This window comes from Aythya marila (assembly GCF_965140915.1).
Source record: "Aythya marila genome assembly, chromosome: 24".
NCBI classification, from domain to species: domain Eukaryota; kingdom Metazoa; phylum Chordata; class Aves; order Anseriformes; family Anatidae; genus Aythya; species Aythya marila.
This window is the reverse complement of record NC_139065.1, coordinates 2,803,304-3,058,753: the sequence shown is the minus strand read 5'-3', so window position 1 is coordinate 3,058,753 and position 255,450 is coordinate 2,803,304. Positions and strand designations below refer to the sequence as shown.

Here is a 255,450-nt window from a genome sequence, read left to right as displayed (position 1 = left end):
ATACTGCGGGTTGTGCAGGTGTCTTCACCCTGTCTCTCTGGCCCTGGAGGTCCCTTATGCAGTCTGTTGGTACCTTTTGAGCTGTAACCTTCTTTCTGCATTAGCACAGGCAGTCTGTTGATGGGTTGGAGGGGTGCAGGCACCGACAGCTAACGTTGTCTGGGTTTGTCACCCTTAAATACTCCGTGACGCCTGGCTGAAGCTCTGCTGCAACTGCAAATGTGAAGAAGTAAAACTGGACACGTCTGGAGTATTTCTAAACCCGCCGCAATCAGGCCATGTATCAGCAGTGATTCAGCATCTGATGGGAGTCCAGCAGCTGCCCAGTCTCAGCGGAGCGTTTGCTGTGATTTAGGCGGTGGGTGCGAAGCTCACCCAGCAGGGCACTTCCCAGGCACGCTCTTTGTGATGCCACGCTCACAACAGAGCTGTCCGAGCGGCTTCTGTTTGTAGGCACTTTTCCTGTGGGCAGCACATCGAGATACACAAGCTGCTCAAGCCGTGTCTCAGCCCGAGGGGACCTGTTGGGAACGCTGGCAGGGCAAAGCCGGATGGAGGTGTTGACCAGACCGTGTTTTCCTGCCTAATCTTACTTCTGGGCCTGATAAGATAAAAGAAAAAAACACCACCACAGCAGGGAGGATGTTGTTAGCTGCTCGCTGCTGAAGTCAGGTGAGGTGAGCGCAGCGAGGACTGGATCTCCATCTCTTACCACTCAGCGTGGTCTGTGGGCCATGGGCATGCCATGAAACCAAGCGCTGCTCTATCTGATGGAGCTCACCAGGATTCCAGGAGCTTTATTTTAAGCCAAGACACGCAGGCAGCACCAGCTGGTAAAGGAGGATGCTGTGTGTGTTGGGGTTCTCTGACGGCAGCCTCAGGAGGTGCCTTGGTTCACGGAAGAGATCCTGTTAAGCCATGAGGAACTGGGGGTTTTACACAAAGATAAGGAAGTCGTTTGAACATCTGTGCAGCTCATTTGCTATACTTGTTGTACAAAGGTTCATCAGAGACCTTCAGCTTCACCCCTTTCTCTCTGCCCAGCCCTGGTGCCTCCAGAAGGGGTCAGACCTACCCGACAAGCTCAACCAAAAAGGACCATGGTGGAATGAGACCCAGCTGAACTTGCCCAGGTTAGCAATCTGTAATGCACTTGCACTGGCTGACGCCTGCTTCCCTGAGCCTCGCCAGTGACACTGGCTCCTCCTCACCCTCGGCAGGCACAGCCTTCTCCAGCAGATGCACATTTACATGACAGACCCAGAGGCACTGACCTATGGAGTCCTGTTACCCTGCAAATGACATTTCCTCTCATTTGCTCACTCCCGTGCAAGCAAAGCTGCTCTCTGACCCAGCCCAAACCCCTGGTCTGAGCAACGCTGCTTCCTCCAGGGTGGCCCCAGTAGCTGGGGTTTTGAGAGCTGTTGGCTCGTGCAGATCTTTGTTTTCGGTGCCTACAGCTCTGCCTTTCTCTCCCACTTGCCTGCACGCAGCTGCCTGCAGCCCCTTTGCCAGGACAGCGGCTGCTGCTTTTGCTGAGCCCTTCACAGCCGTGCAGGCAAAACAAGATTTCACTGCCCTCTTTCCCTTCCTCACCCTCCACACCACGGCTACTTCGCTGGCAGCAGCAGCCACCCCGGCTGCCCACATCTCTGATGTAAGGCTGGCAGCGGGCTGGGGTTGTTTTGCTTCCTCCTGCCGCCTGCCTTGCCTGTGCCTACACCCGGCTCTTGGCTCTTCTGCCTTGGTGTGGCACGTAGTGGCCTTTGTTCTCGCCCGTTGCATGGCGAGCAGATGAAAGCCGACCGTGAAGCATAATTTATAGGTAGCTTGAAACACAGTTTTGGCAGGGCAAAGCACGCCAAAAGATGAAGCAATGCCTGAGGAGCTGCGCTCATACTGCTTATCAAATGATGCTTGAAAGGCTCGGTAATGCAAGAGGAGGGTTGAGTTGCTCAATTCCAGCAGAGGATAAACTGTCTCTATTAGAGGGACACGTGTTTGGGAGCAGGGAGCTGATAGCTTGCTTTTGAAAACCCGTCTGGCAAGGCAAATCACACCTTAAGGAGTCTTGGTCCAAAGGGTGGCGGGGCTGCAGGAGGGCGCCTGTGCACATGCCCCAACAGGGCTGCTCCAGCTCCCCTCCGCCCTCCCGGAGCACTGGCATCACCACCTCTAAAACAATCAAACGTGAGCAAGCTTTGTGCTGGTGATCCTGAAATCTCTGTGCAGCAGGACCTCGGCGCTGTCACACCTCACACCATCCAACAGCTGCAAAAACCTCAGGGCTGAGCCAGCCCTGTCCATGCGGCGTGCAAGGACCATGCACCCTGCGAGCTTCATTTGCCTCTTTTCACACTGGTTGTATCGTGGATGCCCGGAGCATCCCTGTCAGTGCTTGTCCCTGCTGTCGCTGCCATGATGTGCCGCTCTCCTGGCTGCTGGCCCTCTGCAGTGGAGGGGAAGGGCCGGGTTGTGATGTTGTAGGGCAGGAAAGAAGCTCAGAAAGTCCCCTGGTCCTTCCCCTGCTCCAGTGCAGGACAGCGTGACCAAGCCCTGCTCAAATTGTCCGTCTTGTCTTCAAGACTTCCAGTGCTGCAGCATCCCCGTGTTATGGGAACACGAGGTTCTTGCCCCATATCAACAGCAGTTGCTTTATCTTTTTCTTTTTCCCTTTAAGACTCCTTTTTCAGCCTGCTGATAGTGGCATCAGCTGTGAAACCCTGGGACAGTGCTGAGCCTGTCAGACACTCGTGTTTCCCACGTGGGAAAGGCCAGGTACTGTGGGAAGGTGCTGTGGTGCTGCAGAGGGTGGGGATATTGGGGTATGGGTTGCTGGGCTAGCTGTTGGGTGCTTTAAGGAAATCTGGACACACACACGGATTAACATCTCAGCCAACCCAAAACTTTCTGTGATTTTCCCCAATGGAGGGCAGTGACACGTACATGCATGCGGTAGTTTATTGCACCCCCTTGAAAATGTGGGCTGGCCCTTGGCAATGACGTGTCTTGCTTGGGCAACCTAGAAAATGGTAGGAATGGTCACAAAAACCACAGCCTGCTTTCCCTGCACCAGAGCCTGTGGTGCACAGGATGCCCCTGCATCGATGACTTGGTTAGTTGTTTCCACAATAAAACCAGGAGAGGTGTGCACCGTTCTCCAGCAGCGGGGCAGGGGGCACGGGATGTGTTCCTGTTGCCCTCGTTGGTTTTGAGTCATGGCCAAGACTTCAGACCCAACTGAGGGCTGAGCACTGTCTCAGGGGATGCTGCAGCTTCTGCCCTCGTCTCCACTTTGGATTTGCCAGCTGGTGTCGCAAAGTCCCTCCGTGGTGCCCGGGGCAGCTCAATGCGGAGCAGGAGCTCAGCCAACTTGCTGGGAGGCTGCATAAATCATGTCCTTAAACCAAGGCTGTGTGGAGTGCGCTCCTCCTCTGCCCCAAGCCGGGTGTCGGAGCTGGGTCAGGCAGCCCCACTCATCCCTGGTTCTTCCAGGACCAGAGTGGCTGCACATACAGACAGGAGCACAGAAATTTAGCCCAGTGTTTCAACCCATTTCCAATAAGGAGGTGATTTTGCATGAGGAGGCAAAAGGGACTAAGAGGTCATGGAAGGATCAGTATCAAGCACACAGGTATGACTTTAGTGGGTGAACATCACCTCAGATATCTCCTTGCCCTGTCTCTATCACTGCTACCCAAAGACTATTTGCCTGCCCAGCTATAAATTGGCATTGGAAACCATTTTTCCCCATTTAGTCTGCAGGTGGACATGTAAATACCTGTCCACATTGAAACCCAACTCACCACAGACTCTTCCTGGAAAGCAGACACAAGTGAAACATAACCCATCCATGACACACAGATTAGCCTCACATATTGTCTCGAGATAAATTCGCCACTAACCACTAGCGTTAGAGGTTTTGCTATAAAAAAAATGGTACCCTTAAGAAATAACATTAATAGCACAACTCACATAAATCTATTAATTGGTGCTTCTATTCATAGCAATTTTTATTAAACAAAGCTTCATCATTTATTTAGGAAAAGGACTGAGCTTCTAGGTTGTCAGGTTCATCCTTCAGGACTGGGATTATGATCATCGTCCCCCCTTCCTGGGCAGGGTGTTTGCGCAGTGGGATACCCAGCTCCCAGGTCCTACCAGGAGAGCAGTTGCCAAAGATTTGGGAAGGGCAAGGCTTCAGCAGAACTGGTGAGCTGGGAAGGAGGTCGTGAACCATTGTGGCAGCTGCCCTTGCTGTTCTGGCTGCAGCTTCTGCCAGCTCTTTCACTTCTTGGCCTTCTCCTGCCCCAGGAGAGGAAGAGGTTCAGCTCACACGTGCCCATGAACCCAGGCTTGTGCTAACCAAGTTCTGCTGGCTGCACAGTGCCCGTACAAGCAACGCTTTCCTTTCCCGGTTTATTGAGAAAGCCTGAGCATTTTATCTGTGCTGCCTGTGGGCTCAAGAGTCCTCTTTCATGTGGAGAGACAGGGATGGGACCAAAGCTTTCTGCTCGGTCACTTTGGCCTTAGCAAAGACTTTCCGTGGGGCACGGGGGTGCCACATCCAGCAGGAAGCTGCGAGCTCCTGCAGCACCCCAGGCTAGGACCTGGTGCGCTCGTGTCACACGGTCTGCAGAAACGGACAGCGTGATAAAGATAAAACCACAACCTAAATGTAAAGCCGCAAAGCCTTTAACGCTAGGCTGAGTGCATCCATCTCATATCCATCTTTTTGCATTTCTTTTGAGTTCCCATCAGCCTGGGTCCGTGCCAGGTGGTGAACTGTGTTCTGCCAAAATGTGATTGCAGTCTCAAAACTGTGGGAGTGCCCATCGTTAGCTGTGGACACCTTAATTGCAAAGAGCTACTGCTGAGTATGGGAAGCACAAGGCAGTGTTTGGGAGCAAGGCTCCACTCCTTGGGGATGTCCTGATCCCACCCAGGCTCTGATGACCCCAGGGACTGCAGGGACATTGCCACAGCCCCGCATGTAGGTGGAGGAGCATCTCCAGCAGCGCACTCCTGTGCATCACCCTGCATGTGGCAATTAGGGGTTGTGCAGCCATTGGAGCCTTCCCAGAAGCAGAGAAGAGGATGGGGAAGCAAAGTCCTCATCAGCAGCTGCTTTTCTTTGATGTGACCAACACAGTTCATTGTCACCCACTGTGTGTCCTGGTGGGCAATACCATTGGGATTAATGCTGCAGGACACTGTGTGCACAGCACCAGCCCGATGTTTTCATCCAGACAGGACTTGTGTACATTGACAGCTGCAAACAAACCCTCCTGGAGGTCAGGTAGGAAGAGCCTGGGCCTGAAGAACCAACAGTGAGATCCCTGATAACGGGTGATCCCAAAGCTTGGGCTGCCCCGTTCCACCCCGAGAGAGGACGACCGCGCCTGTAGCACCCAACCTCGAGCATCACCTTTGTGCTTAAGCCAGGATGAAACTGATGGGACTCCCCGATGCAGGATGTGGAGAGAAACCAGACCCAAAGCCCTGCACCGAGACACTGCTGTGGAGGGCTGGGAAGAGGCCCCAGCAGCACCTGCAGCTCCCCGTGGAGCGATGGCACTGCTCGATGCGTGTGACCCCAAGCGCTCACCGCCCTCCTCCGCACCCACCTGCACCCCGTGTTCCCCATCTGCTCCCAGGGGACAGGCTTGCGATCGCCTCTCCTGCCCTCCCCCTGCCGCAGGTTGCTTTAATGAGTCGGGTGACGCTGGGAAAGGTTGCTAAATCATTACATAAGCTGGTCTGCGAGGTGTCCTCCCCCAGCAGAAATGCAAGGGGATTTCACAACGCCGTGGAATCAAGGGCATCCTCGCGCCATCTACGTGCTTGCTCCCTTTCTAATTTTGGCCCTGTCATCTCTGTTCCTTCCACGGTGGGAACACGCGCTCCCTTCCCCGCAGCGTTTCTGAGCTGGGTCAGGCTGGTATGAGCACAGGGAGGCGAGGAGTCCGGGTACCTTCTTGGATGAGATGTGTGTCTACCTTCTCCGCTCACACCTGTGTGGCTGTAGTCGCCTCCCTGAACCATCTTATGGTGGGCACAGGCTCCAGCTGTCAATTTTTTGCACAGTGTGTTCATACCTGCCTGGCAGCATCGCCTCTGGAGCAGGTCTCAGGACCCTCAGAAACAGAGCAGAGAGCTGAAGCTAGGGAGAGGCTACCACAGAGTGCCACCAGGCCTTCTGGCCATGGGCAAGCAGGGTTCGCTGTCCCTTGGTCACCATCAGCCTGCAGCAGGAGCCCAGCCCATCCTTGCCGGGGGCTGGATGTCCTCACAGGCAGCCGGGAGACCCCTGCCCTGAACCTGTGTGGCTGGATGTGGTGGGGCAGCAGCACGGCACAGCTGTGGAGAGCAACCTCTCGTTCATCTCAACAGCATCACCTGGCAGGGCATCCCCTTCACACAGATGGGTGAGGAGGAGCCGGGGGCTGAGAGCACCCTGAGCTGGGCCTTGCCTGGCAGAGAGCACTGGGTGGAGGTGGCAGGACACCAGCAGCCCCTCGACCGGTTTGGTAAAGGCTCCTCAGGTGAGATGGGGACACGAGGAGGTGAAAACTGGGCGGGCTGGCCAACCTGATGGAGGGGAGCACAGATCTGCTTCTTTCTCCATCACCACCCTGCCCTCCCAAGGTGCCTCCTTGGTGCCTGCTCCCAGCGCTGACCAGGGCACGTCCCTTTTTAGCCCCTGGCAAGCCTGCAGAGCCCCCTGAGCTGTAAGCAGCTCAGAGCAGTGATATTGCTGCTCAGATATTGCTGGGACCTTGCAGGGGGCTGCTTGGCAGGGGCTGCCCAGGACAGGGCAGAAGGGATGACCTGTATCCTCAGCCTTATGGTGCTGAGTGTGGGCACCTGCAGGCTCCTGCACAGAGCATGAAGTGCTCTTCAGATCACAGATATCCTGCTATGCTTGTGTCGCTTTGCCTGTGCCATCTACCAGGAACAGGGGAAGAAAAAGCAGGAAAGCAGGAGCCTGAGCCCCTGGAAGTCCAACTGACAGCAAGGGCCTGACCCAGGTCTGGGTCTGCTCTCCAGCCCCGAGGTGGTCAGGAGTGGAGCACAGGACCCAGGAGGAAGGGCTGTGAGTTTTGGGCAGGGAAGGGAAAGCTGAGAGGGGTCTTACAGCTCTCTGCAGCTACCTGGTGGGAGGGTGCAGAGGAGATGGAGCCTTCTGAGGTGCATAAAGAGAGGAAGAGGCACCAGGAGTGAGCTGGGAGATAGGACATTCCTCTTAGATACTTGGAAAACAAATTCACCGTGAGAGTCACCAAATATTGGAACAGAGGCTGGAGAAGCTGCTGGATTTCCATTAGACCTCAGCTGGACAAGGGCTGGAGCAACCACAGCCAGGCTGGCCCTGCTTTGGGCAGAGGGTCGGTCCCCCAGCCAGAATTATTCCAGGTGCCTGTTACAACACACCCCAGCGATGCGGGGATTTCATTCCCAGGTGCTTTATCTCCGTTACGCAAGGCTTTCAGCTTGGTGCATGCAGCCTTGCAGCTGCTCCGTGTGAGCTGTCCTTCCTTTTTGTGGGGAAAGCGGGGTTCTCCTTCCTTTTGTCATGTAAGCCCCTATCCACAGTGGGAGACCTGTGAGGCTCGGGGAGGTTACCAGCTCTGCCGAGGGCCCGGCTGTGTCTGCACCACCCCAAAACCACTCAGTGCCGTGTGTGCGAGGAGCCCAGGGAAGGTTTTTCTCAGAAACACGGTGTCCGCATGTCTCAGCAGGATTCTGCACGGCTCTCCTCAGCTGGGCTGCTCCACGCACGCTTTCAGCTGGATCCCGGTTCCCGCGATGGAGCTGAGCTCTCCATCGACCCCGTGGCGCTTTGTGGTCCCACAGAAGGAGAGCCTTTCATGAGAGGCTGAGCGAAACTAAGGCTTTGTGCATTTGAAGAGCAGGTTTTCTCCTGGAGAAACCTTGCCAGGCTCTGGGAAGTCTCAGCTGTGCTGGGTGAGGCTGAGTCACCCCTCAGAAAATGGCATTATCCTGGGAAATGCAAGAAATTCCCAGCACCACTACCTCTGTCCCTCTTGGTGACCACCCACTCCAACGAAGAAGCAACCCCAGGTGATAAAAAGTCACAGTAGGGAAGTCCATCAGCAATTTGGGGGCTAGCTATTTTATTTTTTATTCAAGCTAGATTTAGATTTTGCGGTGATCTGTAGACACCTTCAGTTCAGGAGTGCCTGACAAGTTTGAACAGAAAACCCTGCACCACTTTGGGAGCAGCATTGGGCCAGCGAGCCCTTTGATTGCAATCAGCGAGTTGGCAGGAATCCCAGGAACTCGCACAAAAATGCTTTGAAGAGGCCAGATGCACAAGGTGTGTCCCTGTGAGCGTGTGGGGTGCGGAGCAGTGATTCACGGCATCGCCATGCAATGCTTGGTGCGCGCACATGCAGCCGCTGGACTGCAGCGAAGGCCCCTGTCTCCCTCCGATCACCAGCTGCTTTTTTTTTGTTGTTGTTCTTTTTGTTAATCTCTCCAGTCTTTCGCCTATCCTGCTCCAGATTTGGCACAGGTTTTGTTTCCCTTTCAGCCTTCTCCTGTTGCTGCCCCGGTGCCTGCGAGCTCCAGACAGAAAGGCAGACAGGGAATTTGCTTCAGGCGCTTGCAGATGCAAGCTCTGCTGCACTGGGCTTGCTGGGGATGACACTCACCGTGCCCTGCTAAGTAAGCATCCCCAGCCCGTGATTCAGAGCAGAAGCAGCAGTTTGCATAGAGGTGCAATAAACTCCTTTATTTAAGTACCTTTTTCTCTTTTAGAGATGGGATTGGAGTCAGTTGCAGAAACCTGGGAGATTCCCTCCCTTGGGCTAGACTGTGCAAACTCGCCCCGAAGAAACCATTGTTTCTTGAAAGCCTCTGTAAGCTCCCTGTCCCCAGCTCCCCAGCCCAGCTCAGCATTTTGGGCGAGTTATGAAACAGGGCAGATGCTGGAGCACAGCATTTGTATTATCCGCCAGCAAATGACTGGATGTGATAAACACTTGGCTCTCCCGTGCAGGGACAGGGTGAGGGCTGTTCCTTGCCGTGGGGGAAATGACATTACAGGTTTGCAAGAGCTGGGCACTTTGTTGTGCAGAAGCCATCTGACGCTGACAGCCTGTCATTGATTTGCGAAAACATCGTTTGGCATCGATAACAAGCGTTCAGGAGAAACAAGTAGGACACAGGAAAGCAACACCCAGGTATTGCTTCGCTGTTCCCTATCCAGACTGGAAGCGCACAGACGTGTCTCCACTCTGAAAACGAGCACAGGAGCAGCAGAAAATCCTCCTCCGTGTTCCTGGACATTGACAGAGCTCTTGGGCAGCGCTCACCCAGGCTGGCCTCCCCTGGGCATGCCCTAAATGTCTGAGTTGTTTGGGTGATGGAGCAGAGCGAAGCTGCTGCATCGCTTGGGTGAGACGTTGGGAACCTTGGGGAGGGGAAGCCAAGGCTAATTAGGCTCTAGTTGCTCTAGGTCTGAGTCTCATTAACAGAGTTTGGGTTTCTGCTGCTGGGGTTCACTGGAGAAGCACCCTGGAGCAGCAGCAGGTGTACAAAGCTCACCCTACCTAGGAACACGCCCCGTGCTTTCTGATATTGCTCTTGTTCCCATGAAAACCAACGTGCGGCATTGCTGTGGCCACCTGCGTGTTCACAAACACCAGGGAAACACAAAACCTGATGAATGGGAATGAAATAAAGTGTGTTCGGTGTCCTCCTGCTGCTTTCGAGGAGAGACCCAGCATCTGTGAACTGCCAGCACCAGGTCTAAGGTCAGCTAGACCCCAGGCACTGGTCCCTTGAGGGATGGAGGAACCCTCCCAAGTCCTCTCTGCTGTGGGGAGTTTTTGGGAGTTTTGTCCAGCAGTGCAGAGGAATGTGGTCCTCCAGCCGTGTGTCCTTGTCTCATGCCCAGGACCTGGTGACAAGGGATCCCAGGGAGCCTCTGTCCAGGGCGCCCTCCCCTTGGCCTCCCTCCTGAAGGGGTTTGTGCCTCTCCTCCTCTATCAGCCTCTAGTGGCTCGGCAGGAGCTTTGCCAGCACTTGCTGTGAAACTGAGTCCCCCAGCACCGGGGGGTCTGGTTCTCTGCAAAGGACTCGCTGCAGCCCAGCTTGGCAGAGAGAAACCTCTCCTTCAGAGTCACAACCCAGCGTGTGACTTCTCACATAGCCAGGTTCTCTTGTAGTCTTCTTGCTAAAAGTCCTCGCTTCTCCCCCGCTGCCCCAAGCCACTTGCAGAGATTGCCCCAAAGCTTTGCCGGGTGCCTGTCCTGATTTATACGTGGATTTTATACTGCTGCTGCCAAAGGGTCCACGACCTGTGCAGGCAGAAGAAGTTTTTGCACAGGGAGAGCTGGACAGAGGGAGATGGGAGCATCTCCGCGGGGCCAGGGTGGTGGCTGGACCCCTGTGGGACTGGGCATGGTGGGCAGTGTTGTGCCTCTGACCCACGGCGTGTGCAACGCTGCCTCTTGCTAACAGGGCTGTCCCCAGGCTCTTGGCACTGGGACACCATTTCGACCCATCTTAAAACAAGAGAAATAACGCAAAACAAGTTCAGCGGGCTGCACGGGAGCTCCTCCAGCCTATGAGCACCGTTTCCTAGTGAGACGCACAGCCCCATATCCATGGCCCCGTTGCGAGGGGGCGCAGCAGTGCCCAGTGCCCACCCCCAACCCCCTTCCCACCCTTCCCCTCTCCCTGCTGGGACCCCCCCAGTTTGGGGCAGAGCTGGGACCAGGGCAGCAGAGCTGCGTGCCCTGCAGCGGCGGCACGGGGGCCGCGAGCGAGCGGCGGCGGGGAGCGCGTGGGTGTGTGCAGGCAGGGCTGTATATCCAGTCTGGCAGAGGGTGTGCCTGCTCACACGGCGGGGAGCCGAGCCGGGAGCAGGAGCCCTGAGACACCCTCGGCCAGGGGACGTATGGCAAGGAGGGGCTCGGGAGATTAACGCCAGAACGAGACGCGTTCGCTGTCGCCTCGTGTCGCGCGCGGTCAGGTGCAGTGCAGCCCCCTCTCCCCCCAGCCCCGCGGTGTGCAGCCATGATTCACTCTCCACTGAAGACAGCGTTGGCATATGAGTGCTTCCAAGACCAGGCCAGCTCCACGCTGGCCCTGCCCTCGGATCACAAGCTGAAGACCAAGGGCACGGGGAAACAGCGGGTCCAAGAGCAAGTGATGATGACGGTGAAGCGGCAGAAGCAGAAGTCGTCGGTGTCGTCGAGCGTGGGACACTCCAACCGAGGTAACGCCCCACCGTGCGGTGGACAGCAAGGGGTCCCCTTTGGGACCGGTGCAGGTGCTGTGAGCTTTTGTGGGGTCAGAGCGGTTTGCATCTATAACAGGGTACCCAGGACAGGGGATGCCGGGGTCTCTTTTGCGGGATGGAGGCGTTAGGACAAGGCACGGCGCCGGTGCAGCGAGTCCATTCCCGGGGCTCCGGGATGTGTCTGCGCCGTGCTGCTAGCTGTTTGCTCCCTGGCCTTGAAGCTGCCTAAAAGCTTTGTGAACCTCTCCTCGGCAAGTGTCCCCTAGGAGGGCTTCTCCTCCGATCTCATCCTGTCTTGCAGGCAGCCAAAGCCACCAGCATCGCAGCTCCACCGCGCCATGGGGCTGGCAGCACTGCGGCAGGCAGGGAGCAGGCAGCTCTGCTACGCACAGGGCATGGACCTGAGCTCCAGAAGCTCAGGCTTTGCCTCCAGAGCTCCCAACATGTCCCCCATTTGCAGGCTGAGCCTCGGGGACGTCCCGGTGTGAGTGGCAGGAAGGGGGTGAGAGGATGAGAAGTGTCCCTTCCTTACCACAGTGGCACAGTGAGGATGCTTCACAGTCCCCTCTGTTCTGCAGAGGGATAGAGCGGGGTGCAGGCATCCAGCTGCTCCACCTCCACACACAGAGTTTGTACAAGCCCTCAGCTGAGTCCTGGATCTAGGTTTCTTATAGGAACGCCTTCCTCTTCGGCTTGAGGCTTGGCAAATTGTTTTCTTCTCTGTCCTTGCGTCTGGTGAAAGCTGACTTGGAGGGCAACCCAGCTGTCCCCAGACAGGAGCTGCAAAGCCAGATGGGCGCAGCAGCCATAACACAAAACCTCCCGGCTCTCGGTGGTGCTTTCACCAGCAGCTGTGGCGAGCTCGCTGCTCTGGCTGGGCTTAATGGGAAGAGCAAAGCCTGAGGCTCTGGGGGATGGGGGCTGCTGGGGCTGGGACCGAATCCTTCAGTGTGCCTGGGGAACGCAGAGTTCATGGAGGTGTTTGCAGGGAAGCTGGGTGAGCTGGGCTGGTCTCTGATGGCTCTTTCGGGGACTACAACTCGGTGGCAGCTTTTCCGAGCTGGATCTGGAGGCAGACTCCAGTGCCAGTAGGGTGGCACGGTCCAGACATGTTTGGGGCTGGTGTGCCAAGAGGCGCTGTGAAGGAGTGGAGGTGGCACTCCCGTAGGAGCCCTCCTGGATGTGGGCATCGTAATTGCTGTGATAGAGGGAATAGAGAAGCTTCATGGGAAAGATGTGTGTGATCCAAAACCTCTGCTTTCTCTCTCTTTTCTTGCACATTTGTGGACATGGACTCCTGTGGGTGGGTGGGTGGGGGACAGGGAGAGGAGAGCTTTCTTCTGCCACCAAAATGGCAGGCGATGGGAGATGCAAATCCCCGCCTCCCTCAGGAGGGTTTATTGCTTATGGTGTTATGGTGCCAGACCTGACCAAACAAAATACAGCCCAGGATGAGACAAGAGGCTCTGGATGGGGACTGGGGCACCACCAGCCTCCCTTAGCAGCAGAGGGTTATACGAGGGGAAGCGGGCAGGGGGACATCTCCCACTGCTGCCCATGGGGAGGAAGGAAGGGAGGCAGAGGGGGATTATTCTGCTTGGAGAGGAGCCCAGGTGAAACCTCTGGGAAAGAAATAAAGAAAAGCAAATTCCCAAGCTGCCCGTCTCCGCTCAACAAGCTCAAGCTAAACCCCTCCTCCAGACACTTTTGGGAATGTCTGGGAATGGGAATTGCGTGGAAATGTGCAGCTCTGGTTTCTGCGTCCCAGGGAAGCTGAGTCACATCCAGCTCCCAGCAGCTGCCTCCCAACATGGGGCTGAGGCCCCGTTCCCACCGTGGGGAGGCTGGGCAGCACCGAGGTCCTGGTGCCCCTTTTTGATGGTTTGCCCTGGGAACTGCTCCTTCCATGCATTGCTGGAGGGACTCCCAGAAGGGCAAGGAATTCCTGTTTATTCCTCATCTTTTCTCCTGGGTGGGAGCCTGAGAGGGTCAGGCTGAACTTCCAAGGGGCAGTGTTGCATCATACTGGTTTTTACTGCTGTTGGTCTGGAGGGCAGCTGAGCAGACCTAGTGAGATGCATGAATGTCTCCTGCAAACAGGCTGAGGGGCTGCTGGGGTGGACATCTGCCACGTGCATCCCCGTATGGTTTCTCTGAGATGCACCTCAAGCTGGGGAAGTTTTAAAGCCCCTTGGTAAACGTTTGAGTGCTGTTCCTTCTGTATTGACCCAGGTCCAGCTGTCAGTCCCTGCATGTTGATACGTGGCTTGAACAGGAGCTGAAGAGCAGAGCAGAGCTTCCCCCAGCATCCCAAGTGCCTGCACCCGTGTATGTAGGCTGGGGACATGAGCATGTACCCCACTTGCACACAGCAGGGATGGGACTAGTGAACCATAACTGTGCCTCTTTAGAGGGAGCAGATGTTCCCTCAATGTCCTTGACACCTACCAAAAATCAGTTGGTTAACTGGAGTGCAGCAGGTCAAGGCAGTGAGGCTGCTGTCTGAAGATCCTGGTGTCATGCACAAGACGTGGAGCATTGGCAGGAGAAAAGGCCGAGCTGAACCAGTTCCTCCTGGCCATCAGCACTGATCTCCCAGGTCCTCTAGCTAAAGAAAAGCTTTGCCAGTGCCTCGTCATGGGCTGGCGAGGTGCAGGAGTGAGCAGGGATCTGAGGAAACCCAGACTGAGTGTCATATCCACCAGTGTCGTGGCTGAGCCGCGAGGCAGAGGCTGGCTGTGGTTGAGGGAAACCCCACCAACACCTAATGGGGGAATTACTCTGATGTGCACGGAGGGCATTGCAGACAGTCAATGTTTTGACTTCTGTTACATTCCCCTAGCAGGAGATGGGTCACTGAAAGCTCCTCCACAAACCTTTCAGGTTATTGAGTATAGGAAGGAACTGCCCTTCTGCTCAAAGGCCAGGAGGCAGAAATGCAGCCTGGTCATCCCTGCACAGCTCTCAGCTGCTGGGATTCCACCAACGCTTCTCTCCTAGCAGGCATCCTGCTTTGGGCTTCCCACAGGTCCTCTCCTCTTACTACTTTTTTCCTATGTTTAATCATCCACATTGTTTTAAGGCTGTGCATGGTTTATTATTTGACTTGTCTAGCCTGCGCTACCGGTGACGGGTTCTTGTCTTGCCTTTCCCTGCCACAGATTAATATTTATTAATATGCCTCCATTGCCACAAAACTCCCTGTTAGCTTTCTGTGTCCGGCTGGAGTCTTCTACTGTCGTGCTTGAAAAATGGCACTTGTGACATAACTCTTCCTGCCATCAGCCTCCTAGCTTTAAGGGCTGTAAAGTTGTCTTTGAAGAATGTAAAACACTGATTAAGAGGGACATAAAGCTCAGGCATATTGTGTTATATCAGCTCTTACTTCGCTCTGCAATGATTGATAACAGAGGAGGTTTGATAACAGAGAGAGGAGGAGGAGGAGGGGAAGGCTGGCATGTAGTGGTGCTCGCAGCAATTAAGCAAAAGCTTTTGCAATCCTTATCTGTTGTACTTAGCTTTTACAGTCGTGAGCTTTCCCAACGAAGTTAATGGGATTTAGATTGACCAAGTCTTGAAGGAAATGCTGTGGGGCAATGGCATTTCGGGGGTGGGAGAGGGGTCCCTTTGACAGCCCAGCCAGAGCCTGAGCAGCCCTCAGACAGCTGGGAGGCTGTGCTTCCATGAGCGAGTCTCTTCCATGATTTTTCTGCCTCTATCCCACCTGTTATTTACCACTGATGCAGTGGTTTTAATCGGCTCTGTGCCTGTGCAAGTGCAAGTGGGTGCTTCAGAGAGCTAAGCAGCAGCTTGGATGCCAACAAATGGGACACAGGCATAGCTAGGAAACAACGTCAGGAACTTCATCATTGCCCCAGTGAGCAAGTCCAGCCCCTGCCAAAGTGATTTTTTTATGTTTTGTTTTGTTTTGTTTTAGTATAGTTTACTTTAGTTTAATTTATGGAGACAGTCTGTTTTACCCCAGGGTCTCAGACGGACCTGTGGCCATCCTGTATGGTCTTTACCCGTGCGGTGGCTGAACAGCAGAATATCCTCCTCTCCCCTAGGGGTGGTTATACACAGCCAAGCTGCCTCTCAGGATGAGTCAGGCAGAGAACTGTGTAAACTTACAGGACAAAACAAAGCTGATGTTTTCTTCAGCCGCCTCCATCATAAAATCCCCAGGTTCTTCCTGGCCTTCATACTGAGCTCTCCAAGCAGCAGAGCACGGTGCTGGGGTGGCAGGAGCACCTTCTCCAACCAGCAAGGCAGCTTCAAAATGCCTTGAACGTTTGAGGCTTTGTATAATTATATATTTACAACCTCTTATGTGCAAGTTCTTGGAAGTGAAGTCTACTCTTCAACAACCAAAGAACATAGACCTGCATGAAACTCCCAGCCTCTTGAATTTGTCCACTGAATGGTGACTTTACAAGGAAAATTACGTGTGCCTGAACTGGTTCGTTTTTGGCTTTTCCTTGCTCAACCCCCAAGTCTTTAGTGCTGTGCTTGACAGGAATAGATGCTGAGAAGAAAAGCATGGTCCCGGGGGGACTGGTCAGGTTAACCCGTGAGTCACACCCAAAAACACTTTCTTCCATTTAAGGGTGCTGTTGACTCACAAACAGCATCAGGAAATTCCAGCCTGCAGACACATTCTGTTTGCACAGAACAAGAGAATGATTGTGAGAAGTAATTCCCAGGAAACTGCTATGGGATTGCACTCAGAACGCATATCACCTGGCACAATCTTATCATCTCAAGCCCTGCCTTGCTTCTGCTGAAGCCCAGTAGTAATATCTGGAGGTTCATGGGAAACTACAGGGTAGGTATGCAGTAGGTGAATTCTGCCCCTGAATTGTACCTCCCTTCTTGGGTCGATGGCTATTTCCTTCACCCTTAAACACAAGTCCTGTGAAGCTTAATGTAAATTAAGCAATCAGTGCTGGAGAAATATTAATAGGCATCTTGGAACAATGCTCACCGAGTCTATACATTTTATGGAAAACGAGATCCTGTAGTTTTCTGCACAAGCATATGTTTGTGAACCCTCTCTTCTGTTACTTATTCTGCATTCAGTGGTGTTCTGCAGATGCTGCCATCCATGCAGTGCTGCTCCTCTCTCGTTGACAATAGAAAGAAAATCTCATTACTTATACTGCATCTATGGGGACGATCTTCCTGAGAAAATGCAAGAATTTTTAGCCACGTACCAAATCAACATAACAGGTTCTGGATGCCTCAGGCAAGGCAATAAATGAGACATATTCCTAGGATCGGTGGCTGTAGAAGACCTGAGTGGCTTCAGGGCCTTTGTGGTAGAGTTTATCCAGTTTATCTAAGAGATGAGTCTTATCAAACCATCAGAGATTAGGATATTTCTGACATTACCCACCAGTTTAGGTGCATAACTTGAGACAGGTAAGTCCTGATTTTGTAGTTTGTTAGACATTCAGAGCTTTCCCTGGAAGTTAATTGGGGTGTAGGGTTTGCACTTCCTCGTAACGGGACTTGGGATGCCACAATTATTGAGCACTTTTGAAAATGAAATTTAAATGACCTTAAACTCTTTTGGACCATCTGAAGGGTGTTAAGGGAATTGCAGCTTGGAAAGAGAATGAGTTGTTCTTTTTTGTTTGTTTGTTTGTTTTTTAATTATTATTATTTTTGTCATAGTGATTAAAGCAGCCCTGTGTTCATAATGATGGAACTTCATACATTTTCAGGAAAACAAAGTATAAACAGAGTGATCTTTCAGAGATTGGTGACAGAAATTAAAGGCAATGCTATTTTGCTTTTTTGGTGCTCGACTATTTTAGATCCTCAGGTGTGTGATCATCATTTACCAATCACATTTGTTATTTACAACTTACTGAATTTAGCAAGCCTTGCTCACACTGTTCGTATTGATCTCATAATTAGTCTTCAGACCAGGAAAGCATTTCACCCCAGACAGACTGGCAAAAGGGTTGGGGTGGGCTTTACCTTCAGAGAAGAGGCGAATTTTAGTTACCTCCAAGTCAGAGTAAAGGAGGCGAGTTTCAGGTTCAGAGCTTCCAGAAGCTCCAGAGCTTCTTGAGTGGCACAAAATATCACCCCATTCCTCACATATAACAAAGACCCAAGATATCAGCCAAGTCTTTGGCCCAGTCTGCTCTTGTCCACTTGTGGATTTTATGGCACTATTTTTATTTTTTTTGTTATGGTCTTTTGTACTGAAGACCTTTGGGTGTTGCTCACAGTCTGAGGGCTGGAGTTTCTAGGGGCTCTTCAAAAAGGTGCTATACTTAAAGGTGCACCCACTGGGACCACTTTCTCCTACTGATGGTACTTTTTCAATTTACAGGTTCCATGTATGACTGTATAGCTGATGGTTATGGCTATGGGACATCCCGAGGCAGCTATTACGCCAAAACCCAAACAGGAAACAGCAACTGGGGGTATCCGGTAAGCTACTCTTTTATCTGGGAACTGTGGCATGCTCTTGGGGTAACCTGCACAGAAAGCAACCTCTAGCAGGAGAAGTCATGTGGCAAGGTCACAGCACTTCGGAAACTTGCCGGAGAGGGATTGTGCGTGGCTATTTTAGCAAGTAACTCAATGCAGTGGGAGAGGATCAGGAGATGGAATCAAAGGGCAACAAGGACCTTATGTTGATGTTATATGTGGCTGGCGATTTTACTGTGAACAGATTTAATTTGGTCTCATGGATTAGTATCCCACCAACACAAGATGTCTGTAGCTGTCTGACGGTCATAGCTTCAGATTGGTCCACCTCAGTTAAAGCTTGGAGCACATCCATTGCTCACGTGGAACAATTACAATTTTTATTTCCATGCACCAAATGTTATGTGAACAAAATCAAAGCAGTTGGTTGGGGATCATAAGGGAATTTGCATCATTTGCTGCTCCCACCTAAACGCTACTTCAGTCTCTTTTTAGATACTCCCTGAACTTAGAAAAAAAAAGTGCTTCACTTCTCCCATTCTGTTTTCCACTGAAAATATTATATTACAGATTGCCAGAAAAAGCACTTGTAAGATTGTACTTGTCTTTCTGCAATCTGAGTGAACACATGCTGCAGAATGGCCTTGTTGACAGACTCCTGGTGCACTGGGAAGCACTCCAAACCACTCCAAAGTCTACCGGGACTGCGTGTGCTTGTGTTCCCCCTCCACCTAGGACCTGTATTCTGTTCTTCCTTGGTTTTCATCAGCTATAAAGTAAAAAGTGCAGTTCACAGATCTGGGATTTGAATACAGGAAAAAGAAAGGGCTCCTTTCAACAGCTGCGGGACTGTAAGGCAGCTCCCTGTCAACCTTCAAAGGTTTGAACCAGGAAAGGTGCTTATGTTGGCTTCAAGCACAGAGACAGAGGAGTGAAGCTTTTCCTGTTAGCTGCCAGATCCTCTGCCTGTTCACAGCATCTGCATTCCTCAGCTTCAGAAAGATTCATCTGTCGTCTCTTTTAATGGCCATGGTGTAGCATGCTTTCCTCAAGGCAGCGATAACGTCACTTGCTAGGTTTGATGCTTGCTGCATGTTCAGTAGGTGGGCTGGGAGCAAGGGCATGTCTTTGAAATTTTTATTTACACTGTCTGTCAACTCAGTGTCAACTGTCTGTCTGTTTCAAAGTCTTTTGCTGAGCTGTTTAAATGCCAGACAGTGATATTTCTGCCTGGTGTAAGGCCAAATGAGTGGCAGTGGTGGATCAGAGCAGGGGGTCCACCTAGCTGAGCATCCTGTTTCCATCTCGAGGGTGGGGATGGACCCCTGCAGAAGGGTCTAAGCATGGGAAGAAGGCAGTGGTGCTTCCCAGAGTGTTTTCCTGGCCCCCAGCATTTTGCAGCTGAGAGGCATCCTGAGCCAGAGCTGGAACCCCCGAGCTTCATGGTTGTGCTGATTTGTTTCCATGATTTATTGCTGTTTATCTGTTGTGGCTCCTGAAAGAAGCGTGTTGTGCTTTGTCTAAGCAAAACTGTTCTGTTCCTGCTATCTGGTGATTTCTGGCTGGTCTTTTGTTAAGGAGAGGGGAACAAAGCCGTGGCTCCGCAGTTGCTCATGCTACAGCACTGGCAGCACGGCACTGCGGTCAGTGCTGCTGGTGTCAGTGCTGTTGTTTAATTTTGTTAATTCCTGGTCTCCTTCCCAACCATTAGAGCAGCAGGACAAATGCAGACTAGTTAGAAATGCCAGCTGGCTGCCGGGGATTTCAGTCCAGCACTGATGTTGCTGTGTTGGCTTGCATGAGGATTATGAAGGTCTAATAGATGCCTCTGCTGGACACCACAGAGGACACTGCACGGAGCAGTTCAGTCACTTCTGGTTCACCACAGACTTGTACGGCTCATGGCTTTTCTCTGAAAGGCTCTCCTGCATTTATGGTGGGGGAGGCCTTTCTCCGAGCCTAAAGTGTCTTACCAGCCTTGCATTCCGGAAATTTTTGGTAAAGGTCTTCAGGACCTGGGCTACTTTAGAAAATGGGACTGGGATTCATGAAGGATTCACAGTGAAATGAGTCTTACAAAACTTCGTCTATCTGAAAATCAGCCATTTTGTCCTAACAAGTTGTCTAGACTCCTCCCATAGCCAACAAAGAGAGAGGTACGAGGAGGTGATTCATCTCCTCTATCGGGGAGATCTGTCAGGTCAGGATGAATCAGCCCCTCTGGATGCCGAGCTCCTGCCACCGGGAGCCGGGTCGGAGCAGCCACCTGCCAAGCAGACGGCTGCACTCAGGGGCGATGAGTCCCAAGTGTCATTGGCACGCTGGAACTTATAACCTCAAGCCTAAATCTGCCTAACAAGCCTAACAGACGTCAGGCTCCCCAGCCGCACCGAGGAACCTCCTCCATTGTGCTTCTTCCAGAAGTGTGTTAAGGGTTTACACACAGCCAGTACCAGCCTCCAGCTTGGGTTGACTTTATTTGAACTTGAAATCCATGCAGGTTCTAGGCATTCTGAAAAATAATTATTTTCTGTAATTCCCAGATTCTAAGACAGGGAAAAGAAGATAAAGCAAATCTGTTTTTGAAGAAAAGGTTGCTGGACTTCTCTCCTGGTGCAATGAACGTTTCTGTGAAGTCCCAAAGGTCTTTGAGATGCACAGGCAAATTCAGACATTTCAGGGCAATGACCCAGTAGAGGGCCAGGAAAATTGCTTACTCTTAATGCTTCTGAAATTTAAAGAATGTCATAGGCAGTCCATGTGCATGTCACTGCTTCACAGCACCTGCAGCTCAAACTGCCTTTATCAGTGGCTGTAAATGACACAGCAAGGAGGTATGTCATCTGCCCTGTCCCACCCGCAGCTCTTAAAAATTATTATCCCTGACTTACTCCTTTTGTCTGGTTTTGTATCTTACTGGAAATCTCAAGCTTTTGCTTCTGAGTTTTCTTCCCAACCTTATGAGATACTGGTGTTCAAATATTAGAGCAAAAGAAATTATACAAAGGGCTTCCTAAAATTGCTGTTGTCAGCTCTCTCTGGATCAGTCAGCAGTTCTGCGAAAAACCTTTGACTTGCCCATTATTAAAGATTATTTTCTGATTATTCCCGCTGCAGAGTGCCTTGTTCATAGCATCACTGTAAGTAGCTTTGTAATGAGTAATTGCTAGCGGTGTAGGCAACAGAGAAGTCAGCGGGACTGCTCCAGAGGGATGCACTCCTCCCTGCCCCTGGGGGCAGCACAGCAGGACCCCAGCCCATGGCTGCACCATTCCCTTGTCTCACATGGAGCCTGCAGGGCTGAAGTCCCCTGCCCCATCCACACCGAGACCACAGTGGGATGCAGCAAATGGTGGGCTGCAAACCTCTCTGCATTCGGCCACCGGTCATGGTTAGCTTGAGCCAGGTGCTGTTGAGCTCGGAAGACCTGTAGGGACGTTTGTCACCGTGCTGACAATGTTAAGTTGTGCATGGACAGCAGCTCCCAAAGCCATGGGAGCACAGGAGCTGTGCCCAAGGACAGGTCCCTCTGAAGGTGCAGAGGTGGCCCTGATTTATATGGACAGACCCTGGAGGGCTTTGAGTGGGCTCAGCTGGGTGCCCGCAGCAGCGCAGTCATGGCAGGAGAGGTCTCAGCATGGGATGACACCCCGGTGGCACCCAGAAATGGGATCTGTTCAGCACTGGGCTCAAAGCCACTGCCACAGCCTGGTGTGCTGCCCACCCCACCTGCAGTCAGCTTTGGAGATGGTACCCAGAGCCTGAGGAAGGAAAGGCCAGGGAAAGAGGAGCCAGGATCACGCCATCAGCAGAGGAGACCCTGAGGGGCTTCGTTCCCATCTGCCTTGTGCCTGGGTCTGCTGTTGGCAGACAGTTGGGGGGTCCAGATGCTGGACAAGATGCAGAAGCACACCAGGACACTGTGCCACTGCCTCCACGGGGAGGAAATCTGCTGGCAGGATCTGGCCAGTCCAGGGGTGCTCCTTGGGTGGGTGGGTGCAGGACGAGCAGCTCCTCATCCTCACCGTGGGCTGGGGCTTGTGAGTTACATCTCTGGGAGCAGCTCAGCTCCCAACCCCAGGAATATTTGGCATCTCTGCTGCTGTTGAAGCAGTTAAGAGAAGTTCCTGATGCGGAACAGCTGGGGACCAGTGGCTACTGGGCCACCAGGGCTTTGCTGCCCTCAGCCACCACCAGGCTCAGCACTGCACTGGTGCACCCAGCTTGGTTTCTGCAGCAATCACGTCTGCTGTGATACCAATGCCAGGCATGCATTTTGGTGATCCCATGGCACAAGAGACGGTATGCAGATTCCTAAGCAAATTTATCTGGGAGAAAGTTGCAGAAGTTTCTCTCTCAAATGTGTTGTCTGCATGAGCGATGTTGGCCACAAGACGTGCCCTCCCGCAGCCCTTCTAACAGGCAGGGGCACTGCCTGCTGCCCCTGGACAAAAATCCCCCAGCTCTAGCAGGAGCTTTGTCCTGTAAGAATTTCAGGATAAAATTTGTCATTCACTTGAGGACATGTTCAAGTTTTTTTTTTTTTTAAGAAAATAAAAAAAAAAAAGAGGGAGTTAGGCAAGCTTATCAAAGGATTTATCGAGGCTTTATAGTTGCTGCACATCACTGCTTGGTCAGATCCTGGTCTCCCTGTGATGTTTCCCAAGAGGCTTTATGCTTTGGAATAGCTGGATGTTACCTTCCCTAGCCAGAACAAACCGAACCATCTTCTGCATAAAGAAGCAGATGAGAAGGCAGATGGGATGGCAGCATCCAGGAGAGGTGGGGAAAAATGTTTCAAAAATGGAATAACAATGCATTTGCTGGTTTTGCAATTTTTCTCCCTGCACTGGAGTGCGTAGCAGGCAGCAGTGAAAGCATTTCGCAAGTAGCATCAAGAGTTTTCCCCACCCATCATTCAGGGTGGGACGCTGTCATGCTGCATTGCCTGTGCTTTGCCCTGCAGCCTGGGAGAAACCTGCTCTTGACGTGTTTATTCGGAGTCCTTTACTTCTCTCTGTCTGCTACTCTAGAAACAAACAAATTGCAAGGGAAAAAATTAGAGCTAGGTAATGAACTGATCGCGTCCTTAGATGCAGAAGTCAGAAACACCCAGTTATCTGGGAGGGCCTCCGACCAGGACGCGCAGCAGGGATCCGAGCACAATTCTGCACCGAGCAAGTCAGTGCCTTCCTCTGTGCTCCAGAGGAGAGGGCCTTTGCCTCTTATACAGAAGATTTTCTGGAAGAAAAGGCAGAAAAGGACCCATAGTCAACGACTGAAATAAAGACATTTTGACTTTCTATCTGGCACCATTTTTTTCCTGTTTGGAACAAGAGGCTGGAGACATTTATTTATTTACCTGTCTGGTGTGAGCACTGGGTGTCACAGTTAATGCTCCTTAAGTGGGCATTCATCTCAGACTGAGAGCTGGTGCTCCAAAGCGCTTATTAATTTGAAGGCATTTCTTTGCTGCTGCCAGTGAAGGGAAGCACTTAGTCTTTGGGCCTGATAAGAGCACCTGCGTGCTATCAAGGGCTCATCTTCACTTCCTTTCCTCCCCGTGCCTCCCCTCCTTTTTTTAATATGAATGAACGGCTCCCAAGGGTTGGCCTCAAATGTACAGACTCGTTTCAGAGTAGGGAGGAAAAGTTCAGGCTAACATTTGGGATGCTGCACGTGAGCAGCATCCTGCATCCCAGGAGAGACCTGGAGAGCTGCCCTGACCTCTCAGGTCCCATGGGAGAAGGCTCGGTGGCAGCCACCGCTCTTCTGAAATGATTTCCAGATCTTGTAGGACAAAGGGAATCACTGCTTTCTGCCTCCACCCTGCTTTGAGGGAATTCCTTGTCTTTTCCAGCATTTCTAAAGGGTGGAGGTGTGGACCTGGCCCGCCTCCCCTGTGCAAACACCCACAAGCAGTGGGCAGATGCAAGTCAAGGTGTTAGGAAATCTGGGCGGTTTATGAGGTTTGAAGGTGAGAGATTGATTATTTCCTTTCACTAATGCCATTCTGCAGAGGGAGAGCTCACCCTACACACATAATGGCATCAGCAAAAATTAGGAGATGGTTGTCAAGTGGCTATTCGGACCACAGACTGTGAAATGGCATCGCCTCCACTGTTAGCAGTGAAGGTCTCTGGCGTGGGGATGTCGGTCTTAGTCCGAAAAAGCCTCTCTTAAGGCACGGACGTGGCCCTTTGCCAAGATCAAGAAGCGATCGGGTCAGCTACGTTGGTGTGGGGATTTGTGGGGACCATTTGGCACACAGATCTGAAATCCGCTGAAGCTGGCAGGAGGCTCCTCATCGATTTGGAGGCTTTGGTGCAGGCTCCTGTTGCAAAGAGGAATTCTAAGATACCAATTAGGTCCGTGCCACTTGAAAGAGATTAAAATGGGCTCAGCCAAGCATCTGGTAGCATCAGCAATAAAAGTCATGCACTGACTTTGGTAATGAGCTTCACATCACACGGGAACTATTTTCCCATGAGTTTGCAAAAGGCCTCCCCGCCCTGCCAGGGCCTGCACCGACTTGCCGCTCAGGGCTCCCTGTGTTGCAGAAAGGAGACTTTCCAAACAGGCGGTCGCTTTGCTTCACCCTTCCCAGGGCTGGCAAGAAGGAGAACAATGCTGTGTGCCACTATAAAACGCAGCAGGAAATACAGAATTGATAATTCCCACCTATAAACATGGACGCACTCACACCTTCCCTCGCCCGCTCTGCTGGCAGATATCCCATGCGAGTGCACTGGAAAGCAAACAATAGCTTTAGCTAAATAACAAGCTAGCTCTTCCACAGTTAGCTGAATTGGCTTCAGCAAATGCCCAGGGGCTCCATGGCTCTGCCAAGCTTCTGACAGCCCTACGAAATAATCCCAGTTTACACTGACTCATAAAGCATGGTGACAGGGCTCCCATCTAACAGGCTGCTGCTCTGTCCTACGAGCCCTGAGCCCTGAGAGTGGGTTCCCCGCTCCATGAGCCACCAAAGGCCACCCTGCACCTCCCCGTCCCTTGCTGTCCTGAGGGTTTCTGAGCAAGTAGCCAGGAAAATGAAGAATAAAATGAAGATTTTATCAGCCTTGGAAGGATGTATTCATCCCCAGCGGTACCCCATGGTTTTCTGAAAGTCATTTTGGCATTGTTGTGTGCACTGGCCAAAGCAAAACTGGGATGGAGAGCACCTCTGCAGCGTGGTCACCATGAAATTTTCAGTGGGCCTGCACCACTGCTGCAGGAGCCCCCAAGACTCACCGTGCTTGCCCATGAGCCTCGTCCTTGCTCTTCTTATCGCATGCAAATTCTTTTTCCAAATCCCTGGGAGCTCTGCAGGATGCACCAAACCTGTTATCTGCCGTGCTGCAGTACTAACAGGTTTTTTCTGTGTCCTCTGGAGTAAGTGCAAAGAGAATTTTCTCCCCTTGCAGCAATTCACCTGTTTAGATGCAAACCTGCAGAATGAAAAGTATCAAAACGACTTCTGACTTGTGCTCAAGTGGCAGAACAATCTGGGTCCAGTGTAACCGGACTGAAGTGTTCCTTCTTATCCTGACAGCATGCCTGCTGCGCAACCCGCTCTGAGTTTTCAGCCGTTACTCGTGCAAGTCTCTGGGACGCAGCAGAGAGGATTCACTGCATTCCTGAAGATCAGTTTGTTAATGGAATTATTTGGCTTAATTAATTAGCATAATGACAATTCTGCAGAGTGTTGGAGGCAGAAATGGTACTGAGTGTGCTCAGGGCTGGGATGAAGTGGGGCAGAGCAGCGGGATTAGGGTGATTCTGCATAGGACACCAAGTTCTTTTTTGCATGGTTAACCTTTTTTTCTAGGTTAGAAATATATATATATATATTTAGATAGGCACAGGATTATTGTACTAGGCACAGGCTTTTCACACCTTGTGCCATGAATTTCCATGGAAATACCAAGGTGCCAGTGTTTGACTTTTCTCTTCCAACCCAAAGGACCCTTGGGCAGCTGTTGCAAAAAGAGGTATCCAAAGTGCATCTGCTTAAACTCAGTGAGGAAAAAAGCCCTCAGCCCAAGAAGAGACCACAGACTAGCTTTTCCCAGAGATGAGGCAAGCCTTCAGGAGAAGGTCTCTGTCACCATCTTTATCCTTTAGTTCTTTTTATGCCTCTTTGCTCTGTTTCTTGGAGATGTGCTTGTCAGGGTGCAGAGGGATACAATGGAAAAACTTGGGCAAAATGGGGCAAACAGCACTAAAATAGCTTTATTTTTTTACCTTTGTGGAACACACACCTTTGTAACTTGTATCACAGGACTGACATCCAGAAGCTTTAGCATTGCAAGAGAATATTGGATCCAGTCCTGGTGTACTTGGGGTAAATCTGGAGTACTTTTGGTGAAGTGGTGGAGACATTTCAAACTGACAGCAGGACAACTAAAGCTATCATTTGTTTTGACTAATTGCAGTGGGATTTCTACTGTCTTGTCCCCTTTCTTTCCTTCTTTCTTTATTTCCTTAAGTCTTAGTCTTGTCATTTCTTACATCACATCCCGCATTGTTCTCAAAGCATCCCATTGTACAAGCTGACACAACACACCTTGTAATTCATAAGCAGATATTCATTGTCCCACTGCTTTCTTGACGCAATGAGATTCAAGAATCCCTTCTTACCACTTTCTCACTCCCTTTAGTCCCTTTCTAAGGATTTCACAGGTGAAAGAGGAACAAAATACCATTAGGAAATGAAAAATAAATGCAGGCAGTGCTGGAAGGTCAGAATGGCTCAGCATTCTGTGATGGCAAGAGATGGGATGTGTTTCATGAGGTGTAAGGTCTTCAGCTCCTATGCTTACAAGTTGGGTTAGACCCCATGTGTTGAAAACAAGGCATTTGCTCTCGTGGCAGGGTCATGCTTGAGCTTTCACCTCTGATACCAAGTTTTTGGATGCCACATCCCAGTGACTGAGTCCCCAGATTTCAAGGGAGGGTTTGGCATCCTTCTAAGGGCTGCAGGTGGGCTGAACTCCCAAACATTTTGATGTTTGTGCTCTGCTTGGCACATAAACACCTGGTGACCTGTGACAAGAATGAAGTATGCAGAATGGGATTCAGCTCCTCAGGGGGTTGGCAGTTAAAATTAGTCAGCTCAGGTGCAATATATTAGTGGATCTGTGAAAGGAGGCTGGTTCTGGTCTTCCTTCCAGGCTCACACAGCAAAGACCAGGAGATTGAGCCACAAAAACACCAGAGAGGCAAACAAATTTGGTAGCCACTATACCCATGCATGAAAGAGCTTGGCAATGCCGATCTCCATCTCAACCTTTCCTGATTTTTGTTGTCTCCCCTCTTGTTGTTGATCAGCTGTACAACGGGACCCTGAAGCGGGACGTGGAGAACCGGCGCTACAGCTCGTACAGCCAGATGGAGGGCTGGGGCAGCAAGCACTACAGCAAGGCCGTCTGCAGCCCCACCAGGGCCGGCAGCGACTACTGCTTTGTGCAGAACATCAAGAGCAGCCGGAGCGAGCCCGACCTCTACTGCGAACCACCCCGGGGCACGCTGAGGAAGAGTCAGGTGGGGGGCCGGGCAGAGCACAAGGCGACCTTGAACCGCCAGAGCATCTACAGCAGCTGTAGCACTCAGCAAGGAACTACCAGGACAAGTAAAAAAATGCCAGCACGGGCCCTCTCCTGCCCCTCCAGCAACAAGCCCGATGTGGTCTATGCCCAGCCGGTGATGAGCGGCAAGCAGGAGGTGGTTTATGGACAGACTCATTCCAGCTCCAGGTAAGTCTGCTGCCATGGGATGAACCCGAGTAAATGCTGACTTCTCCTTTGGAGGTCTGTCCGTCTGAGCTAGTCACCTGAGCTGCTTTACAGCCACTGGGGAGCTGGTCACCATGCTTAATCGCATCCTGCAGTGGCGTCTAAAGTGGGTCAGATGAGTCACGCTCAAAGGGCTTATTTCTCATTGTGGACTATGGAGGGAAAGCAGTGTGGTTGGCTCAGTGTGAATGTCTCTGCTGCAGCTGTGGGATGCTGGACAAGATGATGGCTGGTGTCTCGGTGGTGGTATTGGCCGACAGCTCCTTTGCAAGATGAGGGTGGGGATATGAAGAGCGAAAATGCTGATGTGCACTTTGGGTGTCATGCTGCTCTGCTTTGGCAGAAAACCAACCTGAAAAAAACAACTAAAGCTAAGGAGCTGGTTCCAGAGGTTCTGACTCAGAGCAGAGCTGAGAACCTGGTGAGCAGTTGTATTCACCCTTCTGGCTTTCCACCCAGTCCTTGCTTCATTCCCCCAGAAGGTCTGATTTAGGTTCCAGAAAAAAATGAGTCAGAAACTGATTCCTAACTGATTCCTAATTGGAATTATTTACCTGGCCAGGAAAGAGGAAAGAATGGAAGCTGTTCACTTCCTTCCTGTCCAGAGCATTCAGCTCCATTGGGCCGGGAATTACGGAGGATTGTCCCTAACTGAGAGGATTGTCCTCTCAGTTAACACCAGGTCCCTTCTTGCAAATGTTTCCTACGACAGTAGGGCATGTAAAACACAACGGTGAGTTCAGACACCACCAAGCTAATATTTCTATACAATGCAGCAGAGCTTTCATCCCAAAATAAACCCAACAAAACAACCAACAAACAACAACAAGCACAAAAACAAACAAACTAAACACCCAACCTTCCAAATAAAAAAAATCAGTGGGATTTTGATGGCATTACAGTGATGTTTATTGAAAGTTCCCCTGATGCTGAGAGCCACACTGCCTCCAACTCTGGAGCATAAAACATATTCTAGTGCTTAAGTAGTCTTGGAAAATATCTTGTTCAAGGTTGTGATGCTTCATTGGGCTAGGGAAAGAGGGTCTGCATCTCCCATAGGTGTTCCCAGGGGCTGCTGCATTACCATTGCTGCATCACTGGCAAACAGGGCTTGCTCTGCACCACCCCAGATGTCCCATCTCCCATGCAGGCTCTGCAGTTTGTCACACAGACCCTGGAAGCTCCTAAGGTCATTTCTCGTGGTCCCTGGTGCAGAAGGGAATTTGCACACTGCAGGATAAGTAAGAGGCTGTTTAACAGGGAGTACAGCCTTTGTTACAGCTCACACCAAAGGCTGGATTTTGTTGAGCTTCTGACCCAAGGTGTGTTGTAGATACTGAGAAAATCCCCCACCACAGTCGGCAGTGTGAGCCAGATCATGCCCTTGTTCACATCTGAATGTTGGTTTCCAGATTTTTCTGGCTAATTCTCTGCTTAACCTCCTTCATTTCACCTTGAGTGGGGTAAATAGGTTCCGGAGTGTCTATGCCAAGGAAAGTCACTTGCCCGTTAGCATGTTGACATGAAGCCTTGACTTCACATGTGCCCAGTTCCCTTCAATTTAACACATGCAAATTTAGCCCTAGCCAACCTGGAGCACCAGTGGTTGTTGACTTGCTCATTTCATAAGCTTTGTAATTCCTCTGGGATGAGAAATGGAGACATTACATAAACTGGAGGTAACTAGTTCCAGGGAATTTCTGAGTAAAGAGCATAAAGGTGTAGTGGGAGTGATGGCAGAATGACTGAACATGGGGAAACCAAGGCTTCTGAGAAATCAGTCCCAGGCAGGCTTTTCCACTGTGCTGTGTAGCATTATGGCTGTAGACTTGGTCATTGCTTTGGAGAGGTCACTGGAAGAATAATGACACTTTCTGAAGAGGAGGAGAACTGCTGTTGCGGGAGGAATACTCCCCAGCGCTGGATGCCCTTTGGTCAGGGAGTGGCTGCATTTAGACAGTTCTCCTGGCTTGGGGCATTGCTCATCTGGCAGAACTGGTTCTGGTGTGGAAACGAGGGCTTCAAGTCCTGGGCTCAACGGGGGCTGTGTCCCCTGTGTGAATCTGATCTGGCTGGGGCACACCCCCGTGCTTCGCATGAGACTCACTGCAGAGCCGGATGGGTTTGGAGAGCAGTTTGTGCAAGCACCTCTGCTCCTGGCTCTAAGGAGCTGAGGTTGACAGTTGTTGTCGTCATCATTTTGGTAACATACTAAGGATTTGTCCTCTTTGGAAAAATGATGCATTTTGGGGGGTCAGTTGCCCTTATAGAGCATGTGGCAGGTTGCTGTTATCCTCGGTCTGGGGTGTGCTTTTGTTGGGAAGGGACCCTCTGGAGATGGGTTAGGACCATGCCAGGGCTCTCTTTGCTGTGTAGGACCATTTCTGGTTGGAGGAGTCTGCATTTGGAGCTGATCTGCATTTGGGTAGCCTAATCTTTGGGTAGGGAGAGGTTTGCTCGTAGGCAACCCATTATTAGTGGCTGTGTGCTGGAAGAGGGCTTAGCTGGGGAATAGCTGCTAGAGTTCTCTGTCCAAGGCTCTGTTCTTCCTTTGTGTTCACTTTTCACCATACAAACCTCCTGCGTATGTGGATAGGTTGTCTGCAGGCTGGCAAACAGTCTCAGTGAGCAAGGGAAGAGCCCGGTGGTGCCCAGGCTCCGGGAGGCGATCTGATAGGGAAATTTCCACTGAGGTGAGGGGCTGGTGGCACCGGCGAGCCACTGAGTCTCTATTTATTAAGGAACTGCTCTGTAATGCGAGGGCTCTGAACAGTGTCAGTGCCGGTGCAAGAGCTCTGCTCCTGAGGCTTCTCCTGCTCCAGGTCTGATCTTCTCTTTGGATGGTGTGAGATGAAAATGGGGATATTTGGCATTCCCAGGTAGTGAAAGCGGTGTGTGGATATCTAAATACTGGGCAGTGAGAGCTCTCCAGCTCTGTGTACCAAGCAGACCCTACAGCAGAAACAGCATTTGATCACAAAGTTACGTAATTTCTGGAATTATTCATGTTTGTGTGATTGCTTCCATTTATTGAACCAGCTTTGGCTGTATAAGACATGGAAGAGCTGTCTCTTCAGTAACTGTCTCTCAGAAGAGTCCCTGCTCTTACAGCAATGACTCTAGGTAAGAAAAGTGCCTTTCCTCCAGCTAGCTGTTGAGTCGTTTAACTCCTAAATGTTTTGGGGGAAAAGCTTGTGCCATAAAGTAAAACATGCTGTAGGGTTTTACCCACCCCATAACACTGGCTCTTGTGATGAAATCTGAGTTTGGTGCTGTTTCTTCAGGTCGGGGGGTTAAACAGCACAGACCTGCTGCCAGAAACCTCCTCCTGAAGTCTCTTCTCTTCAACCATCCCTGTGGTTACAGCCCTGTCTCAGTGAGCAGAGGCGGGATGTCCCTTCCAGACACACTTCTCTACAGCCACTCAGGGGCTTAAGCCTTTGTAAGCATTCTGTGATATCTGCAACAGCATTTCCAAGCTCAGCATCTCTAGGCTCAGAAGTCTGTGGGTTAATTTGGTGGCTCCTGCCCAAAGGCAATATGCACCATACATATTTTGCCAGAATACAGCTCTGTGGAGCAAGTCCTTCTACCTGGTGGAGCTGGAGGGAGACCTGCTGGTGCCCAGAGCACCCCCTTCTCCCCAGCACCCTTCTCCTTCCTAGGCTGCTCTGACACCCTGCGGATCTGCACCCTCTTGTCCTGGGAGGTGGCAGCAGCTGTGGTTCCAGCACCTCGTGGAGACACACATATGGTAGCCCCTCATAACCACTTCCTCTGGCAGACAGCACTTCTCTGCTGTGGCAACACTCTCCAAGTGGCAGTGTGCCACCTGGAACTAGTCAGCAGCTTTTAGCTAAATAACATGAGATTGGGGAGTGAAGCTTCTACGCCCTCCTGGCTCACCAAGTAGTGATAACGAGAAGCAGTAATAAAGGGTGTGATATTTAATGCATCCTGTAAATCCTTGAGTCTTTTTCCTCCTCCAGCTGGAACTCAAAGCACAGGAAGAGTAGCGCTGCCACTGGCTGATGCTGTATTAGCTCTGCTTGCAGATGTGGTGCACTTAGTGCTTTGTATGTTGTGTTCAGATGGGATTGACAGCCCCAGCTGGGTTGGTGACACACGGTGCAGGTGGCTCAGCAGGAGTCTGTGCCATATCCAACTGGCTGCATGTGCCTTGCTCCAACAGGAGGTGCCTGCATCTGAGCCAGTGTCCCCGTTGCCCCTGCAGAGATGCAGTCAGTAACCAAGGGAGCTGAAACCTGGGTAGGTCAGTGAATTACCTGCTGGCAAAGTCAGTGCCTCTCGGTGCATTCCAGAGCCCCAGGTGACTGCCTCAGCTGGAGGCTGGGGCAACCTTTTCGATTTTCAATATTGCAAAAGCACCGTTCAGATATGGTCACATCTGCCTATGGTAACCCTGGCTTGGCCCAAGCTGAGCTGCAGCAACCTCTGTGAGCTGTGGCTAAACTTCAAGGACAGTAACTGTGTGTCCTGAAACCCTACATTCCTAGGCAGAAGTTCAGTCCCTCTGGAAATGTTCGAAACAGGGAAAACACAGAAAAGTTATTGAAAGAGTCAGAAAGGTATTTATGGGGTTTTCTGATAGATCTCCTCTTTGGGGGGATTAACCAAAGGAAATCAGTATCAAAGCAGAAATCCTCCAGGACCATGCCACACATGAACACAGAACCATGTAGAAAAGCAGGCATCTTGATATTATTTTGTTTCTGTATGGGATAAGCTGCCTCTAAAAATGGCTGTTTCACTGTGCTGGCTCTGTGTGATGTGAACTCGTCTGCACAGTGCATTTGCATCCAAAGCAATTTCAGGGGAGCTGTGCATGATGCTGTCCTGGTGTGGTTCATACCACAGCTTGCTCATGGTGAGGATCTCCTTGGCCCTGGCTCAGTGTCCATCTCCCTGGTATCTACCCACCAAGCAAAGCCCGAGGGGAAGCTTCATCTGAGCTCTCAGTGGCACCAAAACCTGGGTGGAGTCCCGTGGACAAATGTGGCTGCTTGGCATGGAGCAGCACCATTGGTTTGCTTCTGTGCGGCCTGGCTCTGGAAGGCTTGGATGTGCTGGGTTCACTCAAGGTTTTGAGTGTCTTCACTCTCATTTTGTTAATGAACAATGCGATTTGTTACAGTTTTCTAGCTTCCTCCTCTGCTGGGGCTTAACAACTTTAACAACCAGGATGGAGGCTTAGATCTGCTCGACACAAACTAATCTGTTAATACAAAGTGAACAAAAGACATTAATATCAAACTAGAGAATTTCCCTTTCTGTGATACTGACACTCTTAAGTATTTGTTTCCCTTCCACACCTGAATCTGATCATCTAATTTGTCTCCTGATGAATCATTTCTAATTGAGGTCTCTCCTTACTCTGATTGCTTCTTTCTTGTGGAAGAAGAACAACCTTTGGAGCTCTTCCTACCAGGCGCATTGGCCCAGGTTGGAGATAGCCGTGCTCCAAGAATTCGTCCTGGAGCAGGCTGTTGTTCTCATGGTGTTGATCTGGTTAGGAATATCCCTGACTGGCTGACGAACAATCTCCTGTTAGCATGGGCTTTGCCAGGGTGATTCTGTTCTCAGCTGGGAGAAATCACTGCTGCTTCTCCAGGGGAACAACAGATCCCAGCTGCTCACCCTCAGTGAACTGCTCCTGGCAGTGAGCCAGCAGAGGAAATGGATCTTTTCCCATCTTTCCCCATGCAGAAGTGGATCTATCTGCCTAGTTTTTCCCTGCCAAAAGAGGGCTTGGACCTCTTATTAGGTGGATGTGCAGGAAATTGCTTTCCTTCAACTGTTAGACAGAACAGGCATCCTTCTTTCTCATGAAAAGTACTCCTGCTTCAGGGTTCTGCTTAACCTGGAAAATATATTAAAATAAATAAATAAACCCACCAACAACAAGCAAAACAGCATACTTACATATGCTGCATGACCACTGTTAGTTTTATTAACGTACCTCCCTCCCTGTCCCACTGACCCGGGTCTGAATTCTCCCTCTGGTGCCATCTGTGCTGAGCCTGTCAGTGTTTCAGCTCTGTCCTGTGTCTCAGAGCAGACAAAAAAAGATGAAGAGAAAATCACAGTGTCCTGAACCTGATTGTGACCGAATCCAAACCAAAGATTTCTGAGGTTCCAAAGCTTCTAGTTTAACCTTCTTTACCATTTTGTGTTTTCTTGTTTCAAGTTGAATTAAAGTTTCTTGGAGCCATGTTTTGGTAGAGGTTCAGATGAAGAAAAACCATATGATGAAGTGACATGTTATTTTTAGAGTGGAAATAGAAGTGAAATGAAGTTCACTTTTTTGAAGTTCACTGAAGTTCATCGAACTTTAGTTATTGAACATTTAAAGTATCATGCAAGATTTTATCTAATTTCTCTACATCAACAGAGGCAGCAGGCAGATCTTCCTGTCTTAAGATAAATGCTGATAACAGAACGGCAAGTTGTTCTTTGGAAGCACCTATTTCTTAATTTAAATTTAAACTGGGTGGAACTTTATATATAGTCTTTCATTCTGTCTTTCAGTGCACAGCATAGTTGTTGGCTTTTGTGTGAAATTTTCTATAGAGTTAGGATATTGTTCATAGACTTCTGCTGTGGGGAGGTGAGAGTCTTTAGATATTTGAGGACAAAATATTTTATCTAACTGTGAGCTGCTGGAGGTGGGGACCATATCTGTGTGTCCTTTATGGAGCTTTATTCTTACATTTCTTTGGAACAATGAAAATGATTCTGCACACTGGGAGACTCGAAAAAAAAGTCACTCCCTCCTAGTAACATTTAATATTTCAAATGTAATAGGTTCATTTAAAAATCTTTAAAAATATATATATATCTCTGTTTTGTTAGAGTCTATTGGATTGTCTGACGATGCCGATCCATCCTAGCAAAGCCCACAATTTCTGGTTTCATCTACTGTCCCATTTGCATGCTTTCACTGCTGGAACTGTAATAACCGAACAGAAGTTTGGGGTTCACCTCTTCTCAGTCCTGAACTTGGTGTGGTTATTTACTCTGGTGCAAATCAACGCCATGAGCTGAGATCCTGCTGCAGCCAGCTGCAAGCCCAAGGGGCAAGGATGATAAGACAAGAACTTTTTATTAGACTAACTGATATAATTAGAAACACAGACAAGGTTTACAGTTCAGAGCCCCTTCATCAGTATGAAAGTATATATTTTTTTCTAATTTGATGTGGTTAAAACATCAGGAATCAATATCAGTACTGCTAAATAAGTACAAACCAAAGACAGCAAGACCTTGAGATTTCTAAACAAGGGGGCAAATCTTCAGGTGTTTGCATTTTACCCAAGGTTTTGCTCCTGCTCCAAGCCAGAGGTAAATGTAGCCTTCTTCCAGATTCTGCAGGCAGATTCTTTACCTATAACAGGGGATGATGACGATGACTGGCTTTTACAAAGAGCTTGGAGACTACTGACGTAAACATGCCCTGGGAGCAGGATGTCTCAGTGCTATTATTAGTATTTCATAAACTCTTTGTTTGTCCGTTCCATCACTCCAGACATGCCTGTCACCTTTTCCTGCTCTAGCCTTCCAAGACCATCAGCTGCTCTCACAGTTTTGCTTCCACCACATCTCACATCAAAGGACCACGTGTTGTGGGAAAAGCATCTGTCTACTTTAGATTGCCCTAATAAACTGGCGGATGGTTTCATTCTTGCCCACTAATTCTTTTATGCGAGCACCAGTGAATACTGCTTCTCTCTTCTCTAATCCTTCTGCCTTAGACATAATTAGACTTCTAGCACCTCAATCAGAGGCTTCTATTTTCTGTCTCCTTTGTTTCTGCTGATGGAGTGGATCCATATTTCATTAGCCCTAGTGTTTTCTACTGCATCTTTTCCACTTTTATCATCTCTTTTTTGAGACTGAGAAATGCAATAGGGATTCACAATATGGTTTATGTGATAATATTTTGCATTTTGTATTTGATTCCTTCCTAATAACAACCAGTACTGAAGTAGGCTTTTCAGCTAAGAACTCAATCAATGCTGCATTTCTCTTTAACATAGAATATGTGGTGACGAGATAGACGGCGGTACAATGACGATCCAGAAAGCCATACAACTTCTGTGCTCCTCCGATGACAAATACCAGGCCATGGGTGCTTATTACCTCCAGCACACCTGCTTCCAGGATGAGTCTGCCAAGCAAGAGGTGAGCAAACTCCTTCAGAGCTCTGCTGTCATACTGGATGTGGTGCCACATGAGGTAGATGAAGTTGGTTGTCCTCAGCAGCAAGGTCCTTTTGATTTTCATGATGGAGCCTCATAGCTCGTTAGTCTCACGCAGGAGTTAATTAAGTAGTTTTTTCAACTATTAGTGGCCACTTTCTCTTAATAGCAGTCAGGTCAGTATTTTAACACAGGGGAATAGTTAGCAGGCAGCAGAGGAGGCTGTGACTGTATTATCACCCTAACCCATTGTGATAGAGATGGAAGGGTTAGGGTGGTATGGGAGCAGCCACACAAACACACAGTTGTCTTCTGGAGGCATCTGCACCTGCTTCCACATGAATTTTCTGCTATCTCAGAGCTGCAGTGCCAGAGCCACACAAAATTGCCCTAAATCCTGCTGTGATCTTCACTGTGCATTGCTCAATGACTTTTCAGCCATCCGTTCAAGCCAACGGGTTCATCAGTGGTCACATACAAAGACGGTTGGCCAGGCAGAAGCCCTCCTTACAGCAAAGTTTATTTTTCTTATGCTCTTGCTCTCTGCTTACTAAATTTATGGCACCATGCAGCAAGGGAGGCAGTTTCAACGCTGGATCTGCCGTAGCAAGACTGTCACAAAAGTTTATCTGCGTCCTGGCATGTTTGCAGTCATGTAAATGCGGGTTTCTCAAGACAGCATCTGCATAAAGGTGGCTTCCAGTTTTCTGGCAGCGTGGTGGAGCTGCACATGCTGGCACAGGGTGCAGATGTGCCTCTGTGTCCCCGGTGCAGCTGAACTGAGTGCAGGGACCCCAGCCCACGTTGCAGTCGCTAATTGCAGGGTGACCACACCCTTCGTTACCGTTGAAAACACTGTGAGCACCCGCCTGTCCCATCGCTTCCCAGAAAGATGTGTTAGAGCAGGTATGTGAGTCATCTGAGCGCACACTTGGTTGCTTTTTTTTTCTTTTTTTTTTAAAATGCACTCATTCGTTTTCTATTGTCAGCAAATCTCCAGCCAACAGGTTTGTTTGTGCGAGCAGGCGCTCCATGTGAGCTTGTGTCCCCAGCAGACTTGGCACAGGGGGAATCCTTCAGCCCCCAGTGGTTTGGAGAGCTCAGATGTTGTGTTTTTTTTTTTTTGAGCAGGGAATTTGCTCTGCCTTCAAACACCCATGGTGTGCATGCGGTGTCCTGCAGCTCAGGGCTCCGGCCCCTTCCCAGTGCCACCCCTGCCCATGCCCTTCCCTCTTCTCTGCTGGAGCACAGCCCAGTACTGCTGGCTGCCCCCGAGGGTGTTTACGCTCTGCCGTGACCGCAGCTCAGCCTGTGATTTCAGGATGCAGATAAATTACCATGTCATGTCATTGCATTGCTATGGATGGCCCCTGTCGTAGGCAGGGCAACATTTTTTCCTGATGTAAACGGACGGAGGTAGGTGAAAGTTTGTGGGAGCAAACACATTTACACCAGCCAAAAATTCAGCCCATGGCCATTACTCATCGGCATCCACTTCCAGAGTCTGAGCTCTAACCTCAAGGACAGCACCCTGGTGCCATGACTGATGGCAAGAACCAGCCGTGCTGTCTGAGGGCTCCAGCCATCCTCCTCTGCCAGGTCCCGTGAGTAGGTTCCACGCCGACTCCTTGCAATTATAGCTGTCCTTCTCCTGGCGATGCTCTGCACACCAGGCCAATGTCAGCATGTCTCTCCTGGTGCAGGTCTATCGGCTCGGGGGAATCGCCAAGCTCGTCGAACTGCTCCGCAGCACGAACCAGAACGTACAGCGGGCAGCGGCTGGAGCCCTCCGAAATCTGGTCTTCAGGAATCCGACCAACAAGATAGAAACCCGGCGGCAGAACGGGATAAGGGAGTGTGTGAGCCTCCTACGGAGGACAGGGAACACCGAAATTCAGAAGCAGCTGACAGGTACGTGACAGACTGCCAAGAGCCCCTCAGCTGGTGTCAGCCCAGACACCTCGAGCCTCTGAGGAGCTCACCCCATGCTCCCATCTGCCTGTGGCCCATGCTGCCCGACACACAGAGCCATGGTGCTGCCATACCAGCAAGAGGATGTTTTGTGGTCCTGTTGCATGAAATGGCAACCGAAGACACAAAGCAGAGGAGGTCCTGGCCCTTTGGTGTCCTGCAGGGGTTCCCCAAATTATAGTTGCTCATCGGGGCTGTGCCTCTTTCAGGTTTTCCTGATGTTGCCCTGCCATTCCCATGCCTTCATGGCCCTCTGGACCCTGTGCAGGGAAGGACAAGGGTACTGACAATCCCTTTACAGCTGGGCAGGTCATCTGGTTGGGGTCTCTCCTTTTCTTGAAGGATTGACTTGAATTCATTGGTGCCGGTCACCCCCAGCTGTGCCTGAGGTCCTGTGTGCAAACCTCCGTGAGATCCCTGGAGAGATGCCTTCCTCCCATAACCTGATTATAACATAAACACCAATTCTGGGAGGAGGGATGATGCTTAGACGTACACCTCCTCATGATATCACGCTCCCATTGTCCATCTCCTATAGGGACGGGCAGACTGGGGTTTAGGGCAGCCTCTGCACCCTGAGTTCAGATGGTAGGAGCAAGAACTTTTTTTTTGCTTCAGAATTCACTCTGATCTCAAACTTTCTAATGCATGGTGACCTTCTGCTTGTGTTCATCTCCTTCCTAGGACTGCTCTGGAACCTCTCCTCCACCGATGAATTAAAGGAAGAGTTGATACAGGAGGCCCTCCCCGTCCTGACAGACTGTGTTATCATCCCTTTCTCTGGCTGGTCTGATGGCGGCTGCAACAGGACAAGAGAAATTATTGACCCAGAAGTTTTCTTCAATGCCACAGGGTGTTTGAGGTGAGTCATCAAGCAGGGACTTAGTGTAGCTTGCTGTGTGTTGACAAGAGCTGAATCTACCTAAATCCTCTTACAATAAGCTAAAAACCACACTTGCTGCAACGCTATTAATAAAAAAAAAAATCCCTCTGAGAAAGTTTTCCTGACTAACAGAGGGTGAAGAAAAAATATATGCAAAATATTTTTGTAGTAGGTGTTGTTTATTTTTAAGTGGGGTTGCTCTTGTGAAGTCTCTGCTCAAAAAATATAAGTTGCTTTGTAATTGGAGAGCTGTAATACTGAAACCTGACAGTGTTCAGCTTAGACCAGGAATCTTGGCACTTTTTGCCCTTATATTTTGAGGTTTCCAGAGAAAATTCTGGTTGCTAGAAAACAAACCGCTCTGAGTTCTGGGTGATATAAAGACTGAATTCTCTATATGGGGATAACAAGCATTTTCCCACTAATTTAAATAACTGTTTCAGTACAGAACAGTCCCATTGCCCTGGACTTTACCTGCCACCCCTGGCCCATGCAGCTTGCTGCGTATTGGCCTATTTTGCCAGATGGGTCACCCCCAAAAGAGGAGGAGCAGACTGAGCCTGGAGTAGTTTACTTTTTCAGAGGAAAGCCAGAGCCCTTTTGTAGAGGATCTTCGTCCTGACTTGCTGTTTCTCCTACCACCCTCCTCCACTTGGATGCGAGCACCTTGTCTCACTGGGAACAAGTGGAAAAAAAAAAAACTACCTGGTATAATTAGGCACTTTCATCAACTGAAGCTCTCCCCGAGGGAGCGCAGCGCCGGCCGCACCCTTACCAGACACGCAGCTAGCAGGAGCTGTATCTGCTTGTGAAACGAAATGGGTGAACACGGCAGGGGCCTTCTGAGACGTGATACTATCGTCTTCTGTGGCTGGGAACCGTGTCTGAAAGATAGCGAGCGCTGCTCCCTTCCCCGTCTTGGAAAAACCTTCCCCGTGCAACTGCACGTCGCGATATGCGGTGTGGAAGGATGCAGCCCCCCATTTTGAGACCATCTGAACCCACTGATGCTGCAACACAGCTCGTTAAAATGAAGGAAAGAGTGCAGGGACAGTGTAAAACCAGCTTTCCATGGAGAGTAGCTCCAGGCAGGCTCTGCCCCTGTCCTGCAGCCTGCAGCAGCAGGGTCCTGCTGAGGACGGCCCTGCTGGATGGCAAGGGAGCTGGGAAGGTGTGGGGGCACGGGCAGCATGGAAAGTGGGGCGAGATGGTCGGGAGCCCCTGCTTTGTGGGGGGAACCAGGCCAGCTCTGACTCACTGCGCTGCAACAGCATCACGCAGGGATGAGAACAGCCTTGGGTTTGCCCTGGGCTCAAGCCATTGCTGCTCAAGCATTTCTGGATTGCAGATGAATTCATGTTAATGAAGAGGCTGCAAATCACAGTGAACATCAAATCCAGTTCTGGAACGCCTGGAGTGAATATCTCACAGCGACTGCCAACCTCTCTTTGTTTTTCATTTGCAAGCTACAAGGCAATAAAACAGGGAAGAAAAAAAAAAAAAAGGCAAAAAAACGTTTCCTGTTACTGGAAAAACTCCCCAGTCCTGGCAGCAACCTGCTGGGCACTCAGGAATGCATGAGGAGCTGGGCAATCCCACTGGTCAGAGCCATTGCTGCTCCTCCCCAGATCCTTCCCATTCTCCACACAGGCATTGCTGTAGACCCTGTGTAGTTGTAGTTCCATGTTTACAATCATTTGCATGTTCCTGTTTTTTTATTTTTATTTTTGGACACAAGGAGGCAATGAGTCTGTGTAACATCATGTGTGGCCTCCGATCATTCTCACTAGGAGGATGTCTGCTATACAGCGTTCCTTAAGAGGACATTTTCCCCTATGGAATCAATCCAGAAGAGCAACATGAGAGCTCTGCACCCCTGCAATCATACAGTAGGCCTCCAAAATGAAAGCAGAACACTGTCCTTGCTGAACATAGAAAAAAAAAAATAAATTAATTCAATTCAATCAGGGCCATAATGAGAAAAGAGCTGATAGAGACTAGTGAGTGAAGCCAACTAATTCTCTCTTCTTCCCTCCTGACGTGCTCTGCCATGGCTCTCTTCAGAAACCTGAGTTCTGCAGACATGGGGCGCCAGACCATGAGGAATTACCCTGGCTTGATCGATTCAGTCATGACTTATGCCCAGAACTGCGTGGCTTCTAACCGACCTGATGACAAGGTACCAGCTGCTCCTCCTCGGCTCTTTGCCTGAGTTCAGCCCCGTAGTTACTCACTGCAGCTTTCAGAATATCTCCAAACCCCTTTCAAACAAGCATGAGAGGAGACTGGGCTCTTTGTGGCTGCTTTTGACCTGCCAAATCCCAGTGCAATCTGTCATAGCATTGCAAATCTGCTGTGCTCTTGGCCTAAAGTGATGTCTGTTTTACAATTTCCCTTTACCAAATACAGAGCCACAGCAAAAAAATTTGGCTCCCAAGCCCCCAGAATGCTCCCCTCCCTCATCTTCCCACCCAGGATCCTTCCAGCATCTAAACCTCCATCTCTCACCCTACCAGTCTGCTGACTGTGACACTAATCACTGTGTATAAAAGGCACTTTTTTTTTTTTTTGGACAAAATAGAGTTTATAGCACGTTTTCAGGAGCTCAACATCTGCTATGTTAGCCAGACATCCCAGAGCCTCCAGTACAATACCCATTAAAACCAAAAATTTTTCAAATGAGCTCAGGATTGAGCAAATCCTCTTTAGGGGACAGCTTTTTTAAAACAAGCAAACATACAAAAAACACAGTTTCAGCAGAAAACACTGAAGCCAGATGCTTGGAAAGGTAACTGTGTGTTTTGGTGTTGGCTGCAGGTATCTAGTATCAAGAGTTTATGCAGTTTAGCTGCTAGAAAAGATAACTATGGCATGGTATATATCCTCTCTGTACCTATATACAATGCTGCTCCATATTTCTGCCTAATGTGACCCTTGCATTTTTGTTCTGGGGGTGATTTCAGTCTGTGGAGAATTGCATCTGCATCCTGCACAATCTCTCCTACCGCCTGGATGCCGAAGTTCCCAACAAATACACCCAGCTCAACCACATGGCCCGGAGTGTTTACATGGACAAAACTCTCACAGGCTGCTTCAACAGCAGGAGTGGCAAAATGGAGGTAAGACATGCTGCAAAGGGCTTGGAAATGTGATGTTCAGCCCCAGGCAGGGGCTGCAAGTGAGGAGCAGGATCTGAGCTTCCCATTTCTCATCTCTTTGTAGAATGACGAGTATGGTGTCCCCCTTCCTGAGGAGGATTTTAAACCCAAAGGGCCCAGCTGGCTCTACCACTCCGATGCCATCCGCACCTACCTGTCCCTGATGGATCAGAGCAAGAAGGATGCCACCCTGGAGGCTTGTGCTGGAGCCCTGCAGAACCTCACTGCGAGCCGGGGGCTGGTAAGCACTGCTTTCCTCTGCAGACACACAACCAAACCCATCAGCACCTTATGGTAGTCAGGAAGGGAAATGTCCTCCTTAAACTATTGCACTATTGCAGAGCTTTGCACAGTGGAAAGATCCATCAAGATCCATCTGAAGTTCTTATAAATGCCAAAAAGAGGCTAGAATCAGTGCCCTAAGCGTCTATCCCAGGTCCGTGCATCTTTCCAAGGGCTCCTCCGAGTTTCCTCACTCAGTAGGTCATATCACCAGCATCTATAGTACTGGCACCCTCCCCCAGGACACCAGTGAGGATGTGCACAGATGTGGACAGTTGTCCTTAAAGCAGGGAGAATGCTTTAAGGGATAATGCGTGTGCCGACCATGTGTGTGTTTCCTAAGCAGGAGGTGGCTCTAATAACAGGGTGGGTTGTGCTGTGGATTGTGGATTGTGCTCACACCAGAGCTGCTTGTAAAATTACCCTTCCAGATGTCCTGTACACACTGGTGTGGCAGCACGGAGGTGACACGGGCTGTGTGACACTGTGGACATTGCAGGGGCTCAGGGCTGGCAGGGGACACATCACGACAGCAGCTCCGCTCGCAGTGCCCAATATCGCTGCCCTGGGCATGTCCTCACAGGCTGCATTCACAAGGACAAACCCCGACTTGTCTGTGTCGAACTTCATCAATTCCAATTTAAATAAGATGGCTAGGGAGATAAAGGGGTAATTATTTCGTACGTAGGAGAGGTGTGTCACGTGTGCGAAGCGTTCCACCCAGAAACACGGCGTGACTCACGGAAGGAGCCTGTGCTGCTGGGACGGCATTAACCTGCCAGCTCCGATCTCCTGGGAGCTTTTGTTCCAAGTCTTTCTTTTGTGTTACAAGGCTTTCAATGTGAAATACTTAGGGATTTTTTTTCTTTTCCCATTTAACAAGACCGTGCCACTAATAACAATGGGGAGGAAGGCTGGCACGGTAAGGGTAGAGCTGATCGGAGACACAGGGCTGGAGCTACGTGCTCCATGGAAATGAAAAGGCTTTCAGCAATCAAGATCATTACACAAGAATGTTTTCTTTGGGAGGAAGAAAACAAACAAACAAACAAAAACAGTTCTGCCAGTGGTGCAACAACTTACTTCAGCCTTCTAGCAGGGATGGTTGGAATGGCCCTGGATGTGCAGAAGTGGCTTTTGTTTTCAAAGGTCTTGCTCCAGCTCAGAGCTGGAGGTGGGGTGAGCTGCTGGGTCTGTTGTCACTAAAAGGAAAAAGAAAATAGGGAAGAAGCTTGCAAAGCTTACTATAACCCTTTAGCTTTCAGAAGAAGAGTCTAAATCTCTTCCCACTCTCACCTTTATACATCTCAGTCCCACTGGTGTGAGTCTGTAACACAGCATCTGTGCATCCTTGGAGCACGGGAAGGAAATTGAGTCTCAGCCCCATGGAAGGGGTCACCTTCCAGCCTGTTCCCATGTCACTGCTGATGGATGTGTGTCACTCTAGGGGCATGATGCACTCCAGCAGCCTGCCTGGTGGTGCAGTAGTCAAGAAGGTCAGATTAAACTCCATTAATAAGTGGGCAATGTATTATTGGTATGTGCTTCAAAGTCCATGAGCACTCAGCTGCATTGGCTACACCCTAAGGCCTTCTAGATTTACGTAAACAAACATGAAATCAGGAACCGAGATGTGTACTTTTGGCCTTTGGCTTGTTTCTTAAAGGTATCATTAGCTGTTTCTGCTCCAAAGCAGCCTATTACCTGTGGCACAACAGGGAGCTGAGCAAGGCCAATGTGGATGTGAAAGGTAAAATTTCTCCAACTACTGGGAATATCAGCTAGGCAACCAAGTGTGTCCCCCCCCCAGGCCTCCAGAAGGAGGACAGGAGTCCCAGTCGTATGACAGAGGATGGGAGGCTGACTTTGCAAACTCCAATGGAGAAGAGGGGTAAATTACAAAGTAAGTGGGATTATGCTAGGAGAAGGTGTTATGCAGATGTGTATTTTATAGCGTGGTTGTGTTTGTCTGAACCTGCACATCGTTGCAGCTGTGTCCTTCCAGCATGGGAAGTCACGAGACATCACTGTTCTGTCTCCTAGATGTCCAATGCAATGAGCCAACTGATTGGTGTGAAGGAAAAAGGTTTGCCTCGCATAGCACGGCTCCTGCAGTCCAACAGCTCTGAAGTTGTCCGGTCCGGGGCTTCTTTGCTGAGCAATATGTCCCGACATCCTGTTCTCCACAAAACCATGGGTAAGTAATTTCCACCGCAGTGGATTCCAGAACAATGTCTAGTTTCTACCTCTCTAACATATGCCCACCTCACTTTATAAATCCCATAACAGGACTCAGCCAGACTGGGCAAAACGGTGTCGTTTGTTCTGGTCAGAAGGACCATTATAAGTGATATACGAAGGCTTAGCAACATGCCTGCTATCTCAGTCTCTACAAGCCTGTGGTATGCTTTATAGATAATGACAACTCTGCAAGGTCATGAGGATATAGTGCAGATGATAGTTTTGGGGGAACTGAGTTGGACTTGACTACCTATAGCCAAAATCATTACCTTTCCAGAAGCCTGCAGCGCTCATCTTAGCTCTAAAAAACAAGGATAGGCTATTATGCTATTACCATCCAGCATTATTAGTGCCTCCTTCAGGGGATAACACTGCATTCTTGCATTGAATAGTGCTAACACAAATAATGTCATTCACCTCTGCTAGGTTTTATTTAAATGTTGATTGGAACATTCCACCTCTTTAGCTCACCAGGTGCTCCCAGATGTATCACGTCTCCTGTCATTCCAGTCTGGAAATACCAACAGCTATGGCGAGATCATGACATCAGCTTGTTACACTCTGAGGAACCTCATCATGTCCAACCCACACCTGGGAAAGTGTTACCTGACAAGCAACATGTTAAATAATGTAGTAAGCCTGTGCCGAAATGGGTGAGTTTGGGGCAGAAGGCATGGAGAGGGTCACACGTAGACATTTTTGAGCCCCTGTACTCTGTGCAAAGCCAGATTAATATCAGAGCCTTCAGAAAACACTTCAGAGCCACAGTGAAGCATTATTATTTCCCTGTACCTGTAAATTGAGAGTGCAGATACATTTTGAGCATGCTGGTAGACACAAATCCTCAGCAGTGGTTTCTTGGAAACAGATATGAGCCATCCAGGGTGGGATTTGTAAAAGGGCCTCAGGAAATTTGCTCATTGATTTTTAAGAAAGTATAAAAGGAACTGAGGGACCAACATCTTAAACCCTGCTAAAAATTCCAGCCTTCAAAGCAGGGGAGTTCAGAAGGCAACGTGAATCCCTAGCACTTGGGCTTCTCACTGAAAGCTTCCTGCAGCTCTTACCATGAAGGTCAGGTCTGAGATTCAGGAGCAGCTTTTATATTGGTATTATGCTTGATTTAATGTTCAAATTTATTTATCTTTTGGTTGGAGCACCCACCTCAAGTGGCAAAGATGAACCACTTTTTTTTTTTTTTTTATATTTACTTTTTATAAGTAGATCCTCTGTTCTCCTCACCTATATGCCATGAACTTCAACAGCTAAACAATCTCAACATATTTTACTGCTTTTTCTTTTGGGATTTGGTTTAAGTTTTGCAGGTAGTAAATTGGTGTTTAACTTACAATGGAGCTTACCATCTTTGACCATGTATTCTCCATTACAAGACTCTCATCTCTCCTCCCATCTTTGTTATAAAATACCTTATGCAATTAACCTGTTGTTTTCTGTTATGAAAAGACTTCTCCATCATCCTTTGATAAAACACGTACAACTTACCACTTGTTTCATGGCAGCAAAGAGACTCTCAGTCATTAGAAGTGGCCTCTTTGTTTAGTTTGGACTTCAGCCAACAAATATCAGTCACTTTGCTGCTTTTATATGCTTCCACTCTGCAACAAGCCCAATTAACACAAAACCCTGCCCTCTTCTAAGTCTTCATTGTTATGAATGGCATTAACTTCTGCCTAAAGTCCCGCTTTGGCTCCCTCAGACAAGTCATCGGCTAATTTACTACTTCAGCAGAATATTGCACAACCAGGGTTGTGCGTACCTTAATTGTCTTGCCTGTTTTGTGTGTTGAGCTTTGTTTCCAATGAGTCATGGAACTGTGAGAGTTACTAAACTCTGGAGATGTCTTCAGTGTGTTCCTCCTGTCTTCATCACAAATTCCTCCTGAGAAGCTCTCTGATTCTTGCCAAAAAAGGAACTTGAATTCATCCTTTTACTCCTTTATTCATTTCTGTCCCAGTGGATTTTTAAGCTGTTTGATTCTTATGAAAAAAAGCCAACAATTGACATCCAAGACTAATCCAATTTATTCCAACCATATTATTTTAGACTGTTCCCATAGGGCAGATGTTAAAAAGATCTCCCCTCTAGTGACTTGACCCTGCTATTTCACAAATTGGCTAACTTTGGCCATCCCATGTCACGCCTTGTTAGCATTTTGCAAGGCTTTCTCTGTTTGTTTGCCTCAGTTTCCCTATGGACACACTTCCTTCTCCCCAAGCATTGGTGTTGGTTGCTTGACGTGTCTGCGTAATGCTCCCCTGGTACGTGTTTATTCTGCCACCTACCAAACATTTCTTAGATTTTTGAACTGGGCTCTCTTTGCATTTGAAGCTCTAAGCTTCAAATGTGTGTTTAACATGCTTGAACAATTTTGTATTCATATTTTAGGAAGAACTTTCAGGCTAAAGACAAGTAAGTTGTGTATACTTTCCCATCTCATGTACTTCTCAAGTGACACCCAGCTCTCCTCAAAGTCAGGGTTTCTTTTTCTTAATGCTACATGTAGCTGTGTTCTGAGTGAAAGGCATGAACGGTTCAGGAGTTTATCTGATAGCTGTGGTTTCTTCTCCTTCCTGGAGCATCCCAATTAGATAATTGTCTCAATCTCCTGCATATATCCTCCCCTATGACATAGGCTTCAGAGTGATGATGGTGTTTGCTCACTCTCTGTTATTTTTAATTCAGGTTGCCAAAATATTGAATGTTATCTTTGTGCCTGTGTGTGTTGCTGTTTCTGAAAATCAAGCTATGGTTACTGATTTTTTATGATGTCATTTTCTTATTTTTTTGCAACTATCTGAAAAATAGTCCCCTTCTAATTTTCAAGCAACATTATTTTACTGTTAAAATCATCATTTTTCTTAATAATTCTCTGGCCTACCCCAAAAACTTATCTCCAAAATGTCTTTCTGTAACTTTAGAGCACCAGATTTGCAATCCATTTCACAATCCCTTTATCACTGACTTGTTCCAATTTCTCTTTCTTTGTTCATTCACTTGTCACATTTTTTCTATTATACAGTTTAATTATATATTTTAATTCTATCATAATGTTTTAACAATATTATTCTTTCATGAAACTCAGATCTTTCTTTGATTCTTTTCTTGATTTCTTTTCTTTTCCACAGAAGAGATTCTGTGGAAGAGAGTTCTTCTCACCCACAAATTTCCAGCTTCCTAGTTCTACCAAAGATTGTACCTTGGTATCAATTTTGTAATGTTTTCCTTGGAAGCCCCTCCTGCAGGAATTTCTTGGCATCTCCTATGGTTCTTGATATTTTTGTCCTTTGAGGAAACATAAGTTCCCCCATTTTTTCCCATTATTTGATATGCATTGTTCCCACAATTTGTTATGCATGTTGAAAAGCACTGTCTTTTGTGCTGCAGTCATGCTTTCCCTCCCCAGTCCTTCTGACTGGGTTCTTGCTGTATTTTTTATACCTAAATAATAGTACTGGATACTCTGTGTGTAACAGAGCCAGTATCAATCCTTCAAATTAAGAATTAACAGCTCTGCTTTATATGCTGCAGCTACATATGCTCTAAAGACATAATGGCAAAAAGAACATAGTTGGCATCATTAGAAGCAAATTACTTAAAAATAAAATAAAATCAATCTGTCTTAGAAAAAGAAAAACAATGTGAAACAATATATCCCTGAAAAAAAGTTATATGGGACATGACTATTGAACACTAAATACCTCAAAAGCTTATTGCTTTTCAATGGCTTTTCAGTCAGATGCTATTTTCAACCACAACATTTTTTTGCATATAGTCATTCTGATGACAGGGTATAGGTTGGTTATAACCAGAGAAACAATTTTGCAATAAAAACTAGTTCTCCTGTCCCAAAACATTGCTCAAGAATTTCTGGTTATGCACAGCTCCCCCAGTCCTCAACACAGTACCAACATATATGATCTGCACAACCCCTGTGGTGATTCTACCCAGATTAATTTGGGAATTTCTTGTATGCTAGAAGGTCTTTGGTAATGACTGCTGTTTATGTGAGAGGAAAGCCCCAAAATATACTCAGTGGGGTTAGATTCCCGTCCTTCCAGACTCATAGGAACAGTGTTTGCATGTCCCAAGTGGTTTGCATGTCCCCACTCTGCCACTCCTGTCCTCTAATGCACCATTTTGAGGACACTTTTCCTGAAACTGGGAGCCAGGGACAGTCCTAAGCCTGGTCTCCCCTTCATCGCCCTGTTTGAGACAGTGTGGGGTTGTCGCACTGGGCCTACACCAGGAGTCTCCCACGGGCAGGACGTGGTCCAGCAGATCAGGAGCAGTGATAACAACCAGCAGTGAGGTTTAGATCTAGGTTGTCGTATGAAATGTTCCAAAATTATAGAAGATACTGTTATGACTCATGGTTTCGGAGCTGTTACATGAGCAAGTATCTATTAACTTGTGCTGAGTAAGGACTTCTGGTTACAGATGTTGTTATTGTGAATGCTCCCATATCCTTCATCCCCACAGGCAGCACGGGGCCCTTCCCTGTGCTGCCCTCCAGAGGGTTCACCCATGATGTCCCTACAGAGCCCAGGGATGGGCTGCCACCTTTGTACACCTCTTTTACTCTCCCAGAAGTTCTCCAAAAGCTCTCCTTCAACTTGGTTTCTCTGCTCTGATCTTCCCCTTTTCATTCGTCCTGTTTTGGCCCCAGTGGCTGCTGTCACATAACCTCGCTGAGAGAGCAGCGGAGGTTTCCCGGGCAGGCCTCTAAGGCTGAGCCATCCCCAAATGGGATCTCCAAATGGGGATGGCTCAGGTAGGCTGTGGGTAACACGTCCTGATGTCTGTGGGCTGCTGCTCTGCGGCCATCCAGAGTTCACCCATGCTGCTTTCATCTTCCCAGCTCCTGTCCGAAAGCAGCTGAAGCTGCTCGCCTCCTCCTGACAGATCTTTGGTCGAACAGGGAGCTGCAGAGTGTGCTGAAGCAGGTAAGGAAAGCCCTGCTGCTACCTGGCTGACAGAGCAGCCCCAGTCTTGACTCACGGTGAGATTGCAGAGGTCGTGATTCAGCAGCGGGTGCGGGCAGGGGCTGGGAGCAGCCCGAGGCACGGGACCTGTGGCACCCAGCACTCAGGCACCACATACGGCCTGAGGAAGAGGCAGTAGGGTCGCAACCACAGCTCCTGGGGCTGTCTTTAGGGACTTCCCCACCGCAGCCCATTGTGTAGGATCAGTGTATCCTGCCAAATCCTCACAAAAGTTCCTCCTCTTTTCCCCCATTTTTCTCTGCATCCGTAACCCTTCCCTGTGGTCACATCACCTCTACAGTCAGGATAATCTTTAAAAGCAATAAGAAGGGTTTTTAGGATTTGTTTTGCTCCCTGCAACAGAAACTGTGGAAGTGCCGAGCCAGATGGGGCGCTGAGCCAGCTCCCAGCTCCCAGTGGCTTGCTTTGAACAAGCTGGGTTTTTCCAACTCAACAACAGCAGCACCTGCAGAGAGTAAAGGGCCAAATTAAAGAGAAGGAGTAACATCCACAAAGGGGAATACCCTGGGGGCAGGAAGGCAGAGAGAACCTAAATATCATTCTTCTATTAACGGTTAGGGACTTTTCTCCATAGGAGTTCGTGTAGCTTTGCACCAGGCTCTGCTCAGGAGCCTGTGCCAACTCATTTTGATGTGACTGAGTCACTCCTGCGCTCATCACATAGGTATATACATCAGAGAAACAGGCTGGGAGTCTGCAAGGATATATGCATCATGCATGTATCTTTGCCATGTTTCCAGGATGGGGAATAAGATGAATTAATGTTGAGTGAAGGATCACGTGAAGGTTTCCTCCAGTAAAGCTGGAGGAGTCCAGCTCCTAGCAGGCAGAGAACAAAGCAAGAAGGTGAAGTCCATCCACAAGGGTGCCTGTTCACGTGTTGAGGGCATGCAGAGGGAGGACAGAGAAGGCTGTTTGAGAATGAATCACACTTTTTAGGTGGAGGACAGCTTTTGAACTGGGCAGGAGGCAGTCTCACAGCAATGGATAGGTATTGGTTTTGAAGGCAATGCACATTCACTGCGCTTTGTATACATCTGCTTTTTCAGCAAGGATTTGATAAGAACATGATGGGATCTTTAGCTGGAACAACCTTCAGGACTCTCTCCTCCAGATTTTAGGAGCCTCTCCATGCACTTCTGGGCTGCAGGTGAGAACGGGGCCCACATCCATGGGGAAAGGATTGTTGAGGGCAGAGGAGCAGTGCATGAGCCCAATCAGCATTTTGCTCTTTTTAGTCATCCCCAAAGTGGTGTGTTTGTGTGACATCTTCATCATGAATCCTATCAGCCCAAACTGCAAAACGTTTGGTTTGATGACAAGTCAGAAGCCATGCAGTTCCTGGGCTTAGTGCAGATGCTGCCCACAGTACACAGCTCTGCACCTTGGACAGGCTCAGGGCAGATGCCATGGGATGGACAAAGCTGTTGGAGACAGCAATGCCTTGCGCCATTATCATTAAACATTTTATGAGCACTTAAGAATCTGCCAGTAAACCTCATATCAAAATTTGGAACTCTATGGTACCATCCAAATAATCCCAACTGCGAAACCAGGTTGGAGAGATCAAGGGCAGACTTTTCAGAGCATCATTAGGATATTTTTTCAGTATGGGATGAGGCCTGAATCTGCAAAGTACTTCTGATTTGTAATTCCCACTGAAGGGAAAGGTGTTGACCAGTTCTGCATTTTCTCAGGTATCAGATCTCTCTATGAGGTGGTATTGAGCTTATGGAGAATTAATTATTTTCTCTCTTCCCCAACATACTCTTTGCAGTCAAACTAAGCAGAGTCCTGAAGTAAGAGGAAATGGCAAAGCCCACTTCTCTCCTTCTCCCTGGGCATGGATTTCGCTTCTTGCTTTGTTGGGTGGTTTCCACTGGGACTCAGTCTGATACTTCAGAGGAGTGTGGGAGTCCAGGGGGAAGAGCTATGGGTAACACAGAAACTGGGGAGAGGCCAAGGGAAAAGACAAAAAGTTGGTTTTGGATGAAAAGAAAAAGATTTCTTGAGTGTTTTAATTATCTGGGTATTTCTTTTTTTCTCCATTTCAGAATTTGGAATTGGTTCATGTCCAGGAAGACAACCCTTTCACAATTACTTAGGATGTTAAAGATGTAGATTGTTTCTGAGTTAAACTCAACTGTAAAGCAAACTAAACATATGGATTTCATGTGGATGATACTGATATTTTTAAGCATTTTCTTCTTTTTAGGGGGGAGAAGGGACTTTTAACAAGGTTATACTTTCTTGATGTCAATAATTATTTTTTTTTGCAAAGAGTGTGTCTGTGTAACTATGTACATGTTGCTGTGTATGTGTGCATGCAGACAACATACATGTGCACACTTGGTGAGTAGGATCTTCCTACGGGCATAGCCCCCTGTCTTCCACCAGAAGTCAGTGTGATTTGTGCAGTTTAACCCCCTTGTAGAGTTTTGATAAATTCCACCCAATCCATGCACCAAATGCTGCCACACTAAATACTTGTCACAGCCTATTTTTACTCACAAGTACAAAAATTACCAGTTTTATGTTAAGTTTCCCCATTGCATATGGCTATTTTAAACAGATACACACAACAGTACTCTTCTTTAAAAAGGCTGGTTATTCCTAACATTTATGAACATGGGCTTCTTTTCTGCTTTTGATTTTTTCTCCGATGAACTCTTATAGTTATTAGTATTTTCTTTCCTGTCATGTGAACTCTTTATCTCAAGAAGCAAATTGACGTCTGCTGATTCTTTCCTGGGTCTCAGTAACCGTTGTCTGAAGCTATATGTGAGGGGACAATTACAACACATCTGCAGAGCATGAATATACCGGGTCCCAAATCATTCTGAGCGCCGGAACAACGCCATCTCATGACCATACCTGGACAAATGTGGCTTTTGAGAAGCTGAGCTGGAGACAGGAGGAGTTTGTTTTCCCCAGGGTCACTCACTGACTGCCACCCAGGGCTCAAGAGTGAGGGATGTGCCATTTTAAATCATCATTTGTTTGTACTGATCAAGGTAAAGAAATGGTATTACTATGCAAAGGAGTATAAGCATGTGTGTGAAGTCAGAAGCTCAGACAACCAGGGAAAGGACCAGCTAAGGATGCATTTGTGCAGGGGCACCAGACCCTGTTTTGCAGATGCCAAGGGTTCAGGAGGTGCTTGGGAAGGATGAGTTATGAAGCTGAATCTGGAAAGGGAAAAAGAGTCTCACTTTTTTTTAAGTGTCAGCCTTCTCACTTGGTGGCAAGTGGTATATCCCATTCACTTGACAGATATTCTGTGATTTGTGACTGCCGAGGGTCTATCCATAACATTCAGGTTGGCTTTAACACAGCTCCAGACCTAAGAAATGGGGTGGCATTTGTCCGCCGTTTTGACAGGATGGAGCACGTGTCCGCAGAGAGGGAGATCGTTTGCCTGCTGGTTTTTCTCTTGGACTACAAAGGGTGGCTTAATCTTGTGCACTTTAATGAGCAACAACTATTTGCTTGCATTCACCCACGTTCAGTCGAGAGCTTTCTGTGCAGAGCTCCCAGCCAAATGAAAGAGAAAAAAGCACCTTTGAAGTGGAGAGCTAGAACCAGGTGAATCCGGTAGGACAGTTTCAGGAGCATTTAAACAGCAGCAAAGGAGCCCAGGCCCGTGGGCATGCCCTTGCCATACCTGCCAGATGTTACGTAGCTGGATATACATTCTCATTTCATGGTTCAAAATGTTTTTGGCAGGACCCAAGACTATGGACGTCCAAAATGGCTGCAGTATCCACAGGAAGGATTGTTACAGTTTTGGTGTAAAAGTATGTTGCGTGCAATTTTGCATTCAGATTTGTTCCTGTAATTACATGTTAGACTGAAGTCCTGGGAGCTAATGTTTTTCCCTGTAAAATTAATTGGGGAAAGCTAACTACAAAATGTAGTGATGGAATATTGAGGAAATTCATTCTAATTGGCTGTTATTTAAGCTTTATTTTTAAACAGTGCTGCTGCTTTCACCGGTAATGCAGTTTACTATAGTGCTATATTAGGCACAAAGAGCTGTAGCTATATGATAATCATCTCACAATTAAATTTACAAGTACTGGAGATTTCATTACTAAGTATTAAACTCAAAGGACCAGATACATCATTCCCATAAATGTTATTAGTACAGTAAAGTTGGTGTTGTTTTTTTGTTGTTGTTGTTGTTGTTTTTTCTTTCAAAGCTAATAAGACGATAAAAATAGAATCTGTCTCCATCCCTGAGATCTTCCAAACTTGGCTGGACACAGCCCTGAGCAGCCCAATCTGGCTGTGACACTATCCCTGCATAGAGTTGGGCAGACCAGAGAGGTCCCTTCCGATCTTAATTTCCTTATGATGCTGCTGCATGTTGCTGCTCTCATACCTCAAAATATAGCTAACTTGAGAGGGCAGGGTGCTGTGTGAAGTGCCCTGCCACCCCAGGGCTGTTTTGCAGCTATATTTTTTTTCCCCAGGAAATTCTCTGATACTCAACTCTATTTTCCTCTCAGTTTCTCCTTGTAAAATCTGGACTACAGATTCTACCCAAGTAGGAGAAGTGACCCTGATGCCCAGCTGTGAAAGGAAAGGAAAATCAGACTTACTGGAGTAACTGGTGTTGTTCATAACCAGCAGCTTGGGACCTTCTTTTCCAAGCAATGCTTCTCCCAGGGGCAGAGCTCAGCACTGCAGTACTTGGATGCTGTTCTCACCTCCAAAGTAAACGTTTTTCATTCTGGGGAGACATTGTTTTTTTAAAGGCATGTCTTTCACTCTGACACCTGCTTCAGTGAGCTGTTTTCCTTGTTTTCACTTGTGCAAGAGCCAAGTAGGGCGCATCCCCAGTGATACGGGTGAGGCAGGGGCACAGTACGTAGCTCACGCTCTGGGTCATAGTGATGGAGAATTACTGAGGAGGGAAGGACCATAGCTAGCAGCACTGTGAGCTCTGCCAGCAGCAGAAATAAGAGCAGTTGGGGCTTGATTTGTGCACAGGACACACAACCATGTAAATAAATACCATACTTGTCTGTCCTGGGCTTAGCAGAGCTTTTTGGTCTATTTTCTCATAAAATGCTTTGTTTGTTTGTGTATGTACAATCTAACCCACCCCAGCATTTCAGAAGCCTCATGGACGAGTAGAAGGCAGTAGGCAGTTTTATTCCTCTCTGACCATACACCAGTTTGTGACCACCTTAGCCTACCAGTCCATAGCTATACAGTGTATTCTGTAAGATATAGGTATGTGAGAATAATGTATCAGAGTTTTGTTTTGGCTGTACTGTATGTATTTGCTTCGTTGGAAAAGCTGAAATCAATAAAAATTGCTGGAATTTCTTCAAGCTTCCTGTTTCGGATGGATTTATTTTTGTTGTCTTGCCATGATGTAATGAATATAGCATCTGTTTGAGAGGTTTGCAAGAGCCTGTTACCCTGCAGCATTCAGCCACTGGTCTCACCACTGGTCTGTTCTGCTTTTTCTGATACAAGGAGTGAAGCTGTAAAGCCTGTTTCCTCCACCATTTCGTCTTTGGCAAGCCTCAGAAGGTTCCTCTCCCATGAGCTTTTACAGTCACCACTTCAACCTATGAAAAATTTAAGTATTGATAGCATCATTTGTGTCACCTCTATGGATCCGCACTTTGTTGTGGGGAAAAAAAACACCTTAATTCCTTCTGAACCTGACTCACATGAGCGGTGTTTGAAGCTACCTGAGTCTTATATTTAAAAAGCGAGATGAGTTGATGCTCCCCAGTGTCTCAGACAGCCATGGGCTGTCTTTGGTCCAGGCTGGGAAGTCCCAGACCAGTTCCTCAGACACAGCCGTCATTCGTTGTGCACGGTGACCTACTCTGAACCTGTCCCAATTAAACTATTTCCTGCAGAGATGGGGAGGCCAGAACTGCATTCAGTATGCAAAGTGTGACTAAGTTGTGGGTTTATTTAGGGGCATAATAGCCACATTTTTGTTCTCTTCTGCTTCCCTAGTAATACATAAAACTCAGCTTGCTTTCTGCACCACTGTTGCGCATTGAACTGTCACTGGGATGGGACCATCTACCATAAAGTTCCCTCCAAGTCAACTCCAAGCCCACTATTTGGGAAGATAAGTTTATTTCACCCCAAGCATATCACCTAACATTTTCTAAGCTGCTGTTTCTCTGTCGTTTATCACCCATTCTTTATCGATCTATAGTTCACACACGTTTTGTATACAGGCATCACACTTAGTTCTCAGGTACATGGCCATGTGGGTTTTCCCCTGTCAGGTATTGGCTGTTGTAGGAATCTTCCCCATTTCTCAGAGGCATCACATGTAAAATAAAGAGAGAGAGAAAGAAAGATCTTTTTCTGCTCTTCCCCTTTCCAAGTATTCTTTTCACCCTGATATTTACTGGCCCTCCAGTCTCTGTGGCAGGCCTTTGTATAATTGAAGACACTCTTATTTTTTATATCTTATGATGTTGCTCCTTCAACTCCTTTTTGGAATATTTAGTTCAATTTACATTTAACTTGGCAGAGGTTATGAAGTTTTTCCTACTTTTGTCTTCAGCTATTCAAACAACACCTTCTGATAATTTCCCTCTCCTGCTACTTAACCCAGCCAGCTCCCTTCTGCTCTTACTCGAGGATTTCTTCATTGGTGGGATGTACTGGGTTTGTCTTTCAATATGATAAGCATAATCTGCACTGCCTGTAATGCTCAATTCACCCTTTTTGCTTCTCCTTGCAGTAAGCAAGCAGCATCCTCTTGATCTCCTTCAGAAGATGGCTCTTCAGAGAAGAAACCTTGCAAAGGGGAACATGATCTCAGCTATGAGGAGTGTTTAGCTTGTTTACTCGAGGCAAGGCTTAGGGATAATCCTTACCACTGACAAGTGTCTTATGAAAAGAGGATTCATAGCCTATCGGAAAGGCTAGGCACATCCTGTAAATCCATGCATAGAAAAAGGGGCAGGCATCGCCCCGTGCCATTTTGCACAGAGCTCCTTTCCAGGAACACCCTCTGCTGCTCTGCTGAGATTTTTGAAGGCTGGGAAAGCACCAGAGGATTAAGCACAGAGGCAAAACACCAAACCTCAGACTCCTTAATCAGCTTTGGATGGACCTTATACAACAACACTTTGAAAAAGAAATTGCATTGGCAACCATGATCATTCCTTACCCAAGCTGTTTCTAGGACAGTGCATATTTCCAGTTGGCTTTGAATGTAGTACCTAAGCAATTATATTACGAAAGCCCTTGTGGAACAGTGTATCCAGAACTCCTTGGGAGGATTAACTATCAATATCGCATGTGCTGATGATGTCAATTCCACAGCTTCTTCAGGTACAATCCACACCTGAAGGCACAGCCAAGAACGGTCATATAAATTATAGGCTAGGAAAGCAAGGAGTCTTCCACTGAGTCTTGCAGCATTTCTGAGTGTCTAAAATTAATGCAGATGAGTCCTACCTCTGTATTCTTGAGCAGGCTCTCTGGACACTGAGGAAGGACAGGTCGTGTGTCATTGTAGATTGCAGCACATGGCTGAACTTTAGAAATTAAAGGTTGCTCAGCAATGAACATGACACTACTATGTGTTTGGATTTCTCTCTGTCCATTTACAGTATGTAAAATGAATACCAAGAATCTGGAACATGCTTTCATTTTTCATTCAACACCCCACTGCCCCAAGCCACCACCCAGAGGATCATCACCTCCCAGCCCAAAGCGGTTCCCAATTTGTGCTAATTAAACTGTGCAGAGACCACATGGCACTGCGCAGAGCATCCCTAGGACACACCGAGCCCCGGCCTCACACCGCAATATCACGAAGGACCCCACTGTGCCACCGCCTCGTGCTGGGACGCACTTGCACAGCCAAGCTCTATCTCGGTTTCCCACACCCTGGGCGCGATCACCCCGAGCAGAGGCACCGCCGTGGCATCCCGGTCCCACACGGCACGCTCCCGGAGGACACGTGGCAGCCCATACCAAAAGCCCTACCCCATAAAAGCCTGGTAGGTGTAAATGAGCTTCAGCATACACAGGGCACCCGCAGCCCACAGCCCCCATAGCACTCGTGCACCCACACTCCAGGGCGTCTCCACCATGGGAGCCAGGGGCACGGGTCAGAGGAAGACACAAGTCCTGTGCGAGGTGCAGTGACTCATTCCTTATTTACCTTCCCTGTAACATTCGTTACTTTATGCTCCTCCATCGTATAACCCTCATTTGCATCTTTCCCGCAGCTATGTGTCCTTGAAGATTTAATCTCGCTGAGCACAGTTGTTATCTAGCCAAGACTGCACTTGGCCCCCTTCTTGGTGTTTTCTAAGCTTGCCTTTGTCCCTTGGGACATGTTGTAGGAAACCCTTTTGAGGGACTCCTGTGAAGCTACCAAACCCAGAACCACATCTCTCTCTCCTCTAACAACAGGTCTCTCCTTTGCATGGACAAAATGCAGGTAGAGCCTTTACAGCCCCTTCTCCTCCATCCACATGGGTGGAGCAGTGACATCCAGAGCAACATTTCCTTGTTTCAGGGAACACCAAGCACAGTTTGTCAGGATGTGGCATCCACCCCTGGTTGCTCGCGCTGAATGACCTCTGTCTGACCAAGCCCCCTCTTCCAGCTCCCTTCCAGCTTTCTGCAGTCTCATGTCAGAAGGGATGTGGTGAGAGGGCCACCAAGTCTCAGCTCCCACCCACCCGTGCACTGATCCTGCGTGCTGGTGTCACCAGTGGGACCCTCAGTGCCTCCAGCATCCCCAGCCCACAGCAGGGATGAGCAAAGGAGCATCTCACGTTGGGAAGAGCACGAGAGTCTGTGCAGGGTACGAGGGGTGGCACTGGGGAGGAATTGCTGGCAGTAAATCTGAGTTAGCAGATCTGCTCCCGATCGATGCTTCAGCCAATGCTGCAGGTCTTGGGTGTCCCGAAGCTGTGAGATGGCCACATCTGAGTGCTGCTCCTGCAGCAGCTCCAGAGCTCGATGCTGTCATACCGAGAACTTGCAGGAGACCTGCCCGAGCCTGGTTTCTCCCCTTCCTGTGGAGCTGTCTGCCTTTCTGAAAATGGGGAGCAAAGCCAGAGGAAATGCCCCCACCCTGCCACCCTGCACAGGCGTGCCCGGCTTCCCAAGGCAATGCAATGGAAAAAAAAAAAAAAAAAGTAGAAATTTCCAGAAGTGATAGCGCTATTGGAAGTTCCTGGCACTACAAAAGCCAAATACTTTCCCAGAAAAGCTGAGTTCCTCCCTCCTTCCCCTTTACAAAGAGCCTCACAAGTGTGCTGCAAGTTCTTAGCTAACAGATTTGAGCTCGGGCAATAACTGTAACTGCTTTTGGGTCCCGGGGCCAAGTTTCAGTCTGAGAGATGACCCAGACTGGGTGCTGTGCAATTAAGCATGGCAGGGATTTGCTTTGTGCATCTTATTGCTTTCTTCCTTACGTTTTCTATTCTTTCCCCGGGAAGCCTCTTCATCTCACAGTACAGGTAACTCCTGCCTCAATCAGCAAGGCTCTCTCCTGGCAGAACAGGAAAATCAGTCTCCTGTCAGCAGGGCTGAAAGAAACGCTCAAAAAATATTAAAAAAAATAAATGTGAGATTATCTGAGCACCTTTGAGTTCCACCCTGAGCTTTTCTTTAGCACTTTTCAGCTGTTAGGAAACCGATTCTTGTTTCCTTTCAGGGGAGGAGAAGCAGCACAGGGGTGCTGAAGGTGATGCTTTGTGTCACAGAGGGGCCACTGGCAGGATCCCAGCAAGACTCTGGATTTCCCAGGCTACAGCACATCTCCTAAATGGCTCCCATCATTTTTGTCTGGGTGATGAGAATCTGGCTGTGCCTATCTCAGATCTCTTTTTCTTTTTCTTTTTTCTCTTTTTCCCAGGGCTAATCCAGAAGCAGCCTAGAAATGATTTCCTGAGGGAAGCAGAGAAGCAGAGGGTTAAAGAGCCGGCGGGGGGGGGAAAGGGAGAAGGAGGAGATGGCACAGGCAAGTGTTTATGTTATCCAAAGCGATGACTCCTTGGTACACGGAGCTAAACCCACACCCATTGCCTTTCTGCCCCTGGAACCTGGGCGAAGCAGCAACAGCACTGCAGGGCTCAGCCACCGTGGGAAAGGCAGCGGAGCCCCGGCGAGGCCGGCCGCGCGGCGCGACCCGCTGCGGGTGACTCAGAGCCCCACCTTGCTCCGAGCAGGAGGAAGCAGAGCTCGTGGAGAGGCAGCCGAGAAAAGGCAGAGCACGAGAAAAAGACGAGCAAGCCCCCCGTGTTCACACACACACGCTCCCCACGATGCTGAGGGTAAAAGGAGCGGTGGAGACGTGTGTGGCATCAGGCATCGCGGCAGCCGGTGGGGGCACGAGAAGCAGTGGAGGGTTTTTCTTCCAAACTTTGATGCCCAGAAGGGAAAGGCTGGCGGTGACTGGTGGGGGGAGATGAACAGCATCTTACTCATGGGCAGGTAGCGAGCTGATCGGCTTAGTCCTAGGAAGGGAGAAACAGGACCCCAGGCTGAAGGAGGCAAGAGCAGCGTACGTGGGGATGCCTCCTCTGGTGGGGATGCCTCCTCCTTGGCTCTGCCCTTGCCACTGTCCTCCTGCCATGCACCCCATGGCAGACAAGGGCACCAAGGGGCTGTGGCACCCCCAGGAGTCCCAGCTGGGAATTTGGTCCATGCATCTCCTGGTGTTTGGCAGGGGATGGACGGTTCTGCCCTTCATCCTGAGCAGGAGGGCAGAGGGCAGAGGGTGCTTGTGCCCAGGACCACAAGCACCCTCTACCCAGACCATCACCAGCACCCTGTCACCCTCCTTTGGGACCATGGAGAGCTGAGAGAAGCTCAGAACAAGGTGAGGCACCGACGTTAGTGCTGAGTCTCCCTCACTTTCAGGCACCTGTTGTGGCTCTGGGTGTCTGTTCTGTTGCTCTGTTTTTTGAGGGGGTCCCATGCCATTGAAACATGGTGCGTAGCTGCCTGCACAACACCCTGCAGGCACAGCAGGAGTTTGCTGCTCCTATTCATTCTAGAAATCCTGCCACAAACCCCTTCACGTAACCTCAGGTGCTCTGAGGTCCCCCCAGATACCTGCTGGCTGCTGGGGCTCAGCACCAGCAAGCACATCAGGAATCTGCCTCCAGCACAGAGCTCGTGCTGTGCCCTGGGAGAGAGCCCAAACCCTGAGCCTCCGTGTCTGAAGCCAGACTCCTGCTTTCAGCATACCGCAGAGCAACACTGGTTTCAGACAGACCTTGGCACCTACCAAAACCAGACCGCAGATTCAGGGCCTTAAATTTCACTGGCCGGGGAAGGACCGTCCAAGGCCAGAGGTGATTTTGCATCATCGTCTTTTCCAAAGCACAAACCTGAAAAGCCTTCTCTGAACCCTGGGATTTTCAAAAGGGACGAGTGATTTGTGAGGTCTCACATGTTTTTAAAGCCCTGTTTTCTTAAAGTCATCTGGAGGCATCTCAACACCTAATTTGTTCAGCACAAATTTGACAGTGATGGTGTTGCTGTGAGGGTGCCCCATGCTCAGCTGCCAGCAGTGCAGAAGGAGATCTACCATCATCTCTCCTCCCCTCTGGCTACGGACAGCAATCATTTGCCCACAACTACCTGCACAGCTTTGCAGGGCTTGTAGGACAGCTTGCTTGCATTATTTTTTTTTTAAGCTGCCAAACACCAGCTTTCCATAAGCTGAGCTAAACAACCACATCTGAAAAACTTTCCCTACAACCCTGGCCTCTATTGCTCATTCCCTGTTAGGAGAAATCTCTTGGGATCAATCCACCCTCACATGAGCAGCTTAAAATTAGACACTGAAGTCTGAGGTTGTCACTCTGGGTTCCCTACAGAGCCAGTGGAGAGAAATAGTCTGCCCAGCATGTGGTTCACCCCATTATACGAAAGAGGTAGAAGGAGGGGCAAATTAATAATTTTCTATTTCCACTGCTGATTAAGGAAGTCCAGATGAAGATAACAAATGTTCAGATGTAGCTAGGTTGCCTAAACCTCACCCTTTATCTTTTGTGAGTGCACATACACAAAAACACCCATGCTAATACTGTACTGCAAAGGGACAATCTTAATTTCTAGGATGCTGGACTAGCTCTACCCTGGCAGGACGGGATGCAGAACAACACATTCCCTGTGCCTTTCTGACATGAGAGTGAAACGAGTCGCAGACCACCAAACAGGGTGAAAACAGGTGGAGAAGCTTTGCAATGCTCCTGAACGTGGCGCTGGCACTCACAGGGCAACTGCATGGGTGTGCTCCCAATTCTTTTCTTGCCATCACCACTCACACTGTTCCTGTTTCTCTAGAAAAAAAAAAAAAAAAAAAAAAAAAAAAAAAAAAAAAAACAGCTCCTGGAGTCATTGAGCTGTTTAGGTTCACTTTCCTTTTTTTTTTTTTTTTTTTTTTTTTTTCTGAGCAAAAGTCTGCAGAGAAAAGCTTGACATGCTCAGCAACGCCCATGTGCTGGAGGGTAACACATCGTTTTGGTTGGGATTAAGAGGACTTCATTGTAAATAGCTGGGCGCTCTGACTCATGCTCATAGCTTTGTTCATTTTGCTCATCCTTAGATGGAAAGCCTTCTAACTGGATTTCCTCAGCAATTTGTGGCTGCTTTCACTGTATCTGGTTGGACATAAAGCAATGCAAAGAGGCTGTCAAAGCCTCACCTGACTGTCCAGCCTTGCCTTTATGGTGGTGCTCTGACCCAACAGGGAAATGGGAGCTGGAAGTTGCATAACCGGTGCCAGTTACGCACGAGGGCAATGGAAATGAGGAAGTTTATCCCCAAAACAAGGATATCATGTATTTGTTCTTTGTGTCCAGCAAGACTCATACCACAGACTTTTGCAAAGGTGACTGCTGGGAGTCTGGGAGCTCAGCAAGGGGAGATTCTGTCAGAAACCTGAAGATAGGAAGTGAGCGTCCAGTGAAAGCAGTTAGGTATTTAATTTAATGTGTCGTGGAAGATCTCCTCTCACATGCATGTGTGTGTACAGACATCTATGCCCAAGGGGAGAGGCTCATTCTCTGCCCAGCCTTCTCCCACAGAAAATTGCAGCTGGCAGCACGGCTGGAGCACGATCAGGTCAAGCTGGAGGTCTGCAGGGTGACTAAGGCAGCCCGGGTGCAACCTTTCCCCAAGAAACACACGGGTATTTATGCTCAGGGATGGTCTCAAATTCAATAAGCCACTGGATTTGCATGCGGGGCCATTGCAATGGGAACACAGGGCCAAAAGAGTTCAGGCATCCAAATATGAAGGCACAAATCCTCGCAGCAGGCCACATCACTGCACACGCCAGTGTTTGAAATGCCTCTGGCATGAACCCCAAATTGCCAGATGCACAATTACTGACCAGCTATGTAGACAGGGCTGTTGTATCCACTATACTCCACAGGGCATGGCAGCTGTCTGGCTAGCATGCCCTTTGCAGACATAAAAATAATACTTTCAGTATTATTATTCTTCTCTTTGAATGTAACCAGACACACATGAGCTGCTCTGTGCTAATTCATCTCACACACAGCATTCTGGGCTATTTAATTTCACACTGCTCTGTAGGATTTCAAGTTCTCAGGTGCTGAACTTGACCACTCACGCACCCACACTGGGACATAAACAAAAATAAGAAAACAGCACTAAAAAAAAAAGCCTCATTCTCCCCTTTCACATCCAAGTGGTACCTAGCAGGAAGCAGACTGAAATTCATGGTCTAAATCCCAAGATTTCAGGTCTTCTGTTAGGGTAGGAGTAAATCTTAGGGTGCCTGCCAGTTCTGTATGTACTGATGCTAAGCCACCCTCTCCTGCCTGGCTGGCATTAAGGAGTTTAGTGTAAGGAGGTTCTGATCACAATAAAATGGCATTAGCAAAGAGCTGCACTGAAATAAGGACAGAACTGGGCGTGTGGACAATTCATTTTTTTAGTGCTGTTAAGCATCTTAGGCTGAGCCTGGACGTTATTACTCTGTCACAAAAAAAAAAAAGATTGCAGATAATGAGCTAATAACACTTCACTTTCCCAGCCTGCTTTGCATCTTCAAAGCGCTCCACAAGAACAAACTAATTAACTGTCCAGAGAAGAAGCTCATGACTAAGAGCTGAGAAGCCATGTGAGTCAATCCGCTTGCAACAGGTCTTTGCAGATTTCAGTAAAAATTCATTTCGGAGGAAGGTCTGCCTACTGGCCCGACTGGTCACACCGATCCCAGGCCACATTCCACGGGTGTGAGCGGCGAGGACGGACCCAGCCCGGGAGAAGCCCCACCGACTTCAAAAGAGCAACACCTCGACAGGAATGCCCCAAAACCGACCGTGTGGCTTCCTCCTTCTAATTTGTGTGTGCGCGCACCCGGCGCACGCTAAAACTGCTGAGCTAACAGTCCCAGACCCAGCAAAACTCCGCCAAACAAGGGCGCATCCCGATCAGCATGGGAAGGCATTACTGGCAAACAGCCCCATTCCAGTGTCCCGAGACCATTAATTCAGGAACACCACACCATACCAGGGGATTTTAATCGAGAATTAGGTTTTCTAGCATAACTTTGAGGAGTACAGACCCAGCGTAGCCTTTGAGCTGTGTCTCCAGCTTGAGGATCAGCGCTGAAGTCCCAGCTCTCTTATTCCTTGCTTTGGGCAAATTATTAAGCTTCCACAAGAATGTGACTTCTCCTGCAGGTCCTTGGCTTTTGGGGAATGTGGGTCACATTTGCTTGAGCAAAACAGAGATGAGAACGTCATTTTTTTGCTGTGGGTAAGTGAACTCAGAGGCCCAGCCCTACAGAAAGAATTTAGACATTTCAGGCCAAGAATCTTCTCTTGTAAACTCCTGCCTAGCTGCATAAATCTCCACCAGGAAGCATCCTTGATCTACCTCTGGGGCAGAACCTCTAAACAAAGACCCAAATTAAACCTACTTTCCCCAGATCCTCAGCAGATTTCAACCCAAAGGTTGTGGGGAACAGCTGGGGAGGAAGCGTGGCTCTGGGACATGTTAAAGGGTCGGTGCCTTCCTCAGGGAGACACCCATCCCAGATGTGCTTCAGAGACACAAGCCCCCATCTCACAACCCCTTTGTCCAGGGTCTGGTGGGTTTCCAACCTGCAGTCCCCCAGCCTGCAGGCTGCTGAGGGTCCTGAGGAAGCTCTTTGCTGTCCCTCTGTTTTGTCCGTGGCACTGGAAAGCCTGATACAAAATCGCCAAATCCACTGGTGGATCCAGGTGCCTTTAAGTGACCTCATGTCTTTAGGGCAGGTGTTATGGGCCATATGCTTTCCCGCAGAGCACTGGGCCAGATTTCCAAAATCTCTCAGCACACTGCAACAAAATCCAAGGAGGAGTTTTGTGCCCAGGAGAGCTCACATCTCCATGAAACATCCAGGGTTGGGTTTGATGCTGCATCCGTGTCTGGGACTCATTGCAGACAGCGATTGCTCCCCTTGGTTCCTCAACTGGTTTGTGGGCAGAGGCTTTAGGGAGTTTCACATTATTTTTCCTTCTTCCCAAAAGAGAAGTGCTTCTTTCTGGGTTGTTTATTGGTTTGCGTGCAAGGAGCTGCCGGTAGGTCGGCCTGTCCCTAGCCCAAGGGCCTGCGAGCTACAATTGGGACTTTTCCGCAGCTGCCAAGAAATGCCAACAATTTCCAGAATCCTTTAGTTACTCTTCCTTTGCCGTGAAGATATTTGGAAGGCAGCGGTTAATCACGGGGCTCAGCAATTTACAGGGCTAATTGCCCCAGAGGCAAATAACCAGGGGATGAGGAAAAGTTCCCATCCTGCAGAAGTGTGCTCCCTCCAGCCAGGACCCTAGCCCCTGGCTTTACCATGCCAGGACACACAGCCCCGAGTCACCCTCTAGAGACTTTTGTCTCTGCCCACTGCTGACAGGGATGGCTTCAGGGTCTGCTGGTGCCTGGTTTACTGGGGGCAGCAGGAGGAGCCCTTGATGGAGCTGGAAGACCCCAAGGGATCCCATGGAGGGATCTGGTGCCCAGCATCAGGCGATGCTGACGTCTCCGCACTGCAGTGCTCCACCAGCCACGGGGGACAGGAGCCCTTGGTGCAACAAGCCAGCCCTAGGGAGCTCTCCATCCTCTTGGCAGGGACCTTGGGCACCTCTTCCAGCACCCAGAAAATGCTTCTTAGTCTCTGGCAGCATGATTCTGCTTGTATGGATTTTGAAGTGTTTGAAACACTATCCTGGACAAAAACTCTGAGGTGGAAAATATCTCAAAGCCAAATGTTTGCTTCCCAAAATGTGTTGTTAAAAATATATATATATAAAAAAAAAAAAAGCAGAATTTGAGAACTGCAAAATTAAATTGAATTTCATCTTGTCTGTTTTATTTTGTTTGAGGTGTGACATGGCACACAGCCAACAGCCTGACAGCCCAGTGCTGCAACGCTGCCTGAAAAGTTACAGTTGCTGCTCTATTTCAACAGGTAATCAACAACATCTGGTTCATCGTGAGAGATCAAAGTGCTTCCCTGGATCAAAGCGTCCTGTCTTTGTCATGATATCAAAGTTAGATTTATTGCTCTGCGAAGGCACAACTGTATTTATTTACGTGTGCAGATAAAAGGTTTGGGCAGCTCACAATGCTTCCGAAGCCAGGTGAGCGCCCCAAATAGAGTAATTTCGATGTTGTGCTGTGCCACAATCTCACACATCAGCTGTAGCGCGTAGCACAGGAAGCGTAAACCAAAGTCACACGAAGAGAGCACTGAGTGCTGCAGCTCTGCCGGGCTCAGGAACCAGAGCTCAAAACCACGCTCATGTCAGGGGGAGGAGAGAGAGGAATTTGGATCTTCCATCTCAGCAGCCGGTGCTGAAACCACTGGGCTGTTAGATAAGGGATGCACTGCCTTCCTCTGCTGCTCTCTCCTCCTCCTCCATGTCTTTTGTTTAAGTCGTGGAGGCAAGCCGGGCAGAAAAACCTCTGCTGGTCTGGTGTTGTACTGGAGTAATCTGCAGCAGGCCAGCTTCTTGCATATTTATTTCATGCAGGAAGGCAGACAAAGAGAATTGCTTCGTAATGAGGATTTTCCCAGGCACAGGTCATGCCGGGTCTGAAGGCAAAGCCTGCAAGTCCGCACTTCAGCATGAATTTCCATCTCTTTGAATTTCCAACGGGCCCAAACTGGAGCTTGTGTGCAGCGGGCACATACGGTGTGCTGGGGTCATGCTGTGAGAGCATGGAGTGCAGGACCTGGCTCTTTGCAAAGGCGATGGCACTTTGTGAAGGAAATCCTCATTAAACGTGGCCATCAATGGACTTAGGACCTGAACATGGCTGCCTGAAATAAAATAACCAAAATTCAGCCTGGCATCCACATCCCCTTCGGAGCTCCCCAGCTGCTACTGCAACCAGTGCAGAATTAAGGGTGTCTTGAAACGCATACCCTGCCCTTGGGTGTCCAAATCCACTGGGGATGCCCCAGGGGTGCTGCGGGCATGGTTCCCCTGTGCCCACCGCTGCTGATTCACCTTACTCCAGAGGCACGTTGCAGGATCTGGCACGGTGAGCTCTGCATGTGTGTGCACACAGGTAGCTGCCTGTGTGTGCACAGAAGTATCCGTGGCTGAGTGCACGTGCCTGGGACTCTGCGTGTGCAAGAGTGTGTGTGCTTGCATGCAGCTCCCTTCCACTGTGGGGAGCAGCGTGCCGCAGGACAAGCTTCTGAAGATACCTGGCCTCGAAGCTAGAGTGGGGTTCTGGGAACCCCCCCCCCCCCGCCTATGGTTTATGGGTTGGAGATGACACAAACTGGGAGGAGCAGCTGACACACCAGAGAGCTGTGCTGCCATCCAGAGGGACCTGGACAGGCTGGAGAAATGGGCTGCAGGGACCTCATGGGGTTTCCTGAGAAGTGCCAAGCCCTGTCCCTGGGGAGGACCAGCCCCAGCCCCAGTCCCAGCCCCAGCCCCAGGATGTGCCGGGGGCACCCTCATGGCCCTGCTGGAGCAGGGGGGACCGGAGGGACCCAGGGGGCCCTTCCCACCTCCACCTCTCTGTGATTTTGTGATTCAGACCTGGGTACTGCCCGTGACTGCCAGAGCTGCCTCTGCAGCTTGGCTGCTCCCACCAACCATCACAGCAATGCTGGTTGCTCAGCACCACACCAGGTCAGGAGATACAGTGCAGCACTGCCTTTACCAGTCACAAACCTTATGGATCCTACGCTGGGCTCCCTTTTGGTCCCAGCATCCCAGTGCTCATGCCAGTGGTTGCTGCCTGCACCAGAGAAGAGCACGGTTTACAGCCAGAGCTTAAGCTGAAACCTGGGCATGAAAGCACAAGCAAAAGCAATGATTCAGACATCACTAGGAAGCTTATTTTCCTTCCACTAAATGCCAATAAAATGCTGCTTCCAGACAACTGCTAAACCCTTTTCCTTTCCATCCCAGAGCATTGTTGCCTGCTTTGTCAGCAGGACTTGTCTCATGGACATGGGTCATTGCGTAGATGCTAAACTGTGCTTACGGTGCATTAAAGTCCTCATTGACAATTTTACACTTCTGTGGAATCAGCATAAAGCGTGGGCGACTTCTACCAGGTAAAGGTGATTAACTGTTACCAATGAGCTGGCTACTACAGGCAGTGATTTACAGGACTAAGATATTAGTTGAAACTCGTAGTTTTATGGGGCGTTTATAAATAACCATAAGAAAATTGCAAGTGTCAGGTATTCTCTGCATGCCACCCAGGACGTGGGAGTTGGTGCACCTCAAACTTCGCACTGTGCCTGTTGGGGGGACAAAACACCCCAGCACCTCCAAGGTGCGGATACCCCAACTGATGGGGCCAACGAGGGGTTCAGCATCACCACTGTTGAGCCACATGGGGCCCTGGCAACATTTCAGCTTTGAGAGCTGTCACTCCATCATCCTCGTGGACCACTGCAGCTACACCACGTGCTGTTATTTTGGTAGTCTGGGCTCCTTGGGATACGTGCTGGCCAGGTGGCCCCAGGACAGCAATTTGCTGTGCTGCCTAGAGCATCCCAGGCTAATATGAGCATGGACAAAGACATGAGCAGACTGTTTCTGTCTGTAGTGGTGGTGGCAGGATTGGGCTCTTCAGAATCTGTGTTTCAGCCTCTGGGAACCATCCTGGGTCTCAAGTAGGCTGAGAAGAGCACAAAGCTGCCTTGCTCACAGCTCTGGTTTCTGCTGCAGCCCAAAACATCAGAGCAATATTTCACCAGCACCTTCTAGGTAAAAAAACACATCTTCATCTGCATCTGCTCCAGCACATGGGGACAGTGGTGCCCTGCCGTGGGGCTGCATCAACCCACCAAGTGCAGACACTTGTGAGACCTGGGCAGAGTTTCCTAATGCTGTGGTCCAGGCTCATGCAATTGTGCTGAGACCCCCGTGCTGGGAACCCCGTGCTGATCACCAGAAGAGGAGGCTTTGTACCCTGGGCTGGAGCTTTAGAGGGTGAGTCCCCTGTTCGGGAAAGGCAGGGTCTCTGCCCCTTGTACCATGCTCCAGAGGATGCTGGTGCTTTGGCTTAGCATCCAGAGGTCCTGCTGCCCACATGGACAGTGGGGCTCCACAGCAGCTAGCAGACACTAACACACTGCCAATGTTCCCAGTGGCACAGCAGAGAGGCTGTTAGGACCCTCCGTGAGCCCCCAAAGGCTGCTGTCAGGGGCTCCTCACTCCACAGCGGCGTGGCCAGCCCAGTCCTACTGCTGCACTAACCCAAGACTCATCCTCTTGCAAAACACATGGCATGCATGGCAGGACGGGGACAGTACACCCGGACATCACTCACCAGCACACAGCACCCTGCACCGCACCCCAGCAAACCTTGGCACAACGCGCTGCACCCATACAACCATCCCGCAGCCCGTGGTGCAGCACTCGGGACGCATGCAAAACCCCAAAGAAGACCCCCAGACGGCTGTGCCACGTCCCAGGGGATGGATACCAGCATCCCTCATCACGCTCTACCAGGCCCACTCGTGGTGGGGTTGGGGGACATCCACGGACAAGGGTGGGAGACGTAGCAGGGCTGGGCGCTGACTCAGGGTGCGGGGAGCAGGGAGGGAGGTGCCGGGCGGGGAGGAGGGCGCCGGTTTCGGCCCCGGCGCGCAGGGAGCTGGGCTGGCGGGGGGCCAGCACGCTGCCGGGACAGGCCGTGCTGTGGGAAGCAGGGAGTGCCGCCGTGCCCCCACCCTGGGCGCTGCCGCCCGCGGGGACGGGCAGAGCGGAGGCAGCACCTCTGAGCGGCACCGGGCGCCCTCATGGGCACGGCCCCTCGCTTCTGCAGAAAGGGTTGGGGGATCGGTTTTTGGAGCTGTGGGGAATGGGGTGGCTCCAAGTTGTAATCTTCTGCCCTGAGTGATGTTATCTGCCAGGGGCCACGTGTTGAGGCAGGGTGGGAATGTCACTGGCTGGACCTTTTGTTGTCCTCTGGGGATTTAGGGCCATGGAAAGGCTGAGGGGCTGGAGCATCGCTGCTGGGAGCTGGGGCTGCTCAGCCTGCAGAAGAGGAGGCTCAGGGGCTGCCCTGAGGCTGTGGGGTCTCCTCCTTGGGGAGCTCCAAACCCACCTGGACGTGATCCTGGGCACCCTGCTCGGGGTGGCCCTGCTGGGGCAAGGAAGACCAGAGGATCCTAAGGGGCCCTTCCCACCTCCCCCACTCCGTGACTCTCTGTCTCCATGATTTGCTGCCCCAGCACTTCCAGCCTCCCCAGCTCTCCCTTTTTGTCCCAGGAAGGTTCCAGGCTCATCCCTCCACACCCAGGTTTTGAGGAGGTGGGTGATAGGAGGCTGGTTGCCCTCCACTTGCTGCCTCTCTGAAGCTGAGGTTTCCCCCAGCCTCGCTCCCCCAAACCTGGTGGCATGTGTTGGAGTAGGCATCACTTGACAGGCTGCACCAGGAAACCTGCAGCATGTTCCTGCATGGCTGGGCCTGGGACAAGGGGAACAGGCAGCCCCAGCATGAAGGGAGAGGAAATTTCTTGCCAAGTGACAAGCAGCCCATGAAGCTCCACCATCCTGCGCCTCCAGCCCTTCCCCATTACTTCCCCTCTTAAGGGAGAAGCCTCACAGCCCAGATGCTGTTGAGCAACAGCAAGGGACAAGCCTGGTGCAAGCCTGGTGTCTTCTGCTGGCCCACAGGCCAGATGCGTGTCCCAAAAACGCTCGGGAGCATGCAGCAGATGTGCCCCTGTGGGCACTGCATGTGGGAGCGTGCTAGAGAGACGCCTACAGCTAAATGAAAGGGATCTGCACCCCTGCGAGGACAGAAAAAAAAAAAAAAAAAAAAAAAAAACAGTCTCTGCACACTGACTCACCTCCAGTCTTCGTTGGAAGCTGTCAGAAATATGCAGACGAGGGTCTGCTCCCCTTTGGTGGGTGGCAGGGCTTGTGACCAACCCATGGACCAAGGGGGTTGGGAACAGGGCCCCTGCCCACGTCACCCCCAACCCCTGGCACAGAGAGGTAGAGCAAAGCGAAGCAGCCATAGGACTGCAACAGGAAAAGCAGCTCAGAGCACTGAGGTCCATTACAAAGCCTCCCAAGGACCACAAGGCAAGGGGCCGTGTTGTGCAGGAGGCCCTGGATGGCCGCTGCCTCTTTTGTGCTCCAGGGGTGGGCGAGTGGCCGGGCCTGGCCAGGGCCCGTTTCCCCCTGGTTCAGAGCTTCAAGGTGGAGATGACACCCGCACCCCCTCACCACTCTCTTTATTTACAGACACAACACCATTCGGGAGCGTGGAGATGAGAAGCAGCACCTCGTGAAGCCTCTGCCCGCCCAGAGCACGCCGTGCCTGCAGCAAGGCCCCTGCGAGCGCCGCGCGGTGGGGCGGCGGGCACGGGGCAGGCCCCATGGCGTGGGGCAGGCAGCTGGCTGGCTGAGCCTCACCTCTGCCTTCTGAGCCATCTATTTCCACCGGCCGCCCACCATGGTCTTCCCACGGGCAGCCTTCGACCTGGAAGGGAAGGAGGAAAAGATGTGCAAAAGGGCACGAGTGAGAATGGAAAGAGGGGAGAGGTGGGCGCCATCGGAGGTCCTGCAAAGAGGAGCGAGCCATCACTGGTTGATGCTTGTTGCCCTGCAGGAAAGGTCTTCCTTCCCAGCATGGGGCTCAAGTGTGGTTTGGGACATTTTGGGAACAAGCTCATGCATTTAGCCAGGTGTTTCCAACCAGCCCCGAACCCCTTCCCGTGCTTCTCCCTCCCAGTGATCCTTCAGAGAAAGAACGAAGGCTCTCCAGCCACAGAGGGTTAGTGATGGCTGCATGATCCTTCCCCTGAGGTCCAGAAGCTGTGAGGGTGTTAGGCAGGACCCACTGCACCGCTCTCCTTAACCAGAACCAGGGGAAGTGGCCAAGGATCAGGAGAAGGAGGAGGAGGTTCAGCTGGTCATTGATGGGCATTTCTGGCATCCTGAGAGTCACTGACCCCCCTTGGATGCCAGTCCCCAGGTCAGCCCCTTCCTTAGCCCCACTCCTGGACTGGTGTCAGCACCAGGGGTGCATGCAGCATTCATGCAGGGGGGGCACGCAGCCTGTACTCACCCTTTGCTGCAGTTACAGGCCATGGTAGGGCAGAAGAGAAGAGAGATTTGGTGTGAGCAAGGGGGGGATGCTGCTCACTGCAGGGGAGGATGCAGGGGGGATGCTGCTAACTGCAAGGGGGGAATGCTGCTAACTCGGGGGCAGGCTGCTAAGCACATCCATCCCATGCAAAGAGGGATGTGAGAGCGGCATGGTGCTCCTGAGAGTGCAGGTTAAACATCCACCTCCACCCTGGGAGTGTTATGAAGGGTTCCCCAGCCCTGCACAAGGGGCATGGGGACCGGTTCCCCTGTATTTGTGGGGCCGCACAGCACCCACAGCCCATGGGATTTCCTCTCCTGCATAAGCTGAAGTCTCCAGCACCTTCCCTGAGATGCTGGGCAGAGGCCCTGCAGGGATAGGGACAGCTGGAGGCAGGCAGGACCCTGGAGGACACGAGGCTCCAGGTACAGAGACCTCTCCCTGGGGTCCGTCCCCAGCCAGGGTCTCTGGGACAGGGGGGAGCCGGTGGAGCTGGGAGGCCATGGGGATCTCTGGATGGCAGCAGAATGGCACAGACCGAGGTCTCTGGGCCAGACCTGCAGGTCCATGAACACAGGGTGCCAGCGGGCATGAGGCAGCCAGGAGAAACACAGGGAGAGAGCTGGGGCCAGGGGAGCGGGGAGCTGGAAGGGCAGGGGGTGGTGAAGGAGGATGCTCAGCCAGCCCAGCTACTTACACCTTCTGGTGGTCACTAACGCGGTTTCGGAGGACGTTGATCTGGAAGAGAAATGCAGGTGGGTGGTGAGGCTTGGCAGGATGCCTCACACCTGGCTGGGGACAGGCTGAAGGTGCAGCACTGCTCTCTCTTCCCCAGCCATCCCTGCCTGGGCTTTAGCACAGGGCTGTGATGTGCTGCACAGTGGGAAGCCTGTCACAAAGCAGAGTACAAGTCCCCAGGAGCTGGGAGGCCACAGGGCCACCACCAGCAGCAGCAGCAGCCACATCCCGCAGCATTTCACAGCTTTGAGCCCTGCTCATATTCAAATGGGAGGCAGAAGTGGCTTTGCTTTCAATTGTGTAGAGCCTCTTAGGTGTTTGTCACCCCATGGCAAGGTGGGCACGGGTCTTTTCTGACACAGCCTGGTCCCTGAGCCATCTCCATCAGGTACCCAACCCACCCGGTGTTCAAAATGGGGAGCTGATGGCTCAGCCAGGCACGCAGAGGGCGAGTCAGCCTGGGGAGGACCTGGTGGCTCACCTCATATTTCTGCCGCTTGAACTTTTCCTGCAGGTCAAATTTCTCAGCCTCCAGGTCGCGGATGGTTTGCCACAGCTCCTTGGCTTTGTCCCTGTGGGAAGGGACAGGTGATGTCAGTGCAGAAAAGGGATGTGGCAGCAGGGTCACCGCAGGGGACGGGGCGGCGATGCCACCCCCTGCATGGCAGGGACCATCTTTCCTCCTCCCCCATGGGTCCCCACAGGCTCCGAGCCCAGCTGGGGACATGCTGCCAACGATGCCAGGCCCACGCTTGTGTCAGGGCCATGGGGACATGCGTGTCCCAGGCGTGTGAGCGTGGCTCCCTCTGATGGCCGACGCTGTCACCAGCACCCTGGCGTGGTGGCCTGGCACAGCCACCCTGGGGTGGCACAGCCCGCGTCACCCAGCGGACATCACCTGGACATCCCTCCTGCAGCGCCCCTCACCTCAGCTTGTCTTCGCTGAGGTGGTCGATGTTCAGGGGCTTCCGCCGCTCGCTGAGGATCTTCTTCTTCTTCTCCCGCTCCGTTTGCTTCTTCCCCCCCTTCTTCTCTGACTGCAGAAGCCATCAGTCCATCAGAGGGAAGGAAACCCACCCCCAACCTCTGCTCTGCCCCGTCTCCAGCTCTGCCTCCCGGCACCCCCTGTGTTTGACACTCCAGGAGAACACGAGGTCCTCAAGGAGATGCTGGCAGCACTGCACCAGACACAGCCCCCAGACCCCAATCCCAGTCCCTGTGGTGAGGCCGGACCCCCAGCTCCTGCAGCACAGGGCTTCCAGCCCCCTTTGGTCACTACTGTCACCCAACCATGGTGTCCTGTCTTCTTCTGCCCATAGGACCCCCAAGCTACCACCACCAAGCATCTGCATGGTGCTGTGGGGCCAGCCTGTGGTCGAGCCCCCCTTAGGAGCATCAACGGCTTCTCTGCAACCCCTGGGGCAGGATCACACCTTTTGCATGTAACCCCCGAAATGCAGCATGTTGGAGAAAGCTTTTTTCTTCCGGGCTTCCTCCTCGGCCTTCTTCCGTGCCTCCTCTTCCTCTTTGCGAGCTCTCTCCTCCTGCCAGAGTTAGCAGTGGGTCAGGAGGGGATGGATGGAGACCTCGTGGGCCAACTTGCATGCAAAATGCAGCCCCCATGTGCTCCACGGGTGGGCTTGCATGGCGTGGACAGCCTGGGGGGTCCCATGCCCTGCAGGAGGCCACTGCCCGAGCCCCTGTCCCCCGAGGAAGACTCACGGCCATGCGGGCTTGGCGCTCCTTCTCCCTCTCGCTGCGGATCCGCTGTTGCTCTGCCCTCTCCGCCCGCCGCTGCTCCTGCGGGAGGAGAGGACGATGGCCTGGGTGTCCCAGGTCATCCCTTTTGTCCCTAGGGACACATCCCTGGCTTTTGAAGCCCTGAAAGCCCCACGGGCAGCTCTGCTGATCCACATCTCCCAGGGGAGTACAGGGACCGGAGCCCATGGGGAAGGGGGGATGTCTCAGGTCCTGCTGTGGGGACTGCGGGGAGGGGATTGTGGCTGTTTGCCTGGGGCAGAGGGTGGCAACAGCGAAGAAAGGGGAAGGCTGCAGACATACGATCCTGTCCTTGAGGGAGATGAGCTCCTCCTCCTCCTTCTTCCTGCTCTCAAAGTGGGCTTCGATGAGGGCCTGCAGTTCATTCAGGTCCTTCTCCATGCGCTTGCGGTGGATGTCCTGCGTTGGACAGAAAAGGGGGCGACAGCCATGCTCACACAATGCAACCCCCCAGGAGCGAGGGGAGCCCCCATGGGGCTGGGCTGGGTGTGCTACTCACATCAAAATCCAGGCGCTCGCCGTCGGGGATTTTGGGAGGCACCAGGTTTGGCATGAAGGGCCTGGAAGGTGAGCGGGAGGGCTGTGAGCCTGCAGCAGGTACCCAGGACAGGACGAGGCTTTCCACCCATGCTCTGATCTACCCAGCCCTCCTGTCTGAGCCTCACGGCCCCCAGGGCTGTGGAGTGAGCACATTTTGAGGACAGGGAATAACGCTGCTTGCTGGAGGTTTCCAGCTGGACAGCGTCGGAGGAAGACCTCTAGCATTCCCGGGAAGCTCTCCAAGGCACCCGCATGGCTGAAATAACTCCGCAAGTGGCAGGCAGAGTGGCCACATCCCTTTGCCAGGCACCCTGGGGCTGGCAGACACCCCACCACTCACCCAAAAGAGAGTGGAGGGGCTGTGTGCTCCAGCATGAGCTGGAAACCACCCCCTCGTCCCCTGTGGGCTCAGTCCCGGGGTTGTAGGGGCTCACACAGATGCCAGCCTTCCCCCACTGCCATGTGGGGAGGTGATACCCTGGCTGTGCCAAGGACCACGTACCCCAGGCTGGGGTGCATGCAGATGTCCTCCAGCTGGAGGGCCACAGGGTAGCTGGACCTCCTCCAAGGAGCACATAAAATGCTTCAGAAGTGCCCATACACCCCATTCTTAGGATCCTCTTTGTATCCCTCATTTATCTGCCTGGTTCCTCTCCCCTTTTCTCTCCAAGTCCCAGTCTCCACACTATTTTCATGCTTTTTAGGCCTCACTGCCCCTGTCCCTTGTGGATCTCACCCTGTGGCACCAACCCCACCACATGGAGGCACAGCTTCTAGTTCAGACCTTGCACCGGAGAAAATACACCAACACTTACTTGGGCTTGGGCTTTGATTCACCTGTGGGTCCCCAGGAACAGGAGAGAAAGACAGTGTCAGTGGCACGGAGGCATTTGCTTTCACACCTCGACCCAAAAACCCACAAAACTCAGCCAACCTCCCCCTCTCTCCCAAGTAGATCTTCCTCCCCCAGAGGCACAGGGTGAGGTGTCCAGCTGTGTGCCAAAATCCCACACACACCGATGCTCCCCACTGAACATTTGGAGCCTCCCTGCACTGCCCAGGGATGGTGCCCCCCACCCCAAAGAGCATCACGGGGGGATGCCTCACCTTCCCCAGGCTCCTGCTCTCGGTCCCCCTCTCCACCTGTGGAACACACGGTGCTTGGAAACGGGGCCAGCCCCGCCGTGCACCCTGCCCAAGCAGTGCTACCCCACCACAAAATCCCCTCCCTCCAGCTCTCCAGGATGAACAGGGGAGCGCCTTCTCCCCTGGGAAAGCAATAGCTCTGCCCTCTCCTTCCATTTTGGGGGTGAATTTCTTACCGAGGCAGCATGAAGCCATCCCTCCTACAGTTCTGCTGCTGCCCCAGCCCTGGCAGAGGACAGGCCCTGGGCAGTTCTGCCCCATTTGCCACAGAATCTCCCTTCAGCAGCAGCTGAATTTAATGCTGAAAACCCCGCAGCAAGGGGACAGCACCTTGGGAGATCAGGTTCAGGGCTGAAATGGCCCCAAAATGTCTTTCCTCCACTCCTGCTTTACCTTCTCCTGGTGCTTTTGTTTCATCTTCTTGTTCTGTTTCAAAAGTAAGGGGGAGAACGTGAGCAGAGCATCCGCAGGCGAGGGTCACCACCTCCCCTGTGCACCCTGCTTTGTGGAGCAGGGCTGGGACCTGAGCGTGGCCACCGGGCAGGACTGCGTGGGGACACAGAGCAGGCAATCCAGGCCTCTCCAAAGAGGTCTTTGGATGGTGAGACACATCAGAGCATGGCCCCAGCTCTGGAAATCCCCACTCCGAGACGACAGCTACCTCTCGGTGGAACAGGCTCTACTCGTTTCTGGCATTATTTCGGAAGGCTGGACACCACCAACTTGGCGGCAGGTCAGCAGCCAGCAAAAACCAGCATTAACCTCATGCTGCTTGTAGGGCCAAGGCACTCAGCACTTGTGAAGGGCGGGGAAGGGCAGCCCAGTTTTGGCACATCTTTACTGGAAACCAGCGATATGGGGGCTGCTGGCCCTGCCACAGGTGACACCGGGACATCCCAGCCCTGCTCCGGGGCACAGCACAAAAACCAGCACCCCACCAACACGGAGCACGACCGTGGCATCTCCCACCATGTGCATACCTTCTGCCTTGGTTTCCTCGGTCTCCTCTTCTGCCTCCTCTACCTGTTCTTCCTGACCTGGGGAACAAGGGCAGGGTCACTGCGAGAGCCGCGGCTGCTGCTGGCTCCTCGCAGCCCCCTCCTGGGGGACATCTGTGGCTTGGAGCCGACCACCAGCAAGGCCAAAGAGACCCGGGGGAGAGGAAGCTACAGGAGAAAGAAGCAGCAGCTCAGAAAGCAAAGGGCTTCGTTCTAACCTGCACCCAAAGGCTGTATGAAGGTGGGGAGAGGGATAAATTTAAAGGATTTAGAGCCTGGTTTGTCCCTTGTTCCCTCCCCACCAAGCTAGGCCCTCAGACCCCAGGGTGCAGAGGAGGGATTGCTGTTGGTCTCCTCCACCCAGCAAAGAACAAGGCTGGGTGGCATAGGTCTCATTATGGCACGGTTGGAGCCTTTTTCCACTGGAGGGAGCAGTATCCCCATGAGAATCCTCCATCGGAGCGAGAGCAGCGCTGGGGCCCACAGGTCCTGGGAAGACTTGTGGGCCCGCAGCAAGAGGGGAAGAAAGAAAAAGAAAATAGCAAGCCACGGGCACTTTTGGGGGTAGATGGAAGACAGAAACCAGAGAACGAGAGCAGGTATGCACAGCACGGCTGGATGGGGGGAGTGCAAGAAGCAACAGAGAGAAGTGAAAGAATGGAAGAAAACCCTTCCCCAGCCGGGGAAAGGCACGAGACAGATGGACCCACAACGTGTTCACAGCAGCAGTGGAGAGATGAAATAAAGAAAGGTGCAATAGCTACCGTCTTCTTCCTCAATCCATTCTTCCTCTTCTGAGCCCGGGAGGAGGGGAAGGAATAAGCGCAGAGGTTAGTGAGACGCCGTAAAGCTGCGGGGTGTAGCTACAGCACGCGTGAGATGAGGACTCCAGCCCTTTGCTTTTAACTTCCAGGATGCTTTGCCCTGCAGCAGCCCAGGCTGCCTGGCAGTGCCCTGAAGCAGCAAGAGCCCCAGCAAAACCCAGGCCCCAAGCCCAGCCTCGCATGCTCAGCCCAGCCATGTCCCAGAGCAGCTGCATGCAGCGGGGAGGTCGGTTCTTCACCGTACGGGGGCAGCTGGAGGCTTCTCCTCGAGCACCATTAACATACATTCAGCTGAAGCGCCAGCTCCCCTTGAGATACTGTGCTCACACCTCTGAAAATACCCAAATCCAGCATTTCCGCCCCTCTTTTTTGAGACAAGGGATCTCCCTGTTAAAAGAGATCCTAAGACTATTCAGGCCGGCTTTGATCCCACTGATGTTTCAGGTGGAGGAATTCACAACATGGCCTCACACAGCCTCACACAGCCTCACACAGCCTCCTCTGGCCCACTGCAGCCCAGCAGCTTGCCACCACCACCCACTCGAGCATAACACCGAACCAGCAGCACTAATCCTTCCAACCACAAACAAAACACCTACCTTCTTCCACGTACTCCTCTTCACAGAGCACATGTGCGCACAGGAGAAAGGGAAGGGAAAGAAGACGCAGGTTATTGAAGCTGCTCTGATCGTTTCTTAGCGTCAGTCTCGGGGCAGCTGTGGATTCTCCACGTCCCCTTACCTTCCTGCTCCCTGCAAAGCACGACACAAAGTGCCCCAGTTACAGCAATCCTCTGCAAAGGAGCTGAAATTTCCTCAAGCGGCGGGTATGGGTACTCAGCAGGCTGTGGGGTGCCGTGCTGTAAGGTGGCAGTGGGGACAGGTCGAGTCCCCCATCACCCAGCAGGCTGCAGACATCGGGCAGCCTGCAGTGCTCAACTGGCACTCCGGTGGTTGTTAGAGCCCAGGACCATTTCACAGCTCGAGAAGGTGGTCTGAAACTCTAGGAATGGGCAGCCTACATCTCGCCTTTATATCAGACACGGGCTCAGATCTAATTTTGCTGATGGTGCATGAGGAAATAGCAGCCATGTTTGGACCGGTCCCTATAGCCACATGGCTCCAAGGTCAATCCCCTTCCCTTCAGGTGTTCCAGCAGCCCTCACCAGCAAAATCTGCCCTTGGATTTGGGCCTTGTTGGGATGCTCAGGATGCTGCAGTAGGACCCCATCAGCGACACGCTGATGGAGCCAGTGTTTTCTCAGCTCTGTCCCATCGGTTTAGAGCACATAACTTTTAGGGCAGGGTCTATTCCTTTGCAGAGCATTTGCTTATCGGCTCCAGACTCCCCACAGAACCGTCAGAGCAGTGATACCAATGGGCAGGGGGGATCCCAAAATGCTTTCATGCTGGGTGCTGGGGCAACAACCACAGCTGGGCCCCCCATCAGCACCTCTAAGCAACGCTTGACCGTACAGGAAGACAGGAATTGGGAGAGAGAAAGGTGTTTAAAAACACACCACTTACTGCTCATACTCTTCGACGACCTCTTCAGAGTCCGACATGCTTGGTTATCTAGCAGAATTCAAGGCAAGGTGGAAAAAGCGAGGGTTAGGAGCTGAGATAAGGACAAGCACAGCCTGTCCTGCGGCACCCACAATATGGGCACAGTGATGCTGCGTCTCTCCAAAGTGCTTGGAGCTGGGAGCTGTCCCCCGCCGGGCTGTGGTGGTGATATCTCAGTGGAGATAAGGTCCCCCCACTCCCCTCCTGTCCCAGGATCAGAGCTCGCCCCAAATAAGAGGCAGGAGATTAGACACGGCCTCGTGCCATGCTGATAGCTGCCATCAGGAGCCACGTCTGGGACACGCAGCTCCCCTTGCTGGAGCCATCCCAAGGTGCTGTGTTTGCTCAGGGCACGGGAAAATTACCCAATTATAACGTTCAGCTTGTTTTGCTTCCTGACTATTCTTAGCTCAGCTGTGATATGGAACCTTGCAGGGACATCCCGTTATCTGCAATAGGCTGAGCTTAGCTACAGGGGACAATAACTCGGATCCCAGCTGAGCAGCAGGGCTAAATGTAGCGAAAACCATGGAAATGTCCATGCTCATCTTCCTCACACACCGATCTCCCTCCCAGCCTGTGGCTGGGGGTGAATGCCACCCGTCGGCACTCCTCACCCTGCTCCCACCCGATGCTGAAGCACAAGGTTGCACAGCCCGGCCCCTGCACAGCCCGGCCACCCTGCTCCTGCGGGACCTCGGCGAGGCTGCGATGTGGCAGGAGAGCATGAGGCAGCTCTAGAAATAACCCCCATGTGCCGAGCCACCTGTTCCCAGAGCAGTGCTCCCATCGGGCAACCGGGAACAACTGGCCCTGGCTGCATCTGTCGGGCATTCATTACCCAGGATGGGTCGGAGAGGCTTCAGGATCGCTCATTAAAGATGCTGAATCCGGGACCGGGACCCACAGGCATGGGGAAGATGCACTGCAGGAGGGATGCCTCAGCATACCACACGGCTGTCAAACCTCCTTTCTGAGCAATGACTCAGGAGTGCTTTTTTGGAGACAAATGAAGTCAGAAGCCAGCCCCGTCTGCCCAGGGTTCACTGCCCCAGCTGCTGCTGTTGTCCCCATCCCTCCAACAGACCCGGGGCTCAGCCCCACGCGTTCCCCAGAACTCCCCGTGCCTGGCCCTGCGAGGCACGGTCCTGCCACCTCAGAGTTTGGCCAAACCCTTTTATGTGGCCACTAGCACCCAGGGCTTCACGTGGCCCTTGTACAACACAGAAGCAGAGATCCCCTCCACGAGGCTATAAACATGGATTTCTGGAAGTGTATTTCTGCATTCCCATGCATCTCCTCTCTGCTACATCACCAGATCCCACCAAACATTTGCTGAGGAACAGCAGCAAAATCAGGGCAGTTAAGGCGGCACACAAGAAAAGATAATGTTATACTGGAAAGTGGCTCTACGAAATATTTTTCCATCCTCTGTGCAGAAAATGGCACAGAAGCAGGATAAATCTTCCAGTTAAAGCTCTGAACACTCGTTCTGAAAGAAAAGTGAGCATCCTGGCTCTGCTGGTCCCCGTGGGCCAGTACGATGCTCCCACAGCACCGCATCCCTCCTGTCTGCCCGGAGACACGGGGAGCAGGGATCTGCGAGATCCCCCAAAAGCACCCAAAATCCTTTCCAGCCATCTTACGTCACTCAAACCGCACTGGATGTGCTGCAGAGAAACCCCCTGGAGAGGGTCCTGATGCTTTCCCCGAGGGAATGCCTTCACAGCAAAAACACATCCCAGAGAAAGCAGCTGGGCAGGGCCATCAACCCCGAGCCAAATCCACGCGGGGCCTGCATCTCCTGCGCTTTCACAGCAGAGCCCGAGCATCCCACGGAGCCGCCCCAGCCTTACCTCTGCTGTGGGGCACAGGTGAGGTCCCACGGAGCCGTGGGGAAGCCGGCGGGTGTCTGGGGTGTGCTCCTTGGGGGGCAGAGGCTTTAAGGGGCCCCCAGCGCCCACCCCGGGGCGGGCAGCGCCGGCAGGAATGCGCCCGGCGCCCAGCGAGGAATGCAACACTTGTGAGCTGCTATTTCGGCAGCCGCGGCCCCGGCCCCCTCCGCGCTCCCCCTGCCCCCCCAGGAGCCCATATAAGCCCAAGCTATTGTGTGGCCTCAGAGATTTGCTATTTTAAACCCGCCGGACGGAGATACGTGAGTGCCCGAGGGGCTGACACAAGCCAGCCAGCTGTCACCTTCTAGGGCTGGGGACGCTGATAAGGCAGAGCCGGGGACCAGACCCTCCACACCAAGACGCTGTCCTGTGAAGGTTCGGATTGTTTTTACCCCCCCTTTGAGACATCCGTCTCAGGTTTTTGCCTTTTTTCCTCTTGAGAGAAGATGGGGAGCAAACCTTTCAGGTCCCAGTCCAGGAGCAGCCAACCGGGAGCTTCTTAGAAAGAACTTTTATTAGAAAAAAAAAAAAAAAAAAAAAGGCATAGAGGAAAACCAAATCCCTTCTAAAGCCCAACAAGCAAGATGAGACCAAGGGGCAGCAGGAGGGTCCCACACCGAATTTGGACACCGCAGTGGTTGCTGAAGGCACAGTCCCAGCCCGTGGCATAGCCCCAGCAGGATTTGAGCATCGTGTTATGGGCTGCCCACAGCACCTTGTGACCCCCCAGGGTGGGCGCAGCAGCCAGGGAGAATGGGGACCAGGTGGCTTTGGGATCTGCATCGCAAAGGGCTCCAGGGGAAGTGTGAGAAGGGAATGGGGCTTGCAGAAGGGGTCCAGGACAGGGTTCCTAGCTCCACGCAGCCCCACAAATAGGTCTGTGGCCAGCCTGCCCTCCCCATAGCACTCAGCAAAAGGGGTCACTGCTTGCAGGGGATGGGAGTGGTGAAGGACGTGTCTGAGCTGTGTGCTGGAGGGAAGCACCAGTGCTGTCAGGTCCACCAGTCCTCCACGGGGTCTCCAAGCTAGGCTGGTGCACGAGCAACTTGGCAAACAGCATTTTAGGGGTTTGGGTCCCTTCCAGCAGTCACAGCTTGGGGAGGGGGTGACATCTGCCTGCACCCCCACCTCACGCCACACTCAGGGATGGGCACGGTCCATGGGTGGGCAGCCAAAACTGCCCTGGCCCGGCAGCCTCTCACCCCAACAGCAGGATCCAGCTGCAAGGGACACACACAGGCTGCTCCCCTTAGCAAGCACGGGTTGGGGCACAGCCAGGGATTAGGAGCAGAACGCCAAAATATTGTAGGGAAGCAAGGCCAGAGCCTGCCTTCAGCATCTGCAGGGAACCTCCAGGCCTGGGAATTCCTGGAGAGCCAGGGAGTGAGGGTTGGGGACGCAGGGATGGGATTCCAGCCTTCTTCCTTCCCAGCCCACAAGCAGAGGACCCCAGCCACCCCATTCCACCCACACGTGGCAGTGGGGACTCTTGTGGCAGTGGGCAGGGCTGGCACGGATGATTGGGCAGGGCCAGGCTTTGATCTTCAGAGCAAACCAGTTTTTCCCCAGATCATCTGATATTATTGCATACGATATTATTGCAGCTGGAAGAGAAAGTGAAAAACAGTGAGGCCGGAGCTGGGGGTGATGCACAGGTGAGCAGGTCCCAGTTGTGCCCCAGCTCGGAGCAGTTTTCAGCGCAGCTCCACGTCTACCTTGGTGCCTGCAGGGGCATCTCTGGGCTGCTTTACCCAGACGTCACGCTTTGGCAGGCTGTTTATTTTCCCGACGTCCTGCAAATAAGAGAGTCGTGAGTGGCACGAGAAGGTTTCCTCCATGCATCGTATGCATTACTGCCTTGCTGTCTGTAAGCAGCCCTCGAAGCGGGATTGCCCCAGCTAAAACCAGCCAGCCTTGAGATCCTACACCTGGTAGACCCCCCAAAAAAAAACAACTGCAGCACCAGCCCACAGAGGTGGATGGCGGCTTTATTTCAGGAAAATACGAGGAAAAAAGCCTTACCCAGGAGTGACCCCAGGAGCAAACCCTTTCCCAGCAGCCGGAGCCAGCTCAGCCTCCCGGCACAGACACGTTTGGGCAGTGCTAATCCTGGAGCTCAGCGCCGGGGTGCCCAGGCTTGCCCGCCCGGGCTGCGGGGCTGGGCTGGAGCTGCCCCTCCTGTACCTACACAGCTGCCATGAGCAGCGGCAAAATCCTATTGCTTTGTGGGGTGACACCTGCCCAGCATTTGTCCTGGCTGATTCTCCCCTTTCCAAGTACAGTGAGCTGTCTTGAGGCCAAAGGGTCTCCTGCCCATCTCCCTTTAATCCACATCCCTAGAGCAGCACCCGAGTCTGAGTCCCCAAAGCCAGGCACTTTGTGCCCCCAGGGGGGGTGTTTTTTGTGTTTTGTGTTTTGGGGGGGTTGGGATCTGCAGCAGGATCAGGCCCAGTACTCAGCAGGCCCTCTTGGTGCACACCGGGTCTCGGGGCCAGGCAGGATGGGGCTTTGAGCAGCCTGGTCTGGTGCAAGGCGGTGTGCCCATGGCAGGGGGATGGAATTAGGTGGTCTTTGAGATCCCATCTCACCCGACCCGTTCCCATTCTATGTTTCCAGGCCCCACAGAGCAGTGGTTGAGCAGTGAGCATGCAGCTCGTCTCCCAGCGGCCTGCAGGTGGCAGCTGAACCTGTGACCCAAATCTTTAGCGGGTTCAACCTGGGTTTTTCAAACCCTCCAAGCCCACCTTCCCCAGCTGCAAGGGGGTGTCCCACCAGGCTGCCAGCCCCCAGGCCTTGAGCCCGAGCTCTTGGCACAAGCTGGTACCTTGCTCTTTTCCTCCTTGGCAGGTTCCTGAGTTCGGCTGATCCACAGATTAATGCGGGACGTCACCGACCCTGGGATCTTCAGGTTGTCCTGTGGCAAGGAGAGGGACAGCAGGGTTGCAGCACCAGCTCTCCCATCGCATGAAGGCAACCCGGAACAAACCCCAGGGCACAGGGAGACGGGGCAAGCCTGCAGCAGGCAGAGACCAGCCCACACCTTGGCTCCCTCCCAGCTCCCCAAATACCAGCACATCGGCACAAACCCACACTCTGCCAGAGCACAGTTTCGGTGGCTCGAGCCCAGCCCTGATCACAAAACAACCACCAAACTCCCCCCAGCAGCCTGCCACGGTGTGCATTGGTACCCAAACCGGGGAGGATTTGCCCAAAAAGCTGGTGCCTGCCCTGGCACAGGACCCTCCCAGGGGATTCCTGCCCTCACCTTCTTGGCTGTGAGCGGCTCAGCCTTGCTGGGAGCGCTGGTCTCGAAGAAGTTGCGCTTGCTGGCCACCCCCTCCGAGGTCACCACGAGGCTCTTCTGAACAGTCACGGAAGATCTCACCGACCCCGAACGCTGGGAGGAGAGAGGGCTGTGAGCAGGGGCCGTGCTGCATCCCGAGGGGTGAAGAGCAAAGCCCTGGGTCAGCTCCTTCCCTGCCCATCACCAGCTCATGGGATTGCCCACCAGGACCATGCAGCATCCCCATGACCCTCTCCAAGGGATATCCCCTCTGCTCCTAAACCCCGTGGCCGATCTGTTTATCTGCATGAGACTGCCTTCATCATCCCCATCAGGGCTGTTTGTTTTTTTTTTTTTGGTGAAGCCCAGTCCCCCTCTGCCTTCCCCCCCATCCCTGCACCATCCTGGCTGTGCTGAGGGTTTCGGTACCTGCACGGCCGAGGTGTACTTTTCCAGCTTCTCCTCGATGGTGGTGTTGCTACCTGGGATCCTCAGGCTCGCGCTGGTGAAGAAGACGGGAGGGAGTTGAATGCAGCCCCCACAGTCCCCTAGATTCAGCCCATGGTCTTGTGGGGCTCCATGTGTTGGGAGGAGACCCCCCTCTGACCCAAGCACTCATCCTGCCCCCAGTAGGCCCCAGTAGGACAGGGAGTCTTATCCACCCCCTGCTCCCAGACCTGAGCCCTCAGTTCCCTGAGAAGATTTAAGCCCCTAGCCCAAACCTTGCCACAGTTATGTGGAGGTCCACTTGAACTGCCCTCCAAAGCGAGATCGAGTTGCTCAGGGACCTGTACGGTTGGGTTTTGGGTGGCTCCAAGGGTTGGGGGACACCTTATGGCACTGTAACCAACTCCTAGCAGTGCAGATGCCAGAGACTGCCCCAAGAGACCACAGGGGCAAGCTGGGGGTGACCTGTACAGATTCCAGCTCTGTGGTGGACTTTGGTGTCCCTGCTCTCACCCCAGGCATCACTGCCTGGTCAGCAGGGCACCCTGGGGACAGCAGACCTGTCCCAGGCCCCATCCCCTCCTCCCCCTTGGAAAACAAGGGACAAGCATCCCTGCCCAGGAAGGCCAAAGCAGCATGCAGAGGGTTGCTGACCTCCTTGTGAGAGGGCTTTCATCTTCTTCTTTCTGTTTCTTTGAGATCACCTGGAAGACACAAGGCAAGGAGACAGTGGAGCCATCCTTGGTCATCACAGATAAACACATGGAAAACTGGGTCAGAGTCAGACCCTAATTCACAGCACGGAGGATCTCAGTGGCTTTTATGCTTTTCCCAGCCTTTTATTCCAGATTTTTTTTTTTTTTTGAAGGGGGACAGGCTAGAAATGAAGATATTCTCAGGGATATAACGAGGAACGAGAGGGAGGATGGGTTATTTTTTCCTCCTGCATTCTCAGAGAAGAACAGAAATGCCAGAGGGTGGATGGTCATTTCTGTGACTCTTTGGGAAATCTGAGGACAACAAGCTCCCTGTTGTCTAACCACTTCCTACAAGTTTCCATGCCAGCACAAAGTATATGAACACGGACTTGTCCACAGTCACCCGCCTTTGGTCTGACAAGGAGAAGGGAAAGGGAGGGAAGACTGAAGAAGAGTGCCAATGCCCAGACCAAGGATGGATTTCAAACGCACATTTTGGAACAGGCTCTGCCAACATGGCACGGACATCAAATCACCCCTTCCTTCATCTTCCACTGCCCTAACAGGAGTCTTTCTCCCACTTGCTTTTGCTCTTACCCGAAAGGAGACGGTTCTTGGGCTGCTTCTTCTGATGGAGCTGCTGTAAGTGGCATAATTTCGAGAAGTCTCTGACTTTTCTGGAGGTTCATCTTGGGTGGGAGGTGGCTGTATTACCTCCTTTAAGGGGCTCCTGGGTGGATGCTGAGGAAAAAGCAGACATCTGATGCACTTGTGCAGAGTTTGTGGGGAAGGTTCAGCTTCAGGTGCAGGGATCAGAGCAGCCAGGGTGGAAATGGTTTGGAGACAGGGGTTTGAGACCCTCCTCCTTTTGGTCTCTCCCCCTTGCTCTTGTCCTTCCAGGACTGCACACCCCAAAACTCAGCACCTTCCCCACATCCTGCTCACCTGCTGGTCCGGAGACGGGGTCCCCTCTGAGGCTATCTTCTCCTCCGTGCTGCGGATCCTCGTTCGGGTCAGGATCTTCACCTCACGGACCCGGCAGGTCCCCAGCTCCGGAGCCGCTTGCTGCTGCGGCTCCCCCTCATCCCTCCGCTGCTCCCCTCGGGGTGTCCCCGCGCCTTGTCCCTCTTTGTCCTGCAGCCGTCCCCTCACCACCACCTTCCTCTCACGGGCTGGCTCTGGGGGCTGGTCTCCTGGTGGTGCTTCTTTGCCCGTGGCCGCATCCTGACCGTGGTCTGCAGCCCGACCGCTCTCCTGCCCCGTGTGGGGCTGAGCCTGCTCACAGCTCGCTCCCTGCACTGCCTCCCGCTGCTCCTTCTCCTGTTTTGGCTTCTCAGACACGGCCATCGGGGACCTTGTCCGTCTCCCCTCTTGCGTCTTCAGCACCTCCGAGAGCTTGCGCTCCTCCTCTTCCTCTGGAGACGCCGGCTTCACCAGGGACTGGGGCCTAGAGAGAGACCACAGGTGTCTCTGGAGTCACAAAATCACAGAGAGGTCGAGGTGGGAAAGGCCCCCTGGGTCCCTCCAGTCCCCCTGCTCCAGCAGGGCCACCCCAAGCAGGGTGCCTAGTGCCATGTCCAGGCGGGTTTGGAGCTTCCCAAGGAGACCCCACAGCCTTGGGGCAGCCTGTGCTAGGGCTGTGGCAAAAAGTTTCCAAAAGTTTGGACTACTACTCTTTTTCCTTGTTTTTGGCAGAAAAAATGAAGCTTTTCTGCAGCCTCAACCCAGGGCAGTAGCACATTTCCTGGGAAAGCAAGCACCTCCCAGTGCCTGCAGGACTGGCCAACAAATGTTTTAAGTGGGGTGAAGGCAGCCCAGCTCCTTCCCATTCCCATCTCTGCCAAGGAAAGAGAAATGCTAGCAAAAACAAAGCCAGAGAGCTGGTAACAGCGAGCTGCAGCAGAGCCCTGCTGTGTGCAGGAGGCCTCTCAGCAGCTGCAGCAGCAAGATAATAGTGGATGCCTAGGGAAAGTGCAGGACAGGTATGAAGTCTCCAGCCAGGGGAAGCTGGGGGACTTCAGGGCATGTCTTGATATTCAGAAGCCCACAGTGGCTCCATAAATGTGTCCAGAAGCCTTTGCAAACCCCATAAAACATTGGCATAATATTTATCCTCATCCTGAATCCCTGCATTGCATTCACCACACAGCTGGCCTGTGCTAGCACCAGGGAAGGGGGACGTGTCCTATTTACCTTGTCCATGCAGCCACATCCCACCCTTCTCCAACCCAGGCAAGAGAACAAGGCAGAGAGCTGTGAGTGCTCAGCACCACGAGCGAGGCCGATGCCTGCAGGACCTCACGCACCTGCTGGGCGTTGGGCTGGGGTCTTTCACTGGGCTCAGAGGCTCTTCATCCACTGATGAGGAGGACAGCAGGCTCCGGTGCCTTCGCCGGCGCTCCCTTTGCTGCTCTTCTTCATCCTCAAGCGTCCTCTGCTTGGCCAGGCTGTTTGGGGTGGAACATAAGGTCGTGGTGAGGCTGTGTGCCTCGCAGGGATCTTACAGAGAAAAGGGACCGCAGTGCCCTCGGAAGGGCTCAGGGGGTGGTGGAAGGGCCCTTCCTTCATGGGGCAGGGGCAGAGGGACACCAATGCGAGCCGGGTGTCGCAAAGTGCTCTCACTCCACCCAGCTGATCCGGGCATTTCCCAACACAAGCACTTGACTTCCCAACTCCTAATTTCTCCTGTTCAAGGCAGCAGTCATTTAAAAGGAATCCCTACATTAAGCAATCCGTTCCAGGCACGGATATTTAACCTGTAACTCAGCAAGACCCTAGAGCCACCGCAGGGATCTCAACCACACGACCTCGAAGGGTAACCGCGAGTGGCAGACGGTTTTAGCCCCAGCATGAATTATGGAGGTGGCATTTTAATTTTTATTGTGCAAAAAGCCTCAGATGCAAAAGCGTCCAAGGCTGAAGGGCGAGCACCGCTGAAGAGCTCTGCACAGGAACAGGGACACAGGAGCCCCCTTGCTCCCCAAGTGTGGCCTCCCAAAGCCAGAAGGACCAGGAACGTGTTAGTCACAGCTTATACCAAAATGACAAGGTTCATAAGCACCTTTAAAGTCTCACCTTTAAAGATTTTATTTTAAACAATTCATAATTTGTAGGCTAAAATGCCAACCTGAATAAAAAGTTGTTTGGGAAGCTTTCCCTTCCTTCCGCCGTGCAAACCATGCCCAGCCTTTCTGCTGGCGCATGAGCAGTGTTGGGCAATATTTCGTGCCTGCACTGCATTTTTCACAACAGCGCTCATGTACCTGCAGCACTAGTCCTGAACCAGCTGCAAACACACACGGGGTCACCAGCACCACGAGGGGCAGCTTCCTCCTGGGAAGCCCTGGCTTTTGCCCTCCCGTGCAGGATCTGGCCCCATGCAGACTCCCAGGGGCTGGCACTCCAGCTTCATCCAGGCCCAGGGTTTGCTTTGAATTTGGCTTTTATGAACCTGGAAGTCAGAGCACGCTTGGGTCTGTGGTATCGCCAGCACCGCTGTGGACACAGTGACTCGCCGTATGGTTTGCGAGTTACTGTGTAATGAAGCCTGGGTCATAAATTAAACCACATTACCCCCCGCAACCACTCGCGGCTTCTGTTCTTCCTGGTGGATGGAGGCAGGGGAGCGCTGGAGGGTCAGTAAAGCAGAACGGAGAGCACGGGTCCCAGCGGGCAGCTCAGCCCGTCTGCAGACAGAGCAATGCCACGGGACGTGCTGTCCTCCTGCTCCCCCATCCCCATGACCCCCAGCATGCCACCCCAGGGTGGTCCCCAATGCGTGGCATGGGGTGGGACGGGGATGGAGAAGGCTGGGACCTGCCACAGGGAGCCTCTGTGAGCATCCCCAGCTGGGTCTCGTCCTGCCTGGGGACACGTCCCCAGCCAGCCCCCCACAGCAGCATTTGTCTCATGGGCCTGAGCCTGCAAACGCTGATGTACAGCTGGGCTGTGCTTGCAAGGCTGCAGGGCTGTGCCTCTGCCAAGCTCTCTTTGCGTGTCCCTCCTGCAGTGACAGCGTGGAGCCCCAAAGCCAGTCCAAACACGTGTGAGAGCCGGTTACTTCTTTGATTTGCATGCACAGGCTTTCTTCAAAATGAAACAGATTTTCCTGCCTCGAATTTGCTTGGCTCCTGCAGAGGCAGCGCATATCCTGGCGTTACCAACGTGCAATTCCTCATTATCGGTAATTAAATAATCCACACATTAGGCTATGGATTTGCTTTGCCAGTCTTTCCCTCCTCTTTTCAAAGAGGGATTTCTTTCTCACTGTCTTGCCTTTTTTAACCTCAAAGAGATGAGTAAAAGAAGACTGGCAAGTCTCCCCTGCCTTGTCGTCTCCTGCCCTGTTAATCATTAGTGCTGAGATATTTGACATCTGTGCTGTTTCAGGGAATTCTGCCTCTTCTAGCGAGAGGAGAAGCTGCCTCACTGCGTTGTGAAACTTCCCGGGTGCAGGACCCCACCGGGCTTGTGTTTGGGCAGCTGCACAGCTCAGAGGTGGATCTGGATGGGGTCTGGATGTTCTCTGGATCCATACTTGTGCACCCATGATGGAGGCAGTGGTGTGAGCTCACAGCCTCAGAGCAACAGGACCTCAATTCCCAACTCTGGGCTGACCGGGCTGGGTGTCTCACCCAAAATTACAGCTGATCTGGGGACCCTTTGGCCTCCGTCTCACAGCTGGGTGAGGGGAGGTGGTCTCTGATCCACCACCCCGATGGGGATTTCTGCTCTGTTTTGTGGGCTGTGTCTGAACCACCATCACCACCCGTGCAGCCAGCAGTGGAGGTTGGTGGTATCGGCCCCAGGTCCATGCGGGGTCGGTGCTGACCCCGCATCCCTGTGAGCCACCAGCCCCTGCCTCACCCGGCCGTGCCCAGGAGCTTCCATCGGAGCCCAAATTGCTTTTTGGGAAGGGCGCAGCAGCAGGGCCGGGATGGTTCAGAGGCTGGGGATGAATCAGGGCTTGCTCAGCGCCGGATGGGCAGAGCCGGGACATGCACCCGGGGGCTGCATGGGTGAGCACGAAGCCCCGCAGCCACCCCTGGAGCAAGCCCGGTGCCACAGCCCCACCGGAGAGAGCCCAGGGAAAGGCAAACAGACCCAGAGACCAGGAACACACCCAGCGCAGGGCGAGGATGCCTTTTCCAGAGCTGTTTTCCAACGCAGAGCTCAGCTTCCCCAGGCAGAAGAAACAAAACTGCCTCTGATCTCACCCACCCACGAGAAACCCCAGCAGCACCGAGCCACCTCCGCAAGCAGCCCCCCGACGGCAGCCCCCGTCCGTCCCCGTCCTCCCCGACGCCCCGCGGTGCCGGCAGCCCACCCTCGCCTCCTGGCCGCGTTCAGCCACCCCCCAGGCACCCACCTGGAGAGATCGGACCAGTTCCTCCTGCTGTAAGACATCGCGGCTTCACGAGTCTCAGAGAGCCCCCAAAACCTGCACTGGCATCCAGGCCGAGGTGCCGGCGGACCCACGGGGATTTGCGCTGCTCGGGGAGGGAGGGACTCCCTGCAAGGTTATTTCCCTGTGCACCTTTACCCTGCCTGCAACCCGTTTACCACCACGCAGCATCACATGGTCTCTTATCTACCTTGACAGAGGCAAGGCTGTAATTTGTCTACTAGCGGCGCCGCGCAAAAGACGCCCTGCCCAGGAGTGCCACGCAGAGCAAATCCCTGCTCGCTGCCTGCTGTGCCAGGGCTCGGAGAGGGACCCGCGCTCGGGGCTGGATCCATCCAGGTCTCCCAGGGTTTCGGAGACAACTCCCAGCCCAGAACCTGTTCTACCAGCAGCTCTGCACCCGTCAACACCTCCTCCAACGCCGGCCTGGAGGAGGTGAATTACCTTGGGCTGCGTGGGAGGAGGCAGCCGCTGGCTCTCCGGGATCCAAAACAGTCATTAAAACACCTCCGTCAGGGCGCAGACCGACCCTTTCCAAAGAGCAGGGCAGGGTGCCCCCCTTTTTGCAGCCCGGTCTGGATGCCTTGGGTGGAGCAGACACAGCTCCATTTTTTTTTAGATTTGCTGCAGTAAAAAGCACTCAGAAAGTCTTTGGGGAGGCAGGGGAAGCCTGAGCAGGGGGTGATTTTTGGGTGCTGAAGCCCTGTGCACGCACACCCCGCTGCTGGCCTGGCCCACCCATGCCACCAGCCCCTCCAGGCTGGTCCCCAGTCCCTGTGCCCCCACTTCTCACACCGTGCCCTCTTTGAAGGGCAGGGGGAAGGCAATGGGGGGCTCACTGGGGCCACGGGGGCACCCCAAGCACCACAGGCTGGGCAGGTTGGTGGATGACTGCAGATGTCCTCTGGGACCCCACAGGGTCCCCAGGGGAGGTGATGTGGCCAAGCACCTTTCCCTGCCTCTGCCCCACAGGGTGTGCCCAGCGCCCAAGCAGCTCTCTGAACCAAAGGTGCCTGATTAAAATCCCGTCTCTAAAATACAGCCCTGTCAAATGAGCCATCCACCACGAGCCAGGCTCGTTCTGCTTTTCTTCCTCTTCGCTGTCACAGCTGTCTTTCAAGTGTTGTCATACATACGGAAAGTTCAGTGAGCTGTGGCACAAGGGAAAAAAATTACTTAAATAACCTTGTAAGCGTCCCGCTAATTGCTGGCAAACTATATATAGCAGTCCAGCATCAGCAAGCTACTATAAAGCAATAAACCTTTCTGATTAATGCACAGCGAGCACTTTACTTGCAAAACTCATTGCCAAAGGATATCACTGAAGCACAGGACTTAACAGGATTTATAAAAAGGATTACACCAGCGTAGTGAAAGAACACCCCCAGCTAGGATCTATACGGCAAAGGAACATAAAACCTCACGGTTTGTGATTCCTCTGGTTACGACAATGAGGAAATTCTAGACAGGCATTTAGCGGACAGGGATTAGGCAGGGGACAGGCGCTGGTGACGCTCGCCCCTCACACTCCCCCAGTCTTTATTTTCAGCTCAGACAATTTTTGAGCTGAATCAAAGACCCCCCCAGGGGGCTGCTCCTCCGGGGACCTGCCCTGGTTCTCTCAAGCCCAGGAGAACTGCTGGCGTGAACCTGCAGCGAGGAGTTCCCCGGGTCTGTTCCGCGCTGCAGGAAGAGCTCCCACCTCTCCAGCTGGGGCTGATTCATGCTGAGCTGTTTGGCTGCACGAAGCGTTGATCTCCAGCCTCCAGGACACTCCTGGTCTGAGATTTGTGCTGTCACAGAGCGGTTAGCTCATGTTTTCCCCTGTGCTGCTTTTTTTTTTTCTTTTCTTTCATGTTTGCTCTAATCCGAGGCTCTCACTCCCAGGTAGACAATGGCCAGCCTCGAGCCCATTGTCTTAAACATGAAGTCATGTTGAATTTTTCTCTCTGTGTGTCACTTTGTACTCTTCCTGAAGCTCATCGGCACTTTTATCTTTTATTCCCAAATCCCAATCCTGCAAGGTTCCTCAGAATGCCTTCATCATGACCCTTCATCTCTGCCATGCTGGATACACCCAAATTATCTGCAGGCTTATCTCGCCATTGCTGTTTCCTATCTGTTAACTGATTATTTACCTCTGGTTGGACTTTCCTTCTTAACCGTGGCTGACCTTTTCCAGCCTTTGCTCCTGGAAATCCAGGAAAACTCTTACCTACTGAGTCACCCTTAGCCACTAGCTTGCCGACGCCTTCAGCGCACACCAGCAGCTTTGTGAAGCCAGACTTCCCTGTACAAAATCTATTTCAGCTGCCCCACGCTCATCACCAAAGCAGCATTCACCAGCTCAGCCCAAGCTGCAGGTCCACAAAGCAGGATGTGATGAAATTGGGTGCGGGCACAAGTGGGGAACCAGGCTGACATTTATCCAGACCTGCTCCATGCACCAGGCTGCTGTGTGTGCTGCCCCAGATCTCCACCCAGGAGAGGAGGAGGACAAGGGTACGGTGCAGAGCTGTGCTTCTCCCTGGACACCCGCTTTGCCCAGGGTGGAGAGCTTGCAGCCAGCCCTGCAGCTCCTGAGGAGCTCCAGGAGGCCAGACTGATGCAGATCAGCAGAAGGCACCCATTTATACCTGCTAAGGAGCTAGACCAGGATCAGCTGGTTTTGCTTTTTTTTTTTTTTTTTTTTTTTTTCCCTTGGGAACAGTGTCCTGTGTCTCATCCCTATGCAGAGCCTGTTTCTTTGGCTACAGGGCAGTGGAGAGCTTCCAGTTTCCATAACCGTGCTGCAATTAGGGCATTCCTCTGCCTCGCCCCAGGGCCCAGCGGTGGATCCTGCACCTCCGCCTTGCCCTGCGTGGTCCCCAGCCTCGGCCCCAGCTCAGCTCCTTCAGCACCTTTGCTCCCTGCCTAAAATTCCTTCAGCTTTTGGAAAGATGGGGGTGATGCACTAGAAATTGATAGCACTGAGCTACCTGCACTGTACAAGGAAAGCCAGGCAGGAAAACATCTGAGGCTGGTGCATTGCTGTTCAGAAACCGGGCAAAACCCAACCACAGAATAAAATCTTCTGTAGGAAGGGAACAGCCATTGTCTGAACTGCCTAGGAAGGAAGGAAAGAAGGAAGGAAGGAAAGGACATTTTAGACAAACACTAATTCAGAACTGCCCCCCTGGAGCCCCAGGGGTGCTGTGATGTTTTTGGGCTCCCCTCAGCCCTGCAGGGTGCCCTCCCCAGCAGATCCCCTCCTGTGGTGCCCCAGGACCACGTCTCATGATGCACGGACAGCCCCAAAGGGGTGTCGCTGGCAACATCCCAGCTGACCCATTACATGGACAGACCGAGAGCAGCCGATGTTGCCAGCTGGAAAGCAGCTGTGTGGCAGATCCCATCCCTGACAGCACAGGAAATTAGCTGTAATTAATGAGGAATTCCTTCTGATATGAGCGACGAGGCAGAGGTTGACTTTCCTCTCTGGGCTGGGGCAGGGAGCTGCAGGGGTGCAGCTGAGCTGCAAATACCCCCAGGGCAGCACCCGGTGGAGCTGACACATCCCCAGGGAGCACCCTGGAAAAGGAGTTTTTTGGTTTTTTTACAGCCAGCTAGGAGGGAGATTTTTGAATGGCCACATCAGGCCAAACCCTTTGCTTCTCCCTCACTGCAGTTTTGACAGCAAAACCTTTCCAGTTGAAAATCGTTGCATAGATTTATTTATTTATTTATTTATTTTTGACTAACCAATTTAAGCAAGTTTTGCAATTTTGAGCTTCCCTTTTTTTGCTCTGGGGGTTCTCAGCTGCCAAAAGTTGCGGCGTGGGGGATGGTAGGCACAAGGCTCTGTTCAGTTCAAGGAGACGGGACTGACTCATGCCCTTCTAGAAATAAATCCAGTTTCATTAGTGACTGCTCCAAGCATCATCTTCTCGTCCAAAGGAGAGCACCTTGAAATTCCCCCTGGAACTGCAAGGGGCAGGAGAAGAGCTGGCTCCCAGGGCACGGAGCCAGGAGAGCTCAAAGCACACAGCTGCATCTTCCCCTCGAGACTCGAGGCGGGGGGTTTCCATGCTTCTAAGAAAGCTGAAATCCACAAAACTTTGTCGACCATGGCAACTGATGGTCATGGGAATGGTTTTGTGCCAGACCAGAATGAAAGCAGCGACTGGAGAACGTCGTATCGAAAAAGCGGGTGAACTTACAGAGAAAGGAGTTTGGGGTCAGGTTTTTTTTTTTTTGCTTTTTTCCCTCCAATTTAAAACCCAGGCTGGCCATACGAAGTCAGCTGCAGCCTGCGATGAGCACACGTAGGTCTGGGACCTTGCTGAGGACACCCTGGGAGCAGAGACGTGCTGGAGAGCCCCAGGCTTTGCTCGGCCACGGTTTGGGGAGTTTTGGTGCTGAGGATCTGGCGACGAGCTGGGCTCTGAGGAGCACCCACGGGAGCCTGGTCCCACAGCACCCATCGCCCGCATTGCCTTTCATCTCCCTGCCATCCCTCCCTGCCCCGCAAACACGACCCCTTTTATTAAAGTCCCAAATTATCGTAATTAACGCCAAGCTCAAAGCAACTGCTCTCGACCCCGACTCGGCTGGGGTTTTCTGCTGCTGTTTCAGGTCTGAAGCAGGCTTTGTTTCCATGAAACCTCCCTGCATTTTCCAGCTCTTCCAGTCGGTCAGGTACAGCCATCGCCTCTGCCTCCACACCTTTCTTCCCCTGCCAGAATCGCAGCCGAGTGTGTGAGCTCCCCCGGGGATAGCTGCCGCCCAGATCCCGGGACGCAGCCCTGGCGCGGCGCCCGCTCGGGCAGCGAGCTCGGAGGGGCGAGATCGGAGCCGAACCCCGGCACGGTGGGGTCGTGATGGCAGCTCCCCCATCCCCAGCACGTCGAGATTTGGGAGGAAAACGCGGGTGGGAAGGGCTCTGGGCGCTGGGCAGCAGCTCTGGGGGTGGGACGGGTGGTGCTGCCCCTGCAAGGGGGATGCAGAGGGGGACACAGGGTGACAGCCGCAGGGGGTGGAAGTGGGAAGGGACCTCGGGAAGTCATCTGATGAAGCAGCCCAGGACACCATCGGCTTCTTTGTGAGACACACTGCTGGCTCCTGGTCACCTTGGTGTCCTGCGGGGCACCAGGGGCCTTTCTTGCCTGGCTGCTTCCCTGAGGGTGCCCCCAGTTTGTCCTAGGACTGGGGCTGGGGCTGGTCATCCCCAGGGACATGGCTTGGCACTTCCCAGGGAACCCCACGAGGTCCCTGCAGCCCATTTCTCCAGCCTGTCCACGTCCCTTCGGATGGCTCAGGTTTGAAAATGGGGATGCTGCTGCGATTGCTCTGGATACCTGGGGACAGGGACAAGGACCAGGAACACCCTGCCAAGGGCTGAGCCTCAGCATCCCCTGCAGTGCAACCAGGCAGAGGCCCCATTTTGGTGCAAATTCTCCCCAATCCTCCCCTCTCCTCCCTCCAGCCCTGCTGGTGTGTTCCTCCCCCCCTGCTTGCATCCACCCAGCTGCAGTTTTGGGGGGCTGTGATATAGGGAAGGGTGGCATGGGGTGGCTGGGGGTGGACTGGGGCTCTGAGCAGAGCTGGGAGCAGCCAACGGGGGCTGGAAGAGATGACCCCATGCAAGGCTGGTCCCAGGGCGTGCTGGCCTGAGAGCTATCACGAGGGCATCGCCGGGTGGCAGGAAAGGGCCAGGATGTCTCCCCCAGGGGGCTGTGGACCAGCAGCTGCTCATGGCCCACGCAGTGAGGAGCCCACGCGGCACAGCCCCGGAGACCGTCCTTTAATGCAGGAGCAGCCACGCGGGCACGTCTCAGGCTGCACCCAAGGGTGAGGGGAGCAGGGGGACCGGCGGCTGTCCCCAGGGCATCTGGGCAGTGGCAGGAGGGGCTGGCTGGCTGGTGTCCCCTCCAGGAGCACGTCCCGTGGGGGTGATGCCTGCGGGAGCCGCTGTGCTGGGGCCGTGTGGGAGCAGGGCAAGAGGCAGAGCTGGAAGGAAGAAGCTCGGGTCTCCTTCCCGCACGGTTGTCCACACTTCTCATCTCGGTGCTGAGCTCGGGGTGAGGGTGCAAAGAGTACGGAGGGGCAGCAAGGGAAAAGGGGGCAGGTAGCAGGGTTGGGGAGCTTCTTCTGCCCTGGCACACCTGCGGGAGAGAAACAGAGCAGAGCAGTGGGGCAGAAGAGGAATTTCACCAAAAGCTGCCCAAAGCTGGTGCCACCCATGCCCGCACTGTGCAGGATGAGCGCAGCGTGGGCAAACCCTGGGGATATGGGGAGGAGAAGCCAGGGGAGCTGCTGGTGGGGGCTCCACGGTTGGGATGTGTGGGGCAGGGACGTGTCCCCCGTGTGGGGTGGGAGATGGGGCAGGCGGTGCCTCTTTGGGGCCGTTCTGCATTGCCCCAGCCACAAGCACAGGCAGGGGATGCTGCAGGGAGCAGGGGCGGACGGAGCCCCTACCTCTCACTGCCCTGTGGGGGACTTGGCGGCGTCGAACATCTTCTTCCTCCCCTCCATCCCCGACATGGCCTCCACGTTCTTGCGCCAGTCGCCCACTTCCACGGGGCGCTCCTGCCGGGGGGAACGGGGACAGGGCTTAGTGGGGGGACAGCCGGCAGCCCCACACCGTCCCACCCCACAGCACGGAGCCCTGCATGGGGTCAGCAGCTGCCCTGCTGCAAATCCCCATGCCCTGTGGGTCTGGGGCTGGCTGGGAGCTCTGGGTGCACGTGGGCACCTCCCCAAAACCTGGCTAAACTGCACCGGGAGGCACAAAAATCCCAGAAAATCTCTTTAGGAGGAAGAAGCCAGCACGTGGGACTAACTCCAGAGCTACACCAAATGCGAGCAGAACCATTTTCTGCGCCCATTTTCTGCGCAGGAGGCTCCCAGCTGCGCTTCCTCCCAGCTCTCGGTTGGGACTGGCGTTGCTGGTGATACTGGGAGAGCCCAGCAGCCACGGCTGGGGCAGAACGGGGAGGTGGAGGCGGCCCTGGGAGCGTGCCAGGCACCGGCCCTGCCAGCCCACAGGCATTCATAGATTACGAGCCGTGCCCCAAAATCATCTCACGGCATCTGCAACAGACTCAGATCTGTTCACCGCCTGGCGTTGGGATCTGTAAGTGCAGTTTTCTGTCCGAAGGGCTGAAAACATGCCCTACTAGCAACACTGGGGAAAAAAAATAAAAATAAAAATAAAAAATAAAAAATAAATTGTTGTGCTGCTGGGAAAGCAGCACAACTCTTCTTGGGAGGTGGGGGGGGATCTTTACATCCCAACATTGCTGCTGCTGCGGAAAGGACCAAAGGACCAAAACATTGCAATTCCTGAACATGGCACTGAGACAAAAATCCCCCCCGGTCTTTTTGGGGTTGTCAAAGTGTTCTGCTGCAGCACTGCCGGGATGTCCAGCCCGACAGCCAGCACCGTGACAGGATTTGTGCCTCCTCGTGGATATTTAGCCCGTGATGTGCTCAGGGCAGTGAGCCAGGACGAGGTCGAGGTGCAGAGCTGGGACCCTGGCCCCTCAGGGTGCCATTTCCCACCTGGAAGCAGCGACAGCTCCGGTGGCTGCTGCTGCTGTGTCCCCATGCCCACATCCCACCCCTCGGAGGGGCTCAGCACCCCTGTGTGGGTCTGGGCACCCCATGCTGCCCCCAGTTTGGGGGACGACTTTCCCCTTTCATATCTCTGCAGTCACTAGGACTGGGCTGCCTGTCTCAAGTGTGCTCGCTGGGCTTGCTTCCTCTTATCTAATCTGGGTCTGGGAGTCTCCTGGGTTGTTTTCTGGGTGTGATTGCAGTAAACAGGAGCTCTGCTCGTTCCCAAGAAGACCAAAGACCAAACTCCCAGCTCATCAGGTACACCGAGGGAGCTGCAGTACCCCTGCTGGAAGGGCCCCACTCGTCCTGGGAGGGAAGAGCATCCCCGAGGCAGCCACAGCTCTCACTCACCATCGTCCTGCAGCTGCCTGGCCCAGCCAAACTGCTCCCGTGGTGCCATGCAACGGGCACAGCACGCTCACAGGGAACGAGGACAACCCTCGAGGCTTCCCAGGGGACCTTGGAGAAGGGCGAGGGCAGTCCTGGGAGCCCTCTCTGCCTCTGGGAGAGCGACCCACCTTCTCCGTGTCCTCCTTCTTGACGGACTTCAGGTTGGCTCTGAGGTCCATGGAGACCTTGTGCTTGGAGCCCAGCAGAGCCCTCAGCATGGCATCGGCGGAGACGCGGACCCGCCGCAGGGGCGGTCGCTTAAACTTCCCCCGCAGGTCAAGCACTTTGATTTTCAGGTCCTTAATCTGCAGGAGGAGGGCAGGGGAGGGGGTCACTGCCTTGCAGAAGATGCCCCTGCATGTAGCAGGACTCTGCTGACCCTGAGCCACAGCTGGGACAGGCCTGGCCTTGGGGACACCTCCACCAAGGGACCGTCCACCCGAGCACAAAGCTCCCCCTGCCTTGTCCCAGCTGCTTGCATGGCAGCCGGACCACCAGGAGCTCTTGGCCCTACAGGTGGTGCTCAGGGGGGTGAGGAGGTTGCCCAGGGACCCAGGGGACAATTGGAGCTCCCTGAAGCAGGGACAGCCCTTGTGCTGAGCGACGTCTGGACCCAACATCACTTGTGCAGGGCAAATGGCAGCCCTGAGGTAAGGCTGGGGCACATCCCGTGTCCCAGCTCAGCCCAGTCCCTGACAGACCCCCACCAAGTTCACGTAGCAGCAAGCCCGTCCTGCTGCCTACCTCCCTGGTGTTGTGGTTGCACTTGGCTTCGATGTCATATCGCTCCTCGTCCACGATCTCAACCTTCTCGTGCAGCTCCCTGCACAGGTCCTGGGGGCCAAGCACAACAGGGGAGTGGTGAATGCTGGGGAAACCCAGAGGAGCCTTGCTCCACGCTCAGGACACAGAAAAATACCTGGAGCTGGCTCAGGGAGAGCCCGCTGGTGTGCAGCGGCGTGACGCGCTCCGCCAGGTACCTTTCCTTCTCTGACTGCTTGTCCACGATCTCCTGATCCCATTCCTCCTTCGCTTTTGCCAGCATCAAGCTCTGTGGACACAAGCAGACGGCGGAGGTGTGAACATCCAGGCTCTTGCATCCACCCCACAGCCTCCCCACACAGGGTCTGCGGGTGGAACGGGGACGTCCCCGCCTGCCCCCAAACCTCCCCTCACTGCCGCTGCCCTCCCCAGGTCCCTGCTTTGCAGCAGCACACATCAAACCCCCCTCCACAGCCTTCGTGTGGTGACCCCGGAGGCAGGGGAGCGGCGGGGCTGAGATATCAGAGGGCTGCGGTGGTCCAGGTGGGTGCCGACCTCAGCACTTTCCTGCATGGCTTGGCTCTGCCCGAGACCTTCCCAAGGGGAGATTTGCTCGGCGTGTCAGCCGCAGGGCCCACAGGAGGGAGGGTTTCTGAGCCGACGAGGTGGGGATGGGAGCTGCTCCCAAAGCCCACGTTGCGGCCGTGCCCCATCGCTGTCCCACCAGCCCCAGCTCCGTTTCCCCAGCCAAACCCCAGGGAGTTTCCAACCCTGAGGACTCACCTTCAACAGGAGCTTGCGCGAGGCTGTGATCTTGGATTTTCTCTAGGGGAAAGGGGAGGAAAGAAAGCTTTGAAAACAAACTCAGAGCAAACGCAGGGGAGCATCAAATCACTCCGAGAGGCAGGGCACTTACCTCCCTGCAGGCAGGCACGCGTTCAGGCAGGAGCAATAAGGAAGGAGAAGAGAGAACGGGGCATCAGTGAGCAGCAGGCAGAAAGAGGAGGCAGCAAAGCAAAGTGGTTGCAGTCGGTGTCCTTATTTCTGCGTGCAATATTTGGCTCCTACAAGCCAGCCCAGTCTGCAGCCAGGCTGAGAGGGCTGAACTCTCTGGAAATGCAGTGGGTGCTGAAGACCGCCCCTCAAAAAGCCAGAATTCCACTCAAATGTGGCAAGCGAGCTGTCATGGTACACGCTGTGCCAGGTCCCCGAGGCTCGGGTCACAGCACCCTCATCCACACCTCCCTGCTCAGCCTGGAGCCTGGCCCTGACGGGGCACAGAGGTCTCGAGCACTGCCTGGACCGCATAAAAAGAGACGGGATCAACCAGCACAAGCAGGGAGCATTGAATGACAGCCGAGGGAAACCCCTGCTACTTACGGCTCTGGCATCGTGGCTTCGTGTTGTTCTCCTAGAAATAAATAAATGCAAGAATAAATAACTTAAAAAGGGAATGGAGCTGAAACAGGTGAGCGACTCTCAAAGCTGAGCTCCCCGTGGAGCCACAGGCTTGCAGGAGGGATGGAGCGAGGGGCCATGGCCACGCATCACGGATTCCTGCAGCATCCACATCCCCGTGAAATACTCTCAGTTTCATATTTTAAATACTCTCGGTAACCCTATGCCCCAGCAGCAGCTGCAAAATGCTGTTCCCCAGCACTGCCTCTAACACCGCCCCTGCTCGCCCAGAGGCCAGGTGCTGCGTAAACCCGAGGGATAGAAAAATCCAGGGGAAAAATGCCAATCTTTTGGAAAACGCCAATTTTGCTTTCCTCTTTCCATCCGGGAGTTACAAACTGAAGACACGTTTCAGAAAGAAATGGCTTTCTGCAGTGTTTGGTTCTGTTCCTTTGAACTGAAGCAAAGTTGAGATTTTTTGTCTCAACCTTTTGCATCCCCAAGAATTTGGGAAACATTTTCAACAACCCCAAAGATTACTGCTGGGAAGAGAAAAAAAAAAAAAAAAAGTCTATTTCTGGTCTCCTGGAGTAGCTCTGAGGCATGCGTGGGGGCTGTGCTGAGCAGATCCCAGTGTTTCAGGCAGCACTTCACCTCCCAGCCCCGTCCACTTGTCCCTGTCTCCTCCCCGTCCCCCGCTGCCTTGCCAGAACTGTGGCTTGAAGGATTGCAGCTGGCGAGGAAAATGCCATAAAATCCCAGCAGGAGCCCTCTCCCTCGGGACCTGCCAGATCCCTGGACCTACAAGGAATAACTCCAAGAACTGGAGATAAATATTTATGGATATATACATATGTTTAGCAAATCCTCATCCATCAGTTGTAAGCCACCGATTTCACTCCTTTTTGGAGGTTTTTGGTGACAAAATGAACATCCCAGAGGACACACAAGGAAGGCGGCTGCTCTTGGCTGACATGGGTCAGTTCCCAGCTGCTCCCTCCCAATCTTCCCAGGGGGGCAGCGAAGCCTTTGGCTCCCTGGAGCTGGGCAGGGGCTGGCGGAGCCGCTCGGCGTCTCCCTCCTTCCCCGGTGGAACAAAGCCGCAGTCCCAGGAGCTGGCACCCACACCACACCTCAGCCCGGTGACCTCTACCAAGGTCAACCAAGTTTTGGGGCCAAACATTCCTAATTTGACTTCCCAGAGGGCAGCCAGGGCTCTACCGAGCAGTAAGACGCGCCCAGCAAACTTGTGTCAGGGATTTTGGGGCTCCAGCCAGAAATAGAGCATCCGAAAAAGACTTTGCTCTCTGATGGGGACAAGAGGATCTGAGCAAGTTAATTCTGCAATGCCTCCATCCATGAAAAGCTTAAAAAGCGTATAACAACTTTAAATCACAGAAAACCCCTTAATTCCAACACAGCCAGCCCTGACACCCCCCCGCAGTGCAGGAGCTGGAGGCAGGCTGTGCACAACCAGCGCGATGCCACGCACACTGCTCGCACCCCAAATTCCCCTCCCTGCTCCCACCAGTGACCCTGAGCAGTGAAACCAGGATGAAAGGGCTAATGCTCCCCAAAATGCTCCCGTTTGCCACTTTTCAGGAAAATTCAACAAGCCTCAGCTGCAAAGCAACTGGGGCAGGTACTTCTCCCCTTCTCACCAAGCCTCTCTCCGGGAGCAGAGGAAACCTTTGGCAGATGCAGGTTGCACCGGGCTCTCTGCCAGACCCAGGAACACCCCCCCATGAAGAAGTGGGAGAAATTCAGCCCAAATTTGCCTGCCAGGGGGAGCCAGTCCCACTGCTGGGCGACCCCAGCACCCGCAGCACGGCCGGGACTGGGATCCCTCTTACCTCGGTGGTGCCTGGTGTCAGCAGAGCCGCGCAATGCGGGGCCCGGCGGCGGAGGGGGAGTATTAAACCACAGGCGGCTTGCAAGTGGTCAGTAAAAATAGCACAAATCCCCTCTTGTGTGCACACGTTTGCTGCGAGCCCCGGCGCCCTGTGACGTGCGGCACCCACCTGGGGCACGGCCTCGAAGACGGGGCGCCACGAGGCACCGCACGCGCGCGCTGTCGCACCCGTGTTTTATTGCACCCATGACCCCCACACAATTTGGGGAATTCCTGGGCTCTCCGTGGATGGTTCACCCTGGTAATTCTGGTGCTCACTGCCCGATGCCCTGTGTGCACGTGTTTGTGTGTGCACGCAGCTGTGCCAAGCCAGGCTGACCAGGGGCGCAGTGCCCGTGTGCTTTCCACTGTGCTCCTCTCCCTTCTGAGCTGGAAAAGCCCTGCAAGGAGACAGAAACCACAATCCAAAGCACTGTGGGGCTTTTTCCCTGCAGAAAATCTCCTGACATGTTTTTTGTTTTTATGAAGAAAGCCTCTGAAGGGAGATGGGGGCGGATGGCCAGGCGAGCTGATGTGCAGGCGCCCATGCACGGCGGTGCCTGCGTGCTGTGCAGCGCTGCAAGCACACAGCAAGATCCCCACGGGAGCACTGGCCACGGGGCTGTGGCTGCAGGGGGGCAGGACAGGGCACACCAACGAGGGGCAAGGGGGAAAAACAGCACAGATTTGCTTACACCACCAGACCGGGTGGCTGCTTGGGACCGACGAGGGGGCAGCCCCCTTTTTGTGGGGCAGCACCAGCCAGACTCGGTCTTCCAGACCCAGCACAGCCTGGCAGGTTGGGATGCTTCAGTAACTTCCAGCCCTTCATCAGCCCTGATGTTTTCCCCGTGAAATCACTGAAAATTAGCAAAAAAGCTGCCATCTGCCCCCCGCCCCGCAAAGCCGGGTGTCCCCGCTGCAGGAGGCTGGGGCCGGCAGCACCTGTTCCCAGGGTATTTTTAGGGGCAAGTTTAGGAGCAAACAATTCCCAGCGTGCGGCCCAGCAGGGACAATGCCTGGTATTTTAATCCCGAGGCTATTATGGTCGTGGAGGGACATGCAGCTGCGTGCATGGGGCAGCTCCATGGCGGGGGGGACGAGGAGAGCCCCGTGTGCCACGGAGCGTGGGGTGCGCGGCTCCCCCAGCCCCTTCCCCTGCCGGGACACCCCGAGGACCTGTGCCATGGGGGCAGCAGCCCCCAGGATGGTGTGAGCTTGGTGGCAGTGACGGGTGGCAGCGGTGGTGGCAGCAGCAGCAATCCCATCCTGACTTCACCTGCTCTGGTCCCAGCACCCAGAGGTCCGGCGCTGGATCTGCCCCCGGCGCTGCAGCCCTTTATAAGGCAAAAAGCCCCGCAGGGCCGTGCCTCCAGCATCTCCCCTCCGCCTGGGATTGTTCCCTGCTGCAGAGGAGCCAAATTTAGCCGGTGACAAAGGCGCTGCATTCCCCGCAGCCCTGCCCTGGGGACCCAAGGGCTCGGTGTCCGCAGCGCGGGCGATGCTTGGGATGCCATTTGCTGCGGGCTCAGGTTTCCTTCTCTGCTGGGACCCGGGCTGAGGAGGAGGGATGGGGTGGGGGCACCCCACAGCTCGGGGCTTCGGTTTCAAAGCCCTGAACTCCAGCCAGCAGCCAAAGGGCCGGCAGGAGCCCAGGGTCTGCCCATCTCTGCTCCAGCTGCTGTGACGAGGACATTTGGAGTCCTCACCTCTGGGTCACGAACAGCCTCGAGATGTGGGGCTGCTTTCTGGGCTGGCTCCTGATGCTGTGGGCACCCCTCCGAGCTGCTGGTGGGTAGGACGGGGACAGGCTGAAAGCCTGGGGGGGACCAGTCTGAGACCCCGTTCCTTGTCCCCCAGTGTTTGGGACACACCGATTAAAACCAGGGCTGCCACTGAGGGGATGGATGCCAGCAGTGAATTCCCAGAGCTGCATGGGGAGGTCAAACCCCCTGGGACCAGCAGCCTCTTATAAAGGGAGCCATCAGCTGCTCTGCCTGTGCTAACGGGCTGACATGGTTAAGCAAGGACGTCGGTTTATATATTCTAAAAAACATTCCGGTTTTCAGCCTTAGGCAAAATATTTTGAAAGACAGAGAGAAGAAGGATAAAGAAAAAGAAAGGAAAAAGAAAGGAAAAAAAAAAAAGGAAAAGGAAAAGGAAAAGGAAAAGGAAAAGGAAAAGGAAAAGGAAAAGGAAAAGGAAAAGGAAAAGGAAAAGGAAAAGGAAAAGGAAAAGGAAAAGGAAAAAAGAAAGAAAAAGGAAAAGGAAAAGGAAAAGGAAAAGGAAAAGAAAAAGAAAAAGAAAAAGAAAAAGAAAAAGAAAAAGAAAAAGAAAAAGAAAAAGAAAAAGAAAAAGAAAAAGAAAAAGAAAAAGAAAAAGAAAAAGAAAAAGAAAAAGAAAAAGAAAAAGAAAAAGAAAAAGAAAAAAAGACTATTCTCAACAATCCAAAATTTCAGGCCCAGACACTGACCCGCTTCTGAAGCTCTTTCAGGGTGTTTCCAGGCTCTGCCACCCACCTCAGCCCCTGGACACGTCTCAGCATCCCCTGTTCCTGCTGCCTGGGCACAGCAGGGACACGGGGACACAGGGACACGGGGACATGGGGACACGGGTGTGCGTGAGCTCTGCTGCCACCCACTGCAGCCCCACCGCCTGCTGCTCGTGTCCCTGCTGGTGGCACCGCTCGTCACCTCCTGCTGGGACACCACGGCAGGACATTTGGGATGGGGAGCCCTGAGCAGCTCCTGGGCCCCGCAGCATCCCGAGCATCACGCCACGGACAGCGGCGCTCGTCCTGCCCCCGGAGCCGTGCTGTGGGTGCAGTGTCCCCGGCTGTTGGTGCCCCACGAGCACGGGGCAGCTCCAGCACAGGCTGCTTGGGGCAGGCTCCGGGGTCCAAAAGGAGATTTGGTCGCTGAAGGATTATAGGTAGGGATGCTCAGCACCGACATCATTTTAGCAGCACCCGAAGGAAGCCAGCTACTTAACCCAATGCTGAAAAGAATACAGGGAAGACGTTCGGCTTGCCGTGATCGTGATTTCATTGTTGCATTGAACAGCACCCAGAACCTGCACCGACGTCCCCTGGAGCAGCGCGGCAGTGCCAGGGCTCACAGCAGGAGCAGGCACGGCCTCTCCTGCCCCAGAGCATCGGCACCACCACGCTGCAAACCCTCTGCCAGCCCCCAGCAGCCATCGGGGGCACCCGGCCAGTCCTGGAGATCCTCCCGCACCCGCTCCCACCCCTTGGCGCTGCACAAGGGCTGCCAGCACAGCACCCATGGGTGCTGGCCCCAGGGGAACGGGGGCACCTCGGGGCTGGGAGCCGTGGAGCCAGCTTTTCAGGCTCCTGCCTTGGAGCTCAGGTGGCTCCGGGCACCTCGCTCTGTCCTGGGGCTCTGCCTGGTGGCCCCCAGCATCCCGGTGCCACCGGGGCTGGGTGACTCCCACCCCCCTCGCCGTGCCTCAGTTTCCCCACCTCCTGCAGCGTGAGGAAAGCTTCCCGTGTGTCCTCACTCCACTTTTCAGGCTGGAAGTGCCCCGAGAGCTCCCTTGCATCCCCACTCTGCAAGCAGTCAGCTCACCGTCTCTGGTCCGGACCCACAACCAGCACCAGGTCACCGGCACTGGGGATGCACCAGACGCCGTCCCTCGTCCCTGCTCTGCTCTGGCCGAGCCTCTTGGCTTTTTCTTTGTTTTTCAGTCTCTGGGTGACCTTTTCCTCAGCCCCCGCCGCCTGCCCACGCCCTCAGCACGCTGCCGAGGGGATTTGATGCCACACAGCCGGGTCTGGCAGGTTCCTCCTGCGCCCAGGAGGCTCCGAGCCCCAGGGGACCGGGCTCAGCTGCACCTTGGGGTGCGCAGGGTAATGGGGAGCTTGGGATGGGGATGGAAAACCTCAGCTTTCCCCATGCCTGGACCTGAAACCTCAGCTTAGCAATTTGCCTCACTCTTTCTGTCCCTAAATTTCTCTTCCTAAATCACCTGAATTTCTACCCAGCTCACTGGTGCCCTGACCGTGCTGCTGCCTCCTGTGTCAGAGTGCAAGGGAGGTGTCCACGGCCAGGGCTGCTGTGTGCACACCCCCATGCTGCCCATTTTCCTCCCAGCTCTTTGCTGGCACTTGGAAAACAAAAGATATTTATTCACGGCGAGTGGGAGAGCAGGAAAGCCAAGACCCAGGAGTTAGGGCCCCCCAGGCCGGTGCAAAATTGAGAAAACCCCTCGTGCTGGTGCTGCCACCCATGGGTGCTGCTCCTTAATGGTTCGGGCTTGGGATGCTCGCAGGGCTTCGCACGAACCCCGCTGAATGCCCCAACCCTGGGAGCTGGGGCTGTATGAGAAGCCAGGAAAAATCCCTGGAGATGTCTTGTGGGCACCGACACCGACCACTGACACCAAGAAGTGTGTGGGGATGGGGTCTGGGGGTGCTGGGTTGGCCCACGAGTGTGAGCATCTGTGCCCTGAGCATCTCCGCATGGTTTGGGCCCCAGGAATGCGAGTCGCTGGAGCCCCAGGAGCCAGAAAAACCCCAAACCCGGGGGGGGCTTCAAGCTCTGAGCCTCTGCTCCCCAGCACCCCCTGCACCCCCCGGTGCGCTCCTCCCGTGCAGAGCTCAGCCCAAGCGCACGGTTTGGCTCCGGCTGCACCCGCAGTGCCCCCCGCTCATCTCCGCTCACAGGCGGGGGGGATTTAGCAAACCAACCTCCAAGGGCACGGGAGGAGAAAACGAGTGGAAAACCGCCCAGCTCCTCATTCCCAGGCTGCTCAGAAAGCGCCCGGAGCAGGCAGCGGCCGTGCCACCGTCCCTCCCCAAAAGCCACCCGGCGCTGGCTTGGCACGGGGCCCCGTGGCCGTGGCACAGCCCGGGGGACATCGCATCGTGCGGTGCTGCCGCGTTCCCACGGAGCCGGGCAATCTCCCAGCGGATCTGCAGCGCCTCCGGCCGCGGGGCTGGGGCTCAGGCTCCGGCTTGCGGAGCTCGGCGGCTCCAGGCGCTCCGTCGGCGCTGCTGCTTGTCGGGGCAGAGCCCCAGCGCGAGGTCTCCTGCAGAGCCAGGCAGCCGAGCTCGTCAGCCACCTTGGGAAGCCCTGGGGACAGCGGGAAGGGGACCCGGGAGGTTGGGGGTGAGGAGGGGGGTTTGGGAGCCCGGCTGCGGGATGCCGGTGGATTGAGGGGGATGCCTCCAACCCGTGAAGGTCTGTGCAGGGTTTGTGCTCTCCCGTGCCCTGCGGGGCCCCACAAAACAAAGCAACAAGAAGGGAAGCAGCAGAAGGGCCTGTTTGGGGATGTGCTCGGTACAAGGAGTCCCCAGTGCCCCCACAGCCACGTCTCTGCACCGTCCAGGCACAGCGAGCAGGGGTCCCTGCTGCAGCAGCTCTCCAGCCCCTTCTCAGCGTGGGGGCTCAGGGGGAGCCGTGTCCCCTTCCACATCCGTCTGTCCCAGAGCTCACCGCTCTGCTGCTTCCTTCGGGCTCAGCCTCCCCCATCCCATCCCCTGTCCCGCAGGAGAGTCCTTGGGGGGTCTCCGCCAGCCCGCCACAGTCCTGCCCACGTTGGCCGAAGGACAGGGGGCCCCCAGGTGGGGACATCACCTCCGTCGTGTCCAGAGCCCCGTGCGGTGGCCCTGGCTGTGTCCTTTGCCCTGTCGGTCTCAGTGGATGCGGCTCAAGCCCTGTGGCTCCTCCGGTTCCTCGCTGTCCTGCCCCAGGAGGGAGAGGCCGGCGCCTGCGCTGCCCTCCCCGGGGCCACTGAGGGCAGTGGCCTCAGTTGCCAGCCGGGATCCCGTTCTCTGTGCCACCCGCCGAGCCGAGCACCGTCTCCATCCTGCTCCTGGGATGCTGCGGGGCCGCGGGCTGGCCCGGTGGGGCTGCGTCGTACTGCACCACTGCGGAGAGAAGGCGCTCGTCACCCGCACGACCCGCGCTGGGGGGCAGGATCAGGCCCCCAGGGGGGCTGGGGAGCAGGATTGGCTGCGGTCCCCACCTTCATCCCACCTGCACCCCCCAAAATATGCATGCAATGCCCATACCCACCCACGGGACTGCCCCGGCCCCGGGACCACCGGTGCCGTGATTCCCCCGGGAGCGCCCTGGGGGCTGGATGTGGCCCCTGGGACAGGATCCCTCGGGTCCCCCGCGCCCCGAGCACGGCGGGGCCGGTACCTGCTCTGCAGCTGTGCCGTGCCCGCACGATCTGGATGGCCTGCTGGTTCTTGAAGCGGACGAGGCCCATGGTGATTTCGGCGTTCCAGCCCGGGTCCTCCTGGGCGCAGCGGAAATCGATCTCGTGGCTGTCGTCCATCACCACGGTGAAGTAGATGTGCCGCTCCTTCCACTCCACGCACTCCACCGCCTTCATGCGGGCGAAGCTCAGCTCCTTGCGGCGCGAGCCCTTGGGCTCGAAGAGCTGCAGCCCCTTCTCGGTCAGCAGGCACCGCTTCTTCTTCCAGAGCTGCAGCAGCCCCCCGCTGCGCTTCTCCAGCACCCCCTCCCGCAGCACCTTCTCGGGGGTCATGGCAGCTCCTGGGTGCCGCAGGATCCTCAGCTCCTCCGGCCAAGCATCCCCCGACGGGGATTTCCAGCCCCCCCAGCCGGGCGCCAGGACCCCCCCCGGCTCAGTGCGGGGCTCAGCGCCCCCAGGATCAGCCCCCCGGCGGCTCTCAGAGCGGGGCAGCACCGGGATGCCCCATGCCGGCCGTCCCTATCGCCGAGGCTCTGCCTCCTGCCCCATGCAGCGTGTGGGATCCCCGGCTCCGCGCTCCCCAGGATGTGTCGCTGCACGCCCGGCCGCTCTCCCACTTGCATTCCTTCCCCGCCTCGCCTGGCCCCTCCTGCCGTGCAGGCACCCTTCACGCCCAGGCGAAGCCCGGCCAGGCCCGGCACGGCCCCGCTGCACCCACCCCGAGGGTGCTTTTGGGGTGCCCGCAGGCGGGAGCAGCCCCGAGGCCCTCTCTGAACCCCACAGGACTGCGGGGGGCGGTGGCAGTGGGGACGGGGGGCGGCGGGTGCAGCACGAGGTGACCGTGGGGCTGCAGGGGGGCAGTGGCACCCGCACGTGGGGCCAGTTGGGGAAGGGGCTTGGGGGGCACTCCTGGACAGGAACGGGCTGTGGGGTGAGGTGGCAGCTAGGGCAGGGGGCTACGGGGCTGGCACAGGGGGCGATGGGGTGCGGTGCCACCTGCAAATGGGGCTGTGGGGTCAGCGCAGTGCCACCGGGGGTGCGATGCTCTGGGCACTGCACCGACCTTGACCTTGGGGGAGCTGTGGGGACCCCATAAGCCCTGCCAAGGAGAAGGACGCGATGTCCCCAGCCTGTCCCGCAGCGAGGAGCAGCACCCCCAGCCTCGTGTGACCTGCAGGGAGCGGGGCTGGGGCAGCACGGCACAGCCCGGTCCCGCCGGAGTCCTCCCTCCCCGCAGGCAAAACCCCGGCGCCTTTCCAGCCCGTCTCGTTCCCGGCCACCGCAGCTCCTCTGTTCCCATGCCAGCGCCTGGCGGAGGGCTTGGCCCGGGTCTGCTGCCCCCGGGGACACCTGGGGACACCGTGCTGGCCCTGGGCTGCTCGAGATGGGGACGGTCACAGCCCCACGGGTGGCTGGATGAGCCCCTGGAGATGCTGAGGGCGCAGGTCCCTTCACCCTGCGAGGGCTGGAAGGGGAAAAAATCCCCGCGGAGCCGTGCCGGGGTCACCATCCAGGGCTGGTGCCCGCCGGGGGCAACGCTGGCAGCCGGCGTGGCCGGGGGGCAAGTCTGCAGCCCAGGAGAGGCTCCTCATTATCCCTCATTAACAGGGCAGGGCCGTGGCTGCCGCAGCCAAGAACTGGTTCGTGCTCCCCGGGGCCAACCTCGCCACGCTGGCACGGCTCCTGCCCGTCCCGGGTTTCGGGATGTCGGGCGGCCCCGGCTCCTCCGCGGTCCCCAGTGACCCCACCGGGGCTGGGCACAGCCAGGGGTCACCCCAAGCACTGCTTCTGGGGGAGCAGAGGTGCCTGGGTCTGTCCCCCCAAGGAGCACCCGGGGCTGTTTTCCCTCGTGCTGGCAAAGCTCAGCTCCAGGGATGCTGCGTCCTGGGAATTTGGGGAGAGGTTTGGGGGCTGCAGTTCCCAGCTCACATCAGCCACTGCAGGCTCCTTCCTCGGCACCTGGGGAGAGCCCAGGGCTGCCAAACCCCCAGCCCTGCTGCTCACGGCCTCGCCACCACGGCGAGATCATCTTCCCACAGCCACGGAGGCAAAGGAGCTTCGGCCAAGGCTTTCTCCACACCTTTGTCCCTGGGTGTTTGGGGACACCCTTGGGTGCAGCTGTCCGGACGTGTCCGTCCGTCTGTCCGGTGGTGTGCCCGTGCACGGGGAGCAGTAACCAGCAGAGGGTAGCAGACGGTCACAGCCATCCCACTGCAAATGGGGCCGGGGCATGCCCGGAGAGCCCCCCTGATCCCAGTTGTTCTCCCCATCACCTCCTCCACCCCAGCGGTGTCCGCCCTGCCCTGCCCAGGCTGGCACCCCCTGCCAGCAGCGGGGATTTCAGTCCCGACCTCACCCTCAGCCACTTCAGGACAACCCAACCAGCGATAACAATCCCTGGGGGCAAGGTCCCCGTCCCAGGACACCGCCCAGGCTCTCAGCTGGGGGATATTTGGGGCTGGGAGCCGAGCAGAAACCCACCCGCGGTGGGCTGCAGCATCCCCGAGGGCTTGGGTGCTCGGGAGCATCCCCAAGAGCAAGCGAGCAGCCTGGGGGCGGCTCTGCTGAAAATGCCCAGCAGAGACGAGCCCCAACCAGCCCCTGGGCTGTGTCAGCATGAGCTGACAGACACTGAGCATGGCTCTGAGCCCCTCGGTACCCCGAGATGGAGACCAACAAGGGAGGCCAGTGGGGAGGAGCAGGCGAGGTGGAGGAGAGGCCGAAGGACTGCGTTTGGTCAGCCAGGGGATGGCTCGGTGAGAACAAAGTGCAGTTTTCCACTGCTTGGAGGAGAAAAACACGGAGAAAAGGGACGCAGAAGTGCACAGCAAAAGGACAAGAGACAACAGACCTGTGTGCCACAAGGGGGACTGATGCTCACAAGGAGCCAAACGCTGTGATGGGAGCTGCACTGGTGGCACCTCCGTCTTTGGAGGGTTCCTGACTTGACCGGACACCAGGAGCTCTGCTCAGCCCTTTGGAGCTGGCCCCGCAGGGCAGGCGGCTGGGCTGGAGACCTCCACGGGCCCCTTCCACCCTCTGCCTTTCAGACATCCCAAAAAAAAAAACACCAAACCCATCAGTTTTCCCAGCTTTCCAGGTCTCCAGGAGCCAGCAGCCTGAGCGGAGCCCACCACACTCAGCACGCCAGCACCCCCCTGCTCCCTGACACCTCCCCTACAGCTACGAGGAAACGAGCCTGGAGCAAGGCTTGCTCTGCCTTTATTGACTCGACAGCAGCACTTGGACGGGCGCCCAGCACGGCGCAGGCAGCTGCAGCACGGCACCCACCCCACGCTCACGGAGAGCGCGGGCGGCTTCGTCCCCCCGTGCCCCCTCTCCGAGGCGGCCAAGTTTCGGTCTCTGCACCGCGGGTGCTGCCCGAGCCCGCTGCTCTCCCTGCTGCTCACACCCCTCCTGCACCGGGTGCCTCCTGTCACCACCTCGGCCAAACCCCAGCCAGGCAAATCCAGCCCAACCCGGCCAGGAGAGGCCTGGGGGACAGGCTGGGTGATGGGACGGCGGTGGGGAGGATGGCTGGGAAGGCAGAAAGGGCTTGCTGCCCACCCCAGCTGCCCAAATGTCACATGAAAATCAAGGGTGGGATGAATGGGAGAAAGTGCTTAACTCCATAAAGGTGCCCAAGTCCTACCCAAGGGATTTCTGCCTCTCCTGTGCTTCTCCAAACACCACCCGTCCCGTTTGCCCAACCGTGTTTACAACCATGGTGCTTCAAAAAGCACCAAAACTCCCTCTGGAGCTCACCAGGGATAAACTCTAAGCTGCAGCGAGGTTGATCCTGTGGGTATCTCCCACGGGTCAAAGGAGAGAAGCACGGAGAGAAGGCGAAGTGTTTAGCTGAAAACAAATTAAACCTGGGAAGCTGCCAAACTGGTGGATCACGATCCAGGGTGCTGCAAAGTAAAACAAAACAAAAAAAAAAACCTCAGGAGTAGGTGAAAAGTTCTTAATTATCCAGCAGTGCTGGGCACGCCTGTTTGGAGGAGCGCCACGTAACAGCCCGGGCAGGGGCGTCGATTCGGTGCGCAGGCGTGGCGGCACCACCACGCACCCGGGTTCTGCTGCGGGGCTGCAGGAAGGAGGCAGAAATTTGGGAACGGCCCCGCAGGGAGGGAGCAGGGGCAGAGCCCGGCCAGCATGAGCCCAGCTGGGCCACGTTGAGTCCCAGCGAGCTGCTCCCCAGCTCCTGCTTTCACCGCGAGCCCCCATCACCGACATTTCCCGTCCTCCCTGGTCAATCCGGGGGGGAATAACCTCTCAGGCAAGGCCAGGCTTGGGTCAGCTTTGATGTTTATTCCTTGCTCGGTGACACAGCGCAGCGTGGCACATCCTGGCGGCACGGGCGACGGAGCGGAACGCTTTGGGCGCGGGGGCCTCGCTGCGGGTGGGGGCGAGCTGTGTCCCCAGCTGCGGCCGTGCCAGCGGGACCCGGGGTGGCCGTGGGGGTCCCGCAGCTTTGGGGGGCGCTGGGCCAGGGCAGGGGGAAGGCACTGGTGCTGCGAAGCAGCGGGCAGGGAGGGATGAGGGTGAGGGTGCTCACGGCGGTGCGGGGAGGGCCGGGAAGCCCGGGCTGGTCTGGAGGGGCTCAGGGCGAGCGGAGCCCGGCTCCCGGTGCCTCACTGCGAGTGGATGAGCGCCCCGGCCCCCTGCCCGAAGCCGAAGCCTTTGGGCCCGAAGTTCTTGGCATAGCAACCTGCAGAGTGAGGGAAGAGAGAAAAGGTAAGGGCGGCAGCACGAGGGGAGCACGGGCACGCGAGCGGGTCCTTCTCCTGAAGAAGGCACTGCTGAAACAGGTCGGGGTTTGCCCTGTCTGCCGGGCAAACAGAGAGGCCCCCGGCCCCGCAGCCAGCCCCCAAACCAGCTGCGGGGGTCACCGCCTCCCCAGCCCTCGCTCCCATCCCAGTTCCCAGCACGGGGCTTGACCCCACGGAGGCAGCACGCACCTTTGCAGTAGATCTCCCCGTCTTTGTCTGCCAGGGTGGTGGACTCCAGGCTCTTGCCACACTTGGCGCAGCGGAAGCAGGACTTGTGCCAGGACTGCGGGACGGGAGCAAAGCACGGTCAGACAGTAGCCGGGGACAGGTCAACAAAGCTTTGGCTACCAAGTGGGTCCCTTTGGAGACCCAAAACCATGAGCAAAGAGGTCTGGAGAGGGTGAAAGCCCTTCTGTGGAAGAGCTGTCCTCCCTGCCTCCATGCTCAGCGAAACCCCCCAGCCCCAGGGGGAGGACACAGAGGGGAAAATCTGATGTGGTCCCTGCTCCCACGCTGAGCCCGTTCGAGAGCCTTCAGCCCACCTGCAGCAGTCGCTTAAGGCAGCAGGTAAGGAGCAGTCACCCCCTTTTTGGGTCTAAAACACAAGGATAAATCCCTCGACTTAGTGGCCTGGGATCCACCGCTGCTGCTGCACCTCAGCCTGGGGGTGGGACGGGGGGGTTGACACCTGCCCCTGCACAGCTTCAGCTCCAAGGAAGGCAACAAACAGATAGTAAGAACGCAGAAATCAGCCAGCGTTTAAAAATAAAACTCCCCCACGGCCCTGCCAGTCCTCCGGGGATAAATGAGCTCACAGCCTCGGAGCAGCCCGCAGAGTAGCCAGAGCCGCTCACGGAGGAATTTAAATAAACAGTTTGGAAAACATGAAACCTTTTTTGGAAGAATATGTGAAATTAGGGCCGGGGGAGGAGGTAGCAGATGGAGTCATCCAGCAAACATTAGCACATGAAATACATGCCCTGGAATCCTCTGAGGTCCCTGTTCGAGCACAATGGCTTTGCCAGATTTGGGTCCCTGTAAACATCGACAACAGCAGGAGGCCGAAAGCCCAGGTCATCATTTTAAGGACAACTTTGCCTTCCAACCCTGGGCTGACCCACACCGTATCCATCACAGCCCCTGCACCATCAGCCGTGGTACAACGATGCCGTGAGGCTGGGGACACGGCGGATCCCAGCAAAAAGATGATCTGGGCACGGCGAGCACCAACCAGGGCTGCTGCGGGGTGTCCGGCACCGACCCCAGCTGACCCGGTGGGCTCCACACCTCCACACACCTCCCCCTGCCCCAAGAGCAGCAGTGACCTCGGGAACTCACTCCCTGCCCCAAATTTGGGCTGCAGCACCCCAGCCAGCAGCTGAGGGTGGAGAAGACCCGCTGGACGATGTGTGTGACCAGCTGGCGGTGGCAGTGGCCACGGTCCCACCACTGCTCATCCTCCAAACCCATCCAGCAGCAGGGACGTTCACCGTGTCCCCCACTGATCAGCACTGACTACGTTTTATAAAAAACGTTTTTCTTTCCCACCCACGGGCCTGGAGGAGTGAGGCAACCTGGAGAACCCGGTTCCCAGAGCTGCCACACTCTCCTTTAGGCTCCCAACGGGACCCGTGTGGATCCCCCTGCCACACAGCCACCTGTGCTACGTGTGTCCCCCCCTCCTCTCCACCCCGTTTCTTACCTTTCCAGCTCCAATCACCTTCTCGGCCGCGTACACCGCCTGGCCACAGCGAGGGCACCCGTCAGACCCCCCGACTTTCTGGGCCATTCTGGAGGCGTTGGGGTTGGTGGGTCGGTGGGACTGGCCCCTGTGGAACAGAAGGAGGATGTTATTAGGGCTGCAGGAGCAGGAAGGAGGAGGGAAGGGCTGTGGGAAAGCAAACCCCAACCCAGTTTTGGGGGGCCTGGCAGGGCGGTGTTGAGCCCCATGAGCTGGGTGCTGGGAGGGGATGGGCAGCAGGCTCGGGCTGTGGGGACGTGTCCCACCAAGCCCTCATCCCACTGAGAAGGTGGGAGCAGACGTGGGCCTCCTGCCAGCTACGTGGCATGCCCAGGATGTGGGAAGCTCCCTGAAACTGGTGGGCAGCTCTCTGGGCCCTGCTGGACCTCCAGGAGGTTGTTCCTTTGGCCAGGAGGGACGACCCATCCAGAAACACACCCGAGTCCACTTCCCCTACAGGGACACCATGGGACAGGGCTGAATCCTCAGCACCTCGGTGCCACCAGGAGCTGGGTTACGCCGGCCTTCTCCCTGCTCCCTGGGCACAGGGCCCAGCTGGGGGCTCTCAGCTCGCCCCGGGATGCTTTCAGCCCCAGGGTGAAGGAGGAGGGCTGCATGGGGTGGGTGTCCCTGGGGAGCAAGGTGCCCCCAGCACCCTCCAGATTAGGCTCTGCTGGTCGGGGTTTTCTGGGCTCCACAGCCAAGCAGCACGGCTGGACAGATGTGAGGGGAAAAAGACATGTGCCCGCAACAGCCCTGGTTTCAAAACAAGGCTTCAACTCACTCTTCGTATTTGATTCCCAGAGACTCGCCCTTGTCAGTGCTCAGGGTCCCGGCTCCCATCCCGTATCCGTAGCCCTTGGGGCCGTACTTCTTGCCATAGCAGGACTTGCAGTAGATCTCCTCCCCATGCACGGCAACGGTGGTGCTGTCCAAGTTCTTCTTACAGACCACTAGAAGAGAGGGGAGGGCCCAGCCATTAGCCCGCACCCAGATCTCCCTAATTAGCTGGAGAAAACAAGTCCTCACAAGGGATAGCACGGCTCTCGGCTTTCAAGGAGCAGGAAACCCTAGACAAGATCATTGTTCAAAGGGAGCGCATGCAAAACAGCTGGAGATAAGGATCACAACAAGAACATTGTCTGGCTTTAAAAGGAAGCAACCATCAAAGCTACAAGGCTGATAATAAATAAGGCAATCGCTCTGTTAACCCCGCTGCTGCCGGCATCCTGGGGGGAACGGTGAAGGAAACGGGAGCCAGGACGGGGCAGGTTTCCCCCCCAGACCCCAGGCAGGTTCCCAAGGAGGTGTTTGTGCCAACACGAGTCACCCCGGGCTGTGACATGAGCAGGGGTGACACTCAGCACACCTGAGGCATTCAAGCCTTGGGCATCAGCGTGGGACACAGGACGGGACACGAGGGGACAGCAGGGGGGGCTTGGGGACCCGGCTGAGCCCATCCAGAGCCTGAGCCCGGTGCTGGGCTCAGACCACACAGGCTCCTCGCCCGACTTTTAGGTTTTCCTGACTCCTGTCCCAGCTCTGATCTCAGCCTCCACCTTGGCTTCCAAGCCCTTCCTGGCACTCAGCACCCAGCAAGCTGCAACGGAAGGAGAGCAGCAGCCGAGCAGGCTCGCAGCGATCTCCAGTGTTTACCTGCCCCATACGGAGCAAGACGCCCAAGGCAGAGTCCACGGCACTGGCAGCCAGCCCCAAAACAGATCCTGTTACAGCTGTGACCCAGCCTTCTCCATCCTGCTTACATGCCTTAAATGTCAACGCTCCCAGCAGCCCGTTTCCCTCCCCACCAGCAGGAAAGTTTCTTGGCCTTTACCAATATCGCAGGAATGCAAACAGAGCACGGCGCTCCTAAATTCGGGGCGAGAAGCAGCGGCCCCGTTACTAAATATGGTGCTTCTCCTCCATGGCGGCCCCGCACGCTGCTGATGGGAAAAGGAGGTGGAAAAGGAGCAGGAGGTGGATGGGGAGAGGTTGACTTGCCATCTAAGGAGGGTCTGGCAGGGTCTCCTGCTGGCTGCGGGCACTCTGGTGAAGGGGTCCTGTGGCTGCTGAAAGGTGGAGGGCACCTGGGGTGTCCCCGCGGTACCCCGGAGCTCATAGGGGGCAACTCCGTGCTCACACAGACCCTGCAGGCCTGGAATTTGGGGACTGGCACCGGCAGGTTTAAAGGCTTTGTGCTAAGGGGGGTAGCGAAGCGCAGCATCTGGCTCCCTCCTTCTCTGCCCCGCGCCTGAAGCAGCCGCACTTTGCCAGGCAGCACAAAAATTCCTCCCCGTCTGCTTCCTCGAAATCAGCCCTGGCTCCCCGTTTTCTGCATCGCAGAGATTCCAGCGCCCTGCCCTCATCGCCTGAAGGACCCTTTGTTTTTCTAGGAGCAGCTGAGCTGCCCCACATCAGCCCTCCAGGAGCCGAGGCCGGCAGCCCCTTGCGTTCCACTCCTGCCTCGCTGCGCTGCCTGGGCTGGACGCCCGCCACGCAGTCCGTCAGCACTCACTCCCGGAGCTGCTCTCCTGTTTGAAGGCACTGTGGTAGGTTTGGCTCCCTTCTGCTTATTTTCTTGGCAAATCAGGCCCGAGTGTTTGTTTTTCTGCCCTAAAGATAACGGCTTCGAATTCCCCGCTGGGGCCCAAGTGCAGCACAGGGGCAGAGGCTGGGAAGGGAGGCGGAGCAGGGAGCCGAGCACGGGGACAGCAGCCCGGGCTGGATTCACCTCCAAATCTCTCCCTGGCAGCTTGTTTCTGTGTGTTCCCTTCTCAGAGCAACACCTCGTGCCTGATTTCTTGGCTCCTGGTGCCAGCCCCGTGCTCTGGGTGCTGGTGTGGTGCGAGCATCCCCCAGCACTGCCCCTCTGTGCAGAAAGGGCCGTGGGGAAGGATGGCTGCAGGGCAGGGAGACCTCAATCCTCAGCCTGGAGGGAGCTCCGAGAGCCCCCAGCAGCATTGTTTTGGGTGGTAAAAGCCATTGGCAGGGGCAAACAATGGAAACGTCCCCACCCTCCTTATCTGGGGCTGCGGAAGAAAGGATTTCCTGCTGCAGGGAGCCAGCACAACCTGCCACCGCTCCTGCCCATCCGGGGACGGCCAGTCAGGGACAGCAAACTGCCCTCCTGGTCCCCTCGAGCCACAGCGAGCTTCTCAGCCCAGACACGGCCAGGCAGGAGGGCTCCTGCTCCCTTCGTGCCGCACAGGGAGCTGCTGTCCCATGCCTGCATCCTTCTGTCCGCAGGCTAAACAGAGCCACGCCAGGGGCCTCACACCTTCCCCTCGCTCTGCTCAGGGACAGCCCTCAGGGCAGGGGCAAGCTGGTAACACAGGCTGAGGACCCTGGTAGCCTAATTCAAAGGGCTTTGAACCTGCAGCGTGGCCGTCCTGGCTTTAAGGAGCTGCTCTCAGCAAGGTGACACTACTCGCCAGGCCCTGTCCTGCTGCCTCCAAAGGGAGATGTGAGTGGCCAGGGTTCCTGCAGAGCACAGCAAGGGAGGGACCCCCGCGGTCAGTCCCCGGCCAGATCCCACAACCAGGCTGGGAGCTTTGGGGTGAGTGGGGCAGGAGGGCCGGGCTGGTACTCACTGCAGAGGAAGCAGGACTTGTGGAAGCTGCTGCCTTCGCACTGCACCTCCTCGGCGAAGTACACCGCCTTCTGGCACACGCCACACTTCTTCCCTCCACCCCAGTTCGGCATTCTGCGGAGAAAGCAGGGGCAGAAAACGTTTGTTGGTTGAATCGGGGCACCCGCTGATGTCCCCAGACACTTGGGGGCTCTGGCGCCGTGTCCCCAACAGCTTCCATACCCTGGGCACGCCCGGCCGGCCGCTCACATCTCCTCCCTGTACGGGGACCCCAATCTGCTCCAGGACTGCGGGAGCAGTGCGAAGGCTGCGAAATGGGCACCCCAGGGGTGCAGGACAAGCACCTGAGCGCTGCCGTGCAGCTCCTGGGCAGGTTATCAATGCTTCTGCTTCTCCCTCCTCTTTTCCTGAAACGTCTCTGGTGACGCGTGGCCAAAAGGCCCCTTTATCGGCAGATCTGCAGGTAAAATCTGCAGCTAACCCTAAAATATTAGGAGAGGTTAACACGGGTGGCTTGTTTTTGAAGACCAGGCCAACAGAAACCTCAGGGCACCCCAAAATCAGCAAAGTCCCGCTAGGAGGTGCTGAGGGAGGCCGGCTGGTTGAGTGTGGCCACGAGGAGGATCTGATGGCAACCCCAGGTAACTGCAAAGACACCAGAACCAAACAATTTTTGGTGGTGCCCTGTGGTGTAGGAAGGGTCCGTGAGCTTGGGAGGTCTCCAGGGGCCTCTCCCCATCAACACCTCCATCATCCTCCATCCTGCTTCCAGCTTCCCCGTCCCTAGCTCCTGAAAATTGCGGGACGAGGTCCCCAAAGCAAGCAGCCCTCGCACTGCACGCCCCCGAGCCGGGTGCCAGCCCCCCGTGGGCAGCAGCAGAGGCAGGGAGCTGGGTCGGGAGCTGTTTGGGTGAGAGCCGGAGGCAGGAAGCCCGTTGGGAGCCGGGTTTCCGACCAGCGCGTGGCCTCGGTGCCAAATCCCTCCCTTTCGGCCAGATCCTTTGCATTGCCTTAAAAGGCCACGAAGCGTTTCTCTGGAAAGCGCCTTATTTCGGGATTTCCTCCTGGCCTGGCAGGAGGGAGCCGCCAGGTTCAGGAGCTGACCCAGGGGGGGCAGAAGGAGCCCGGGCAGCCCCCCCATAGCCCCGGGCCCCTCCTGCACCACGCCAGACCCCTCGGGAACTGCACGCCGCTGGCTGTGGCACGTGTTTGGGGCTCTCCTGTCCCTTCCCAAGCCACCAGATGCCACCACGGGGGGCTTTGGAGCCCCCCCACCACCCCCTGCTCCCCAGCCGGGCACCCCCAGCACGCTCAGGGACACGGCACCCACCCAGTTTGGGGCCAGCCGCTCCTCTTTGCCTCCGCCACGTGGTTTTTGGTTTTGTTTTCTTTTTTTTGTTTTTTCCCCTTTCCAGCAGCAGCAAAGGAAGAAGCTTCCTCTACCCAAAGCGAGACGTCAGCAGCAGGGACGCCCTTCTCTGAGCTGCGGGGCACAGGGGGTGCTCCCAGGTCCCCCCTGCGTGCCCCCCGAGCAGATCAGGCCCTCGTGCTGCTTATTTTCTGCCTCTGCCCCAGGAAGATGAGAGGTGAGGCTTTGTGTCAGCAACTCAACTGCGACCAGGGCAGGGGAACCCCCCGGAAAGCACCCAGCAGCACGCAGGCAGCCCCAAAAAAGCCCGATAAACGTCCCCAGGCAGGATGGATCTGTAGAGAACCGGCTTGCCCTGGGGACACATGGGGCTCGTGAGGGTCACAGCAGGGCGCAGAGCAGGGGACAGAAGCTCCCAGTCACAGGGAACTCCACACAACACGCAGGGCACATGCTGACAGCCCGGCAGGCTGCAAGAGAGGCAGAAAAGCAGCGTCTGGTACGGGGCAGAGAGGGCAGGAAAAACAGAAATCGAGGGATGACCCCAAACCCTGCGGAGCGCCCCAGCTCCCCCCTTAACGGCTGCCTGAAGGGCTGTGGGAGGCTTCGCAATCATTTCCACATTTCTCAGCGGGCTCTGAGCCTCCAGGCCCGTCGCCACCCTGGTAACACTTCTCCAAATCCCCACCGGGCCCGCTCCAAATGAGGAACACAAGGGCCCTGCAGCCAAAGACCTCGCTGAGCATGAGCGAGACCCAGGGCAGCCAAACCCAGGATTATTTCTCTCCCTCCTGCAGCTCCACATCCCCCAGCGCCGAGGGAATCCCAACCGGAGCCCTCCAGGCAGCATCCTCTGTGCCAGTTGTGGCTCAGAGCTGCTCTGAGCAAGGCAAGGGGCCCTACAAACCAAGACAGCGCCGTGCTACCAACAGCTGCATGGCTCGGAAGCAAAGAACCACGAGGCTGACGTGTTTTGGAGATTAAGCATAAATCCAGAGCCTGGTGTCTGGCCCTAGAGCAGCACCACTCACCTGCTCAGTGCGAGCAGCAGCCTCACCTTCCAGACGAGCCTGCGGCGCACCGAGTCGGGAGGCAGCCTAGGTTATGCTAAAGAACCAGGCACAAACCAGTACAGAACCAGCACGTCCCAGTGCTCGGGGATGCTGCTAAACCTGGGATGTCAGCGCCATCGTTTGTGTTCCTGCACCAGCTGGAAAACCATCCCCATCTGCTGAAAATACCCCGCAGGAACTCGTCACAGGGCACTCGCTTCGTGCTTGGAGGAGCTCGCTAAGGGCCAGGAGACCCACGCTGGCCTGTGTGAAGGGTTGTTTTTCTCGCAAGGAGCATTGATCAGAGGGGATGGCAGGAAAGCACCAGTGCTGCACAAAATTCATGGCCTGCCGAAGGGACAGGACAAGGGTAGGGAAGCACAGCTGGAGCCCCAAGCCCTGGGGTGCAATTGCTGCCTTCCAGATTGCAGCACAGCGCCCAAAGCAGTGAACTGACCCCACGGCAGCAGCTGTATGGGGCCAGACATCTCTGGGGGCTTTGCCTGGATGGGAAGGGAGAAGGTCGGGGGGTCTGAGGTGGAAAGAGACCCTCAGTGCCACCAGTACCCGGAGCAGGATGCTCGGCGCTGCTTCTGCTGCCGTCTCAAGGCAGGTCTGCAGCTCTGCTGTGTAGGGACGGGGCCGGCACCAGGCCAGCGGGGTGCTGAGCCCGCTGCCATACATGGGTATTTGTGAGCGCTCACCCAGCGCGACCGCCACGTGCCTGCTGCTGCCCGCTGCTCACACGGCAAACCTGTCAGCTTCCTACCACAACTGGACGTTCACCTGGTTTGTCAGAGAAAAAATCCGATTTCACCTAGAACAAACGCCCAAAGCATTCCCAGGTAGGCGAAGAAAAGCTCCTGACTTCCGCAGGAATCAAACCCCTTAATCCGACCGAGCCCACCTGAGCTTTTATGAACCTTTCTGCCCCCTGGGTCACATCCTGGCAGCGCGGAGAGGAGCTCAGGAGCCCGGCAGACGGAGGAGATGGAGGCTGCCTGGGTGGCACTCCCCAAACCACGGGCACAGGGAAGGGGCCGTGCTGCCTGCCCTGTCCCTCAACGCCCCGGCAGCAACAAGCCACATGCGTTGAGCACCGAGCCCTGCCCAGGACCACGGCTGGTCCCAAAACGAGCGAGCCCCTTTCCAGCCTCGCCGCCGAAACCTGGATGCGCGGAGGCCACGCCGATGTCCCACCATCGCCGTGTCAGTGCCCGTGTCCTCTCGCTCCCTGCATCCCAGCTCAGCGCCGATTCCTCGAGGGGAGCTCAGGGATTTGGAAGCAGCTGCTGCTGAGCTTGGCAGCACCCGCTGCGCCTGCCAGGCGCTAATTAACGCCCTCTCCTACGCCCTGGTCCTGCTGCCAGCTCCGAGGATCTGCCTGAGAGCATCCAGCCAGGTCCTGAGGGATGGGGATCCCCTGACACACGGATCTGCAGGGATCGGGGGCTGCAGGAGGGGATCGGGGGGACAAAGGAGGGGATGGGGGGATGCAGGAGGGGAATGGGGGATGCAGGAGGGGGTCGGGGGGCTGCAGGAGGAGATTGGGGGGGATTCAGGAGGGGATTGGGGGATGCAGGAGGGGGTCGGGGGGATGCAGGAGGGGGTCGGGGGGGGATGCAGGAGGGCACCTGCCCCCTCCAGGGCTCTCCACGCTGACAGACGAGGCGGCAGCCGAGCTTAGAGCCAGGAGGGAGCCCCTCAGCATCACGGCCCCCCCCCTCCTCCTCCTCTTCCTCCTCCTCCTCCTCCTCCTCCACCCGTGCCCTCTGCCCGTGCTCCCCTTCCCCACCCGGGGGGTCCCGCACCTACCTGCAGCGGGGCCGGGCGGGTCGGGTCGGGTCGGGTCGGGTCGGGTCGGGAAGCGGCGGGCGCGGCGCTGCTCAGCCCGAGGCCGCTCGGGGGCTTTTGTTGGCGGCGGGGGAAGGCGGCGCTTGGCGCTCAGCGATGGCCCGGCCCGGCCCGGCCCGGCCCTGATGTGACGGCAGCTCCCGCCCCGAGGGGCCGCTCTGCAGGGCACGGCCCGGCCCGGCCCCGCCGCCATGCCTGAGGCGAGCCCTCAGCGGCCCGCCGGGCTCCCCGCGCGTCGCACTGTCGCCATATGTGGCCCCGTGTCGCCTCACACAGCTCCCTTGTCACCCCACACAGCCCCCTGTCACCTCACGCAGCCCCCTGTCGCCTCACACAGCCCCCTGTCACCCCACACAGCCCCTTGTCACCCCACACATCATCCCTGTAACCCCCCGCATCCCCCGTCACCCCACACATCTGCCCGTCACCCAGCACAGCCCCCCGTCATCCCATGCATCCCCTTTTAGCCCCACACAGCCCCACTGTCACCCCACGTGTCCCTCTGTCACCCCACACGTCCCCTCATTACCCCACACATCCCCTCATTACCTCACACAGCCCCCTGTCACCCCACACAGCCCCCTGTCACCTCACGCAGCCCCACTGGCACCCCAGTCAGCTCCCTGTCACCATACATGTCCCCCGGTCACCTCACACATCTCTTTGTCACCCCACACATCCCCCTGTCACCATACGTGTCCCCCAGTCACTCCACACAGCCCCCTGTCATCCCACACATCATCCCCTTTTAGCCCCACACAGCCCCACTGTCACCCTACGTGTCTGTCACCCCACACATCCCCCTGTAAACCCACGCGTCTGCCTGTCACCCCACACAGCCCCCTGTCACCCCACACAGCCCCACTGTCACCCCATGCATCCCCTTTTAACCCCACACGTCCCCCTGTCACCCCACACGTCCCCGTCACCCTACACAGCCCACTGTCACCAAACCCTACCGAGTCCCATCACTAACCCACATCCCTCAGAGCCACGTCCACACATCTCTTAAACACCTCCCGGCATGGGGACTCCCCCACCTCCCTGGCAGCCCGTTCAATGCCTGCCCCCCCTCTGCGTGAGGAAATCCTTCCCGATGTCCAGGAGCCTCTAGGAGGGGACACCAGGAATGAGAGCATGGGCTGGCCTTTTCTGCTTGAAAAGAAAGAGACCAGCTATGGGTTTTTGGGGCTCAAGGGTCCCTTTCTGCTTGTTTTCTTCTGAACCACGGTGCCCGAGGCAGGCACAGCCTTACGGGAGAGAGCCGAGAGGAAGGGAGGAGCGGGAGGGGAGCAGAGGGAGGTGCTTCCTTTGGACCTAGAAAACTTTGGCATCATATCCTTTGCCCTGAGCTGAGGGTCAGAAATCCCTGGTCCTGAAGCAAGACCTGAAATGCAGGGAGGGGACGAGGATCACGAGGGGAAAACGCTGCTCACGTCCCGTGCTGTGGGGCAGATGCCACGATGCACATTGCCAAGAGGACAGAGACGGGAGCGCCCTGGTGTCACCCAGCGCAGTTGGTCACGACGGCCGTGGATCTTCCGCAGGGTTCCCTGAGGCCTTGTTACACTCCTACCCCAGAGCAGCCACAGCTCAGGGCTGCGTCCTTCCCCTCGGGGTTGGGAAACCTCTGCCAGATGACTCAGAGGAAGTGTCTAACACACAGCACTTGGTGCTGCAGATGTCGGCCTCCAGCAGACCTGCACAGAGTTGGCCTCTCCAGCTGACTTCCCCTGGCTGTGCATCAAGGGTCGTCAGGTTTCGGAGGCTCACATCCCCCTGCTTCTTTTCTCAGCAGATGGAGCGTGTGAATTAGAAGCGGACTCACAGCCTCAGCCCCCTGCATCCCAAAAATCATGGTCCACCGCTGCAAACCTCAGGTCTGCTCTTTGCTCTGGGGCCGCTTGCTGCAGAAGCTGGAGGAGATCAGACTTGTGAAGTACCCAACCCTCTGTAAGGAGGGAGTGAGCTCCAGGCACAGGCAGTGGGATGCTTTGCTGTCTCACTGAGACACTCTTCCCTTTCAGGACAAACTCCAAACTCGTTCACATCCCCGAGCAGCAGAGCTACCACTCAGGCTGCGCACGGCAGGCTGGCTTCAGCCCTTCATTCCCTTCCATTGCTGCAGCCTCCCCGTCCATTCAGCAGCACCTAGGAAGGAAGGAGACGAAAAGTTCTCACTTCAAGACTCCTTTTCTAGCAGGGGGAAGAAGGCAAAGCAGTTCCAGGAGCTCGGGCAGGTGCTGTGGGTCCCCACGCCATCTAGTGTCGCACCAGCAGTGGGACAAATCGCCCCAGCAGCTCACAATCGCGCAGTTAAAATGTGCTGGAGATGTCGTGGGCACCTGGGAAGGATCCCACCGGTGAGTTAAGGCAAACATTGCCCTGGATCGGTGAACTGGGAGCCAAGCTGCCACAAGGAGTGACCAAAGACAATGTGGGTTTGCAAGAGGTCAAAAACGGTGCTACGAGCTTGAAACAAAACCAGTATTTGTGGGACATTGTCAGGGTAACCAGATATTAAAAGAGCGTGGAGTTCACAAGCTGTTAGATTCTGGCTTTGATCTACCGTAGTACCCATGGCAGATTTTGTAAACTTATTTTTCAGCAAACATAAAAGGAATGATTTTTTTTTTTTTTTTTTTTAACTCCAGACAAACAAGCTGCTGGCAGAGGTGCATAAAAAGCACAAACCTGGGCCATTCCAGAAAGCCGTTTTATTATATAAATAAAGCACTTATTTATAACAGAGCAGTTAAAGGAAATTCGGTGAGAAACTGAAGGGAAGGAAAACGGTAGTTAAAGATGTTAGCAGCTGGAAGCACACAGACAGAGGTTTTGCATGGCCAGCAACACGTGCTCATGTAGATCAGCCTGGGAGTAGATGCAGAATAATACTTTTTGTTCAAAAGCTTCCTGCTGAGATAGGAAGGCCAGAACTGAATTTGAAGGCATGGATGATAGGAAAACAGAGGTGGGAATGTGTTCACGAGTGTCAAGGATCCAGGGTGTGTTTGAGAGGAGGAAAGGATGGCAAGAGGCTCATAGCCACAGAAAATAGTCCTCTCTTGCAGCCAAGTCTTTTTTTTTTCTTTTTTTTTTCTTTTTTTTTTTTTTTTTTTTTTTTCCTGGGGATATAGTCCATTTTCAAGATAAATTGTATTTGGAATAGGGCTGCCATTCTTCTGGCTGTGGTTGCTACAGAGCGGGGGCAGTTTGCAGAAAGCACAGCTTACAGCAGACATTTCCAGGAAGGCACTCGACTGACTCCCTGGCACACAGAGCAAATCCCACAGTTTGGAGGCTCGTGCAGATCTGTGCACGTGCAAAGCAGCCCTACATCCCAGAAGTAACGGTACATATGCCAGAAATTTTGGGATCACTCTTTGTATGATTTACAGCCAGTTCTCATGAGCTGTGTCTGTGCAGGACTTCTTGGCATCCAGCAGTTTAGTCAGATGTCCAGGAATCCTGGGCAGATGTAGAAATCTCTCTAAATACACTTGGGTAAAATTTCCATAAGGCAAGTTTTGAAAACACAAAAGGTTTTCACAGGAGCACGGGGTGGTCTTGTCAGCTGTGTAGGAGAAGGGGGTGGGCTGCAGCCCCGTTACCACATGGCAGGTGGGGAGGACACTCAGAGAACCGTGAGCCACACCACTAGCGTGGCTGTGCACATCGCTGCGCCGGAGCTATGGCTCACATCAGCCTGGCACGCAGCCAGAGGTAATTAAACGCTTGAAGCAATAAATGCAAAGTAACGGAGCTGCAGGCCTGATCCAGCACGGGCTCAGCAGGTTTCTCACCACGAATAACCAAACCCGCTGGGAAGAACATCATGGAAAGCACGGGAAGGCCACAGCTGGGCACCCCAAATGGGACCCAGCAGGCCCACATCCCACAGGGGCCAGGAGCGGGTGCTGAGGGCTCCCAGCCTCCAGCATCCTCCAAAGGCCTTTCTGAACCAAGGACAGTGACTTTGTATTTATGACCTGTGCCTGATTTAGTGCCATTAATCTGTCCGGTTGTATGTAAACCCATTTCAACACCTCACACCCTCACTGCCTTGCTAGTTGGAGCTCTGTCCTAAACTACGTATTTTCCTTGATGCTCTTTTCTGGTGACAGGATTAGGGGGAATGGGCTAAAGTTGCGCTAGGGGAGTTTTAGGTTGGATGTTAGGAAGAACTTCTTTACTGAAAGGGTTGTGAGGCATTGGAACAGGCTGCCCAGGGAAGTGGTGGTGTCACCATCCCTGGAAGTCTTTAAGACGTTTAGATGTAGAGTTTAGGGATATAGTTTAGTGGAGGACTGTTAGTGTTAGGTCAGAGGTTGGACTCGATGATCTTGAGGTCTCTTCCAACCTAGAAATTCTGTGATTCTTATGGGTATTTCACAGCCCCTAACGTGTCCCCCCATTGGAGCGGGCTCATCTGCGCGCTGGGGAAACCGAGCCGGGAGCTGCCAGGAGGGGCTGCTCGGGGCCGTGCTGAGGCGCTGCAGCCACGAGAGGGGGCTCGGGGCAGGCCCAACGAAGAAATTTGGGCTGGGCAGGGCCGCAGCGGGGCTGGCGGTGCCCGGCCTCGGGGCTGGGGGTGCCCGCAGCGGGGCTGCAGCCGGGGAAGAGGCAACGCCGAGCGCCGGGGCAATTCTGCGCCTCGCAGCTCCCCGGCTCGCTTTAAGCAGGGTGTTTATGAGGAGAAAAGCCCCGAGCGGAGCCCTCACGGCACCTCCAGGCGGAGCGGGGCCGCCGCCATTTCCCCTCAGCTCCCCCCTCAGCAACGAGGGGTCCCCGGGGGGGGGTGTGGGGAGGGGACGCTGAGGGGCTGACGGGCGGGCCCGGAGCTCCCCAGCCCCGAGGCCGGGCTGGATTCTGGTGGTGCCACACGGGCGGGGTGCGGGGTGTGAGGTGCGGGCACCGCCGGGACCGGGGAGCGGGGGAACGAGGGGCGCGGGCAGCGGGCGGCGCTGTGATGGCGGCCAGCCCGCCCTGCTAGGGCTGGGGTAGGAGGGAGAAGGGGGGGGGGGGGAGGTGAAGCAGAGACTGCTGGGAGTTGTAGTCCGAGGGCTCGCCCAGGTGCGGCGCCGCGCGGGGGCCGCCGGGAGCAGTGCGCGGCCGGCGGCAGGTGCGGCGCCGCCCGCGGGAACTACAAGTCCCGGGATGCCGCGGGGCGCGGGCGGCGCGGCGGCGGCGGCGGCTGTGGCAGCGGCTGTGGCGGCGGCGGTGGGGGCGTAGCGAAGATGGCGGCGGGGGCGCTGCGCCCCGCTCCCGGCTGAGGTGCGGTCGCTGCTCCCTGCGCCTCAGAGCGGCGGCTGTGGAAGAGGAGGAGAAGGAGGCAAGGCGGCGATGTCGGAGCCCGAGCACCTGGGTGGGAAGCGGGCCGAGTCGGCGCGGCTGCGGCGGGCCGAGCAGCTGAGGCGCTGGAAGGGCTCCCTGACGGAGCAGGAGCCGGTGGCGGCGGGGGGCGGCCGCGGGCGGCACCGCGGAGCCGGGGGGTCCCGGGTGCGCTTCGAGGAAGGCGCCGTGTTCCTGGCCGCCTGCTCCAGCGGAGACACCGAGGAGGTGAAGCGGCTGCTGGGCCGCGGAGCTCGCGTCGACACCACCAACGTGGACGGGCTGACAGCCCTGCACCAGGTACCGGCGGCCGGCACCGGGATGGGGAGGGGGGTAGGGAGGCTCCGGGGGCTCCCCGAGGGTCCCCCTCAGCTCCGTGAGGGGTTCAGGGGGCTCTGCCCTCGCCTCACGGTCCTGCAGGCTTCGGGCGCTGCGAGGGGGTGAAGGCGGAGGGAGCGCTGCCTGCCACTGAGCCCTAAAATCGGGACCAAGCCCCCAAAACTGGGATTGAAACCGGGAGGGGTCCCGGAGGGGCTCGTGGAGAGCCCCAGTGAGCGGCTCCCTGCACCGGCTGCTCCCCAGGATGCTGAGGCACCCCTGGAGTGAGTTACAGCACCGGGCTGTGAGAGCCAGGAGCATGGCAGGGAGCTGGGTGGCCCTTCTGGTGTTATTTGGGGTCTTTTTTTTAGGGAATTCCTTGCTCTGTGCTTGGGGTGTGCAGGAATGGCTGTGCCCGCAGCGCTCGCAAGGTCAGGAGGCTCGCTGGCCTCCGTGCGTGTGGCTGCCTTGAAAGTCCCCAAAGTGCCAGGCTGGCACGGTCTGCAGAGACCTGAAAACACCCACGATAAGCAGCACAGATCGTGGTAATGTGCGCCCAAACGTGCCGAGGATCCTACAAAAGTAGCCACAGAAGTTGGGCTCCGAATGGCGAGCCCTGCCTGGGGACACGTGCGGTGTTTTGTCTGTGGCGTTTGCTGCCCTTGTGTAAATTGACAGGAATGTGAGGGAGCGTGCGATAGCGCTCCCCTTCTGCAGTGGGAAACCTGCCGATATCTGAGGCTGGCTCAGGATTGAGCAGGGCATGTGAAATCAGCCTCCCAGATTGTTGCATCTGGTCAGGGAAATGAATCCGAGCTGAGCCGGGGCCAGCCTCAGAAAGAAAACTTTCTGAGCTCAAGATTTCGTAGATTAAGCATGGAGAGCAGCAGCGGCACCGGGGAAAGAGGCACAGGCACAGCCCAGGAATGACATCTGGAAGGTCTTTGTAGAGACTGACCTGTTAGGAGCACCAAGAGCAGTAGTCGAGTTGATTAGGTTTTCTTTTTTGCTTGGGTGACATTATTAAACCGAAATACTTGGGAGGCTTCGAAGCTTGGTTCACGAGCTCATCTGCTTGTGGCTGTCAGCGGGCCCAGGGGCAGAGGGCTTTATTTGTTTTCTTCTGCAGTTCCAAAAATAAGCTGTAAAGCAACCAGCACAGGGGCTCGCGGTCTGTTCTCCAGTATAGCGTGGATCCATTTATTGTCACGTAATTAAGGAAGCACACGAACGTTAGTGAGAGCTGTTTATGGAGGATCTGGCTACTGAAAGCCTTCTGCCAAGGGAGAAGGCTGAGCGGGAGGTGGGTGGAAGCGTGGCCGAGCTGGGATGACTTCAGGAGGGTTTGCAGCCAAGGCTGCGATGATCTTTTCAGAAGTGTCAGCGCGTCGTGCTGCTGCCCGCGGTGGGACACTCAGCCAAGAGCGCGTTGGATTCATCAGACGTTGATCAATGGAGAATTATTTTTTGCAAGGTCAAACTTCTTGAGGATACGGCAAGCCGCAATCACCAGGCAGCCCGCAGATAGAGCTCTGTATATGGAAAGGTTTGGGTTCGAGGAGCTGCCCACGGATCGGGTGACGTGTTGAAGGGTAGCACCAAGGCCCTGGTGCTTCGAAAAGCTTTTAGATGAGTGAGGAGTTGAGCAGATGCTAACTGTGCTCCTGCTTGAGTCGCTTCTTCAGAGCTTTACAGGAAGGGAAGATGACTTTACTTTCAGTTTAATAAAAGCTTTGTCCCAGTGTCTCATTAACATTTTCTCATCTTTGTGCCTCAGACGATGCTGAGGCGATGTGTGGCCGAAGAGAGGTTCTTGCGCACCCAAATGGAAGAAGCACTGATTTGGTAGAGGATTTGTACGTGTCTGGTTTGATTGTATAAATCTGGATCAGGTAGAAATGTTTGTTTTCATGGTTGGAGAGGTTTCTAGCAGTTCTTGATCACTGAACATGCCCAAAATGTTTGTTCCCATATTATATAGGGACTGATGCTGTGTATGGGAGAGTGTCAGCTGAAGTCCAGTTAATTGAACTCTCTGGAGAGCTGGTTGACAAACTGCGTGAATATAGTGCATGGGAGGGTTTTTTCTTTTAAATATCTTCTCACGGAGCTAGGAACGTGGCACAATGAGACACGGAGCAGGTGGTGGTGGCTGCCCACCGTTGGTGAACGTTTGTAAGACCAAATGGCCGTGCAGTGGGGAAGCGACTCCACACATTGAAAAGGGTGGGTAAACTTTTTGTGTTGGTTAAGGAACTTTGTGAGACTTGCTCTGTGCAGGCACACGTCTCTTCAGGTTATGGAAGGCTTAACGAAGTCAACTGGCTCAATTTGTCAGAGTCAGCATCTGCTTCCACAAGGCGTAGGGCCAATCTCAGACTGGCTTAGTTTGTTTGAAGCGCGCAGCGGCCCCAAACGTTGGGTGGCTTTCAGCAAAGGTAAATTACACTTCCTCTGGTATCTGGGCCACAGTGACTAAGAATAATTGTGTACTGTCTCGCTAGGTGAGAAACTGTCTGCTATTTATAGCCGTGAAGCTGTATTTTGAAAATAACTTTTTAAATTACAAGTGGTGTTCCTGAGCCTCCAGCTTGTCGTCATCCTCTTGGAAGCATCAAGCGCGGCGCTAACCCAGACCAGCGGCTGCTGTCGGTGTCTGTTCCCTGCACTGTGGCTGCAGCCCCACCTGCATCTTTACCTCAGTGACTCCTGGGTTAACGTCGATCCCACGTTATCAATGAGTGAAGTAATTTCTTGAATGTGATGTATTTTTGGCAGTGGTTTTCTGCTTTACCCAGAAGGAAAGGGGAGATGCTAGCTGGGTGTGGGTGAACATCCAGAAATCGTCAAGCAAACCACCCCCAGCAGGGGAAGCAAAATCCTGGTGGTTGTTGTTGAACTCCTTTGGTGTTTGCAGGTGGTGGGAAGCAGTCAGGTAAAGCTTTCTTCCTCCTGAATGGCAGACGAAACCAAAGGCTGAACTTTTATGGAAATTGAGTCTTAGGGGGGGAAAAGAATATGAGGCTTCTAGTTGGGAAGGCATCTCCACATGCAGCAGGCAATGCTTTGCTGTCTGTAAGGACTTTCAGAAACGGTGACGACATAAAAGACTGTTTATCCTTTGTCTGCCCTTTGATGATTTACCAGCTGTTTCCCTCTTGCCTGGTCCGTGGGGAACTGAATTGCCCATGAAACAACTCCTGAGCCTGTCATTTACAACACCCCTGAAGTAGCTCAGCACTTTACTTTTTGGATTTATTTTTAGGTGCTGGGCAACCGTGGTAATTCAGAAACTGCTTCATGAGAAGCCAGGTACTTTGCAGGGTGATTCTGGCTTGGATAACTGAGGCTGCAACCTCCCCGGCAGTCCCAGATTAAGTTATTCCTGTTTCTGAGTCAGAGCTGTAAAACCATAGACATGTCTCGCTGCTCTCCAGAGCTGTGTAAAGCAGCATCCATGTCATGCTGAAGTCGGTTGGCTTTTTTTGATTGCTCTTCAGCAAATTTGGCCCTTTATTTACTTTAAAACATTGGGTGCAGTCCTAGGAAAGCAGAAGGCTACGCAGTTTTTTGGACCCTCCAAAACCACAGCGGAGGGCACGATGTGTTTGAGACCACTCCGCTGTCACAGTCAGGAGAACGTTGTGGCACCAAGGAGCAAACAGTGGAACAAAATCCAGGAGATGGGAGAAGGCAGAGAGAATTCATGCACGGATTGTGGGGTTGGGCTTTTTCTAGCCAGGACAGCTCGTGCTGTGAGGGCATCGAGCAAAGGTTTGCTCGTTCCTCTGCTGGAACTGCAGTGGTGGCTGAAGCAGCGTGGATTTGTTGTGTGGGATGACAGAGATAGGTCCAACACTGCTCACACAGAGCCCTTGCAGCAGCTTCTGGGAGTTTTGTAGGCACCGAAAGGTAAAAGCTGGCTTGTGCCTAGAAATGTGAAGGTGTTACAGCGTACACGCAGTGACACAGAAACAGAATGACGTGTTCAGTTCTTACACGTGTGTGTTTGGGGCATCACGGCTGTTTCTTGAGGTAGTTGAGCTTCTGATCTTTTAATTGGGGTGACAGTGCCGTACATCAGGCTGGTTTTAAGACCGGGTGGCCGCATTGTCTAAAAATACATTAATCCTTAGGAGAGAAGGTGATCTAGGGACAGCCAGACCTTTTCCACCACGCTCCGTGAAGTTTCTTTCCAACGCTGTGCTGCTGTCGGTGAAAACGGGCATTGCAGAGTTCAGACCGTGCTTAAAGGTGCTCGTCAATCTGAGATTTAAGGTGTCAGGAGTTGGGTTTATCAATAGGATAATTGTGATACTTCTCTTTGGGCTTCGCTTCTACATGGGGGGTGCGATGGTGTGTGTTAGGAGCGTGTTAGACAAAGCTGGGTAAAATTAAAACCCCAAGTGCTCTTTTCCCAACCTGACGCTTTTATTTTCTTGCTGTGGGTGCACTCGCTCCCTTTTTCACCTTGCTGTTCTGTCCCTGTGGGTTCGTTCAATTGTCTGTCCCTCGCATCTCAGTTTCAAAACAACCGAAGTGGGCAGAATTAACTCCAGACTAAACAACCCAACCTTGAACTGAAAGGAGTTAGAGGCTCGGAGGACTGCTGCTGGCTGCAGCGCTCAGAAACCTTCCTTTGTTGTGTTCGGGCAGCTCCTCAGCTGCTTCGTTCGGCTTCTGGAAACTGAAGGCAGCCCCAGCAGTCACTCTGGGAGCAGCTACTGGGAGGAAACGTGCCCCGGTGCAGTGAGTAGATGGATATTTGTGATGGGAAGTGCGCATCTTCATTGCTTCCTTCCTCAGCCTCTGTTTATCCTATCTAGCGATGAGATGAGTCAAGCTCTGCTTCTCCCCATAAACAGTGGGCGAGGGACCCGACAGAATCTTCAGCTACGGTTTCCTTTATGGCAGCCAGCAGGAGAGGCGGCCCCGCTCCCTCGTGCTGCCCCGTGGAGAGGTTTGGTCTCTGCAGCAGCGCTGGGTGCCCCGCAGCTCCGCTCCCATTTGGGAAGCAAAACTATCCCAGGGACAGCTTGTGCTTAGTGCAGCCACCCAAAGCTTTCTGACTTGTACAAGGGAAATTCTTGAGCCTGTGTTAGAGACGAGCCACCTCGTCTGAACCAGCGTTGTTTGATAAGGTTTTAAAGCTGGCTCGGCCAGAGACGGGGCTGAGCGCTCATGCGGGGCTGCAGCTGAAACGCCCAGGGCAGCGTTTTTGTGCCGAGCTCTCCTGGCACTGCAGCACCCTGGCAATTCCTAATATCACTCACACCTCTTAACGTTAGGGTCTTGGGGGATTTTTCTCTTACGGACAGTTGTAGAGACTTAAAATTCACATGGGGTGGTGTGGGGGCTCGGGAGACATCTTAGCTGCTGTATGGTGTAGTGAGATAATTACTGGCTAATGGTACGAGGTAAGGCTTTGGGGTTGGTATGCTGGCTCTCAGGTGGGGGTTATTATATCCCATAAGTCAAAAAGGGTTAGAGCAGCCCTTGTAAGAGGGCTGGGAGAAGGGAATACTGGGCGAGCAGTTGTATAAATCGAGGGGTTTTACTTCCTAACTCTTGGACACAAATGAGGGCAGGGGGAGCATTAAATACTCTGAAATATCAGCGCTGCTTTAAAAAAAATAAATATTGTCTTTCTGCACAGGGCTGGGATAGAAAACGAGCTAAAAGGCAACCCTAAAAGAGACCCTTTCAGGGGAATAAGGCCCCCAGCCCTGGTTGCAAGCTCCCCGTAATGAGCGAGCCGTTTGACCTGCTGCTTACGGCAGGGCCCTAGCACGGTGAAGGTGCCCAGGAGAAATCCTGGGGCCTGAGTGTGCGGTTTATTTTCAGCTGTCCTGAAGGGAGGTGCAACAGCTGTCCCTGCCATCTCCTTTATTGGGCTGCAGCAAACTGAGCTGCGCGGGGCCCGAAGGTGCAGCCGGGAGGAGGAGGTGTGCGTGTGCCTCGCTGGGAGCACTCGGCGTTGTCAGAGCTCCGAGGGGGGATTCGGAGGGGATTTAGGCACCTATTTTTGTGGGGCTCGCTTTGGCATGAATGGATTTAAGGACAGCTTCACGGCGCAGCCCGTACGGGCCCGTGTAGGGAAATGTTTTCATATTTTTGTCATCTCCTTGCCCGTGGAGGGCAACGTGGTGTGCTGGTGGAGCAGGCCTCTTTGGCACAGGGCTGTTCTGAAATGCTTAATTCTTAAAATGTGTTTGTCACAGGAAAATTGCGCTCCTAGGTTCCCAGGGTAGTGCCAACGATATCCCACGCTGCTGACAGCCGAATCCCGGGAGTCAGGCCTCTGTTTTCCTATCGAGCTGCTGAAAATTATGAGCATCAAAATTCTCTGTTCGGACACCTACGCAGCTTCTCGTGACAGCGCTCATCCATAATAATTACAAAGTGCCGTAGTTACAAATTAGCAGTATTTTAGAAAATACAGGTAGGTACACTATTGTTAAATATTTTCACGTTAAATACATTTTTTTTGAAAGATCGCTCTCCTTCCAGCTCGAAGCTCTCAGCTCAAATAGTCTTTGTTCATCTGGAATAACTGGGAAGAAAAATCACTCGTTAAGAATAAATGGTGTGAAATTTTTTTTTTGGTATGCTGTTTTTTCTCAGCCACTTCTTTCTTGTAGCTGAAAGAAGTGGAGCAGTCTTCACTTGTGAGAGTCTCACTCGAAATGTTTCCATAATACAATAAGCTGACCTTGCAGAGGGACACAAGCAATTTCAGCATTGCTTTTCCAGCGTTCAGCCTGCTCATAAATCTTTGTGAAATGTACAGAATGCAGAATGACCACCTGCCATTAGCCTTTTCTGTGTCACTGCCTTTTCAGGGTAAAACTAAACCTAGCCCCTCTCTGCTCCTCCGCTGGAGCATTGATTTGCCACAGCGATTGCTCACCATCCATTTCTGGCATCTGTCTGAAGCCACCTCCTATTTATAATTTGTCATTCCTCGCCGTCTTAGACGGGTAATGCTGTTTCTCTCCAAAGCTTTGTGCTTTTTTATGCCTGAAATCGTGCAACAGCAGCGACCTGTGGTACAAGACCCTGTCTAAACACAACCGCTGCCGCAGCAAGGTGCGAGGACCCCAGCAGGGGTTTCGGGAGCCCGTGCCACTTTGTGGGGCTCTGCTGGCCTACCCTGCCTTGTGTCTGTTCACTTCAGCCTTGTAAATACCACGCTGCAACCCCCATGGATGTACAGGGATGGAGAGCAGCGTGAAGCTGAGCTGAGCACACGGAGCTGTGCCGAATTAAGCAAGCTGTTCCTTCACCCAAGGCGTCCCTGCAGCTGTTCATCCTGGAGGCAGGGGACGAGCAGGCTTTCTCTTCCAGGATTTGAACTCAAGAGTATCAGCTTCATCCCATCCTATTATTAATTCCGGGTCTTGAGAGACAACCTGATACTTGCTGCAAGACGCTGAGAGGGGTTTCTCCCTTGGAAAAGGGCTGGGGCTGCCCTCGGGTGGGGTGCTGCAGCTCGGAGTTACACCGCGGACAGATCCTGCTGCTGCCAGCGGGAGCCTTCAGAACACTGATCTCTTCCTCAAATGCTTCTGGGGTTTTGAAGGATGAAACAGTCCAAGTTCTTATCTTAGAGACAGCTTTGTTCCCTGGTTTCTGTAGGCAAGATGTGTTCTCAAGTGCTGCCGGTTTCTTTTGTGGCTAGCAGCTAGGTCTGAGCCGGGCGGGTGTGCTAGCGCAGCCTGCGCTCCTGCAGGAAGAGCTGCGCATCCTGAGCCGGGGCTTAGCTGCACCTGTGACAGTCACACAAGCACTACAGGGTGTTTGACTTTGTTATTTATTGTTTTAAGTGATGTGATCATGCCAGCAGAAGTTCCTGTGTTAGCAAACTGCGAGTCCTTGCACTCTTTAGATCAACGTTGGAAATGTTTGTGCTGTTGGTAGGATCTACGTTTTGCATTAATACAACCATTTCAGTTGCTAAGATGCTTTCAAAGCAGTTTGATAGCACCAGCAGAATGCTGCATGCCAGCCCATTACCCCAACACCTTCCTTTTTTGATAAGAGGTGTTGGTTTTTTACAACAGTCTACAGCAAGCACCTCAAGCAGAATCGTGAATGCTGAACTTAAGCAGCTCTCTCTAGAGCAGGTTAGAAGGTGCTGCTGACTTCCTTCCAAAGAAAATGGTGCACAGGCGAAACCTTTAAAGCTGGTTTTTATCTTCTGATGTGTTCTTTCAGTTCTTGTCTTGCCTTATGCTTCTTCACTGTGTTCTCTGGGAGCAGATTGAGCTACACCACGCCCTGGGGCAGCTCAGCTGACTACCTGCTGATATCCTCGTTGGTCACATGAGCTTATAGGGGAGTCTTTTACCACATGCAGCCTTTGGAAGGGAAAAGTTGTGCTCATACTGATTGGTTCAATGGCATCTGAGAAGCAGAAAGTCAACGTTGTGTATCAGAATCTCCTCCAGACGGTTTGACAGGCTCTAAAGACAGTGATCTTGTCTGCCGCTCATCCTTCCCCTCTGCATCCCAGAGCTTACTGTGAGGGGACTTTGCAGGGGACTAACGTGGGGCTGGCAGCCCCGTAACCCCCTGGATCGTGCTTATGTGACGGGTAGTGCTTCCATCAGGAACATCCCCTTACCAGTGTCACCTTTGAAAGACGGCAGTGACAGCAGCCAGCTCTCTCCCCAGCCTGGTCCTGGATGTGATCAGGGACTGTTCCTTCTTCCCTCTCTCACTGTGGCTCTGATGTAGCACATGCAGCCAGAAGGGCCAGTCTGCTCTTCCTGGGGACTTCCCTTAGTCTGTTCCTTCTAGTGTGCACCTCCTGGTTTTACCTGCCTGCTCACCTGCAGCACGGCTGTCGCTCTGTGCCCTGCACGAAGCTTCAGACATTCTTGCCTGGAGCTCTTTGTGGTGGCTGTCAGACACCCGTGCGCACATAAACCAGACGTTTTTCCTGTGTTCCTTGTGCCCCTGACATTTTTCCTTTTTTAAAAAAAAAAAAATTAATTTTGAGGGTGAGGTCCCCTGGCAGGAGAGAAATGGAAGTGGCTCCTTCTCGTTAACTTGTCTCCTAATTTCAGAGTTCAGCCTTGCAGGAACGCACTCAGGGAGCAATTGCTGTTGTCTCACACCTGCAGGGCCTTTTTGACTCGTAGTTCCAGACTTGTACAATGAATTAATGAACTGATTCAACAATCCTTAGCACCAGGCCAGTTTTAAGACACGTTTTGACCTCTTTTCTTCAGTAGGCACCCAGTACTTACTGCTGCCAGGGAATACCTCGCAAGGACGATGTCTGTGGTTCTGTTCCTTACTGCCGCTTGGTAAATGCTGCTTAACCTTCTCCCAGGCCAGACATCGGTGGCTCTTAATGCTAGGGGTGTTGTCTTCTCTTATCTTGGCTGCTTTAATTTATTAACGTGCTTAGCAATTGTCTTCCAGCTGCTGGAGCATGCTTTTTGCCGCTGCTGTGCACGGAGCGGCTGACGCTACAGGAAGCGCTGTAAAGCTGAACTCTGCTTTTGGCTCGTGTCCACTTCAGCGGAGCCCTTTTACTCCCAGCCCAGCTGCCAGTTTCATCAGCAGCACTGATGTGTCACGGGGAGCAGCTTGGTGCAGCCCGGGCACACACACACACGGGCACCGGGGGGGTCACACGGGGCTGGACGGCCCCGAGCGCCCAGCAGCTGGATTTTTGCTCTCTGGGGAGCTGGGTTTAAGAAGGGACCTGAAGTGTGCAGGCAAAGCACTGCTGCTGCCAGCAGGTGAGGAAAGCTGCCTGGTGGCAGGACTGCACTGCTACTGCGATGTGTGAACCAGCGAGGGGAGAGTGAGCACTGGCAGCTTTGGGTCTTCCCATAGCCCGAGCCGAATGGCTTTGTTAGGAAGAGGTGAGGAGAACAGCGCTGCTTGACAGCTCGTTCTGTTTTCCTCCCATAGTCCCAGGTGGGATCTGGCTCCTCTGTGGTTTGTTTGCTACAAACAATGCAATTTAGGCAAATTCAGCTGCTTATACCTATCGAAAGGACCCCTCTTCCCATAACAAAAACAGAGAATGGATGGTTTAGGAGAATTTTAATCCTAATTATTTCCAAAGTGAAAGAATGGTACGCTGTTCCTTATGAAATATCTCTTACATGGGGTGGCCTGCATGCTTTCCCCTCCGCACAATAAGCGACCAGCAGGTATCTGCTGTGTTCAGGGAGCACACTGTCTTCTTTTTTTTTTTTCCTGGGGAGCGTTAGGAGAATCTGACTCTGAGATGCAGCCCAACTAAAGAGTTTCAAGTGACAAATCTGTCCCAGATTGGCCCTTGTATGCTGGATAACCTTGTATTGCTTCTCTGCGATAACTGTCTGCATGCCTGTACTATTTCCTGTACAAAGATGCTTAAAAAAAAACACCACTATTCAGCTTCCTGAGCTCTTCCAAGCTGTGGCATCAACAGAAGAGGTTCCAGAACTCCTTAGGCAAACAATGGAGAGCATCAAGTTCCCAGCACCAGGTGCTGTGTGCTCCAGAGGAGCTCATGTGCTGTTACGGTTGTGTGTAGAGAATGATTTTAAAGCAAGCCGAGTAGCAGAGGGTGGTTCCCACGTCGGTGGGCAGTGACAGCTCCCCTTGTGACAGCAGCTTGGTAATCCATGATTTTGGGGCTTTTTCTCTGTTCCTGGCTTCCTGCAGCCCGAACTAATGTATCTGGCTACGCGCAGTATCTCAGTGTGCTTGCGAAGGATGTTTTGTCTTCGCAATTTGTACCAGCTTTTCTTTCTTGGATGACTGACAAACAGAATTTGACCTTCGCAGCTCGAAATGGTTTGTCTTTTAAATTGATATCACTTGAGTTATTCTGAACAAGCATTCCCTCACGCTGGAAAAGATAAGTGGTAAATTCGTCTGTCTCTTGATGAGAGCCTTCAGGACCGTGCCAGCAGAGCCAAGGCTTCAACTTCAGAGCGTATTGCATGAGTTATTTTTGATCCCTTATTAATAGTGGCTATAGAAAAAACCCTCTGCTTATGGCCAAATATTGGCTTATAAGTGTTTCAAGTATTGGCTTGTCTTCAGCGTATGACTCCATCGGTACACAACATCCATTCTTTTCCATTTAGCTAGGTGCTGTTAATCTTTAAGAAGATTATTCAACGTTGCAGAAAGTGAATGAGGAACAAAGAATTGATTGTAGCCATTGGCAGTGGGTCCAGGCACTGACATTATAGCCTGCGTCCTGCAAATTGTGCTGGTGACTTACAAATTCAATCCCCATCCAAACCAAGAGCTGCTGCGTTAGGGAAACCAAGACATTTTAGTGTAACTTGATCCCGGGGTTATCTTTTGCAAGAAAGTGTTGTGGAGTGAAACCCTCGCTGTCTTGGCGGTTTGGGGCTGCCTGTGGACAAGGCTGGGGGCTCTCTCCTTGTTGGTTTTGTTGCCATGATCTGGTCTGAGTTTCTCCAAGCACTTTTCCGTTCTCCACTTTATCCAGCCCATTTTCCTAGTTCTTTCAAGGCTGCTGTCACAGTTCTCGGTCTGTTACCTGATGCCGAAGCTGCCTCTTGTCATTACACCAGTGCGTGGCTCGAAGAGATCACAGAAGACCTGGCCCAGTCCTCTGCACCACGGCCCGATCAGATTTATCAGAAATATTTTCAAAATATACTTAACCAGGCCATTTCTGACCGTTTCCAAAAAGTGCACGTCTGCATCTCCCCTGGAAGCCTGCTGCAGTGCCGGGCAAGCTGAGCAGCTGGGGAACGTTTCTCAGCATTTGACTGAATTCCACTTTTCTGTAAGTGAAACTGGGACTATGGAGAAGGAGCCATTGCTTTCCCTTTCACAACAATCCTCCCGGTACCAGCAGACTGTGCTCTTCAACGTTTTATCTTTTACCTAGATACAGCTGGTTTTATTTAATCTTTCCATCTTTCCAACTAGCCGATGTCTTACAAGCTCGCAGTGAGCCTTGGTCTCCTTTTGAGTTTCTGAGGAGTGTCCAAATGTGTTGCTCTCAAACTGAGTGTCATATTTAAGTGGAGGTCTCTCCAGCCCTACAATAATTTTCTTCAGGGCCTCGCAGCTCTCGTTGACTTTAATGTATTCCAGAATAAGCCTTGCTTTCTTCTGCAGCAGCACCCCACTGAGTCATGCAGCCAAGCCGTAATTATCCAGTGGGGGTGGAGGTGAGGGGATGAGAAAGCAAAATGAAAGTAATGGTGTAGATCACCGATTCCGTGACAATTGGAGTAGTAAATGCTCCTTTTGATGGGGTAAGCTGAGACCTTAAGCAAGCTCTGTGCTCCCTGAAGTGCCTGAGCGGCCGTAATGTGCAGCATTGGCCAGAGCAGTGCCGTGCCGTGCCCTCGGGGTGCTGTGTGCCCTGCTGCCCTCAGCCCAGCCTGTCCCGAATGGAGCCAGTGATGGGCAGGGGTCCCCTCTGATTCCACGTTCTTTTTTTTTGGCCTCGTTTTGCCTTAGGGTGCTGTGTGGCTCCCACCTAAACGTAGGAACTTCCCAGCTTCACTTTGTCACAAGACCATTTCTCAGGATGGCTCTGAATCTGAATTCGGAGCTCTCTGCCTTCTCCAATCTGGTTTCATCTCACACCACTAAAACGGGATTTCTGCCCCCCCAGTTTGTTGAAAAAATAGCACAGAGCTGGGCCTTAACGAGCTGCAGCAGCGCGGGTGGGAGCGTGTGCCCAGGCTCACGGCTTTGCTGCCTCCTGTGCTGTCCTGCTGCTCACAGCCGCATGCTGAGCGGGTGCAGAGTGAGCGTCCTGCTCTCTGCACACCTCGTCCAGCTTGTCCTCTTCTCAGCTTCTCAATTCTGCAGCCAGTCTTTCTCCCAAAGCCCTGTTTGTGTCTCCAGTGCCCTGCAAGCATGACAAGCCATGTTTGTGGTGCCACGTAAATCTATAAGGAATGCTTTTGAAGAATGGGGAAAGTTGTTTGTTTTGCTTCTGGTTTTTCCTTTAATATATATTATTTCTATTTCAGGTCCTATTCTTGCCTATTGCATCCTTTTCAGGTGGGGAGGACTAGAGCCTTTCACAACACCAGAAGCACGCTGTGCCATCTATTTATATAGAGACCTGATGATATTTTCTGTTTTGTTCCATTCCAAATAACTTCTAGAATTTGCTTTGATTTCTGAGCTCGGAGCTGATGTTTTCCTACAGCTATTTGTTATAATCCAAAGAGCTTGCTCCTGAATGGCAGTAATAAGCTCGGAGCCTTTCATTTTGCTGCGTGACACTAGGTGTATTTTTTGCCTGTGATTCACCCTACAGTTATCCGCGTTGAATTTCATCTGCCATTTTCTCAGCAGTTGCTCGGTATTGTAAGATTCTTCTGCCAGTTCATCCTTTTTCTTTATTCTCTTGAATAGTTTCATCATCCAACTTTGTCCCCTCGGTCATCGTCTCATCTCCCGGATCCTTTGTTCAGTGCGTTGAGCAGCACAGACCTCAGGAAAGATCACTGGGAAGAAAATCTACTGCATATTCTTTGGGGCTCTCCCCACTGTGAAAATATTTCCAAGGACTAGAGCCTTTCACAGCCCTTAGAGGAAAGAATTTCTTCCTTAAATCCAATATAGATCTATCCTTTTTTTTAGTTTTAAATCATTTCCCCTTGTTCTATCACTCCACTCCCTGAAAGAGTCCTTCCCCAGCTCTCCTGCAGCCCCCGTTAGGCACTGAGGGGGGGATGCTTTGTGATATCTTTGGGTCTCCTGCGTGATGCTCACTGCTGCTTTCCTCTTCAGCTGGCAGGGTGTGAGCCACTCGGAAACGAGACTGCTTTATGGCTTTGTCAACAAACCCTGCCCTCGCCTCCATTTCTCCCATTGCCCAGGAGCGGCAGTTGGGGGACTGCGTGCCGCCAGCTCAGTGCACGCAGATGACACAGGGCAATAAAGGTGGAAATTGCCATCTTCTAGCTGGACTTCTGCCTGCTTTTGGTTTACTCGAGGAATGAGTAACTGCCGCAGTTCACCTGGTGGCCCAGTTACTCTGCCTGCTGCTTCTGCAAATAGTCCTAGAGGTGGGGAGCTGGCCCCGACCGCTCCTCCCGTGGCCGTGTGGGTTTGGTGCTCGGTCCTTCCCTGGCTGTGGCCTTTTTTGGCATCTGTGTGACACCTAAAGCCCTGGCGGAGCGCTCAGGAGTTGCTACGGAGCTGGCAGTATCTAAACCACGCAGGGCATGCGTGTGGCACTCAGCAAGTAACACACCCCATTGCTGTGTCTTACAGCAAACTTAAAGGCTTGTTTCAGGTCTCTTTCTTCGATCACAGAGACCACGGCTCTCGATTAGACTCAGAACGTCTTTAATGTCGCTGGGGAAAGCTGACACCGTAGCTCTGTCCGTTTTTCAAACCAGTAAGGTATCTGGTGTCATGCTTTGACAAGAGTTTAGTGTGTGGCAACATCCTCGGCACAGCTTCAGGGTCAGGTACTGTGGGCAAGGCTCTCGCAGAGAGATTTACTTTAATTTGTTTTATACAGGATTAAAAAGAAAAAAGAAAGAAGCCCTTTCTTATTTGGGAAGCCCTAATGGCATTAATTGATTTTATTTTTTTTTCCTGTGAATAAAGGCAAGTTGAAAGAAACTCTTCCTGAAAGTGCAGTTGACATTTGAAAACTAATCTTCATCAGCTTCTCCAACCTGTGTTGAGCACACACCTTTATTCAGCATGAGGAGTTCTCGAGAAGTTTGTCACAGCGCAGCCGTGCAGACTGCCATAAAGCCATGAGTTCCTCTCGTCTTTCACCTACCAATTGAAAAACTTCAGCCAGGTTAAAAACTTCTGCCCTAGTTCAGATCTTAACTGCTGTATTTAGGTAGTATTTTGCTGTTTTAAGAAAATGTATAGCTTAATTTGCTGTTACAGCAGAAGTTATTTAAAGGTTTCCTTACTGTTTGAAAGACAATATGGCCTTAAAGCTGCACCACGTTAAATAATGCTCCAAATCCAAATAACTGCTCTGGAAATGGTTCTGGTCCTGCCAGGACAAAACATGGACTCACTTTCTTTTTAGAAAGTTTTCTTTACCCAGTGCTGTCTTTGCTCCCCCACTTGCTGCACTTCAGAAAAAATAAAATAGTGAGAAAATTGTGAGTTCTGTGACTGGCACAGGGCTGCTTCCCGCTGGGAACTGGGACACTGCACGGCCCTTCAGCCCCGGTGGGTACTGGTCCACCAGTATCCAGACATTACCTCTGTCCAGACATTGCAGGGTTGGGAATGAATCGGTGGATTAACTGAGCGTGTATCTTCCTTTTTATAAACCAACTTTTTTTTTTTTTTTTCTGGCCACAAAGGTGAGATTCAGATGTCGAGACAAAAACTGCTGTGACTGCCAGATAATGATGTGTACAAAGACCAAGAGCATAGTGTTCTGCCTCTGAATAACGCATCAATCAACACAAGGAAGCTCCTCTCGCTTGTCATTTGCAGTCCTGTTTCGATGTCCCTGCATGCAGCCGCTGTTCTCATATTGGCCCACGCTTAGCACAAAGTGGGGACTTGGCAGCGTTTGCGGGAGCTCAGGGAACATCCCCTGTGAGAGCTTTGGGGTGTGTTTGGAGGGTTTCTGTGAAAGCAGAACTAGCTCTGGGGTGACTTTTTGGCTTTTTCTGTAGGGGAAAAAAAAAGGATTTTGGTCATATACAGCAGACATCTTGACATAAGCATGATATCCAAGTAAACGGTTACACAGCAGCTTGAGGCTTCAGTCTGGACCTGCCCCCTGAGCTCTGCAGTTAGGTAGCCAACCTCACCTTTAGGCTGCTAAAAAACATTCACAATTTTTTGTGCCTGTGGGCAGGAGAAGGCCCGGGGAGGCCCTTCCCACCCGGGCCTGGCTCGCCGGCCATCGCACCCAGCCTTTGCCAGGCCGCTCTCGCTGCCATAGCACGGCCCAGCCCCTCTCCATCCCCACAGGTGTGGTGTGAGTCCGAGAGGGCTGAGGGCTGATCCGTCCCCTGCACTGACAGAGCTGGGCTTCCTTTGGCATCGGCCCCTCCGCGCTGCTCCACGACCCCCGGCGGGGCACGTGTCAGCCCCGCGCTGCTGGAGGCCACGCCAGGCCAGCTGAAGCTGATCTCGGGTGGCCTCTTGGAAATTCAGAGCATGCGTTTATGTAATGTAGAGACGGTTTCTGCCATCGGCTATTTCACTGGCTTTGTGGAAACGCCGGCAGGAGCGGTGTCACCACCGACGGGGCACCTGAGGAGCCGAGGGACGAGGGGCTGGTCAGCAGGACGTCTCCCTGAGCGAACCTACAGCAGCTCCGTTTCGACTTTCCACCCAGGAGTGAAATGTTTGCGAGCTTTTTAATTACGAAATGTAGTTCTTTCAATCAGGAACTTAAAACTTCCTTAATTTCGGGGCAGGATTTTCTATAGAACGTCTTGAGCCGGTGCCAGGGCGCGCTGGCGGAGCGGGAGAGAAATGACATGCTTAGTGGTCAGAGTGACTGAGCTGGTGAGACTTGAAATGCTAATGCCATTGGGAAACTGGCAGTCCCTGCTTTTTAGTGCCAGAAAGGCTTTATTTTTAGCGTTGGCACTTCATCAAGTACTGGACTCGCTGCTGATTGAAATAATGGGTATTAAAATCATGTTGGAATTAATGGGGATGAAGATGATGAAAAGGGAGCGAGTAAAATGATAATCTAGACTGGATTTTAAAGTCAGTCCCGCGTGGCCTGTCACTGATTGAGGTATGTCCTCAGGTCTGAACGTGGAAGTGGCAAACCAGTCCCTCAGTTACAGAGGAGAAGCCTGATGGTGGAAGTGGAGAGGCACAGCGCTGGGTCCTGTTGGGACGAGAGATGAGTTCGGTGTAGGCTCTGGGTGCACGGGGGCACAAATACTGAGGCTGGAGGAGCTGGTGGAAGGACTTGATCCCAGCAGCTCCTTGCATAGTGAAATCCGTGTGTCTGTGGTCGTTGCTGACCTCGCTACTGCTGCCAGAATGCGATTTGATTGGAAATGGTAAACGAGGGGCAAGAAGACGGGCAGGCCTGGGTGCCTGCGCCCATCCTCCTAGCAGCACGTAACAGCAGAGCAATTCCGCTTTCTTCCCAGTTTGGTGCCATCTGTGCTTGACTGGATCAAGCGGGGAGCGCATGCGTGTCCAGCCGACCTCTTTCTTTTTTACAGCAACGGCTCCAGCTTCCCAAAGAAGGCAGAGCTGGAAGCTTTGGCATGCCGAGGGCTACCTCGGAGTGAGCAGATAAAGCTCCAGCCAATGGCGAAGTGAAGCGTGGTGCTTCAGCATTCACTGGCAGCATCGTTGCTGCATAGCGAAAACAGAAGTCCCCTGATAATTCGAAGGAATTTTACAGATGTTCAGCTAAGCCATCGATAGCCTAGCGCAGCAGATATTTACATCTACCTCCTCTTAAATAAGTCTGTGTCCCCAGCGCCTGTGTGAAGGCACGGAGAGCTGCAAAACGTGGTTTCTGTTCAACGCAGTTCTCCACCTGATAGTTCGTGCTGCTATTTCGTCTTGAAAACGCTACCTTCATGACATAATTATGCCTCTGCACATATCCCTCTTTTCCCTTGTGCTCTCCTGGAGCTGTGTTGTGCTAATCACTCTAAGAGATTTGTTGTTAGCTTCTTTTGATGTCTGGCATGGATACTGCTGAGTACTTCTAGTAATCGTTGGGTTTTATTATTTTTTTCCAATGGAAAAATCTGACATAATCCATGTCTCTTCTTGCTTGCACGAGAAGTACGACTACGCTGCTGTTAAAAAAAAATAAACAACATAGATAATTAATCAGACTAGAAAATGGATAGTACTTTTTTTTACCTCATTTTCCTCCCTTTTCCCCTGCTCTTTTTCATACTGAAGCTACCTCTTTCTGCTGGTTCTAATACAATTGCTTTGGAATTAGCCTTGCATGAGGAAATTAAAATATAAAGATTTAAAAACTTAAGTTCCTGGTACAGAAGTGCCAGTGCAGGATATTCTAGCTATAAGGACCCTGTGAAGCCAGAGCTGAGAAGAGAGAAGGGGAGGTACAGGAACTCCGTGGTTTTGCAGGACCAACAGTAAGAGCTGCTTTGTTTTTTCTCAGAATCGCTGCAAATGCAGCCCCTGCTGCTGGAGACGTGGGATCGCTTGGAAGTGGAATTTTTGGTAGGGCCGGCTCTGACAAATGCCCGCTTAAGTGTAGAGCTGTGATCATGAGACACAATGGCAAGGTCATACCTCTCAGTGCTGACAATTGCTAGTGGTGACAGTTGCAAGGCTATTTTGGGAGTGCTTTTCTCTTTGTTTTCTGTGAACTCCTCTTTCTGTGTTCCCAGATTTAACCCTGATGCTGTTCAGCTGTCATCGGGCTTGCCTTCGTTTGTGGAGTGCTGGCTGCGTTGCGCTGTATGTTGACATCACATAGTTACTCTAAATTTGCACTCAGTGGAAGATTGACTCCCTTCATCTCCAGACTAACCATATTGCATATATTTTAGACTTAAGACGGGAGAATATAACATGAGTAAGTCTTGCCATTTCATCCCTGTGACTGTGACCTATGTGTTGTGGCAGCATAACTTCACTGGCCTGCTAATTCTTCCAGTCCAGTTTATTAACAGGTAATGTCCGGTGGTGTAAAGGTTTTCCTCAGGTTTGCAGGAACTCCTTAACCATTTATAAAACTCCTCAAAGTCCTTTAGTTGTATTAATCTTGCAGCCATAAGGTTGTGGTAAAGAAAACCATCTTAAGTCTGAGCTTAAGGAGTGAGATGGCAAATGTTGGCTCTTGGAGTTTTCTCTTGTGACTGCTGGTAAGTCCTTAAGGGGAGGGGAAATTCGTCTCCTCCTGTGGTGAAGGGGTTTATGCTGTGGAAAAAGGACATCCCACCTAGCTGAGACAGGCAGCACCCTCTGGGTGTATCTGTTTCGTTAAGTCTAATTTACACTTTGAAAATATAGATAAATCAATCTTGTGCAAGGCAAGGTGTGGGAACATATGGCTGGGGCAGGTGGGACCCCAGCAATCTGGGTTTAAACCGACTTAAGCTGTTGTGGGGTGGTCTCAGATTGAATTTGAGACTGCATTTGCATGCACTCAGAACATTCTGCTTCTGGCTTAGCACTTCTTACTGCCTGCATTCACTGCACTAACACTCCAGCTCTTCAATTAGCTCAAAATAAAACACAAACATTTTAATCCGTTTGAATATGATCTGGTTCTGTCTGATCTTGTCAAAAACAGTCCCACTGGTAATGTTAGGAAGGAGTTTGTATGAACAAAAACCACTTGTCGCCCCATATCTAATGCAGAATCTTTTGTAGCTCATGGGTGGTGCAGCCTCTGCCATCCAAATGAGTCTGGGTCGGGTTTCCAGCATGAGAACATCATTCAGGGGCAGAAAGCTAGAGGTTTGGGCAAGTGAAGCGTCTGAGCAACGGAGGTGAGTCAGTTCTGGGTCAGAATGGCTGCAGACACGATACAAATCTGCGTATCATCGTCCTTCCCCACTGCTGTAAAATGCCCCTGGATTCACAAAGAATAAATGTGTGTGTGCACATATGTACGTGCACACACACAGATACCCTACACATCTGTACCTACAGCTGAAAACCAGTCAGAGTTCTCTGTGGAGCCTGCCTTGAGCAGGAGGTTGGTGGACTAGAAGTTTCCTGAGGTCCCTTCTGGCTGCAGTGGTTCAATGATATGTAAGTTGCTGTTGTTTACCTGACTGATGCAATCATGTGTGGAGAGCAGGGTGCTTTTTCATCAATTGCAGATAGTCCCTGCTCTGAGGATCTCATAATCTAAAGTATTATTTGTTTTGCTGTATGCAAGAATGGAGCGACTCTCTTCGGCAATTTCAGTTGCAGAGAGGGTCCTGAAGATCAGTGTGAGAATGTCAGACCACGGACACGGGGTTGTATGCAAGAATCTCAGGGGTGTTTGGTAACACTTTGACTAAAGAGTTTCAGGAATTGGTGTCAGTAACAGAGCAGAGGGAGCCAACCAGCGTTAGGGGACTGATGGATGTGTAGCTTTGGGGATGGTAGCAACTCTTGCTTTCCTCGATTGGAGGACGGTTAAAGGATGAATAAGGTGAGTTCATAGAGCAATCTGATTCAGCAGCAGCATTTTGAATAGGTAAAGAGGTGCCATGTTCCTGTGAGGCTGAGGAAAATATCAGGGTGCTTGAGGAGAGGTGGCACGTGGCCTCTGCTGGCCTGACATCTGTAAGGCTCGGTGAAAAGGCTTGCGTGTGTCTGATGTGCCAGTTTGCATGTTGTATTTCCATGTGACAAGTGGAGTTACCAAATGCCATTTCTATGCAGGAACCATGAGGGGTGTTACACGAGAATGTGGCACGCAGGATTACTGGATTTTCGCTCTTCCAAACAGCAGAAGTCACCAAGATAGGATTCTGTCACAAGACTGATGTATTCATAGCAGAAGCATGTAACACAGAAGCCAAGGCACTAGCCCTGTCTTCTTTTCCCTTTCTATATCTTACCTCTGCCTCAAGAAAATGCAGAGGTTCTCTCCTAAATCCTAACCAACCAAGAAGGGAGCACCAGGGAATTAAACAAGCCAAAATTAAAACCACAAGTAGTTATTACAGGTTTCCCGGCTGACTTTGATTCCAAGCTCTTGTATGCACACTGCTGGTATTTTATTACGTGATCGTATGACACTGGGCGATGCGACGTACTGTTTGTAAACTAAATATTTATTCAGTGGGGCTGCGTTTAGAAGTGCAACACGCTCACAGCCAAGTTCACCCTTGTTAGATGCACTCGTGTACACGGTGCCACCAAACCCCGCAGGTAAGCGGCAGCCGAAGCGCCCGTGCTGCTGAGGAGCTGCTGGCACTGAAGTGCTGGCAGGAACTGTTCTGCCTGAAAACCTTCGCGCTGAGTTCTCCTAATGTATTTATGTTAAACTGCCATGGTGCTGGCGAAGTTGTGGAGAAAGCAGTTGGCTTAATGTGGGTGCCTGTGACGGTGCTGCTGACATGCAATTACTACCACTGCTTCCGTGTTCTTCAGGGTTTGTAGCCAACCCTGTTTTTCCATGCAAAGCAAACATGTATTCCTTTTTTTCTCCTTTCTACTAAGCTGATCCCAAGCAATTTCTTAGAAATTTGTCAGGTGGTTTGGTTGCTCCCCTCCCTGCCATCCTGCGTGTATTTATTATATAGTGGGAACGTAGCACAAGTCGTAGGCTGGGGATTGACTAATTCATAGAACCACCGAATATCCCCAGCTGGAAGGGACCCACCGGGATCATCAGGTCCACCTCCTCGCTCCACACAGGACCAAAAATCAACCCTAAATCCGAGAGCGGCGCCCAAACCTTTCTTGAGCCGCAGCAGCTCAGTGACATGTCCATGTCCCTGGGGAGCCTGTCCCAGCGCCCGAGCACCTCTGGGTGCAGAACTTCTCCCAGACCCCCAGCCTGACCCTGCCCTGTCCCAGCTCCATGCCGTCCCCTCGGGTCCTGTCGCTGTCCCCAGAGAGCAGAGCTCAGCGCCTGCCCCCCCGCTCCCTGTGAGGGAGCCGCAGGCCGCCATGAGGCCTCCCCTCGGCCTGCTCTGCTCTGGGCCCAACAAACCCAGGCACCTCAGCCGCTCCTCACACGTCTTCCCCTCAGGCCCTTCACCATCTCGTAGCCTCCCTTTGAATGTTCCCTAATAGTTTTATGTCCTTTTTTGTACCGTGGTGCCCCAAACTTCACCCAGCACTCGGGGTGAGGCCTCAGCAGCACAGGGTGGGGTGTACCGGAGCTGCTGCATCCCCTACAAGCGAGCAGCGCCGCACGTTTCCACCCAGCGACTTGTTGGAGCTCGACTGCTGGTGCCGTGAACGCTTCAGCCTGATCCCATCTGGCTCCTGCTGCTCCCTGGTGTTGCTCTCTCTCTCTTTCCCTCCTGTGGGGGATGCCCAGGAGATATGCAAACCGAAAGCCTCGGCAGGCAGTTGGAGCTGTTGCGCTGCTGATACTCATCAGAAGTTAGACGGAGCTTGTGTGTTCTGTGCGCTCCGAGGAAGGAGCGAAGGCTAACAATGCCATTATAATAATGAGGTTTCATTCGAGATAACGATCAGATTGTGTCTGGTTGCTGAACAAGCCTTGCCAGGCAGGCAGAGTTTTGCAGAGCTGCTCTGTAACGTTTCCTGGTGGCCCCTTTTCGTTGCTGTAATGTAAACTCCGTGCTTTAAAGAAGAATGTGTTGGCAGCGGCTACTGGCGAAAAAATCCGGCGAGTGTCCCTGGCTGCTAAGGGCTACACCTGTTATCAAAGAGGGGGAAGCTAATATGCCGTATCTGCAAATTTTAGAAACTGAGCACTTCCTCCCTATGGAAAAACTGCTAAATGCTGGGCCCCTGCCAGGAGCAGAAGGAACACCATGAGCTGGGGATGGAGGCTTGCCCGCCGATGCCCGGGATTTAAACTGTACGAGCCAACTTTCTTTGAGCGGTTTGTCGGTAATTCTGGGCACTGAGTGCAGTTTGCATCAAAGGCTGCTGAAGCTGTAATACAGCAGTGCTGTTCCAGAGGTACGTGGGTCTCACCCGCTGCCAAGAAAAATACCAGAACGGCAAGAGATCAGCTTGCTGAAGATCTCGGCTTATCTCATCTCCGTGAAGGTTGTGCTCTGTCTGTTACAAGTAGAGGATAGAAGGTAAAGAAGAAATTAAAAAGTTAAAGAGAGAAAAAAAAATCTATGCTCTGCAGTTTAGCCTCTTGTAGTGTACTAGCAGCAGTTCTACACATGAAACAAAGCCACTAAACTTGGAAGAAATAAGCCCAATTATCTGCTTCTCTTTCTGCAAAGCAAATTCCAACAGCAGAATAGGGCAAGAGTGCTTCATCAAATTATTAACGTGGGGAAGGCAGCACTACTTTTGACTTTTTTCTCCCTTTCAGGGCTGGGGGGCAGGTGCCTGCTTTGTGATACTGCAGTCCGATGCAGTTACTCTTACAGTGCTCCCAAGGAACGCTGTACCAAATAAAAGAGGAGAACTTTGCATAGCGATAGATCCTCTCGGGTTACTGAAGTTACCCACTCCTAAATTTAAGGTTGCAGGATTAATAGTACTTAAGGGAGGACACATCTGCCACTTCACTTCCTCTTTGTCCTCTTCTCCTTCCTCCAGTAACCTCAGAAAACCTATTTTGCTTAACCAAAAGGTGAACTTTACCCTCTGAAACTCAGTGAAACTTTTTCTTTTCTTATAGGGTGTTTTACGGTGCTTAATTTTAGCAGGTAAGCTCAATAAAACATAAAACAGATACTTACGGAGGAGGATAGGATAGGGTGTCAGCAGTCAGGACTCTCCAAATTTTAGGTGGCCAAATATGTGCCCTGAGAACTTCTAAGCAGGGAGAGCTCCTGTTGTTTATAGCTCAGTAAAGCGATCTTGTGTATGGAGCAATTAACACCACAAATGTATGTGCAAGTGTGAATTCTGTGTAAACACGTAAATGTTACTCAGCTGATGCTTAAAAACCCATGTAGGAATACATTGCCACCCCTGCAAGCTGCCCTTCGGCCTGTACGAGCTTTGATAGGGTTTTTGAAGTTCTTGAAGTTTAGGGGATCTTTAGAAATTCCTCATTTTACTCATTATCCCACTTGTTAACCTCATAATTATTGCTGTAAGCCTTATTAAAACTGTTGTAAGAAACGCTGCAAATAATGCTGTGCCTGATAGTTTCTTTCAGGAGATGGTGATGGGATTTGGAGAACTGCTGAGGGGCTGCTCAGTGCCCCCGCGGGATGCCAGCTTCTGACATTTCTTTTCTAGAAATGCAGCGGAGAAAAGGAATCTCGGCCAATACAGTTTTTTGCAATATTACACAATTCGTACATACTGATGCTTGTGGCAGGACAGAATCGTACCTGCTAACGTTGGCTCAGCCCCGGGCCGTTTATACAACCGTTCACGTTACTCAGCTCCACTCAGGCCTGTCCGTATGTGGCGCTAACTAATGCTAAAATAAATATTTGCCGAGCGGTATCACACCGCTTGATCACACAGCGCCAACAGCAGTGTTTCACGATAGGTGCAGAAGGGTGGAGTGAGGTTATTTTGCTCAGATATTCCGGAATTCATTTTTGCTCCATTAAGGGCTCGATCCACCTTTGCCACGAAGCAAATTTCTAGCACCAATGCAAACAGCAAGCACGAAATCTGTGGTGGTTCCCTTGGGAAAGCGAGGCCCTGCCTGCTGTTGTCAGCACCCATGTAGCTTTTTTTGACCCAATGTCACTTTGTCATCGTTTTATCTCTTCAGGGGCCGGGCGAATCAAATTACTGCAGATTTCTTTGTAGGAACAGGTGGGGTTTTATCCCATTATCCCTTCTGTTCCCAGCACGCATTCCTTAGGAAACATGCAGGATGGAGACCAGCAGAATAATGAGGCTAATAACAAGCATTAAAAAAAAAAAAAAAAGTGTGTGGGGGGGGCTCTTTTATGGATCTAAACTATTTTTTTTTTGAGTCTAGCATATCCAGTGGCTCGAGGAAGTTCTGGTCTCTTCTCCTGGCCTGCTCCCAGCGTGTGCAGAGGTAGTGGGTGGCAGCTGTTGGAGTGGTTGAAATGATAAACAGTGTAAATACAGCACTCCAGCTATCAAATGCACATAAAGCTCACGGTATGAAGAGGTTCTCGAAGCTGAACTTAGCTCGGCACTTAAGCTGCAGGTAGTGCTGCTGTGCTGCCTTTCTTCTGGAGTGAGTATGCACAGGCACGCAGCGCCCGCCTCGCTGCTTTATCAGAGCCTCGCTGATAAAATTCTTCTGCGAGGCTGTGATTCCGCAGCTGGCCAGACGTGACGGTCCTCAAAAGGAGCCTCTGTGTGGGCAAACGCGTCTTGGCTATTGTCAGAGCAACGCGCTGGTACGTGATGGTAGTTTTATTTAAAAATGGGTACGGAACGGTTGTGTTCCCACGTTAAAATGTAATGGACTCGTCAATAGGGTTAAGTATGATTTGTTTGAGATGTGTCGGGGAAACGTGTGCTGTATTACCTTCAATGTGGGTGGCAGTGACGTGCATCTTAGCTCTGAATTTTTGCAGGCTCGGACGCAGATTCTTTTAAAAACTGCTTCTTGAACTGAGAAGGGAATGTTACGAGTTTACGAGTAAGAAAAATTCCTCACCCAGAGGATGCCGAAGCACTGGAGCTGGGGCCCAGACCAACTGTGGAGTCTCCATCCTTGCAGCCACCTGAAAATGGCTGGGGCAGGCCCTGAGCAGCCTGGTTTGACGTCGGGTTCAGCCCTGCTTTGTGCAGGTGATCTGAATAAGAGGGCCGAGGAGCAAACCTTGCTCCCCAGGCCAGTGGTCAAAGCTGCTTTGCATCTGCACTGCTGAGACCTGACGGCTGTGCTGGGCCCTGGGACTGCCCCGAGCTCAGAGCCCTTTGGTCCCCAGGGCGTTGTGGTTTGTTGGAAGGGCTGTGTGGCAAAACACGAGGTCAAACAGGGCCGGGAAACCCACTGGCACCTGAGCACAGATGCAGATGTGCCTGGTGCCGTTTGCCAAGTGCCCGGGCTGCAACCGCCTTTCCTGCAGCTGCCTTTGGGGAAAGAAGTTGAAAAGCCAGCCTTGTGGATGGCTGCTTGTGAACCAGAGAAACGGAGGGATGCTGGTGTCTGTAGCATAGGAGCCTCGTTTGAGCTTTTCCTTGAAATACAGGTAACAAGTGGGATGTCCCAGCTTCAGGCCTTGGTATAAGCAGTGGAGCCCAGGTGAGCATGGCAGGTAACACAGGATTGTCTCTTTGGGGGCTTTGCTTCAACACAATTCCTCTCCTGTCATAGCAAGTAATGAAGAATAGTGAGCGGTGCTCACTTTAGAAGAACAGTGCTGGATCTGCCCACACCAGGCAGTGTGAAGGACCGAGTGCTGGGGATTTTGGAGGCCGCTCGGCCAGGATCACCCTTCTCGCAGCGAGGAGCGAGGTCTCTGCAGCTGAACACGGTCACGGACGGTCCTTTTGCCTCCCAGTCATGCCTGGTGCTTCTCAGCTGAGGCACACGCACGGGGACATACGTATTAAATTGCCAGCTCATCCTTAAATAGCAGCCTCCAGTGAGCTGCGAACGCGCCACAGAACGTGCTGCAGCCAGGAATTTCAGGAAGGAGGAATTCCACCTAACAGAACTGCTGAGACTTGAAAATCTCGCTAGGTTTTCTCCTGGCAACTTCAAAGCTCGCAGGTCTCTGTAAGTGCAGGCTCTGGAGGTAATGGAGCAGCTCATAAAGGGTTGGCGGTCTCGTCCACAGCTCGCTGGGTCTGTAGGGCTAGCAGAGAAAGTTGTGCTTTGCTGTAGTCAGGAAAATAAACGGCTGCTGCTGAATAAGGAAGTCAGGCCAAGTGTGCCATGTCGCGTCCCATCCGATTTGTATGCAGCCACTTCTATCAAAATTCTGCTTTTGCTGTAATTCTGTCTGTACAGGGCACCACCCAATCTACAGGGGGGCTGCTTTACTCGGTCATCTTCAGGTTATGTTTGCCCTGCTCATCCCTACTGCTAGTGATGTTTCAGTGATTTTCCTGATGTTTTTTTGCTGATATTTGGGGGGAACAGCATCACCTCCAAAAGCACACAGCTTGCCTTGCTTAAAGGAATCTGATGCCACACCTAAAGCCAGTACAGATTTATCATTTTACAGTGTCTTTGCCCCGCTCCAGGGAGCCAAGCATGGAGTAGAGGAGGGAAACAAAAGCTTAGGCAAATTCAGAGATGGTCCACCTGGGGACTCTTTGAGTTTCAATTATTTTTTTGAAATTTCTGAAATTAATTTGGTTTAGTTCCCAGCTTCATGCTACTTTAAGTTTCGAAATATGCTAGCGCACGGTGTGGGAACTTCAGCCCAGGCGTTGCCCCCTGACAATAAACTGCAAAGGGAGGTTGTTCAACTTGATTTAACACCAATTTAACACCATCACTTTTCTTCCTTCTCTCCAATTCTTCCCTCCCCTTGCTCCCCTCCCTCCTTTCTCCCTCAGGCCTGTATAGATGAGAACCTGGACATGGTGAAGTTCCTGGTAGAAAATGGAGCCAATGTCAACCAACAAGACAACGAGGGCTGGACCCCTCTTCACGCAGTGGCATCGTGTGGCTATCTGAACATAGCAGAGTGAGTGAGTTTCAGGCTGTTCTGGGTATTCATAACACTTTCCACGTCTTCCTCCTTGGAGCAGCTACACAGACAACTGATGCTCTGAAACTCGTACATCTTGGAAGCAACAGTGCAAGTGCAGAAGATGCATTCCTTCTTTTAGCAGATCCTTAGTTTGTTCTGATGAAGGTGGAGCCTGGTTGTCTTTTGCTGATCCTATTAAAATGATTTATGATTCATTAGGTACTTCAGCAAAAGGGAAACGTGATGGCTGAGAGGCAGGCACACCAATCCGTGGAGAAGTGTAAGGAAGCAGAGCTCTGCTGCTGCTTTCCATGTAAATAAGCCTGTGAGCAGTATTCTGGTTGTGTGGGGACTTTAGAGAGAGAAGTGCAATGTCCTGGGCTCCAGAGTCACTGATAGGCCAACAACATCATTTCTTTTTCTTCATATAGAGTTTTTATGTTTCTGTTACTTAGCGTACTGTCTTACAAAAGACAGAGAAGCAAATAAAAGTGACTTAATTAACCCACTTGAAATTGGAGCATTTTTCTATTTTTGAGTACAACACAAGATACTGGGTGCAGTATGGACATAAATGGGTGACCGGGTTAGATCAGATAATCTAGTGAGCACAAACACTAATAAAATACATAGGGAAAAAAGAGACAGTAAATATTACTGAGAGTTTTCTCCAGTAGATGTTTAAAGCAAGGCAGGAACCTGCTGAAAGGGACTCCCAATAAAGATTTGACTTTTGGCACACTTACTGATTCCAGGGCTTGAAATAACATTCTGTAACTGATCTGAACACTCATTATGCTCACAAAGCACTAAATAGTCTGTTTGTCCCAGAGAAGGTACTGATACCAGACTCCTTCTTGTACACCAAGTTGCCCTGAGAGTTTGAGAATTGCCCAGATGTAAGACCCGGAGTGCTGGAATAATTGGAACCAAAGAACCAGCAAACATAAGGAGTAATTTCCTGATTCAGATCACTCTTTCTGTGATAAAAAGGCTGCATCATAGGCTAGAAGAATAAGGGAAAAATAGTATTTCACAAGATGATCCTCCACAGTGTATTCTAACCAAAAAAAAAATAATAATCTGTGGCTCAGTTACTTCTGTGCATTGTCCTGCTACTGATTCTGTACCAGTTTGTTGGTTTGTTTCCTGCCCCTCTTCCAATACTAGTTGCTTTATTCAAACACATTATGATTCTTTCCCAGTCATACCATACTTACATGTATATATTTAGTCCACCACAGCTACCAGAAAGTTACTGCAGTAGGAATACTGGTAAGTATTTATCAAAGATGGTGGTTGGTTTTAAAATTTATTTTCAAAAATACCTTTACCTTTTCTTACCTCACCCTCCTAGATTGGTGTTTAAAACACTTTTTTCTTCCGAGAATTTTGTTGGTTACAAGATGTACAAGCTGAAGAAGGCATTAATTGTTCCTGAATGAACTTTTGGTATATTTTTAAATAACACAAATTAAAAAATAGATGATAGCTCAGATTATCTTTTGTTCTCATCTTTTTTTGAAAAGCATAATCTTATTAGATGAGTGCAAGAACTGAGGTAATTTCAATAACCACAGAGAAAGAAAAACTATTTGCATGAGCCACTGACCAGGGCCCTTGCATTTAACAGTGAACTTTTCTGGAGTTGAAATTCGATAAGAATATGGAACGCTCATTTGAACTTGAATGAGAAGGCCAAATACCTTGTTCTGCCACTTGCTTTACTGTATAAGTTGCTCTGAAGCCTGCACATGAGTTCTAATACATTGGTATGGGTCTCATTTCTGTAGGTATTTAATTAGTCATGGAGCTAATGTGGCTGCTGTGAACAGTGAAGGTGAAGTCCCATCTGATATCGCAGAGGAAGCAGCCATGAAGGACCTGCTTCTGGAACAAGTAAAGAAACAAGGTAAAGCAGTGGTGGGGTTGAATACATGAGTTAGAAACCCAAAGAAAGAGGTTTTGTAAAGAAATCCTGAAGGCTTTCTGCATGGCTATAGATGGAGAGACCCGAAATCTGGACTGAGTGGCAGCAGAGAAACTTTGCTTCAGTAGCAGAATGTTAGAATGGAAGCAGAAGGTTTGTGTTGTGCAGTCTCTGTCCCTGTTAGCAGAATTGTTAGCAGCAAGACATCACAATACCGAAAGTTGATTTGTTTGATACGAATGGAATCTGCATCACTGGAGGTATTCAAAGCTTGGATGTGTACAGCTCTGGGCAACTTGATCTGGCTTTGAAGGTCTGCCTCCTCTGAGCAGGGATTTAGGCTGGAGACCCACCAGGATTCCTTTATATGTAGATGATTGCATGACTCCAGGGGTTGGGGTTGGGTTTGCATGCTAGATGGAATCCAGTCTTCTCTAATCAATGTGTTCTGCTTGGCACCTAGTGGATTTTTGCAGAGTTGGAATGGTTTTTGTTTTCTTTAAGCTATATTCAGGTATAATTAAGAAGACACCACTCCTTTGCTACCTCTGTTGATCATGTTGCCGTTCCACTGTGGAATCGGTAATTGTCTGTATGTGAGCTGGTTGTTATTCATGCGACTGTTCCTGTTGGAAAATTCACACAGAATCATGCTTTTTTCTGGTAAAGAGAAACTTTCACTTTCTAGTCTTGTGGTATTTATGACAAAGTTATCCTGATTATGTTCCCTTTTCCCATCCACTTTGAATTAAATAGCTCTTCTCTCATGCTTACTCTGTGCAGGTGCTTGAAAAGAATTGTCTTGTCAGCCTTTGTGTTACAGGGCTGGTCAAACCGTGCCCATCTCCTCTCTGCAGCCAGGCTTCCTTGGGTGACCAGGAAGACAGAGATCCTTTCTTTACATCATTGTAACCTGCCTCTTTAAAGTGGGTGATGAGAACTGCAATAACGTAGTTGAAACCTTACAGGGCATTAAGGCAGTAATTCTGCCTCTGCTGCAGATATTTTGCCTGACACTTCTCAGGATTCTGTTTGGCTTTTTCATTGCTTCACCACATTAGCGGCATCCTGCTAAGATGCCCTGAAACAACCATCTGTCTCCACTGAGAAGTTTCCCATTGACACAGTTTAAAAGGATCATAATTGCTGGAATAAATGCGTTATAAGCTTCAGACAAGCGTCCATCCAGCTCTTTCTTCAGCAGTAGCTGAAAGCAGATGCCTAGGGCAAAGTACAAGAACAGGACAAGCTTGTATGGTTCCCCTCCCAAACATTTTCCCAGCCTCCAGTCACCGTGCCTCAAGGAATTCCTGAGCCAGATGGGCTTTCTGTACATTTGCAAATCCCCCGTGGATCTCTATTTTGTGGACTTGTGCAGCCTTTCCTGGGAACTCCAAGCATGTATAGCATTATATTTAATAACTACAGATGTGCTGCTACCCTTCTACAAATTTCTAATTCTTGTTTTAGTCTTTGCAACATCCTGCAGTACTTCCCAATTCAGAATCTGAGGTGATAAATAGTATTATTAGTATTATATAATTAGTATTAATATATAGTATATTTAGTATATAATTATATAATAATTATTATATAATATATTATATAATTTAGTATATAATTATATAATTAGTATTAATAGTATAAATAGTATTATTATTATATATTTTTTTAGGTCTAGTGCCCTACAGCTTCCTTGGTAATCATGTTGTTGTTATATTGAAAGAATTAATCCATAGGGACAGTTGCTTTTCAACACCATTCTTGATTGTTTTTGAAATTTGGCATCTACTTCATATTATTTTCCCAAGTCCAAGAGCCCTAGCCTGGTTAATCTTGTATGGGGCTGTACCATGCTTGTGACTGCATTAACGTGAAAAAATCCACTCTCTAAAACAAGCCCGAGATAGTTTTGCCTCTTGTAGGTTTGATTGAAGCCGCCCCTCAGCCAGAAGCACCTGCTCTCTCCACAGAGTAGCAGTGGTTTCCTCAGGTGGAAAACTTGTGCCTCTTGTTATCAGCAAGGCTGTGTCTTTATTCCAGGTGTACGTATCAGTGGACTTGTCTGACTTCATCTAAAGCAGATCTCTTAAGCCATTGGAGTAGACTTTTTTTTTCCTCCTTCCATCCCCAGAATGATTTAGAACTGTTTTACCAGAATCTGGTGGTTTGCAGCTCAGAGGAATTGATTATATGTTTCTTTCAGAGTGCACAGCATGAGTGGCCTTAGTGCAGTCCAGAGATACCTGTACATGCAGCTTGCTGACTTACTGAGCTCTGAATGAGCATGCAGTTGGGCTTGTGCTGGTCTTGCAGAAGATGTCTTAGGATCATTTCTTCACATTTACACTGCAGATTGTGATTGCACCATTGTTTAATTCAGTTTGCTGTGCTGTTTGTGATGAGTTGGTTATTTCAGTCTGGAACACTGCATATTTCGAATACGACCCTTCCACCGTGCCTGGTTCACGGCAGAGCTGGTAGTTGATCAGGCTGGTTTGCAACCAGTGTCTCAGCTTTTAGATTTTGTTGCTAGTTTTTGTCAGACAGCTTTGAAGTTTCTGACAGTGATGCAGGAGTTCTCCCAACTCCTAGAAAAAGCTTTTGCTGATTTTTGTGGAAGATGGAAAAGAGGTTGCTAACACTGTATAGCAAATAAAACATACGGTAAGTTCACTAAATGCATGAGAGCTTTCACTTGATAATCTCTTCTGTACTTTGCTGTCTTAGGTGTAGACCTAGACCTGGCAAGAAAAGAAGAGGAGCAGCAAATGCTACAGGATGCCCGACAGTGGCTGAACAGTGGGAGAATCGAAGACATAAAGCAGCCCCGGACAGGTGCCACAGCTCTTCACGTGGCTGCGGCTAAGGGCTATTCTGAAGTGATGAGGTAGGAACTCCATCCATGGCTGGTTAACTGAGTTGAGTCTGGTTTCCATAAGGAACACGTCCAGCTTTATGGTTGAGAGAAATGTGTTTCATACCTACATCTTTATGCTTTCTCAAAAGGCTTTGTAGAATTATGTGCCCAGCTGTGGTGGTTCACCTGGATATGTGTAGGGGTTGGAAGGTTCCCTTCTGTACCTCTAGGCCTTTAGGGAGGTTAAAGCTTTTCTGAGACTGAGACATAAATTAGAAGGTCAACTTTCACTATGAGAGTAATAGTTGTAGGGCTAGGAAATTAACCCTGTCAGGGGATGAAAGTGTAACTTCAGCCTACAAGGTGACAATACATGCTGCATGGCCATCACAAACACCCCAACAGTTTGTGTCCAGCTCGTCAGTCTAGTAGGAAAATGCAGTGTCCTCCCCTACCTTCCTGTCCCCTGCCACTTAATGCTACTGCTCTTGCAGCCATCAGCAGTGACAGAGAGATCCCACCACTTAACAGTTCTGTTTCTGCTGCTACAGCACTAACGAGCTTATTATGAACATAAACGTGCCCAGTGTGGCACTTCCTGGCAATGAAGCATCAATATTTTTACAGGTGAGGTCAAATCAGGGATTCCAACAAGAAAGGTTTTTTCACCATTATTAATGTTTGGGTGGAGCTACCCATAAAGATCTATCTGCAAGGTTACTCCATTTCCCAGGTTAAAATCCTTTCTGGAAACATTCATCCAGCCCGATTCCTTATTTCATAGCTTTAAGTGCCATGACTTGATGTGTAAGAGCTGCTTCTTATCAAGCTCTAGTAACTTTGTTATTCTTCATGTTTCCTCTTTGTATTCATTCATTAGAGCTTATAATTGAGTTATGAGCTGTCTGTGCCTCTGCTGTGCCCAAGACCAGTAATTCATCACAGATCATGTGGAATAGCAATCTAATATCTCCCGAACAATATGGGATGTCGATCCTGGGGGTTTCCAGGGGAGGGCTGTGTAGCCAGTGGTCATCAACAGAAGCTGCATTTGCTGTTTGCAAGGTGTCTAGTTCTGATCAGCTACTCCTTTGCATTAAATGTTGTAATGATAAACAGATCTCACAGAGAGCTGACGTTATTTCACTCTCACATATTTTATGGCCACTCTGTGAGTTCAAATATAAAGCTTCAGTGACTTAAACCAAAGGCGTTGAAAGCTAGAAGCTCACTAACTCTCAAACGAGACAGAATTTGTCTGTGACCTTCAGTCTCTTAACAACTACATTCCTCCCTTTTGCCAGCTGGAGAATCAACATAAAGTCAGAACCTGATTTCAGATTTCTTTCTCCGTGAAAGAGAATCTTCTTCACAGAGAAAGGTGCAGGAGTTTCAAGACTGTTCATGTCATTCTGGGGTCATGCTAGACTTCCCCTGAGCTGGAGGAAGGTGGCTGTGAATGGTGGAAACCCACCATGGAAACTTGCAGTAGCAGTTTTACTGAACTTGCAGAATTCCCCTGGGATGTTCTTTAATATTTAAGCAGCTGGATAATGGTTTTGATACATGAGTGGCTCAGTACTTTCACCTGATCACTTATGTACTACTGTGCATATGCCTCTAAAGTTTCAGACTACAGTTGTCTCTCTTTTGTTTTGTTTTTAAATATTCAAGCCCCAGATGCTCTGCAACCCTAGCACTTTGCTCTGATGGAGGAGGGAGGCAGGTGGAAGGTGCACAGCAGTGACAGGGATGCAGGGCTGCTCCCTGGCAGGTTTTAAGCTTCGGCTGTGCAAGGTCTAGGCTGCAAAAGTGCTGGAGTTGTAGATAATTTAACTGACGAATTTCGCAGCTGGCGATCAGTCGGTAATGTCTCTGCTTCTTACCTGGCAGCCCTGCCAGCGTTGGCTTTTTACAGACCATTCCTACAGCGTGTCCTTGTTCACCAGTAGAAGCAGCACTGAACTTGAGTTACCAAACGTCCTGTCCATGCCAGGTGCTGTGCCAGTCCCTTGTCACAGGGCTTACACTCCAGAGAGATGTTGCTGGTTTGTTTGGTGCCTGTGTGAATCTGGTGTCTCTTGTCTGTTGCAGCAGTCCGGACTGGGTCACCAATGCCAGATCAGAAATTAAAATGTTCTCCAATTTAGGACGTGCTGAAAGGCAATCTTATCAATTAGACTCATTGCAGCAGGTGTTTGCAGTGCCAAAGTCACTTCTCTCATTGTACCGCACACTTCTGTTACGTGTGTGAGCACATCGACCGGGATATTGCTGAGATGAATAACAAAAAGCTGCTGGCATACTTTAAACCACGTTCCCTACTCTGTGACTTATGGCGTGACCTCTCTGTGGGCAGAAATCCTTCCTGGGTGGGCAGGACTCAACACTGCTTCTTTTCTCAGGCTCTTGATCCAGGCTGGCTTTAATTTGAACGTCCAAGACAACGACGGCTGGACCCCGCTCCACGCTGCTGCGCACTGGGGAGTGAAGGAAGCTTGCTCCATCCTGGCAGAGGCGTTGTGTGACATGGACATCAGGAACAAGCTGGTTAGTGAGCACAGCTGTTGGGACGGCATGCAGTGTGTTTTATATCAAGATGCCAATCACCTTTTTGCCATAATTGCTTATCAATTTGATCCAACAACGTGACAAAGTTGTATGGTGAGCAATTGTCCTGCACGTGTACTAAAGCACCAGAAGATAAAGACTCTTGACTGAAGGAAGGAAGAAATGATTTCAAGCTCTACCAGGAAAGATTAGTGATGAAACTTTAGGACCAAGAACGTGTGAGAGGATAGGAGCTAATCTGTGTTTTCCTATTTTAGTGTAATCCTGACAAATTAAACAACAACAAAAGTCTTGGAGTGCACAATAATACACTAATATGAAGGTACAAAGCATTGAAAACTCACAAACCCTTGAGGAACTGCCAGTTTAAAATCCTTCCTGTTCTACAGTCTTGGTCATAAAAAGAGAAATCGAAAAATTCACTTGTGAGAAATGAGTAAAGAAAAAGAGGATATTTGTGAGAAGGAAAAAAAAAACAACACTTCTAATTGCTAGAAGTTTCCTTGAAGAGCCCGTGGGTTTTCAAGAGCTGCACTGTGCTTTTCCAGGGTTGTTCTTTGTTTTCCCTTCCCTGCTGTGATGTCCAGGCAGTGTCTGTGAGCCGCTTCCTGCTGGAGCGGATTCAGTTGTGCCATGACTGCTTCTGTAGTAGGAAATGAGGTTGTGTTTACTTGGAACAGCATCAGGGAACGAAAGCAGATGAGAACTTGGTAGGAGAATTGTAGCACTATGTGGTTTGAGCACATCTATCTGTGCTGCAAGCTGATGCAAAAGAAACAGCTCCAGGAGAAGGACCCGTTTTACCACGGTGAGCTCTCTGGCATTCAAAATCCCGAGAATCTTTTTTTGTTCTAAATGCCATCAGAAGCTTCTCCAAAGTGTTCAGAAGGCATGTGGGTTTACTATTTTAATAGACTTGAGAAGAAACAGATGCAATTATATTTGCTGCATTCAAATGCCTGCTCTTTCCTGTCAAGAACTATTACCTCAATAGTCAGATGGCCGAGACGATCTGTATTTATTTGGTCACTGGCCGTCAGGTTTCATTATGTGTTGTTAATTATATTGGTGGTTATAGCTTTAGTTATGGTATAAATGTAGCTGATTTCTCATTTTATGCCCCAAAGTATTTTTTCTGATTTACTTTATTTGTGAATGCCCCTGGATGTGGGAAGAGCTCCCAAATCCTTTGGCCTGCTGGTGATTGTCAGCCTTTCAGGAGGTTCATATACGTAATGATATAGTAGAAAAAGTTTATTACAATCCTTCTAAGTCCAAGAGTGTGCTTTTTACAAGCCTGGAAACTTTAATGTATTCCTCTTGGCTTAGATTTGATCAGCAGGAATGAGGGAACTGCTCCTCCTCTGATCGTGGATCGCGTCTTGAAACCACCATCACTGCCACTTGGCGTTCCCTGCTGTAGAGTGCAGCAGGGTGCGTTGCTCAGCATCTGGGGGGGTGTAGTGTGTGTTCAGTTTTGTTCTTCACTTGTAAATAGTGCTTTCTGGAAGACTCATGGCATGCTGTGTTGGCTAGCTTCTTGTGTTCTTGTACTGTTCCAGGGCCAGACGCCGTTCGACGTGGCTGACGAGGGACTGGTAGAGCATTTAGAAATGCTGCAGAAGAAGCAAACTGTGGTGAGATTTCGGCTGATCGTTTTCCACCTCTCCAATTACGTTTCTGTGCACAGGTGTTCCCTAAAGAATATGGTGTCAACACAGGCATGAAGCTGAGGTCCAGCGATTTTTGTTAGTCGTTCAGAATCTTTAATTGCACCAATATTTTCAGTAGCTAGAAATCTAGAAAACTGGGTGATTGTATCAAGAAGGTCAGAAGCATGCTGACAGGCAGACTTCTGTAAACTGATAAGGAACTGTAGTCATCTTTGGAATTGCTCTTCTGTAGTTACTCTTAGCTCTCTAACACCAAACTGGTCTTTACTTAATGAGTGACTACCCAAGTCAACTTTGGGTCTGTATTTAAGGAAGTATGCTGTCAGTGGTAAGAAAGATATTTGTTATCACATCTGCCTGTCTTACAATAGGGAGACTTTTGATTGAGTGAGAAGAAATTATAATCTTCAGGGAGTTCCAGACTGGAAAAAAATCAGTGATTTGAAAACCATATTAAAGTGCTGTTTCATAATGCAGTGAAGATACTGGAAAGAGTTACAAGTAGAAAGTTGCTATTTAAAAAAAAAAAAAAGGCAAAAATATATCTTGATCTAAGTAAAGCCAAAAAGTTGGTTTGGGATTACATTTTTTCCTATTTCATCTGGTCTACACAACTATATTGCCTGGGTGCTTTCAAAAAATAAACCAACCTTCTTTTAAAAATAAATAAATAAAAATCTGAAGGTATCATTTAAAATGTTGGATTCAGAAACAGACATAATGAGAACATTGCTGATAAAACCCAGTAAAGTATTTTGAGGAACTGACAATGTGGGTGGTAGAACTCGAACTCTGATCATAACACAGCTGCTGTCATCTTTAAATAGCACCCTTAACATTCACAGAAACTTTTTAAAAATTAATCAGCTTCTCCCTAAATGAGGTGTTGATAAATACTACCAGCGTTGTACTGCGGGTTTCCTCCTATCTAACTACACCAGGATTGTGCAGATAAATGCAGTGTTTAGAAGAAAAGAAAAATAAAAACAACCAAAGGAATTTTTTGGATGGGTGCTAGCCCATTTTTAGGCTTGCTTTGGAGGGATTAGCAACCCCCCTTGTTCCCTATATTAGTTGCGCTATATAAAGGCCTCTTCCTTTTCATTTATTAAATGAGTGTAGCAAGAAATAATAGAACTGGAAAGAAGAGAAGAATCTTTTTTTTTTTTTTCCAGTGGATGTGCTTTTTTTTTAATCAAAGATCCATTTCATTGTGTGTGTTTATCGTGTGCCACTTTGAAATCGCTTAAAATAGAAAGCTTAATTTGTTAAGGATAAAATAGGCAGTTCCAAAACACTTCTCTAAGTGCATTAGTTCACTTTCAAAATGGCTCTTAAATCAGAGTTTTTCAATCTAAAGCTTAAGTACAGAATACAGAGAGGAACAATGTTCTATCCCTGCTAAAAGATTTGCTGCTGTTACAGGAGAGAAAGGGAGTTCTGTTTGCTGGAAGCAAATCGTTTGATTTGTTTGGATTTGTTTTTCCAGTCTCTGAATTCCCTGTGAATGGAGCAGGCTGTTTCCCACACTTACCTTTGATCCACTTCAAAAGTTTGTTCAGTTTATCAGTATGCTGTACCCCAAATTTTGGCATTGGGCTGGTCTCTGTGTGGCTTTTCCTACATTCAGAATTTGCAGAGCTTTTGCTTCTTGTCCCAGTGTCAGCTCCTTCTATCAGGCGAGGAAGAAAACCATGCTAGACATGATACAAAGGAGACAGGCTTAAAAGTGAGCCTCTAATTGCAGTCCCTTTTTTTACCTCAGCTGTCACTGTGCTTTTTAGAGTTTTTGGTTACTGGCTTGTCCGTCAGTGGTGACAAAATTCGCGCTGCTAACTGGACAAAATAGTTCAGCTGCTGCAGTGATTGCGGATATTCTTGTTCGATGCATTGTGCTGGCACTTGAGGGATTTAAGAAGTGACCCACCCTTGTGGAAGATCCAGCCGGGACAGGGCGCACTTGAATACTTTCCTGTGAGATAAAGTAAATAATAAGTACACGGGCAGCAAATTTTAAATTGGTTTCATGTGCCCACAACCACGTATGGACAGAGCTCTGTGTATCTGTGTGAGCAGAGGCAGGGCAGTACCGTGAAAGTCACGATTTGACTCTGGGTCCCAGCAGATCCTGCCCCAAACTTCTGTTAAGTTCTTTGCTGCTGGAACCTAAGGCGGTGCTCAGTGTCCTGCTACGTGCTTCTGGAGCTCTAGTCTAAGACATTCAGCACTCTTGCAGATGTGTGTCTGTTGAGCTGGCTTCTTAAACAAATTCACGTTTTCCATCTAAGAAGGTTGGGATGGTCGTATGCTGCGGTAATTATTGGAATTGTGATGAGGTGGCTTGTTAAGATGTCTCTCTTTGTTCTTTCTGCAATCTTCTTGGACTTCTTGACAGCTACGAAGTGAGAAGGAGACGAGGAATAAGCTAATTGAAGCTGACATGAATGGCAAACCTCAAAGTGGACTCTTCACGAAGTACGTTTCCTTCCCCTTTGAAAAGAAGCTGTACAGCATGTAACAGGAGGCCAGCTACATCTGTACGCAGTCAGCTGGCCTCAACTGCTTTAAAAAAAGTCAACTGCTGTTCATGCTCATTTCATGGTTCCTTTTAAATTTAAGTTCTTTTAAATATAATTTTACATGTTTCTTAGCATACCCATACCCATAGAACGAAGAGTTGGCTTGGTGTTTGGTCCCCCAGCTTCTGCTCTTGCTGATTATCATTTTAACCCTCAAGCTGAAAACTACAGCTTTGAAGTTGCAGCCCTGGTGATGAATTGTGTAATGCTAGGAAAAGAGAGGAGGCTGCATTTCTTTGGACTGAGAAATGCTTGCAAACTTAGGAAATGCGAGACTGGCATTGGAATCCATAGAAAATTGGCAGTGCTGGAAGCGCTGGGATGCAGTCTGTGGACTGATTTTTGTCCTTTTGCATGTTCTGTATGTAGCAAAATTTGTCTAAGTGTTCCTGAGAAATAGAACACAAAAATAACTCGCCTGGTAATCCTTAAAATTTCCATTTCTTGCAGCAAAGAGAAGATTCTCTATGAGGAAGATATGCTGAAGTCCATGGAGATGGAGGAAGAGAATAAGGACTCTAGCAGTTCTAGCTCTGAAGAAGAGGAAGAAGCTGAAGAAGATGAAGGTTCAGAATCAGATGCTGAAAAGGAGTCAGGTAAGATATAGTATAGTTTTGGATATAATAATTAGCCGAGCAATAGTAGAAGTTTGGGTTGAGAACTGCTTTTTTTTTTTTTTTTGCTTAGTTGTTAAGACATCCTGAAAGTCTTACTTGAAGTGTATACATGTAGCATATGGAGCACTCTATAGCTAGTGTACTAAACAAGCTTATCTAAATGCTAACCTTCACATCAGCATAATTTTTGCAGAAAAAAATGCTGTGGATAATATTTTAATTTCTACTTCCAGCTCACTTGAGCTTAAGATAACGCATTGTTCATAGGTTGTTTTTAAATAGTTTTTTTTTTCTCGTTGGCCATTTTCAGATGAACATTTCAGCTGCTGCAAGATGGTAGAAAAGCAGTTGAACATGTAGGAAGTTAATAGCCTGTTGTATTTTGGATCAGAGAGCTGAAATGAAGGGCTGATGATGTTCTATGTAATTATAGAGATGAGGAACTTTTTTTCTGGCGGTGATGGATCATAATTGCAGAACATAGTGGAAAATAGGAATTAAGTACATCAGGTGACATTAGCCTTTACATTATAGCATATTGCTGGCATCTTACTGCTTTTCAATCTTGTTCTTTTTCCAGAGTTTTTCAGGCTTCCTTAATGAGTTTAAATAACATATATGTGCAGCATAGATAATTTAAATAAAGATACTTAATTTCATGATAAGCCAAGACTTGCTTGTGTTTAATTTTTCCACAGAGAGAAAGATGGATCTTCAGATACGATGTGCTTAATGGTTAAACTATTTTTAACATCAGCTTACTTGGCTTATATCCCAGTTATAAATAAGTCCTTGTAGAGAGGTGTAATTTAAAGTTTTGTCCTGATTCTTGTATCAATAAAATTGTCACCTGTGTTCCAGTCTTATGAATTAAAATTATTATCGCAGTATGAGAGGTGTTGAGAATCCAGGGTGATCTTTACAAAGCTGGTAGCTACAAAAGCTGTTTGGGTATGAAGGTAACATGGTGAAATAATATCTTGGCTTGTAAATTGAGCAAATGTAGTGGAGAAGTCAGTGGTAGAAAAAGGTGTTTATTAGAGGAGACATTTATTTGCTTCATAAATCAGCATTTCACTAGGCAGCAACCTTTTAAAGCAATGTGCCAATTCTTGTAAACATAGTAGGAACTTGACCAAAACACCTCTGAAGTATGTATAGCTACAAGAAGTGGAGCTACGTGGTGTTCAGTTGATTTGGGAACAGCATGGGGTTCTGCAGTATGGAAAGTGCTACAGCACTCACCATTCAATTTTATATACAGCCAAAGCAGGTCTTTTGATTGAGTTAGTTCACTGAGCAAAGCATGTTATGCCGATCTATTTCAATCTACTAAGGCTAAAATAAAAACAAAAAATATTAAAGTAAAGCTAAAAGATCAGGCTTCAGGCTTTGTTACCTGTGCTGTCCTTTCCAAGAGAGATTATTGGCTCCTTCGAGAAATTTCAATCAAAATTGAAATTGCACTGTAAACTTCTCAAATCTGTAATTAAAATGAACATAAACTCATGCAAGGGGATGTGGATGTAGTTGTCATCTGTTGTATTTGTGAAGGGGGTGCACATTTTTGGTATTTTTTAAAACAAGACTGGGATTACATCAACCCATATGTTATTGAGCAGAAACCAACTCCAAAGATAAGTAGAGATAGAAATAGCTTTTCATAGAAAATTATAAATGTCACAGTATTACTAGAGTTTCAAACACAATCTTAAGAGCAATTATACTTCTTTTTTTTTTCCTGCCAGACATTTTAATTATGCAAGCTTAAATGGGAAATTCAGGACGTACATTTATGAAAATGTGAAAATTACTTCCCCATTACTCTAAATAGATCTTTTTTTTTTCCTTAGATTTAATGTTTACATATATAGCTTTGTAATTCTTAGCAGGATTATTGACCTAAAGTGTTCGAAGTGCAGATTAAGAAAACAAACAAAACAAAGAAACAAACCAAAAGGCATCACACTGTTGAAAGTGAGCTTTTTAAACCAAAAAATGACTGACTCCTTTTCTGCCTGAGCACTAGACAGGACAAAGTAAAAGCTGGCAGTATAATGCAGTAGTTTAACTCACAGTATGACTGGGGGAACGTCCAGTCTCAATAAACTTGTAGGGTTTGCAAAGACATGGAAGGTTAAGAAATACGAAGAGTTGAGCAGTAAAATTGCTGGAGTGCCTCAGAGTAACACGTTTCTTAAAATCAGCAACATTCTTCAAACAAAAGAAGCTAAGTGCATTAATACCATTTTATTCAGCTTGGGGACAGTTAACAATTCAGCACTAGGATGTTTATAAACAAAGAAATGTATGAAATTCTGTGGTCTTTGTCTGGGCTAGTACCTATTACAGCAGGTAATTATTGTGAACTGAAGCAAACAGGGGAAGACTGGAATTCCCTGACGCAGTTTGGAAGGGAATCGCTGAAGAACGATGCTGTGCTCATCCAGTCCCTCACTGTGGTGTGCAGGGAACTTCTGCCCATCCTTCTCCTGCAGTTGACTCCTTTCAGTCACGTTGCTCACAGTTAGTTCCTTCCAACCTGTCATTATCCCTTAGGCTTGTGCCCTTGCAATTAGGTTTGACCCTAAAAGCTGCCCTCTGCACTCCAAGCTTCCAGAGCAGGGTCACAGTCAGCATCCAGCCCAGCCTGTAAAGCCTGCTGGCTGCCAGCTCTGTCCTCCCCTTCCTGCAGAGCTGGGGATTCTCATGTATTTTACAGGCTTTGCTCTTAGGAGATCAACAAATGGCAAGGATGCAGTATTTTATTTATTTATTTATTTATTTGTCTCTGTATTCAGCTTCATGGCCAAGGTCTGCAAGGAGAAATGAGAAACCTTCTGCTCCTTAAGGTGTTAGGCTGGGGAGATGAAATGCTCGGTATAGAGGATGCTGATGGCAGTTCATGAGACTTTCCAGGGGGAGAAGCATCCTTCTTAGGGCGTCCTTAATCCTGGAACTATCAGTCCTGCTGCCTGCCTGCTACTTTTAATGTTTCTCTTAGCTTGCTCTTTTCCATGTCCTTCGAATCCTCTGTTCTAAGGGTGAGAACATTTGTTTCAGAAACTGATCGCCGAGCTCCAAGGTGCCACCCTCACAGATGCTCCGTACCAAACTGCTTTTTATATGGAATAGGAGATTTGTGGGTGCCGCGTCCCTGGAAGTGCTCAAGGCCAGGCTGGGTGGGCCTTTGGGCAACCTGATGTGGTGGGAGGTGTCCCTGCCCACAGCAGGGGCATTAGAACTAGATGATCATTAAGGTCCCTCCCAACCCAAACCATTCACATGCTGCAGTAGCAATGGCACGTGCTGCTTTTCTTCCCGAGTTTCACAAGGGAAGAAGAAAAGTCCCCAAGAGGGAACGAAATTGTGGATAAAGTCTGTCTATCATCCTTAAGGTGCTCCCTGCAATGATTTTCTTATCTGGGGGGTGAAGTTCAAAAGGTTTGCTTGGCAAATATATCCATCTGGTGACTGTGGAAGTATTATTTAGTGAGGAATATTATTTATTTCCTTGCAGAAAGGCTTGTTTGGCTTTGCACTGACATCATCTTTATGATCTAAGGCATGCTGAGGTCACAGCAACTCCGAACTTGAGTTTAGCACACAATGTGCTTGTAAAGAAGGGCCTTGGAAGGTGCAATACTGAAACATGTGGTTTCTCTTCTTGTTTAAAATTATAGAAAGGAAGGAAGAGTCCTTTGCCAACCACTCCAGCCATGAAACCAGGCCTAGCATCACTGAGCAAATACCACCACCAGAGCCCAACTCCTTCACTGCATCTGCCAGAAGAGTAAGTGAATTTGGAATCAATGGGGATTTGAAGAGTGCTTGAAAGCAGTCGGCTTTGCTGGGAAGTAGACGCTCTGAAGCTGACTTTCAGAGGAGCAGTGAGACTTGAACTTAGGAAAGCCCAGTCGTATGCAGTTCTGATACGGATGCTGTGTTAACAGCAGTATGGGACGAGTGCAAAGAAGGGTGTTTGTATGATACAATGCCTCTCCCAGCCTCTTACCCTCTAGAACAAATTGCTGTGTCCACAAGAGAAACCTTGCTTACCACAAGTGCTTTGTGTTGCTGTCAGTCCCGAGATAGCTGATGCCAATCTCTTACCAGCAGGAGATCTTTCACCAAAGGCTGGTTCCTGCTGATATATCAGCAGTGAATTTGGCATCATCATCTAAAGTGCCTCTAACTTGCCAAACTCAGTTTATTCAGTGGCATGATGTTACAGCCCAGTAAGCAGAGAAGATAAGTTTGCATCTGACTAGATAGCGAAGCAATGAAAGCTTTTTAAAGGTGAAGGAGAGTTACAGACATCTTATCTGAATTCTCCAGCTCTCGTGTCACTCAGCTAGGTGGCACTAGGAGGCTCTGTGTTTGGTTGAGGACGGGTATCTCACGCTTCTGGTTTGTTTTGTTGCACCAGAATATGGAGGACAGCTGTACAGTGCAGGCACTGTGGAAAGATCGAAGTACACGATGCATGACAGAAGGAAAATGTTTCTTGCTTAGTCTCATTTATTTATTTATTAATTTTTACTTCTTTCATGCTATTAAGTCTAATTTCTTGTCCAAATTAAAGAAAATATTGCTCCTCTGCGTGTTGTTCAACCCACCCAGGCTTACTTAGGAGGGGAAATATTAAAGGTAGTGTTAAGGGTGCTGGGAAGTGCTGCAGTAGCCAAGAAAAAGACACTGCTAAAATACTGCAGCGATAGTATTATCTTTGCAGTCTTGGTAAATGACTTTGAGGGCCAGAAGTCCCAAGTAGAGCTATTCAGGATTATGTCAGATGTTTTATGATGCACAGAACATAGTACAATAATGTTTGTGTCAGCTTTGACCAAAAGGCTGTCTGCACCAGTATCTATCCTTGACACTGACCGTCAAGATACCAGAGGAGATGGGAGAATTTAGCTGGACTTCTTTCCCACTTCCAGCAGTTTGCATTTCAGGGATTGCTGAGCCTGCAGTATTAGTTGTATTGGGTCCCCTTTGTTGTACTTTTCCTCTGTGAATTTGTCCAGTCACTATTTGCGTGCCCATAACATTTGGGATCCTATAACATCGAGTGGCAAGGGATTGACTGTGTATTACACAGAGCTTCCTGCACCTGTTTTTTTTAAGCCTGCCACATGTCGGTTTTGATTGCTGCCCCTCGTTCCTGTGTGGGAAGGAACAATGAATAATTGATCTCTTTTCGCCCTTCTGTGTGCCACTTAGGATTTTGTTGGTCACATCTCAGCCTGAAGACTCCTCATGTACTGAATCATTTCTCATATACTGAATCACTTCTCATACAGAAGTGCTCTCACTCTACTCGTTCTTCTTGCTTTTCCCATGGCAGAGGTTGGAGTTAGATGATCTTTAAGGTCCCTTCCAACCCAAGCCTTTCTATGATTCTCTGAATCTCCCCCCTTCTTCTATACTGCTTCTGAGCTGTGGAGTCCAGCACCGTGCATGTTATCAAAGTTGTGGTTGTACAATAGCACAGGTATTGTGGTGTTGTTTTGTATTCTATTCCTTTCCAATAACTCCTCATTTATTTATTTGTCTACACAAGTTCATACTTGTCTTTGCAGAAGGATCTGTTGTGGTCCCAGGCTCCATTCCTGCATGGCAGTAGGCATCTCTTTGTAAGGCTTAATGACTGTAGCTAACGTCGTGCATTTGAACTGTTCCTCATATCTGAGGAACAATGAGTGCCTCATGGAACAAAATGCACAAAGGTCTGTTCTGGCTGTCTGGAAAGTGTGCTTACCTGACCACAGAAAGATTTCAGTTAAAGGAGCTTCTGCAAGCCAGTAGTCCAATTTCTTGCTCCAAGCACAGGCAGCTTCAAGCCTCTATCAGGTTGCTTTGCTCTACAGGAGTTGAGCTGAGTGCTGGAAACTCCGTGAGGCTGGAGTGTTAGGCAAGGAGAGCTGCACAATGACACGAGATTTCTTTCATCATCTGTCCTTGGGGAGGAGGGCACTACAGCAGTTTGCAACCCAGTGAGTTCATCTTGAGCTACGTCGTGTACTGAAAGCTAAGCAGGAAATCAAAGTGACTCCATCTTACATTTTCAAGCGTAGCCCAGCAAGAAGCGTGGTTTGTTGAAACACTTTCAGGTCTTAAATTGTGCATTGCAGTTCTCTTTTTTCAAATGTCCCTTTTTCTCCTCTGCAGTTCAGTTGGCTCAACAAGTCCGATGAGCAGAAGGACGAGTCACCTTCATCGTGGCGGCTGGGTCTGCGGAAGACTGGCAGCCACAACATGTTGAGTGAAGTTGCTGCTACGCGTGAGGCTCAGAGAGATAAGACTTCTCTCTATCGTTCTTCATCAAGTCCTCGGATATCTGCATTATTAGACAACAAAGAAAAGGTTTGGCTCATCTTCAGCAAAGACGTTTTCATGTATCCCAGTTGAGCAGAGTTTATCCCATCACAGTTGTCCTTGCATAACTGGGGTTCAGTGCTCCTTTGACCTACTTCCTGCTCAATTTGAAGTGGGCTGCCAGGCTGGCATGGCCCATTCTTTACCAGAAAATACCTAATCTGAACAATAGAACATATCTGCTGTAGAAATTCCCATTCACTGTAATTTAAAAGGATCCCTCCTATACCCGTTAGCTGTATTTGTGAGTCCCATTCCATGTATTCACTAGCTGTAACCAAGCTGTCCATCTTTAATTAGCTGCCCAGTACTTTAGTTAGAAGCTGCTTTTATTATTTAATTAGAAGCTGCTTTTATTCGCTAACATGTTGTTCTGCAAATCATGTTCAAAACTGATACTTTTATGCTGACATGGGCCTTGCCCAAGAAAATGCCTTAAAGCAGTTGTCCCTAGACGAGAGGGTGCTTTTGTAGTCAAAGAAATTTGGATGTGAATTTAGTTGTCACTGTATGTGCTGTAAATTTAACAAATTTACAGTTGAATTACTTTTGCTTCATCAGGATAAAGACAACAAGAGCTATCTTGCCACAATAGCCCCCAGAAGACTAAGCAGTACAAGTGATTTAGAAGAAAAAGAAAACAGGTGAGACTGAACTTAAGGCTCAGCTTCAATCTTGTAGACTTTCCTCTTGTAGACTTACCTTTTTGTGTATTAATGCTTCATATTTTTTGTCAGTAGTCCTGACTGCACAGGTAATCACAGTATTTGGAGATTTCTCTGCTCCATGACAGTCCTAGTACGTTGTCTTGCATTTAGGTGAGCAGGACAGTGGATTAGTTTCTCCATCCCTATATTCCTACGTATACAGTCTCCCTCTGGGAAACTGGATTTCTGCCTGCTTTTTCATTTTATGTGTAAGTGCCTGACTTTGTAACTGGCACCTACACTTGTACTTCTGCCACTTGCTCAATGGTTGCTGTCAGTCCTTTTGTTCATATCGCCGTCACTTTTTGATTCACTGGACTTTGTGAACTCTCATGTACAGAACTGTTTCCATTGCAGGGGCTGTTTTTACAGGAATTGTTTGTAGTTGCCTCTGAACAGAACCAGATGAGCAATGGGATAAATATCTAGTATATCAAGACATGGTTGAATTGCTTATCTCTGCAAACAGGTTCTCGTGGTTTGGAATAAAAATTGGCCTGGCTTTATTTCTAGAGAGTTCCACAGTAGTGATAGAAAGGCACAAACAGAAAAGTTACTGTGAGCAGTAATTGTTGTGAAAAAGTCACAGGAGATGACCACCATGAGAGAGCTTCACAGTTTGAGATTCTTTTGCTGGAACCTCCCTGCTGTGTTCTTGCTTAATCTCAGCTAGCCACTGCGATTTGGACTGCAGCAGACAACTTGTGTTTAACTGACTGATAAGCCTGAGCAGTTTTGGCAGTGGCTTGAATTGAGTGGCATATCCAGCTGACTGCTGATAAGTGTCCTTTGCTCTATAAAGCAGAGTGAGGAGGATTGGACTGCATGAACAGATGGTGCCCAGATGTACTTTGTAGAACAGATTTTTCCCAATATTCCTTCATTTCAAAACAGCTGAGTATCACTTTATGGAACACAGAGATGTCTGAAAGGACATCAGGACAGATACTGCAATTGAAAAATGAAAAATAATTGTGGGCTGACAAGGGTTACGTTACACGGTTAAGGTCCTGTCCAAAACCAGAGCAGAATATTGCTAAAGCGTGAGTTAGGAGAAGGAGCCCTGATTTCAGATAAATATGATAAATACAAAACTAATAATTTATTCATAGATTGTCAAGTAGTTTTAGATACTGCCAAATGTTTGTCTGTTTTCTGCTGCTGTATATAGCAAAGGATTTTTCATACTGAGTTGTTTTGACTTCTGTCATTGCCTGAAAGGTTGGAGAATAAAGAATTTCACTGCAGTTGCAATACCTGTCCATTTGTTCAATGTTGCTTGATACAAGGTGAGAGGAGGAATATCAAGTGATGTTATTTAATATTTTACTCTACTTCTGTGGACAGCCTAAATTTCAATTGCAACTTTTCTGACTAGAAAAGGATCTTGTTCCTCTTTATGCAAACATCACATCATCTCGTGATTCTTAAATAATGCAGCTGGTAATCACAGAAACTGATGTGAAGGCCAGCAGAAGCATTTCAAAGAGATGTCACCTCCAAACAGTAATGTTTATATGTGGAAGGGAAGGATTTGTGTTGTGGAACTGTCAAAGACTGAAAGTTTTTCTAAAGAAACCTTGTGGTCTCTCCTGCATTAGAGAATCAGCCGTTAACATAGTGCGGAGCGGCTCCTACACCCGGCAGCCATGGAGGGATGAATCCAAGGGAAACGAAGCTCCCCATTCTGGTGCTCCTACTACCTACGTATCTACATACTTGAAAAGGTATGCCCAATTCTTTTACTTAGGTTCCCAGCAGTCATTCCTTCTCTTAACATGCCTCCCAAACTTCAACTCTTTGCCTTCTGCTCACTGCATGAGTGTAATTGGCCTTGAAAACTTCTTCTGAAAGCAGGAAATGAAAATTAAGATTTGTCAACATTTGTCATGCTAAATGGTCTTCTTAAAGACTGTCACTTTTGTTGACTTATAAATTGTTGTGCTGAATTTAAATGCTCTTGTTCACATAATTCAAATGCAAAATGTTTTGCCTCAGTTTTATGTTAGTATTATGGTTAGATAATAAAAGGGAAATTGATCATAAAAAGAGAATAAAGTAATTACAGTCTGAAATCAATGTTCAAATAGCTATTAACAGGTAAGTTGGAGCTTAGCTGATTTGGGTTTTCATTAGTACGTGTTTATGGCATCAAGATTATCCGAAAAATGGCAGTGTTCTTATGCATGACTTATGACAGTTGTTAAAGAGCGTGACTGATGTCTCCAATCATTTACTTGTGGCAGTAAGGAACCAGTTTCTGCACAGTGTACATGACACTGTAGAAGCAATTTCTGATTGCTGGTAGACTAGCCAAGCAGAATCAGAAAAGCAGTGCTGTACATAACTTCCATAATAGTCAGTATCTTTTAGCTCTCTGGAAGTCAGAGGCTTAGTTTCCTAGAAGTACAAGGTAATGGCCATCTCTGAATGAGGTGAATGAATGGCCTCGGGTAAGGCAGATAATGCATCACTGGGCTTTCATCCATGTTGTGAGAAGGAGGATCAGCACTTTCTGCAAGTACTGCACCATCACCTTTATTTTAGCTAGTATGGAAACCATCAAAACAGCATGTGTCATGGTGCAAAGCCAGTTGTGCTTGAGGAAGAGGGCAGAAATGTCTCAAGGTTTTAGATTCCTTCACCAAATTCTAGACCCTGAAATAAATAACTGTCCTGAAGATGGAACGATTGCTTGAGATTTGGGAAGAGGCATGCTTTTTGTGTTCTCATCCTCATGCTGGTAGAGGTAAGTTCTGTTCTAGGATAGGTCCGTCCAATTGCTGGGCACATACAGACCCATTTCCACAAAAGGTGAAACAGCCACTTCGAGCAGTAGACTCTTCCTGATCTGCTGATCTGTTCCAGTGACTTCACATCTATCCTGGGACATGATGACAGGCCAACCTCCATAGCTCTCTCAAAAGGCAGGCCGACAAGCAGCAGCTGATTACATTGGAAAACTTTTGCCTCCTGCAGCTGGCATGCCTTACTGTTTTCCCTACTATGAGAGACAGTCCAGTCCATAGCACCACTAAAAGGGTTGTTGAAATTTTATGGACATTGACTGTCTATCTCATCTAGTCCAGAACCAGCTGTAATATTACACTCACACAGTTGTACTGTATTCCCTTGGTTAAACTGTACTGAGATCACCTAAGGTTTTGGCTGGCAGTGGTATTTTGCTCATAAAAATATCCTGTCACAAAGGCTGAATTCTGGCCTTTTCTAGGAGGGTATTGTATTATAAGCAATTACAGAGCATAACTTTGCCAGCTGAGGAATAAAGGGTAGGGATATGCGCACTTTTCTGCAGTTTTGTATGATGTTACAAACAACAAAACCACGATCAATTTGCCCTCTGTCTCCTAATGTTTTCTGTAGAAGAGCACAGGGAAATTAAACATAATTGTATTGAACCTCTGATTTCTATTATAAGATGAGAAAGGGAACCTGCTGCTTGTTACAGATAAGCTCTTTGTCACCAGAGTTTTGTTAACATTTGGAAAACACAACTCCAAAGGATAAAAGCTCATCCTAAGAGAGAAAGAATTAAAGTGAACATGACATACTTGTATGTCACTGACAGGACAACTGCTGTGCATCTGCGTTTCCCCCTCACCTTAGCATTTAGCTAAACTCCATGAAGATACCTAGTTACATTCTGCAAGCACTTTTATGACCCCCAAACAAAGAGTAAACAACAGCAACAGCATCTTAAGATGTTGAAAATGGCTTTTCTGCAAAATTGGGACAAAATAGCTTGCGTTAACTTCGCAAATGCACTTCAGCTCTAGTTGAAGTAAATGTTAAACCTCTTTCTCTAATGGCAGTGATTGTCATTCATTCTGCTTACTCTCTGGGTGTACCACTAGTGAAAAAAAAATCACAGAACCCTTTTCTGACAACCTGTTCTCCGTTTTAGTGCATGTTGGCCTTTGAACAGCCAGTTCACATCAGCTCTGTGTTAAAGTGTTTGGAGGAGAACTGGTGAGCAGATTGAATTAATTCAGCACCCTTCCTTCGACATCGGCCATAAGAGATGCCTCACACCAAAATGAAATCACCTTTTCAGTTTTCTTCTTTTTACATATTTGCAGATACTCCTTGCTATTTTTGTTGACATAAAATCCATCATAGCAAGCCAGCCCAACCATCCAGACTCTAGGAGGCAGTCCACACTCCATCGGCAGTTCGTTTTGAAGACCAAGTTGCAGAAGCTAGAGTAACTTAAGAGCAGCCTTCCCCTCTACCCTTGCTTTCAACAATCATTAATTTTGGAGCTTGGGGTCCTGCTTAGGCCATGGTTCTTCTTCTGAACCCCTTCCTTAAGCAAATCCCATTTTGCTCTCTACAACGCCCTGTGGCAGAATATTAAAAAAAAAAAAAAAAGTTACATATTTTAGGCCAACGTATTTTTTAGTGGATGTGGAAGCCTTTTAAGGTTTTGAAGCTTTTAAAGATTTTTTTTTAAATTCCCCTTGCCTTAGCTGTTTCCAGAAGTATTCTTTTTACTGATGTGAAATGTTGCTTTCCATTTCATTGCTTATTCCCTCATGGCTATGTTATGGTGCGATGTTAGAAAATGAATAGCAGCGTGTTGGTGCCTTTATTTCTAATGTTGGATTCTTTAGCATAAATTCATAATCCTCCTTTTTACAGATTTACATGAACACAGCTGTTAATTAACAAGATTTTCCAGCTTACCTTTTTCTTGCTATTTTCTGGTCCCGTTCACATCAAATGTGAACAATTTGAATAAATGTCTTGGAAGCTTCCCCAAACTGCGCGGTGCCACCCGTGCCAGGTGGCACAGCGGGGAGGTGAATTCCCATGGAGCTGGCGATGCCTCGGCTCCCTTCTTGTGAGCAGGAACGAGTGAGTGATGCCCCAGCACCACCTTTCCCTGCCACCCGGGGCCTGTGCATGTAGGAGCCGGCCCTGTGCCATCACCAGGCTCTTCTCCATTCCCCCTTCTTCCCATCTCTGCTCTCCAGGCACCTGGTGCTCCTTCTGTCCTGTCTCCCCTTTCCAGCCGCTGCCTTTTTGCTTCCGAAGCACTTGTCGGGTCTCCCTGAATAACCCTCCCACCTCTTCCCTGACCAAGTTCCTTGTCTCTTTTGCAGCCCCCGCCTCGCGCCGCAGCCTCTCTGCCTTGGGTTCTCCTGGGATGGTGCCACGTTGACCCTGCTCCCCCCAGGGTTGCCTCCAGCTTTTCCCAGGCTTCTCCTCTTGTTCGTTCCCCTGCTGCATGCTCCGCTGCAGTCATCGTCCCAGTACTCCAGGCCCTGATTTCTCCCCCTCATCTCTGCAACTCGACGGCTGCTTGCTCTGCACGCCCACGCCAGCCAGGTTTAGCTCCCCGCTCTTACCCTCCTCCCAGCCCATCTCCAAGGCTTCGCCTTTTCTTCTGGTGCAGTGAGCCAAGAAGGAGAGGCATTTTCTTCCAAAATGATTTCCTGCTCCTGCATGCTCCGGGCTGGGGCTGGCTTTCCAGAGGAAGTGTTGTGTAGAGCCCAGTGGAGGTTGCTACCTGGTGACGGTAATTTGCTTGTTCCTTTGGGACCTGGACCTGGCAAGCAGCCATCAACTGAAGAGCCCAAATGTAATGTTCCTCCCCGTGGAGGCCTTCCAGGATGCTCCAGTCTCTCCTTTGGCTGTCTAGGGATCAGCTGCTTGTTCTGGGCTGGCCGGCCTTCTTGGCATTTTATATGATTCGCAAATTGAGTGCCTAAGTGAATCGGACGGGTTCCGTCCTCTGACCTCCTGTCCTTGGCTGTTGTCCTGCCCCTTCCAAGTTTTATTTCAGCCTCAGGCTGCTCTCTGACTCTTGCTGTAGTGGTAACTTCCAGTCCCAGCCCAGTTACCCTGGCTTTCCCACAAACATGCATTTTTTTGTCCTGGTCTGCTTTTCCTCTAGGTCAACTTTTATCCCCGATGCATTTTGTCAACCACTTTCCTCCATGTGTGCTTGCATGGGAGTTGTTAGGATGCAGGAGGTGAGACGAAGCCTTCCTAGTCTTTGATCCTGCAGGCAGCCCAGTCTGACCAGTAGCAGCCAGGAATACCAGTTGCTGGGTGTGTCAGGTGTGACGGGATCCTAGAGCTTGCATGCATGCAGACAAGGAGCAGCCTGGCTGTTCGTGGGACATTTCAGTCAGTCTGTTTTTAGAGTTGTATAACTTATCCCACTTCGGGAGGATTTTTTCCGGGTATATCCTCATGGGAGAGCCCTCCTCCTTTTCTCCAAAGTGTGAGCACTTAGAGCATTTCAGCAGTACTGGTTTTAAGGGTTTTGCATTAAAATGGCAAAACGTGAATTTCCCTTGCTCGTTCTTGAATATTTTTGGATGGTTTTGGTAGCGATTTGCCAGATGTACAGAGTTTGTGCCAAACGTGCCTTCAAGAAAATTAGAGCTTCAACCGTTCATCTGTGCCAAAGCTTTTAGCCACTGAAAACAGGTTCTTAGAGCTGGGAGCACTGGGCATCTTGAGGAGGCGAGGCAGCCAGACCTGCTTTTGTCACTCTCTCCTTCCCTGCTTTCAGCAACCTGATCCTTGCTCGTTGTTTCTGCCTTGCCCCAGCACACAGGGGTGCTCTGGGTGTGCCGCTTCCACGGCGGTAGGATTTTTCCTTTCCCTGATCTTCACTGATTCACCTCCACGCCGTTATTCTCTCGCTGAAGCTCAGCTGGGCTTGTCTAAAAGGTGCTGCTCGCGCTGGCCTGCGTGTGAGTGATCTGCAGCGGCTCCGGTGTGCTCTAATCCCCTCGCACACACTTTGCCAAGATGTAATACTCAGCTGAGAGCCCGGCTGCGGTGATGTTCTGTTGGATATTTACTGTGCTCTGAAGGACGTGATTTTGTGATGTTTTACAGTGCTTCATTTGGTAGAAGTAGTGACCTCAGCAGCCCCTACATTTCAGCCAGTCGCAATACATCTCTAGCTACCTCACCCACTACCACTGGTCCATCTACCTCACTGAGCGCCCCGTGGCAACCTGCCTCTGCCTGTCCCACACCTCTCGGTGCGAACACTGCTGCGTCAGCCCGCCCGTACACCAGGTAACGGCTCTCAGCGGAGATAACGCTGCAGCAAATCGGCATTTGGGTTGGAAGCTCTGAGTTCTGGAATGGATTGTGGATTGGAAATGTACCTGCACAGGGGAAACCTTGATAAGAAATTCCAGAGTGGTTACGTTGGGCAGTTTCGGTAGTGTGTATGCACCAGGAAGCAGTTCACAGCCCGTGTGTGACCTTCTTCACTCACTGGAGTGGTCGACTGGGCACTCTTAACGCCCTGGTACGATCACAAGGGGCTGCTCAGGCCGCTCTCGGGTGTTCACTGCACGTGTCTCGGCGTTCATTCCTCCTGCCTGCTCACCGGTCACATTTTCTAATCATTTTTGCTGCAAACAGGGATGTGAAGCCTAACCGTGAATTCCTCTCGCTTATTCTTCTACAAGATTTTAAACTCTCATTTTCCTCTGTGCTGTTCCCTTCAAAAACACGAGCGCAGAACAAGGAGAAGGAGCTGGCAGTGTTCCCCGGAGGTGGCTGGTCTCGGTTAGCAGTTGAGTTCACTTGCTTTGCTTTCCATTATGTCTTCTCTATTTCAGAGCCCCTTTCAGGCAACAAACTGATTCTGCTGTAGAGAAAAGTACAGAGGGCCTCTCTGCTAGCACCCCCCTAGGTGTAATCACAAACCGTGCTGTGCTCGGCTCTGCTAATGGTATTGCCAATGCCGGTGCTGCCTCCACTACAGGAAAGGACTTCTCAGCTGAGGAAGCCAGGGAGCGCAGAAGGTTAGTGAGCAGAGTGCCGGTGCGTTTCGTTCCTCCTCTGTGACCAGGTCTCCCGTGGTGGCAGCAGGGGGCTGTAAGAGGTGTTTCTTAGGCACGGCGCGAAGTCTCTCTGCTGCCCCTGCTCCGTCCTGAGGTTTTGAACGGAGTCATCGCGGGGTTGAAGGTTAAATTTAGCCTCGTGATTTTCTGCTTGTCCTTTCAGCGTGTCTCGGCGTTTTTCTTCAGTAGTCGTCTCTGCTGCCAGTCTCAGTCCCTAAGGGCTCTGTGTATAGAGGGACAGACTGCACAGCAGCCACTTGGAGTAGGTCCTGTAACACAAAGCTCCTCCTAAAAGAGCTTCGGGCTGAGATGCGTTCAGACAAAAATGCATCCCTCTGGTTCTTAGTCCAGTTTGCACATGCCCCCATGGAGACATCTGCTGCCCAAGTGCCCTGGGTCCCCCGCTGTTAGTTTGGGGGGCAACAAATCCTCCTGGAGCACGTAGGTGTGTGACACGGGAGCAGATGGACTGCCCTCCAGCAGCATTCATTGCTTTCCTCTGAGGGTGGTGAGGCACTGGAACAGGCTGCCCAGAGAAGCCATGGATGTGTTCAGGGCCAGGCTGGATGGGGTTTTGGGCAACCTGCTCTGGTGGGAGGTGTCCCTGCACGTGGCAGGGGGGTGGAATTAGATGATCCTTAAGGTCCCTTCCCACCCAAGCCATTCTACATGTACGGTTCTGTGATTTTAAGACTGGGAAAATAGAAACCTGGCATGGTTGGTACTCCTTGAAAGGAAATTTACCTTGTGCATTTAAGCATCGAGTGATCCATATTTATTGCTGCTAACAGGTAAACTTTTGCAAGATCTGTCCCTTCTGATGGCGTGGATGAAATGGCAATAAATAAAATGCAGCGATGAGCTGTGTATTTCTAATGGGCAGCCTGTTCATGGAGTGTTTCCAGTAACTAGATTCTTCTGAACTAAAATAATAACTTCTCCTTGAAATACAGACCGTCCTGAGCGTGGAGATAATGCTCTGTACTCTGATATATTTTAAATGGCCTCGAGCCAAAGGATGTGAAAAGCAATGATGGAAATTATCAGCTTGTAAAGATAAAGGTGGTGGAGCTCCGAGGTGCCATGTAATCTGCAGGCAGCCCCGTGACCTCTCTGGTGGAAGGAGGGCATGCCTGCTGCATGCTTCAGCTGCAGTGGATCCAAGAAAGCAAGCTAGGCTGTGCTATCTGGAAAATACCAGACTTGTCAGGTTGTTCAGGCATTTTTTTTCTTTTTTCTAGAGCTAGCTCAGGTAGTGCTCTGAAGGTATTGCAAGGGTTCTCTGTGAACCACATCCATCCACTCTGTGTGCGGGGAAATAATTTGCAGTAGCTGCTGCAGTGTGTCTTTGTCTGTCAGGACACTTACAGTCACCGCTAGGAGTGCCTCTGCGTGCTCCTTGTCATTTTGCTAGGGTCAGTTGGCTTGGTGTCATTTGCAATTGAATCGAGACGAGCTGCCAAAGATCCTCCTGGTGCACAGAGAGATTGTGCAAGAGGACAGAGCATGCATTGTGCTTGCAGCTCACACTCCAGCCCATTTCACAACCCTATCTCTGTTTTGGCAAGCGCAGAATAAAGTTGCGGAAGCTTTAGATTCTTCCCAGGAGAAGTGGTCTCCACAAAGCCCACCAGAGCCTTGGCGCTGTCTCCAGACAGGGAGCTCGACTGTGACTGTACTTGTAAATGCCAAAAAGATCATCTATTAATATCACTGCGTCGGCATTTATTGCCGAATCAGTTTCTATAAATAATGGAGGAGATCTGTTTGTCTCCTGCATTTTTATTAGCGAGCCGTCTCTGGCGAATTATGTTAATGCAAAGGGATCAACACCAGAAAATTCCTCCCACCTTTAATCGATGCTTTGCAGCTACCGAGGGAAAAAACACAGCAAGGATGCATTACGGGTGGAGGAAACCTCGTTTGTGGGTGTGTGTTCTACCAGCAGGATACACCGACACAGCCCCTGCCTGCACGCGTTGAACTAGGAAACATGGACTTGGAGGAACGGGAGAGGTCACCTAAATGGGAAAAGCTCATTTTGGAAGGAGGCCAACTTCAGGAAAATAAAATAAGAAGGGAAAATGGCAAACAGTTGTCAGGGAAGCACTGTATGCATTTCGGCTCCTGCCGGCAGCTGTTGCAGGAGCATTTGGTCAGCTTCAGTGTTTCCAAAGCTCCGGCTTTCTCTTAGCAACAAAAACACAAACAAGCTTATCTTCTAATATTAGATCACAGCGATGGCTCCGAAGTTGTAGCCTTAAATTATCCAGGCGAAGCCAAAAGGTTAGAGCAGAAGATTGTGTTAGGTCTGGGGAGGAACGAGGATCAAAGGGCTCAGGAGCGCAGTTGCGCATCCTCTGCCAGCCAGCAGCCCTCGCCCTGGCCCATGGCAGCATTTCTTCCCTGTCTTTTACCTGCTGCATGTGTCGGCTGGCCAAATCGGTCAGCAAACGCTCCGGTGGCTGGAAAATAGCATGAACCATGGCTGTGTCTTTACGGAGGGGAGGGAAGAACAAAAAAGCAAAGGCGGCAGCGCAGCTCGGAGGAATGTCCTGCGGTCTGTGTGCCTGCACTGGCCGTGGCCAAAGTGCTGCCTGCTGCTAGGGCCATATGGCTGTGCCAGGCGGCCAGGCTGCTGCCGTGCGTATTTACAGGTACCCAGCTGCACGTTCAGCCTCCCTGCGTTCTGCTGCAGCACTGCGGAGCGCCGACAGCGAGGGGCTGGAAACGTGCCATCCTCCAGAATCAATAGGGTTTTTTTGCCAGTCGATTTCTCCTTTTTTCTGGGGGACTTTCGGAGCCAGCGATGAGCGTTGCTGCCGGGCCGTTTCGATGATCTCCTGCCAGCGCCAAGCTGTCTCGCATTGCAAATGCGTTTGTCCAGCTGAGCTCTGAACAACACCAGCTCTGAGGGCGAGGTACAGGCACGGGGGGTGCTCTGCATCCCGTCTCCATCCCCTGTCTCACGTGGATCCTGTCCCCCTCGGTGCAAAGCCGCCGTCCTTTTGGTTTCTGCTCGGTGCAAGCAAGTGGTGCGGATTCAAGGGGGGTCCTGCTGGCTGCAGCCCGCTGCCTTTATCTGCATTTATCCGAGATGACAGCGGCCTCTAGTGCCACCCACAGCTCCCTCGCAGAGTTCACCACGATCCTGCCCCTGCGGTTTGAGTGCCGCGCTGCGTGGCCACGTCTCTCCTGGGAGCCCTGCGCATGGAGGCGAGGTGGTCGGGGGTCACACCAAGCTGGATGTGACTTGTGGCACTGAAAGGAAGGTCTCAGGGTCTCCGCGAAGCTTTTCTGGGTCTGAAAAACAGCTCCGGATCCCAGGGCAGACGGAAAGGCCGCTGTGCAGCCCGTGGGCAGCACCTCTGTGCATGATGAGCTTTCCCCGAGCTTCTGAAGACAGGTCCTGAGTTTGAGCTCTCCACTGTGTAATCGCTTTAAAAGGACATTCTTGAAGTTGAAGTCATGCCTTTTTTTGTCAGATTTAGGAATTTAATTTGTCCTTCCTCTTTTTTCCCCATCCGCCTTGTTTACACGATTGCATTCTGCAGTCGGGCGTTCTTCCTGCTGCTCAGGAAGGTTCCAGCCAGGTGGTCGTACTTGCTGTCAGGCCAGCTGCTAGAGGCAGGAAATACATCTCTGCCTTATTATTTTTAACATACTCTGCCCAATTTTTCAGATAAATCAAGAATAAGAGTGAGATGGGCTTGTTTTCTTAGGGCCCAGGGGCTGGAGGCCGTGCTCAGCCCGGCACCTTGCCCTCTAAAGCTTTCCACAGATTTTTTTTGCAGGTTTTGAAGAAAGTTCACTGACACGCAAAGTAAACGTGCCTGGCAAATATTTCTTCTCTGCTTCACTCCCGAGAGGAATTCATTCTTCATTCCTTCATTCTGAGGATCCAGCTGCTAATTATAGTAGCGTATATTAATAATATATTAATAACTGAATCCTCCTCCACCAGTACTATTAGATGAACAATTTTTGGCAAGTCCTTTTGCCTCGTGATTCTTGTCCTGTCCAAATTCAGAACATGACTCCTGCGGGGTGAGCGCAGATGCCTGATACCTCCGTTAACCTTTATCATTTAACCAAAACCCGTGAAATCTTAGAGATAAACCACGGACGTTGCGTTCAGGGGGTGTTTAAATGTCACTGGAGAGGAAGCGGTGGGTAAAGCTGTGAGCGCTGCCTTGCTGCCACCTTATTGCTGTTGTCAGTGGTGGCTGACCCTATAATCCTTGTCGCTGAGCGGTTTTTCTTCCCTTGGTGAAGGCCACGGGGGAGCACACGTGGGGACACCCCCACCAGGCACCGCGGCAGGGGCAGGGACAGCTTCCCACCCCGCTGCCCAGCGGACAACAAGAAGTTAAAAGGGCTCGTGGAGAAGCGAGCCATCATCCGGCACCTGCTGCCGAAAGCGTTTTATCGGCCGTGCTTTTGCGGTTAATCTCTTTCAGATAAAGTCGTCCTTTTTTTAAAAGGCTGCTGGCCGAATGACGTGGGAGGGCAGGAATCCTTCAGGCCGTGGGGTTTGCCATGTTGGGACGAGGCGAGGTCGCTCCCGCCGTCTCAGAAAGCGGGCTGCGGTTCTTTTATTTGGAAAAAGGTCGAGGTGTGGGCTGGGGGTCACTGCTGCTGAGCTCTGCTTCCTGTAAGGAAGGCGAGCAGGTGTGCTGCCGCGTGCTCAGCTGCCCCCTGCCTTTATCCAGCGCTCAGGGTTAAGGAAGGGGGGGGGGGGGTTGGTATTTGCGGAGGAGCCCAGGCTGTAGGTTGGCCCGCTAACTCCAAGCGGGAATATATGCGAGCTCCTCCAGGAATGGTCGAGGGAACGAAGCGGGCACTGCTCGAGCTGACCAGCCTCAAAGAAGTGCAGCTGGAGAGCATGGAGCAAGCAGAAGGTAAAACTGCTTTTCCCCATCCCTGCCTACGTTCCAAATCTGCGCGTGATTCCTCTTTACATCCTAACCAGAACTGCTGATGTTCCCCGGATTTAATCGTGTCTGATAGCCCCTTCCCCTAATGGACCCCAGTCACCTCTGGGTATCAGCACCTGGATGTTCGGAGTCGGGGCATTGACTAACTCAAACATCTTCCCATGCTTCTCAGTGTCCAAAAACATGAGTTAGACTAAAGAACGGACCTGAGATATTTGTAGAGATGCTGTATGGGTGTGCAGCTGGGAGCAAACAGCACAGAACCAGCTCTTCTGTTCATGTCTTTGCTCCACAGCACCGACCCGTGGATGCTACAGGTGGAGAAGCAAAGGAAGCCAGGTAGAGAGACCCAGGGACTTGTACGGAAAAAGTTTTTGAGCAAGCTTAATAAATCTGCTGTCCCTGGGAACAGCAGACTCATGAAATCGAACCAAAGCCTCTGGCAACTCTAAGAAATTGCAATCTTAGCTCGGTAGGAAATGGAAATCTGTTCTGCATTATTAATACTCGGCGATGTTTTCTGTAATTCAGATGGGGCTGATTCATGGTTTGGATCCCATGGAAGTGCTCGGGCAGCTGCTTAGTGCCTTCCCCACGAGGTGGCAGTGGAAGGCCGTGCAGCCCTGTGCCAAGCGAGCATTTTTCCCAGGGTTTATGTAGTTCAGTAGCTGAATCCTCCGTATTGCCGGCAAGTTCGTTGGGTTTTTTAGTTGCAAAAGGTAATTTCCCAGATATTCGTGTTTTTGTCCAGTGAATTTTAGTCAAGAATTTCCTGCCTTGTGTACAAACTAGCTTTTGGGAAAGCTGCTGTAGGTTGAAAGCTGCTTGAGGTTGGTTAAATGTCAGATTGTGTTCCCTGACTTGCTGCTTACTTGACAATGAGAGAGAAATACTGCGGGAGGCAGAGCACTTGCAGCTTTGTCTGCGTTTCGTTCATCAGCTGGCAGGAGATGGAGTTTCATCCCGCTCCATTTCATGCAGCAATTTTTTTTTTTTAATGCGAATTCAGCCTCTGAGGACTGCAGACACCAGCGCACCTTGTGCTGTGACGCAGTGATAAACTGCTCAGCGTGGTGTGTTGGCACCCGATGTCCTGTGCTGAACACAAACCAATTCCAAAGTATTCCAGCCTGGGAAGCTTTGCACTTAGGACAATGACAACTAATGCAGTCAATTAACTAAAGCAAAGTTCAGTAGAGAAAATGTGTTGCTGGCCAGCAGCTCTGTTTGCAGAACTCTTTGCTTGTGTCTTAGGGAAAAAAATCCTCGATTATTGTTGTTGTTAAACAACCTTTTCCCTTTTTCTGAGAGAGCTGCAACAGCCGAGGGTCACAGACCGGTGGTCACCCAGACAAGGTGGTCAGCTCGAGGAGCGTGATCCCCGTGCCGTTTGTTACCATTTCACCAGGATGCCAAGTGATATTAATTAATGCAAGGGGATAACACTGATCATCTAAAAGCTCCCAGCCCAGGTTCTGTCTCCCTGACTCAGTAGGTAACAGGGCTGCTGCCTTTTCCTTCCTCACAAAGGAGATCCCGAGCACCTGGAGCAGAGAGCAGCAGCACCCCTGGGTCCGTGCTTGGAGCACTTCTCACTTCTTCGTGTTGCAGCAGCTCAGCCTGTAGAGGACTGGCGCTGAGCTAGCTGCTGCGGGGATGCAGCAGGAGAGGAGCAGCTCTGCTTTCCGAAGAGCATGGGAGGAGATGAACACGGGCAGATGGGACACACGCAGTCGCTGTATGATGGGAAGTGTTCCTAGAGCATCAGCTGCCACGCGTGTAACCTCAAACCATTGTAAACATCACATCAAAGCGTGAGTTTTGAGGAAGGATAAAGGGTACTTGTTGTTTTGATTAGCAAGTGACAAAGATCGCAAGGCTCTTAATCTCTCGGATCAGCACCTGAACGTGTTGAGCACAGCCAAGCTGTTGCAGATAGAGAATTTCATCTTGTGCTTGTTAACCTGCTAATCGTACTGTAAGCAGATGATTGAAATTCAGGCCTTTAAACTTCCACGAGCTGAAAATTCACAGTCCAGATTGAAACACAATGACGGTTCACGACAGCCAGGCCTAGCATGAGGGAGAAAAGCAGAGGCCTGAAAATGGGGAATGCTCAGGCGAGCCTTCTCAAGCCAGCTGTGAAACGCTTTGAAGAGTGTGATCTTGAAATCTCGTTATCCCTTTGTCCTCGGCTTATTAAATGACTCAGCATTGTCTGGCTGTCTCTCCCCTCGTTCCCAGCTCCAGCATTTTCAGAGCCTGACATGTCATCCTCCTCTCCTGCCTGTTGCGTGGTCTTGTTAAATTATGGTCAGACAACTTTTTTTTCGTGGCAGCTTCTCTAAGGAGTATTGCCAGTAGCTGTGGGCTGATGCAGAGGACAAGTTAGCGCAGGGATGGATACAGGGGAGAACAGAAACCTGTTGCTTGGTCGTGAGTGCAGGAAGGTGTCTTCTGACTGTTCCCGTGTACCTGTCAGTGCCTGATCTGCTGCTGCATACAGACTTTAGTATCTAACTTAAGAAATCGTATTTTGGGAGCTGCTGTCAGCATTGTTTCCTGCAAAGCTTGCTCTTGCTGCTCTTCCCTCCCCCGGCTTATGGATAGTTTCTTAGCTAGTGGCAAGTTTCCAGCTTGTGGGATTGCATTGCTGGGATGCTGTACTTTTCCAAATGTTTCCAGGGGAACTGTATCAGTTCTTAAGGCTTTTGCCGAGCATTTTTCTCCCTTTTTTCATTATACCTACATAAATATCTGTAGGATTTTTGAATTTACTGCAGTGTTTAGGACAGTGAACGTGTGCTCTTGAGGGAAGTGACTTCAGCTGTCAGAGCCTGAATGACTGCATGGCCGTCCCTGTGCCGAACGTGCTGTTTGCCTGCAGGAAGCCAAAGCTGTGCCAGCTCCTCCTGCCCGCGTTATCCCGAGCTGGAAGCACCAAAAGTCTTCTCCTGGCTTCTGAGAACATGGTGGCTGTAAGCTTCCAGTAATTCTGGTTACTGAGTGGAGCATAGGGTCGCTCCCAGAGTAGAAAGAGGATTTGGACTGAGAAGAGAGAGGAGTCGGGGGGCAGTGGAGAGGCTCCTGCCCTCTCCACGATCTCGTTTGTAACACCAGCACCAGGCATGGCCCCAGTTCTTATCCAGAAGTGCTGTGTTTGGAGGGACCAGACACCTCGAGGTACTGTCTGCCAAGCAGCAGCCCTTCTTCCTGCGCTTTATGGGAACGGGGTCGTGCTGGGGAAGGGCCTGGTGGGGCTGGGGCAATCCCCCGTGGCCCCCTGCAGCTCGGGGCTGTGCGGCTGCAGAGCTGCGGTGTGCTGGCAGCAAGGCAAAGCTCCCTGACTGCTGTGACAAACGGGCAGCTGTGGCATTTAATGAAGATTTAGCTTCCAGATCTGCTCCGAGCATTGACCCACGCCGGTGACTCTCTTGTAGGCAAATGCTTTCCCAGTGCTGCGTCACCCGGGTATGAAAATGTCAAACTTGGGGACGTTTTTGGGGTTCTTGGCGTGCCCTCCCTGCTGCAGGTGGCTCCCTGCTCCCCCGGCGGTGGATGGCGTTTGTCACGAGTGCTTCAGGTGAGAAGTGCTCGAAAGAGTTCAGGACAGAAAGAAAGGAGAGTGGGGTTGTGATGGGATTATCAGAAGCCTCCGTGTTTCGTGGAGAAATTCATCATAATCCTGTTACCTGTGCACCAGTTAACACGGCTCGTCATTGCCCCGTGCTCCGGAGGGGTTTCTCTCCACAGCACGATCTTATTTTCCCTGGCACAGGTTCTCCTAGGGACAGACCCTTGTATTCCTGCCTTACCAGCTCGTGGATCCAGGTTTCCTTTTGCCCTGTTTCAAATCTCCCCTTCTGTCACAATTTTCCTGCTGCTGCTGTTGGTGTGAGGTGGTGATGAGCAATTCGGGATCAACCTTTGTGTGGCAGTGTCCTCGTTAAAAGAGTTAACAGTGAAAATTGGCGTTTTCTTGAAAACTGAAAGAATTAAATGGAAGCTGGAGCAATCACTCAGTTCCCAGCTCGTTTCTAGCTCACACACGAACCAAAAGCTTGCAGCTGCCTGGTGGCAGCAGGACACGCTCGGCTCTGTCTCTGGGAACTGTAAACTTCTGCAGTGGTTTTGCAGACTCTCACGTACGCATCTCCAACAATTTATATGCTGCTGCTGGTTCTTGCAGCCGAAACTCTGAGAAAACGTTTCTCAGAGAAAGCTTAGCGCAAGGAAATGCAGTGCACGGGGCCACTTCTTTAAAGATCTGCACGGACCACGTGATGTTTGCTGGAGTTAATAGGATGCCGTGGATACCACACTTCATTAAGCAGTGCGTTTCTTGAAATAATTAAAAACTCTGTGGATTGTTTACAGGCTGCCTTTGCTGTTTGTTCCCTTCAGCCTGCTGCGATCTGCAGTTTTTCTGCTTTGGAGAGCAGCGTATTGCTCTCCCTCTGCCGTTTAGCCCAGCCTTGCTTTGTGGCTGCATCAGATCTTGCTGTCTCCTTTCCGTGAATTTGTTGTCTCTTTCCTCCTTCCCTCTCATTTAGCATGCTCCAGTAGCCTAAAATTCAGCCGGTAAGCAAAGTGAAGCTTCACCCAGATTTGTAAAATCTGTCTTTACCTCCTGATGCCAGCACCGCCACCCCGAATAAAGGAGACAAAAAATTCCCCTTGTCAATTAGAGCAAAACTGCGGCTGGCTTGCCAGCAGGTGCGGTGTCTGTGTTTGCACTGGAGATGTTTACAGCACAGCCACCTTCCCTCATCGCCAGGGGAAGGCTGGAGCTGCTTACTCAGAGAAATCGGCAGTGTCCCTGTGCAGTGGCTCTGCTGATTTGTATCAGAACAGTCCTTTAGCTCAGACTTGTAAAATGGCTTTGGGTGAGCTCCAAGCTTTGGGGAATTGTGTAAATGGAAACCAAAAGTTGGTAATCAATAAAGGCTGCAGCCTGAGCTGTGCTGGTCTGACTTGCAAAATGTGCTGGAGATTAAGTCACTGTTACGGGTGAGGCATGCAGAATTGCTAATGGTGCTTTTAAAATATTCCCATCTTTCTATCAATTCTGGAAGCACAGAGAAAAAGGTCTGGGAGAATGAAGGGATAAGAGACGAAACATTTATTCTCTTGCTGCATTCTTGCTCTGTCCATGCACTTGGCCGCCTTTACCCAAAGCTGTAGCTGAGCACTGAAGGAAGGGAAACCCTGCAGCAGCCTCGCTGTGCTCCTGCAAACCTGCTGCTTTGACCCTGCCACAGAGCCACAGGGCTCCCAGTGGACACACCACACCTTGTTTTAGCTCAGCTGGTGCTCCATGGATTTGTCTAACCTTTTTTTGATCTGTTTGGAAAATCTGCCTTGTCCTCTCCTGCACCCTGTGCCAATGAGCTTGGACCTTTTTTTGCTGCGTGCAGAAGTATTTCAGCTGCTCAAAGCACGACCTCGTGGTGCTCACACGTACCAGGAGTGTTCCTGAACAAGCACGGTGTGGCTCTCTGCATACGTGCTCTCGTATGAGCCAAATTCCTCTCCAGGCAAAGGCATGTCTCATTTTTCATCCTCCAGCTCCCCGATTCATGTATGTAGCTCCTGCGCTCCTGCCCTGTCAGTGAGAACTGCTGAATCCTGAAATCCTAAAGAGCACGAGATGCAAGTTCTGCTGATTCAGAGCTGCTGCAGTGCCCTGGCCACCTGACTTAGCCACAGCTTTACTTGGTTTCTACCTTTCAGGATTTTTTTTTTTACAACTGCTCTGAACTTAACTCGTGGTATATTTTACAAATGCGTTCTTCCCGCAGGTGGCTTATTACTTGGGGATGCTGTGCTAATAGCAGCAATTCTGCTTGTGTCAAAAGCTGCAGGAAGGGCTGATTGTTCCCTTAATGTGCCATTACCCGGGTAGCCCATATGCACAGCATAAAGGGGAGCAAAAGAGAACTTCTCCTCTGCAAAATTAGGAGTTGCATAGCTTTCACCCGACGAATGGCAGGTTGTTTTGTTCGTGAAACAGCAAATTCCTGGGAGGCAATCATCTCTCTGAATTTTAGGCACTTCTAGCGTTGGCATATCCATCACAGCTAGTGTTTCTGTCTGGATAATCAATGGGAAGAAATGAGCTCCTCTGCAATGCATTCCCATGATCTGTGCTGGAGGCTCTTTCTGAAGGTGATGAATTGCACCCTGGAAGTGCAGTTCGGTGAGTCTGGCCAGCTCGGATGTAGACATCTCCATCGCAGCCAGCTCCCAGAGGATGATTCATCTCCTCTACAAGTCTGCAGCGCCGGCGTCTCCAGCACGGACGATCCTTCTCCCTCTCCTTATACTCTGGAAACCTGGGCAGGACACGCAGGGGAGTTCAGGGCACGATTTAGCGGGTTGGATGCACCCAGGTTTAGGTGAGAAGACTTTGTTTTATCTGCCCCGTTGGGGTGTGAGGTACCCCATGGAAGTACCTGCAGGTAATCAGAGCACCCCCTGTTACGTGGTGCGAGTTTCTCTGCTCAGCAGCGGAGGGCAGCGTGCGTTTGGCTGCCAGCCACGAGCCAGCTGAAATCAGTGCTAAGCACACGATCGTGAAGAGATGGATAAAAGCTGGGGGGGGGGGGAACGATTTTGGAATGATCCACCCTCTGGGATTCGTTGGGTTTTGTTGTAGTGCAGCAAAGTCAGTAATCTTCCTAATAAATTGCTGGATCAGACGAAAAACCTGTTCAGCCCATTTCTTTATAGGTGGAAGTGGCCTGGAGTGGAGAAGCCAGGAAAAGAATCCAAGGAAAAATTAACTGTGCTCCTTGATAGGTCCTTATCCCTCTCCTGGCTAATTACTCTGTGAACTGATCTAGATCTCTGATATTCTGTTAACCTGTGGCAGGGACAGACCTACAAAAGAACATTTCATTTCAGACGCTCGTTCTTGAGGCAGTGTTAATAACCGTTCCCCATTAACCAGCCTGGAGAGTCCAAGCTAATTAATCTTCCCTGAGATGGAAGCCACTCCACCAGGATGGAGAGCAGTCTCAGCGCTGTGCAATCTCTGGCTCTGCTGGGGCACTGCCGAATTTCTCTCAGGTTCCTCCGCAGTCAGTGCATGTGCAGAGAGTTCAGTTCCTGTATTTTCACGTGAATAATTCTGAAATCTCACGGGTTTAATGAAATCTAGTGGTGACAAGATCTCTGTTTTAACTGGATGCTTTTCCGTATCGAGGGACTTGGGTTTCTCCGGTGCGCGGGGGTCAGTGCTTTCATTTCTTAACTCTTTCCCAGGTGGTTTTTCTTTGTAAGACGCCAGCAGTTCAGCCGGTTTCTAGTGTGATGGGTTTCATATTGATGAAGACAGCAGATTGCAGGAATATGACCGTGAATATAATGACAGGAAGGAGGGTCTGAGGAATGTGCCAGTGCAGGATTTCTGTTCTTGAGATCTTAATCTGCACAAGAGGTATTTTTTTTTCCTTACGAATGCAGTAAGAGATGAAATGGAGCAAATAATCTACTAAACAGTTATACATTTTTAACAGAAAGTGTTCAATGCTAAAGAGTTTATTTATAAAGAGGCTGCAGGGAGAACGTAATGTGTGCATTTGTGTGTCACATGTTCATAGCAAAGTTGTCCCAAAGCAGAAGACAACATTAGTCTTGGTAGATGGAGCTAAAATTATATTTGTCTATATGAAAAAAATAATAATATCATGACTCTGGAGTTCACAGAGACAGGAAGGCAGAGCATCTGTTTTTATTTTAACATCTTCTGCCTTTTTTTTTTTCTTTCAGGTCATATCTGACTCCAGTACGGGATGAGGAAGCAGAATCACTGAGAAAGGCACGATCCAGACAGGCTCGACAGACTCGCAGGTCTACGCAGGTAAAGAATGGAAATTGTCATGTTCAAGTGAAAGATGAAGAGAGCCAGTGTGCAAAGAAGCAAGATTTCTTTTGCTAGTGTACTGCTACTTACTACAAGGGGCTTGTCTGCCCTGCCAGTGTTGGAGAGATTCTGGCAAAAGTTCACCCAAGCAGTTATTACCAAATACTCCTCTAAGCATACACAAGTGAGATTTCAAAGTTCTCATTTCTGCAGTATAGCTGCCTTTTCATTTGTAGCTTGATCGTGTATATTTGGGTTGCTTTGACTCATTTATTGCGTAGATGCACTGAGAAATGTGTTAAAGGCAACACAGTGCTTTTCTTGGTGTTAGCATAAAGGCAAAGCCCAAAAACATTCACCTGGCCAGGCAGAAGCCTGCTGGGCATCTTGAATTTAGTACCTGAGCTGGAAGACTTGAAATCTAACTACACAAATTAAAGAATTCTCACTCTTTCTCTCTAGGGTGTGACGCTGACAGACCTTCAGGAGGCAGAGCGAACCTTCAGCCGGTCTCGGGCAGAACGGCAAGCTCAGGAGCAGCAAAGTGAGAAAGCTGAGAGCACTGAGCCTGCTGAGGACAGCAGTGAGAGGCAGGAAACCCGGTCACGGTGGAGCAGAAGTGCAGATGATGAGGTGATCCTCCTGGCCTTACGTCTCCTTGTTTGAGTTAATGAAACCATTTAGGATAGATGACACAAGGAGAAATTCTTGTGGGGTCCTCTGTTTATTTCGAGGGGGGCAGACTTGCTGGAAAGAAGTAATATTGAGGATTATCCCCACCTCAGAAATCTGCGTGAGGGGTGTGGATATGGAGGTGTAAGATTTTATCTCTTCCTTTGCTCTCAATTGAGAATTTTACTTTTCTGCCTTGCCAGAAAATAAAACTGTGTAGATCATAGAAAGTGAGGACTAAGTCAGTGATCCTAGGCTTCCCGGCCATGGGAAGGTGCTCTCGTGTTATAGCTGTACAACGCTATTAACATTTGTCCCAGTCTGATGGAATGAATTATACTTGATCTGGTGGATAGAGATGATCGCTTCCAGCAGCAGTGAAGAAAAAAATTACGTTCTATAAGATCACTCAGTTACCCAAAGTCCCAAATCCTTTTCATTCTACTAACTTTTTGTCTTGTTTGTTTACAGACTGTCTATCGGCGATTAAGGTGCCCAGCACAACCAGACAAACCTACAACACCTGTATCTCCTTCTACGTCAGCACCTCTCCTTTATACAAGTTCTTACCTAACTCGAACAAATAAGTATCTAGGTCTTGACTCTGTGAATCCAGCAGACTTCAGAGGTGCAGCCACAGTGATGGAGAAAAATGGTACGTACCCAGCAGAATGAAGGAGGTTCAAAGCTCAGGGTTTTTCATGGGTTTTAGAACTTTGTATACAGAGAATAAGTTTACTTGTTGTTCCGAGGGGAGAGGTATGGGGAGCTGCTATCTCATCAAATAAATATTATTTGTTTAAATTGAAATCTTGATGTAGGATACAGCTATTGCTTGTAAAAGAGAGGGATAGAAGTCTTCCGTTTTTGGCTAAGAGACCGTATAACATGAATCCATGTAGTGTTTAGATCTTAGAGCTTGGGGGGGAGCGATTCCACTACTACAGTTTGTCCTGAGAACAGAAGTAAGCTGTGATGATGGGAAGAGCTGACAGCTCGGATATCCTCTCTAGTCTCTGATAAAGAAAGGTGTGTGAGTAGCCGGATGTAGTAGGGCACTGGGATTCCGTTTCATTTTAATAACTTCTTTGTAATATAACACAAGCCAAAATGACCTTGATCAGCTTGAGAAGAACCCCGGTGCCTTAGCAAAAACGCAAATGTAAATCACTGAAACCAAAGCAGTCTTTCTTTGCTTGGCTAGAGTGCGAAGATCCAGATTTAGACGACAGATCTTCAAACAAACAGTCAATCCGAGAGAGGAGGCGGCCAAAAGAGAGGCGAAGAGGCACCGGCATCATTTTCTCAACAAAAGATGTGAGTTTGAGTTCCTCAGAGAAGTAAAACTCATTCTGTAATATTCAGGGTGAATTTTCTTCCAGTTCCGAGCTTCAGATTTTTTCCAGCTCAGTTGATTTCCCATTAGTCCTTCCCTCTCCAACTCTATTTCAGACTGGCACTTCCAAAGGAATCACGTCACACTTTGGCCCATGTAAAATCCAAGAAGCAGGCTCCGAGAGGCCTGCTCTTGATCACAAATCAGTGTGATCCTTGAAAAATTGTGAAAGAGCCCACATGGGAGAAGAGAGATTAGAAGTCTGGTTTCTTTGGAAGAAGGAGGTCTTGAGCCACTGGAAGTATTTTTCAAATTCCTCCAAGTCCAAATTTGGCTACACTTTAGGCCCCCTAAAAGGATGACAGTGAAGAATAAAACCTGTGTCTGGATCCCCTACCCAGCACCAGAGAACACACACAGCATATAATGCAGAAGAGCTGGCTGTGTCACGGTCATTTCTTTTTGTTCTGGTTTCAAAGAGATTTCTTCAGTCTGAGGGAAGAAAGGCAGCCCTCCAAACCTTGGTTAGAGGAGGAAAGAGCGTAAGGTACAATTCTTGCACAATACTATGAAAAATCAATGGTCTTCCCAATGGCAGACACAGATAGTGTTGAGTCTTTGGAGTTGCGAGTTGACAGGACCCTCCTGGAACATCAGAAAGTCCATTAAAAGACTGGTTGCAAACACCCCTTTTGACTATTTTCAGATGATTCTGGCATTTTTGCACATGTGCCAAGTGTAATCTTTTTTTTTTTCTTTTTTTTTCTGCTTATTGTTTTCTTTGTTAAATGCTTTTCAGCTTGCCCAGTTATCTACAGGCTCGTTGGAGCGATGTTACTAGCTTCAGAGCAGAAGAAAAATCACTTCTCAGAGTTTTAGTTCATTTCTCTGTTATCTCTATATGAAACCACAGATACAGCCTCTGAAACGTCTTGAATTCAGTGCTGAGTCAGGTGTGATGCCGTGGTAGTTTACCATTGCTCTGTGAACTCCTAGAGCCTGCCATGGAGCTGTTAGGACGAGGGTTACAGAGGCAGCATAAAGTGCAAGCTGTCTGGGGTGGCTACTCTTTCCTTCTGAGGTCTGTGTGAAGGGGAGGACATTATTTGAAAGTCAATATTTTGTCAACATTTCAGACACGTAGTCATCTCAAGTGTCACAACATTTGTTCCCCAAGTAAATTAGGTGCATTACTCCCTCTCCTACCAGGTCTTGAGGAGCATTCAAATCACAGTAGCAGTCTCTAGAGAGTAATGCTTTCTCCACTACTAAGATGCTGCAAATGGCCATTAGTTTACCAAACATTATCAGATAATCAGCCAAAAGCAGCTAGGCAGGCAGTTATTTCAACAGAATTGTTCACAGCTTTAGCATCAATTCATAAGCAATACATTATGTTGCTGTGACAAAAAAATAAATTGCTGTTTTCAAGGCTGCCTAATTATATTGTTTGCTTTTCATCTTAGGATGATGATGAAGTTGATGGAAATGAGGAAGTGAAGGAAACTCGGGTAAGTGAAAACGTATTTCTGAATAGTCGGTGCTTCACTCCTGAGGGTTGGTGGCTATAAGTCTTCTGTGGCTGTACTTCTGTTCACCCCAGAGGTTCAGGCTCTGTGCAGCAGCTGAGCACAAACCGGGAGGTGGCTGAGTAGCATTTTCCGTACTGATTTCTCTTCTGAAACATGCTGAATATCTACAGACTGGCTTAGGTTCAAAAGTGTGCTGTCTGCAAGCTGCATAGGCGGTTCTTAAACCCAAAGGGACTGGAGCAGAATCAAGGGTGCGTGCATTGTGGAGGGAGCTGTCGGAGCGGCAGCGTCCAGGGAGCGAGGCTGTCAGGTGCCCTGGGGGAGGCGCGTGCCTGTAGCTCAGAATCATCCTGACGCTGTTAGTTTGGGCAGTATGTTTTGTGTTTCCCAAATCTGCGCCCTTGTCTCCTCCTGGATTTGTTTCCTTGTGGGAAATTGTCTTGCCAAGCAACACATCAGAGGTTGTTCTTTGTTCCCCTGTTCTTGCAATGGTCTCTGTCATCCTTTGAGGGCCTTTCTTTCCTTGCATAATAATTGCCGAGTCCTTCCAAATTGACTTGGTTTCTTTTGTTTCTGTCTGTCTTTGTCTAAAACACATTTAAGCCTGACAACATGACTTCCTCTGACAATGTTAAAGCTAAATACATTTCCAAACTTAAAGCATGTTGTGCGGGACCTGGGAAAAATAGTAAATTTAAGCTTGTGTAGGGGTGAGCCTGCTTGTTGTCACATTTAATCTTTGACAGAAAACATTGAACTTAGAATAGCTTTCTCACGTTCTTTGCAATTCAGTAGTGACCGAAGGATCATTTTATTGAAAACTTAACTGGTTCTTTGCTGCAAGTTTTCCATAACACTCCTTAGGGTATACTTTTGTTTTTCTTAGTGCTGCACTTGGTCAAAATGGGGCAGGGTCCTGGAGCCAGAGACTCACGTGGTGCTCGGATGGCTCTTAGCTTGTACTTGTCTTTCAGTGCCAGCCTTTGCTTTCCCAAAGCTTACATTGCAAATGTGAAGCTGGGGACATTCCTTCCCACAGCGTGCGCTAGCCGGGGAGCACCACCTGCTTCAAGAGGCCTAGCTCTTCCCACAAGAGTTTCTGTTCATACTGGTACGCAGTTTTGTTGGATTTTCCACTTAAATGGCTGAATCTTTCATGCAGTGTCATCCTTAAAACTGTTTTGAAATGTTGGTCGTCTTGCCATGAGACTGAAAGGGGTGTAGTTTGTAATGGATAAGAAGTAATGGTAACAGGGACACCTCATTTTCAGGAGTTGTGTTTTGGGCTTGCTAGGAGTGTCTTGTTCCTCTGGGAAATTGTCCCCAGTAAGCTAAATTAAGACAAAAGAGTGTGCGAAGCTGCAGGTTTGGAGGCATCTTCGAGTCTGATCCTGATGAAAACTCTGAGCACAGTCTGCATGACTCTTGTAAACAGGTAAATTGCACTTCCAAAGAATTCACCGTACGCTCCCAGAAGTTCAGGGTCACCCAGTCTCTTACAGTCAGTGATGTTGTCTTTCCCCAGACTAACAGCAAGGAATCCTTTTGTCTGGTACTTCCCACAATTTTCTTGTGGGTTCCCATCTAATAGCATGGCGACTTTCCATCAGTTCCCCTGGCCCCTGTTGCTTTGTGGCAGCAGTGCCCCTTTTCTTCTTAGGACCTTGCACATGTTAGATCCTGGTTTAGACTCTCCTTCCACTGGCGCCCATCCTCCCAGCCCTCTTGTTCTTATCCAGTTTCCAGTTTATTTTCTTTCCTGATCGCCTCCAGCATCATGTTTTCTTGATCACTCTTCCCCAGTTTATTTTACGTGCAAATTGAAGAGATTTCTGTGCTGCTAACTGCCAGCCAGGTTGGCAGGAGTCACTGAGCAGCTACTTGTTTCAGTTCTAGCAGCAAGGACAATTAATAATCATTAATTTATCAATAGTAACTTGCTGTTCTGGACAGGTAGGTGCAACCAACAGAGTTGTGAGCTTGAATTCACTGAAATGCCCTATTTTAGTTGCAGACCCCCACAGGTTCCCTGGAGTTTGAGCAGATTTTTTTCCTTCCCGTGTTTATATCTTGGCTGATATTAGAAAGATTTTCATGGGAGCCAAGAAAGGCCCTACTTGAATTCCCTCCTCCAAAATATGCGGCGATGGAGCTTAGTGAAAGAAAGGTAGATGCAGTTTTTTGAAAAGGGAGAAAATACATGTTGTTCTAATTCTCAGAAGTGGATGAATTATTTTGGCCGAAACTTATGAACACCAGCGTGGGAAACCAGCCCAGACGCTTTGGCTGAGTTTTAGGCAACTGAGAGCAGTCTCGTAATAGGATGTGTCAGGCAACCTTCATATGTTTTGCTACCAACCCCGCCTTTCTCCTTGTGATGTAGACTGCTTGAGTACACTGTGGAAAGTTGGAAGAGTAGACAAAGTTTTATTGTGGAATAAATGTTCAAGGGCACAAGGGCTTTAGTTGGAAAAAGCCTCTGGGGAAGCAGTTTTAGGAGGTTTTTTGTTTTTTTTGCATGGTTCCATTGGGAAGAATATGTAAAGGAAAGAGCCTTTGTTCGGTTTGGGCAGACCTGAGCTCAAACCAGAGATGAGAAAAGAGTTTGGCCTCAATCTAGTCTCCATTTCTCAGCAAGTAAAAATAATAAAATAAAAATAAGAAATATTTGCAAGAGTCTCAAGGATCACACGAGCAGTACCAGGCTGAGCACTGGGGATGGGCTTGCATTAGGGAACCTCTGCGGCTCACAACAAAGCAGTGACCGAAATATTACCGAGGATTCAGTCATGGTGAGGCTAATGAGTATGAAGACCGTATGATCAGTCCAGGTGCAAATCAGTGCAAATCTAGTTTGGGATGCAGCATTTGAAGGGTGATGATGAAGACTAAAGAGAACGGTCCGGTGTTACATTTTGGAGAGGGTTTTCCCTGTCCCTGGCTCTTTTGCCTTTGACTTATACCTGACTTCTGCCATTGCTATTACATAGTAGAAGAAATTGGGACCAATCTGGAAGAAAAGTGGACTTCGAATGATGTATCATCCATAACAGAAGTAGAAAAGTGTTTGTAATCATTTTACCTCCTTGCATTTCTCTTCCGTGGCATTGCAAATGTGCCTCACCCTTGGGTCATACGGTTTGTCAAGGGAAAGCTTTAAATACGGCAGAATGCACCGAGTGTCATGTTGGTAAAGTAACAACTCTCTGGGCAATAAAAGTGTCAAAGAAAACATCTGTTTTCATGAACTTCCCCTAGGACAGTCTGTATAGCACAATATAAAACCCAGACACATTAACGGGATTAACTTTTATGCAGAAATAATGCTGAAGCGTACGATTATGGATTATGGTCGCAGTAAGTGTATTAAATAAGCTCCATTCTTGCCTTCCTGAACTTTGATTTACAAAACATGAGTATTTTAAATTCTGCAAAACACCACTCAAGCCCACTCTGTTTTGTAAATACTACGTTTTTTGCCTAATTGTATTATTAACATGAAATCACCAGATGCAACTGGATGCTAATAAAAACTAATCTCTCTCGGAAGGAATGAATTTCTAAGCTCGATTTTATGAATTCTAAGGGAAGACCAATGAACTGAGAAGTTCTTTATGCAAACTAAATGTCCTGATGTTATAGCTGTTTCCAAGTATGACTCGGGAGTCTTGATACTGGTATATTTCTTACCTATATTTTTGCTTTTAGTGGCGTTTTATCTTCCATGGAGACTTGCAATTTAGCTTTTGTAGCTGTGCTGTTTATCGCATCCATCTTTTAAAAAGATAAACAACCAAAAGATCAAAAGCCATTTCAGTTCATGTTTTCTTACTTGCCTGTTACAGCCAGACTGCATCTGTCGGGAGCCCTGGGAGTCCCAGCTACGGATCCCACTAGTTTATTGTCCTCTTTTCCCACTTTGAGCAGTGCGAGGCGTAGCACTGTGCAGGCTGTTGACATGCTTGCGGACTGTCTTTTTAAGCTAAGGAAGGATCCGAGCCCTCCACTTTCTGGCCTCGGATTGCCTAATATGGTAAGGTATGTCCTCGGGCTGCACTGTTTTGCTGAGATACCAGGGAAAGTTGACTAAGAAAATGGAACAAAATAGGTGAACTTCTTGCTAGCTGATAAGAAGGGAAAATCATTTAATCTAGATAGCATTTTAGGATCCTTCTCATCGTCAGCCTTACTGATAGCATTATAGGATACTGCTCATCGTCCGCCTTACTGCTCCTAGCCTTGGGTCCCATTTGAGGAATAAGGATGCAGGAATTTTGCCCTGGTTTTACCCTTGACTATTTACTTATAGCATAGATGCAGTGTGACGTGGGAGGGAAGCCATCTGGCCCACATCCAAGGTAATGTAGGTGGTAGCTGTGCGTCACTTGCAGGGCTATAGTTAAATGATAGAGAACTTAATTATGTGGAAAGCAAGGCTGTGAGAGATTGGGTCTGTTTAGTCCTGTTTATAAACAAAATGCTCTAATGGATTGTGTGTGCTGCAGCGAGAGGAGATCTTTAATATGAGTGCAGCTAGCAGTATCAAGATGGGTTTAAAATAGCAGAAAATTGCTGCAAGAGCATGAGTTAGTGTTTTGCTGTAGAGCTTTAAGTGTGGCGAAGAACATTTGTATTGTATTTGGAGTACCCTGGCTTCCTTGGGAGGTAGAGGGGGAAGACTATAGAACTTCAAATTCATTCTGCAAATATTTCTACAAAAAAATCTTCACCTCTGCACAGACGATTTGCCTCATGAGCTCTCCAGCCTGATATGCCTCTGTTGTTTTTACTTAACCTTAATGTTTTGAGAAGGTTATTGGGCTTACTGTCTGCCATCCCTGTCGGTACGGCATTTAAATCATCAGCATGGCTGTCCAGTTCCTATTTACAGCTCTGGGAAAACACATTGTTTGTGCTTAAAGCCAAGCAGGCCAAGTCGGCTACGTAGACTACAGGGTTACAGCTAAGTACGTTCAGGTTAATTCCTGCAATTCACCGAGCTGCTGAATTAGGAAGGTGTAATGTGAAGCAGTGGCCACGATGGAGCTGAGTAACACAAAACCAGCTAATAGCCGATTCACGGGTCCTGGTAAGATGAAGCAAAATAGCAAGTCCTCCAGGAATGGTTTACAAGGTCATAGAGCCATAACTATTTAAGGTAACTTCATGCTTTAACTTCTTCTTTAGGAAATTACTCTCTCAATTTCTATGTAGTCCAAGGTGACAAATCTCTCTCAGTTGTCAGCAAGTGATTTCTCCTGAAGTTATGGAGCTGAGCTTAGCAATGAATCGGATACCACCGCCCCGAATGCCTTGGCTTTTGCTGGCATTGCTGGGAGGCCTGTGCAGTTAGTTCAAATTATCCCACTCCAGCCCAGGCTCCTGTTCCATTGCCGACATGGGATTGATCTCACTGGTGTCCAGGGATCCTTTTTCTTCCCAGAAGGAACCAGGAGCAGTGTGATGACACAGTGCATGGGGTGGCAGCAGGATCAGCAGCGTGTGGATGCCTCTCTCCACCTCCAGTTCCACGTGAATGTGGTGCAGCCCCTCCAGGAGACAGGACTGGTTGCACTCAGTGTGGTTATTAGCCTGCCTCCGCTGGGTGAGGAGCGGTGTAATTCCCTGGAACATATCCCAAAGACGAGCTAAACCCAACTCTTGTTTTATGGCTAGTTGTGTTCTTACACTTTTTGACTTTAAAAGTTCCCAGCATATGTTTGTGCTGATACATGTCATGGAGCATCATGCTAATTTTTGTTTGAAACTGTCAAACTCTATCTCATCATGACACGCTCAAAATTATGGAAGGGAAAAACATCTCCAACCACTTAACTACTTGTAGCGGGCTCTCTGCCCCCCGGGAGCTGATGATCACATTTCATTGTCAGTCATCCAGCAGGCCACAGCACGGGCGTCTCTCCTGATGTAGCTGAAAACATTCTTCAGAAAAATCCAACCTGCAGGACTGAAGTTGTCCCATGCAGCAGCAGATGTCGGGATAGCCCTGTTGTGATGTCTGCCTTACAGAGAGGGTGAATTGTGCATGGACGGTAGGAAATGGCTTCAGCAGATGCAGCACGAATGTGTTGCACCGGGTGCTTCCTTTCTAGCCCTCCTCACCAGTCTGCTGGCCAAAGCTTCCTTGTGGCCATGTGGCAAAGTCCCTGCGAGGTTAATAGTCTTGCAAGGACCATGCGGGATGATGTAGCCTCATGTTTAAGTAGTAAATGATTTGTCTCCCAGATCTGTCCAGAAGGAGTGAAAAGCTGAAGCTGTATTGCCAGATGGCTAAAAAGGAATGAAGAATAATCTACATTTGTTTGGAAAACTGAAGTCAAATTCTCTGGCAATAAAATATCCTTTGGAAACTACCACTGTAGGAAAAATTGTGTGTTCCAGTGACTCAAGCGTGGTGATGCTGTTTGTCACCCTTGTCTTTAAAAGGTCACTTTTTGTTCTGAGTTTATATCCTCCTACATGCTTTTGTTCAGAAAGAAGCCTCATATTTGGAAAGTCATTGTTTGGGGGTTTGTGTTGTTTGTTTTTTTTATAATTTAGACATGTAGTATCACTACCAGAAGTAACATGGTTTGGCAGGAGCTGCTTCATTATTTGGTATGTCAAGATGTAGAATCCTAAGCTGTAAAACTCCTTCCTGGCAGGGATTTGCAACCAGCTTTGGTTTTTCACGCCTCAGTATGTTTTCTTTACTCATTATAGTAGGTACCCAGTACAGAGCTAGTGCTGGGCACAGCTTTGTAATGGGCTTTTTTTTTCATTGCTCCTCGATTGCATCCTTGGGAGCGAACGTAACCTTCTGCACCACAATCTGCTGCTGCTGTTGAAAGAAGGCCAGAAATAGGCTTGAAACATAGTTAGATAGCAATGTGTTGAAGTTATACATTTGTTTGGCCAGCAGCACTAGGATATTGCGTTGTGTCAGCCAGTTGCTTCCACAGACAGGCGAACGCAAAGGTTTTACAGCCCTGGAGTGGCTGGGGAGGGTGGGAAGTATGCAAAATCTGATGAATTTCGATAAAGGGAAAAATGGATCTGTTAGTGCCTGAGCGCTCCGAGATTTTTATTTCTCTTGTCATATTTTGGAAAGTCCCGTGGCTGGAAATGGCTGTGTTTACATCTGGTTCTCATATTCCTCTTCACTTTCTTCGTTTCCCTGACACCGCCTGTTAATGTTTGCGAGTTTCTGCCGCATTCCTCCTCTGGAATTCGACATCTTTGTGCTTCCTCCCTGCTTTGTTAGAAAGCTGAATCAGGGAAGAGGTAACTCACCAATAAACACTTGCAACCGTTGAGCAACTTTTACTGGAAAATGTACTGTTCTAACACTACTTCATTCTTAATGGTAGTCAGTGGAGGAAAACTTCATTTTTGGCATGAGCAGGGCTCCAAACTGGACTTCAGAGTGGACAATGGAAAGAAAACATCTCTCCAGATGTTATCGTGCTGCTTTTTTGGAACAAAAGCATAATATTGACATTGGGAAAGAAGCCTGACTCTGAAAAGACAGAAGCAGCTTTTGGATGAACATGAAGCACATTATCTGCAGATCTCAGTCCTCCCCCTGGCGTGCAGTCATAGCGAGGGTTGTGGCATACGAGGACAGAGCCTTGGGGTTGCACCAGGCCTCTGGGTTCGTGGCTGGTCACACTTACAGCCTCAAATGGCACGAAATCTGGTTATTGATTCCATTGTCATCCATTTCTCCAACATCTTAGCATCATCCCTTGCAGAGCTGTGGTTAACGTAATGAAATCCTTCTCCCTCTTCTGCAAACTTTTCATTAAATTCAGCTCGCAGCTTCTGAAGTCAGGGAAGTCCCCGGAGCTGTTGGTGTACATCCCTCTTCTTGTCCTCTTCCAAGCGCTGGATTTGAGTGTTCACCTTGTTCATTCTTCCAAAATCTCAATTCTCCTCCACAGAACTGCTCGAATGCTCTCTCTTGCATGCATAATTTGGCACTTATAGGTGCTAAAATGAAGTTTCTCTGCTGAGAATGGTGTGGATTTTTTTTTAACTCTTTTAATCACTGCTTTTTTTCCCCATATTTGTAAGAAAACAAAAAGTCTGAAGTTTTATATTTAAACCTATATTTTCAGCCCGCACTAAAATTATCTGCTTCTACTCCTTCATGGTAACCCAGGTAAGCCTATTAGGTACAGCTCCCAGCCTTTTTGTGATAAATTTAGTGAGGGGAATAAAAAGTGGGGGAAAGTATGATGCTGTGCGTGCAATTATAGAATGTCAGCTGATGTGTACGTTCGGGAGGGGAGGAAGATCCTTCCCTCCTGCCTCCTATCCCTGAGACATAATGCCAGATCTGCTCCTGGGAATCCTAGGCAGTGCGCTGCAGATGAAAGCCTGCTCCCTTGTACAGTTTGTATTCCATTTATGGCAAACTGCTGCAGTGCCTTTACATCACGTTTACAACACAGCTCGTTGCCTGACCAATAATTTCTTTGCTACAGTCCTTCAGCCTTCTGTTGCCGAACAGAACCGTCGCTGCCTTTTTCAGTTCTAAGCAAACCCTGCGAAGCTATAATTGAACCTGTTAAAGCTTGCATATAATTTCGCCGTGATTTATTTACGGCGTTTTAAAGTGGTTTTTATAGAGCATGTATTTTCAATCAAGTTTTCGTTATCCAAAATAATAGTGGGCTGGGGATTACGGTGCATACAGCTGCTACAGCTTTGACCCTGAGCTGTCCCGCATCACAGCAGCGCTCGTCAGCCCTCTGGGTTCTTACAGTGTCTGCAAACTGGGTTGCAGTTCGCAGATAATGGAGAGTTGGCTGTACGAGGAGCAACATTTAGTATCACAACCTCTAAGGCAGGCTTCTCAGCACATCTCCTCGGATAGATAACAGTGCTGCTAATTTCAAACCAGCTCATTATGCGCTGAAACGAGCAGCTCCGCGACAGAACCAGCACAATTTCTTTTGCACAAAGGCGACGGGCGCGATGAATAAAGATGTGAGAGCAGCAGGAACGAGGCTCAGCCTTTTCTGTGCAGGTTAATTCCATTCCAAAAATTCTGGTCGAGCTCTTCAGACTATTTAACCACGAGATTCCCTGCAGAGGAAGAAGTGACTGGTGTCCCCGTACCCGGTACCGTACTACCAGTACTGTAACCTTTCATCCAGCTCTGGCACCCTGGATGCTAAAACAGGATCCCTGACTTGTCAGATCAAAGCTCGGGTTGATCACGGGCTTTTCCTTTGCAGGTAACGGTGCTCACATCCAAGCATTTGGATGTAGTAGAAGGATAGTGCAAGGCATGCAAGACATTCTTCCAGGGGAAAAAAAGTAATTGTAACACTTAGTGTGTGGAAAGACATTATTTAGGGCTTAAATAATCAGAAATGTAGGACATCTTGGGATGGATGGAATCCCAGGATTTGTTAAACTGTGCCCACAGTGTAAGCGCTCCTAATATTTGTTGTTTTGGGAGGTGCTCTACACTACAGATTTCAGTTTTGCATTCCAATCCAGTAACATAAAAGCAATTGGATATCAAATTTTGAGTCTGTTCTCTGTGGCTCGCATCAATAGTTCAATAGCTAATGGATATTTCATGTTTAAGCTGATTTTCTCTGCTTTTTTTACAGACTACTTTAGACCCAGAACAATGACTTTATGGGCATGTAGCGCCAGGATAGTTTATTTCACTCAGTCCCTCCAGAGAGGTGTCATAATAAATGTGGCTTTAGAATAGATTTAAGGATTGCATAAAATAAGAAATGTAGATTTCAGTATTTCCCTGGACTTGGACATGACTAAACATACAAACAGCGTGCTCTGCTCCTGCAGGAGCAGAATCCAGAAGCGAGGGTTGAGAAGATTTGTAATTGAATAGCAAAGAACTGAAGTCCCCAGGAGGTGCCAGCAGTGTCGGGCTCAGCGCAGCCTGACTTTAGCAGGGAATTCCTCTGCTCAGAGAAAAGTGAGCGAGATCATCCTCAAGGGCTGTGTTTGTGACTCCCAGCTGTGCCAATTTACCGATCCCTAGCGCCGAGGCCAGCCACCAAGGCAGGCTCACCCACGTTGCTGAACCATCGTCCTCTCCAAATTGCTCCAAAACCCTGCCAGGAGGTACGTGGTGTGGAGAGCAGCGTGGTGCAGCGTGGCCCCAGGGATGTCCTCAGCTCACCCCCTCCGTCAGCTGAGCCCTGGGTAGCCGGGGAAGGAGATGTGCTCTTCCATACGTGCCTGCTCGGGGGAGATAGGGAGGTTTGGCTGCAAATGAAAGAAAAGACAACTGAATGAGAAGTCATTCGGTGGCGTACAGGAGAGCGTGGTGAAACCTGATGTGGAAAATGACAGCTAGGACTTGGAGGAGATAGGCTTGGGATAATTTGTTCCAAAAATACCGACCGCTCTCCCTCATCCTTCAAGTTTTATTAGAATTCTTGTCTCCCGAGAGGGCTTCTGTTTTCCTTCTCCCCTGCGCTCCCGGAGAACATGCCGTGGGCTCACATCACCTGGGAGCATCGTTCTGCAGCGCTGGCTGTAAATCCTAGCTTTCTTTCCCATTTCTGTCTGCTGCAGGTTGGAAAGTTACCGTGCTGCTTCTATTCGCATTATCAGTGTAATATTCTGTAGGTGAAGGTTTTCAACACAGATTAAAAGGATATTTGATTTTTTCCCCTCAAATACGTGGCTCAGAGCTTCATCCTCTTTCTGGTACATCGTCTCCTCACATATGGGTTTCCCTCTTTGTTTACAAAAAAAAATGTTCTGCTTGGGTGCAAACACAAGTGTCCTGACCGAAGGAAGGGCAAGGATGGCTACCTCGAAGGACAAATGTCTGAAAAGCGCTCATAATCGCCATTGCTCAGAGCAGAGCAGAGATTTGTGCTGCTTTACCCCAAGTTGAGACAAAACTCGAGAGCGATGTTGCCCACAAACATGGTTCAGCCTGAAGTTAGGGCGGGTGCAAAGTCTCGTGCTGGGGTTTGGGTGAATATTGCTCATTATTATTCCTGGGAGCTGCAGAAAGACTCCGGCGCAGAATAAGCAGCGCCGCATCTCCAGCCCAGCGCAGGCTGGTGTTGCATACTGAGGAACATCCTGACAGGAGCCCTCAGATCTGAGCCGTGACCTTGAATCTCCGAGCCGTGGGGATGTGAGGACACGCGAGCTGCGAAGGAAGATCGGGTTGCAGACTTGCACAGGGGAAAACTAGAAAGGGAGAAACCCCGAAATTGGGCACCTTTGTTGAAACAGCGCTGAAACCCGCCGTGTTTTGCCGTATTGCATCTCATTTGCTGCCTTCCTCCTGCCTAACCAGGATGCAATTTCTCATGCTCGCCCTCCTCTTTAAAACGAGCTCTTGTCCACCAAGATGCGTTTTGTCAATCTGTGAGGCATCTGCACTGGATGACTAATTAACTTAATTAGGAGGGAAGAGAAAGCTCGCTTTTTGTTTTGGCGTGAGGCTCAAGCTGTGAGCTCTGCACGTCAGCGTTGATTTTTGGAGCTTTCCTGCCCCTCGGCACAAACGTGGCTCCGGAGGGCTGCGGCACTGGGTCACGTAGGGCTGGAGGGGAGGCAAAAAGGGACGAGCTGGGCTTGTTCAGCTCCACCTCGGTGACTAAGCTGGGCTCTGGCAGCCTTGTGATCGTGATTGAGACACGGCTGTGCCGCTCACCCCACGGGTTAGCCCAGTTTCAATTCCTCGTACTGTTTTGAAACCCCAGAAACCGAGAGCGGCGCGAAAGGACAGGCCGTGTGCGCGAGGGCTATAAATGTGCACTCAGTGCCCGAGTTTACCTCCTTGCTGCTGCTCCGAGAGCTGCAGGCTGGGGGTGATGAGCGCAACAGATGGAGGCTGGAAAGATCAAGGTCCTGCCCCAGCCTCCTTGAGCAGCGGGGTGCCTGTCGCTGCCTTCTCCTGCGTCTGGACTTCATTTCCATACCTTCCAAAGGGAATGCAGAAATATTTCCAGGGAGAATTCGACCCCTTCCAAACTTTTTTCCTTCCTGCAGCCAGTGAATAATGAATCCCCTCCTTTCTCATGCTGAGGTATCAAGCAGAAACCTGACCTCGAAGTGGCTTTCCCCGAGACCAGCGGTCCCACAGCCGCATTTCCTTCTCTGCGGCCACGCAGCGATGCTGCAGGGCTTCTCCCGGGCAGTGCTGGCTGCAGGAGGCATTCACACAGCTGGGCCAAGCACCGTGCCCTGGCTGTGGGTGTCAGTGAAATCACACGATCACCGTGCAAAAACAGGGCAGTGCTTCCAACCAACAGATCCGTGACTGTAGTAATATTTGCTAAGGAGTTCCATGTAGCTGTTCTTTTGCACTTACTATGAAATATTTTGTGATTTAAAGCGACCTGTGGAGCCGGAGCAGAATGTGGCCTGCAGGTGGGTTAACTCCGGGCACGCTGTTTGGGCAGGGGCTGGCTTGGGTGGCTGGAAGCACGTCCAGGTCACACCAAACCCTGCTGCCTGGCACCGCTTCATCAGCACTGCCCGAGCAGGGCTAGTTCGGGTACTGAGCTCACCCCTTCAGGTACTGGGGCTGACACCTTCCCAGCGAAGAAACCCAGAGGCTTTTGCAACCTTACACTTGCTGCGCTCCACTCTTGTCTTTAGCGTCTGGGAGCTATTAAATCAGCTCACCGCTGCGTGGCTGGGGGCACGTTTCCCGTGCGTTTTTCCACCAAACTCGCCGCGTGCTTCGCTGGGACCCCGAGAGCCTCCCGCTCGCCTTTCCTGCAGGCAGCCTTGCCTCTGGAGACGCTGCTAACGTCTGGTGGCTGCCCAGGGAGGCAGCGTTACAGCAGAGCTCGCTGGAGGTTTGCTGAGGGAGAGGTGCCTGCCCTCCCCACCCCTCCTCTCCTCCAAGCTCCTCTCCCCTCCTCCTCGATCCCAGAAGCTGGGCTGAGCGGGTCCATTACGCAGGCGAAGTGTCGCCTTCTCGCAGCTCCAAACAGGCTGCTGAGCAAACAACAAAAATCCTGTTGTGCTGCATGAATGTGTACTCCCTTTAATGGTATGAACTGCTCCGTGTCCTTTGAAATATCTCCCTTTGTCACAGCCACAACATGCGTGCTGGGGCTGGCGGCTGGAATTTCAGCTTTGCAAAGTGCAGCCGCTTCGCCTCCGACCCCCAGCTCTCAGCCTGCCGGGCCTTGGGAGCTTAGAAGTTTTTTTTTTTTACTTTTTGTCCTGTTTCTCTTCTTCTTTTTTTTTTTTTTTTCCTTTTTTCCCTACAAGTGGCAGCCCAAATCCCAAGCTGAAAGTGAATCGCTGCTGCTGGCCGCCCTCCAGCATTCCTGGCTGCGCGAGTAAGGATCTGGAATGTCAGAGGCAGCGGGGAGGGAAGGGAGAAGCGTGCGCGTGGGTAAAGGCGCCCGGGAGGAGGAGGAGGACGGAACAAAACACAACTTCATCTGGACTGCCCCTTTCCAAACCAGTGTTTGTTCCTGATTTATGCTTTCGCGTTTCACTTAAAGCATGCAGCTCCGCGCGGTTACGGCAGAGAGCTCGCAGCAGCGCTCGGGAGTGAAACAGGTTTTTGTTGTGTTTTTTTTTTATTTTTTTTCACAAAAGCTTCGTGTCTCTAGATAAACTCAGCCTTTTCTCTGGCTCTTCCTCTTGAGGCGGGAGATTTTTCCTCCTCCCGTTTTCGGGGGGGGGGGGGAGAGCCTCCTGGTCGCGCGGCACGGACGCGAGGAAATGCCCTTTTGTGGAGATCGCGGGACGGGGCCCGGACGGTGAGGGTGGCACGGCGCCGGATCGCACCGCGTCCCTGACACTGCCTCTTCTGCCTGGACAAGAGACGTTGCGGAGCCTCAGCTCTCTCTGCAGCAGATTAATGCCTAAAATTATACACCCTAAACAGCGGGGTTTAATTACCAGAGCTGTGAATAGTTTAATTAGTTTGTTCTGACCTTGGAAGAAGGACCTGCCCAGCGCTGTAGAGCGACAGGAAGGCAAGACTTTTACTCCTTCTCAAAGCTACCCAGCCTGCGAGGCCATGTCGTCCCTGTACACCAGGAGTAAGGAATATACTCGAAGCAGGAAGGCTCAGTCAGATTCGCCCCCATCCTCTCCTTCCCCGATTGCAAAGACACTCAGAGTAAGCAGCCTTTTCCTTTCTGTATTGCAGGGAGACCCGCTCGGTGAGCGGAGGCGGTGGTGGTGGTTTGTTGTCTTGCCCTTGCAGACCTGCGTCTGGGGTTTGTTTGGGAAAGAGGATCGTTTAAATGAAACTTGGGAAGGTGCCTCTGGTAGCAACAGGTTTTAAGAAAGCTGCAAATTCCTGGAGCCCTCGTGCTGCGATGGTTTGCGCTGCTGGCTGCGGGGGGCTGTGTGATGGCAGCTGCCCCCCTGCCCTGCTCACCGTGGGCAGAAACATCCCTCTCCAGCAGCCTGGTGCTACAAGAAAGCATCTCGGATGAAAACGAGGCACAACCTGAGCAGCTTGTTAAGCTGCGCTCTTCCCATCAGTGCTTTTGATACTGCTGGCACAACGGGGTTTGCTCTCCGGTGGGGTTTTAAGCCTCGGGGCTGCTGTGAACCGTGGCATCGTTTAAGAATTTCCACAACACAAAAAGAAAACCACCTGTTACGGACGGGCTGGCAGGCTGAGAGAGTTGTCTCGTCCTCCCTGAACTGGGGTGGTGTCCTGATCTAAGGAGGTGTTTGAGAGTGGGAACACCTTGTGACAGTGTTGGTGTTAGCTCTCGGGCAGCTCCCAGTCCCGCTGGTTGTAGGGCAGCCTCTTTGCAGTCAAGCAGTGTTATCGTGCCAGCGTCAAAGCCTGGAGGAATTAGTTTGAAAAAAGGCAGACTAATTTTAGATGCAAGCATTAAATGAAGCCGAGCGCTGCTGTTTGCTCACATCAGATCCGCGGGGTCTGCTCCTTTGTAGCGACAGGTCTGGGTCTGGGAAAGGCACAGCCCTAAATCTGCAGAGGGGTCAGCCCGCTGCCGTGGCCGTAGTGGAAGCTGCAGCCTCGGCACCTTCCCTGCTGCCAGGAGAAGAGCTCGGTGCTTCGGTCCTGCATTCAGCTGGGGCAGCTCTGGGGAGCTGGAGGTGCTCCCTGCCCGTCCCCTCCTCTCGGCTGGGCTCCTGCACCAGCTCACCCAGCTGTGCTCTCCCCAGTGAACTGACCCAGCATCGCTAAGCAGCTTCACAGAAGGTGGGAAACAGGTTCCTAGTCACAGCATACAACTGAGAAACGTTTCAATTTCTCTCAGAAACCAAGTGTGTGGTGTTTTTTTTTTTAAATCAGCCCTGTTCTGCGTACACACTGACTCATTTTCCCCTCCTGATCCAGCACATAAACGTGACAAACATCTCACACGAGCTCTGACTGCCGTATTCACTTGCATGGCGCGTGCCTGATGGCGTTGATGCAAGTAGTGACGGGCTCTGGGGGGCTACAGGGTCGAGCTGTGGGAGTTCCCAGGTGCCCGGTGGGAAAGGGAGAGCCTGGCGAAGAGTTTTCCTTGGCCCCTTGTGATTCTGGTGAGCAAGGAAGCCCTGCTTATTCTTGCAGTGTCAATGGTGCTGGACGTAGCACCGGAGCATCGCTGTGGGAGAAGCCGTGCCGCAGGCAGGTTGGCTGACGGGTGGCTGTAGGAACCTGTCCCGGTGTGTCAGGGCTGGGGAAATGCTGATGCCTTGGAAGGGTTTAGCTCAAACCAAAGCAAAGGGTTAACTCGGGCAGTGTGATCCCCAAGATGATGTAATTCTGCCATGAGCAAGAACAAGAACTAAGTGTGTTTTCCTATGGATTTGCCCCATGATTGTGTGTGTCCCCCTTTCACCCCTGTGCCCACAAGGCTGGCAGCCCTCACTAAAACAGGCAGGAGTGTGAGATCTCAGAGCTTTTTAGATTTCCATCCAGCTGAGACCGATACCCGCAGACCTGTGGTGCTCAACATCCGAGCAGGGGTGCAGGAACAGAGGAGCAGGCAGCGGCTGCGCCCGTGGGACAGACATGGAAACCTCGCGGAGAACCAGGCAGCCCAGAGGACGTCTTATTAAGGCAAAGAGCTGCGTGCAGATGGCATTTGCAGAGCGCTTTCCTATGGCATGCCCCGCTGCTCTTTGCAGCATTCCTACTTAGGTGTTAGGATAAAGTTGCTGGGCTTCTTCTCCCACCTTTCACTGATGGCATCTCCACGACTGCACAGCCGAGGAGGGTGAGCGCTTTGCAGGGAGCCACTGCACATCACACAAGGGCGATATTCTCAAACACGGCAGGGCACCAGCAAAAGGCACGCCGAGAAAATTCTGCAGCGTGCCCTGGGGCAAGGTCAGCACCATCTTGTTGTCCTCAAACCTCGTCAAGCTACGGTACCTCATTTCTGTGTCGAGATGGCACAGCCTGCAATTACAGTGACCGTGTAATTACATCCTGTCAGATCACCCTGGGTGTGTTTTACCAGGTGAAAGGGAGGAACGCTTTTTGTTTATTTATCTTTTAAAGACCTTGTTTATGCTGGGCCAGTTGTTTTTTTTGTAGGAAGTGCCCTGTACTTGTGTTTCAGTTCGCCTCTCTGTGCCTTGGCACTCCACAACCCTTGTGTTTCCCCAGGTGCTACAGGTTAGGAAGATGAAAGCTGGAGGAGATGCATGCTCGATGCATGCTCCCAGCTCACGGCACAGGTTTTAAGGGCAACTTCTCAGCCGTTCCCTGCCTCCCTTCCTTTGGAGGAGTGCTCCCTGTCCTGTCATCCCAAGCTGCCAGCCCCCTGCATGTGCTGGGCTGCACCTTGGCTGTCATCACTTGATGCCTGCCACTCGCCTCTCAAGAGGCTGCAGAGTCAGTGTTGGTCCTGGCCATGCCTGAAGGTTCAGTAGAAGGCTTTTCCTGTCTGCTGCTGGGTTGCTCCCTCATTAAGCCACCTTCCCTGCTTGTTCCTTGAGCTTTGCAACAGCATTTTTGGCAGCAGGCTCTCAGCAATCGAGTGTTAAGGATGCTCCATCGTCCGTACCCGTTGATTTTGTCCTGCCTTTCCTTGGAGGGGCTGCAGGAGCCGTGCTCAGTGGGATCTGGGATGCAGGAGCACCTCGAACGGGCCGTATGTTTTCACCAAGTCACTTGAGAGTAATACTCAAAGCAACTTTCCAAACCGCCATGTGTTAGCTGGCCTCCAGATCCAGCCCGCGGTCGTTCTGCTGCCATGGCAATCGCTGCTCGGATGCTTCCCACCCGGGTGTGATTTTGATGTGGACACATGTCCAGAATCCAAAGCAAATCTTCAAGGAAGAAAAGCGAACGCACAAAAGCATTAGCCATTTGAGCTGCAGATGCTTGGTGTGCAAATAAAACCAGCATGTTTTGGGTATTAACACATAAATAATGGCAGAAAATCTTAGAGGTCTGGTAACGCGGCCAAACCAGACGGCTTTTAATCACGGAGCGATGTCCAGGAGCGTTGAGGCGCTGGTAGAAATGCCTGCTCAGATTACAGCCTTCGCAGAGCTCTGAATAAGTGTGTCTGACGGTCAGTTTTCGCTCTGTTGAGTGGTTTTGCAACAAGTTTGGTCTTGTTTCAGATGTTAATGGTAACAGGTTTATTCTCACGTTACTTAGACCTGTGTGAATCACTTGGCTTGCTGCGCTGCTGCTGCAGCCGCGTTAGAACATAAAGGGTGTGCTGGAAACATTGCTCCAGGAAACCTTATCTTCTTGGCTTGCCAGCTGGTGGCTTGGACTCGTGCTGGTTGTGATAAAAACGATGCTACAGAACTTGAAATCAGGTCAAGGAAGTTGTCTCAGGACTTTTTCTTTCTAATGTCGGGGTTGCTGACTGGCCGCACAGTGTCTGAAGAAGCTGCTGCATCCTCTCCGGTAGCCAGCAAAAAAGTGGGATGCTGGAGCTCAAACTTCAACGCAATTAACTTCAGGCCGTGTTCCTCCTCACCCTGACTTGTTCCTTGGTCTGATCAGTGGTTATTCCTCAAGCATCGTATTCCTTAGATGGGTATCTTGAAGAAATCGTTCCGCGTTCTGTTTGTTCTGTATTTTGTTGTTTTCCTCTGTAAATGGCCATATCTGGCAGCGTATCAGGAACGTCTGGCCATCCCCCGGGCACCCCCGGTTCGCTGTTCTCTGCTGTGACTCAGTGGCCAGACAGCTCTCTGCTGTCCCTGGCCGCATCCCTGGGTATAAATAAAATGGGCCAGGGCACGTGCTGTGACCCGCGGAGCAAGAGGCTCACCCAGCTGGTGTCCCTGTGGCTGAACTCTCCTCTTCAACCCCCCTCGCTTCCCAGGGACAGAGCCGGCAGCCTGTTAACTACCGAGTGGTCTGAACGCTCACGGACCTCTGCTTGTTCCTGTGCCCCAGCCCTGATGCGTTTTCTAGGGTGGGCGAAACCCTGCTGTTATCAAAATAACATTTTCTGCTCCTTTTCTCCTGTGCAGTGCTGTGCTGCTCCTGCGGAGGATCCTCACGGAGCGCTAGGGCTGGGCCTGCGGGACGCGGTTTCACACGCAGTGTTGAGATCCCCCTGGGACCTGGCTTGTGTCGTGGTCTGGCTGTTTTAGGCGTGCTGGTGACTGGTCTCAGAGAAAGCAGCACGGGGACCACGTTTCAACCTTCCCACTGCTGCCCAGGCAGCACCAGGTGCCTGGAGAGGGCGGCTGGGCTCCGAGGGGAGCCGCTCGCAGCCCCGCGCCATCGCTCGGCACCTCCGAGGGATGGAGCAGGGAATGAGCCTGTGATACCCGAGGGGTGAGGAGGAGGAGGAGATGTATGACGTGGCTCAGCCCGTGGTCCAGCCACCCGACCGGGCACGCTGGCAGAGCTGGGACAGGGAGGTGCCATGGGGTGGGACCGGGCGGCCAAGGGAAGCGATGGGAGAGCGGGTGGAAACCGTGGGCAGGAAACCACTTCAAACCGAACTGGAAACCAGCGGTTACTGCAGTTGCAGGAACCTATTATAGCTGTGTTTGCCATGAAGGGACTACAAACCCAGAGAAAACAGGGCTAGGAGAGACAGGGCTTGGCCCCATCACATCCCCAGGGCACCAGCAGTGTACCTGTGCCCTTCCAGGCAGCTTTGTGCCGTGTGCTCGCAGATTTCCACCGCACCGGAGTCGCAACTGGTGGTCAGATAAAAACCCTGGGGAGCTGTTAGCATTTTGGTTTGCTTTTTGTAGGGTTTCTGTTGGTTGATTGGTTGCTTGGTTGTTGGTTTTTTTTTTTTTTCCAAGGAGTTTTTTGGGTTTTGTTTTGTTTTGTTTTTTTCCAAGGAGTTGTTTGTGTGTGTTTTTGTTTTGTTTTTTTAACGACCCCAAATTGCTGAGGTTACTCCTGCAGTTCAATAGAAACAAAATCTTCGGAGCAGACGTCCCCAACCAGATTTGGGTTCAGATCCCTGCCTGGCAGCTGGTCTGGAGCTATTTTAGCCTGAAACAAATGAGGAGGGAGAGAGAGACAGCACAAAGAGCCTTAACTCCGACAGCCCAGGGTGCTCAGCGTGGCACAGACAGCTCGGCATACCCACAGCAGCCCTGATGGCTTTTCCATGCGAGCGCTCCCTGCAGCTGGAGCAGTGTCACGGGAATGCTATGTGGCTGCAGGACGGAGGTGTTCAGCAGGCTTCGTCGGCGCACGCTTCGTGCCAAGACGTCGGCAGGTTGGTTTGAGGCAGCTGGATCCTGGCTGCTCCCCTAATTGGTATTTAAACGCCCGATGATAACACCTGGGAGCGTCCCAGGGGAGTGTTTGCAGGGGCAAGGCAGAAGCTGTTGCCTGCAGCCCTGTGGCAGTCTCATACCGAAGAAATTTGGGAGAAGCGATCTTCTTTCTCCCCGTGGGTCACTTGGCCGTTCAGCTTTTGTTGCCTCATGTCTGGAGAGCTTTGTCTAAGCTCGCGTCGCTTTGCGAAATGAAATTTTTCACCAATAAAATTTGATCCCTTAGAAAAAGAAGGAAAAATAAGAGCAGCGAGCCCAGGTTTCTGAATTGTGGCCTTCCCAAAATTAAAATACAATCCAGCCTGACTTTTTACATGGAGAGCTTTATCCCCCAGAGACCCTGGTAATAAACTGCAGCTGCTGCAGAGCCAGCGGGCCACGTGAGGGAGGCGCGGGGAACTGAGGCACGGGGCTGGCAAGCGCACAAAGGTTGCAAGGCTGCAAAACGTTTCGATGTGTTTGGGGTTGCGGGAGATGCGGTCGTCAGTCCGCCGCAGCCGTGTGTATTTGTTTCTGATTAAACACGCGTTGTCCGTGCTGTGAACGATGCGATCCGTCTCAGCCCGCTGCCAAAGCCACTATTTCATCTCGGAGGATCTTCTAATATCATGCTTCGGTAATGGCAGCTTTTATTAAGCAAAGCCTATTGATTTATAGTTTGTGAAAACGTACTTTGCGTCGGGCTTTGGGGAGCTGGAGGTTAGCTGGAGGTGGTTTGGCTACGCTGGATTATTAATCACATCGATGGGATTTTGTAATCCTTGCGTTTGCACAAACGCGAGCGTTAGCGGGAAGGGAGCAGGAGCCATCAGCTCAGCTGAAGCTAGCAGGAAGCTGGAGCAAAGCACAGCTCTCAGGTCAGCAGAGCAGCTTTCCAAGGGAGGCAATGACCTCAAAAAAAAAAAAAAAAGGAACAAAAGCAGCGTTCAAAACAGATCTTGTAACCATTCTGCACCCAGTAGAAAACTTTCCGAGCTCATTGCCCTGCCACTACCCAGCTGGACGGGCGCATCGAGGGGAGCCCCGCCGCGAGCTGCACCCGGCCAAGATGGGGCTGGGGTCTGCACGTGAAGCCAGCAGCCACCCTCGTCGCCTTTCCTCCTTCCAGCTCAGCTTTTGCACAGCTCCAGGGAGATTTGGGAGCTGCAGCAGCAGCACGGGGCACTGGAGACGTTGTCCATGCAGCCGCCGTGCCAAGTGCCCGCACCAGCACAGCCACGGCACCGCAGGAACCCGGCGGCTGCTCGGCACCCAGCTTCCTGCAGCATCCCTGGTGGCTTCGCGTCCAAGAGGGAACGAAGCGGCCCCACAAGCAGCTGGCTTTGTTTCGTATTTATTTTCTAAAACAAACAGGGGGACAGTTGCCAACGCAAGAACAAAATTGGAGAGGTTCATAAAACTTCCTCTCCTGATTAAGAAGGGGGAGGAGAGCAGGGCTGGGGCTGCGCTCTGGGATCTCGTTAAATGGTGGCTCGTTGGCAGGGGTGTTGGTGGGGATCTCGGAAGCAAAACACCCCAAACTAAACTCCTTGAGAACTATCTTAAAATAGAGCAGATTTTCCTAAGGTTGGCCAATTGGAGATAAAGAAGCATAAAATGTTCCCAAAGCATCTATTTTCCTTTTTTTTTTTTTTTTTGGAAGAAATGTAAATAGTAGGCTAATAGTAGGCTTTCTCTCCCTTTGCTGGGTCTGATCCTAGCCACAGAGGAATGCGATTGGAAGCAATTAGGCCAATTTCTGACTTGGCAAGAGAAGTGGCTGATCCCCCTCTTGGCGCTGCCTTTCAGGGCTTCATTTTATCTAAACCTTCCACGAGGAACTTGGTTTTAATTATACTTTCCTGAACTTCCAACAGCTGTAAAAGCTTCTGAGCTTCGAAGGGAAGGCTCCTGCCTTCCACAGTCCGAGCGCGTTTCTAAAATCCAGTCCCGGGGGTGCTCCTGGCGCTTTGCAGCATCGCAAGGGGTCCGGAGGAGTAAAGCCACAGCCGGTGCCCGGCTTTGCCTCGTCCCTGGAGTGGCCAACATGAGAACAGGGGGCAGGAGAAAGGTGTGCAGGGGAAATCAGCCTGGTATGATGCTGTTTGTCCTTGTTCTCAGGTCCTATCTCACATATCCCGTGTTTTGCCAGCCCGGCTTGGCCAAGTCAGCTCTGACCCTGTCTGGGAGGCTTGCAGAAATAACCAACCCCCTTTGCTGCCCTCTGCCACCCCCTAGGCTGCCTGAACGGCCGCGAGGAAAGAAGAGGAGACCTGGCAGGTGAAGGGCAAGTTTGGGGGAGACGTAGGACACCCAGCCTCCCTCCACGAGAGGTCCAGGAGCGAGGGGTCACCAGAAACGAGAGGCATGCCCACGAGCTTTCTGTGCTTTTAAATTACCCCTTAAATTACGCTTCCACGTTTAGGGCTCGGTGCTCTCAGCAGGGCGCCGGGGCCTGGGCTCGGTGCTGGCTGCCGGGAGGGGAAGGCGTGCTGCTTTCCAAACCAGGGCAGCCGCTTCTGGCTCCTCGCCACTCCCCGGGGTCCTCCTCCCCCCCCACCCCCTGAAACGCTGTGACCCTGTTTAGGTTGTGAGAAGGAGGATTTCACAACCCCATGCTTCCGTGGCTGCCGTTTCTAGTCAAACTCCTGGTCCCGAGGGAAATAAAGCAGTCCGGGCAACGCTGAGAGCACAGTTCCAGATTTGCCAGGAAAAAAAGAAAGCAAACAAAGAGCGCTGCGTTCCTAGGGGTGGTGCAGCCGTCTCTCAGCATCCCGTCCTTAACCTGAGCAGGTTGTGCGGCGTTCAGTCAAGAGTAATCAGGAGGAGAAAGCCCTGTCTTGCAGCGTGTCAGTGCACGTTTGTCCTTTGGTGGTCTTGGCTCCAGTTTCCCTATGTTTACCCCAACTTCTATTTCAAGAAATGTTGCAGGGAGAGCTTTGCCCTTCACCTTCTGACTCTGACCTCAGAGTTTGAAGCTCTGGGACAGGATCTCCGAGCAGACACGTCCTTCTTCACTGCTTACATACACCACACAGTGAGAGAGCTGATGCTGCAGAAGTTGAAGTGGCATATTTTGTGGTTTTAAAGAAGAGGCAGTCAGTAGAGGAGCAGTGACGACCGTGCAGGTGCAGCTGGAAGCACAGCAAAGGTTTCCAAGGGCTTTGTGGCCAGCAGCAGGGCAGAACGGGGCTGGAAGGAAGCTGCTTTCTGTTGGAAATGTCACCGATGTGATGTCCCAGTGGCTTCTGAGAACGTTTGTCTGTGTGTGAGCAAATAACAGGGATGTCTCAGCTAAGCACGTACTCCAGTGTTTGCATGCAGAGCTCACGGTTCCCCTGCCAGGTACCTCTCCAGCAGCACAAGCGCGTCCCAAGTGCACAAGATTTCGGTCATCATTTTGTTTGACTCATTTCCTCAGGCTTCAAAGCCTGTCTTTGTGCTCAGAACTGCTGCTTTTCATGTCACCCTTTTTACTTGGAGCCTTTTCTGTAGCTGAAAAGTGGAACTTTTTTTTTTTTTTTTTCTCATTCAGGCTTTTTTTTTTCCCTCTTCTATCATAATTTAAAAAAAAAAATGAATAGGATAAGCTCCTACTTTCGATGCCAGCACTGGCCTCCATGCAAAACTCAAGAAAATATTGAGCGAGAAACTGATTTAAAATAAAATAAATATCCCTTCCTTCCCTGAAGGTAACAGCAAGCAGAGGAATAATCTGCTGATGAAAACTGCTTTGCACCTTCCATTAGAGCAGGGCTATTTCCAGCAGCGGCTATAATGTCTTGTTCCCAGACCCGGGCTTCATCCAGTTCCTCTCAGCTTAATCATCCTTGTCACAAAAATACCACTTAACTGAAACAACATGGTGAGAGGCACCCGAAAATTGAAGGGTGAGGGAAGGACGCGGGCTTTTCCCAAGCACTGTGACTGCAAACATTTCCCATAACTCGGCACCGTGCGATGCCTGCGTCCCTTTGGGATGCCGCGGTGCAGGGCGGCACCTTCGGCAGCTGCGAGGGCAAAGCGGAGCAGACCCTGCAGAAAGACAAAAAATCCAGCTTTGGGCTCAAGAAGCCCCCAAGGTGCCCAGTGCTGGGGTGGAGAGTGTAGGAGGGAAGCCGCAATGCGCTTGTCCTGGCGTTGGCAGGAGCAGGGCCCGCAGGTCCCCTGGTCCTAACTGGTGTCTCCCTCCCCGTGGAGAGACAGGGACAGTTGCAACCTGAAATAATTCTTCCCAGTTCACAGGGAGGTTTTCGAATCCAATAAACTAGGCCCTGCTTTGTTATTTTTTTCCTTCGGTATTTAAAATGATTCCTGTCTTACCCCACCCCTCCTTAGCAGAAGCACACCCCTGCTGTCTCTGCCTCTGGAGATTATTTGTTTCTTTGAGGAAAAAAAAAAAAAAAAAAGACAAAAATGACGTTTTCCTCCTGCTGGAAGTGCACAGACTTGCTTGGGAACCTGCTCAGGTTTGGCTTTTCTTGCTCGGTTTTCGCATCGCCTTGCCCTGCCACGTGTGGACTTCCCCAGCTCTGTTCAAATCCATTATCGGGTGTGTTTGTTGAAATAAATGCAAGCTTGATATTAAGTGGATTACTTGTCGAGCCGTTTGTCACTGTAAGGGGAGTTGTCACTGAAAGGGATTAGCAGAAAGTGCACAAATAACTTCCAGCAAGAGGCTTGTTAATCACTTCCCAATTCCCCCTCCCACCGAACCGCGGAGCCCAGGTCACCGGGCCAAAATTTCAGGGGAGCTGCCAGGCCTCATGCTGGGGCAACCAACGTCTTAACGAGGCAAGTGTGAGGAGCTCTGCTGCCAAAAGACCCCAGAGACCTCGGCCAACGCATTGGTGGCTGAAAACAGGGAATCTTTTTAGCAACACCCAGCGCAAGAGGTTGGTCGTGTGGTGACTGCTTCTTGGCGTGTGGAGGCTCTGAGCCTCTGGGAGCAGGGCTGTTCGTGTCTGGGTTTTGGTGGATGTCCGTGGGACAGCGACAGGCAGGAGCATCGCCTGTGTGGTACAAAGAAAACTTGTGCTGTCCTGCATGGAGAGGGGTTAGAGCCAGTGAAGGAGCCCGGGGCTGGGCCCACTGTCATGGCTCCGGGCCTGTGCCAGCACCTGGATCGGCTGCGACAGCTCTAGGGAGGGTGTGCTAATTAACAGCGGGCTTTGCTTGTCCCTTTTGAGCTTCGGGTTTAGCAGCTTCAGCTTGAAATGTGCTTGAATGAGGCGTTGAACGTGTTGGGCTGCTTCGGTTCGCAGCCTTGGTGTGGCTCCAACAGTGGCATCCCAGGGAGGGCGGCCCTCCAGGCGGCCCTGATGGCAGGCCCCGTCAGGAGGCTCCTTCCTGGAATCCGGGATCAGGGTTTTATTAGGGTAGGATGAATTAAAAGCAGCACACAGAGTGTCATCACGTTCCTGCATCCTGACAAGTCCTGAGGACGGGGCTGAGGGGCCTGAGGCCTGGTGCACCCCTGGGACAGGCCGAGAGAGCTGGGGCTGCTCAGCCGGGAGGAAAGGCTGAGGGGAGACCCGTCCGTGGGGATAAATGGCTGAGGGGAGGTGTCGGCAGGATGGAGCCGGGCTCTGCGGTTGTGCCCAGCGACAGGACGAGAGGCAGCGGGCACAGATGGAAGCCCAGGAGGTTCCGGCTCAATATGAGGGGCACCTCCGTGCTGTGAGGTGACAGTCCTGGCCCCTCTCCTCCGTTACAATGTCCTTGTTCTTGTGTTCGCTTCTTAAAAAGGCTGTAGGGAAATAGCTGGTAGCACTGGCAGGCGGTTTGTGCTCGCTTGCAGAAACAGCATTGCTAATAACACTGGTAGCGGGACGTCGGGCTCAATTTCCAGTTCAAGAGACTGAAAAAGTGTCAGACTGCACCTCGGGTTTGAGTAAACATCTGCCAGATGGAGAAACTTGCAGGAAGGAAGCGCTAGATCAGGGTGGTGCATCCTGCGGGACACCTGTGCTATTGCTGGTTGGCTTTGGCATTTGGAGGAGAAAGCTGTCCAGTCCAGAAAACCCCATTAAAAACTGCGGTTTACCACAACCAGGCCCTGTAGCGTGTTACAGTGCCAAGCAAAACTCTTCTGTAACCTCCCCTGTGCATTAGTTGGCCCAGGTCAGTTTTGGTGTATGAGCAACGACGGAGCTGAGAGCTGCACCGCGGCCACTGGGACATCGATGGGGAAAGCAGAACCTGAGGCACACTACAAGCAGTGTGACGAATATTTTGGCTGCTGAGGGCTCTGATCCCTTCCTCGGGCAGCTCTGCTGTGTTCCCCTGGCTGTCGTGAAGCTCTCCTTGGTAGGGGAGGTGTCTGTCCATGGAGAGAAAAACGGTTTGTGGTTTTCAGACATCCAACGTGAATGCGCCGAGAGCTCAGTGCTTCTGGTCCATAAATCACTCTCACCCGCATCGTGCATAGGACAGCGGTCAAAATCGAGAAGAATAATTTGATTCAAAAAGGAAACAATAGATTAGTTTTGGTCCAAGGAATGGATTTCAATTCCGTAAACTAGGATTTGAAGTTCAAGGTTCAGTAGTTTTTAGGTTAAGGAAAGAAATTAAATCTGAAGTACTTGAGAGCAGCAGAAGCAATTGAAATTCAGGCAGGAATTGGTGAATCGCGGTTTGGGCGTGGGAGGTAGCGCTGTGTAGCTTGTTGTGAGCTTGCTGCTTGTGTCAGAGGTAGGAAACTGCTGCTACGTGGCAGCTCTGCGATTCTTGAATTGAACTGTCAATTCTTCTGGTTATTAATTTAATTTTTCTTTCTTTTTCTCCCCTTCTCCTTTCAGCATGAAAGACTTTCCAGGTAAGAGTTTTGTTTCTTGGATTTTTTTTTCTGTTTAATATTTATCAGTGGTACTTTTTTCTATGGCTTCAGGGCTTCCCAGCACTTCAAACCAATAGCATAAGCTGAAGCTGCTTCTGGCCGTTCGGTACTTACCGTAGCAGAACTGTTGGGCCAGCTTGCTCCCAGCCTTCGCTCCCCAAATTACTTACCAGATACAAAGAGACACAAACCCTCTGTGCCCCGTTAGCAATGGAGTCCATTCCCACCATGCAGATGGGAGATGCACGGGAAGTTACTGCCCTGTTGGGGTTGGGGCTGATACCCACTGGACTTTTCCCAGTTATTTCGGTGCTGCTGCTCCCTGCCCTCGGGCGCTGCGCTGCAGCAGGAGCGTGCTCAGCAGTCCCAGCGCCTGTGCACAGCCTCGAGCCCCAGCCTGGCAGGCTCAGACAGGCAGTCCCGACACGGTCCCTGCTCCATGGTGCTAGATCCTCTTTGCATTTTAGGTTGGAAGCAGCTACAAACCCTACTCCTGCCAGTGACTCCTCCTCCTACAGCGATCGTGCCTCCAGCCGCTCCAGTGCCTACACCCGGAGGGAGAACCGGTTAGCTGCCCTCAGCAGCAGAGCAGAAGAGGAGAGTAACAGGGACTATAAAAAGGTAGGATTTTCAGGTGGATTATTGTCAATGCATGCACCTTAGAAGCTGCCTGCTGCTGCAGAAACCTGCACTGAGAGTCATTGGCACGAAAGAGCAAAATAATTTCTTTTTGTTTTCTCTTTCCATTGCCTTTGGAAATGACTGTAGCCTTTTTCAAATGCTGCAGCTCTTCAGAGGGTCAAAAAAGGACAAGGGGTGAAAGGACACCATGCAAAGTCAGATATCTGGGAAGGAAGAGTGAGGAATGAGGCTGGAGAAATGTTGGGAGGGATGTGTGAAGGAGCAAGAAAAGATGTTGCCGAGCACTGCCAGCATGACCCAAGTATACATACCCAACAGAATTATTTTTTGCTGCTCTAACACTCCAGATTATTTTTTTTCTGAAACTTTCAACATAATCCTTGAAAGCTAATAGTATGGAGCAATGCAAACCCCGCAGCTGCCTCTGCTCAGTGCTGGGACTCGTGGAGTGGCGTGGCAGAGCTGGGTCTGTGCACTGGCCGAAGAGCAGCCTGGTTGATTGAAATATTTGGTTCATATTTCAGTTATATGAAAGTGCCCTGTCTGAAAATCAAAAGCTGAAGACAAAACTGCAAGAAGCCCAGCTTGAGTTGGCTGACATCAAATCTAAGTTGGAAAAAGCAGCCCAGGTAAGGCAGAAACCAACTCCTGGACTAAAGGAACCGAGCACTGGCCCGTGATGAGCCACCACGTGTTTCAGTGCAGGGAGGGATTTGTTTAGCTCGTGGGAGGGAGGGTGCTACAGAGGGGACTTGTATATTTTGCAGAAATAAGAGTGGTGTGAGTGATTCTCTAAGGACTGCTTCTTTGGGCAAGTGCTTCTGTAGGCTATCTAGGCCTTTGTACAGCATCCTATGAAATCCTCTCAGTTTTAATAGCTTTCTATTTTTAATTTACATAGCAGAAACAGGAGAAAACTTCTGACCGGTCTAGCATGCTGGAGATGGAGAAAAGGGTATGTGTCTGCTTTCTTCTGAGTCGCGATCCTTGCCTTGAATTCCTCTGCAAGGCATAGCAATTTCTTGAAGGAAAGTGTTAATTAAAAGATAAGTTATATTTCTGCCTTGCAGAGCAGTTCATAGTGATAATCGTGTTCTGACCTTTTCAATGCCTGCGACTTCCCTGCTCTCTTTGCAGATCAGCCACGTTCTGGTCTCATTCCTTTGTTACAGGAAGCTACAGACCAACAAATAGTGGTGCATGGTCCTATGGGGCTGTTGGTCCATTATGCTTTAAAATATTATTGTTCCTTGTAAATAAAGTTACAGGGCAGAGAGGGGAGCAAAGCACAACACCAGCTGGGTGTCTGTCTGACGATTACACTTGAAATCTGACTGTCTGAATGCTCCTTCCTCCGAACTGAGCAGTCAGCTTTATTGCAGCAAGCTAAGCTGCCCTTGCAGCGTGTGGCTGTCTCTGCCCTAAATGACCTTCAGCCAGGTCAGAAGGGACTCGGGGAGGTCTGTAGTCCACACACCAGGCACAGGCAGTGCTGAATTTGAACTGCCTTCCTCGGGGCTTTGTCCTGTCATTTTATGGAGATTTGTAAGTGTTGAGGCTCCACAGCTGTGGCCCCTTGTTCTGGTGCTTAAATATCCTCAGAGTTAACTTTTTATCTTGTATCCTGTCAGGACCTCCCCTGCTTCAGCTGATGGCCATTATCTCACATTCTCCCACCACATGCCTTAATGGTTAATTAAAGTTAGAGCCAGCCATCACTGCCATCTGAACTGGCAGCTGGGGGAAGTCGTGACATGGGTGGAGCTTTGCTTTTGTTAAAAAGAAAACAAATGTGGCAGTGAGAGCATTGCCCTCAGCAGGACATCCCCAACCAGAGGGAGCTCACCCCCACATCCTATCTCCCACCCATATAGGGTGCTTCCAAGATGGGGCAGCATTCTGCATTATTTGTGTTGCATTAGGATCACAGCAGGCACAAACACAGGTTTCTGACAGAGAGAAAAGAGCGTTGCTCAGAGAGGATGGCATTAAGTGCTTCAGGACAGCTTCTGCAATTTGTGTACCCGTGTACTGGTTGGTTCCCAAAATCTGCTGCAGCAGTCAGTCAGTTTTGCAGCTCTAAATTCCTAAATTTATCTGGGAGAAGCAGGATTTCCAGACACCTTTCCCTGGTCGCTGTTTGGTATTTGATGGGCTCTGTGGGTTTTGTCATCATCTCCTTTGCAGCAGGGGACTTGGGGGTACGGTTACCTGCACGGCTTCACCTGCACAGCTCAGAATCACATTTCATCAGAAAGGCCTGAAAGCTGGGGTCACTAAATGTAGTGGGGTAGCTTCATTGAAGAGAGCTCAGGGCTGAGAGGTCTGAAAAATGGGCCGCAGCACGGATCCCCTGCTGGTTCACCAGCTGCTGTGTCCCATCTGATCAGGCCGGTAACCTGCACATTGCTCTGAGATGCTTTTCAGTGACTGTTCATACATACGACTCTTACTTTTCCTTAAAAGAAAATGCGCTGTAAGTTTTTCCTCTAAATCCACGTGACAATCTTTGTTACGAATCTTTGTGAACAGGAGAAGCGAGCCCTGGAGCGGAAACTCTCTGAAATGGAGGAGGAGATGAAGGTAGGAAATAATCTATTCACTCTATTCTATTTTTTATGCTTTGTGTTAATGTCTTTGGGGATTGTCACCCAGGAATAGGATATTAAAAGTATACATGGGAGGGGACTCCTGTTACCTCTGAGTGTGTTCCTTTATGCACAGAGAACTTAATTTAAGGGCTATGTTCTCCAAACATGAAATAATAATAAAACTGCTCCGATTGCACCATATGTTTTATTTGTTAATGCTGTTTGATCTGAGAACTGTGAAGGCTGTTCTCCCTAAATGCTTTCTAAAACTAACCTTTTGTGGCATCCATGAGTTTCAGTTTGCTGATCCCCTGTGCTAGTCTGCGGCCCAAGTTAAGTCGTTGCGGTTCTCTCCAGATGGGTAAGAAGACAAAGCTGGCTTTTGAGATCACGCACACTAGCCAGGAAAAAAAACACGGAGTGATTGTATTCCTGTACTCCCTTCCTAAAGCATGTCACTGGAAGGCTGTGGCAGTAAGTCAGCCTGGAATGGATTTCAGCAAAGAGGAACTTGCTTCCTGATGAAACGTACAGCATGGCTTACTGTCACGGGACATCCCCCACTGACTGCTTCCTTCGCGTTGCCCTCTCTCTCGTGGCATTGCTTCGGAGGACGGTGGCCTCCTGCCGTGGCTGGGATGCCCTGGGAGCATGGGGCTGGCGGGGAGCACTGCAGGGCAGGGAGCAGTGTGCTGGCCGCCTAGGAACGCCTGAACCTTCTCACTGATCTTGCAGTGTTACAGCATTGGACGCTGTGTGTTCGTGCTCGTGTTCACAGAATGCTCCTCTTCGCTCAGTGCCCTGTGCTTCCCTTCCCTCTGAGCATGATCCAGGTGGGACCAAGCTACTTTACCAAGGAAAGATGCAGGGCTGAGAGCCGTGAGCTCTCTCACCGCGGTGTGCTGATGGAAATAATTTCCTGCCGTCCTCCAGGAGGCTCCAACTTCATTTTTCTATTTCAAGCTTCATGTATTTACCAAGGGTACAGCTTTGAAGGACCCGCTGGTTTGTGCTGCATCTTCTGCTGCAGTGAGCACAGAACAATTTGGTGGAGTCTTACTGCAAAGGCTCTCTTTTCTTTCAAAGAGGAGAAAATAAGTGTGGATGTGCTAGCTAGAAGGGGAAGGAGAAAGGACTGAATGTGCCTGAGCTTCAGGTCCTTTGTCCACTCCACAGGTGGCAACATTTAACTCCAGAGATTCTTCCCCATCATTACAGAAATGGGGCCTTCAAGAGAAACACGGGCAGTAGCATTTTGTGTTGTTTCTCTCACTCTGTAGATTACTCCACAAACCAGCTCAGGCCTTGGAGTAAAAAGACAAATTGGTGTCCCCTAGTGGTCTGTCGGTTTGGAACATTTATATTGGTTCAGGAAGCAATTAGTGAAATAAGGTGCCTGTAGGGACCGCTGGATGCTGCCAGAGCGCCTCTGGTTCAGCTAGTTGGGAGCTGCAGGCTGATGGAAGCCAAGATGGTGCACTGGGAAAAGCACTGCCAGGAGTTTGACGTGTTCTTATATTACCCTGAAGCTGCTGGTCACTGCTGGGGACAGCGCAGGAGCTGAAGCAGCCTGTGGGCTACCTGGAAATGAGCTATCAGATCCTCAAGAGTGATGCTTGCTCTTTGCTCCCTGCTGTGTTCCTGCTGCATTAAACAACCAAAATGAGCTTTTGTTAGTGGAATAAATAGACACGGAATTTGAAAGTGCCTCTTCTGAGGTCCTACTGTGTTTCCTTATCAAATCCTCAAGTTGCAATTGCGGTGGAAAAGTTAACTCCATCCCAGCCAGACCCGGTACAGCGCTGAGTACCTGTGTGTGCTGCGACATTTCTTTTGTGACAGCCACTTAAGAAAAAGGAGTATGAAATCCATGACAATAAAAACGTACTGGGCAAGTCCGTAAGGAAAACAGGCTTTCCATGTCCACTTACATCACGTCTTACAGTTGAAGAGTTGGCCCAGTTGTGTTTGTGCAGAGTGAGATAACCTCTGCAGAACATCTGCGTTAATCCCTAGGGTGGAAGCAGTGCCAGGAATCAAACCTATTAATGCTGGCTGGACTTGCATTCCTGCTACTTTCGCTAATTGAATTGCTATTGAGCAGAATCAGAAGAAATAAGCGATTTAAGCAAATCCACCCGTTTCTGTTAAGGTGGAGAGCAGCAAGGGGAGATAACCAACCGTGCCAAGTTATTACATCTTGACTAACGCTGCAGTCTTCAGGATTCTGCCCACCAGTCTTTGAATTGGACCGGTCCATCCTGGCTCACATCCAGCCTTTTTGTCTTTGTCCAGCTCAGGGCTTCAGGTGTGGCCGCAGCAAGGTGAAAGCAGCTGACTCCTTTGGGAGAGGAGGCACAGCAACGTCACAGAAAGGTCCTGGGCTGCTGTGACAGAAATGCTGTGCTCTTCAGCCCAAGCTTGAGGTAACAAGCTGTGTTCCTGTCGTGAGTTTATCCACTGCTGATGAAGCCGTCAAGAAATGGAGAGGAGCAGGACGAAATCGGTGATCTCAAAGAACTCCTTGATGCTAGAGTTGCTCCTGCAGGCCTGCTGTTGGGAAGGTGACAGGGTGGTACAGCATTTTCCTAAGTGACTGCAGAATTTGACTGGAGATAAGGCAACTTGGCTGAGGAAGGAGGAAGAAAATTAACATTTGCGCTGAATTGAATTCAATGCCAAGTGCCTGAGGTCCCAACTTAACACAGCAATTTTCCTTGAAGGTCACAGAAGCTTCTTTATTCTGTAGCAGCTCTGCACCTCCTGGCTTTGTACATTGTGCATGCTTTGGGCGTTTTTATTTCCCCTAGTGTTGCAGGCACAAAATCCTTTAATTGAAGGCAAGTGCAGCTGAACCGAGAAGCCTGCTTTCTGTAAGCCAAGTATCCAGCAGAGTGATAAGCAATCACAGCGGTGTCGTCCAGATTCTGGTCTCTGCCCTTGGCTTCAGGCCCAGCTTTCCAGCCTTCACTAGGTGTCTTTGAGCATGATAAATAGAAAGCCATCCTACCTGCAGCGCACACACATTCGTGCAGAGGTGATCCTTTTTATCATCTGCGGCAGGGTGCTGAGCCTGAGCTGCCTCTGATCGTGCCACGCTGCCGTTTCGTGCTGTGCTGGTATGGAAAAGTCAAGGTGGTCTCTAAGCTGACCGCAATCCTTCCCACCTCCCGTAGCACGGCACCCCCTTTTACATATGTTTGACGTTTTTCTGCCAGCCAGATGCTCAGCTGAGTTCCCTGGAAGGAAACGGAGAATATTTGTAAGCCGGGGATGCTCCTCCAGCCTGAGCATCCCCCTGCAGCTCCTGGGGACGGTCGCTCACAGGACAGCCACGGCCTGAGCTGTGACATCTGTCTGTCCTCACTGGGCGCAGGACAGCCTGCCCACCGGGATGGTGGCCAGGATTTGGGGAGAAGTGTCCCCGCTGAGCTGTCCCGGGAGCTCTCCTGCCCCATAGCTCTGTCTCAGGACCTGTCGGTCTGTCTGGTGTCAGAACTGCGCTGCTGAAGGCCAGGGCTGGTGAGGCAGGGGGGGCTTCATCGCTTGGACAGCTGGGGGGGCTCAGCCCCCATCCTTTCCGTGACTCCTCGCACTCACCTGCATCGCTTCTTTCGGCTTTGCAAGGCTTCTGGATGAGGCATCTTCACTCCTTAACAAGGAGCCAAGGCTTTTGGGTAGCTTGAGTTGAGCTGGAGGGTGGGGGCTTCCTGGGCTACTTCTCGTTTGTACAGGGTTGAGCCCTCCAACAAAACATCCTGGGGCACAGCAGTTCTATGGGGATCTGCAGCCAGCTCCCTCCCGTGCAGTCAGGTGGAAGTTCCTCCTGTCACCGTAGGTTTGCCAGTGCTCTTCTGGTTCAGGACAGCCTCGTTACTGCAGACAGCAACTCCCTTTGACCACTTTCTGTCGATGAAATGGCAGAAAGGAATTCCCTTCCCCACGGACCCTTCCCTCCCTCTGCTCCCTGCAGGCGAGGGGGGGGACGCAGGCAGCACGGCGCTTTGCGGGCAGGACGGGAGCTGCTTTGCTGTGGGCTGGGATTTCTTCACTTGAACTTCAAATTCCTCTTCTGGCGGGCGTTCCCCTGCCTGCCTCCCGCTGCCCTGTGCCTGCATCCCCTCCTTGGTGCCAGAGGCTTCCCCGTTCCTGCGGCACCGCTGCCCGACGAGCTGAGCTGCGAGGGGTAAGGACGGGATGCTGCTCAGGCAGCCCCTGGCTCCATGTATGGTGTAAACACCCCACATAAGGTTTTATGTCAGTGTCTCTGGGGAAATGTGGTCCTTGAACGAGAAACGGTGATGTCTGCACAGCTTCTGCCCTCTTCTGCTTCGCCTTCTGCGTTGCCTCCGTGTCGTGTGTCCCCCTGTGCAGCTGGGACTGTGCTCGCCCCACCTCGGAGGCTGGGTTCCAGCACTGTCCCGTGCTCCTTTCTGTGTTCCTTCTGGTACTAAAAACACCGTGTTTCGAGTGCCTTCTCTGTAAGATGCTGTCGTTCGTACTGCTGTCGTTAAAATGAGTGGTTTCAGTGTTTTAACCTTGCACTTCCAGATGAGAGAGACGTTGAGCCTTGGGACAGGGCAGACCCAGGAGTTCAGATGCCGTAGGGACGGGGGCTGTGAGGTGATGTGTCTGGGTGATCCACTGCAGGACAGTGACACCCACGGGTGCTTAATACATAAATAAAACCTCCCGTGGAGCTCTGGTTGCTCTTTGCTACACCAGGCTGCTTTAGCTTTTGGAGACACGTGAAGAAAAGGAGACGTAAAGAAATTCCCAGCAGCGCTTTCATAGCCCGTGGAGGTGGGAAGTCAGCGGTGATATTTTCAGAGCAGTAACTCCAGCTCCACTGGCTGTGTGCTGGTGGAGCTTACACCTCGATAAATTAGAAAATAGCCAGGTAGAGAGCAGCCTGCCCTGTAGGAAATGCACCTTCCTAAAGGCTGTGGAGGCCCCTGGAGAAAGGGAAGGTTCCCGAACACCCTCAGCGTGTTGTAAGGCTTTCTTCGTATGCATCTGAGCTGCTGCCTGCCCAGCACTCACTGCCACTAATTTTTCTTTTATTCTCTATTTCACTGCTCGTGGACTAAATTCACCTTTCTGTGCCCTTTTGTCTCCGTGGTGTGTTCTCTCTGTGTCTCTGTGTCCACTCCTGTCACTCTCCGCAGAATCTCCACCAGCTCAAACAGATTCACACTCTGAGGCAGATGAATGAGCAGCTGCTGGCCGAGAACAGGGCTCTGACCCGGGTGGTAGCCAGGCTTTCACTGCCCGCCAAGCCCTCCGAATCAGAGGAGCTGTAGCCGCTTCCCCTCCGGCTCATCTCGCCTCCCTCTTCCACTCTTCCAGGCAGGTCTCCGCTCCCGTGGCCGAGCTGCTCGCCGCCTCGCCGCTCCCCGGGCTGCCTGATGAAGCTCGGGGGCTCCAAGCAGCATGTGCCCGAGGAGCCAGCGTGCTGCTGGCCCTGCTCCGGCTGCAGGCAGGGCTTCGCCGCAGGCGGCTGCCTTCACCTCTGCTGCCCCTCGCTCTGCTTGGCAGATGCTGACCTCCGCCTGCAGCATCAGGGTTTGCTTTTTCCTTTTTCCCCCGTTGAGCAGAGAAATAGGAGGGCATGCTCCCTGCTTTATGCCGAGGCTTGGAGTCCGATGGATGGCGCTGAAGTGGCTGCGGAGGAGCGGGAGCTCGGCTGCTTCCCCGGGGCTTAGCACGGCCGAATGCCTTCGGGGTGGCACCAGCAGCAGCATCCCCCTCCCAGGGCCTGACCTCGAAGGTGGTGCCTTTATGGTGTGAGCCCGGTCGTGGTGTCACTGGGCTGAGGGCAGTGAGAAGCTGGCTCGTAGCAGACAGGACTGTGCCAAGTCAGAATTAATCTAAATATTTCTCGGGATGTTACGGAAAATGCAGGTTTTAGGCAGGAAGGGGATTTTTTTTTTTAAATCTAAAACTGGGCAGTCTGCAACAATTTCTCTCACTCAGCTGAGCAGAGAAAACAAGCTCCTTCCCTCGTTTTTAGGTAGTGAGATGTTTTAGTCTGAGTTCAGAGCTGCAGCATCCCCTCTGCCTGCTACAGCCTGGTTACAAGGCAGGGCAAGCAGCAGGAGGCCGACCAACCAAGTTTTCTTTTTTTCACCTGGTATTTTAAATTCACTGCAGAAAAATTAGTGTTGGAAATCCAAGGGCAAGCCTTCTGTGGCTTTGCCATATGCTTCACACTGTTAAATTACATCCCTTCTTGCTGCTTCGGTGCTAAAATAAAGCCATAAACGCTTCTTTCTGCGGGCCCTGCCTGCCTTTTGCAGGTTAGTAGGGATATTTGGGTCCCTACAGACAGCTTTTTTAAAAAAATAGAAAATAAAATAGAAGCACTGTGCTCTAATGGGCTGGAAGTGGCACTAAGGTATGAAAAAATCTATTCTTAGCGCACAAATTATATCAAAGATGATTAACCGTGGAAACAAACTAACCGGGGGAATTGGGGCTTCCCTTCCCGGGAGTCTCAGTGCAAGACCAAGTGCTCATCCCAGGCGAGCTGGGGGCTGGCCGAGACGGGGTGTTCCACCTCAGCTGCAGGTGGGCAGAGGAATCAGTCCCACCAGCACCCTGCTTGAAATCGGCAGAAGTATCCTGGACCTTGTCCCTGCCTCACCTCGTTCCCCTAAGCAGGGAGTTTCGGTCAATCTCCTTCCCGACGTGTTTTGAGCTCGGAGAAGGAGAATTGACCACAACCACTTCCAGACCCGCAGAAATACCGTCTCACACCCTGAAGCCAGCTGGCTCTCTTCTCCCTCCAGGCAATAATCGCAGCTCCGCTTCTCCCCCCTGCTGCCACCCCTGCTCAGGGTGCCACCACCGCGTCCCCCGTGCAGGCTGGCCGAGACGTGGACGGGCTGATCGTCCCCTGCTTGCTTCTAGGTTTGAAACTCCCTGCTTGTGTCCGAGCTGGAGAAGAGCTGTGTATCTGTGAGCTCATCTGTGTGTGTTTTTTTTTCAACTCCTCGTAGGTCTAGCACGGGATGTCACTGTTACCTGTAAGCCTTGTCTCCTCGTGTCCCCAGACATCGCAGCCCTGCAGTCACGGCACTGTTTTAAACTGGCAGGGGCGCTCTTCAAAGAATCTCTTTCCCCCAAATCCCCATCATTTCCGCAGTGTCACCTTCTCCAGTGCCACAGCGAACAGGCACGGAGCAGAGCTGCTCGGACAAGCCCCTGGTGCTGCGGTGTGCTCGGCATCACGGCACCCTGCCTGCTGGGCTGCGCCCCTCCTTGCTGCTTCCAGCGAGATGTTTACAAAGCTTCATTTTCCAGGCCCTCGTATTGCCAGCCTGCTTCACCTGCAGCTTATTTTGCAAGGCTGCTTTGCCCGGAGTGCCCGCAGCCTGGGAGGAATTCCAGTTCACGAGGTTGATTTTTAGCTTTCAGAAAGCTTCACGGGGAACCGATGGAATCGGGTGAAAGCCAGGAAGCTTTTCAAGAAGTTCTGCTCCTCGTTACCTTCCTCCCTTTTCCGATAAATCACCAGAGTTGCACTGAGGGTGGTTAAAAAGCACAGCCACCAGCGGAGCTCCCAGCGGGCTGTGGAACTGGGGTGGTTGCTCTCTGCTGGTGCTCACGGGCACACGCGGTGGGTTTTCTCTGCCAAAGCAAGGGGCAGAATTTCCGAGCACTGTCCTGGTGGAGCGATGGGCTCCTGCAAGCCTGCAAGGCCCCCCTAGGACGTGGCAGAGGGGACAGGGACAGCCCAGCTGCAGACCACAGCGGGTGCTTGAACGCCTCCAGTGCCCTGGACGGGAGGCAGCGTGCTTTGTCAGGGGGTTTGGGGGAAGCTCGGGAGGAAACGAAGGGGCACAGCGAGACTGCAAGTGCTTTCCCCATCTCCCTTCCTCTAAGATCCGAGATGAGTCGGGGCTGAGCTCGCTCTGTGCCTGAGCTGTGGGGTGGCCCCCGCTCTGTGGCCGGGGGTCCCGTGGTGTGACCGCCCCATGGGGACACCCCAGGTTCAACCTGGGGCAGTGCTGTCCTCGGAGGGGCTCTCAGAGCGATACCCACCTGCAGTGTGGGAAATGAGAGGCTTGGGGCCTTTCTTTTGGCCAGCAAGAAATGCTGCAAAGGTCTCCTCGAAGTCTTTTCTTCCTCAGTTTCTGATGAAAAGCTCTCTGGCTTTTGGCTGTAGTGCAGCTGCTGTTTTAGGCCCAGCATCAGATGACCACAGAGCACAAGGAGGTGGCTCTGGTGTGTTCTGCCACGACACAAGCACCTACATTAAACCTCTGCAGGATCCCAGAGGGATTTTTTTTTATTCTGAAGAGATTTTGCAAAGCAGGCTTGGTCCCGTCCTGAATTAAAAGTCCAAAGCTGAAAAAATGTCAGGCCTTCGTTTCCCCTCTAGTCCTGGCCAAATGGGAAAAACAATACAGGAAAAAAAATAAAATAAAATGAAACTTTATAGTTTTCTGCCAAGCCCTAATTGACCTTTGGGAGCATGTTTGGGCTGAAACAGCTCAGAAATGGTTCCTGCTCCCCCGGCCGGGTGCCGACCGAGGGCAGGGGCTGGGGCACCGCTTCCCGCGGGGGCTTTGCTGTGCTCCGTGTCCGACGGCCACCCCGCGGGACCCGTGGCCACCCCGCGGTGCTGAGCAGGGCACCAGGAGGAGAGCTGCACGTGGGAGCAGGACACGAGCCGAGCTGGCCACGCCGTCCCGGCTGCTTTTCCTCGGAGCTGCAGGGTTTTTTTTGGCCATCCCACCGAGCTGTAACCCTGCCTCGTCTTTGTCTTTGCGCAGATTTTGACGGAGCTGAAGTCGGACAATCAAAGGCTGAAGGACGAGAACGGGGCGCTCATTCGTGTCATCAGCAAGCTCTCCAAATAGGAAGCCTGAGCGAAGGCAGGACGAGGAGGGGTGTCCTACACGAGCTGCCAACCCCGCACCAAGCCCTACCCCCTCTTTTCCTCCTGTCACAAGTACAGCAAGCATTTCAGCCGTGGGATCAACGTCACACCTGCCTTGCCCTGCCCTTTGCTGTACATTCCCTTCCTGCCCTTTTTTCCCCCACAACACGCACCCCTGCCATTTTACGAGTTTTAATTTAAGCATGTTGTGGTATCTCGGACATTTTATTCAAGGGAGAAGAGAAAGAAGAAACACAAGGACTGGTTTCGAGCTGCCAAAACTTTTCCTTCCAGAAGCCCAGGAATTGGCATTGGACTCCGGTTTGGAGTAGGTAGCTTCTACCTTAAAAAGTGATGCCAAAAGAACTAAACCGGCACGTCCAAGCCCTTTCCAGGTGGGAAATGTGAACGTGGGCTGGGACTCTGCCGATGTGCATCAGCCCACCTGGGATGTGGGACTCCGGCCGTAAAGTGATGCTGCGAAAGCCACCAGAGCTGATCTCTGTAACGGGCTGCTTTGCACAGACACCTTGTTCTCCTTTTGCCCCGGCAGACCGAGCCTTTTGATTTCGTATCAGATCTCAGAAAATGAGTGCTGACTCAGCACGAGGCCCCCATCCCTCACCCAGCCTGGGGGATGCCGTCCCGCGCTGCGTCCGCTCTGCGGCCAGCGGCATCTGCTCGCTGCCTCCGGGCTCTTGCTTCTCAGGATAACATCACCGGTACTCACCAACCCTTCTGAAGGAGAAGCTTGACCCGGTAGGAGATCCTCTGCTGCCTTCACGTGCATTCAGGTGTGAATCACCTGGCAGGGAGCTGTGCCCACGCCAGGAACCGGCCTCCTACCGGCGTGTGGGGCATCTCCCTGCCAGCTGTCGGTGAAGGCAGAGCCCTAGAGGAGTCTGGTCGGGTGTTTCAGGTACCGTGCGCTGGTTTTCAGCATCGGGCTGACCAGCTGGAACACAGTTTTGTTTCTGGGGAACGGAGACAAGAGAGGGAATGCCAGAGTCCTGTCCCAGCCACCCTTCCCTCTGGGGGAAAGCTCGGCGCAGCTCGTCCTCCCGCGTGCCTCGGGGGCTGCCCCCGTGCCAGGGGCAGGAAGGAGCTGCCCTTGGGCACGCCGGCAGCTGTGTCTCTAGGACAAAAGTCTTTTAATCTGTCAAAAGCTTGCAATAAGCCTTGACCTTGAAGGAAACCTCAAAAAAATCAAAAAAAAAAAAAATACAAAAACGTTGATGTTGTACGTACTCAGAACAGTTTGGAATTGTTCTCTCTATGGGCATTCAGACAGCGACTCCTACAGGTGCTGTGCGACGCCTGGTATCAGACCTGTTGAGCTTCCCCTTTTAACAGACCCTTCCCAAAAGATACCTTCCCTCTACCACACTTCTTGCTGGGTGCAACCCCCTTCCCATCTCCTTCCCTCTCGTTTCCTTCGCCCTGTGAGTTCCTCGCTCCGTGTGGCTCGGGCACCCATCTCGGGGGTTGCCACAAGTCCCACCCAGCTCTGCTGGGCCGGGGGGGCTGGGAGCAGAGAGGAGACACCTGAATCCAGAGCATAACTCCTGAGCTCGCTCAGCAGGGTAACATTTTTTGGTCTGTCCTGGGCTTTTTGGAACCTTTTGCTGGTTATTTCTTCAGAAAGTGCGAGTATTTTCCTCTCCCTTGGGTGTTTTTTTTTTTGGTTTCATTTCAACTCTTTTTTTTTTTCCTTCCCCTCCCCGTCCTGCCTGTTTCCACCTCTCTGGCTCTTGCTGGAGCTGCCCTGCAAACACTGGCAGCTCCGGACAGAGATTCCTCCTCCGCCGCTCTTCAGCCAGCGGCGTTACGTGGGCGCACCACGATGCCGTTCCTCCTGGTACACTGAGGCCCTTCCTCTGCTGCTGTGCTTTGGGGAGGAAGAGACCAAAGCTGGTAATGGCATCAGGGTTTCTGCAGAGCACTGCCTAAGCCAGGCATCTTTTTCTTTTTTTTTTTTTTTTAATTTTTATTACTTTATTTTAACCCCGCTATATTTAACAGCTTTAAGTCTTGAGATCCGGTCAATGCTTTTTCTGCACGCCGTTCCCACTTGGTGCACTCTTTATGTGAGTACTTCTGCATTTCTTGGTGTTTTCTCAGTGGTCCACCCCTCGCTCCAGACCTGGGCTCTCTCGTCCCTCCCGGGGGCAGGAGCCCGGCCCCCTGTGCTGCCCCCCTCCTTCTGCGCCAGGCTGTGGGTGCCCAGCGGGACCGGGGGCAGGAGCTCAGACCGAAGTCCCTGCTCTCGCGAGGCGGGTTCCTGGCCGTGGGAGGAAGCCCGGTATCTGTTTAGGGACAGGGTTCAACCCAATCTGACAAATCCATCCCGCACTGACGTGTTGCCCCTTCCCACCCGGACGCTCGTTGCGTTTTATCCTAAGGAACAGGATGCGAAGGGCGCGGGAGGCTTCGTGCCTCTGCGCGGCCCCTTGCGAAGCCAAACCACTTTAGATGAAGTGTCTGCTTAGCACTGGATTGTCCTCCCACGCCTCGAGCGGGGCTGGGGACCCACCACCAGTTTAGTCGTGCTGACTAGCCAAAGCTGTGAGTACTTGATGATGACGATGTAATTGCAAACCAAACTCGTGAGGATGATTTTTGGTCTCACTGCGCAACGCCTGACATAACCAGTGCACTGAGGAGGTGGCGAATAGGATACCTTGCATTCTGCGCCTGGGACAGAGTGCAAAGAAAGCAGTTTTTAAAACTGATCCCTATTTGAACCATTTGCCAGACGTGGTCTCCATTGGAGAACACAAAGCTTTTTTTTTCTAAGCAATTGCTTGGGGTGAATTCATTTTTATTGCTTGGGGTGAACCCGCCTGTTGTGGCTGCAAGTTTGATGATGGCTCTTTGTAAATAAACTCCTTGGAGAAAGCAGGACTAGCTTACGAGATGGGGAGAGAATGTATTTTTATGCAACTTTGAGTGGCCTTCCAAACCCTGAGATGAATGATTTGTTTTACTGGTTGTTGTTATATAGTATTATAAGTATTATGTGTTTGAAAGTTTGGGAATAATATTCACATCTATGATGCTTGTAAACACAACAGTATTTATAAATGAATAAAATAAGAGTTGATAAAATAGAAGTTCTGACTTCGCCTCCGTCTTTCTGAAGCAGGGGGAAGCTGCTGCAAGCAGGTTAGCAAAACGTCTCCTTTTTTTCCAAGTGCCCATAGCACGGCAGCATCCACCTGCTCTAAAAGCAGAAACGCTCTGCAGGCACAGCACGGGGCATGGTCTATGGATGTGGTCAGTGCAGCCCGAGCTCTGCCCCTCGGGGTTTTGTGTGCCCAGCACCCCTGTGAGGCAGGGCAGGAGCTGGTGGCCAGCACGTGCCATAGGGATGGGATGGGAGGTGCTGGGGCGAGGAGTTTGGTGGGGAGCCGCTCGGTGCCCAGCGTGGGGCTGGGATGGGGGCTGGCACCAAGGCCCGGGACATCCCTGCCGTGTCCAAGCACCCCTCGCGCCCCTGGTCCCTCCCTCGTGGCCATGGGGCCTGCCCCCTCCCCGAGCACCCAGCAGCCAAACCAGCAGGGACGCGGGGCTCCTTTCAGCTCGTTTCTTTAATAAGGAGACAGATGTCATTACAAAATAACCATTTAACGATCAGAGACGGAAACGACAGAGTCCACACGAGAGGAAGGGGCTTTAAAAGCAGCTTCCTGCCGGAGCCGAGCGCTGCAGAGGCCAGGACGGGAGCAGGGGCCGGGGGCCGGGGGTCTTCCTTCGCTGCAGGAAGCCACGAGACCCTGAGACTCCCAAAGGTGCTGCTTTTTCCTCCCGGCGCTGGGGGAAAAAGGGCGAAGAGCCGAGCTTGATGCATGGACTCGCTCCCTTTCCCCTGGGAGGCTGAAGCTGGTGTCCCCAGGCGCGGCCGGGCTCGCACCGCAGGGGAGGCGAGGAGAGGACGGGGCAGCTTCCCCCAGCAGCGAGCGCGCCGGTGCCTTGCGGCCGGCAGCCCCCAGCACGTTGCAGATCCCCCCAGCTGCTCACGAGAGCCCTTCCACCACCAGATCTCACTTGCCCCAACCTTTCTGCTGCAGAAATGCCACCGCGGGGAAGTCCCTGGTGCCGCTGCCCCAGTGCGACGGCCGCGGCCACCAAGCCGGCGGCTGGCACGGCTCGTCCTGGCACCCCGGCTCCGCCGCCGAGCCCCACAAAACGAGGGGGCCGTGGACACACGGGGATAAAAGGGGGGGGCACGGCTCACCGGCGGACCCATCCTCCTGGGGCCCCGGCACGCCGTGGTCTAATATGGCTTCTAAAGTTGCTCTGACGGTGAGATGCACCAACGCGACACAGGACGCCGAAGCCACGATGTTGCCGCTACCCGGCCATGGTATAAACGCGACGAGACACAGGAACAAGACACACATGGAAGTCACGGCTGCGTCGGTGACGGCTCACCCTCCGCTGGCTGGACTGGCTTGGCATGCTTTGCTTCTTGGCGTATTTTCTTCTTTTGCATGATTTAAGTCATTATTTTTAGAGACGGGGCGGGGGGATAACCGGGGTGGTGGAGAGCTCTCAGGCAATGAGTTTGGTTCGTCGCCGACTCCGCCTCGCGGGTCGGGCACGGAGGCGCCGTCGGCGCGGGGCAGAGCGTGCAGCTCGGCTGGGAGCATGCTGCTGGTTACAGGGGGCTGCAGCGCATGCACTGCTCATGGTATATACAGCTATGTCTCCATACAGTTAACTACACACGGCTACGGGGGGAGAGGGGGGGGGTCAGAGGCAGCGCAGATGGCTTTAAATATGTTGGTTGGTTTCCCCTTTTTTTATTAAAATTAAAAATCAAAATAAATCAGGTATTAAAGTCACCGTTCCCCCCCCACACCCTCCCGAGGCTTAAAGAGTCCGAATGGAAACCTGCGGGCAGCAGGCGAGGTGCGGCGGGACTGGGGGTGCTGGGTGCATGCAGGGGGGTGCAGGGGTGGGCGTGGGGGTGTGTACATGTGAGTACAGGTGTGTACGTGTGTGTACATGTGTGTACATGTGTGTACATGTGTGTACATGTGTGTCTGTGTGTGCGCAGGCATGTGCGCTCCTCCGCCCGCTTCCCAAGGAAGACTCCGGGGCCGTGCCCCCCCACGGCAGGGTTTGGGTGCTCCTGCCAATTCCTTGACTCTTTCATCTTTACAAACACAAGGTAACCCCCCCACGGTGCCCAGCCAGACTCTGAGGTTTGGGAGATCCCTGATGCTGTCCCCAGGCCCCACGCCACCTGCCCCACGCTCCTGTTCATTAAACCCCCTGCATCTCCTCCCTCCAGCTACACGACCCACACGGCACCTTGTTGACCTGAACCCCCCCCAAGCAGCATCCCCAACGCCAGGGGCATCCCCACTGCGCTCCTTTTCTCCTCCTCGCAGAGCATGCTGCACCCTTTGCTGCTTGACTCCGCTTGTTGAGGACTTTCTCCCCATCGCCACCTTCTCCATGACCTCGAGGACCAGCGGGCACAAGGCAGCGCTGGCCTGGAGCAGCCAGGATGAAGGCAAAGGAAACCGAGCAGAGCAGCAAGCACGAGGCTGCCGGGGAGTCAGAGGTGGTGTGGGGACGCCCCGTGCTCCAGTACAGACTGGGCTGAACTGGGCAGGGCTGCCCAGCCGCAGGGAATGGAGTTGGCCTTCCAGCTCACACTGCCCGAGGGGAGAGGGATCTGGGGGCAGGGGGTACAGCAGCCCGTGGGGCCCGGGGGTCTGCAGCCCCTCCTTGGCCATGGGCTGGCTCTCACCCTCCCCACTGATGGTGGGACGCAGCAGTGGGGCTGGAGCTCCCCATAACCCCCCCCCAGGGCCGTGCTGGGTGCCCACGGCAGGGCTCAGCCCCAGGGACACACGGGGGCCTCGAGGATGGCACCAGGCACTGCTCCGGAGCTGCCTGCCCGCCCAGCCCTGGGGACCTCTCCGTGTCACCCAGCGCTGCCGCTGCCCAGCCCCTGCTGCCTCCCCGACAAAAAGCTGTCTGCAGCTACCTGCGCCCATCCCGCGGGGTCTGGTCGCCGCACCGAGGGCTCAGCACCCACCACAATGCCTTCCGCAGCACAAGACCCCCCCCAGACCTCTCCCCAGAAGCCAAACCTGGAGCCAGCCGCAGGCAGCCCAAAACCACGTCTCTCACCCTTCCCAACTGGGAGGGCTGGGGGGAAGCAGAGCGGGTGTGGGGATGCCCCCGGGCCTCCTGCAGAAGGTCTTCTCCACCATCTTGGTGCCCATGCAGGTGTCCACGTCCCAGGCAAGCACAGTGAGCCCGGTCACCTTGCGTTCTCAGGCTCTGGTGGCACCTCCATGCACAGACACTCGCCAGCTCCCACGTGGGCCCACGGGAAGGACGGAGGCAGCGATGCTCCCAGGCCCAGGGAGCCCCAGGCCTGGCGGTGGCTTCAGGCCAGGAAGGGATGGAAGTTGAGTGTGATGGGGCATGCGGCCGAGGGGAGCGATGCTGGAGAATGAAAAGAACCATCCGTCTTCAACCTCTTCCCCTGGAAGCTATTGGGACAGTCTGGAAACCCTTCCACAGCCGTCAAAGGGTATTTCAGCTTAAAACAGAACCAAACAAAATAAATAAATAAAACAAACCAAAGGGTGCGTAACTGAGGTATCAGTAGCTCTGGGTTGCTTCGACTGTCCACAGGCCCACGCCACGCTGGCCAGCAGATCTTCCTATTTGTTTTTCCCAAGAGCTGCATCTACTTCTTCCTCTGGCTTCAGCGAGTGCCACTGGGCAATGGGCCGCCGGGGGTTGGCCAGCATGTCGGACCAGTGCCGCAGCTCCGTGCCGGTGGAGTTGCAGCCCGTGAAGATCTTGCCGATGGCTTCATTCTTCCCCAGCTTGTCGTAGTCCAGCACCGTGATCACCACCTGCACTTTCTGGAGGAGGAAGCCTTCTTTAGAGGGGCTGAACAGGCGGCCTGTTTTGGGGCAGGGTCCCCTCCGTGCCCGTTCCTTCCTCCGTTTCCTTCCCCGAGGAGCCCAGGGTTGTGGGGCTGTGGTGGGGCCCAGCTCGTCCCCACGTGGCCACCTGGGCACGTCGAGGCACCGAGGGCTGCTGCAGGCTGTGGAGCTCAATGGGGCTGCACAAAGGGGCTGGGACTGGGCATGGAGGGGCAGAAGGTGCCTCCCGATGGTCCAGGACACCCCTGGGACCACTGAGGGCTCCCTACCCTACCTGGGGTGAGCACTACAGGGCTGGGAGCAGAGGAAAGCCCAGTTCCTGCCGTGAGATAGGTTTGGGGTCGCATCTCCCATGGGTGATGCCCAACATGGGCAGCTGCACCAGGAGCTCATCAGGAGCCACTGGGACATGGCCTGGGACAGCGTGAGACCTCTGCTGGCACCCCCGCCCTGCCCACATGCCCCCGAGGATGTCAGCGTACAAACCTGTATCTGCTCAAAGGGGATCTCGAAGCTGAAGGACTCGTTAAAGTAGGGGTTTAAGGTCTTCTTCTTGACTGTGGTCTTCTTCTTCTTCAACCTCTTTCCATTCTGCAGCAGGTGAATCTTCACGTAGGGATCTGGGGGAGAAGGGGGAGCAGGAGATCGCAGTGCCCAGGGACACCATCGGCCTGGCCCTGGGACAGGTCCCAGCCCAGAATGAGAGGCAAGGAGCCCAACACAGCCCAAGGTGCTCCCAGGCTTGTGGATGGAGGCCAAAGCCAAAACACTCCAAAACTGTTGGATTTTCAAGGATTTTCCTGATTTTCAGGAGCCACTGGGAAGGGACAGAGCTCTTCTGCCTCCTGTGGGTCTCCTTGCAGGAGGGCTGGGGATGGTGTGGGGAGACCTGCAGATGTTGTCTCACCCCCTTTCTGCAGGAGCAGGGCCAGAAGCAGATGGCAGAGGGGTGATTTCACCACTCAGGACACCCCAAGGAACCAAGCCCAGGATGTCAGGGCCGGGGGGGTCTCATCTCCCCTCACCTCCAGCCAGGTCTTGGGCACAGGAGGTGCCGGGTGCTGGAGGAGCTGCCCCAGCCCTGCCCGGCCGATCTCACCTGAGAGGCCCCCCACGTCCATCTTCTTCAGGTTCTTGGCCTCCAGGATGCAGACAGTGAGCTTCCCGGCCGTCGGCACGTACCGCAGGGAGATGCAGATATCGCCCAGCTTCTCTGGCTGCCAAGTGGGGCAGGGGGCAGAGAATCAGAGCCTCCCCAGGGCGCTGTATCGCAGTGCTGGGATGTGGTCCCAGCTTCGTTCCCCCCAGACCCCACTCAGCAATCGGTGCAGGCACAACCTGGCACCCCACACACGAGGGTTTGATCACTGGGGTGGGGGACAGGCCAGTCCCAGCACAGCACCCAGCTACTTACAAACCTCATTTTTGCTACAGAAAGGCTTCTGCACAGGGGACAAAGGGGGTCGTATCATGCCCGGCACTCACTCACGGCACCGAGGTGGGGCCATGCAGCGATGCCCGGGAAGCAGAGCTCACCCCATGGCCAGGGCCACCCCACACCTCGACCTTGTAGGGCCCCCTCTCACCTCCTCCTTCTCGCCGCTCTGCAGGTCCCGCCACTCCTCGATGGGCTGCCCCAGGTCCACCGTGTTCATGGGCACCTTCACCTCACCGATGATGTCGTGCTTGGAGAAGCGATCGAAGTCGTAGATGGCCATCACCAGCGTCTTCCCACCCAGTTCTTGGTAGGGGACCTGCAGGGAAAGGGCCACCAGGTGGCAAGGGGCTCCAGCAGGGCCAAACCACGAGGCCAGGACACAGCCGGGGGAAGGATGGGAGCGGGAGACGAGGTCCCATGGTGGGGTGGGCTGGGGCTCACCTTGAAGGTGAAGGTCTCGTTGAAGGCGGGGTTGAGCGTCTTCTTCTGCACCTTGGTCTCGTACTTCTTCTTCTTGTCGGGGAGCAGGAACACCTTGACGTAGGGGTCCGAGGTGCCGCCCATGTCCAGGGCTGGCAGTTCAGCGGCTTGGAGGATCCCCACGGTCAGCTGGAGGGGAGAGAGGTGGCTTCAGCTGCGGACAGCACCATGGGCTCCTCTCCAGCACCCAGCTCCCCGGCTCCCTCCCACACCACCCAGCTCCCCCAGGGGCATTGATTCCTCCTCTCCAAATGCCCTCCTTGGGCAAATCCCCACCCCGGCGGCTCTGCAGCCCCTTCCTCGCCTGGTTCGCCTGGAAATCGTAGTCCAGTGAGAACTGCAGCTTGCCCAGGTTCTCCGGCTCCTTCTCCTCCTCTTCGCCTTCCCCCTCCGTCAGGCCCGTCTCCGCGTCGTCGTCGTCCTGAGGGTCCTGCAGCAGCAGCCGAGGTGCCCGGCTCAGCTGGGGGGGTCCCAGCCCCACATCCCCATCCCCACACAGACACCTCCAGCACCCCGACCCCTGGGCATCACAAGGGGATGGGGACAGAAGGCACCGGCAGGGCAGCCCAGGGGGCACCAGCTCTGCTCGGGGCTGGTCTTAGTGGGATGGGGGAAGGAGGGGCTGGGGGCTGCCCGGGGCGCTGGGACTTGGGGCCGGCTCCAGCCAAAGGAGGTAGCGTGCAAACCACCCCGCAGGTGGGTGTGGGGATCCTCTGCCTCCAGCCCATGCTTGGGAGCACTACAGAGGGTTAGCAGGGCCATTTCTAGGGATTATGGTGTTAATATGACAGAGGACCTAGTTCTCCTACGTCTAAGGCAAAGCCAGCCTTCTCCCCTGCCTCTCCACGCCATAGCCCCCCAGCACCTCTCTGCTGTCCCTGTGTGTCCCCAGTCCCACCCTGGACGCAGCCGATGGAGAAGGCAGGCTCGGGGTGGCACCTACCGTGGAGGATGTCCCCAAACACAGAGGGAGCACGGGGTCAGGGCGGCACAGAGGGAGGACGGCGACAGCACCAGGAGGGAAGAGATCAACATTACGGACAGCACCGCGATGGGACCCAGGCTGAGGCAGGGAGCTGGGGTCTTGTATGGCCCCATTGAACCCCTGGGGACCCCAACCCTCCCCCAGCATTTGGGAATTTCACCCCGTGGACCCCCAGATGCATCGCTGCTCATCCCTCCAGCCCTGTGGGCATGCCTGCAGTGCCCGCGTGTCTCTCGGCAGTAGGAACAGATGCCCAAAATCTGCCATCCCCAGATGGTCCCGGCTGTGCCCTGGTACCAGCACCAGCCTTCCGAGCTTTTTGGGGACCCCAAACCAGTGGGGTTCTTGGGCTCCCCCCCTGCTACGGGCACAACCTGGGAGGTGACTGAGCCCTCCCGAAGGCCATCACCTGGTTGCCCGACTTCATGTCCTTCATGTTCATGGCGTTCTTCATGCCTTTGCCCTTCTCCTTCTTGTTCTTCTTCTTCTTGCAGCAGCACTTCTTGCAGATGCAGAAGCAGCAGGTGAGGATGAGGAGGCCGGCCACCACGGCGATGGCGATGAGGGCCCAGGGCGGCACTGCGGGAACGTGCGGGGCCGCGGTCAGCCCGTGGTGGGCCAAGGGGAAGGGGGTCCCGGGAGAGGAGGCAGCTACTCACGGGGGATCTTGTTGAGCTCGTTCATGAACTTATCCCTCAGCTTGGCGAACATGTCCTCCTTGCTCTCGCCCGGCCCCGCCGCCTCGGTGGAGTTCTCCATGGTGGCCATGGGCACGGTGGTGGCCGCGGCCTCCGGGGCCATCATGGACGCCTGCTTGAACGTCATGGTGGGACGGGGAACCTGCAACACAACGTGGCCGTGGTGGGCCCTGCTGCCCTCGGCTGCCTCCCCGAGCAGCACTGGGGACATCCGCAGCTGCAGCAGGGCCATGACGGCGAGCTTCATCCTCTGTGTGAGGGCTGTGGAGCCCAGAGGTTATGTTTAACGGGAAGGTCTGGACCCCAGGGCCCCCTCACAAGCCATGGAAGCCCACTGAGTCTCCTGGCCCTTGACACCTCCGAAACCTCCACAAACGTCCCCCAGGACCACAGTGGTGCTGGAGCCAGCCAGCAGGGCCACGGAGGCACTCCCAGCCCAAACGGGGCCAGCTCACCACATGCATCCCCATTTTTCACCCACTTCCCCAATGTCCCTGCCCCAGTCCCTACGAGGGACTTGGTGGCTTCATGCCAGGGCCTGTGGGGGGCTGCTCCCTGCCCACGTTACAGCACCCAGAGCCCAGAGCCTTTCCTGTGCCCCTTCTTGCCGAAGCCCCTTGCCTGGAGCCTTGTCCCCAGCGCTGGCTGCTGCCCCCTCTTCCCCCTGCAGCTGGAGCTGAAACAGACAGTTCTTGCCTCAAAATGTTGGCCAGAGAGACCTGGGGGCTTCCCTGCCCCAGCCTGGCAGCAGCTCCCACTGCCACCTGGCTGAATCCAGCACCACGTCAGCCAGCTGCCTCCCCGTCCTGCTGCCCTGACTGGGGGCCATCACCGAGGCAGCCCCCCAAAAAACACTGAAACAGCCCAAATTCATCACCTCCCTCCCTGCTGCAGCCAGCGCCAAGGTCACTGCCGATCACAGCTTCACCACATGAACACTTTATAGAAAAAAACACAAAAACTGAAGGCAGGGCTGAGGTTTCCAGGCTGCTGATGCCTCCTGGGGGAACTAAACCCCAGACTTGCATGGGGAGGGTGGTCACCAGCCCTGGGAGCTGAGCGGGGCTGGCACCAGCCCTGCCTGCAGTGAGCCCTGCCTGCAATGAGCCCTGCCTGCAGTGAGCCCTGCCTGCAGCCCCAAGCCCTGCCTGCAGCCTCCCAGTGCTGGGCTGAGCTCGTGGCTGCACCAGGAGCTGCCCGGGACCACCAGCTCCCTCTCAGCCCTCATCCCTTCCAGCAGCATCATTTCGGTGTGGATGCAGTTCTCTCTCCTGAGGGGGTCCCGAGCCCAGCCAGGTGCCCCCCCTGGCAGCAGCACCGGCTGCTGGCTCCCTGCAGGATGACTTTTCTCCCCCAAACTGCTGATGAGCGCGTTTCTGCCCATCTGTTACGGATATCGCAGAAACTGTGTCAGCAAGGTAACGAAACGGGGCCGCGCAGCCCTTCCCTGGTGGCAGCCGGCAGCCACCTCCAGCCTGTCCGTCCGTCTGTCCGTCTGTCCGTCCTGCAGAGCTGCCCAGCCCCCGGGCGATGCCGCAGCCCTGGGGCACTGCAGCAAACTGCCAGAGAGATGAGCAGGAGGAGGAGGAGGAGGAGGAGAAGGAGGAGGCTCCGTGCAGGGATGCTCCCAGCAGCTGCTCCCAGCCCCTCGCCCATGGGCAGAGGCTGGGTCTGCTCCAGGAATTCCCAAATTGAGGGCTGCTACCCCAATATCCAGACCCTGCAGACAAGTGATTATAGGACTCATCAGTTCTTTTCTTTCCCCGGCTTTCTGAAGAGCTCCTCGTCCTCCTGATGCCCCAAAATCTCGTTAAAAGCAGACAGCAAAATAAGCGAACCCTGGGTTATTAATCTGCAACTTGTCCAGGACACAGAGGGGACAGCGGGCTCTAAAATGGCATTTTGTGCATTTTCACATCCTCCCCTGCCGCCGGTGCAGGATTCACGCACACGTTGGCGCAGCACAGGCTGCGAGCACAGCGCTGTCCCGGTGAGGACAGAGACGTGTCCTTGTCACACAGGGCACGAAGGCAGTGGGACGAGATCACCCGAGCCACCAACACCTTGGCACCTTCTAGGAGGTTCTTCCAAACCTCCAAGCCCCACGAGGGTTTTCACTGGGGTTTGCCGAGGGAAGCAGAGCTGCCGGCGGAGACGCAGCCGGGCGAGCGAGGTGCGAGCATTTGGCAATTTGGCCAAGTTCCAGCCTCATGCAGGAGAGGAGGAGTTTGTGCACCACTCGCCCAACGGCCTGCCCTGCGTTTTGGTGCAAAATGCTGTGCGGGCGTCACTGGGGGTCTGCAGCCACCCTGAGCCCCTGAAAACAGGAATCCCAGGAAACAGGAGCAGCGAGGCTTCAGCCTCTGCGTGTGTGTGTGTGCACAGAGTGGCGTGCAAATGCTTGTGCAATGTGCACACGTACAGGTACTTGGGTACAGGGTGTGCGTGCACACGTGTATGCGAGTGTTAGTGCGTGGGGTGTGCAAGCGCTTGTGCAGTGCCCAAATGTGTGAGTGTGCACAGGGGGGTGCAAACGCTTGTGCAATGTGCATGTGTGAGCGTGTGTGTGCAGGATGTGTGAAGCTGTTTGTGCACAGGCAGGACACGTGTGTGCACGAGTGCTCCTGCACACGCATGGCCTCGTGTCCGTGTCCGTGTCGGGGTGCAGGTGTCTGTGCACGCACGCAGCACCCGCGGCTCTGCAGGTGCTTTTGTGCGCGGGTGTGCGGCTGCTTGCAGCTGTGTGTGTGTGCAGGCAGCCTGGGGATGAGCTTGCACACGCGTGTGTGTGTGTGTGTGTGTGTGTGTGTGTGTGCTGCTGGTGTCTGCGTGCCCAAGCAGTTGCATTTGCTGCGCGCTGCCGGAGACGTCACTGCGGGAGATGTCGATGGCGCGGCGAGGGAAACCCTCCCGGCAGCACCGGAGCCCCGGGCTCGTGACGCTGCAAAGCCAAAATGAGCGAGCACAGCAAGCAGCTCCCCGCAGCTGGCTTTTTTTTTCTTTCTTTTTTTCTTTTTTTTTGCCTTTTCTGCCCAGTTTTCCCCTCTGGTACCGGCACAGGGCAGCCAGCAGGATTTTTATTTAAGCTCTTCCAACCCTTCTCACGCCTCTAATTTGTATTTATTGAAGGAAAAAGCAGGTGAAAATGCTGGGCTGGGGAAACGCCGCTCTGGGGATTATTTCGGCTTCCTGGGACTCACTGCAGAGGCTGGTTTCAAGCAGGGTCGCTAATTAGCATTGCTAATTGCTCCCCAGGGTGCGCATTGAGCTGTCCCTGTCCCAGCCCCTGGTGCCCCTGCTCAGCTCCCACCAGTGCTGGTGGAGCTAAAAAGGGGGGAAACTGAGGCACGGGGGGGGCTGGGGGAGGCTCGTGGTGCTGCCCCCCCAGGACACCTCGGTCCCCTCAAGCCCCACTGAGGGGGGCCACCCTGTGGCCCCAGGGGATGACAGCTTTCAGCATTTTCAGTGGTTAAAAATAATCGGCACTACCTTTTTACACTAGCAAAACCCAAGCTCTGCAAAGCAGAAAATTTGATATTCCACCCCAAAATTTCTGCAGAAACACCCACAAAGAAATCTAAGGCCAGCGTGAATGCACCTCCCCGGTTTGAAGGCTTCACCTCCCCAATTTTAAAGCTTCACCCCTCCTCCTCGCGTCCCCTTGGTTTGGGTCCCAGGCGTGAGCCAGAGCCACCCCCGGGTGTCCCTGGGTCCCCACCACCACCTCCCCGCGGTGTCCCCGGGCGCGTCCCCTCGCCACCGCCCTGCAGTGCAGGTGCCAGCGGGGGGAAGGCACTGCAATGCAGCGCTGCAGGGCTTGGGTTTGTCGTTTTTTCTTTCTTTTGGAAGCCTTTTTTTTTTTTTTTTTAAATATATATCTATCATTTTCCTGCCTTTAGAATAATGAGGTGGCATCTGGTGTGGAGGGGGGGGTGGAAGTGGCTCCCTTGTCCTTTCCCCTGCCCCGTCCCCTGCCCTGTCCCTGGGCAGGCAGGGGACAACCAGGCCCTCGTGCATCCCACAAACACCCAGTGCCACTCGTCCTTGTACCCAAACGTGGTTTTTTTTGTGTGAGTTTGTGTGGGGTCGGTCACAATCCTGCCCGTGCAGGGGTGCGCAGATGAGCAGGGAGGGCTGCGCCCCCGGGAAATCCCCCCCGAGGGGCCAGCTGGATGAAGTGGTGGAGACAGCCACTGCGGCCACCTGGTTTGTACTCGTGTATTTTTTATAAAAGCATTTAAGCCCCGGGATTGTCCCCCTGCATGCTCAGGACCCCTCCCAGCACCAACCGCTGCACCCTGGGCTGCCCACACCAGCTGCGATGTGGCACGGGGACCGGCCCCGGGGAGCCATCTGGGGACACGCGGAGGGACCCGGCCTGACCTCGGCACATCCCTGGCCACCAAGGCAGCCACACAAGCTCAGCAGTCCCCACGGCACAGCGGGGAGGGGGATTTTGGGGCCCCTCCTGCCTTGGGGCAGCCCCACGCAGGCGGCCGGGTGCAGCCGCTGCTGGGCAGGAGCGGTGCAGGGGGAGCGGGGTGAGGGCGGCCAAAACCTCTCCCTCCCAGCCCAGAGGAGACCCCCGCTGCCGGCCTCCTCCTCCCAGCTCCTCCACGGCACAGAGAAAGGCAGAAAGCAGCAGCTAATCAAGATTAATGAATCTGAGGCAGCAATTAGTGCCGGCATGCTTCGGTAGGCGGCTGCGGGAGCGTGGCACCACAATTTGTCGCTGGTTTTGGACACCGCGGGCACGGGGGCAGCCGGCCCAAAGCCCTCCCAGCACGGGGAGCAGGAGCCGTGCTGGCACCCAGCAGCTCCAGCTTGTCCCAAGGAGCCCCAAAAGTGGTGGGAGCTCGTTAGGTAACGAAGGGCTGCAGCCATCACGTGCCGGGAGCGTCCCTGCAGGGACGGAGCGGGGACAGCAGCCACACTGTCCTGCACCCGGGCTCTCCTCGCACCCACGTCCCTGCCCCACCACGCTCAGCAGCGCTGCTCTCCCCATGGTTCTGGGGACCCAGGCACCCCACAAAGCAGGGCAGGGCCCTGGAACAGCCCCAAAACCACAGCCGTGGGGCCAGGACCCGCTGCTCCCAGAGGGGATCCTGCAAAAAACCTGCTGCCGGAGCGGCTGCCGGAAAGGCTGCTGCTTTGCTAAGGGGCCTGCTCCGCTGTCACCGCGGCTGCATTATTTAAAGCAACCCCCCGAGATGTATGGCAGTTAAATACAGTCCTAAAGGTAGCCTTCATCCATCATTTGGGTACCAGATTAATGGCTCAGGATGTTCCCAGGCCAAAACAAACGGCTCCTGCTGCTGCCGGGCGCTGCTGCAGCTCCCTCGGTCCCGGCATGCGCGGTCGGAGCAGCTGAAGGTCAACGTCTGCAAAGGGCTGGGCGTGAGGAGCTGGGGAGGGGGCGAGCGCATCCTGCGCCCCCCGCTCAGCTCCTAGACAAGTGGGGAAGGGGCTGGGGGCGTTTTGCAGGATGAGCCCCCCCCAGCAGCCTCCCCCCAGCCCAGGGGACCGAGCGAGCTCCTCGCCGTCACTGCTGCTCCCCCAGCCCCGTGCGCACGCTGGGGACGCGTCTGCGCACGGGCATCGGGGTGCCGAGCCCGGCAGCTCAGGGGTTGTCCTGTGAGTCCGAAATCAGGACAGCAACGAGGAGAAATGGGGGAAGAAGCGATGCAAAAATAAGCAGGGGAGTAAAAGCGAGCGGTGTCTGCGGGGTTCAGCAGAGAGGCTCAGCTCCACGGTGCTGCCCATGGGTGCTGCTCTCCCCAGGCCCGTTTCCCCTGCAGGAAGCAGGGGCCAGGCCCCAAATATCCCCATCCCCACCCCCGTGCCCAGCACGGGGCTGCAGCAGAAGGAGCCGGCCGGGCTGGAGCGTGGGCTGGTGCCGGGGCTCCCCGGGGAGCAGGCGGCCGCGCTGCAGCAGCCGTTCCAGCGCCCTCGGCGAACGGGCAGCAAACGCCTTCCCTCACTCCCCCAGAAAGCACGCCGCGCTCATCAGTGCTACTGCGGCGCTTCGGAGACCCCACGGAAGGAAGATTCGTCGTTAATTAGCTGGGAAGCAAAGGAGAGAGCATTCCCAGGCACCTGCAGGGGCCAAGGTCCCCGGGGACACTGGGAGCAGCCCTCCTGGCGTGGTGGCACAAACACATCCCCGTGCCACAGAGAGGTTTTGGCACGGGCTGTAGGGCACCACGGTGC

General features: G+C 51.9%; 8 protein-coding genes across 16 annotated transcripts; 2 read left to right on the top strand and 6 right to left on the bottom strand.

Annotated features, from left to right (window-relative positions):
* Window positions 1–11,049: 11,049 nt before the first annotated feature.
* Window positions 11,050–50,418, top strand: PKP1 (plakophilin 1; the record flags this gene model as incomplete). The annotated part of the gene is made up of 13 exons (XM_082778580.1): window positions 11,050–11,251; window positions 17,622–17,722; window positions 27,056–27,480; window positions 35,577–35,721; window positions 37,442–37,649; window positions 38,394–38,571; window positions 40,657–40,771; window positions 41,556–41,711; window positions 41,815–41,991; window positions 44,076–44,229; window positions 44,740–44,926; window positions 49,153–49,237; window positions 50,347–50,418. The coding sequence occupies 13 exons, from the start codon at window positions 11,050–11,052 to the stop codon at window positions 50,416–50,418; spliced, it is 2,205 nt and encodes a 734-aa protein (XP_082634706.1).
* A 20,574-nt stretch (window positions 50,419–70,992) lies between these two features.
* TNNT2 (troponin T2, cardiac type) lies at window positions 70,993–78,535 on the bottom strand. Of its 2 annotated transcripts, XM_082778520.1 has the most exons (12): window positions 78,491–78,533; window positions 77,050–77,106; window positions 76,463–76,495; window positions 76,031–76,066; window positions 75,739–75,760; window positions 74,883–74,943; window positions 74,666–74,782; window positions 74,327–74,404; window positions 74,038–74,148; window positions 73,532–73,641; window positions 73,086–73,176; window positions 70,993–72,604 (listed from the first exon to the last, which is right to left on the bottom strand). In XM_082778520.1, the coding sequence occupies exons 6-12, from the start codon at window positions 74,934–74,936 to the stop codon at window positions 72,560–72,562; spliced, it is 606 nt and encodes a 201-aa protein (XP_082634646.1). In that variant the 5' UTR covers window positions 74,937–74,943; window positions 75,739–75,760; window positions 76,031–76,066; window positions 76,463–76,495; window positions 77,050–77,106; window positions 78,491–78,533; the 3' UTR covers window positions 70,993–72,559. The 2 variants fall into 2 exon arrangements, with proteins under 2 accessions (XP_082634646.1, XP_082634647.1); XM_082778521.1 differs by lacking the exon at window positions 76,031–76,066 and having other exon boundaries at window positions 78,491–78,535.
* Window positions 78,536–81,919: 3,384 nt separating this feature from the next.
* Window positions 81,920–91,540, bottom strand: LAD1 (ladinin 1). Its single transcript, XM_082778198.1, has 10 exons — window positions 91,374–91,540; window positions 91,148–91,268; window positions 88,086–88,226; window positions 86,725–87,226; window positions 86,377–86,520; window positions 85,736–85,785; window positions 85,064–85,136; window positions 84,617–84,748; window positions 84,176–84,265; window positions 81,920–83,144 (listed from the first exon to the last, which is right to left on the bottom strand). The coding sequence occupies exons 1-10, from the start codon at window positions 91,516–91,518 to the stop codon at window positions 83,046–83,048; spliced, it is 1,497 nt and encodes a 498-aa protein (XP_082634324.1). The 5' UTR covers window positions 91,519–91,540; the 3' UTR covers window positions 81,920–83,045.
* Window positions 91,541–96,950: 5,410 nt separating this feature from the next.
* TNNI1 (troponin I1, slow skeletal type) lies at window positions 96,951–100,755 on the bottom strand. The gene is made up of 6 exons (XM_082778355.1): window positions 100,718–100,755; window positions 100,092–100,223; window positions 99,917–100,006; window positions 99,301–99,477; window positions 97,640–97,750; window positions 96,951–97,326 (listed from the first exon to the last, which is right to left on the bottom strand). The coding sequence occupies exons 2-5, from the start codon at window positions 100,215–100,217 to the stop codon at window positions 97,643–97,645; spliced, it is 501 nt and encodes a 166-aa protein (XP_082634481.1). The 5' UTR covers window positions 100,218–100,223; window positions 100,718–100,755; the 3' UTR covers window positions 96,951–97,326; window positions 97,640–97,642.
* Window positions 100,756–108,820: 8,065 nt separating this feature from the next.
* On the bottom strand, window positions 108,821–109,742 carry PHLDA3 (pleckstrin homology like domain family A member 3; the record flags this gene model as incomplete). The annotated part of the gene is made up of 2 exons (XM_082778325.1): window positions 108,821–109,113; window positions 109,391–109,742. The coding sequence occupies 2 exons, from the start codon at window positions 109,740–109,742 to the stop codon at window positions 108,992–108,994; spliced, it is 474 nt and encodes a 157-aa protein (XP_082634451.1). The 3' UTR covers window positions 108,821–108,991.
* A 2,873-nt stretch (window positions 109,743–112,615) lies between these two features.
* Window positions 112,616–123,893, bottom strand: CSRP1 (cysteine and glycine rich protein 1). Its single transcript, XM_082778259.1, has 6 exons — window positions 123,751–123,893; window positions 119,516–119,628; window positions 116,710–116,878; window positions 115,887–116,013; window positions 114,374–114,467; window positions 112,616–114,123 (listed from the first exon to the last, which is right to left on the bottom strand). The coding sequence occupies exons 2-6, from the start codon at window positions 119,625–119,627 to the stop codon at window positions 114,047–114,049; spliced, it is 579 nt and encodes a 192-aa protein (XP_082634385.1). The 5' UTR covers window position 119,628; window positions 123,751–123,893; the 3' UTR covers window positions 112,616–114,046.
* A 5,078-nt stretch (window positions 123,894–128,971) lies between these two features.
* Window positions 128,972–241,829, top strand: PPP1R12B (protein phosphatase 1 regulatory subunit 12B). 8 transcript variants are annotated; one of them, XM_082778348.1, is made up of 26 exons: window positions 128,972–129,423; window positions 156,445–156,575; window positions 158,375–158,493; window positions 161,242–161,401; window positions 163,777–163,921; window positions 165,505–165,579; window positions 168,011–168,090; window positions 168,645–168,790; window positions 172,495–172,604; window positions 174,986–175,180; window positions 175,754–175,836; window positions 177,501–177,626; window positions 181,026–181,100; window positions 182,779–182,964; window positions 183,519–183,704; window positions 196,454–196,544; window positions 197,010–197,180; window positions 197,691–197,874; window positions 198,424–198,536; window positions 200,022–200,066; window positions 226,559–226,575; window positions 227,064–227,217; window positions 227,763–227,867; window positions 228,140–228,193; window positions 229,771–229,821; window positions 234,998–235,766. In XM_082778348.1, the coding sequence occupies exons 1-26, from the start codon at window positions 129,136–129,138 to the stop codon at window positions 235,130–235,132; spliced, it is 3,225 nt and encodes a 1,074-aa protein (XP_082634474.1). In that variant the 5' UTR covers window positions 128,972–129,135; the 3' UTR covers window positions 235,133–235,766. The 8 variants fall into 8 exon arrangements, with proteins under 8 accessions (XP_082634474.1, XP_082634473.1, XP_082634477.1 ...); XM_082778347.1 differs by having other exon boundaries at window positions 181,026–181,133; XM_082778349.1 differs by lacking the exon at window positions 234,998–235,766 and adding an exon at window positions 238,610–241,829 and having other exon boundaries at window positions 128,975–129,423; window positions 181,026–181,133.
* Window positions 241,830–245,408: 3,579 nt separating this feature from the next.
* On the bottom strand, window positions 245,409–249,367 carry SYT2 (synaptotagmin 2; the record flags this gene model as incomplete). Its single annotated transcript, XM_082778402.1, has 8 exons — window positions 245,409–245,615; window positions 246,126–246,259; window positions 246,739–246,856; window positions 247,226–247,393; window positions 247,519–247,686; window positions 247,862–247,978; window positions 248,952–249,121; window positions 249,202–249,367. The coding sequence occupies 8 exons, from the start codon at window positions 249,365–249,367 to the stop codon at window positions 245,409–245,411; spliced, it is 1,248 nt and encodes a 415-aa protein (XP_082634528.1).
* Window positions 249,368–255,450: the final 6,083 nt, after the last annotated feature.

Coding starts and splice junctions, on each gene's coding strand:
- TNNT2 (XM_082778521.1), bottom strand. CDS start 74,936: ATGCCAAACCTGGTGCCTCCCAAAATCCCCGACGGCGAGCGCCTGGAT. Junction 74,783..74,882: donor GCGAGCGCCTGGATTTTGAT/GTGAGTAGCACA, acceptor TGTCCAACGCAG/GACATCCACCGCAAGCGCAT. Junction 72,605..73,085: donor TCAAGCGGCAGAAATATGAG/GTGAGCCACCAG, acceptor TTTCTCTTCCAG/ATCAACGTCCTCCGAAACCG.
- LAD1 (XM_082778198.1), bottom strand. CDS start 91,518: ATGGATCCAGCCCCGAGCGCGGGTCCCTCTCCGAGCCCTGGCACAGCA. Junction 91,269..91,373: donor ACAGCCTTGCCTCTGTCAAG/GTAGATAAGAGA, acceptor CTCCCCGAGCAG/CGCAAATCCCCGTGGGTCCG. Junction 87,227..88,085: donor CCCAGCCCAACGCCCAGCAG/GTGCGTGAGGTC, acceptor GTCTCTCTCTAG/GCCCCAGTCCCTGGTGAAGC.
- TNNI1 (XM_082778355.1), bottom strand. CDS start 100,217: ATGCTGGCAAAAGCGAAGGAGGAATGGGATCAGGAGATCGTGGACAAG. Junction 100,007..100,091: donor TCTCCCTGAGCCAGCTCCAG/GTATTTTTCTGT, acceptor CTTGGCCCCCAG/GACCTGTGCAGGGAGCTGCA. Junction 97,751..99,300: donor AGAAGGAGGACACGGAGAAG/GTGGGTCGCTCT, acceptor TCCCCCCGGCAG/GAGCGCCCCGTGGAAGTGGG.
- CSRP1 (XM_082778259.1), bottom strand. CDS start 119,627: ATGCCGAACTGGGGTGGAGGGAAGAAGTGTGGCGTGTGCCAGAAGGCG. Junction 116,879..119,515: donor CAAGTCCTGCTTCCTCTGCA/GTGAGTACCAGC, acceptor CCTCTCTTCTAG/TGGTCTGTAAGAAGAACTTG. Junction 114,468..115,886: donor AGGTGATTGGAGCTGGAAAG/GTAAGAAACGGG, acceptor CCCGTCCCGCAG/TCCTGGCACAAGTCCTGCTT.
- PPP1R12B (XM_082778347.1), top strand. CDS start 129,136: ATGTCGGAGCCCGAGCACCTGGGTGGGAAGCGGGCCGAGTCGGCGCGG. Junction 228,194..229,770: donor TGCTGGAGATGGAGAAAAGG/GTATGTGTCTGC, acceptor CTTTGTGAACAG/GAGAAGCGAGCCCTGGAGCG. Junction 229,822..234,997: donor AAATGGAGGAGGAGATGAAG/GTAGGAAATAAT, acceptor CACTCTCCGCAG/AATCTCCACCAGCTCAAACA.